We start from the raw sequence: 247,690 nt of genomic DNA, 5'->3' as shown, positions 1-247,690 counted from the left end.
TTCCTTTACAGATTCTGCTCACTGGAGGCCATGTCACATGGAGATGCAAATGTGCTTCCAACCTAAGATGCAGAACATGTCCTCTGCCTCTCTTCCTACTTCCAGAATTTCCACATGAGTTCCTAGCACCAGGCTGCTGGCCTGGGATACCTGGCAGGCCTGTTGGTCCTAGAGATGGTCTTTCTACAGAGGGTTCATGCTTTGGGAAGTTTTCTGGAACAAGGATGCCCACTGGCCAGTCTGAAGGTAGCTTCCCCAGGGCAGAAGAGAAGTACTCTAGGCAGAAGAAAGAGTGTTCCCCAAGACTGGGTGAGGGAGTCCCCTGGTGGGCATAGGGCCTATGTTGGAGGGAAGGAATCAGCTAGAGTAAGAGGGAGGCTGGACTGACTGCCTCTCGGACCAAGCTAATGAGACCTGAATTTGCTATAGCACCTTAAAGTATCTTTTCAGGAGGAGACAGGTAGGAACTTCCAAGGCCAGGAAGTGAGAGAAAAAGGTCACTGGCTGGAAGGTGTGTGGTCCAGGGCCTGGGATGCAGCTCAGAGGTAGAGCCCCTGCCTAGAATGAGCATGTACAGGGCTCCTGGGCTTCATCTCCCTTTAAAACTTTTTTTAAATATATTTTTTCACTATTTAGTTTCTCTATGCATCTCTCCATATCTCTCTCTCTCTCTCTCTCTCTCTCTCTCTCTCTCTCTCTCTCTCATTTTTTGAGACAGAATCTCTCTGTGCAATCCTGCCTATCCAGGAACTCTCTGTAGACCAGGCTGGCCTCCAGCTCACAGAAATCTGTCTGCCTCTGCCTCCCCAGTGATGGGTTTAAAGGCATATGCCACTACTGCCAGCTTAGTCTTGAGCTTTAGACTTGGGAGACAGTAGGACCCAGTGGAGTCTACAGTGCATGTGCAGGTAAGATCCCACTGCTGTTAGGAAACTTCAGCCAGCTGTTGGCATGAGTAAACTTAGGACTGCCAGGTTGATTTTTCTCCTCCTCCTTTTCCTCCCCTTCTCTCCCCCCACCTCTTTAACTAGGTTTCATGTAGCCCATAGTCTTGAACTCACTATGTAGGGGAAGATGGCCTTGAACTTCTGATCCTTTTCCCTGAGTTCACAGAGGCAGGGATTATAGGTGTGCACCATCATGCCCCTCACTATTTACAAGGAAGTATGTTTGTATCTCTTGGCTCATGTTTTTTAACTGATAGCAACACTTTAAGATATTTTACAGCCTCATTATGAGTCTAAAAATACCAAGGAACAAACCTGTGCAGGGACCAGGTTGTACCCATGACCACAGAGCCCTAGGGAATTTACCACAAGTGCTGGAGGAGGGGATGGTCTGAGTAGCAAGCCTGGGCTTCAGGGTGCCTGCATTCTGAGCAGTGTGGAGCAAAGACCTGAGAGTCAAAGGTCATGGGGCCAGTCGCAATTATCCAGGCTGCGGAGTTGCAGTGGGAATAAAAGCAGCTGACCTGGAGAGGAGAGAAGACCCCCTGGTCTCAGAGTAGGGGTCTTTGGAAATTAGCTTTTTTTTTTTTTTTGGAAGGCTACGGTCTATCCTTTTGACCTCTTAAAGAGAGTGAACACACACACACACACCTCATAACCATCTAGTGGGGGAAAAGCTATTTCAGGGGGAGGGGTGTCCCTCTGAAAATCCAAAGATTGTGCTTAGCGGGCCACATTTTGGAGCAGGGTAAGACATTCCAAAGGGCCTGTGGTAGGTGGGGGAGGTGCTCAGAAATCCGGCCTGGCCTTTAGGAAGACCCCAGCCAGCCGTAATGGGAACCACACGTAGGACAAGCTTGGAATCCCAGATTGCCTGTGACGTTTGGCTTTGGAATCGGACACTTGGTTGAGGTCACTCCTGACCTGCTGAGGTCTGAGGCCTCCCGGCCCTCGCTCCCTTCCTCGTGGCTAATGGCTGCCAGACACTGAATTCTGCACCCAGCCCTGGGGCCTGCCTGCTTCCGGGATAGGGGATGGTTCTTGGGTACCATTTCCTGTTGCGGAGCATCGAAGCCCTGAGGAGTAGAAGTTCTCAGATGAAGATTTTAGGTTTCCTGCTGGGCCAATATGGGGTGGGCTTAGATATGATGGAACAAAAAGGCAGAGGCAGGCAGCTCTCTATTGACTCCGAGGCCAGTCTAAGTTGAGGTGCATTCTAGTCCAGCTAGAGTTACATAGTGAGATTCTATCTTTAAAAAGGCGTCTTTCTGTGTTCTTCAAGAACTGTGGTCTGGTCCTTGAACCTCACAACCACCCTGGAGCTTTGCAGAGGCTTCTCTGTAGTATGTGAGGGACTCCCCATCATCATTCTGGCAGGCTTAGCCTTCCCGCTGTGACCCACTTCAAGCACCAGCAGGAACAGGGTGAGCCAAAATAGAGGGGAAGAGGTCTGTGAGCAGGCGCTTTGCTTCCGAAGAATTTTGAGGAAAGGAGAAGACATTGCTACACCTTCCTTATAGCCCTGTGGCCACAGTGTGGGTGTGTATGAGTATGCTTTGCTTTCCAGCATCCCCCCTCCTATCCCTCCCTCCAACTCCCCGCCCCCCATCCCACCTCACCCCTTGGTACCCTATTTTAGAACTTCTCAGCGTCCTGCTCAGTCTCAGAAGCTGGAGGACTGCATTCCTGCGCTAAGGGGAGGAGGAGGACTGCTTAGACCCTCTTCTTCCTTCCAGCACACACTCATCTGCTCTGCCTCTGAATCTTGACGTCAGCCAGTGCCTGGAGAGTGCGTGGGTCCTAGAGGCTCTGCTCTGGAGGAAAGCTCTTCCGTTGGCTTTTGAGATACAGTCTTAAAGCCTAGGCTGGCCTGGAGCTCTGGGATCCAGATATTGTTCTTTATGGCTCCAGGCTGGACAAGCCTCTGGGTTTTCGATTCATTTCTTTTTAAGGATTAATTTTACTTTTAATTCCTTTCTCTCTCTGCCTCTCTGTCTTCTCTCTCCTGTGTGTGTGTGCGCGTGCGCGCGTGCGCCCGCGCTCACAGAAAATCATCTATCACCTGGAACTGGAGTTACAGGTAGCTGTGAGATCCAACCCACTAGGGTGTTGGGAACCAAACTTAAACTCGGGTCTTCTGCAAGAGGGGTCAGAACTTTATCTTAACCACCCAGCTATCTCTTTAGCCCATGAACAAGCAAGCCTCTGTACCTGGAGCTACTCCATTCCTAGATGGAACTGAAGGAACCCAAGGTTCCAGTATTCATCATGTTTGCAGAGGGGTCCCCTGAGGCAAGGTGACCAAGCACGCTCAGAGCGCAGAGCAGGTCAGGGGCAGCCTTGGCCTGACTTAGTTCTACACTCCCGTAAGGCGTCTTGGTCTCAAAGTCCTTTAGAGATGACTCCGAGGCTTCCGGAGTGAAATCTGCCCGCTGGAACAGACTGGAAACCAGGCTGCAGTTGCCGAAGAGTAAACCAGTGTGGGAGCAGCAGTCCTAGAAGTAGGCTGCAACTCCAGGTAGCCCCTCTCAACCCAACCCATCCCCCTCCCCCCACCAGTCCGGTTTCGGGAAGCTCTCCCAATGAATATTTAATAGCTAGTGCTGGGCCTGATTGAATTTTAATGTGGGCGACCCGAGCCCTGGAGCCCAAGTCCAGGCAATTAGTCAGGAGCCATTAACGATGACTGAGCTGATTTATCGGCCAGACAAGGGCTGAGAGGGCGGGGAGAAGCTCAGGCCTCCAGCAGCCCAGGATTGGGCCACAAGGTCTTCGGTACCAGCCAATCCCCACAGACATCTCGTCCTGCTTTGCATCTCATCTGCATAGCATCCCCGGAGGGTAGACCTCACTGGCATCCTGTGGGGGAGGCGGCTGATGGCTGGGGCTAGACCCAATCTGGGTCGTTCTCTCATCGAACGATGGTGGTCACTCCAGAAATACAAAACTTAAACAAACAGAAAACACTGTATTTATTACACGTGGGACTCCATCCGACCGTCCCGCGGTTCCGGGGATCTCCTCTCTACCCTAGTTGGACCTAAGAAGGAAAGAATTACAAAAATGATGCTGGTCTAGGGTCAGCCGGGAACTGGGCAGAGCTGAAACCCCGCTCTCAACAAAGGAAAAGGACTCTGCTCGTAAAAGGCTCTGAGTTGAACTCTCATTCCACCCCAGGCACCGGCTTCCCTCCTTTCTGCCCCGCCCACCCTCTGCTTCTGCACTGCTGGGGGATGGGAGTGTGGGGTTCAGGGTGCTCCGCAGTGCTCAGAAAGCCAGGAATGAAGGCACCGTGCTCTTGGAAGAGAAGGGCCCCCTCCCTTTTCGTACTCTCCTCCTCTATCCCTCATCTCCCTGACCTGGGTGAATGAGCTGAGATTCAGCCTGGAGTGCTCTATTGAACTATGCCCGACCTCTTAAATCCTAGGTCAAGGATTTAGCTGGCCTGTCTGCTGCCACTCTGGCAGGTGGCCTCCTCCTCACTCCCCCAACCCCCATCAAGGCCTTCTGCAGTGGGCATGTGGTGAGAGAGGGTAGCCTCCCCTTTCTGAGGCCAGTGGCCTTATGGTGCAGGTCTCATCTGAACTGGGTTGGGAGAGCCTGGAATTCTACTGTGAAGGGAATGTGGACCCCGAGTTGAGAGGTCACCAGAGAGCTTGGCAGTCAGGGAGAGCTTCCTGGAAGAAGTAGGGCAGAGTAGGAACTGGAAGGAAGGGAGGAACAAGGAGAGGAAATCCTCTGCAGCCGCCACACAGCTACAAACAGGATACCGCAAAGGGACGCTCAGAAAACCTCACGTGCCAAGCGTAGTTGGCACTCCAGCTGCAGCAGACCAGCACGAGGCTGCTACAGAGGCCGAGGAGGATGTTATCCCCGTTTGGTGAGCACCTGCTGTGTGCCAGGTGTGACACTAGATATTTAAGTGTATTGATTGTTTCATGCAAACACACCCAACCCATGTCCCACCGGCTGCCTAGGATAGCTGCGAATGTGGCCACATACATTTGTAGAGGGCGCTATCACCTTGCAACCTCAAAAGGTGCCTAGGGAAGACAAGGGTGGCCACGGGTTGGAGAGACCATACCTGGCTCTGCCCTCTGGTCTGTATCTGTGATTCTGAGACTTGTCAGGGCTGAGGGACAAGTGCCTGGCTGTCCACCCTTACCTCTGGTGACTGTGGAAGAGGGTTTCGGTAGGATGCAAGGCTGGATTGAGTCAAGCTGGCCTGTGGGCACCAGAGCTGATGGGCTTCTGTTCCTGCCCTCGCCAGTGGAGGCTTCAGTGACTTCACCTCATCATGGAGGGTCCACCTTGAGGAATGGAGTCTGTGTTTTCTTTTCAGGAGCAATGGCCACAGGTCACTATTACTGTTGGTCATCCTAGCCCTCCAGAGAGGACAGTGAAGGATAATGTGGACCCCAGCATACATTTCCCTCTCTTGTGCCTTAAAGAATAAAAATGTGTGCTGTTGAGATGGCCCCGTGTGTAAGATGGCTCAACACTTGCTGTCAGGCCTGGTGACCTGAGTTCTGACTCCACAATCCATGTGGTGGAAGGGGAAAGATGACTCCAAATTCTCCACAGGTATGAGCACCTCACACATAGAGACATACACACTTCCACAGGCAGGAACAGCCCACCACACACACACACACACACACACACACACACACACACAGAGAGAGAGAGAGAGAGAGAGAGAGAGAGAGAGAGAGAGAGAGAGAGATACACACTTCCACAGGCAGGAACAGCCCACACCACACACACACACACACACACAGAGAGAGAGAGAGAGAGAGAGAGAGAGAGAGAGAGAGAGAGAGAGAGAGAGACATACACACTTCCACAGGCAGGAACAGCCCACCACACACACACACATACACAGACACACACACAGAGACATGCACTCTTCCACAGGCAGAATCACCACCTCTACACACACACAGAGGCATGCACACTTCTACAGAAGTGAGTACCTTCCCTACACACAGAGGCGTGCACATGTCCATAGGCAGGAGAGCACCCCCGACACACACATAGAGACTTGCACACTTGCATAGGCAGATGCACCCCCCCCACACTTAGAGGTATACACACTTCCACAGGAACAAGCACTCACAAACACATACACACACAAACACATACACACACAAACACATTAGGGGCATGCTCACTTCCACAGACACAAGCACCCCCACCCCTTGAGGCAGACACACTAAATGCAGGAACAGAGAGCATGGATGAGCATGGATGAGCCTCAGAAGAGTGGAGCTGTTAGGAGAGTACCCCCTGGGGAGAGGCAGCCTTTGGTCCTTCCATTTTGCCCACTTTGGGTAACAACATGGGTCTGGAGCTCCACCAGTACTTTAGGATGTAAATTTGAGAGTTAAGTCATGTGCTGGGCAGCTCGTGGGTGCTGGTGGGATTCCCACACCAACATTTTCATCTCCAGATTTCCTTTGTGTGAGAAAGAATTTAAGGTGTCACCCCAAGTTCAGCTAACACATCCAAACGAACCTAACTCAAGGAGACGCTGGGGTTTTGCTGGAAAGATTGGTGGATACACACAGCAGAACTACACCAGCCGCATTGTGATGTGACACCAGTCACAGTTTGAATGTGAACTATGCCCCAGAGGCTCATGTGTTGAGGGCCTGGTCCTAGCTGGTGGCCGTTGTGAGAGGTGACTGAATCATGGAACCTTGACCAGAGCTGAAGAGGTTTTAGGAAGTAGAGGAAACAGGTCACTGGGGGTGTGCCTGTCCCTGGCCTCCTCCTGACTCTCTCACTTCCTGTGAAGTGAGTTCCAGCATGTTCTCCCTCACTGTAACTTATCTAGAAATGGCCCAGCCAACTTACCACAGAGACTCTGAAATTAGGAACCCAAATAAATCTTTTATTCTCTAAATCATTTGTCTCTGAATTGGCTAACACAGTGACCCTCAGGGGAACCACCCAGAGACGGTGTCAGAACACAAAGATAGAAGGACCCAGGAGCTGCAAATACTCCAGACTTCTGGGGCATGCTGTCTCATCAACTCTTAGCTGTACATTCCAGAACACTTTTTCTTTATTTGTTCTAAGACAAGGTCTTAGTCTACATCCAAAGCTAGCTTGGAACTCCTTTGTAGCCTAGCCTGTCAGCAAACTTGTGGTAATCCTCCTGCATCAGCCGCCTATGTACTAAAATTAGTGGTGTGGTTGCCCACACCTGGTTTCCTTTTAGCACTTTAAAAATCAGTATACGCCTTCTACTCGGTGGCATCTTAATATGTCAGCTAGACGCCCCTGAAAGTCGGCTACCCTTCCTGCATGTGTGAACTTGGTGGCTGTGCTGGCTAGTCTTATGTCAACTTGAGTCAAGCTAGAATTATCAGAGAGGAGGGAATGTCAATTGAGAAGACGTCTCCATAGGATCCAACTGTAAGGCATTTTCTTAATTAGTGATTTATGGGGGAGGGCCCAGCCTTTGTGGGTGGTGTCATCCCTGGGTTCTGGGTTCTACAAACAAACAAACAACTAAACACATAAAATTAAAAAAAAAAAAAAAAAAAACATGCTGAACAAGCCATGATGAGCAACCCAGTAAGCAGCACCCCTCCATGGCCTCTGCATCAGCTCCTGCCTCCAGGTTCCTGCCCTGTTTGTGTTCCTGTCCTGACCTCCTTTGATGATGACCAGTGCTGTAGAATAAACCCTTTCCTCCCCAGCTCGCTTTTTAGTTATGGTGACTTGTTGCAGCCATAGAAACCTAAGACTTTCCTGGCTTTCTTGGTGTCTCAAAGGACAGTTGCAGTGATGTCTTAGTCCTGACTCAGCATCATCCTTTTGAATGGGGCCAGCATTTCTGTCATAAGGAAACACGTCTGTAGAAACTATGAGAACCTCGGACACCCAGCCAGTGCCAATTGGGAACTGAGGTCTGCCACCAGCCATGGGAATGACCTTCAAAACAGATTCTCCAGCTCCTGGCAGGACAGCTTGTATGCAGTTTCACAAGACACCATGATGAGCCAGAACCAGGAGCTAAGACTCCTGTGCTCCTGACCCTTAGAGAATAAAACGTTTGCTGTCTAAAGCTGTTAAGTTTGGGACAACTTTTTATCCAGCAACAGATAGTTATATCATACAGTGCACTTCAGAAATGTCTGATCACCAATTTCATTAGTCTTCTTGAGGGTTCAGGGGGCACCAGCATGAAAGGCAGGCACCAGCAGTACAGAGTTTTAAAATGATTCCAGGAACCAGACACTGAACATGAGAAAGCTTTTTCTATTACTTAATTCTTTTTGTTTTGGGAGGAAGCTCAGAACAGGGCAGCACTCACCAAGCACGCGAACAGCTCCTGTCCCGAACAGGATACAGTTTTAAAAGAACTTTTATTTTATCCACATCTTCTGTATTATAGATGAGCAAAAGTGATTGATGTCAGAGATGTATTTGTGAGGCTGACCTGGCGGCACAGGCCTGCAATCCCCGCTGTGTGGGGCGTTGGAGAGAGACAGTCACAAGTTCTTCCTGGGCTAGGGTGAGCTCAGGTTCTGCACAGCATAGTAACACCCTGCCTCAAAAGGAGGGAAAAAAAGGAGGTGGGAGGCTGGAGGGATGGTTCAGTTCTTATGAAGCTCTGGGTTTGATCCCCAGCACCTACATGGTGGATCACTGCCGGCCGGGGCGTCTGTAATCCCAATTCCAAGGGATTAGAGGGCCTCTTCTGGCCTGCCCAGGCACATTGTGCGTGTGGTATTCAGATTACAATAAGGCAAAACACCTAGGCGCGCACGCACGCTCACACACACAAGGGCAGCCAAACTGGCTCAGTGGGTAAAGGTGATTGCTGCTAAGTTTGGTAACTTGAGTTGAAGTCCCAGGGCTCACTCAGCAGGAAAGGACAGACTCTCAAAATTTGCCATCCAAACAATGCCATGAACATGTACCCATTCAAATAAATGAATACATCAATAAATACTTTAAAAAATGAAGAACCTGTTTTCTGCACTCATGGATGGAGGTGGCCGGGCTGGGCAGGAGATTGAGCTCTCTGGCAAGGCAGCACACAGGGTCCAGCAATGGACAGTTGCAATTATTTTTAAAAGTCTTTTCAATAAGTGATATGGAATCCTACTCAGTTTAATTGGCTTTCCTTTCCAATAAATCTAAAGTAGTCACACGGAGCTGAAGAGATGGCTCAGTGGTTAAGAGCACTGACTAACAGCTCTTCTAGAGGTCCCAAGTTCAATTCCCAGCAACCACATGATGGCTCACAACCATCTCATAATGGGATCTGATGCCCTCTTCTGGTGTGTCTGGAGGCAGCTTCAGTGTACTCATATAAAATAAATCAATAGATAAATAAATAAATAAATAAATACATCTTTAAACAACATTTGTTTAAAAAAATAAAGTAGTCATGCTTTTTAAACAGCAGTGACGACTAATAGAATGGTCACGTGCTTGTTTTATGGGCTAGGCCACTGAGGGAGGTTGCTGGAACTTGGTGTAGAGGGTTTTAAGCCAGAGTCCTATAGCAACTGGGTGGTAGAGGGAGAACGGAGAAAGGAGGACAGACGTGTGTGAGGGGCACATAGGGCTGGGGCAAACAGCTCGAAAGTATTTAAACATCCACAATGACCACTGTCCGAATTTCCAATAGAGCATTTATTATTCAGTGTGTGTGTGTGTGTGTGTGTGTGTGTGCAGATCCTGGGGACTGAGCTTGGGGACGCTCCCATGCTAGGGAAGAGGCCCTATTCCTAGGCCTGGCTGCCTTGGAAATGCCTGCATTTCTCAAACAAAAATAAGACATGACAATTTTCCTATTTCAACTTTTATTTGCCCCCAAACCTTTTTTGGGTTTCCAGCAAACAGAAGGGGGTACAGAAACCTGCAGAGGGGACCTTTTCCACGCCCACCAGGTGCCTGTTAGCACCCTGCCCCAAGGTGGGGGGGGGTAAATGTTGCTCTGAGGGGGAGGGGTGGGGTGGAACTACTTTGGGTGCAGTTAAGGGTGGACCAGGAGGCACAGCCTTTAGTCAGCTAATGAGAAGGCAGAAGGAGAGGTGTCCATCGAGGCACAGGGTGTTAAGTTCACAGGTCCAGCAAATCAGTATCTGGGTGATTGGTCCTATTCCAAGCCAGTCGATGTGGCAGTCTGAGTTTCCCTCGTACAGCCAGTCAGTTAGCAGTGGCCTTCTGAGGGGGCAAGGCTGCCTGTGTGGTGAATTGGTGTGGATCGCCCAGCTGCCACCCCACACCCAGCGCTGATCACCCTACTTCCTGTTTTGAGACCTGGTGCAACGTGGCCCAGGGCTCAGTGTGAGTGTATTCCTGAAACTGCCTTCATGCTCAGAATCCCTGCTTGCCAGGCCAGGGCCACCATCATCAGTCCCCTTGGGCAGTTCTCGCAGCCTATGAGTGGCATAGGCCTTGGGGGACATGCCCCATTCCAAGGCCAGTCTGGGAGGCTGTCTGAAGGAACTGGCAGGGCAGTGGACAGAGGCCTGGGCTCCTAGCTAAGAGATAGATCGTCCCCCAAAGGTGGACTACAAATTTTTTCCTCATCAAGATTTTGTTTCTGAGCCAGTGAGATAGTTTAGCAGGTAACCGCATTGCCGCCAAGCCTGACTGAGTCGGCCCTTCCTGGAAGGGTCCTCTGACATGTACACCGTGGCACCCAGGTGCACACACACACACACGTCTATAACACATGTTTTTAAAGCTTTAAAAAGAATTTCATTAAAAACGTTTTGTTTCTGAGAAAAAATATCAACAGCAAAGGAAAGTTAACTTTTGCAAGTGTGCATCACATCTGCCTCATTACACTGCTGTCAACAGCATTAGACAAGAAACGGTTCTCAAAATATTTGACACTGAGAAAAGCAAGTTGCAGAAGTGAACAGGCATGGACACACACGCACACCCAAATGTTTGGCAGCTACAAAAGATCACCATGGTTCACCTCTGGGCAATGGGATTAAAGTGTTTGAATTTTAATTTTTAACTTTTGTGTTTATTAACATCTCCTGATTTTTATGAGATCTTAAAAATTACTTGTGCAACCAAACTGTGTGGGTATGTGTGTATGTGTTTATATGATAGTGTGTATGTATGTGAGCGTGTATGTATGTGTGTGAGTGTGTATATGAGTGTATGTGTGTACGTGTGAGTGTGTGTATGTGTGTGTGTGTGTATGTGTGAGTGTGAATGTTTGTGAGTATGTGTGAATGTGTGTGTACATGTGTATGTGAATGTGTGTATGTGTGTGTGAATATGTGTTGAATGTGTGTGAATGTGTGTGTGAGTGTGTGTGCAAATGTGTGTGAGTATGTGTGTGAATTTGTGTGTGAATGTGTATATGAATGTGTGTGTGAATATGTGTGTGAATGTGTGTGAATGTGTGTGTGTATGTGTGCGTGTTGAGTGTGTGTGAGTGTGTGTGAGTGTGTATTTGTACCCTGGATATAGATTGTTCTCTCTGTGTCAGTGTACCTCACAGGCATTTCTCCAAAATGGCTCCTATTCCTCAGGTCACAAAGAGGTCACTAGGGAAGCATAACAAAATGGCACTTCAGGGGCTGGGGAGACGGCTCACCCACTCGGTAAAATGGTTGCTGTGCAAATATGAGGATATAAATTTAGATTCCCAGCACCCACATAAAAAGCCAGACCTGGTGGCACGGGCTTGTATCCCCAGTACTGGTAAAAATCCCTAGAGCTTGCTAGCCAATCTCTGGTCTTCAAGTTCAGTGAGAGACTCTTTCTTAAAATACAAGATGGAAGCCAGGTATGTGTGTGTGAAGACACACACGTTAAAAAAAATTGTTTTGTATGAGTACACTGTAGCTGTCTTCAGACACACTAGAAGAGGACATTGGATCCCATTACAGATAGTTGTGAGCCACCATGTGGGTGCTGGGAATTGAACTCAGGGCCTCTAGAAGAGCAGTTAGTGCTCTTAACCACTGAGCCATCTCTCCAGTCCCAAAGATACACACTTTTAATGACTGCACTGAGGAGGCACAGCAGGAGGAATCTCTGAGTTCCAAGCCAGCCTGGTCTACCTAGTGAGCTCTAGGCTAGCTAGGGCTACATAGTAAGACCCCTCCCCCAAAACAACAACCACCAAACAGTGGAGAAAGATTGAGAAAGAAACTGGACATCAACCTCCAATCTCCATATGCACACACATTCACAGGTACCTGCACACATATGTATAGTTACACACACACTGGACTTTACATGTAGACCTAGGTGTGGTGACATTCAACTGTAATTTCAGCACTCAGGAGGCAGAGGCAGGCAGGTTGCTGTGAATTGAAGGCCAGCCTGGACTGCAGAGTGAGATCCAAGCCAATCTGGGGTAAGGAGAGAAGCAGACAGGCAACTTTGAGCCCTATTATGGTGGCCACTCAGCTCTTTCCAAAGTACTTCCACAGATCATGCTGTTTGAGCACCACTATCCTTTCCCAGGTGAGGAGGCTGCAACCTTCACTGCACCCCAAGTCCTGGTTGTTACACCGTAGCTGCACTTCTACTGTTTCTCTGAGACATTATCTCTCTTTGTAGACTGGTTGTCTATGTACATCAGACTGGCTTGAGCTTGCAGTGATTCCCCCTTCCTCTCTGCCCCTCTGCCTCTCTGCCCCTCTGCCCCTCTGCCCCTCTGCCCCTCTGCCCCTCTGCCCCTCTGCCCCTCTGCCCCTCTGCCCCTCTGCCCCTCTGCCCCTCTGCCCCTCTGCCCCTCTGCCCCTCTGCCTCTGCTGTGTTGGGGTTATAGTCATGCAGGATCTATGTGGTTTCTTGTACTGCCCGCTCTGCTCCCTTGCTGCACCTACGTCTCTGGATGCATCAGTAGGCGCTGTCTACTAGAAGCTGGAGTCTTTTGAGGCCCATCTTGGCGGGTCCACTCTGTTCTTTATTTATTTTCCCCAAGACCCTCTCTTTCATTTTTTTGCAACAGGGTCTCATTCTGCTGCTAAGGCTGGTCTCAAGCTCTAGGACTTAGGCAATCCTCCTGCCTCTGTCTCTGGAGTATATGGGATTACAGACATGCACCACCTATTTAGGCTCTTCTCTGTTACGCTTCAGTATTTTGCAAGGGCTTCTGGAAAATGACCGACAGCTGAAGTCGCTTCAGGACCAGCTGTTTTCTTGGAGTTGTAACTATCCCAGATGAGAACGGGGCTAGAGCTGGTCCAAGTGGGGAACATATGCAGGGCCTGGAGGTGGCTCCTTTGTGACCCAGGGAGCACGGTACCACAGCACCACGGCACCACGGTCCTAAGGCTCCAGGGGCCCACGGCCCCACGGCCCCACGCCCTCACGGCACCTCTGTACCACAGCACCGAGGCACCACAGCTCTGGTGGGGTTGGCTTTGCTAAGCCCCTCCCCTCTGAGGCTCAAGGAGGGAGTTGAGGACCGAGTTAGAAGGGAGGAGCTTGAGCAGGAGGCACAATCCACTACATTAAGTACAACCAGATGTACTGAGACTTTCCGATCAGGCCCAGCCCCAGAGGGCAAAGCAGGGGCAAGGGACCTTCTATGCAAACTGGTTTTCTAATTCCCCACCCTGTCCTGGGTTTGTAAACTTAGTAAAAGAGGAGAGACTTCCTGTGGGTCTCCAGGGACTGGCGTGTTAAGAGGGCGTGGGTCCTGCAGGGGTGGGTCCTGTCTTAGAATGTACAGGGGTGGGGTGGAGGGCATGGGGGATGGGAGGTGGAGTGGATAGGGGTGGGGGAGCGAGAGAGACACGCATGAAGCAGAGATCTGACTCGATGTGTAGAACCTTCTAGGAAAAGACCTTAGAGGACGGCTGGTTTGTAGTTACCAACGGACCACAGGGTTTCACAAGTTCAACTGAGTTGGGTTCTGAAGGGAAATAAGATTGAGGCTCAGGTTTGGAAGTGTTCAAACACTGGGGATGTTACTGAGTTCTGTAGGACTAGAGATACAAAGTGGGGTCAATTCAAGCTGCTGGTGCAAAAAAAAAAAAAAAAAAAAAAAAAAAAGCCGTGTCGTAAAAGGGAGTGAGTGGGGGGACCAGGGGACCTCTGTTTACATAGCAACAGTGGTAAGTTGAGGATTCTGAGTGTGGGGTGCTAGGGTCCCCCTGAATTAGGCATGTAGAGGTGAAATAGAGACTCTTTTCTGGTGGCCCGACATAGAGGTTATCAGAAAGTAAAGAGTGCATTTTCTACTTTCCTGAGGTTCCTAGTGACTCTCCGGCTGGCTGTGGGGCGCTGGCCCAGACCCAGCCTGAAGCAGGGAGTGGGGGACACTGGTGTAAGTTTAAAAACAGCAGTGGGGTAAGGCACAGCCGGGAAGGTCTTAGGGATGGGCATGAGTAGGAGGGCTTTGGCAGTGGAGGAGACTTTGGCAGTGGGGCCTTGATGGCTGAACCCCAAACCCCAAAGGCTGGCACTTAACGTTTGTAGCCAAAGCAGCCTGAGCCCAACCAGTGGCAAGTTTGGGCAGCAGCTGGTGGGGTGTGGTGTCCTCTGGGCACACTCCCTGTTCTCTCCAGGACATGCTTCCTTCCTTTCCTGCCCATAGTGACTCCTGAGGGGCCAGCAGAAGACCACATAGAAAGAGTTCCTGCCCTTTCCTCTTCCTCCCTTCCACTTCTTTCTGCTTCCTCCGTCCACCCATCCTTCCCTGGGGCCCTTTTCTTTCTTTTTTCACCCCACCTGCTCCCTCCCTCTAAAGCCCTTCCAGTGGGCGGAGGCATGCTGCATGGTCTTGGAAAGCACTTGATGCTCATCTCTGGGCCAAGATGTACCCACCCGCTCCTATCCACACATGCTGTCCCACCACGCGCACACACATGCAGTTGCTAGCATCTAACCACACACCAAGCATAGCCCCTGCTCCTGGGTGAGTGGCAGTGGATACTTCATGCTAGAAACCAAACAGCTGCAGAGGGTGGCGGGTCTGGGAGAGCAATGCGTTAGCTATCGTTACCACTATTATTATCCAATCCATTGTGGGCACTTGACCTGCCCTGGGAGGCTCCCGGTGACCTCAGCGGGGGGCTTGCAGGGCACAGATCCCTTGCCTGAGGGCAGATAGGAGAGAGGTCAAGCAGGAGCCCTCAGAGATTAGCCCCCCAGAAAGGCTAAGAATGGAGATATGATGAAAGGCCATTTGCCAGGACTGAGTGTGTGTCAGTTTCGAGGTGATGTATTAACAGGACCTTAATGAGCTCAGAGAAGGAAAGCAATACTTCACTGCCTGGGCACTGGACAGCATGTAAGTGAAGGAGGCAAGTAACCAAGCTCCCCTCACCTGCTAACTAAAGCCCTCACTGTGACCGGTGGCCACCTGAGAATCAGAACCTCCTGATACTGCCAAGTTGTTGGGCTGGCCTGTGGAGATGCTTTTGCGGCACACCGAGCATCCGGATGAGGCGTGAGCAAGCTCTCCGGAGATCCTGGCACCAAAAGGCGGTTGTCCCTAGGCAGACATGACCATTTCCTTCAAGCTGGGTGCCTCAGAACGCACCACCTCATCTTAGAACCCAGTGTAGCCGGGCAGTGGTGGTGCACGCCTTTAATCCCAGCACTTGGGAGGCAGAGGCAGGTGAATCTCTGAGTTCGAGGCCAGCCTGGTCTACAGAGTGAGTTCCAGGACAGCCAAAGCTAACAGAGAAACCCTGTCTTGAAAAACCAAAAAAAAAAAAAAAAAAAGAACCCAGTGTAGTCTGGTCCCAGGGACACCCATCAGCAAGGCCAGCCAGCCTTGGCATCCTGTCACAATTCTGGATGACAGAGGTATCTCTGCTCGGCTCTGGTGGATGCTGGTCCCCAAGGGAGCCTGCAAGGGCTGGGGGTGGGGGTACAGAGAATAGGAGTGCAGGGACTCTAGATCAGGCTTTTTTTTTTTTTTTTTTTTTTCCGAGACAGGGTTTCTCTGTGTAGCCCTGGCTGTCCTGGAACTCACTCTGTAGACCAGGCTGGCCTCGAACTCAGAAATCCGCCTGCCTCTGCCTCCCAAGTGCTGGGATTAAAGGCGTGTGCCACCACTGCCCGGCGATCAGGCTTTTCTGAGTGCTCCAAGCAAGGCGAGCTTCTCTCTGGCCTCGGATGTCCTAACAGTGAAGAAAGACCACATTTAAGCAGTTTCTTGTTTGTCAAAGCCCTTGCCCTGCTAAGATGGGGACTGTAGCTGTTTGCACCCCGCGTTTCTGATTATGATGCTGAGGGCCTGGCCCAGCACTCCTGAGATTTGGTGCATCCCTGATTTGTGTCAGGGTGTATGGGTGGGTAAGAACGGAAAGGTGGTATACAAACAGAAAAATTCTGGGGCCAGAAAAGCCCTCCCACACCTCCGTCTTGATGAATCTCAGAACTTTATTGGATACTCGTCTTATTTCCATATTTAGACTATGGGGGTGGGGTGGGGGAAAGGATGATTTGCGACCTGTGCCTTCCCTTTCCCTGGCATCTGCAGAGCTGCCTGGGTCTGTGGGATCCTCGACTTTCCGGAAACGTGATCACAAGTGAAGAGATAGTCTTTAGAATTTTGCCAGACTTGGAGGTCAGAGGCCTGTTCTGCAGGTTAGAGGAAGCCCCTCCAGCGTGAGTCCTGTCCTACGGATGCTCTTGCTGAACTGCCACCCGGAAGGAAAGGAAGTCCCAGAAAGGGTGGCCTCAGAGCCCCGAAGCACTACCTAAGGGTGGGAAATGCTGGTGACAGAACGTCTGGATGCTCTGGGCTCCTCCAGAACCTCCAAGTGTCGGGCCTGCGCCATGGCCTCCTAAGGCCGAGGGGGTCTCGGCCTTTATTGCCACGGAAGCTCTGAGATGCTTAAAACCGAGCCTACTCTAGACTGGGAGAGACTCAGTGCAAATTCCACTGTCACCTGTAAGCCCACTAGGTGGCTGGGGCTCCTTCTTCGTAGGTGCTGGTGTGCCCAGGGTGACGGTAGTCTCTTTGGGCAAGCTCTCCAGTGTGATTGTCACACCACCGAGTCCATTGCTTCAGTAGTACACACACACACACACACACACACACACACACACACACACACACACACTGTTCTGTGGCACCTGTGCAGAGACAGTGCCTGGTTATGCGCTCTGCCAGGGGCATCCTGCAAGCTGTTGCTCTGCACGCCCAGGGCAGGGACGTAGGCCAGAGTCCACAGGCGTCCTAGGGGAGGTGGTCTTGGCCAGGCAGCGGACGGGGCGGGTCCGGCCAGCCGCCTTCCCCTTTGCCCTTCGACCCAGGAAGCGGCTCACAGCCAGCGGCCACTCAGGGCAGCCAGGAGCTCAGTCCTGGCCTCTGCGCCCGTCCGGCCTCCCCGGTCTCCCCGCCTCCAGGCCAGCCTCCACCCCCAGCGCAACTTCCCGCTCCGACGGGAGGGGAGGCGGGAGCGGGCGAGCAGCCTGAGAGTGGCGCAAGGACACGCTCGCACCGAGGGTCATTTGCTCTTTTTCCCCCGGGTGGCTAATTTATTTTCGAACCCGGGGAGGGAGAGGCGGGGCGGTGAGGCTGCTGAGAGGGGCCGGGCGAGCGGGGCGGGGGCGGGGCGCTGGGAGGGGCGGGGCGCGGGCCCGGAGGGAGGGCGCTGGGGGCGGGCGAGGGGAGGCGGGGTGGGGGTCCTGCCTGCGGGGGGAGCCTGGGCCGCCCCTTGTCCGGCCACCCCCACTGCCCAGTCCCGCTCCCGGCCGCAGCGGCCGCAGCAGCCGCAGCAGCAGCGGCCCCAGGATGGTGAGCGCCGCTGACCCTCAGCCCTGGCCCGTCGCCCCCGGCCCGCGCTCCCGCCCCGGTCCCTGGGCCGGACGCCCCCCAAGGCCGCGCACACTCACCTAGGACCCGGCCGGGATGCCGAGGTACGCGTTGCAGGCCAGGGAGGGGGCAGGCGCGGGAGCGCGCGGGCCGGCCGAGGGTCAGGGGGTGGCGACTGTGCGGTCCGATGTCCAGAGCTTTGTCCGCGGGCGCGGGCCGTGAGAGGCCCGGGGAGGGAGGGGGCTGAAGGGCAGGGGGTCCAACTAGGCGGAGGTCGGAGGGCAAGGCCGGGAGAGACCCGAGAGGGTGCGTGGGATCCTAGGGTCATTTCCCCGGAGGAAGGGGGTGACCAGCGATGAGATCGTCCCTCGGCCGCCAACGGGCACCCGGTTCACCGCCTGGTCTGGAGCCGAGGAAGTGGTGTTAGCGAGCGGCGGGCTCTGGGGAGTCTGCGGGCTTGGGGTGAGGGAGCCAGGATTTGCGGGTTCGGGTCCCAGAAGGATCCGGCGGCCTGAGCCCGAGGGCCGGCCCGCAGGCCCCTCCCACTCCGTCAGGTCTTTGTCCAGCGGCCCCTGTGTGTGCGGGAGGGGGTGGGGGCTGGGTTACTGGCCTGGAGATTCCCCAGCATCGTGACGGGGCAGTGACAGGAGACTGAGGCCATTTCGGTTCCTGCGCCCCTAACGCACACGCCCTTCGTTTCTCCTCAGCCTGGGACAGCAGCCCCAGCTCAGAGTTGGGGTGTTGCACGAAGCTGCGCTTACTTTCACCCGTGGGCTATTGGTTACCGGGACCCCCCACCCCCCGAGTTCTCAGCTCTTGCGAGAGCTCCTTAAACTTCCTCACTCCTAGAGCCTTCTGGTCTATGCGGAGATTCCTACTTCCAGACCTTTGGTAGAGGGTCCCCTGTAGATTATTGGGCACACTGTAAGAGTTTAATAGATGTTGGCTTCCTCCCGGACCTCTCTGGTCCAGTGGTTCCCGGGAGGGCCTGTGAGCGTTCAACGCTGGGGAGAGCGAGAGCAAGCTTGGAGCCTGCGCCCCGCTGCGGCCCGGAGTGCAGGGGTGGGTGGGCGGGTGGGTGGGCTGTTAAAGGGACGGTCACTAAATCAGGATTAGGCCGTGGGGCTGTCAGGCTGCCGGCCCTGTCTCCATGGATACCTAATTTGGAGGAGAATAGAGGACGGAAGAATGTTTGTGTTGTCCGCACGGGCAGTAGGGGCTGAGCGGGCTCCTGTTTTCAGCCCAGTAGCTAGGAGTGGGGATCTGCTCCCCTTCCCGCTTTAGGTTTACAGTCCGGGAGCTTCTGGGTTCCTGGGGTTTGACACCTCCCCTGGAGCCATCCAGTATTTGGAGTGGACCTGGAGAAGCTGCAGTCCAAAGACCTCTGACTGCACGGGGGTAATTTTGGACCTTCCCAGAATCCCATCCGAAATTCCTGAGCATCCTTCCGGAACCTCCCGTCCCCCCAGTACCCCTAGGTAGTGTGCGAACGTCCTTCTCCGGGTTTTAGTGCCGCCCCCAGGGACAGCCGTAACGGGGTGCAAGGGGGTGCCGATCTGCAGTGCTCCAGGATCCGTGAGCGGGTTTTCGACCACCCTGAGCTGTGGGCAGGGGGGCGGGGCGGGACTTTCTCCAGTCGCCCGAAGAAAGGGGAGGGTCTTGCTTGGATGGACCGGGAGGGCGGTGTGACAGGCCTCGTAAATCGCCCTTACCCACGTTTATCACCATTTCATTTATTTCTACTTGATTCCATTGGTGCCCGCAGCATCCAGAAGCGACCCTCACGCCCTTGCTGTGCGGTCTTCTGAGGGAAGCCCTTTTGGGAGTTTAGTTAAAAGGCAGGATTGCAGTTGCTCCTTCTCAAGGTCTCTAGGAGTAGGAGAGGGGCTGGATGACCAGGGATACGGTTGGCCTCCAGGGCCCTGCATATTCTTTGGCTCTGGGGAGGCCAGAGGCCAGAATGAGGGTCACCTAGTCAGACAATTCCGGTACACAGCCAGATCGAGGCAGGGAAAGGGAAGGCAAGAGAGAACCCAGGCCCCAGCGTGTTGTTCCAGAGTCCATTCCTGCCTCCCTCCTGGTCATCCATGGCCACAGCTTTTTATGGACCGAGCGTCCCTCCCCTCCCCTGCCTGGCTGCAGCTTTATTGCTGGATCTCAGGCTCTCCACGCAATTTCACGCCTCTCTGCCTTTGCTCCTGCTGTTCCTTCAGCCAAATGCCTTCTCCATTGTCCCTGTCTTGCCACAACCTCCTCATTCTTCAAGGCCCAGCTAGGATGCCACACATCCCCCTGTGCAGCCTCCCCAGGGTCCCCGGCTTTGTCACTTGCCCCTCCCTCCATGGTCTCCTGGCGCTGCACCTGTATCTTTCTCATTGTGGCTGAGTCCGAACTAGGCTCTGCCTCCAGGAGGCCAGCATATATACACTGGCGCCTGCCTCACAATGTCCTCTGTACCGTTTGGGTACCATAAATGTCGGTTGGGTGAGGAAAAGAAGCGCTGTGAAGACTTTGACCTGGTGGTCAGCAAAACCTGGAATCCGGTCACTTTGGGCAAGAAACTCTTCCCTCCTGGGTGGTTCAGCTCCTCCTCTCTTTCTCCCCTCCTTCTTGGTGACCCTCCCCAACCCACCCCCCAAGTCCAGGGAGGACTTTGCTCCTTTCCATCTCCACAGACCAGCATTCTTCAACCCCCCCCCCCCCCCCCCGCCATTATCATCCTGTTAAACAGAGAGGCCAGTCAGGATCCATATGGGTCACATTAACAATTGCTTATTATCTGGCTGAGACACCCCCCCAACTCCCCACCACTAGTTCTTACTGCAGCAGCTCTGGATCCTGAGCAGTCTTGCCTCCCCTCCCCCCACCACTAGTCATGGAGGAGGTCAGGGGACAGGTTGGTCGGTTGCCCTCTCCCTCCCTGACCCCTCTAGCAGAATTTTGCCCGTTCTTGCCTTGGCACTTAGTGACTTTGTCACCTTATTAATGAAAACCAGGCTCTACAGGAGGCTGGCTCAGCAAGGTCCCAGGGCTACATACTGAAATGTGACCAAGGCCTGGCATACCTTTGGTCTGTTGCCTTGATAGCTCTTGCCACCAGTGGGCAGAAGTCACAGAGGAAAGGGTGAGCCATAGTCACCTGCAGTCTTAGTCCTGGTTGACCCTGCTGTCTCCTGGGATCTAGAGGGCTAGTAAGGTAGAGAGATTCTCCAAGCTGTGTGACATTGAATTCCAAGGCTTTCCCTGCAAGGAAGAAAGATGACCAGTGTAAAACTGGATGTGAGGACTCATCCCTGCAATCCCAGCACTAAACAGGCTGAGACAGAATTACCTCAAGTTCAAAGCTAGCCTGGGTCACAGTGAGATCCTTGTTTCAAAAACCAACCATTATCACCAGGTGTAGCTTAGTGCTATGGTATATGTATGTGACCCCACCACACCCAGGAGTAAAACAAGAAATCTGGTGTTTCCTGGAGCCACAGCAGAGTTAGCTTGAGTTTCAGAGTGGGTGAGCAGGGCTTGTGTTTAAGTACATATAACTGGAGTCTAATGTGAGGGCTGGAAGCTTGCTCAGTAGTAATGCATTTGGCTAGAAAGTACAAGGTCCTGGGTTGGAGTCTCTCCTCTCTCTCTCTCTCTCTCTCTCTCTCTCTCTCTCTCTCTCTCTCTCTCTCTCTCTCCAGGATTTCTCTGTGTAGCCTGACTGTCTTGGAACTCACTCTGTAGACGAGGTTAGCCTTTCGAGAGATCTGCCTGCCTCTGCCTTCTGAGTGTTGAGATTAAAGGCCGACTTCTGGGTTGGATTCTGAGCCAGTGGGGCAAAACAGCAAACTGCGGGTCTCAACGTTTTGACTTACAGAGCCCGTAGAAATAAAAGTGTCCCCAGAAAAGTGCATTGTCACCGGCTGACACCTGAAGCCCATAAGGAGTATATCCAGAAGCCCTCCCCTGGTCCAGTGCCTCTGAGGTTCTGAGGACAGCCAAGGTCTTCTGACCTCACTGGGTGTTTGTCCCATGGCAGGGGGACTGTATGAGCTGCAGGTGTCACTGGCAGGGGTCTGCTAAGCATGGCGCAGCTTCCAGCTGGGAGGGATCACAGTGCTTTGGCTGTTCCCGCTTCTGATGTGAGGCTTGGAAGGGCTAAGTTCCCCTTGGGAAGTGAGCTGAGGAAGGTGTTGAGCATCTCACGGAGAAATGAGTGAGCGGGGATAGAGAGGCTGGTGTTCTTGAGTGACCCAATCCGTAGGGCTGTGATTTCTGTGAAGGGGACGTTCCCCTGGCTTGCCACACCAAGAAAACACTGAAGTGGTGCCGTCGGGGGCCTTGCGGCCTTCAGTTCCAAATGAGTTGTGGACAGCTTTAGAATTCACCTGTTAGCTGGAGGTGAGCAGGTGTTCAGTTAAGAGCCGAGCCCACACGCACCCTGTTTTCTTTCCTGTAGCTTGAAGTCGGGACCTTGTACATGCTTGGTGGGCACTCCGTCACTGGGTTCTATCTCCACACCCGAAAGCCTAGTTTATATTGTCTAGTCCTGGACTCCCAGGCAGCATCAGGATGAGGAACAGGGCTCAGGAATCACGAAGGCAGGAGAGCAAGTATGGCTCCCCGCAGGAATTGGGGGACAGAGGCCTGCCTTCCTCTGTCTCATTCAGTGCCTGGCACACCTAGACCAGTGACAAGATTAGTCATTGACACAAGGAAGAGACCACTGTTTGACCCCTGGGTGGATCCCTACCTCCTGTGATGACCCAGCAACACACCACCATCCTGTAAGGATCTCAGTCATGCTCCCGAGAGCATCAGCTGTGCTCCCCGAGATTTCTTCTACATCAACAAGGTTTTCATACTTGGAGCCAGAGTTAGTCTCTCTCTAAAACCTTTTCACACCGATTGATTGGTTGATTGCATGCACGTGTCACACGTGCGGAAGTCAGGAGACAACTTGGAGGAATTGGTTCTCTTCCCACCATGCGGGTTCCAGGATGGAATTTGGTTTGTCAGGCGTGGCAGCAAGCACCCTTACCCACTGGGCTGTCTCACCAGCACTGGAGGGGGTGCCAGCTCATGTTGCCTGCCACAGGCCTCTAACATGAACAGTGGGGCACCAGCAAAGAGGCAAAGACAGGCTTTGGCCCCAAGATTCTCTGCATACTGGTAAGGAACCTCTGAGGGTGTGGCCATTCATAACTGTACAGGGTGGTTTGGGAAGAGGTTGGGAGGAAGTCCAACTGCCAGAACAGGAATCCTGGGAAGGGGCTTGTCCTTGGGAGTCTGTGTCGTGGGAATCAGCAGGCAACTGGGACAAGGGTCACTTAGCGCTCGGTCTTCCTGAAGCTCAGAGTCTGTTTTGACCCTTGGATGCTTAAGAGTCTGGGGAGGTGTTTGTTCCCTGAGGTCATAGGGGAAAAACCTAGTAGTTACTATACACTTCCCAATGCTCCCCACCCTGCACACTGTGACTCCATTTCCACCTGGCAGATGTATGTTGGGAACAGACAAGCTCTCTAGGGACCCTGACCACCAGGAGAAATTGCCTCTTCTGCTTTGCTTCACAGAGATACAGCAATTCATAGACGGCTTTGCTTCTCGGAATTACCAGATGCTAGGGATTTTCCATGAGTGGAAGTTCATTTGAACATCTTATGGCTAAGAATTCCAAGCACACAGGGCCTCTGGCAAGGGTATTTGTACTGGTCATAGCATGGCAGAAGGGCACATGGCCATTATGCTGAGACAGAGGGAACCTGCTAGGGATAACTGTCCATCCTGGTAATGCTATTGGGAGACAGTGTTTTACTATGTAGCCCTGGCTGCCTTGAACTTACAGAGATCTGCCTGCCTTAAAATGTTGAGATTAAAGGTATGAGCCACCAGCTTAGACCCTACTCCTCTTGTGGGAAGTAGTGCTGGGTCTTGAACCTCAGACCTAATACTTGCTGATTCATGTCTTGGCTTGAACAGGAATCCATTCGTGAGGGCAGAACCTTTATGGTTCAACCACTCCTTTAAGGGGTGGGGTCTCTGTTTCTTTGTCTTTGTCTCTTGATTTCTGGTTTTTAATTAAATTTATTTATTTATTTATAGATAGGGTCTTACTGTGTAGCCTAGGCTGGCCTAGAGTTCACGCTGACTGGCCTCAGGCTTCCAGTCGTTCTCTACCTGTGAAACTCTCCTACCAAGTGAAATATGGGCCAGCACACCCAGCTTCAGCTTGAGTTTTAGCAAGGAGCCTCAGGCTTAAAGCTGCAGGCCCTTTCTCTAGAAGAGCTTCCTTTGCAGACAGACCAAGTCCTAAGGGGATGGCCTCATCTGTCTCTTGCTTTCCTACTGTCCCAGCCTCTTCAGGCCTGAGGTTTAGAGCCCTAGCCCCTCACTGAGAAACGTGGGGCTGGGTTACTGGGGATGACGGAGCCTGGGAGTCCAGCTTGGGATTCATTAGGTGTCCAGCAGGTGCCCACCCATGTGGGAACAGCAAGAGAGCTTCCCAGAGGACAGGAGCGCTCCAGTGGAAAGGCAGTGTTGGATGTCCAGTGTCCCTGTGGGTGGGGAGCATGGCACTCCAGGGTTCTAGAACCTTCCCTCAGGTTCGCCTTCCATGAAGCCAGAAATCTTTCATGGAACTTTTGCTATTTGTCAGGGGGTGATAAGTGGTGATGGCTTTCTCTGAGTGTGACAGTGACTCAAACCACTGTCTGGAGTTAACACTGAGGACAGAGGTCCTCAGAGTCGGGCCACAGGGACAGCTTTAGAGGGCCTGAGCTCTGGGCTTGACTGGATGGGAGGAGGTTTTAGGGGGCCTTACAAATGGTGAGGGAGGCCAATTTGGATGGAGGAGTCAAGTTGTTGTCATTTTGTTGTCTGTTAAATCGAATGGTATCCCCTTGGCCCCCTGTTCCAGCCTGTTGACTTAGACAAGGGAACTGTACCACGGTTTCCTTAACTTACAAGGGAACAGCACTCTCTGTGAAAACCGGGCATACAGAAGTGGGTAGTCATGTGCTGAGAACCTACCAGAGCAAGCAGAGGGGTGTCTGTGGCTGCTCAGTCTTTGCTTAGTGTCCTCCCCCAGTCTCTCCTGCTTTCTCTGTCCAGGTGGCCCTGCAGCTGTGGAAGCTATCTCCTTGGGGACAGCCCTTCCCACTCAACACCCAGGTGGACCGGCCTGGCTGCATAGCTGAGTGATTCAGCTCAGCACCCCAGGGCTGAGGAGAGGCTGGGAGGGCTGCCTGGGCCTGTTTTTTCATCTTTGGTCAGGCAGGCACTGTGAGGGCATGTCTCTCATCTCTCATACAGTACCATATGCAGGAATGGGGGCAGGTTTTTTTTTTTGTTGTTGTTTGTTTGTTTTGTTTGCTTGTTTGTTTGTTTGTTTGTTTTGGCCAGGGAAAAAGGACCAACCAGACATTAAGCCCTTTGGAGGCCTCCTACACCAACTCAAGGCAACTAGATCCTAGGTCCGGCTGAGTGGAGGCAGAACACAGAGTTTGGAAGGAGACTCTGGGCTCCTGGCCTGAGTCTTGTGTTCCAGGACCTCTGAGAAGTTTGTAGATTAAGACAGTTTTCAAACACTACTCTTTTCCTTTCTAGACAAGCACAGTCTTATTTGTACAACGAAAAGTATTTTTGAGAACAGATCCCAGACTTCCCATCTGCCAGAAGGGCCAAGTGCCCTAACGGTTCCTTCTCTCCTGCCCATCCAGCACCAAGCCCCAAAGGTCGGAGAGCCTTCCGTGCAGACCCACAAGAAGACAGACTGCTAGAGAGCAGTGACCCAGCTCAGCAGAACGGCTGACAGCTTCCTTCCTTAGTGCCTGTGTCTTCCCCACTGGTCCCTAAAAGCCCTTGGTGCAGGCCTGTACTGCTCTCTCTGCAGAAATGAAGGGGAACAGAGGCCCAGAGGGTAGTTGATTTGAGGTGGGCCAGCTCAGGGTTCAACTACAGGTCCTTGAGTATTCAGAGGAAAACCCAAAGCATCTCTCCAAAAAGAAATTACAGAGACAGGCCCAGTGCAGGCTGTGAGCCTTCTTTTCTGGAATGCTTTTTGCTGGGCAGTTGTTTGAACCTGAGGATGTAGAACCTGCAGCCGCAGAAGGCTGCTGTCCTTAAATTATTATTAGAAAGCAGTATCGACCAGCCCCTAGCCCTAAGGCCTCGGTTCCCCTCACACATGTCATCTACATGTGGGAAGTTAAGGGGGGGAGGGAAAGGACAAGGAGTGGGCACTGGGGGAAGCGGCAAGGGGTGCTTGGTCAGACAGCTTGGCCTAGGGAGATTCATGCACAAGGGTGTTGAGCAGGGAGGGGAGCTTGGTTTAATGACTGACAGCAACTGTCAGGAAGCATCTAAATGGTGGGACAGTGGAGCAGGGAGCTGGGGATGGCCTCAGAGGCAAAGTGGAATACCAACCTGGGAGTTCCTTGGTGCAGACCGTAGAAAGGTGTCCAGGGCAGAGGGGATGGACAGATGGAAGCCTGGCAGAGGGCACACGGATGGCTCAGAGAGTAGACTGCTTTGGCTGCAGAGATGAGATGGCAAGCCTGAGACAGGTCAGAAGCAGGCGTTGATTTCCTAACTGGAGCCACTTTAAGGAAGTCTGTCTGTTCCTTGTCTGGACTGGCTTTGTACTCTGTGCTGGGGGACCTCTCTGGTAGCCAGACAGAAGGGCTGGAGAGCAGAGGCAGAGGGATCAATGTGGGTCCAGCTGTAGGGGACAGTTTCAGAGAATGTCAGTAGAACTAGGCACCTTATGGTAGGGACTGTGGCTCCTGCCACAGTCTTAGGTGACTCTGGAGAGAGATGGTGGAATGTGGATCGCGTGGAATCCAAGGTCTCTGGACACCCTGGTAGGCCCTATAGATTCTCACCTGGGTTCTTGGTTCTTCAGGTCCCCGGGATAGTGAAAGTGGAGGTTGGGATGGGTTAGATCTGGCCAGTGGACTCTCAGAGGGGACCTGAATCACAAATAGGGGCTTTTGCTTGAGCAGTTTCACGGTGACAGAGGAGGCATTTTGAGGGACCAGGGGTTCCATATGGACAGAGGAGAAGTTGGCGAAAGATGTCCCAGGATATAGACTGGAGGGACCAGGGGCTGGCTGGGATATCCTGGGAAGTCCTGTGTTCTCAGGGGCTGACCAGGTCCACAGATCAGTGCGATCTGGCTGTGTTCTCCCAGGGCCAGCATGCAGCTCTTAAGTTGACCTTTCCTTCAGAGTTGCCCTCCAGATCTGCTGGGTTTTGGTTTTCTAGTTTTTGTTTTGTTTCGTTTTGTTTTTCTGGCTGGGAAAGTACTTTTGCTCCCAAGCTGGAGCACAGAACAGACTCTGGAGTAGCTGGTTCAAACCTGGCCCTGCCCCTGGCTCTACCCCTGCCTCTGCCTGCTCAGCCCTAGCTCCTACCAGCATACTTTGAAAGGACCTGGGGCCCTCGGGTCCTCTGCCCTCCCTACCAGTTCACACTGGAGGAGAGACCAGAGATCCACACTTGTCATTCATCTCATAGGCCAATGCCATGGCCTGCGATCCGTCTTCCACAGCCTGCCCACAGTCGTTCTCTGGGTTTGCTAAAGTGGCCTGAGAGACCTCCATATGGCTACTCTTCTGCTTGGCTGTTTAATACCTACCTGCATCCCACGGTGGGTCTAAACTGTACTAGGTAGGGACCCTGAGAGTCAGCCGGTAACAGTAAGGAGGGAAAAGAGGAGTGTGTCCTGTTGTAGGGTGAGCTTACACCACATCCCTCCTCCTATGGTGGCTCTGACAGAGTGTGCAATGACTCCTGTCAGCTCCATCTGTCCTTGGGATGTGTGTGTGTGTGCGTGTGCGTGTGCGTGTGCGTGTGTGTGTGTGTGTGTGTGTGTGTTCCTTTTAGCATTTGGGAAGCACACTGGGATATCCTCAGTCCTTTCTGCAGCTTCCTGGGGCCCAGGGGTAACTGTTCCTGACTGACTGCAATTGTTGCTCCAGGACAGTGTGGGCTGGGCTGGGCTGCCCTGCAAGCTGTTCCCAGCCCCTGGATTCACATTTTCTTCTTCTTCTTCTTCTTCTTCTTCTTCTTCTTCTTCTTCTTCTTCTTCTTCTTCTTCTTCTTCTTCTTCTCCTTCTCCTTCTCCTTCTCCTTCTCCTTCTCCTTCTCCTTCTCCTTCTCCTTCTCCTTCTCCTTCTCCTTCTCCTTCTCCTTCTCCTTCTCCTTCTCCTTCTCCTTCTCCTTCTCCTTCTCCTTCTCCTTCTCCTTCTCCTTCTCCTTCTCCTTCTCCTTCTCCTTCTCCTTCTCCTTCTCCTTCTCCTTCTCCTTCTCCTTCCCCTTCCCCTTCCCCTTCCCCTTCCCCTTCCCCTTCCCCTTCCCTTCCCCTTCCCCTTCTTCCCCTTCCCCTTCCCCTTCCCCTTCCCCTTCCCCTTCCCCTTCCCCTTCCCCTTCCCCTTCCCCTTCCCCTTCCCCTTCCCTTCCTCCTCCTCCTCCTCCTCCTCCTCCTCCTCCTCCTCCTCCTCCTCCTCTTCCTCCTCCTTCTTCTAATCCAGGAAACACATTCCACCATTCCTTTATCCCATCTCCAGCAGGCAAGAGGTGCACACAGGTCAGCCCTGGTGAACCCCCTCTGAGCTCCCTGGCTAATCACCTGGAGTCTGAAATGGGGAAGCTGTTTAAAAGAGCATTTAATTCTCTTTTACCAGATGATTTCTCTTACTCATAGACATGAGGTAGAATAATTTGTGCTTTCTTTAGGGGAGACAAGGCGTACTCACTAGTCTAGTTCTCTCTCCTTGGCTTCCACAGGGAGACAGTTTATGGAAGGATATAGCCCTGACAGCCCAGTGTTTCTGGATATTGCCCTGTCCTGGGGGCAAGATGGAGTGGTGGAAGGACAGGCCTCAGGGTCTTCCTCAGCAGGGACAGCACCTGGATATGGTCCTGGGAGAGCTGGGTGGAGCAGCTGGGAAAGGAGGAGGGAGAGAGAGGGCTTCTGGGCTGGAAGCCAGGCCGGTGGTACCATAGGAAAGACTTCAAGTGGACAAAGGTTTCTGGGGCCTAGCTGAGGTACCCCCAAAGGCAGCCAGGTCGTCAGAGGCACTGGCAGACCTTTGAGCCTTTGTGGTAGGGCTGAGCTGGTGTACCGGGTAGCCTTGTATCCAGCTTCAGGCTCCTCATCAATACTGAGGGTTGTGGGGAGGGGCCTTGGGAGTCACCCTGGCCTCCCTGGGTTGTGGACAGGCTGTTTGATCAGTGAGTGTGTAAATTGGGATTTTATGGATTGCTTATTCACTGCTGGAGCTGAGGCCCCCAAATTTCTCTGAGCCCCAGAAGGTGAAGCTTCTTCCTAGGAGGGGGAGGGGAAGGGGGGAAGGCTAGCTCCCCAAAGGCCCCACCCTCCTGCTGTGACTCTTCCCCAGGCCCCAGGCTTTGTCAGTGGAGGGTTGAGCTGCTCAAATGTGCTAATACACTCCCTGGGGGCTGTTGGACAGTGGGACTTATTCTCAGTGCTGTGATTGGCCAGAGACCATGAGAGGGGGTTTGTGAAGGCCGCTCTGTGTGTGTGTGTGTGTGTGTGTGTGTGTGTGTGTGTGCCTGTTTGAGGGAGGGGGTTGGGTGGATGTCCACCCTGCTCAGACCACTGGACAGAGACAAAGGATCTTCTGCTAGCTTGGAACAAGGATTAAGCTCAGAACAAGCTGTTCCCTTACCTGGTCTGGCTGATGAGGGAGCCAACCTGTCTTCTCTTTCTATCTCTATCTGACCAGGCTAGAGAACGGGTGTGTGGGCTGTACGACCTTGTTAAGTGGTGGGCTTGGGTTGCATCTGTTGGAGTAATCCAGCTGAGATTATCTCCCCCTAGGATTCTCCATTGTCTCTCCCCACCCCCTCACTCCCCTTGCAGAGATCCACTTCAGCCCAGGCCTGGCCAGACATCAAGGCTGGACATGGACTGTCCAGGCCTCAGGGGACACAGCTGTGACCCCCGGACTGTGTTGTCATTTGACAGAGCTTTCACTGTGGTTACATTTCTCCCCCTCTGCCAACCCCCATCTGTCTTTGGGATTGGATGAGGATGAGGGTGGTGGGGTGGGGGAGGGGCACTTAGGAGCTGATGGGGGAGGGACGCACAGCCAGCCCCAGGGAGGCCCAGATGACAAACTGCCCTGTCCTACCTTGTGTCCTGCTCTCCGGCCTGCCCCTCCTCTCTCCGGGCAGACCAGACAGGCTGGGCTGGGGGAGGGGGTTACCCCAGTGAGGCTGAGGCCATCTCAGGGAAGCTGGAGTCCAGAGTAACTGGCTGTAAAGCCACCAGGGAGGTTGAAGGAACAGCCTGCATTCTGAGGCCTGCCACCACAGCTCCCACAAAGCAGACTACAGAGCAGAACCTAGGTGGCCATGAGAGCAACCTTATCTAGAACTTTCTATGGTCACATCCTATTTGGAGCCACCGAACGTGACTGTTGAGTGCTTGAAATGTATCCATCGTTATTCCAGGATTACATTTTAGTTTTATTAAGTTTTAATGGGTTTCAATGTGAATAGTTCTTTATGGCTGATGGCTCGCGGCTTGTGGTTGGTGGCTGCTTTTTGGATAGTGTGGGGTTAGAACCTGTGGAGCTCTCTGCCCCACTGTGGCTGCAGCTAAGCACGACCTTTTCTGTCACATCATGCTCCTTCAACAGTCTGTCACATTGTCCCACCTGGAAATGCTGTATGTGTTCCCTGTAGCTATAGACTGATTGCCTGAGTGTGGGGGGCTGAGCTGTTCTCTGGTGAGCCTGGCATGGGTCGGACAGCCACAGTAGCAAAGGGACCTCTAGATGTAAGAGACTGTAGGGGCTTCAGTGGGGTTGCCAACCTGAGAAGGCTTCCTGGAGGAGGTGGGGTGCAATTGGACTGGAGCAGAGCCGCAGCCAGGGAATGGGCTGGTGGTTGGGCTTTGGAGCCCAGTCCTGGTGACACGCTGACTTTGATCCTGAGCAAGGGCACCTGCTCCACTAAAACTGGAGCAGAGAGTAGAGCTGGAAGCATGGATTGAGTCCCATGCCACTCTCAGTAAATGTTATAGCGTGGGAGAACCCCTGCCTCCTTCTCAGCCTCCGTTTTCCCTCCTGTAAGATGGGAGAGCAGTGCTCTTTGTTGGTTCTCCCTGAGAAGAAAGACTGATGCTAACTGACATCTTTGCAAATCCTGCAGCCCAGGAGAAGGGGAAGGCTTGCTCCTCAAGGGTGCTGGCCCCTGGCCTGGCCTCTCAAGAGGACAGCAGATGGTCACAGCTTGGCTGTGACCCTGACTGAGGACACAGACAGGGATTTCTTTGCTGCCCCCTCCCCCAGTTCGTGTATGCGCACACATGGCCCGGATGGGGGCCACTTGGCCAGCCTTGCTCAGGGCTGACCTCCTGCTGTTTGGCATTTGACATATGAGGAGGCTGAGGGCAGTACCCCCACACCCTCACCCTGGAGAGGAGCCAGGCTGGCGGGGAGGCCTCACTACCTCCAGGAAGCAGGGTCCCAAGGGCCCTGATCTCTTTACCATGTGTCTGTGGCCTTTGATGGGAATTCCGTTGCCCCTTTTGTCTTCTGTTGGAGGCCTGTGAGAGGGGAGCTGAAGGGAGAGGGGGAGGCGGGGTGGGTCCTGGGGAGCCAGGATGGGTGCCTTTGGGCTCCAGTCCAGTCGGTGCTGAGTGCTTTCCCCTCGTGTTCTTAGAGATGAAGCCCACTCTCCATTGATTGCTGGCTTCTCTTGCCATCCTACCTTCTTAGCGAGACCCCATTTCCCATATATGGAGACAGAAGAAACAATTTTGAGCCTCTTTGGGTGCCCATGCACCCATCCACCCACCCATCCACCCATCCACCCACCCACCCACTCACCCTACCTACCCATCCACCTACCCATCCATCCATCCATCCATCCATCCATCCATCCATCCATCCATCTACCCATCCATCCATTCACTCACCCATCCACCCACCCACCCACTCACCCTACCTACCCATCCACCTACCCATCCATCCATCCATCCATCCATCCATCCATCTACCCATCCATCCACCCACCCACCCATTCACCCACTCACCCATCCATCCATCCATCCATCCTAAAACCTATAAAGAATTACTGTGTACCAGGCACTGTCTTAGCTGCTTGGGACAAAGCACACAAAGTGCTGACTCTTGTGAGGCTTCTTAGTGGTTCCAAGGAGGAGAAAGCAGCCTATAGGTAAAGTGCTGGCAAGAGCATGAGCATGAGGATGAGGGGCCAGTGGGTGAAGTGAAGCCGAGGATGAGAATGAGCCACCTGGGGTGGGAGCACTGTGACAGGGATGACGGCTGAGGTGGAGGACTCAGATTCATCCACCCATCCCTATGTAGACAGTTCTGTCAGGACTGCATAGCAGTGAGAAGAATTTCAGCTTCTAATCTGAGAGGAGTGGGTAAAGGACCCATGAGATGGCTCAATCATGCAATCGTGAGGATCTGAGTTCTATTCACCACAGAAAAAAACGCCAGGCGCAGTAGTGTAGTGACCCAGGCTGGGAGGCAGAAACAGACGGATTCCTGGGCTCAGTGGCCGGCTAGCCGAATCAGTCAGTTGTAGGTTTGGCAAGAGATGCTGTCCTCAAAAGTAAGGTGGAGGGCAACTGAGAAAAACCTTTAACATCGACCTCTGGCACACACACACACACACACACACACACACACACACACACACACGAAGGAGTAAAAAAGCTTTTGATGGATGGATGGTGACACATTGGACATTTCAGAGCACCCCCTAGGACTAGTGGGGAGCAGAGAGGACAATGCAGTGATTGGGGTGAGTGAGAAATGCCCCTGAGGTGCAGAGCTCCACTCTGTACACAGTTAGAAGTTGGGGCAGCTAACAGCTAAAGTGTGAAGGGGAGGATGATGAGAGGCAGCGTCAGCCTGAACAACCAGAAGGGAGGAAGCTGCCCTCTCCTGCCACAGAGAAGGCTGAGGCTGTGTGGAGGGTGGGGTGGTAGCCAGAAATTTGATCCGGGGTCATGCTTTTGGTATTGTCTTGGTGTTTTGAGACAAGGTTTCATGAAGGCAGCCTACAAACTCATTACTTAATCCGAGGGTGACTTTCCCGACTCCCCTCTCTCCCCCTTCTGAGTGCTCAAGTGGCCAGGCATGAGCTACCATGCTCAGCCTTGAGTCTGGGGCTTGTTCACTATGGCAGTCAACTGTTGGACTGCAGGCTGCATGTGCAGGCCATGGCGGAGCCCCGTTAAGAGACTGAGGCTGCAGAACTCTTCCTGGGTAGCAGCCACACACAAGTGATGCTCAAATATTTGAGCCTGGCTGTAATCATCCAAATACCTGAAGAGAGAGAGAGAGAAGTCAGAGCCCAGGTCTGTGAGCCTGTGAGGCTGGGGCATGACGTGCAGCTGGAGAGGCAGAGAAGCGGTAGGGGCAGAGAAAGCCTGCTGGTCTGGTGTCAGTGGCGGGAGATGTGTCAAGGCAGGCGAGTGGTGTGTTGGGCCTGAACACAGAGATGAAATGAGACAAGAGGGATCTGAAATAATAATTTAGACAACTTTCAAGCTGTTGGCTTCGGGAAAGTTTTAAAAAAGCAGGCAGAGGATGTAGTCAGAGATTACTCCAGGCTTTGCCCCCTACAGTGGGAAAAATCACAGCATATTGTGGGCTGATGACGACACAGTGGTGAGTGGAGAGGGGGAGACTGGCCATGCAGGAGAGAGGGGAGAGCTGGGAAAATAGGATCAGGGCCCAGCAGGAAGACCACAAACAGCCCATCCGTCCACCTCTGTTCTTGGGGCCAAGAAGACTTTATCCAGCCTCCCCAAGGAAGTAAGGGGTTAGTGACAGAGGGCCAGGGAGGAATGCGTGAGAGAAACAGGACTCTCCGTGGACCCCGATGGTCTGACATATTTAGTGAGCAGAGAGCACACGGCAGGTGTGAGATGGGGCATGAGCCAAAAGCCTGTGTGTGGTTCTGAGTGAGCAGGGCTGGTTTCTCTGGATCTCTTCCGGGAGGGATAGTGGCTTACATCCTTGTGTTAGGCTGGTCCCCCTCAGCAGAGAGACTGGTGTTGTTCTCAGACAGTTGACAGAGGATGAACATCTTAGATAGAGGCAAGTGGAGAATCAGTCCAACAAGGAGCTTAACTGTTCCGCCATCCTCACGCCTCTGCTCATGTCCTCCAGACCTGTGAGTGCTTCTCGTACCCCTCTGCCTCACCTTCTCTGCAGCCCCATGATCTTTACCCTGGCTCTGAGCTAGAGTGAAGTTAGGGACAGCTGGGGAGGGCATCACATCTCCTGCTCCCTCAGAGCACCGCTCCTCGGTGGGTGCAGATAGAACATGCTGGTCCTGAGGGAAGAGGTCCCCTTTCCAGGGCCGGCCACGCCTCCGTGGCACTGTTCTAGCCCCTGAAAATATCTACTTACGTTTGTGGAATGGGAGTAGGGGAGAGGACTGGCATGGATGCTGTTTGTGGCTCGGCAAACCTATCCCTTCTTTTCTCATCTTGGGCTGGATTCTGTGTCAAGGCTCTAATCTTTGCAGACCCATCTTGAGTGATGTACAGATCACTCAAGCCTTGTGCTGTGTCTGAACTTCCAGTATCGTTTCTTCCTCCCTCCCTCCCCCTCTCTTTGTTTGCTTTCAAACAAGCAAGACAACAACAACAACAACAAAACCAATCAGGCAGGTCTCAGTAAGAACATATTCTTACAGAGGACCTGAGTTTGGTTCTTAGCATCTACGTTATGTGGCCTGTAATTCTAGTTCCAGGGGACATCATGCCTCTTTGGCATCTGTTGGTACTTGCATAAATGTGCACATCACTCTACAAAGACACCACACACACACACACACACACACACACACACACACACACCCTTTCTTTTTAAAGATTTATGTGAGTACACTGTAGTTGTCTTCAGACACACCAGAAGAGGGAGCCAGATCACATTGCAGATGGTTGTGAGCCACCTTGTGGTTGCTGGGAATTGAACTCAGGACCTCTGGAAGAGCAGTCAGTGCTCTTAACTGGGCCATCTCTCCAGCTCAAAGCTAGGTTTCCTCACAACCTTTTGTAACTCTAGTCTCAAGGGATTCAACACTCTCTTCTAGCCTCTTTGGGCACCAGGCATGTGGTTGGTGCACAGGCCTACATGTAGGCAAAACACAAAAATACCAACAGTTGTCAGAGTCAGAGTTTTAAGACTAGTAGTGATTAAAAAAAAAAAACTTTGTTGTTGTTTGTTTGCTTGTTTGTGTAGTCTTGGCTGGCCTGGAACTCACTCTGTAGACAGGCTGCCCTGCCTCTACCTCCTGAGTGCTAGGATTAAAGGCGTGTGCCACCACCTGGCCTTGAAGCTTCACTTTTAATTTGAATGTTTTGAGGAGCTTCAGTCAAGCTTGCTCGCACAGCACCTCATGTGGTTGTTCGTGGAGAACGCTTGTTTTTCAAATGCTGTTAGCCACAGCAGGGGCTACACAGCCCTTGCTCTGCTCCACCTAACTCTAATGCAGCTTTGGCTGGCACTGCTCCATTCCTCCTTCCTCCTGTACGGCCTCCTCCCTTTCCTCCTGACCAAACTGTTCAGCAAGGCTGTGAACTTGGGCCACACTCTGACCCTATCCTACCTGTCATTGTCTGCCATGTGATGATGGATACCTCGAAAGCAACCAAAGTGTCAAAAGGGAGAAGACAGCATATTTAGCAAGTATGGACCACAGTCACTTTTCCTAGACAGGCATTGAGCCCCATCCATACTAGATCCCGTGCCAGGTCCCCAGTCGTCCCCCCAAGCAGGAGAATCCTGCTGTGCTAGGGCCTGTTCTCTGGCCTGGAAATGGAGAAAGAGGTTGCTGTGTGGTAATTGCAAGGACTGGAGCTGGTACCCAGTCCTCCCGGTCTACACTTAACTGTCTCTCGGGTTTGTTTTTTGTTTTGTTTTGTTTTGTTTTGTTGTTTTTTTTTTCAATAGCTGGGGGGTTGGCATGAGGGGCAGGGTCCAGAGGAGTGAGGCCTGTTCAGGCTCTGCCAGGGACTGTGGAACGCCCCCACCCCACCCCAAGAGTTGTAAGCAGTAGACAAAAGCCCATGACAAAAGGCCTGTGGGAGCCTCCGTGAATAGATTAACGAGATCTCCATGCGGAGGCCCCACAATGGGATTCTCCACTCAGCCCTTTTGTTCCAGGCTAAAATAATGGAGCTGGAGGAGGCTTGCCCAGAAGGGGGCATCAGCCCTCCTCCACCACGGTTGAGTGGTGTCCAGATGCCCCTTCTCTACCGTGCACCCCTCCTTCCCTCACTCAGCAGAGGATGATGGAATCTGGCATGTCTGAGGGGCTCCTGGGAATGCAGAGGGGTGCTGACACGGTGGTTGCCCTTTGTTGCCATCCCATCATGTCTAGACTGTGTGACTTAATTTTTAAGAAGCCCTGTAGGATTTTAGTGAAATGTTTGGCTCTTCCCACGGAGCCAATAGTTGTTGACAAAGTGTAAAGCTTAGGTGAAGGTTACGTCTGTCGCTGTGGCCACCCAGTGACAGTGTGAGGTTTGCTGGGGATTAGAAGAAGAACAGTATCAAACCTCAAGCCCTGCCTAGTGTACAGAGATGGGTGGGGCACCCGTAGGCAGCAAGACCTCAGGAGGGTAGTGCGGGACTATGGCAGGTTGGTGGATGTTGGCACACTGGGGACCCCCACAGAAGGTGGAATCACTGTTTTGCAATCTTGGATTTCCTTACAATGAGAAGTGGCGCTGTAGGAGAACCTTTACTCTTGTACTCAGTAATTCTGTAACCACTGCTTGCTTTGTTGTGCTCTGGACAAAGCTAGGCAGAGACTAGAGACTACTACTACTACATACACACACACACACACACACACACACACACAGAAAGACACACAAAACCACACAGATAGAAAGGCACACACAGATACACACACACACACACACACACACATATATATATATATATATACAGAGAGACAGAGAAAGAGACACAGACACATATATACACAGAGAAAGACCGACAGACACAGAGACACACATATGTACACACATGTACACACACAGGCAGATGGACATACACATGCACCATCCCTGTGTGGAAAGAGGGGGTGGAAGAGGTGTGGAAAGAGTCTCAGCTACCAACCACTAGGGCAGACCACAAAAACTAAACAAGGAACTGTTTTCCAGCCCTGGGCAACGTGCAGTTGTGTGACAGCATTTCCACAGGGAAAGGGACAGTCCTTTTGGGGCTGTTTGGCCAGGAGGATACAAATTTCCCCATGAGGTTTGAAGAGCAAACCCATAGCACTGGGAGACGGCTATGTCTACGGGAAAATACTGAAGCTATTTTCCTAGGCCAGGGACAGGTGTGCTGGTACCTTAGCACTGTGACTCTCAGGCTGAAGGACAAAGGGCTTGGAGACAGGCATTGCAGGGAGATGTCAAGAGCCATAGTTTTGACCCCTGTCTGTTGTGGACCAGCTGTGTGAGCTCTTCCTGCACCTCTGTCTAACATGAGTAAATCACAGAGCAGGGGTCTATGAAGTGGCATGAGAACCACCTCGTCCTGTCAGAGCAGGAAGACTTCTAGCCAGCTCCTTGCTCTATCTCCCAGATCAAGTAGACTGTTCAGCACTGAGCCAAAGGGCACTACCTGGGATTTGTAGTTCAGACTGCTGTTCACATGTCATTTTGAACCCTCAGTCCCTCTGCCTGCTATGTATTATGCCCTTTAACCTGGAGAAACAGGTTCCATAAGGTTGGGTAGTCTGCTCACCTGTGTCTGAATCTGGCTCTGAAACATGCTTCTGATTCAAAGCTCCTATCTTGCCCAAATCTTTCCTCACCCTGGCTCTGCTGACCTAGGGACTATAGGGTAGGGTATGAGATGGAAGGGATGCAGAAGGACAGGTGGTTGTGTGGAAGTGTTAAGGGGTGGTGGTGGGGGGCAGGGAGTTACAGATCTCCACCCATACTGAAGGCCAGGCCTGTGTGGACAAACCTGGGTCCACTCTTCAGTGTGTTGTATGCATTCGCAGGTGGTCTTGCTGGATACCAGCACTTCTGAGTGCACATGGGTCTAAGGCTGCACACTCTTGCTTTCTGGTGTGTCTCCAGGCTCCTTTTGCTACCAGTTTCAACCTGAACACAGGTGCTGAAGCCTGGTCCCTCCCCCTTCTTTGTTCAACCTTGTTCTTGGGCACTAGGATTCAGACCAGATCTTTGTCCTTTCCCTTGCAGGGCTTGAGGAAAATGTAACACTCCAGAACTCGGCTTAGCAGAAGTTGCTGGAAGAACAGCCCTTGACTAGCTGCTAGCCTAAAGGCCATGTAGCTGATCATGGTCACCACACATAGACAGCGATCTTCAAAACAAGGGGTTCAGAGCCAGGCTGGCAGTTAGTGGGGACCCAGGGTCAACAGAAGTCATCTTGGAGATATGAGAAGAGTTCACTCTCAAGGGGGAAGGTGATGGGGCACAGCAGTTAGGTTGGACCAGATCCTGTGCTTGGTCAGGTTAGGGATGTACTGAGGTGGGTGGACCGGCAGGCTTTTGGTTACAAGGTGTATACAGATGCAGATAAAGGTGAGAACAGGGACTGTGTCTTTGCCTTTCCTTTTTCCTGGCTAAAGTGGAGTGCACATGACCTAAAATGTCTGAGGGGACCAGCTAGTGAATGAGTAGAATGAGGTACCATGTCAAGCACAGGGTCTCCTCTAAAGAGGAACGATTCCTGCAGAGGAAATCGAGAATCAGGCTGGGAGAACAGGTCAAAGTGAACATGGGCCCCTGGGGTCCAGAGTCTGATGAGGTCTGGTGGAGGACTGAGGTGAAGACTGCTGGGTTGCCCAAGGCCTGACAGTGAGAAGAGACAATGAGCATAAGGGAGTTGGAAGCTCATGAGGACAAGCTCAGGCCTAGGTCTTTACTGTGCCCCTCTTCCCCTGCAGGGTTTGTGTACTCAAGGGAGGGACACAAGGGTCCTCAAGGTCACAGGTCTTTGCTCTGAGCCAGAACACAGGTAATAACAGTAACTGGGGCCAGAGCCTGGGTTTGATGTCATGACACACTTGCATAGATGTAACCGATGCTACTTCCTATGACTCTGTCACTGGATAACTTGTCTCCTGACGTCCTGGGAAACTGCTCCTTTGACACCAGGGCATGGCTCTCATCTTTGAAAACCCCTCAGTGAGAGGTGAGAATCTGAAACGCGTCCCTCACGTCGTGTGACTGGCTGCTGTTGCCCTCCAGAACTTACCTTCCCTCTAGGTGCCAGTGCCTTCGCTAATGCCTTCTCTGTGGACCATCAGGCCTTTCCCTATGTGGTTGATAGATGGTGAACATGTGGCGGGTTTCACCTTCCAAGGCTGTCTTTTGCCGTTAGTCACGGCACAGCCACATCACCGTGTATGGCCGTTGCCAGTATGGCTGGGTGTGTGCAGAACCAGAGGAAACACTCCAAACCTGCACGCATGCACCCTGTCACAACTCTAGAAACCACATCTGGTCCTCTCCATAGGTTCACCATGGTTAGTTTTGTAGGTGTGCACTGTACAAGAGCCTGTCTAGCTCTGTAGGTTGTGATGTGTCCAGCAGGTGGCAGTAGTGTCCCAAGGAAGCCAGCTGTGGTTTGTTTTGCTCTGTGCAGTTGACGCTGGTGTTAAACAACAGGGCCTGAGTGCTAGGAATGCAGGCATAGACAGCTGCATCCGACCAGCCCAGTTGTTCTGGGTGTGCTGGTCCCGCCATCCAGGATGCACTGCTCCCTGTAACCCTTCAAGGTGCTGTCAAGACACCAGTCCTTTGGTGAGTCCTTAGCCAGGAGTGTCATGCTCTCAAGAGCCGCAGGGCCCGAGGCCTGTACCTCTACTTTCTTCACAAAGCATGCTACTTTCTGGACTCCTCAGCTGACTGAACCACTCGAGACATCTTCTGACCTAACCCCATGCCTAGTGGAACATGTGGGATTTGCTTGATACTATTTTGCCAAGAAGCTAGAGGTAAAGCTTGGTAGCGTTTACCTGGCACGCAGGAAGTCCTGGGTTCAATCCCCAGTGCAGCCAAATATGCCCACACACCAATACAGAATTCAGAAGCTTGGGCTTGAGAAGAAATCATTGTAAACCCAGGATACCATGGGCTCACGTAGTCTTTGGAATTTTGTCCTTGGGTCAGGCCAGCTGGTGCAAGTGCCTACATGGTGCTATTTCTTTGGCCCTGGATCTCCTATTGGTTCAGGATTGGTGCATTGACAGGTGCTAGAGGAGTGTGTGGGGAACCTTCTGGGGACATTTACTCTCTTCATGGTACAGAGACATGGTGGTATTCACAGATTGGCTCTAGGACCCCTACCCACGAACAATTTTGCTCCCTTTGAGTAACAGGCGTTTTGCAAAGTGAGTCTGATCATATCTCCGTCTCCATTTGGTGACTTGGGAAGCTTGGAACAAATGAGGGCTTTTTCTTAGGGGGGGAAGGGGGGTTGAGACAGGGTTTCTCTGTGTATCCCTGGCTGTCCTGGAACTCACTCTGTAGACCAGGCTGGCCTTGAACTCAGAAATCCGCCTGCCTCTGCCTCCCAAGTGCTGGGATTAAAGGCATGCGCCACCACTGCCCAGCCAGGGCTCATTTTTAACCTCTCTGGTGACAAGAACCCAGGTCCTCAAGCTTGAGGCAGGCAGGTACTTTACCAGCCCTGTGGTACCCTTGACATGACCTGCATGTTCTGTCTATCTCACGCACCCCAGCATACTATCTGCACATCCCAAATAATGTTTGTGAGCTGATGGGGCCCATTTCGGATGGAGCAGGTAGCGGTGCCTGCCCAGATGTCATGTTACAAACAGCATTAGGTCAGGTTCTAGTTTCTTTTAGGCCAGTGGTTCCCCATCTTCCTAGTGCTGCAACCCTAAATATGGTTGCTCATGCTGTGGTTGATTCTCAACCATAATATTATTCTCATTGCTGCTCCAAAGTTCTAACTTTGCTACTGTTATGAATCATAATGTAATTTTGGGGGTGGGGGGTCGTGACCCCCAGATTGAGAACTACTGCTTTAGCCAAAGGCCAGAAGAAATCCAAGGGCCAGGAAATACGCGTTGCTGGGCTAGCCACTGCGGCTTCCAGGGTCGATGGGCAAGATCACACTCCAGGGCCCGTGGTGGACTTGGGATCTCAGGGAAGGCCAAGGTGCACAGAGTAGGAATGTCAACCTGTTGGACCTCCTACCCAGCAGCTCTGGACAGGTCGAACCAACCTTTACAAACCTTGATGCCCTGCAGTGACCTGCACACAGTGAGGGAACATGGCTCTGGTTCTTCCCTCCATCAGATCCATGGAGGGGCATAGCTGGTGTAGTCAGGATAACTTGCCAGGAGTGCATGTTGACCATGGCATTTCTGCGTTCCTCTTGGTGTAGAGCAAACTATTTTAAAAAACGAATTCTAGGACCAAAGAGTGGTAGGGTAGCCTGTCATCGGCTAACTAGCCTGTCAGTGGGTCCCTAGAGCCACTGTAGGAGCTGACCAGTCGCTGCTCTTCTTGCCTGCAGCTCTGTTGAAGATGCACTGGACACCGGAACACGCCCAGCCCCTCAACCAGTGGCCAGAGCAGCACCTGGACGTCTCCTCCACCACCCCGTCGCCTGCCCACAAATTGGAGCTGCCTCCAGGGGGTCGCCAGCGCTGCCACTACGCTTGGGCACACGACGACATTTCCGCCCTCACAGCCTCCAACCTCCTCAAGCGCTACGCCGAGAAGTACTCCGGAGTCTTGGACTCGCCCTACGAGCGCCCGGGTCTGGGCAGCTACGGTGACACCTCCTTCCTCAACGGTGCCAAAGGGGACCCGGAGCCCTGGCCCGGGCCTGAGCCACCTTACCCTCTAGCCTCGCTCCACGAAGGCCTCCCGGGAGCCAAACCGGCCGGCGCCGGAGGCTCCGCGGGCCTCGGGGGCTCCCCGGTGGTAACCGGGAACCTGACCGAGCCGCTCTACACGGGCAACGCGTGCGGGGCCCCGGCGGCGGCCACCGAGTACGCGGCGGGCTACGGAGGCGGGTACCTAGCGCCCGGCTACTGCGCGCAGTCGAGCGCCGCGCTCGCCCCGCCGACCCCGGCCGCGCTGCTGCAGCCAGCGCCGCCGCCCGGCTACGGGCCCTCGGCGCCGCTCTACAACTACCCCACGGCCGGCTACGCGGCGCAGCCTGGCTACGGGGCGCTCCCGCCGCCCGCCGCGCCGCCCGCGCCCTACCTGCCCTCCGGGCTGGCGGCGCCCACGCCCCTGCCCGCGTCCGCTCCGCCCCGGCCCGCGCCCTACGGCTTCCCCGCGGCCGCCGAGGGCGTGTCGCTGAAGCGCAAGGCGGCGGACGAGGGCGCGGAGGCTCGCTACCGCAAGTACGCGTACGAGCCCAAGGCCCCCGCGGCCGACGGCGCCGCCTACCCCGCCGCGGACGACGAGTGTCGGGGCAACGGGTTCCGCTCGAAGCCACCCGGGGCGACGGAGGATGGGACCGGCAAGTACGGCGCCGGCGGGCCTCTCAAGGTCCTGGGCTCCCCCGCCTACGCCCCGCAGCTCGAACCCTTTGACAAGTTCCCGGAGCGGGTCCCGGCCGCCCACGGAGGCTTCGCCGAGCTGTCGGGGGAGCCCGCCAAGGGCGTGGACCCGGGGGCGCTGGAGCTGGTGAGCAGCAAGATCGTGGACTGCGGGCCCCCCGTGCAGTGGGCAGACGTGGCGGGCCAGGGCGCGCTCAAGGCGGCGCTGGAGGAGGAGCTGCTGTGGCCCTTGCTGAGGCCGCCCGCCTGTCCCGGCAGCGCGCGCCCGCCGAGGACCGTGCTGCTCTTCGGACCCCGCGGCTGCGGCAAGGCGCTGCTGGGGCGCTGCCTCGCCACCCGGCTGGGGGCCACGCTGCTGCGCCTGCGCGGAGCCAGCCTGGCGGCCTCGGGCGCCGTCGAGGGCGCGCGCCTCCTGCAGGCGGCCTTTGCGGCTGCGCGCTGCCGCCCGCCCGCCGTGCTGCTCATCAGCGAGCTGGACGCGCTGTTGCCGGCGCGGGACGACGGCGCGTCGCTGCGGGCGCCGCTGCTGGCCTGCCTAGACGGCGGCTGCGGCGCGCGCGCCGACGGCGTGCTGGTGGTGGGTACCACCTCCCGGCCGGCCGCCCTAGACGAGGCCACCCGCCGGCGGTTCGCGCTGCGCTTCTACGTAACGCTGCCCGACGGCGCGGCGCGCGGGCAGATCCTGCAGAGGGCGCTGGCTCAGCAGGGCTGTGCGCTGAGCGAGCGGGAGCTGGCCGCCCTGGTGCAGGCCACCCAGGGCTTCTCTGGGAGCGAGCTGGGGCAGATGTGCCAGCAGGCAGCGGCCGAGGCGGGCCTCTCCGGACTGCAGAGGCCCCTCTCCTACAAAGACCTGGAGGTTGCTCTAACCAAGGTGGGCCCTCGGGCTTCCCCCAAGGAGCTGGACTCGTTAGTTGAGTGGGACAAAATGTATGGCTCCGGACACTGAGGGTGGCAGGGGAGGCCAACTCTGCCTGGGGGAGGATGTCTTTGGCCAAAGGAGTGATGAATGTGGGGCGGGAGAGGGAAGGCTCTCCCGGTGGATATTTTTTTTTTTTTTTTTTTTTTTAAATGGGAAGGAAAATGCTTCTGCCAGGCAGATCGATGCCATATGCACCGGTGTACTCAGGTTTTTTCCTATTTATTGTGGACGGGAAGTTCGTCATCTCCGCTCGGCAGACCGGGCACACCCGACATGAGTTGGCACCAAGGCCTAAGGAACGCCTGCTCTCTCTCCATCACCTTTGTCTCTTGTCCTCTGAGTGACGCCTTCCTTTCCTATCCTACTTTCTCAGTATTGGCTTAGTTTTCTCCTCAGGGTTTTGTCTCTGGCCCCTCCCCAAGCTGTCTCTGTTCCTTTTCAGCTCCTCCTTCCTGTCCTCATCTATCACCCTCTGTGCTTCCGTCTCTGTGTCTCTGTATCTCCCGTATCTCCCGGACCTATGCTTTAACCCACCCTCCCTCATTGTTCTGATTGACACTGCAGCGACTCTTGGCGGAAGTTCTTTTGGCCCAGAGGCTGAGAAGGGGGGTGAGCAGGGAGCCCCAAGCCCCCTCCGTACCTTACCCACCTGAAATCTTGGGATCTTAGGGGTGGGACAAGGATAAAAACCACCCAAAGAAGGCTTTTGTTTTGCTTTTTTGGTTTGTTCATTTTTGAGGGGAAGTCCCAGAAATGTAGGTTGCTTAATATTTTAGGTCTCTTATTTTTTGTAAGATGTGTAGTATGTGCTGTTTTTCGTTTTATTTTGACAACTCAGGAAGAAACTGACCTCAGAAAGAATGTTAGAGTTTGGCTGCTCTCCTGTTACCCCCAGCCCTGGCCCTGGGGAGCAGATTCTCCCAGATCAGAGAGACTTGGGGCTAATGAGTAAGACCTTACATGAACCCCAAACTGCTGTTCCTGGGATAGAAGCAGAATGTATCTAAGGGCTTCCTTCCCTGGCCCAGCTTGCAAGCAAGAGGTGAGGGTCTGGGCAGGGGCTCCAGAGGGCAGGGCTTGCTGCTTTCTTGCCATCCCCCGACCCCCTGCGGGGCCCAGTCCTCAGCTTCGGGTGGTCTGTGAACCTTACAGAGAGTTGGGGTGCTCTTGTCCATTTCCCGCCTTAGAGGTGACCCGGGCAGAAGGTTCTCAGGCCTCTGACTGGAAGCAGGTTCTGTTTTAGGCTCTCGATAATGGTCTGGCCACAAGTCTAGCTGGATACACTATTGACTACTAGGAGCCAGGCCACCTGTGATGAGGCAGAACACTGCCCTGGGAAGGGCTCTGTGTCTCTGTGTGGAGGTGTCTACTTTTCCCCATGGAGCTCTGGGTCTGGACCTGGAGCACCTGGAAGGAACTGGGTGTTTTCCTGTGATGTCAGTCCAGAGCCTTTCTCTGCAAACCACATTCCTCCTGCTCCTTCTCTTGATAAGTCTTCAGCTCTTTGCCTCTCAGGCCATTTCACTATCTTTGGTGCAAAGAAGGGACACCTCCCCATCTTTGTCCCCCTCCCCACCCCCCCCCCCGTTAGCTCCCCTGCTTAACCCTACAGCTCCTAGATCCCTTCACTTTCTGGATGCTGAAGATGCCACGAGAGACATGGCAGGGGCAGGGTGCTGAGGGCATGTGTGAGCTGAGGAGTGCAAACAGGAGAGCTGCCGTTTCCCCTTCATCTTTGTTCTCTCTGGAGGCAGCCGACCAAGTACAGGACTTGATGCCTCAAATCGAGTGGCATGACGCTGATGACCCTCCGTGGGGCACAGAGTAAGGGAGTTCTCTCAGGTCTGGGGGTGGGGGTGGGGTACTGGGGCAGGGAAGTAGGGTTGGGAACCCAGCTATCCCTTCAAACAGCAGCACCATTAGGGGGCTGGGTAGGAGTTCATGGACCAATGGCTAGGGTCCCCACACTTCCTTTGCTGGGCTCTTTCTGTTTCCCAGGTTTGGAAGCTTTGCACAAGAAGACAGCCCCCGGCTGCAGCACCTACCTCATGAGCATGGGGCAGGATGGCAGGGCAGGTCTAGCCCTAGCAATGTTGGGGGGGCATACCAAAGAATCCAGGGATGGAGCGTAGGGGAGGGTGTGCCGGCCCTCCACTCCCTCTGCTAACATTGGGTTGGGATCCTCTCTCAGTTGTAACCTGTTTCTACCTCATTTTGCTGTGTGTTGTACATGGACATATTTATCTCCCGTCTGATGATGCTCTGCAGCTGTGGTCTGTCTACCTCAGAAGAGACTGTATTTTAAAAGAAAATATTACACAGTATTAAAGTTATGACGTGTGGTATCCGGAGGATTTCTTGTGGGTAGTGGGAGTTGGGGAGCGTTGACAACTCGGGGATGTCAGTGTCCTGGCTGTGGCTCTGAGTGTTTCTGTTCCTTCAGCAGAAAGTTTGGGGACCTGAAGAGGAAGAGGGGCCCCCAAGAGCAGGGCAGTAGCCCTGGGTGAGCAAGGTGAAGGTCATACTTGTCTTTCACAGGGTGGAGGGCAAGGTTTGGAGACATCTGAGGCCCAGTTACAGGCCACATGGGATTCTTTGCCCATTCCTTCCCTACCTTTCAGTCCCAATTATCACTGACAGCTCATGATAAGCTGAGAGGTGGAAAAATTAGGGACTCTGTTTAAAAGTTCTGTGGAGAGGCTGGGACCCACTATCAGGTACCATGGGCCAAGGGAATAGTATTCGGTGCTCCCACTACAGGCTCACAGGAGGTAAAGCCAGAAGCAGCCTCCGGGGAGACAAACGTGTGTATTTCCAGGATTCAAAGAGGCAATCACTATCTTTTGGTCTTTGGAGGTCCAGAGAAGCCTTCCTAAAATTTGCCATGTACCTAGCGTTTGGGAATGCCAAATCAAACCACCTCCCTAAACTGCCAAGAATACCCCTGAGAATTCACAATGGGGATGGTCTCCCAAACAGATCATATGTAACTATAAAAACTAGGTAGGGGTGCTGGGGGAGGGTCATAGGGGTCTCCTCACAGCCGGTACAGTTGTTTGATGGTGACATAGTCACTGAGAACTTGAGTAGAGCCTAGAATTTCTGCACTCATTGGAGGACAACACTGAAGGACGCATGGCTTCTCTCAAAAATGCCAGAGAGAGCTGGGGAAATGGTTCAACAGGTACAGTACCATGCAAATGTGAGGGCCAGAGTTGGGATCCCCAACACCCATGTAAAGCTGGGTTGGTGTGGCAGCTCATCTCTAATTCCAGCCCTTTGGAAGGCAGAAATAGGTGCTCCCTCAGAGTAAGATGGCTAGCTGGACTAACCCCATCAGTGAACTCTGGATTCAACTGGGAGACTCTGACTCTCAGTAGGGAGGGAAGTGATGGAGCATGTTAGCCTCAGGCCTGTAGCACTGCATGCACAAGGGTTCCACACCACACAGAGTCGATGGGAGTAAAGGGGGGAGGGAAGTAGTCACAAATGGCCGGTCTGGAACCTTCCCTGGTAGGAGTGCTAGAGGCCAGCCAAATGTGGAGGCTGGAGAGGGTGTTCTTGGCACTGTCCATATTTATCACAAGAGCATGAAATGGAGGCAGGAATGTGGACATCTGAGGTTGGAGGAGTCAGGTAAGAAAGACTAAGCTACCCTTAAGGGCTGGTACACCACAATGAAGCCTCAGCTTGCAGGTGTGTAGGTGGCTCTGGACAGGGGATTGGTTTGCAAGACTTTGCACACGGAGTCAACAGGCCTTTCCTGAACACTTAGGTACTTGGTCACTGTTAGGCCAATGTGGAGACCCCAGTCTCATGGGCAGGGCAGTAAAAAGATCTAGCAGCAGTGTGCTGGTGTGGTAGGGCTATGTGGATGTTGACTGTGCTTATATGTGGCTCTTAGGGGGGATGAGACAGCAGGGTCCACCTTGGAGGCCAAACTGCTGGATTGTGAGACAATCCACAGTCAAGCCACCTTGAGAAATGACGTTCGGTAAGCGTGGGCCCAGTGTGTGGATGGGGGAACCAGGAATTTGCTCAGTTCTGAGATGAGGGCTTAGACTAGCTAGCAACCGTGAGAGCGTGCCAAGGACCAGGCATGCTGACAGAGAATCTGGGCCTTGACTGGATGTGGAAGCTGCTAGTGAGCAGAGTGATTCCTGTCAGAGGCCGAAGGACCGGTAAATGAATTAGAAGATGATGACGTATCAATGGGGTTAGAGTAGGCACTTCAATATAAAACCCAGACTCCTGCCCAATCCCACAGCCATTAACCATTGTCATGGATGGGTCACTAGTTCTGCCCCCTCCATAGGGACGAGGGAGAGGGGCTGCTGGGAGCCTCTTTCCTCTAGATCCTGAGCAGTCAGATCTGTGCCCCACCCCCACCCCTGGTAGCTGAGTTCTTTGCCCAGAGCGTTCAGCTTTCCAGGAAAGTTCCTCGTCTCTACGCCACAATCCCCAGCCTTGCAACAGAGCCTCGGCGTTCGGAGCCCCTCCCTCAGGCCGAGCCATGGCGTGGACGCTGATCCTAGCTCTCTGCAACGGGGTGCTGGCCCCCACGAGCGCACTGGACGCCATGGGCCCCCACGCAGCAGCCCGCCTGTCGGAACTGCTGACCCCCGAGGAGTGCGGCCACTTTCGATCACTCCTCGAGGTGCCCGACCCCGACCTGGACAAGGAGCTGGCCCGGCTATCTGAGGACAAGCTGGTGACGCCCGAGCCACCCATACCCTCGTTCAGGGCGCAGGACTCGGTGGGACAACGGCGGCGGGCCGCAGCCACGCAGCTTTCGGAGGGGAGTGAGGGCGCGTCCGAGTCCGCGGACGTTTCCGACGGCTGCCGAGAGGCGCTGGCGACCTGGTTGGCCGCCCAAGCCCCGGCCCTGCCGTGGGACCGCGTGGCCCGAGCCCTACGGCGCAGCGGCCGCCCCGATGTGGCGCGGGAGCTGGCCAAGAACCTCCACCAGCAGGCGACATTGCAGCTGCGGAGGACGGGCGCAAGCTACCTGCAACAACTCAGGGCCCTAGCCCCGGTCCCGGGCCCCGCCCCCGCCCCCGCCCCCGTCCCCAATCCCGGCGTCGGCTCCGCCAAGGTCCCTGCCCCAGCTCCGCGCGCCCGCCGCGCCGCCGTCCGGGAACCGGCCTGGGACCAGCTGGAGCTGATCGTGGAGCGCCTGCCGCAGCCCCCGTACACGCGCAGCCCCTCAGCCTGGGCCGGGCCGCTGGCGCTCGGCCTCCTCGCCGGCTTCCTGGGCGCGCTGTGCACCGGGGCGCTGATCACCGTGCTCACGCTGTGGATCACCGGCGACGACCGCGACGGCGACCCCGCGTGGCCTCGTGCCCGAGGCCCGGCCGCCTCCTTCCGGCCCAGGCCGGCTCAGACGCCCTGCAGCTGGGAAACTCAGCCGCTCCTGCCTCGGTCCTGGGCGTCGCAGCCGCCCTCACCCCTCTGCCCATCGCTGTGAACCGCCCGACGGCGGCGCACCCCTATAAAGTTTCCTAACGCGGCGGAGGGCGCACTCTGTGGCTGTTTGGATGGAAGTGGGGGCGCGGGAGCCGGCAGGGGGTCCCCAGCGCTGCCCAGAGCTGCCCAGCGCCCGGGTGCCCCGCGTGCCAGGAAACTGCTCACTACTGCTTAGGGGTACAGTCTAGAACCCGCGCGCGCAGTCCAGACGTGTGTGTGTGTGTGTGTGTGTGTGTGTGTGTGTGTGTGTGTGTGTGTGTGTTTGCGTGCGCGCACGTAATCCAGACATGGAGCCCAGATGCAGAGAGTGCAGCTACTCAGTCCCTCAGGGGAGGCTTCCTTGCCACTTTCCCACCCATCTCCGAGGGAGAAGCCATCCCCACCCAGAAACCAAGCCCTGGAGAGCCCATTGCCAGGGAATCCTAGGGTTAGGGGCCTGGGGTGAGAGCCATGACAGAGTGACAGTCCAGTCCAAGAGGAGAGTTGAAAACAAGATTGACGTAACCCTTTATTGCAAATTCTAAAGTAAAAAGATGTACAGTACAAAGTAAAATTGAAAATCCAGACTATAAACTTCCAATCCACGTTTACTTTCTCATTTCTCAAGCGTTTCTGCCATTTCCGCATAAACAGAACGGGGAACGAGTGGAGGGGTAAGGAAGGAGGTACAGCGAGGGGAAATCAGAAGAATCACAAACCCCAGAAGCAAGTGCAAGGAAAGACATTTCTCCACCTGCTGTCCTGGTGATGAGAAGCGGGGGGGTGGAGCAGTGCAGTTTAAAATGGCTCTCAGAATAGCAGCGTTTATGGTACTAGATCCTCTTCCTCAAGTCCAAAGAATACTTTGACCTTCCCTGGCGCCTTTGTCTCTGTATCTCAGAACGCTTTACAAAACATCTAGTTAAAGCCTCACAACACCCCTGTGAGGTAGGTCAGTATTATTATCCCCATTTTACAGATGGGGAAACTGAGGCACAGAGAGGTTAAGTGACTTGCCCAAGGCCACACAGCGAGCCAGTGGTCAAGCTAGGGATGGAACACAGTTCTGTCCCTCTTCTGGAACCACTGGGCCACGCTCCCCTTAACCTATGTACATTCTTCACACACACACACACATACATGTGCACACCTGCCCACTTCACCCCACTTAGCCTCTATGTACAGCAAACAGCAGTGGGGTCAGGGGCAGGGGTGTCTCAGGAGTGTTTTAATAGAGGAAATCTTGGCAGTCTCGAGAAGAGGCAAGAAGCACAGGCCAGGGTGCAAGTCTTGACCTCTGAACCCAGACTTCCTCTTCTCCTGACCCCCCCGGCTGACTGACGGCAGCTAATTCTTTAGGGGGTGGGGAAGTACCTGAAAATGAACGAAGCTTTTTGCAAAACTTTGGGCAACATCTGAGAAAAGAAAGAGGCATCGTTACAGAAGATGCCCAGGACTCAGGTCACCAAGTCCTGACCCATGGCAATTTCACCTCCATAGAAGGCTTGGAGGCTGGGGCTGAGGGACAAGGACAGGGACTGACCTACCAGCCGACTCTCTCCAGTTCAGCTACTAGAGTGGACTAGAGCGGGCACTTCAGGATCCTCCTGAGTGTTCCCAGACCAGGAGACACGGCCTGGAGAGGGATGTCCCCTCCCCCGCACAAATGTGAAGGGGATAGCCTCAGTCTGCCAGTCTGATAATGGGAGTGGATGGAAGGCAGGGCCCAGTGCGAGCTAGTGGAGCAGAAGCTGGGCAGCGTGCTTGCACCAGCCTTGGGGGATGGAGGATAGTTTTTTCTTTCTTTCTTTCTTAAATCATATCCATGAACAAGGCAGAAGTAAGGCCAGACCAGCTGGGTTGGTTGAAGTCATCTCTTGGGGGGGTGGGGGTGGGGGAAGGCTCTGCTGGATGGGACCGGTGAGGGAGGGGCCCAGCCTAAAGGGGCCCAGCCACATGCAGTCAGCAAGCAGGGACCTGGTGGGGTCAGGACCTGGCTGTTCTCTCCAGTACTACTTAGAATTGGGAGGCTCTGGTTCCCTTCTCCTTCCCAAAAGCTCCAGGGTCCCAGTTCCCAGACCCCTTCCAGAACTCAAGAACTAGAAAGTCAAACACAGACACACGGCAAGATAGGCCTCCCTTGTGTAGTTAAAAAAAAAAAAAAAAAAAAAAAAAAAGCCGTGTTTATTTTTGTTTCCTTTTGGCTAATAGTGATTTACTTTTCTAAAGGTCACGTGTTGTTTAGGGCAGCGTCGGGCTCCATGCCCCCGATAACACACTACTGGTTCGGTTGTGGTGATAAAACGAGAGAAGCCCTTTGGGCGCTCTGTGTAGCTCCAGGGGTCCTGACAGGGCGCTTGTCTCTCTGCCCAAAGCTTCAGACGCCCAAGTGGCTCATTTCCAGATGGCGAGAGCAGACCACTCACTCGGACTTAGGAAGGTTCTCCTGCTGCCACCCTGTGACTCCCAGCCTCTCACCCTAAGCCACAGGAAAGTTAAGGAAGAGGGGGGTGTTTTCACACACCCAGTAGTCATGGCGACTACTGCTCAGGGGGCTTTGGCTCTGCGTTTTAAATGAACAGCATCACATGACTTTTTGCTTTTTTGTCCTTTTATTATTATTTTTAAAGGAGGATCGTGGAATATAAATACTGCACCAAGGACCCGGCTACAAAAAATAAATATTTATATCATATTTATATATCTATATATATATGTGCAGTGGTACTGGCTGCTGCTGCTCTTTGATGGGCTTCATGAGTGTTTGGCAAAGCGCTGCCACTTGCTCACGCAATGAGGACGCAAAACAAAACCAAACCAACCAAAAACTGCCACAGCCGATTCTTTAAGGTTTGATGCCTGTTAACTGTGGGTGTGAACTGCTGGTGATGGTGTGGGTCACAAGAAAGGATTGTGGAGACGAGCAGGGAGTGGCTGGGTGGAGGGATGGAGGGTGCTGGTGGGAGAGGTCTAATCGGAGTGAAAGTTCAGAGCAAGCAGAGCTGGAGGTGGCTTCTTCCCTGCGAGGCTGTTGGAAGGTGTGAGAAACAGGCACAGCCTGCGGGGCTGGGTCAGGAGCTGGGGGAGGAGGGTCAGACCTAATGACTTAACATTACTAGCATGGTGCTTGGTGTTCCTAGCAGGATCAAACAGCTGTTGCCCATCTCAAGATCTAAGAACAATGATTAAGTTTAGCCAAATCTTGCATAGAAGTGGTTAGAATTTATTGCACATTGGAACAAAAATATATATATATATATATATTTTGTCGTTTTGGAAAAGACCATTAGCAATAAAAAATTTTTTGTCTGTCTTTCTGGTTAGGGGTATACATTGGCTGACAGCTTCTAAATTCTAAGAAGAAAGGAAAGTATAAAAAATAAAAATAACCATGACAATGGCATAAGCCAGAAGCCATTTCCTATTTAATAAGTTAGTAATTTGTATTTACAAAAAGGCATGCCAATAAAATAAAATTATATATTACAGTATTTATAATTCTCTTAAAAAGAATAACCACAGGTCAGCTCCTGTTTTGTGCTGTTTGCGACATTGCCTGCAGGTGGTGCTCTAGACTCGTCCTGGCTGCGGTGACACAGACGGACACACCCCCTGAGCTGGGAGAGTTGGACAGTGTCTATCCATCCAAGACAATAGAAAGCTCTGCTCACTGATTGGCTGTGGTTTGTTCTATGCAAAACTAGTCAGGTGGACCGTGAGGTTACATCCAAAGTGCTTCTACTGCAAGGCGGACTGGTGGGTATGATGGGCTGCTTACTTCCCTCCACACTATGCTCAAGAAAGGTCTATGTTGATTTGGTTTAGAGAGACCATCTGACTTTCAAGTGCAGCATCTCCTCTTTGAGACCGTGTGGTCAGGTGAGACACCGTGGACTAAGGACTGTCTTCTGTAAAGCAGGGGATGGAATGGAAGATATGGTGCCCCTTCGGAAGCCATCCCCCAACAACAGCGGGCAGGCTACTAAGCAGAAAGCGAGGTGGGCTGAAAGGAAAGGTCAAGGGAAGCTGTGACACCCTAAAGAATTACTACCAAGTCCTTTCTCACAAAAGCCATCGTAGAAACAAGACCAAGTGGGCTCGGTCCAGAGGCAGCTCTATCTCTCCATCAGGTTCATGCTAGAGACCATTATTCTAATCACAAGTGGAAGAGCCCACAGCCATATCCCAGCCAACATTGCTGTCCTCACCAGCTCTGAGCTGCTGGGAAGGGAAGCCCTGCTGGCTGGGAGGATATGGTGGAAGCAGGAAGAACCATGCAGCCAGGAGCTTGTGACAACCCCTCTGCAGGACAGGGCAGTTCAGAATATCTGAACCCCTTTCCATATCTACCTGAGCCTGGAGAAAAGCAGACAGACATGACACTGAATGCAGTAAGCACCCCAAACCCCCCAAAAGGTTTCTGTAAGTCCCCCAAAGGCCCCCCAGAGGTAACATGCTATGATAAATAGCACTTTTATCTCTACCCCAGGTGTCAGTTCTCCAGTATGAAGGCTAAACAATCATCAGAATATTGCAAGATACAAATGAACTCTTTTCCTATTATTATTATTTTAGCCCTAGGATTTGGTTTTACAGTGACATTAATAGTACAAGCCATTCGGGGTCAAAGTCTCCCCATGTATTGGACAGAGCAGCAAAATGTGCAACAATGGCTGTATGTTAGAGATGTCTTGTCAAACATGTACACGCAGCGGATCCATCTGCTTGTTTGGTTGGGTTGTTTTTGTTGGTAGTGGTCAATTGGTTAATTATGTCTCCCTACCCAGAGGTGTATGAAAGACTTCTACACTGAGAGGATTGCAGCCGGAATGGAACTCTTACCATTTCTCCAAATACAGTGAACGGTGCAGGGCTGGGTCCTGTCCGGAGGCTGAGCCAATGCGGGGGACAGGATTACTAGTGTCTTGTGGTGTATGGATCTCATGCATGACTTCTGAACGCAGCATGCCATCATGCAAGTCATTTCTACGCATTGAACGAGCACGATATTTGGAACTGGCCTGAGCAAGTCCTCCTCAGCCTGAAACCCTGATTGTCTCCCCCACCTGTCTCCAAACCACGTGCCGCCCGTGTGGAGAAGATGCTGTTATGTTAAAGAAACAGACGATTAGTGACGTAGGCTGAATGTGTATGTGTGTGTGTTTGTGTGTGTGTGTGCGCATGTGTGTTTCTTTTTGCTGCTTAGCTTAACTAATGTAAGAATGCAAATATTGTTTGCATGAACAAACAAACTTTTAAAGTGATGCTTTCTGCTTCTGAGAATCAACAAAATGAAAAAATAAAATCCATTTGGCTGCAGCGGCAATCTGCTGGTCCCGGCAGCGCCTCTGTTTTGTATCCTGTTAATTTAGTTCTAAGTTGCATTGACTGAGTGTGGAACATGCAGTAACCATCTGCCCAAGCGATAGAAAATCTGTGAGTCCAGGGAGCAGGGTCTTTTGTCCCTAGCAGGTCACCGCTCAGGATGCAACCATGTCATGTGTAAGCAGACTATGTTTGGTGTAGGTCTCCACAGCTGCTCTGCATCCGTGAGAGTCGGAAGTTTGTAAACAAGCCTTCACTTGCCCGTGTTCAGCCAGCGTAAGCTTCCCTTCCCCCTCCTCTAGCACTTGGACTCCCTGACCTCTTTTTGCCTCTTGGCTCTTTCCCTTCTGCCTTCCTCCGCACGCTGCTGCTTCTCCTTGTCAGGTTTTGTTACGCTGTCATAGGAGGGAAGGGAGGCTGTGGACGGGGTGCTCTCCTTCTTCTCCCGGTGTGTGCCTCCATTCTCCAGCTTGTTGGAAGTGACCTTTCGGCAGATGAAGCCCCGCCTAGCCAAGTGTCCCCTGTAGGCACGCTGCAGGACCACGGCGGACACCTCTTCCTGCTTGCGCCGCAGAGTGGTTGTGATAGGCTCGTAAGACACTTTGGAAGGATTGGATGCCACGAACCGCTCCTCCATCTGCTGCCGTAGGATGTCCAGCTCCCCACTGTCTCCCAGGACTCGCTTGGTGAAGGCAAAAAGGATGTCCAAGCAGTGGATGCGATCTCCGCTCACCATGGGCAGGTCCATGGCGATGAGCTCGATGGTGTTGGGCTTGGGTACTCGGAGCGGATGCTCCAGGGCATCGGCAAAGTCTGCCAGCTTACAGTACTCGATGAACTGGGTGGCATCGGGGTCGAACTTCTCCCAGATCTCATAGAAAGTCTCGAAGTCGTCCTCACTCAGAGGATCGGCGCTCTCCTCCGTGGCCACGCTGAAGTTCTCAAGGATGATGGCGATGTACATGTTCACCACGATGAGGAAGGAGATGATGATGTAGCTGACAAAGAAGAAGATGCCCACTGAAGGGTTCCCGCAGTCCCCTTTGAAGCCACTCCCTGGGTGCTCCTTGTCCAAGCTGCAGTCAGGGGGCCGGTTGAGGATGGGCAGCAGCAGGCCGTCCCAGCCTGCGGAGGTCGTGATCTGGAACAGGCAGATCATGCTGTTGCCGAATGTCTCGAAGTTGAACATGTCGTCAATGCCGGCCTCGTGCTTCACGTATGCGAAGTTGGACATCCCAAAGATGGAGAAGATGAACATGACGAGGAAGAGCAGGAGGCCGATGTTGAACAGGGCGGGCAGCGACATCATTAAGGCAAAAAGCAGGGTGCGGATCCCTTTGGCGCCCTTGATCAGCCGCAAGATGCGCCCGATGCGGGCCAACCGGATGACTCGGAATAGGGTCGGGGAGACGAAGTATTTCTCGATGATGTCAGCCAGGAACATTCCTGAGGGGGGAACACAGGCTGATGACTAAGGGCAGGGACACCCTTCCCTCCGCTTACCGGGCACTGTGAAGCACAGAAGTTCACGGGCATATAGAATGAGATGATCCTCACAATAAAACGGCGACACGTTCCAAACACAGAAACTGTACAGAAAGCAGTAATGCAGAGACTGTGTGCTCAGCGGGGCTTATCTGTGGCCAGCACACAACCCTAGAGGCGTCCTCAGGCCTTGGTGGTTCTAGTGTTTTTATAGTTTTACTATGTGTGAATTCACTGACAACAAGGTGTCTATGTTTAGGAAATGGTACAGGGCTATCTTTCTGTGTCTCTATATTTAAAAGGTTAATTAGTTTTTGTCTGCAAGACTGGTGCCTCAGATGAAAATGGCTTTTGCATTACCTCTTCCCATGGCTAAAACAAAGGAGATCTTTGTTTTCCTAGTCTAGGATTCACTTTTTCAGTGAATACAGCCTTCAAATGGTTTCTACAACACTGCCAGATTTCCAAATCTCCAATCAGGGAGTGAGACACTCCCCTTTGACTACATGTCCTAATTACTCTGTGGGAGAGCACTCACCTCAGAGACTAAAGTGGGCTGCCCAGGGTGGCCTTCTGCTTGGTGCCCCAAGATTTTGAGATGAAAGGTTCTGGTAGATCAGAAGGCAGTTTCAAAGCGAGCATGCCGGCAGGGGTTGGAGGTAAAAGTCGAGGTGAAGAGGTCAGCTCCCTCCCCTTTCTCTCTCTACTCTCATGACTCAGTGTACATAGGTCACTTGTCTTAAAATTAAGGAATTACTTGGGGGGGGGGGGAGTCCAAGGGAGGCCATGGAAGGAAGAGGAGATGGAAAGGCCAGAAGCGAGAGTCAGCGCTATTCCCCCTCTACATCAGCACTACCTTCTGCCTTCTACAGGCCAAGGAGACAAGATGAACACCCACTCACACGAAGCTTTTAACTAGGGAAGTGTCTCTTAACCATAAGAATTCACAAGTACTGAGACTTCAGCTTCAGAGCTCAAGAATCCCTCCTCTGAAGGCTTTAAGAGAGGCAGCACAGTGGCTAAGAGCCCTTGTTGCTCACGAAGAAGACCCAGGTTCCAATCCCTGCACCCACAGGGTAGTGCACAGCCACCCATAACTCCAGTTACAGGGGCTCCAACAACTTCTTCTGGCCTCCAGGGCACTGCATGCACCTGGTACACAGCTATACATGCACACAAAATACCCACATGCAAAATAATAAAATAAAAATTGGGGTTGGAGAGGTGGCTCAGTGGTTAAGAGCACTAACTGCTCTTCTAGAAAATGCTGTACCAGGAGGTGATGGCATGCCCTGAGGATGGTGAATAGGCTCACACTTCTCTCTTCACCCACCACAACTCCAACCTGCTGTGTTTTTAGGTCGAAGAAAACAGGAACTTTGGGGCTAACCTGAGCTCTCTTTGGGGCTAACCTGAGTTCTGCTTCTTTTACCTCCCAGGTAAACAACCCATGCAGTGAAGGTAAGACAACTTGGTTCTGGTGACGTTGTAATGACCGACGAGACAACTTGGGAAGAACCTTCCAGTCACACTTTCCCACAGTGCTGTCTCAGTAGCCAGCACCTGTGACCACTGCCCCAGTTACCGTCCACCTTAAAATCTCTACCCACCCTCTTCTCATCGTGTGTGTGTGTGTGTGTGTGTGTGTGTGCGTGTGCACGTGCACGTGCACGTGTGCATATATTTATGTACTTACATGTCCAGGTCAGAGGTCAACCTGGATGTCACTTCTTAGGTATTATTCATTTTGTTTTTTGAGGTAGGTTCTCTCACTGGCCTGGAACCCATCAATTAGGTTACACTGGTTAGCCAGTGAACCCAAGGGCTCTTCACTGTCTCTCTCCTCAGAGAAGGGATTATAAGTGTGTGCACCATGCCCAGATCGTGGGTTCTGGGGATCAAACTCAGGTCCTCATGCTTGTACAGTGTACTGGCTAGCTTATGTCAACTTGATACAAGCTAGAAAAGAGGGAGCCTCAACTGAGAGTATGTCTCCATAGGAACAGGCTGTAGGCAAGCCTGTAGGACATTTTCTTAATTAGTGAATGGAGGTGGGTTGAACCCTTTGTGAAAGGGGCCATCCCTGGGCTGGTGGTCCTGGGTTCTATAGGAAAACAGTCTGAGAAAACCATAATGAGCAAGCCAGTAAGCAGCACGCCTCCATGGCCTCTGCATCAGCTCCTGCCTCTAGGTCAATGCCCTGCTTGAGTTCCTGTTCTCCCTGCCTTTGATGAACCATGAATGAAAAACCTTTTTCCTCCTCAAGTCGCTTCTGGTCATGGTGTTTCATCCCAGCAGTAGTAACCCTGACTAAGACACTCAGCAAAGCATTTTACCAGCAGAGCCATCTCCCAGGCTATTGCCTCATTGGAAAAAAACAGGTTTCTTTTACTTTTCCTTGTAGACTTTAAATCCCTTGAAAGCAAATCTGATTTTATCTCTCGCCTCTGAGCTGCCGCGTTGCACCCGAGAGTGCTGGGCGTACTCGGTAGGAATAGACTGGCCATGCGACCTGCCTGGAAGGCTGAGGTGCACACAGAGGGGCGACATGAGAGGCACCAGTCCACCCTGAGCTAGTCACTGCTCTCAGAAACCTGATCCTCACAGCTGGGCTCCTTGTTCCTCCTTTGGCCCCGCCCACTCACCCACAATGGAGAGGATGACCACTACAAAGTCAAAGATGTTCCAGCCAATGGTGAAATAGTAGTGTCGCAAGGCAAACATTTTGAGCACACACTCGCAGGTGAAGAAGATGACGAAGACCAGATTAATCCAGTAGAGAATGTTCTCCATCTGCTTGCTCTGCGTGTCTGTCTCCACCATCATTGTCACCATGTTAAGGCAGATAAGCATCATGATGACGATGTCAAAGGCTTGCTGAGTGACGAAATCAAAGACAATCCCTTGGATTTTGTTCTGTGGAGGAAAGACAGACACGTTCACGGAAGCCGTTAGACCCACAGGCCACTGCCCTGTTCCCGGTGTGCTCCTTCTTGCCTTCTCAGTGACAGTATCTGCCAGCATCTGTCTGGAGCGCCCACAGAGCCCACTTCAGGATAGCTGGCCTCAGTGTCCTCGAGTCCTATTCGCTGACCTGAGCTGACATCACCACACCTGCGGGCCTTCCCCCTGTCCTGACGCTGTCCCAGCCCCACGGCTGCTTTACTCCAGAGATTAGGGGAACTGGTCTGCGACTCTACACTCACGCTGGATTCTCCACGTGCCTCCGGAGGACCTCACTCAGCTCCTCTCTTTCCACTGTTCTCAAGTCAGAAAGTGGATGTCATCCTTGCCTCTCTGCCAGCTTCCAAACATAGTCCATCAGTTTGAGGCAGGGTCTCTTTCTGTGGTCAGGCTGGCCTGCAACTCAACTGTGTGGCCCACACTGGCCTGGAACTCACAGCTGTCCTCCCTCAGCCTCCTGAGGGCTGGCATACTGGCATTTATACGTGTTATGTACATATACATTTGTAATATTTATATATAACATATGTTTTAAAGATTTATGGCTGGACGGTGGTGGCATATGTATTAATCCCAGCACTTGGGAGGCAGAGGCAGGCAGATTTCTGAGTTTGAGGCCAGTCTGGTCTACAGAGTGAGTTCCAGGACAGCCAGGGCTACTCAGAGAAAGCCTGTCTTGAACCCTTCCCATTCCAAAAGTTTTATTTACATTTAGTTTATGTGTAGGGTATGTGCACATGAGGTGCCAGCAAGGGACAATGTGGCACTGGGTCCCCGGCAGCTGGAGCTACAGCTGTTTGTGAGCTGATGACCCACCCAGGTGCTGGCAACCACACCTGGGCCCTCTGCAGGAGTAGTATATGTTCTTAGCTCAGCAGGCTCCATGGTGTTTTTGTTGTTTGAGACAGGGTTTCTCTGTGTAGCCCCTGCCTGTTCTGAAACTCACTCAGTAGACCAGGCTGGTCTCAAACTTCAGTGATCCATCTGTCTCTGCCTCTGGAATGCTGGGATTAAAGGTGTGTGTCACCATCGACTGGTGGCCCCATGACTTTATACTTTAGCGTGGCTTCCAAACACAGGTGTGCATGGAGCTTGGGAAACAGGCTTTCCTGCTTGCTTTTCATTTCTAGCACAAGGTAAAAAGCCTGAACAGGAAGGGAACGGTGTTCTCTCTCAGAAAGTCCCAGTGTGATGGCTTACTGGATTGAAGAACATCCAGAAGAGTACTAAGCCCCGTCCTGCTGTTCAGGGGTGGGGTGGGGTGGCCCAGTAGGAATAAGGAGGAGGAGCCAGCGCTCATTCCCTCCCTTCTGCTTCCTGATTATGGGATGTAAGCACCCTGCTGCGGTGCATCCTTACTGCCACCATGCTTTAGGACACAGCGGCTGTGAAATATTGACCAAACCTTAGTGCTCTTGTTATTTGAAAGGTGACGTCACTATGTAGCTCAGTCTGGCCTCTAACCCCGCAACAGTCCTGCCTTGGTGCCACCATGCCTGGCTACCGAATCCTGCCTTGAACAGGTAGAGGAGGGATCATAGCCTTCGCTCATCTCTGGCAGCGTGCCATCTCGCAGGCCAAGCACTAATACAAACATGCTTGACTCCTCGTCCCCGCTGCCGAGCTCTCACTGAGCTTCCGGACTAGGTGTCTAGGAGAGGAGCAGCCGGCAGCACCAGGCAGCCAGTTCCTTCTTCCTTTGTAGTAGCCCTAGTGTGTTCTTTCCAAACAGATGCATAGTGTGCCATCCATGGGCCTGCCCAGTGTACCTACCAAGGGCCGGGGGATGGGCTTCTGCGGCTTCTTGGAGCCCAACTTCTTCATGGCATTGTAGTATTTCTTTTGTTCCTCTGTCATGAAGATGTCCTGGCCTCCAAAGTAGAGAGAGAATGCAGAGAGAGGACAATTACAACCGGCTCTGGAGGTGCGGCTGAACACCGCTGAGACCAAGAGACTTTACTTTCCCTAGGTCAGCTTGGTGTTGAGGACTCCCACAGGGCGCACTCCTGGGGCAGTTACCCCAGTCAGAGACAGCTGCCAGTTTCAGTGTGTGTGTGTGTGTGTGTGTGTGTGTGTGTGTACGCGCGCGTGCGTGCGCACACACAAATCTGGAATCTCCCTGGCAAGTAGTGTCTGACTACAGGCTTTCAGGGCAGGAAGTGGAGCAAGAGCAAGGGCCCAGAGGGTGGTCAAACCAATGGGAAAAATTAATTTTATCCACAGGGTCTCACTGTGTATTCCTGGCCGGCCTGGGACTATGGAGTGAGACTCGCCTGCCTCTGCCTCCTAACTGCCGGTATCAAAGGTGTGCCCTCCCTGTGTGCACCATGCCCTGTGGTCCTTCCAAACATTACAGAAAAAAGATCTCTCAGTGCAGCAAACTGCACATTCACTTTTTATGAAATTCAAAATGTGGAACTTGTGGTATAAAAAGGCGGCTTGGCATTCTTGTGACTCACTGCACGGACAAAACTTGTACGTGAACAAGGTGACGTCTAAGTCAGTCAGTCTTCCACTGTGCTTTACAAGAACCATCACCCACAAGGAAATAAGGCCTCTGAGAGCGACCTCTCCACTCCCGCATGCTATGGGTGGGTGTCAGGTCTGCATCTCCCCATGGTACTCTTTGCCTCTTTTCTCTGTCCCTCTTTCTCAAAGTTCCCACAGGAGTGGCCTCGAGAATTCCAGACCTCAGGGGAATGTTGTAACCCACACTGCAAAGTTCAGCCTCAAACAAAAGGGGCTGTCTGGGGCTGGTGTCTGGATAGTGGGCCAGCGCTATCATAAGGTGGCAATTTGAGTTTGAAGGGTGGGGCATTCCCTCTTTAGAAACAGGCCAGAGCGCCTCTCATCTGGGCCGGCCTCTGCCGCTGACTGGCGGCGTGGGGAGGAAACCTATCTTTTTCTTCTGTTGATTGAAGTTGTCAATGATGACACCAATGAACAGGTTGAGGGTGAAGAAGGAGCCGAAGATGATGAAGATGACAAAGTAGATGTACATGTAGATGTTGCCCTCGTAGTCCGGCTGCTCGTCAGGCTGTCGAAGGACAGAAAAGAGGGACTCAAGTCAGTTCCGGGGCTGTCATGCCGAAGCCACCAGCCCTAATCTCCCTTTGTGTGGCTGACAGGCTTGAGGTTCTCTCTGCCCCCCCCCCCCCGTGGTCTATCTGTCCTTCAAAGGCATTGTCACCTGTGGGATGAGGTACAGGGAGCAGGCATGAGGGTAGTCAGTGCTATCAGGGCCAAGTAACCAGCTGGGTCTGACCAAGCAGTGACAGAGGGAGGATTTACTGAGAGGAGGAAATGTATCTATAATTAACAGAACGCGCAGTTAGTGTCCAAGGCGACACTCTTGGTCCTCCATTCTTCTGCCCTGCATGGTTCCTGATGGATCTACGATGCAGCTTGCCTTCTATCATTTAAGCTGGCCGATTTCACCATGCGTGTCCTTACCTTTCGGGAATCTACAGCTGCATACATGATGTCCATCCAACCTTTGAAGGTTGCCTGGAAAACAGAGTCAGTCATTAGACTGTGCCTGTTAGGGAGAGAAGGCAGACTCCTAAAGGCCAGGGTTAGGAATCTGGGGCAGGGGTTGGGGGGAGCTAGGTAGGTACGGCTTACATGAACATAAGAGTTACTTTTATCAAGAACGAATCTAAAGAGGCTTTGAGTAAAGTCCCTCAAAATATCACTGAAGTCTGGCAAAGAAACAGATGGCAGTGACTGGCCTGACACTCGCTGACAGGGTCTGAGAGCAGAGCCCACAGCGAGGGCAGGAGGGTTGCATGCCTGAATGCTAGGACCTCCACCAAGAAGCCACTCTATGAACAGGAGTAACATAAGCACCGAGTGCCTGAGAGACTCACAGTTGCATTAAACAGACAAACCCACAGGCTTGAAACTCTTTCCTTACTCACACATCCCTGTGGCCCTGGGACTGGCTTACTGACTTTTTCCTGTCTGTCCTCCTTCAGCCTGTTAGAGCTGCCATGGTGGAGCAAACGTGAACTTAGCATTCTCAGCTTCACTGAACTCAAACAGATTCTAGAATTTTGGGGGCTACTTTATTCATCGGGTGGCCTGCTGCCAAACAGTCTGTGCACATTTGGGCAGTGAACACTTGTGGGACTGTCCTGTGCATGCATGGACAGTGAACACTTGTGGGGCTGTCCTGTGCACACTTGGACAGTGGACACTTGTGGGGCTGTCCTGTGCACACTTGGACAGTGGACACTTGTGGGGCTGTCCTCTGCACACTTGGACAGTGGACACTTGTGGGCTGTCCTGTGCACACACGGACAGTGGACACTTGTGGGGCTGTCCTGTGCACACACGGACAGTGGACACTTGTGGGGCTGTCCTGTGCACACATGGACAGTGGACACTTGTGGGGCTGTCCTCTGCACACTTGGACAGTGGACACTTGTGGGGCTGTCCTGTGCACACATGGACAGTGGACACTTGTGGGGCTGTCCTCTGCACACTTGGACAGTGGACACTTGTGGGGCTGTCCTGTGCACATTTGGACAGTGGACACTTGTGGACTGTCTTGTGCACACATGGGGAGTAGACACTTGTCAGGCTGGCTGGTGAATGCACACTTGTTTTCTTGAGCTGCTCAGGTTCAAGTCACGAGCCCAACCTATTTTTTCTTTTAACGAGTTAGCTAATTATTTTGTGGTACTGGGAATTGAACCCAGGGCCTTGTCTACATTAGGCAAGGGCCCTACTCTTCTGTTCTAGCCTTAAGCCCAAGGAGCTCCAACTTCTTAAACTGACAGGAAAGCAAAGGCCCTGTCATGGGCTGGAGCACAGTCATCCCATTGACTTTCCTCCTGCTGCACCTAGCAGTGAGAACTTACCATGGTTGGCTTAGGCTGGGAGCATTCCCTGGGCCATTATGTTTAATTCTTACAAAGACTAAATAATGTAGGCATAGTAATAACAGGAGCAAAACCACAGAATAACAACAATTATCTTAATTAACTTCCTGCTTGGCATTGTGCTGAGTTTTTTTTTTTTTTTAATCACAAATTCTTTTAACAACTAGGCAAGGTATTATTATCTGCATTCAACAACAGAATCAAAGGGTCATCAGAGAAGCTGAGTGATTTGTCCCAAGTTGCTATCAGGAAGCACTCAGGTGTGCCTCCCCTCCACGACGGCCTGAGGCAAGGACCTACCAGCTCCTATGCAGCACACTGTGGCACCTGGCAAATGTTCCCAACATTGGTGAAGACACTAGAAAGCTAGGGGTGGTGGAATAAGCTTAGGCCGAAGAAGTAGCTTAGTGACCAAAATGAGCCCCTGACCTGACATGCTGGGGACCCATGCCCCGGGCTGAGCTCGCCGCCGGGGGGGGGAGGGGGCAGCATGGTAGCACTGGCCTGTTATTAGTACATGACAGCACAGTTGTCCCTCTGCTACCTACTCTATCCCACTGGCCTTCCCACCCATCTTCTCCCCTTCTCTTCTCTCCAGTTAACTGTATACTCTGCCCCAGCGAAAGAAGACGGTCCCTCTAGCCTAGTGGTTCTCCACCTTCCTACTGCCTCGACCCTTTATTACAGTTCCTCATGTTGTGGTGACCTCTAACTATAAAACTATTTTGTTGCTACTTCATAACTATAATCTTGCTACTATGATGAATCAATCGTGATGTAAACATCTGATCTGTGACTTGGGGTCGAGACCCACAGGTTGAGAACCACTGCTCTAACACCCTTTGTCCGCTGTAGTGCTTCTATCTGCTGCTGAACAGAACCAAGCCTCTCACTAGATTCTTCCAAGAGGCATTAGGAAAGCTGGGGGAAACCCCCGAGACTGATTTGGGGAGCATAACATTCTCAAGAACCCTGAGAGTGATCTTGATCTGGAAGGAAGAGGATGGGGCCTGTGCTGGGTGCCGGTAGCCTGCCTGGCCCAGGTCTGAAGCAGAAGCACTCACCACTTGAAGAAGGGCCAGGTACCCTGCTCCGACATTGTCGAAGTTGATCTTGACATTTTTCCATCGGATCTCTGTGTTGTTGCCCTCCATGAGCTTCTCACAGTCGGTTTTATTGTTGACAAAATCTATTTCGAACCGTTCTTCAGAGGTCTCATTAAAGCAGTAGTGGTATTTCCCAGCAAACAGGTTAACTCCCATGATGCTGAAAATCAGCCAGAAGATGAGACACACCAGCAGCACGTTCATGATGGAGGGGATGGCGCCCACCAAGGCGTTCACCACCACCTGCATTGGAAGGGAGGCCACTGAGTGTACGCAGGAACTGATAACCAACAGACACATTTTTTTTTTTTTTTTTTTTTTTTTTGCCTCCAGGAGGGGAATGCCACTTCTGTGGCATGTTCTGTCATGAACACACTGTATTATCTTTGCAACTAGAGAACCTGCACAGGCCCACAAGCAGGGCCCAAAATGTCCATGTCTCTGTACTATATTTGGGTGAATTTTAGTAAGTTGCGGTTTATTTCAGTTAATACAAACTTCTCTGCCCAAGTTGACTCATTTTTTTTTTTTCTAGGCACCAACCTGGGACCAGAAAAACAATTTCTTAGTCCAGACTTTCCTTTTTCAACTCACAAAATATGCTCCGTTCAGAGAGCAACCACACGCTCAACAGGCATTCCCCCTCTGGAAAACAAGACACAATTGTTCAGAATGAGCGAGCTGCCCTTTGGGTTAGCACACTCCAGGGCGTCTTACAGTTACGCAAGGCAGTTATCTCTTCTCAGGCAATAGCTGAGCATGCAGATTTTTGCAGGCTCAAGGAAGAAAGAAAAAGCTATATTCCCTCTACCAAACAGTTTAAGATTAAAATGTGAGCAGACACGAGTCTCCCTCAAGGCTCACTGCTGTTCTGCCTTTGATAGGCTGACGGCTCATGCTCTGCTCAGCCGGGGCCTCAACTCCATGCTTCACAGTTATAAAACAGACTTCAGGATGCTGCTTGGGTTCTGCATTACACTTGAGGCAGCCAGGCAGCACCTCCCATCTCAGCAGTGTTCATCAGAACTCAGTACTCAGAAAGCAACACTGGAGGCTACTGGGTCAAACAACTTCTCGAGCAGAGCAACCAAGGCTCCAAAAGGCTGGCCTGATAGCACTGTTTCTACTTCAGACTGTCCTTTCACCATGGCTGAGAAGGCACTGTGCTGTCCTACACTGAAAACAGCTAGTCAGACTTCCTTTAGACTGTCCATCTTCTGACTGTAATCCATGTATGAAGGCCTTTAGACCGAGAGGCAGTTCTTTCTTCATTCTTAGACCAAGACATCTCTTATAGGCACTACTGTAAATGTCTATTCCTTCAAGCAAGGGCACCCAGAATCTCTGCAACCTGGAGATTCTCCATGTTATTCTGTACATTCGTCAAAGGTGCTAGATAATCAGGTTCAGTCTTTACCTCATTCTACAGTGGTCTAGCTTTAGTGGGAGCATCAAAAACAGGCGAAAGAGGATGGCCCACAACGGGACAGTCACCTCTCAAACAGGAAGAGCAGGTTACAGATTCACAAGCTCGTGTTTGTGTGTGTGTGCGTCTGCACATGCATGCACATGCAGGTGCATGTATGTGTGTGGCGTGTAAGTGGACGTGTGTGTGATGAGTGCATATGTGTGTGCAGCATGTGTGTGTCGTGGGTGTGGTGCATGTCACAACAGAGCCTCCTGTGGAAGCTGGACCTGTGAATTTCCCTGGCGAGTCAGCCTGTCATCGGCTCTGCAGACTCTTCCCACTGCGAGGATGCTTATGAGCTTGTAAAGGTCAGTTTAACCTACCCTACAAGGTGTCCACATGTTAAAGTAACACGTGGATGCAGACACTGCCAGGGAGAACCAGCAGCCTTAGCTAGTGTCTTTGAACCTTTATTTTTATAAGTCTGATGCTAAAGTGAGTCTCCGCTCACAGAAGATAAAAAATCCTATAAAATAAAATGTATCTGTAAAATATACTTTTCTCTCTGTGCAGGGGATGGAGAGGGCTTTTCCCTCGAGCTATATTCTCAGCTTCTGCAGTGTTGCTTTATTTATTAATCACAACTACTGAAGAACTCCTTATCTTAGCTCTACAAACCAAACGGTGAACAGAGTTGGTGGGATTCGCCCTTCACTTCTGTGCTGTGGGTGCTGGCTGCCAAGCCGTAAGCGCTGAAGCGGAGTTAACTGCACCCCAGAGGGACTGTCCCTGTGCCCATCTCAGCAACCCAGGGGAAGACAAGTCTAACGACAATGCTCTCAGCAGTGGCCACTCAGTGCCCTACCTCTCTTCCTGTGCTCTCTGGGTATTTTATGTTGCCCTAATTATCATGGAAGCTATTATTGGTAAAAGCTAGATGTCTACAGCTTAGACACAGAACTCAAGGGTGGGTTCCAGAAACCTGTGAGGGGTTTGCATTTTTCAGAGGCAGTTTATACTCAGCGATTGATACAATTATCACTTAGTTGGTCATAAAAGTATTGGGTGTCGATTCCCACATTTACCATCTCCACACTCCAGCTCAGCACACTCTACAAAGTCTGTGAGACAGCTTTTAGCATCTGGCAGAGGGAACATGGCTTTAGTGACAACCATGTACTGACAACAGAAATGCATGCATGTTTCATAGCAGTAAATACCCTCAAGAGTTAACAGCACAGCAAGGTCTTAGGGGTTACTATGGAGGAGAGAAAAGCAAAGAGCGACATAGTGTTCCTTTGCCAATAGCAGGCAGGACTGTTGCAATTTCTGGTCTTTGGTTTGAGGAAGGAGAGAAGACTGAAGTGAGTACCCAGGACAGGCTAGGGTGACACCCCCTTTCACCTGAAGGGCTGAGCCTCGAACCAGAGCAGCACAATGACAGCTGGACCCATCTGCATGGATGCTATTTGGCTTATCAAGGTCTCCACGCTGAGAGGATTAGGTGGTATCTAGCAAATGCTGGCATAGAGAAGCCAAGCTACTGAATGACCACACGCACCCCGCGGGAAATCATGCTTGAATAAACACAGGCACTACTGGGTAACTTGCTATAAACTCTGCCCAGCCTGGTAGCTTCTCTTCCACAGAAGGGGTAGAGAGCTTCAGGGCTTCTAAGCCCTCTCCGCTTGCCCAAGCGGTTAGTCAGTACTGACTGAAAGTGGCTCTTCCACCCGGCTGGCCCCACTGAGCACTACTGACTGAACCTGCAGCTTTGGGCCCACACTTGTTCTTACCAGTATTACCTTAACCAAAACCAGGGAGGAACTTTAAAAATGAAACTCTCTTTTTATCTATTCTAGACTTTGGGTTTCTCATCTTCTGAGAGTTAGCAAGTCCAAGTTTTGGGGGACATGGCAAATGAGAGGTGAGGGAAGGTGGGGGAAAGGGTTAAGTGGAAAGGGGGGGGTGCTACCAAAAGGACTCCTGCATCTGGATTAGTCAAATCACTTCCTTTGAGCAAATGCCTCCAGCTGGTCCATGGCGACTGCTTTTGACACAGTGACAGAGTGACAGCAATGAGCAGCCAGATGGAGAGAGTTCATAGTGCCAACTGGGCATACGGGGAGCTGTCTAGACGTGGTGGTGATCTCTTTAGGAGGTCCAGGTTCCTCGTTAGAGACTAGGTTCAGGTCCAATGGTGTAATCAATGCCTTTGGTGGAATGTCTACAGCTGTGTCCTGTTGAGAGTTGTTCAGCTACCAAGGTGCACCATTAGCTCTAAAACTACTAAGGCTCATCATCCCTTATGACGTGTGTGTGCAGGCAGCAGGGGGAGCCGAGACGGACATTTTAACCCTGCTTCCACTCACACTGCGGCCATGTTAACTGTCAACTTTGAAGTATTACATGGTCTCTCTGAATTTAGCCTGGTTGGAACAGCACCTGTTGTGCAAAATGCTCAAACCTTTCTTACTTGTGGTAGAAAGACTTAGAATTCATTTTTAATTAGAATGAACTTACTGCCCTTCTTGCAGAAGGTATCAAGAGGGATGTCAGAGGCTTGCATTTAGAAAGCCAAACTGTGACCGTGCTAGAGGAGACACGAGCTCATCCCAACAGCGTTTGTTTAAATAAACTGAGATAATAACATTTCTAAGTCCCTATAAGCTCCACCTTTCTGCACAGCTGTGAATAGCTCTGTGGTCTACTAGTGGCCAGGGTCACAGCTGAGGAATGGGCACAGCCGCACTGTCCTGGTCTCCACTTCTGCCATCAGTCTTACTCTCTATGGACCATTGCAATCACTCCGTTCTCATGCTTACGTTCTGACATTTGCACATTGAAAAATCATCCTCTGGTTTGCTCTCCTGCATGTATTCAACATCTAACGTAAAGTGAGCTTTCTTGGGCCCCTTAAGTATAACAGACCCCTCTGATTAGCACAGGGCAGCTATCACCACCAAACCAGCTGTCCATGTGATTTTCTGGAAGACAACATTTTAGTCTGTGTGCATATATCTGTGCACACTAACAATCATTAAAGCCAAGAGAGAAAAGGCATCAAAAGAGAAAGCCTTTCTAACAACATGGGAGGCATCCCCTTGTATCATCTGGACTTGGGTAGTATATTGCCCAAGCAGGAAGGAACAGGGTGTCTCAGGAGATTTCAGAACTAGCTGATACACAGTCACCTAGCACTCACTGTCTGCTGTTCTGATGGTGTGAGGCCAGGGGCCACAGAGCATGGGCACAGGGGTTGGGGTGAGGGGGAAAGCTTTGCTATCAGACAGAGGCTGCCAGTCCTCCTGGGACTGGGCTGAGAACAACAAGGTGCAATGAGAGGAATCAGAGTACAAAGAAAAGAGTCTCTTCTCCCAGGGTCATGCCGAATTCTGCTCCGCCCCCCGTCCCAAGCCTGCCACCCTGTCTTCAAGTCCCTCCTTGGCTGTTTTCTCAGTGACCGCTCCCCAAGGCCACAGGCCTCCTCTGGTTGCTGCCTCTACCCAGCACTCTGCCTGCCTGCAGCCTAAGCTTTTCAGTGGGTCTCTGGGTTATAATTCCCCTTCTTTGCACCTGGTGATTCTCCCTATAAATCCAACAGCCCAGGAAGCCGCCCCGAGTGCTACAGGTAAGCCAGGCCAGATGAGGGAGCCGTGTTAACATGTTCTGCAGCGGCAGCACACTGTTGGGGTTGGGGCTGACATTAATGTGATGAGGCAGCTTAGTGCGACTCCCCTGCACACGGGGCAGGTGCAAGGGAGAGCGTGGAGGATCAGATCAGCGTCTGTGTCACAGAGCTCGTGTCTGAATGATCTTTCCACCGTGTGATCAGTTCTAGCATGCTTTAACAGTTTCCATTGGCATGCAGAAGGATCAGCTACTCTTAGTGTCTTACCCTCATCCCTTCAAATCGTGATAAGGCTCTTAAAGGTCTCAAAGCTCTTAAGGTCCTAAGGGACTTTATGGCACCTAGTTCCGAGTAGCCCAGGGCATTAGCTATAAGGCTGACTAAAGAGACCTACACAAAAACAGAAGAGAAAAAAAAAAAAAACAAGAAAAAAAAAAAAAAAGAAAAGAAAAATAAAAGTGAGGTTCCAGAGTGTTAGAGTAAACCCCTAGCACTGATTTAACAGACGGGGCCCCCCCCAGCAGCAGAAGTGGGTGCCACCGGCTGCCTACTTCAGCCTACTTCAACTTGACTCAAACGACCTGGAAGGAAAGGTGGTTGAGAGAGGCGGAAGAAAAACACAAAGGAAAGAGAAAAGGAGGAAGGGAAGGCGGCAGAACACACACGCAGGTTGGAGAGGGAAGAGGCTGAGGGGATGGGAGAGGAGGAGGTCCCGTTGGAAGGAGAGGAGCCTGAAGAGGTGACAAGAACCTTACCCTCGCCCTTTACAGTCTGCGGCTCCCAGAAGCTCCCATTAAATTAAGCCAGACAAACTTAATGGTACCTATGGAAAAGAATACAGATAAATACACACATTCCACACCAGCTGCCCCTCCTCAGCTCAGCCACCATGGTGTTTCCGACAGGGACAAGCTCTCTTATCCTGGTTGACAAGAAACCATTTGAGAATTTAATGAGTCACTACATTGACAAAAGAAACATAGTCAATAAGTACACCAGTGACATGATTCTGGCCCCATAATCCTCTCTCACTCACTGTCAAATGATAACTTCCACCTTGTAAGCCCAACCACCACCCGTAGAACCCTTTGTGGTAGTTGTAACCGAATCTGTACTTCCTGTGATTCATTCCCTTTCTCTCCTCCAGAATACTCTAAATGTACTGTCTGTGCCAGGACAGGTCAGTCTTCCATTACTCTTTTTCTTAGCATAATGACTAGAAGAACCCCTGGGGGGGGGGTCCTTTCCATTTGCAGACAGAGAATGGCCAGTGCCAGTGGTAGCTCTGAGGCTAAGATGACACCCACACTGCTGACCTGAGCCAATGCTCAGTCTACTTGGGCAGACTGTGGAGACTGGACTGCAGCCCTCAGATGACAGGCAGTATCCCAACAGATAGGGCATCAACGTCTGGAAGCCTAGACTCAGGCCGACTTTCCTGTTCCTTGGGAGCAAACTCACCTTGATCCTACTATTATGAGGATGACTCTTAACAATGGAGACCAGCCTGTTTGGGCTTGACGTGAGCAGGATATGAGGCTTCTCAGGGCCACCTGCCCTGAGCATTCCCTGACGTATCTGTGAATGTCTACTTGGGGCTCTTCGCAGATGCCTTTCTTTCATATCTCAGTCTATTCTATTCATACCCAATTGTGGGATGGGCTAAGATCTTCTTTCTCATGGGAGCTTGTAAGTCTTTCACTGATATCTCAAAGCCAAGGGCAGAGAGAAAAGATGTCTCTCTGCTGTTCTTTGATCTCCCTCTTAGACTAGGTCTCAAGTCTGCGTCTGCACTACACGTGTCCAGCACACACAGATGCCTCTTTTGCATGTTTTATAATTAGAGATTAAACCCAGGCCTTGCACTGTGTTTCACTACTGAGCTACATCCACAGACATTAAAACAAACAAACAAACAAACACGAATGAACAAACACTGGCTGTCCTTGAACTTGTCCTGTAGATCAGGCTTGCCTTGAATTCAGAGATCCACCTACCTCTGCCTTCCCAGTGCTGGAATTATAGGCTACCACACTTGGCTAAAAAAAAAAATTTTTTTTTAAAAAGATATTTATAACTGGGAACCAGGATTAGTATGGGGTAGAAGTAGATGGTCAAGGATGTAGGCTTATAGAATTCAATTTTGAAACAAGGTGCAAGCCGAGTTAAACTCATAACCCATCAGCTTCTGTAGCTTTTGTGGAATTGAGTCCTAGGCAATGTTCAAAGCCAAGAAAGATCACAGCCCCCAGGCTCTCAATGTTCTGTAAATCTTTACTCAAGTCAAAGGTCTCAAACGCATATGTAGAACAAGGCAGACAACTGTTACTTTCCCTTCATTTTTAATATTAAATTATGTGTTTGTAAGTGTGTGGGTGCATGTGAGGCTGGAGGCGTCTTCATATCCCTTTGGAGCTGGAATCACATGGGTGATGGGAATTGAACACATGTCCTCAGAGACAGCAGTACATGCTTTTAATTGCTGAGTCTTCTCTCCCACCTGCAAGCTAACTCTTAACACCAAGTAGTTTAGAACTACCCAGTTGTTAGTGAGGTCTTAATGGGAACATCTGCCAGTAAATCATGCCATTTCAGCCAGGTTCCCAGCTAAGAGTCCTAACCTTAACCCTAACCACTATGAAGCCTTGGCAGGTACAGACTGCAAAAACCAAAACTTTGAGTGTCCTGAGACCCCACACAAAGGAGGATCCTGGCTCTGAGGGGTGGCAACCTTACTAATAACGGTGTGGTGGAAGGAAGGGTAGATGAGACCCAGAAGTCAAGAGACTGGCCCTAAAACCACCAGCTGCTCAACTGAGCCAAGATCTACAAAGTGAGATGAGCAAGGCTCTCCTCTGGACTGTCCCTCAGTAGCTTATGGCTCTGTTACACACTTCTGGGTCTCCAGGTTAAACCCTTACTGGACATAATGAGAAAATTTGGTCAAGTGCACAAAGGAGTCAAACCTAAAAGAAACCTAAAAGAAAAAAAGAGAGTTAAAAAGACGAAGTTCAACCATGCAGGCACAGAAGGAAGTGGACACTGGGTGACTTGTCCATGGAGGGGATGTATCAGCAGGTCAAGGTCAGTCTGAGGTGTCGGCACCTGCACGTTCTCATTCCTGAACACAACTGCTAGCTAACTCCTACAAGCAATGAGAAAGATTGTGGAAGTATTTCACAGGGCACAAACGCCAATGTAGGCAGAGACCTGAGGAGAAAAAAAAAAATACCTGTTTGGGAATTCACATGGTTTACTAACAAAGAGAACTGATGTAAGATGTTGTCTGAGTATCCTCATGGCTCCATAACAGTAGTGCTTGCAGCAGCTTTAAGAGACAACAAGGAAAAATGAATCTGTATCAGGGCAACAGACATGGCGGGCGATGAACTTGTTCTGACAGGAAGTCACCAGTGGATGAGTGCTAAGCTGGGACCTAAAACTACACCGACAAGCTCTACACTGCCCAGAGAACTAGGCTCACTCCTCTGGTGGACAACATACATTCTTGGCAGGCCTAGCTGTCTGGGTACCGGTCAATGCCTATTTTCCACCCACAATTTAAAAGTGTCAATCTATGGGCCCATCATTACAGAGTAAGGGTGTCCCTGCAGCAGGCTGTGACTCTGTGTATGGGTTTCTGCTGCAGGATATTTTCCCGCTACATTTGCAATAAAGTTCAGTCACTGGGCAGTGTGAGAGGTAGGCGGAGTGAGAAAAGGGAGGAAAGAGGGGGAGGAGGAGGAGGAGGAGAGAAGATGGCTGTGGATGTACGCGTGTCTCTAGCAGTCTAGCAGACTTAAGTCTTAAGTCTAAGTTATAATATCTAGGTTAGATAATTGGGCAACAATTCTGATTGTGAGGGCATCTTGTTAATTGGGTATTTCCAAGTATATAAATCCATTGGATAATCTTTAAGCATTAAGAGTCTTTATTCTACCGGGTACCGCGGGCATAGCGGGAATGATCTGGGCTCTGCCGAGCATTGTGGACAGTGTGGTGGATTGGCAGAGCCAGCCACCACGCTGGTGTTTCGTGTGTGCCAGGGTCTGCACATCTAGCTAGCCAGAGCCCCAGTCAGAGCCGAAGAGCAGCGGGAACATGGCGGCTGCTTGGAAACATGACGGATCGGGCACTGTTTTCTAAATATTACCCATAACAGGTTTCATCTCCTAGGCTCTGAGAGAGAAGCAGCCATGTTTGATACTCTATATTGTCCACAACACAGAGGATGTTTTGCATATCATGGATATTCAATAAACATCAGACATGTGAATAGCCGGACAGAGGTAAGAGGTCAAACAGTGTGGTTCTTGTGTGAACCCTGTTCCCACACCCTGGGTTACCTTGGCATAGAGCTAGGCTAGAGCTGCTGTAGAAGCTGGTACAAGCTCCCCCAGAGCTGGGGCCATGCTGCCTTGTCCTCCTGGGATTCCTTACTAACTAAGGCAGTTCAGTACAGAGTACAGTATTCAATTCATGTTGACTACCAGCGATTGGTATAGAGCAATCTTCAGAGCCAGTGTGGGACCTGCAGCAGTGTAATAATCCAGCACCTTCTGAAAGCTAGAGGAACTGATGGGTTACAGTCAGTTATCACATGCCCATCTTACTGCTGTAAGTGGTGGCCTGGGTTCAGGTGCATGTGACTGTGCCTGAAGCTAAGGTTGCTCAGCCCAGAGAGAAAGTGGTTCAGGTTGGGGCTGACCACAGAAGAAAGGGAAGCGTTGTCCCAGACCACAGTTCTTGGGCAGCCAGACTATGGTAGAGGACTTGTCTATGTCCTCATTAGGTCTGAGAGATGAGGGGCTTGTGTGGGCATCTTCCTGAGCCCAGGTGCCCCTAGAGTTACTGTGCATGTCCCCTTCTCTAGGAAGAGAGGCAGCCTAGCTCCAGGTGTCAGCCTAGCTCCAGGTGTCAGCCCATATGCTTCCCCACAGCTGGAACCCATGGCTGCTTAAGTGTCTAGGTCTGTTAACTGCAAGGTCCGCCCCCTTTCCCTGGAGTTTGTCAACCTGACTACACCTGGAGTTAAAACCCAAAACACGGAGGGCACACCTGTGAGGGGTTTCTGCTTGATTTGAAGGGAAGACTCACTTCTAATATGGATCTTTAAGGTGGAAAAGGCACACCTTCCATCCAGATCTTTTGAGGTGGGAAGACTGTCCTCTAATCTGGGCCACGCCTTGTGTGGGAGCCTAGATAAGAACATGGAAGAAGGAAGATTTGCTCTTGGCCTGCCTGTTCTCACCTCACTAGCAAGTCTATTCTTTCCCTGGCATCAGAGCCTGGTTCTTTGGGATTCTGGGGGACACTGAAGACCAGCTGAGATATTCAGCCTTGTGGACTGGACAGTGACTGGATTCTTGGAACTTCTGTTCATAGGCAGCCATTGTTGGACTGGCTGGACCATAGCTTGTAAGTCATTCAAATAAATTCTATCCTTCCTATCTATCTATCTATCTATCTATCTACCTACCTACCTACCTATCTACCTATCATCTGCTGCCTGTCTGTCTGTCTGTCTATAATCACTCTGTAAGTTCTGACAAATACACCAAGCTTGCTGAAACAGGAGAGAATGAGACAATGTCAGCTCCTGGAAGCACTCACTAACCACAGAGGTCGAAGAGAACTCGGGAAGGGAATGTGTTTATGAAGAAGTCATTGCTGGTGCAGTCCTGAAAGATCTTCCAATTGATCTGTCCTAGATTCCATAGGAATTCCACAGACAAATCACCACACAGCTCACAAAGCCTCTTGGAAACACGCCCACCCAGGCTCCAGCCTCTAAGTCCTTCATCCCAGCCCCCAGATGATTTCTCCACAGCCTTGGTCCTGTGAGTCTCACACACCCTTTCTTTTAATGAAGCAAGAGAAAAGTTTTAGTTACTGTAGGAAGTGGAAGACAGTCACGCTTAGTTACTGCTGGTGGGGTGAGAATCAGGTGCTGCTGTTTCCAACCTGAAAACACAACAAGGGAGCTTGAGGTCACGAAGCTGTGGACAAGGTCATACAGCCTGGAGGACAAAAGTTTTCGTTTGGTGATCACAGCAGAAATGGCCACATCTCAGGCCCTTTTTCCCAGAAGTGACTTGACTGGCACACCTGGAAAGTATCCATGCCATGGACAGGTACAACAGGCCCTGCCCCCAATGCCTCCACCCTACCTCATCCCCAGACCCCACCTCGTTCCTGTAACCCACTTCATCCATACACCCCGCCTCCTGCCCACACCCACCTCATCTCAGAATCCCATCTCATAGCAGCAGAAAGGGGATGTCCTGCTGTCATAGAGCAAGAACCTTCCACTGTCCAGGCTAAAGACAGGGGTCTTTATGAATCTAAATAAACCAGGCCCAGTGGTAAGAGGGACAGAACAGGCTCTTCAGAGGTCCTGTTCTCCAAGTAAGAGCTAACTGTCATGACAGGACCTTCACCCAAGCCTGCAGGTAGGTATACACCAATTGCTAAGCTAGCCCCAGCTCCTGCCACGAAGGACAAGGGATGGATAACTGGACACCTACAGCCACAATGAGGAAGTCCAACCAGCACCAGGCGTTGGTGAAGAACTTGACGAAGCCGTAGGCTGTCCATTTGAGCAACATCTCCAGGATGAAGATGTAGGTGAAGACCTTGTCTGCGTACTCCAGGATGGTACGGATGGTCTTCCTCTGCTCGATGTAGATGTCCTCAAAGGCCTGGAAGAGATGCAGCAGCTGCTGAATCAGGGGAGTGTGCCAGCATCGCAGCTCCTAACGCAAGCTGCCTGCTGTCGGGTTCCTGCTCCTCCACTCTGCTCCCTGGCTTCCCCTCCTTGCTTATTTAGTCAGTGATGCTAGGGATTGAACCCAGGGCTCGGCATATAAAGGGTAGCCACTGAGTCCAGGAAAGTGTTTTATTGAGAAAAAATTTACATTCCATATTTGAATGTCTAATTCAATGGATTTTAGGATAGTACATATCCATCTATAAATTTATAACATTTTAGTTCACCAGGAGAACTTACACATCCTCTAGCTGTCACCATCTGGCCCCCTCATCCTGTTGATCCTCAGTATACTAATCTGCCCTTTTTGGGCATTTCATACAAGTAAGATGACCCAGTACATTGGTTTTCTTTGTGCCTGGCTGCTTCCTCTTTTTTTTTTTTTTTAATTGTTTTCTTTTTAGTCACGTGTCTGGGTGTGTGTTTGTGTAAGGGTATGTATGCAGGAGTGCGGGTGACCACAGAGGCTATGTTGAATTGCCTGTACCTGGACATACAGGAAATTGTGGTCTGCCTGATATGAGTGCTGGAAACCAAACTCAGGTCCTCTGGAAGAGCAGCGTGTATTCTTAACGGCTGAGCCACCTCCAGCCCCGAGGCCTAGCTTCTCAAAGTTCTCAATCTCTCTCCACACTGCCGTGTGTGTGTGTGTGTGTGTGTGTGTGTGTGTGTGTGTGTGTGACTCTTTATGGAGGAACATGACTCTAAGGTATGGACACACCACATGTTGTTTACTTATCATTACTTGATGTACACTTCGGCCGTTTCTACTTTTAAGCTAGTATGAATAATTCTACTATGCACGTTTGTGTTTTATTGGCAATGTGTTTCCAATTGAACTTGGTGCTACATCCTTAACATTGGAGAAACTAGGAACTGTTTCCCAAAGTTTCCGCAGGACTTCACACTCATCAGTAGGGTGTGAGTGTTCCAGTTACTCACCCCCTTGCCCATTGTTAATCAGATTTGACAAGACCCTTTCTGTTAGCTTCTCCATGCCACAGATATGAGTGGAGGCCCCAGGGGTGGGAGAGTCTGCGGGGTAGAAATTCATAGTTCTATTCTCTCGCTATGGGTCTCATGAAGGAGGTAGGTCCTCCTCTTGCTCGGTGCTGGACTATGTGGTTGTGGTGCTCAGAGGAAGTGTGATGCTTACACCTGTGATTGGGAGAGTAGAAAGGCACACCTGTAGGTGTGTCAGTGAGAGTGCTTCCAGGGGAGACCAAAAGGATGGTTGATGGGCTCAAACTCTGAATGGCTTACTGGGAGATGGTAGAGCTTCATGTTCAGTTGAATGAAGAAGCTCCCTGGGAGCTTGAGGGTGTTACTTTGCTGGTGTCCTTGCTTCCAGTCCACCATGAGGTAAACTGTGTCCCCTCCGCATGCCCCTGCTGCCGTGGCCTTCTACCTCCATAGTCCCAGAAACAAGAAGCCAAATGGCCAAGCACTGAGGCTTCTGGGAGGAGGAGCCAAGGTAAGGTTATCTATCAGACATTTTGTCACAGAGACATGAACAGTGCCCCGCAGGAGGAGATGCCATGGATGTGGAGAGCAGCGCCCTGCCAGGCAGCAAGAAGCACCTGCTTTGAACAGTCCCAAAGGGGAGAACAGGTCCTTTACAACGCTGTCTCCCAAAATGGACAGTTGGGGATGGAGCCCATTGGTAGCAAGCTTAACCAGCATGTGCAGGGCCCTGGTATGGATCCCAGCACCAAAAAAAAAAAAAAAAAAAAAAAAAGAAAGAAAGAAAGAAAAAGAAAAGTGTATATCAGCTGTGCCATCTCAATGCATGAATGAACAGGGCAGACATGTCGTGGGACCCGAGACCCTCCACATGGACTTGTCACAAGCATCTTTATTTAAGGAAAACAAGCAAGAGCTTCACCTTAAGGCAGAGCTCTGGTTAGAAATCTATTCTGTAAGTGAAACTGAGATGCCAAGAAAGGTCTCCTGTCACCAGGCGTCCTCCCCCTGAGGCTCACAACTGTATTCTATGCTTTCCTTGCGTGATGTGGCTAGGGCTCCCCTCCAGCCAGCCAGCCAGCCTTCCCTCACTCCTTCCCTCCTCCCTGTTATTTTCTTTCTTTGAAACAGGGTCTCACTATGTAGCCCTGGATGTCCTAGGACTCATTTTGTAGACCAGGCTGGCCTATAACTCGGAGATCCACTTGCCTTTGTTTCCTGGGTGCTGGGTAAAGGCGTGCACCACCGGGTACACGTCTATTAACTGTACAGGGTCTTCTTGTGCCAAGTCAGTATTTCCTATTTTGGTCTTCGATGATGAATGAAAATTGCTACAGAAAGCATAAAACCTTTGGGCCTCCACTACTTTATTCTGTGTGTGGAGAGGGAAAGGAAGGGGAGGCTGCCCGCACTCTGTGACTTGGAGAACGGCAGTGATGAACACCACCCCATTCTCCTAGTCTGCTAGGATCTGCTAGGGACCATGTTACTCTTACCCTGGAGCCTCCACTGCACCTCAGGAAGTCCTCATGTGACAGGTGATCCAGGATGGGGGACAGCCTTGTTCCCCATCTAGATTGGTGTTTACTCTGCCATCTTTTGGGCCCCCTGCCTTAATCCTGAGGCCTTCCTTCACAAAGCTTCCTCTTGGATCTCACCAGCTTCTCCTCCTTGGGCTAGTACTACCACACACTTGCCCTTCTCAGCCTCTCTGAAGGGTCCTCTGTGACAGCCCAGCTGAACAAGGGTGCAAACGCCAAGATAATGAGTCCATGAGAGGAAGAATCTCTGCTCAGCTCTGCACGGCTCCCTGCTGCCAAGCACTGAGACCAGAACAGACCTGGATCTCTGAACACTAGCTATGTGGTGGGTCTTCCAGGGCGTGGCTGAGTGGAGGGCTCCATCCTGCCTACCTCGGGAACGGAAATGAAGAGCTAGCACTCTGGATGTTGTGAAGAGGGACACTCATCTCAGGAAGCTGCCTGGGGTAGGGCAAAGCTGGCAGTGACAGGTTTGTCTTTATCCCCATGCAAAGAGCATTGAAGGTTCTGGGATTCGTCTTAAGGTCAGATGTGAAGAAGGGTGGATTCTAGACTCAGGGCGCTACATGCCAGCCAGCTCAAAGCGCTTAAACACATTCCTGTTCTTGGGACCTCTGTCTATCAAAAGACTGGGCAGAAACCTCACCCAGCCTCTGCTCAGTGTTTCTTTGTACCCTTCCTTCCCCCACCAGCCACTTTTCATTCTCACGACTCTCACCAGGGCGCCACTGCTGAGCAGAATCATGAAGATGATGAAGGTCTCAAACCAGTTGTGCTCCACAATGAGGAAGCAGGTTTTCCGCAGGATCCACCATGACTTGCCTAGTCCTTCCTCGATGTTGACCTGGCAGCACTTGAACCGCTGGACACAACCTGGCACCAATGGGAGAGTCAGGTCAGACTGGACGCTTTATGACTGGTCCCTTTCCAGGCTCCCACTCCACAGTAGGGAGGGTAGCAGCTGAACATGGTGAGAACCGCTGAGACTATGCTGCAAGGGTAATAAAAAGGCGAGACCTCTGGAATCACAAAGATCCCTACAAGGAAGTTGTGAGAGGGGCGGGAAGCACAGCGCCCCGCGGAGGCCTTTCTAATGGTAGTCTGGGGGCCAGTGTCAAGAGAAGACAGGCACAGAAAACTAAGACTGGGAACTTGTATGTCAGAACCGAGTAAGAAAAATGATTTTTAAAACGCAATAAAAAACCCCAAACAAAACAAAACAAAACCAACAACAACAACAACAACAACAACAAAAAACTGCACCAAGATGGTGCCCAGCCACAGCGCCTCCAGCCTGGGCAGCCATGACTGAATAGCGCACAGTTCATGCCCAGCCTGTCCCTGCCCCTTTCACCCTCTGTGAAGCAGGCATCTGGATCCAAGTATTCCTCAGGCTGCTCCACAGGGACTTCTTCCACCTCAGGCTTGATGTCGATGGTACTTCCTTCTGAGGAGCTGGTATCGTCCAGTTTCTAGACACAAAGGAAGAGGATGGTCAGGGAGCTGTGTGGGAGGATCACGGCCCTCGATCACGCATACGTGACCTCTGCTAGGGGTCAGGTACAGACAGACACTAACCACAGGGTCAGGTGGATTAAGAGCAGGGACAAACTAAAGGGTGGACTGCAGAATCCATGCAACTAACTCTGGATAGCCCAGGGAGCTCCGTCCCCAAGGGAAGACCTAGCACGACCCTGGGGGACTGGAATGGCTCTCAAAGTGGCTACTGTAAATCTCTCCCTGAAGCCCACAGCTGAGCCAGTCTTTGGGGCCGAGAGTGCCCCGTTGGTCCTCACACACAACATGGAGGGTTTTCTTGGTTTGGACCTTACATCTTTGCTGCCTTCAGGGTCTGATTCGCTGCTAACATCCTCTGTGTTGAGGTTCTCAAAATCAGACTCGCCCACAGCAATGGGGACCCGGACGGTCAAGTTTGGGTTGTTAATGAAGGACATGTGGTCCTCGTCGATGATGTACTTCTCCACGCTGCTGCCGATGCCGCTGGTGGTTCCGTTCCCGTTCTTCTGGAAGTCGCCGTTCCGGTGGATATCCACGCCGGTGTGGTTGGCGATGCAGTTGGCCTTCTTCTCGTACAGCTCATCTAGAGGTTTCACTTCATCCGCCTCCCGTTGCTTGAAGTGTGCCTGCATGAAGGCGTGCACCTTTAATTTGGTCCAGGCCACGCCCTTCTTGATCCGGATCACGGAGATCTGCAGGTTGTTCATTTCCCCGTCGTCGTCTGTGGCCGCCAGGTTGTCTGCGCTGAAGGAGCTCAGAAGCAAGGCCAGAAATAGGTTCAGCACCTGCAGCGGCAGCAGTGGCAGCAGAAAAAGGAGCAAATATGGAATTGTCTTAGGAAGTTATCCTCTCTCCTCAGGGTTACAAATCGGAAGCCAACAGAGTCACATAGACTGCAAAGGGTTTCTGTGCTGTGTTGGCTCCTGTCATAGTTCATTTTGTTCATTTTTTGTGCAAAAGATGGAATGCCTGGCCTTGTGCATGCTAGCGTGCTAAGTGTTTAGCCCCTCCAGATGGTATTTTAAATACCCCATCACCAGATGGAAATTCCTTTTGTTTCTACTGTAAGGAGTTTTGCACTTTTCCTGGCCCTCTCTACTTATACCTGTGTATGACGATGCCCAAAATATATTAATTTTCTTATGACAAGAAGCAAAGGCTGTATTCACTTTGAAAGACAATTATCCAAAAATAAGACCAAAACTGCCTGTATGGATGACTGGGGAGGGCAGATGAGTGCGCAGAGTCATGGGTTTGTGTTAGCAGATGTCTCAAAGGACCCAAGTTTGAAAAATAAAATTAGGTTTCCAGAGCCATACTTTCATAAACCAAGAAGGCAAAACTGAAATACGTATGCCACCCTCCCCCAAGGGTGTGTTCTGGAGCTTCAGGGACACTTTAATGGCAGATCACGTGCACAGCATGTGCAAGGCCCTGTAACATATCAACAACTAGGCAAAAAAGATGTGAGTTATCTCTGCTTTCCTAATGTTTATAAAAATCCCTTTGCTAGGAGCAGGGGCAGAGCCTGTAAACCGGCTACATGTACAGCTACAGCAGGACCACCAGGGTCAGGACTTCAGTGTCTACTGCAGAGCCAGACGTCAAGCCATGAAATGCGAGCTTTGTTTAAATTCCCCGTTTTACCATGTTGGATAACACACACTACTGTTCTGGTCTCATTATGTAGCCCAAGCTGGCCTTAAATTCACGGTCCTGATGCCTCAGCCTCCTGAGTGCTGGCATTACAGGTGTGAACCACCCAGCTTGCTAACTGCTGTGAAATGAAGGGGTATAAACAATGATCAAGATCTCAAAGAGTCATTCCTGTCAGCTACATCAGAAGGCTGGGGCAGAGACAGAGATGGGCTGATACAGTCTGACCAACTGGATATCTGGTAACACATATATCTCCTTTGCCTAACCTGAAGAGACTCTGATCTGGTGCAGGGCCTGGCTTTGCCTTTTTTTTTTTTTTTTTAAACTGAATGAACCTTATGTGACTATGATTTTTTACTGACTGAACCTTGTGAGACTATGATGCAGGTAGTTTTGTGATCATACTATAGAAATGCAAAGATGCAGCCAAGAGATGCTGTGAGGAAGGCTGTGGGTACAGGAACATGTGAAGAAAGACATATAAAGGCAGGAGCTGCCCACACAAAAGGGGTGGGGGAAGGACCTGGACTTGGGGGAGGACTGTGGAGAGTGTCAGGGATTGCAGATGCATTGTGGTGACTGTTTTTACTATGGGAGAGCCATGGCTGGCTCCAAGGAATGTGTTCAGTGCAAGAAAGCTTCTTACAGAAGAATTGGGAGAACTGATTGATGTGAGTTTATAGGGATTGTGTGAGCCACTCTATAAGGACTGTGTAAGCTGCTCTATAGGGGTTGTGTGAGTTGCTCTATAGGGGTTGTGTGAGTTGCACTATAGGGATTGTGTGAGCTACTCTATAGGGACTGTGGGAGCCACTTTCCCTGCTGTAGGGGGCACAAGTCACCCAGTGAACACATGGCAACATCTGCGGACATTTTGGCCATTGAAATTTGGTAGATGCTACTAGTAGCTGGTGGGCAGAGACTGGAGATGGTGTTAAAAGTTCAACAATGCATGTGGAGGAGGCCACAACAAACAAATATACAGCCCGGGATTTCAACATTGCCAAGGTGAACAGATGCTGATTTTTCTAGAAAAAGGTAACTTGTTGTAATTGGAAGGACAGACAGACAACGCCCCTGAAGTCTATCAGCTGTGCATGACCTGAGTCCGTGGGGGAATCACTTAACCTTACTCTGGTTTGTTCTTTCGATCATGACCTCGGGTTACCAAGTTATAGAGTGCCATGACTCAGTCGAGACTCTGGTAATAAACAGGCATTCCTTCATTTGTGCCTTAAAGCGGATCTGAGCCAAGAAAGAGTTCACCAGAGAAGGTGGTGGAGAAGCCTGGTGGGATGGGGCGAGGGAGTCGGTACTGACCACCAGGTTGCCGATGACCATGACCATCATGAAGACGATGAGGCACATGGCCTGGCCGGCCACCTCCATGCAGTCCCACATGGTCTCGATCCACTCCCCACACAGCACTCGGAAGACGATGAGGAAGGAGTGGAAGAAGTCGTGCATGTGCCAGCGAGGGAGCTTGCATTCCTGGTTGATCTTACAGACACACTCCTTGTAGCTCTTTCCAAAGAGCTGCATGCCCACCACGGCGAAGATGAAGACAATGATGGCCAGCACCAGGGTCAGGTTGCCCAGGGCGCCGACCGAGTTCCCGATGATCTTGATCAGCATGTTTAGGGTGGGCCAGGACTTGGCCAATTTGAAGACTCGGAGCTAAGGAGAAAAACAACAACAACAACAATAATAATAAAAGGAAATGATAATGTCCTACCTCACCTGACGTTGCCAAAATAAAAAAACATGCAGAATTAGAAAGATTGGCTTAGACTCATCCTTAGGGAATTCTCAGAACTTCCTGATCATGTCTCAGACTGTAAGTGATTAAACTGAGTTATGGATAAGAGAAAACTGATGAAGTTCAGAAATCGAATAAAAACTTTAAGTCCAGGACCCAAGGACCCACCCCTGGATCTTCATGTCATTGAGTCAGAACACAGCCATTTCTGATTTGACTCTTGAGTTCTCAAAGAGATGAACTAGCAAGGGTCATGCAGTCTGTAGGAGAATTGTTACATCAGAAAGCACGCATTAGAAAATACTAAGGATTTCCTTTTGCCTGCCAACAACTAACCAATGGCTGATATGAAAGTGTGAGATGTTCAGAATAATTTGGGGCAAGGAGAGGCAGTACCACATGCAGGTAACATCTGTGGAAGGGGCAATCAATGTTAATAATTCAGAAAACAGATTATGGTGTCTGTCAATCATAAGTATTTATATTCTGTAATAATCACAAGATCCTGGCAAACAGGTTGAGAATTATGATGCATGAAGCCAGGGTGTGTTGGTCAATGGAATTATAACACTTCCGCAGTGAAGTGTCAGTGTCAGGAGCCACAGGTTACATGGACATCTTGGTAGATGTCAACAGCAGTAATTTGTGCTGACTGGAGATGCAGCTCTGATCTAAGAGCTCAAGACTCACCAGGAGCCATCCTGGACTAGCTTTTCCTGCCTGGCTTCTGAGTTATTCAAAATATTAGTCTTCATGCTTCCTCTCTCACTTAACCCTTTCTCTTGAAACTGAGATAAAACTAGTTTTTAAAAAGTCAACTATATGGGGGGTGATGTTGGTGCAAGATGGCTCAGGAGTTGAGAGCATAGGACCCCAGTTCAATTCCCAGCACCTATCTGGCGGCTTCCAACCACCTGTTACTCTAGTTCCAAAGGACCCTATGCCCTCTTCTGGTCTCCTCAGGGACTGCATGCAGCACACAGACATCCAGGCAAAACACCAGTATGCAAGTAAAACATATAAATCTCACAAAAACAAACAAAAAAAATTCAACTATGGACTGGATCATAACCAGCCATTTCAGCGAGGTGCCTCGCATGCAGTGTCAGTCCCGTGAGTGACAGTCAGTTCTTTCCTCAGGAAGCTGACTGTCTCCATGAGAAACTCGGAGCTGTTGTCCTGACTCAGAGGAACAAACTGAGCAAGGTCATTCGGAGGCTCCAGGTGTCGCTCAAGCCTGTGTTTACAGTGGCTTCTCCAGAATTACTTACCAACGTTAACATTTCCTTATACAAATATGTTAACAAAATGACACTAATCACCAATAACATGGAAAATGAAGTCAATGTTTGATGACTAATTTCAGTATAATTTAATAAAAACACTATTTTACCTTCAATTTCTGGAAGAGGTTACCACACTGAAGAAATGAAGAAAACCATCTTTAAACACAGAGATTCTCTTAATACTCAGAGAAACAACCTGAGGAGCTAATCAAATGAGCTTGGTAGGCCCCTGGAAGCCTTCATCTTCTGAAGTCATCATTATTTTCTAAGTGACCTCTAAGAACTAGCTTTTTTGGCTTATTGATTTCAAACTTTTATACATTTTTACATTTAACAGAAAAGATTTCAAGATTTTAGTGGAGAGGTCAACTAATTGGCCAACTGCAGTGAGGCAGGTGCACTTCAGGAGATGCCCTATGTTATCTTTTTTTTTTTTTTTTTTTTTTAATTACTTAAATATTTATTTTATTTTATACACTGTAGCTATCTTCAGACACACCAGAAGAGGGCGTCGGATTTCATTACAGATGGTTGTGAGCCACCATGTGGTTGCTGGGAATTGAACTCAGGACCTCTGGAAGAGCAGCCAGAGCTCTTAACCACTGAGCCATCTCTCCAACCCAACCTAAGTTATTTTATACAAAGTGCTGTCTAGTAGACAGAAACTGGCAGAGAAACTGGAGGAATCTGGAATACCAGTCGGAAAGACCGCAGTACTGAGAGCCCCTCCACGTCTGCGAGACCCAGCTCCATTAAACTGAGGGAGACAATGAATCCGTCAAAGATGTTCCAGCCTTCCTGGAAATAATAGTAGGGGTCCATGGCGATGAGTTTCAGGAACATCTCCGCCGTGAAGATCCCAGTGAACACCTGCAGGAGTGGAGGCAGGAGGTAAGGAGGGGGCACCGGAAGGAACACACCTTATCACCTCTTTCAATCAATCAACATACCCAGGAATCAAGAGCCAGCTTTGGCCTCCATGTTGCAGAATCAACACCTAGCCGTCCCATGGGCACCCGTGTCCATACAGGGCAGGCTCCTTTTTGTATGAATGAAGTTCTCAGCCTCAGCACTTCCATCTCTGTCTCCAGAACCACTCAGTTCATACTGGGTGGCATGCGGCTAAGAAATAATCTAAGCAATATGAACAAAAAGGCTACCACCTTTTAAAAGTGGGCAGGCATTTGGTGGTCTAATTTTATGGGGGAGTAATTATAATCAGCAACAATGTATCCATATTTCAGAGTAGCTAGAGAGGACTCTGATGGTTATCGCAAAAAAAGGTAAGTGTTGGAGGTGTTGCATTTGTTAATTGCTCTGAACTAATCACCGTGCAGTGTTTACATGTTTTGAAATAATAGCCGCACCCTATAAACACACACAATATACATCAATTAAAAGGAAGTAACACTTGTAAAATAATTGTTCACAATATATTCTATCATTTTGATATATATTGCTATTATATATTACCAGACCTAGTCATATGATACAATTTAAGGGATAAAAGCAATCACATATTGTCCAAAGTGTACAAAACCATGCTCCCTGCTTTGCATATAATTACCATTTTCTATGATCTTTTTCTCAGTTTTTAAACGCGTATGTATGTATGTATGTATGTATGTATGTATATATGTCACAATACAGAATATCTCGGGCCTAATTTCCCAGCTGTTGCAAGTCTATCTCAGCTGGTGCATGGTCTTCCTGATCCATTCTATTGCCTGTTACTGCTCTACTGAATGAAATTTTCTCAAGGAAATCCCTCACTGTGGGACACTTGTTGCCTCCTTCTGACCTCTCAGTGGAACAGCCAATTCATCTGTGGCATGTTGTATGCAAGAACTGCTCCCTTCTTCTCCGCTTCTTATGCCGCCCCCCCCAACCCCCACATAGCACCCTGCATTTCTTGAGGCTGTCCCTATCCCACAGGCCTTAGGAAAGTAACATGCTGGAAGAATATCAAATTACAGAACAGAGGCTTGTGACAAGGCTAATACCTCAGGGCGGGTTACCCACAATACCTCAGGGTAGGTTACCCACAATACCTCAGGGTAGGTTACCCACAATACCTCAGGGTAGGTTACCCATAATACCTCAGGGCAGGATACCCACAATACCCCAGGGCAGGTTACCCATAATACCTCAGGGCAGGATACCCACAATACCTCAGTGCAGGATACCTACAATACCCCAGGGCAGGTTACCCATAATACCTCAGGGCAGGATACCCACAATACCTCAGTGCAGGTTACCCACACATGACTCTTACTGATTATTACTCTTTTATTTTTTATTTTTTTTTTAAGCCATGAATGTCCTAGAACTCTCTTGGTGGACCAGAATAGCCTTGAACTCGGAGATCTGCCTGTTTCTGCTTCCCAAGTGCTAGGATTAAAGGTGTGTACTACCTCCCAGCTTATTATGATTATTACGTTTTTTACAGAGAACTTTTTATACAACAGTATTTTAATTCACAGGGAGGGGCTGGTTCCGGCTCTTGGGGCTAGGCAGGGTTTCCAGCATCAGAAGCCAGGTCTCAAGAAGGAGTGAGACCTTCATGCAGATGAACAGCATGGCTATCAGCCAGGGGGCAGGGCTTCTATCCACTATGGAGGGGGCTATTAGAGGTGGGCTGTGATCTGCAGTGGATGGCTACACTACAGTGGCAACCAGGCCCAAGCAGGACGGGACTGCATCTACACTGAAGGGTGAAGTGGGGCTGGCAGCGAAGAGGAGCTCAAGCAGGACAAAGACAGCATGTCCGCAGGGAGGACCCGAGTAAGGGAGAGCTCCCCTGAAGTGGAAGCCCCATGTAAGGTAGGGAAGATGCCCCCCAAAAGAAGTGGCCCATTCTGAGAGCACAGGAGGGTGAGGATGTGGTCTGGTTTGAGCCAGGTGGAAGTGAGTATGTGGGTAGTGGTACACAGACTGGTGGCACAGGGTAGGAGTCAGGGTCTAAGTGGGGCAAAGAGGACTTCCATGCTAGAGAAAGCCAACGGGGTGCGGGGGCGTGAGACGTGTGTCCAGGTGGGCTTGACTGATTCCTCAAGAGTCAAGCAGGATACACAGGCAGGTGTGTAGGGCGACCTGTGCAGGCTGTCAGTCTTGGAAGTATGAGGGACTTTCAATACGGAGGGCAGTGGTCGGGATGCTAACGGGCTGGCGGTACCACACGTGTGCTGAAGCACCCGGCATCGGCTACTAGAGCTCGAGCCTGGGTCCCAACCATCAGAACCCAACAGTTTCTCATCTTTGTACTAAAAAAGGAAAACATAACCCAAAGTCATGACTTCTTGGTGTTTTAGAACTTCATACTTCTATCTTCTAAATAATACAATTAAATTTATGACTTAGCATTACAAGAAACTTGGCAGGGTTCAGCTAATAGCAGAAACTGGAAGATGGCCCAGAAGTTGGATTGGAGGGGAAAGCAGTTTGGAATTCAATGTTCCCCATAAATAACAGCATATGAGAGGTAAGATCCCACAGCGCAGGCACTGTACAGTGCTCTGTGCATCGCGGAAACCCCTTCTTTTAGGGGGCTGTTACCTAAGGTGTCAGGGAAAGAAGGGTTCTGAGCAGCACGGGGATGAATTCAAGAAACAGACGAGGGGTTCTCCAAAACCACCTCAGAAGTCCTGTCTCCGGTGCTGAACCAACCCACTGTCCTGTCTCCCACTCTGCTACTGTAGCCGACTTCCTGCCAACAGCTCTAAGAGGCGTCTTCAGAGTTCTGCAGAGAGGATGCCGCTGAAGGTTCGGGGCTGCTAGCAGAAGCGCGGTGCCAGGGCATATGGACTCCCTTGACCCCAATTAACTATCACCTCCTAGTTAACGAAATTCTAGCTTCCCCCACCAGGCAAAGCCCCGCAGCGAAACCACATTCAAGTCCTTCCATCAGAGACCCTGCTGTCTTACCAGGTTTCCTACGGCCAAGACGTGTTCGAATTGTGGTGTCATGGGGTGGTGTTCCATTGCCATAAATAGTGTATTCAGAACAATGCAGATGGTTATGGCTAAGTCTACGAAAGGGTCCATGACGATCAAGTTCACGATCTCCTTCAGTTTTATCCAGTAGGGGTGACACTCCCAGATGAGGAAAGTGTTGGCAAACTTATACCAACACGGTGGGCACTTTCTCTGAGACTCTTCCAGCTCTGGAGTGAGCAAAAAACAAAAGAGAGCCCTCATTATGGAGCAGTCGTTCTCAACCTGTGGGTTGTGATCCCTGGTGGGGGGGTAGGGAGGGGCTGAACGACCTTTTCACAGGGGTCACTTAAGACCAGCGGAAAACACAGATATTTACATTACAATTCATAACAGTAGCAAAATTACAGTTACGAAGTAGCAATAAAAATAATTTTATGGTTGAGGGGTCACCACAACATGAGGAACTGTATTAAAGGGTTGCAGTGTTAGGAAGTGTGAGAAGCACTGGTACAGAGAAAACAGAATACAAAGTATCTTCCTCTGGCAGGTGGTTGTCGTTATGAAATCTGTGAATAAAGGATGCTTGTCTGCAGTCCCTCCTCAGGTCTCCTTCACATTAAGATAAAAGGGAAAGTCCCCTCCCTATAATACCAGGCCAGATACTTGCTAGTAATACTGGGGCCATGAAAAAGGTTAAGCCACTTTTTTGGGGGGGGGGGGGGGCGGCAGTAAGAATGAAACAAACTGGGGGCTGGGAGAGACAGCTCAGTCAGCAAACTACTTAACTGGGCAAGCATGGGGCCCTGAGTTCAGATCCCCAGGAGCTTGCCTCACCTCTGGCCTCCGTGAGCATGTGCACAAACGTGTACCTGCACACACATGCACATGCACACACACAGAATTAAACAAGCTAAATATCTACCAAGTGCCTCAGAATTTAGAAGATAGTGGGTGCTCTGGAGAGTGTACCTGGCAGAAATACCCTCTCCATCAGCAGGAAAGGTATTGACAGACGCCACGCATGTGTCTGCTGCTTTCAGAGCACAGGTCAGTGTCCCACCTTCAGCGAGGCTGCAGGTCATAGCTGAGGTAGCTACACAGGGTGCACCCTCTCCTTTCTCTCCCTTCCTACCTCCATCTCTCTTTTCCTACTCTCAGTCCTTTCTTCTCTCTCTGTAGTTTCTCTTTCCACCCCTCCATACTTTCTTTCTTTTGTCCATCCTTTACTTTTTCTTATTCCCATCTCTCTTAAGAGAAGAATCTAGCTTTTCAACCGCCTCATGTGGCCCATACATAAACGTCAGCCAGGAACTGCTCTGGCTGAAGTGAGGGGAGGAGCTTGCAGCCTGGTCCAAGGCACGCTCTTCTTCCCAGGCTCCCTCTCCAGACACTGACACTGATACTCTCCTTCAGGCCTGTTCCCAGAACTGTGGAACTCTCACCACTGAACAGGCACTGACTAACTGGTCTCTCAGATTATTTAGGAAGCCAAAATTAAAAAGAACGATTAGACAGGTAAGGCAGGGGCCTGCTCGGTTTGTGGCCACACCAACCCTGGTACAAGGCTCAGATGGCAAGACTTTGCTCAAATTACAGGAAATGAAACAGTTGGGATTACAAAATTCCAAGTTCCTCATCCAGTGAAGATGTTCTTCAAGAAGCTGAACTTAAAAATCTTCCAGGAGGATATCCTTAGGACCAGGAACTGAGTCCACAGCACTTCAACCCCCACTGACACCGATAAAAATAAAATAAAATTCTCTTCAAAGCTGGGCACCCCTGTAAGCCTAGCACACAGACTAATGTATAAATTTGAGGCCAGCCTGGGCTAAATGACTGGGCTAGCTTGAGCTGCATAAGTCTTGATTTATAAAAACAAAACCCATCACCAATCAAATAAACCAATAAAAACAAAATACACAAAAGTTTCCAGTGCTTCCCCAAGAATGGGATGTCAACCAGTCTGCTTCCCTTCCTCCAGCCAGCTGGCTTGTGGCCCATGGCGATGGCTTTATTTTAGGGAGAGGTGGTCTGGGTTGGGTATCTGACTGGCTCCCTGGTTGCTAAGAAAATGGTTGCCTTGGTTTTCAGACTGAAGGGCCCCAGTGAGAGCCACGTGGGAGTCTGCGTGGGAAAAGAAGTCTGTGAAGAGAATTTGCCTCAGCCTCTTTCCTGCAGAACTCCCTCCTTTCCCAAGGTAAATTTAGTTTTCATCCCCGAAAAAGAGAAGCGCAAAGGTTCTCTTATTTCCATAAATTCTTACGGTGCATATTTGGAAATTCAGTTCCGGTCCTTTTTTTATCTCCTCCCTTCTCCAAATGTCTGCAGTTTAGCGGTTCTGCTGGGGAAGATGAAGCCCCGACTGTTCACATCTGAGAGATGACATGATTGTCGCACCTTACACTGTACTAGGCTCTGCGTCTTAGCAGACAGCAAGGGGGTTCTCTACCCTTGGGGCACCCAGAGGGTCCCTGCAGGCTACCTGTTTCCTATCCATAACTACATCCTTGAGCTAGGGAGAGCCCCCAGGGAGGGCAGCTCCACAGAGAGCACAATGAATGAGAGAGATGGAGCAAGTCCTTGGCTCAATAGATGCTTAGTTTCATGGATCCTTGGCTCAATGGAGGCTTGTTAGTTTCTTTTTATTTATTAATTTTTTGAGACGGGGGGGGGGGGTGTCTCATGTTGCCTCATGGGTTCATTGGATCTTCCTGCCTCGGCTTCCCTAGTGGCAGGAATGGCAGATAAACATTGTACCTGATGGTTTTACGGGCTCTCCTGTTAATTACTGGCCAGCCCCTCAGGCCTCCATGGCAAACAAAGCATTGGGTTTGGGGAGTGAGCTGAGCTAAGGGAGTAAGGTGTTTGGTGGTTTGCGGACTTTCCCCTGCCTTGCTTCCGGGTATTGTTTGAGTGGTTGCCACATGAGTCAGTCCCAGGAGTATTGGAAGCTGTTTTCAAAGTGTACCCTTGGCCACCAGGACAGTGACTTTGAGGGACCAAAATGTTTATGGCAAGAGTTTCCCTTGACTCAACAACTTTTTGGGCTGGGCAGGAAAGAGTGCCCACTGCCTCGGCACTTCCAGCAGCAGTGACTGGATGGATGCTCAAGGAGCAGCAATGGCCATGGCCATCCCTCCCTAGGGAATTAGAACTGCCACACGGGAACACTAAAGCTCTGCCTCCTTCTCCACGCTCTCCTCCTCAGCTTTACTGCTCTGAGGAACAGTGAGACTGCACTCGTCTGCCTACATCCGACCCAGTGCTGACACATCCCAGAGCTCATGGTTCTGCTAGCTGGGAGTTTGGCAGAGTCTACTGGACACTGCTGAGTGAGTTTTCAACAGGATACAGTAGAGAGGGGCAGAGGTTTTTCTTCTTAAGAACGGGATTCTGGAATTCTCCACTACAGTATCTAAACCTTTAGGTAGGCAAGAGTCTGTTTCTTTGCTTCAGACGCAATTCTTTAAATCTTTGGATTAAAATGACATCAGACCTTCCTAGTTGCAAGTCTTGGAAGCGGGATAACTACTCATTTAATGATCTTAATGCAGCAAGCAGTAAATAGAGCCAGGGCTGTGGCTAAAGCCAGTGGATCTTTGTCAATGCCTTTAATCTGCTCACGCTACTCAGTTGTAGCCATTCACTGCTCTTTGCTTATAGCCGTCCCAGCTCATCAGCTTCCACAAAAGGAGTCAAGACAGGAACAGGCCAGGAGGGTGTGGTGGTGGGACAGGTACAGGCTATGGGAGCAGTCCAGCCTATCAACAGAGAGCAGTCCAGCCTATCAACAGAGAAGTGCAGAACAGCTTTCTTCCTTAAGAAACACAATCCCAACTACAGCCATCTCCATCCCCTGAGCGATGCTTCTGTTGTATGTGTGCATATGTGTGAATATGTGTACGTGTATGTACGTGTGTCAGTGTGTATGTGTATGAGTGTATGTGAGTATGTGTATGTGTGCATGAGTGTGTGTGAGTATGTGTGTGTGTGTGTGTATGGCTAGTGGAAAGAAGAGAATGTGTACAGCAGAAGGGAGGAAGACACAGTCAGCTTTCAAAGTGCAAGTGCCCCATGCTCATATTCAATCGAAGTCTCCGGAAGTGACGCCACGCCAATACTCTACCACTCCAAGCACAGCAAAGCCCAGATTGATAGTGTTGCTGGAGCCTCCCACTGGCCAGACCCTGTGCCAGGCCACCACAATGGGCAATCAGTAATGGCTGCGCCGAAGAGCTCGTTCTGTTGTGATGGTGGTGTCCCTGAAAATAATGAATGTACCTGTGGGAGCTTGATTTTCTATCTCAATTGCCACGCACACCTGGAAAAATTCTGTCTTGGGCTATAAGTGCATAATAAAATTAGCCAGAATTCTCAAGCTAGTGTTCCTCAGCTTGCAGTTCTTACAGTCTGCAGCAATTCGCCTGAAACTTCAAAGCACATGCCACACAGCCTGAAGATGCTCTACCAGATGCTGACCTCTACAGGACCTGAAAATCCAGAATCAGACACTGACCTCTGCAGGAACTGAAAACCCAGAGTGAACAGAGGCTGCACAGGCAGCTCAAAGACAGTTGTTCAACTTGATACTTTAAAGCTCAGTAGTATTTGTCATTGTCTGCACCTTTGGGGGCACCAATGCTACTACAGGAGTTTCTTAGGGCTTCTCTTTCCATGGCACCCCATCCCAACACACAGACAGACAGACACGCACACACACACGGTGAGTTTAAGCAACTCAGAATACGTGTTCTAGGGCCAGCAAGCCAATGTTCCACACCACCATCTTGAGGACTATGCTTAGTGCTACGTTAGCCTGGCACAGTGAACCGTGAGGCGGGATGTCTGAAGCCTCAGAAATATCCACACTCAGAACTGCATGTACAGAAGGAAGAAAATAAGACAGAACCAACCAATGGGAATCCTTTGTGAGAGAATCTAGTTCCCCAGCTGACCTCCATGTGGAGCCTGGGATATATACCAGAACGGCAGAGAGGCTGGACCTCGCCAGGGTTACCACGGCCTAAAAGAAGCTACCAGCAGTGCTAGGCTGCACCAAGCTGTGTCAGGGAGAAGCCGTGCAACCCAGAGAAGTCAGCTCTCACAGCGACAACTCCGCAGATGGGTAAGATGCAAAAATGGCTGCTCATGCCCTGTGCACCAAGTCCGGAAGAGAGAGACTTATGGTTTGGGGTTCTAGCCACCCATTATACATGTTTGTGGCTCTAGGGGTGTTCGGAGAGTGGCAGTTAGGAACAATATAATGCACAGTACAGGTTCCTTCAGGAAAAACCCAAAGGGCTTGTGGTTCAGCAGAGCAGAGAGGAGGAAGGCAATCCGTGAGGCAGAGGCCAGGGAGGGTGGTTTCGCTGGAGCTTCTTGAGAGTCTCCAGTGATTTGCTGCTGTTCTTTCATACTTCTCACCTGTGCGTGACGCTGCCGGTAGGTCTGAGGCACTCCTTTGATTCTTTACATACGGCTTTGGGAAGACAGCTTGTGACCCTGATTTCTGTATGTGGTGAGATATCTTCCAAAGGCCCACCCAGTTTTACAGGGGGTGGGGCTATATTTACCACACGTGCCACACACTCACAGCTCAGTTGCTCCGATAGGCAAGACAGGGCACACACCTTCCACCAGCGTGTTCGTGACAACGCTCATTATGCTGTTGATCCTGTCCTTCCGTCCGTAGGAGGCAAGTTGGTCCATGGAAACTAAGAGCGAGCCAGGGCCTTTCTTCTTAATCTCTACCTCAGTTGTTGCCTGAAAAATAAAATAAAGCAAACGGGGTGAGTGGTATTTGGTTAGCCTAAGGCTTGGGCCCCACTTGGTTGACAGTCAAGTGTGAGCAAGAGCCTTATCATCCGCATGGCTTCTTTAAAAATCTTTTTTTTTCCCCTAGTTCTTTAAGAATTTAGGACAAGGTGATCAGATTCCATGTACTCCCTCTCCCAGTTTCTCCTGGATGCGCTCACCTTCTTCTCTGTCCTCCCAACTTTGTGTCCCCCTTCCTCTCCCAAGCAGACGATTGCCAACAGCTCCTCAGCCAGGGTTGGGCTTCACGCCCACCTCCCCTTTCCATGCTGGAACTTGGTTTGGCTTGAGTTGCCACAAGTCTTACCCAACCATGAGCCCGGCAAGCTATAATAATGACTGGCTCTGGCAAGGTGCTGTCTGTGGCAGCAGCACAGACATCTTGAGAGTAAACAGCCAGTGTCTGACTGGACTTGGGTCCTGTTCCATAAGAGGCTTAAACAAACAAACAACAACAAACAACTCTCGACCCTGGAATCCTGCTCGTAAGTTGGTCATGGACGATCTTCAGTTCTGTGACTGAAACCAAGTCATTGGAAGTTAGCCAGATCTGCAATGGACCCAAGAATCTGGCTGGGACCCAAATACCTCCTCTGGTTAAGCCTAAAGTGGGAATGCCAGATCCCCCGGGGACACAGATGGGAACAGACCCTGTGTTCTCCTGTCCTAGTCTCATAGCCACAACATTTGGCTAGAATTGGCTCGCTCACCAAAACAACTCAGATTCACCTCTACCTGAAAATTAGGAGGCTGAGTCCCTCCCCAGCTGCTGGTCTGGAGGAGCTCCACCCCTCTCTTTCCTGTCCAAATGGACAGCTTAAAACCCATCTCCTGGTTAACCATCTTGTCCCTGTATTATGTCACCTGTGTGGACTCCTTTGCTCCTTCCAGGGTGGCTTGTGCATTCACCATTTCCAGCACAGGAAAAGACATATTTGTATGAGGCAAGAGAAGCATATCAGCTCAGCCACAAAATAATCTTGGTTGTTTTGGAAATAAAACACTTCTGAGAAGCTATTCAAAACCTCTCTGTCCTCACACTTGTTTAGATCTGAAAGACTGTGCAGAGGATAATTCCTAGCAGATGATAAAATTAATCTCATCTAGGTTTTTACTCACGCTGCCCTGCTGACTTAGGCATTGGGTTCACCCAGGTTTTGTTTATGTATCTGGACTGTAGAAGAAATGGAGATAAGAAATGACTGATTTCCTTGGGGATTCCTGATTGTAGTTCTATAAAAATGTCTGTATATGTAAGAATGACTTATTAACTATTATTTCAGAAAAAATGGTTTGCCATAATTTTCATTCTGATGGAATATTTAATAAATCATATTAAATCTATTACATTGTAAAAATGATAACCATGTAAAAATGAACATAGGAAGGCTCTCCATATTAGATACTTACTTCTGGCATTGGATTGATCTGAGATTTTTACTGAGTTGACCCTTCTATCAGTCTACAGAATACATGACAGATGATTTTCAAAATGTTCACCCCCAAAAGACCAGATGACAAATATGGAATGGAAAACTCCATATATTATGGCTTTGGTATCTATTTTCTGTATTTGTATATAGCAAGAAATAATTTCTTCAGACTATATTACTAGCAACCTTAAAAGAACAAGATTAGTAAAAGTCGAGGCTAAAAGGTGGGGTGCAGTCACCAGACACTCAGTGATGAGCCTTGCTCAGAAGCCAGCGCTCCTGCCTCTGCTGTGGACTGGACTTGGGCTACGTAGTCCACACTCCCAGTCCTAGATGGGTACTTAAAAACTCACACCAACCACAAAAAATTAAGCTTCAAGCCTATTGACGAAGAATAATGCTTATTCCTGTCTTCTTACGCCACATGTGAGTTGACCGGAAAGAGGTTACAAGGCCAGCAAGTTAATCCTTGATTAACAGGGTTTAATCAAGGAAAGCTGAGGTGAGTCTGTCATCAGACTGACAGGACAGAGAACAGGGCAGCATCAGCCTGACACGACCCTGCCGAGTCCAACTGCAAACACGTTTCCTGTGATTCGGGAAAGAAGGAAGGCTGACATCTCACCACATCTATCAGTGTTGAATCTGAAGTCCAGGCTTGTGCATGACTGGACTGTAATAAATATGTAATATTTATTACATATTTAATAATATGTAATATGACAGATGTTTAATAATATGTTTAATAATATGTAAATATGTAAATATTTAATAAAATATGTTTAATAATATGTAAATATGACAGCTGTTCACAGAAAGTATATGCAAAAACTCTATGGAAGTTTTTCTAAACCCTTCAAATCCAACAGAAACAAGACGCTACAATGTATATAGAATGTACAGCTTAATTATATTTCTTTTTCTTTTCTTTTTTTTTTTTTTTTGTTTTGTTTTGTTTTGGTTTTTTGAGACAGGGTTTCTCTGTAGCCCTGGCTGTCCTAGAACTCACTCTGTAGACCAGGCTGGCCTCGAATTCAGAAATCCACCTGCCTCTGCCTCCCAAGTGCTGGGATTAAAGGCGTGCGCTACCACTGCCGGGCCTTAATTATATTTCTATATCCTGGCAATACTTAAAAAATAAAGCTCTAAGATTATATCTTTATGGTAATATTTTTAAAAATACTAAGGAATAAAATGATCAAAAGATGAGCAGCTCTCATGATAAATTGTATGGCTTTACTGAGAGACACTTCAGAAGACGTAAATGAACAAAGGAGCATACCATGTTCACAGACATTAGAGCTAAGATGGCTGCCCTCTTCAAATGACTCGTCAGCACAATGTTATGCCCATCAAAAGTCAAGGCTTTTAGGAGAAAACTGATGATTTTGAAATTAATAAGGACATATAAAGGCTGGGTAAAGAAAAGGGATTTTTAAAAAAAATCAGAAGGTTAAAATAAACTTTTGAGGGACTCTGTTACACATCTTTAAACACATGTAGATTTTTGTTTAAAAGACTTGTACTGCCCCACTTCAGAACTTCCCACGAGGTCAGAATGAAGAAGGTTAGCATGTATTGGCATAAGTAGAGAATCGGACTCTAGAAATAGGCTCACGATATATAAAACAGTGTGTGTGAGCAAGATCCCAACATGCTGGGAGAGGAAAGCTTTGGCAAGAGGTGCTGAGAGACAGGATAGCCACCCAGCCTACGCCTTATTTTATAAGTCCTTATTTATATAAAGTTAATTTGAGATGATCAGAAATGCAGATATAAAATCAGGAAGCATGTTAAAAACATTTTCATAGCACTGAAGCAGAGGCAGAGTTATTGAACAAGGTGCAGAAAGCAATATCACAAAATAAAAACTAATGTTAAAATTGTGTTCTAAAGAACCTGTATCCAGGGGGTTGGAGAGATGGCTCAGCGGTTAAGAGCACTGACTGCTCTTCCAGAGGTTCTGAGTTCAATTCCCAGCAACCACATGGTGGCTCACAACCATCTGTAATGGGATCCAATGTCAGCTTCTGGTGTGTCTGAAGAGCTACAGCATACTCATATGCATGAAATAAATAATAAATAAATAAATAAATAAATCTTTTTTTTTAAAGACTCTATATCTGGAACAACCAAGAAACTAGCAACTCAACCAAAAACAACAATCCAAAACCAAACGTCCAAAAACGTCCAAAGATCTTAAACATCGCGCTAACGAGGACATATACAGACTGGAGAGATGGCTCAGGGGTGACGAGCACACACTGGTCCTCCCGAGGACCAGAGTTTGAGTCCCAGAACCCACATCAGGTGGTTTACAACTGCCTGTTGACACCTTGGAACTCTGGGTACTCACGATCATGTGACTCATACCCACACACATATACATAATTAAAATAGTAAAAATTAAGCTAAAAAGAGAGGACATACACATTCAACAGCCCAACTGCCTCTGCCTCTCTGTATGCCCCAGCCTCATGGCTGTGGGCCTGGGCAGGCCTCTGGAGAAAGACCTGAGCACCCGCAGACCCGGCCCTGACAGCTGCCACTCTGCTGTGGGAAGGGCAGTGCTTTCCTCGCAGAGACATGAGTTTACACATACTGGATCTGTTTTTCATGAGTGTTGACCTCCTTGCTACAGTCATTTTTTAAAAATAAACTTTGCAAATAATAATAAACTCATGGACTTAAGCAGTTGGGAAGCAGAGGTTGGCAGATGTTGGCAGATGTCTGTGGGACCAAGGCCTGCTTAGTTTACACGGAAAGTTCTAGACTAGCCAGGACAGCATCGTAAATCAACCCCTTTACTAAAACTAAAAGACAGGGGCTGGTGTAGTTCAGTGGCAGCCCCTCCCCCCTTTTAGCATGTATGAGGTCTGAGGTGCAATCACCAGCACCATAAAGTAAATACATAAAGTAGATGAATCAAAGACTAACAAAGCTATCTCTAACACACTTGCTGGGATTAAAAAAAAATGTAACTATTTTAGAGAATTAGTTTATAATTTCTCACAAACATTAAACATAATTTACCATAACCTCAGGATTTCACCACAAAAGTGTTTAATAAAAAAGAAAAACTTTCAGCCATGGCTGGTGGTGCATACCTTTAATCCCAGCACTTGGAAGGGGGCAGGGGCAGGGGGATCTCTGTGAGTTCAAGGCCAAACTGGTCTACACAGAGTTCCTACACAGAGTTTCAGGATGGTTAGGGTCATATAGTGAGAGTCTCTCTCTGTCTCTGTCTCTCTCTGTCTCTCTTTCTCTCTTTCTTTCTCTCTCTCTCTCTCTCTCTCTCTCACACACACACACACACACACACACACACACACACACACACACACACACACAACACACAGGCCTTGAAACCACATGGGAGCTCTTCATTCCTCTCTCGTTCTCCAGACTAACCCCACCTGCTGCGGCCTCTCCTCTGTCTCTGCCCCGACTCCCAGGGAACTAAGCAGAGTCTCTCCTACAACCTTCCCTTCCCTGTCTCTCACTGGAGATGCTCTCTCCTAGAAACCAGCCGGGCAGACCAGGCATGTGACTTTCTCCTTCCTGTCCTCCAATTCTAATTACCCACTCTGCTCTCATCCCCAGCCCTGTAACAAACAGACCACAAGCCCCTCTATCTTCCCTCTCTTCTATTCCCTGAGTGCTCACAGACCCTCCTTACACACTCCCCTCAGGGCACTTTCTCAGCCTCCCCTCCCTGCCCTTCTAGCCCATCCCCATTCCTGCATATCAGCTCCCAATACTCAGAAACAAGTTCTGCCCTGGCCCGTTGGCCACACCAGGCAGGGGACTCAGAAGTGTTCCCCACCAGGAAACCCACACCCACCACAGTTTCCTCAGAGAGAGCAGAGAGACCACAAAGACAAGACCAAACCAACGCTTAGAATTACAATCACCCCAGATACCATCATGAAAGTCAGTAACAGCCTGGACAGTGTGTCCCTGCTACAGTGCAGCAGCCTCCTCCTACAGGAGGTCTAGGAAAGGCAACATGGCTGAAGCACATGGCCAGGACTTCAAAGGGCCTGAGAGAGGCTACGAATAAATGAATCCATTAATGAAATCTATGAAAACACACAAAACGGTGGAGTGCAATGAAGAGAAGAGTTCAAGACGCAGACGTGGAAACGGGATCACTAAAGGAGGCACACATTGTGGTCAAATTGGAAACGGAAAATTTAGGAACTCGAACAGGGAATCTGAGCAGCAAGCCTCAACAACAGAGACAGAAATCTTAGGCATTGAAGACAAGATAGAAGAAATGGATACCTTAGTTAAATAATCAAAAAATCCAGACACAAAATATACTGAGGATCTGTGACCCTATGGAAAGACAAATCTACAAATAATAAGAACAGAGGAAGGAGAAGAAACCCAGGTCAAAGGCACAGAAAATATTTTCAACAGACTCACAGAAGAAAATTCCCCTAACCTAAAGAAGACGCCGCCTCTAAACGTACAGGAAGCACACTGAACACCAAATAACAGGCCCAGAAAGGAAAGTCCCCATGACACATAACAATTAAAACACTAAACATACAGAAAGAATATTAAATGGTGCAAGGTAAGAAGAGCAGGTGACATAGAAAGGCAGACAACCCCCAAAGCCAAACAAACAAACAAAACCCAAAACACCACTACAGCTTGAATCACTATTGACCCCACACACTGATAGTGGGTGACTTCAAACCCCAATCTCACCAATAAACAGTTCACCCAGACAAAAACTAAACAGCAATGCTCGAGCTAAGTGACCCCACAAATGGACTTAGCATGTGTTCACAGGGCACTTTACCCAAGCACAAAAGAATACACCTCCTTCTCTGAACCTCACAGAATGGTCTTCAAAACTGAGAGCCACATACTTGGACATAAAGCAAATCTCAACAAATGCAAGAAAATTTAAATAACTCCCTGAATCCTACCTGACCACCATGCATTAAAGCTGGATACAACACAGCAGAGACAACAGGAAGCTTACAAACTCATGGAAACTGAACAGCTCTCTACTGCATGAAAAAAAAAAATAGGTCAAGATAGAAACTAAGAAAGAGTTAAAAACGAACACATAACATACCCAAACCTGTGGGGCACAATGAAGGTGGTTCTAAGAGGCAAGTTCATAGCACTAAGTTGCCTACATCAAAAAGTTGTAGAGATCTCACATTAGTAACTTAATGACACACCTGAACATTCTAGAACAAAACGAAGAACTGAAGCCCCAAAGGAGTACATGGCAAGAAATAAACTTGGGGATGAAATCAATAAAATGGAAACAAACAAACAAACAAACAAACAAAAATCAATGCAACAAAGAATTGTTTGAGAAGACTCAATGATGGGTGAACTCTTAGCACTTGGCATCTTAGCTAAAGCAACAAGACAACTGAAGCTCAGGGGCCTGAACATAAGGGCAGGTACACAGACTCTGACAGAAGAGAAAGAGGGACAGTGTTGAGCTCACTGCCCAGGAAAAGGCTCTCTGAACAGAACTCTGAGAACACAGGCACTAAGAACAGCTAATAAATGGGGCCTCATGAAACCGAAGAGCTTCTGTACTGCAAGAGGACCGTCATTCTGACTAAGGAGCAGGCAAAAGAATGGGAAAAGGTTGTTTTTTTTTTTTTTTTTTTTTTTTCCCAACTAAAGAACTAAAGTAAGAAAAATAAAATGAAAACAACCAAATTAAAGTGGGGCACACAGATCCAAACAGTATTCTTGCGAGAAGACACACATGGTTGGGAAACACTGAAATGTTTACCATCCTTAGGCATCAGGAAGATGCCAATCAAAAGTACTTTGAGATTCCACATCACACAAGTGACAGCTCATGCTGGGAGGACGTGGAGTAAGAGGAGCACCCATCCATTGTGGGAGGACATGGAGTAAGAGGAGCACTCATCCATTGTGGGAGGACATGGAGTAAGAGGAGCACTCATCCATTGTGTGAGGACATGGAGTAAGAGGAGCACTCATCCATTGTGGGAGGACATGGAGTAAGAGGATCACCCATCCATTGTGTGAGGACATGGAGTAAGAGGAGCACCCATCCATTGAGGGAGGATGTGGAGTAAGACGAGCACCCATCCATTGTGGGAGGACATAGAGTAAGAGGAGCACTCATCCATTGTGTGAGGACATGGAGTAAGAGGAGCACCCATCCATTGAGAGAGGATGTGGAGTAAGAGGAGCACCCATCCATTGTGGGAGGACATGGAGTAAGAGGAGCACTCATCCATTGTGTGAGGACATGGAGTAAGAGGAGGACTCATCCATTGTGTGAGGACATGGAGTAAGAGGAGCACCCATCCATTGTGGGAGGACATGGAGTAAGAGGAGCACTCATCCATTGTGGGAGGATGTGGAGTAAGAGGAGCACCCATCCACTGTGTGAGGACATGGAGTAAGAGGAGCACCCATCCATTGTGGGAGGACATGGAGTAAGAGGAGCACTCATCCATTGTGGGAGGACATGGAGTAAGAGGAGGACTCATCCATTGTGTGAGGACATGGAGTAAGAGGAGCACCCATCCATTGAGAGAGGACGTGGAGTAAGAGGAGCACTCATCCATTGGAGGACATGGAGTAAGAGGAGCACTCATCCATTGTGGGAGCACGTGGAGTAAGAGGAACACTCATCCATTGTGTGAGGACATGGAGTAAGAGGAGCACCCATCCACTGTGGGAGGACGTAGAGTAAGAGGAGCACTCATCCACTGTGGAAGGACGTAGAGTAAGAGGAGCACTCATCCACTGTGGGAGGACGTAGAGTAAGAGGAGCACCCATCCATTGTGGGAGGACATGGAGTAAGAGGAGGACTCATCCATTGTGTGAGGACATGGAGTAAGAGGAGCACCCATCCATTGAGGGAGGATGTGGAGTAAGAGGAGCACTCATCCATTGTGTGAGGACATGGAGTAAGAGGAGCACCCATCCACTGAGGGAGGATGTGGAGTAAGAGGAGCACCCATCCATTATGGGAGGACATGGAAAAGAGGAGCACTCATCCATTGTGGGAGGACATGGAAAAGAGGAGCAATCATCCATTGTGGGAGGACATGGAAAAGAGGAGCAATCATCCATTGTGGGAGGACATGGAGTAAGAGGAGCACTCATCCATTGTGGGAGGATATGGAGTAAGAGGAGCACCCATCCATTGTGTGAGGACATGGAGTAAGAGGAGCACTCATCCATTGAGGGAGGATGTGGAGTAAGAGGAGCACCCATCCATTATGGGAGGACATGGAGTAAGAGGAGCACTCATCCATTGTGGGAGGACATAGAGTAAGAGGAGCAATCATCCATTGTGGGAGGACATGGAAAAGAGGATCACCCATCCATTGTGTGAGGACATGGAGTAAGAGGAGCACTCATCCATTGTGGGAGGACATGGAGTAAGAGGAGCACCCATCCATTGTGGGAGGACATGGAGTAAGAGGAGCACCCATCCACTGAGGGAGGATGTGGAGTAAGAGGAGCACCCATCCATTGTGGGAGGACATGGAGTAAGAGAAGCACTCATCCATTGTGTGAGGACATGGAGTAAGAGGAGCACCCATCCATTGTGTGAGGACATGGAGTAAGAGGAGCACCCATCCATTGTGGGAGGACATGGAGTAAGAGGAGCACTCATCCATTGTGGGAGGACATGGAGTAAGAGGAGGACTCATCCATTGTGTGAGGACATGGAGTAAGAGGAGCACCCATCCATTGAGGGAGGATGTGGAGTAAGAGGAGCACCCATCCATTGTGGGAGGACATGGAGTAAGAGGAGCACTCATCCATTGTGTGAGGACATGGAGTAAGAGGAGCACCCATCCATTGTGTGAGGACATGGAGTAAGAGGAGCACCCATCCATTGTGTGAGGACATGGAGTAAGAGGAGCACTCATCCATTGTGGGAGGACATGGAGTAAGAGGAGGACTCATCCATTGTGTGAGGACATGGAGTAAGAGGAGCACCCATCCATTGAGGGAGGATGTGGAGTAAGAGGAGCATCTATCCACTGTGTGAGGACATGGAGTAAGAGGAGCACCCATCTATTGTGGGAGGACATGGAGTAAGAGGAGCACTCATCCATTGTGGGAGGATGTGGAGTAAGAGGAGCACCCATCCACTGTGTGAGGACATGGAGTAAGAGGAGCACCCATCCATTGTGGGAGGACATGGAGTAAGAGGAGCACCCATCCATTGTGGGAGGACATGGAGTAAGAGGAGCACCCATCCATTGTGGGAGGACATGGAGTAAGAGGGGCACCCATTCAGTGCTCATAGGGCTGCAAATGTCTAGTGACTATAGAAAGCAGTGTGGTGGTTCCTCAGGAAGCTGGGCCTAGATCTACTTCACGAGCCAGCTACTACTTGGGCATATACGTAAGGGACTCTACATCCTGCCACAGGCATGCTTGCTCAACCATGTTTATTGCTGCTCAATTCATAATAGCCAGAAAATGGAAACAGATTAGATGCCTATTAGCGGGTGAATAGATAAAGAAAATATGGAACACCGACACAGTGGAATATTACTCAGCTGTTAAAAAATAAAATCATGAAATTCAAAAGTAAATGGATGGAGCTAGAAAAAAAAAATCATTCTAAATGGGATAACCAAGATCCCAAAAGACAAATGCTGTGTGTGTTGGCCTATATATAGATATTAGCTGTTAAGATTTTGATAAACTGGCTACAATCCATACAATCTTAGAAGTTAGATACAAGGTAGGAGTAAGGTACCGGGGAGGATTGAATCACTCCAGGAAGGGAAAACAGAATAGTTATGGATGGACCTATAGGAGTAAGGTACCGGGGAGGATTGAATCACTCCAGGAAGGGAAAACAGAATAGTTATGGATGGACCTAAGGGTAGGGCTAGAAAGGAGGATCAGATAGAAAGGAGGATCAGATAGAGAGGGGAGAAAGGCTGAGGGAGGGACTCAGGCCATTCAAGGGCTCCTGTGGAAACCCAATACAGTAAAAGCACCCTAAAATATGATTTAAATGGAACTGTCAAATAACAGGGGAGATGGAGACCCAACTGGACATCTCCTGTTACCAAATGAAGCTTCCAGTATTAAAACTTGGTTACATCTAATATAACTGTTAGCCAAGGAAGGCTCTATGGGACAACCCAGGCTATTTCCAAAGGTATTAGTTGCTCTCTATCAACTGACAGCAAGGCTCCATTGTTGAAGACAACACCTACATAACTCACTGAACATGGAGGTGGGAAGCCGGTGTCTACCTAGAGTTTTTAGCCCTATGGAGGCTATTCATGGCACTGGAAGGTGCTCTGTCAGCTCTTACTGGAGAAAGGTGAATACCAACCCAGCTACAAATTCTTCAATCTACAACGGTGACCCACCTGCAAGACCCACTGTTGCAGACCAACGGATATCTGACTGGATTTTAGACTCACTTCATGAGATGGAACCCATCCCTGACATTGCTTGGGTAGCTAAGAACCTGAGACTACATAGGCCAGGGACCTAGGGGAAAAACCAAATTCTACTGCTCTTCTAAAGGAATGCAGCAACAAAATGAATCCTAACAGCATCTGCCTTACTCATAGATGAAAGTCTTGCTCAGCCGTCCTCAGAGAAGCTTCCCCCTGCAGTAGACGGGATACAGAGCCCACAGCTGGGCCAGGTGCAGAGAGTACACCTTGGAACACTAAGGCCTAAATGGGATGTTTCCATCAAATCCCTGCCCTCTGGCTCTGGAAACCCTGTGGAACTGAAACTGGGAAGATTGTAAGAGCCAGTGGAGATGGAGGAACAGCAAGCGGACCAGGCAGCTCATGCACACATGAGCTCACACAGATGTGGGAGGATGCACAGGGCTTGTGCAGATCTGGGCCTGATGGGGTCATAGTGCTGAGAGAGGAAGTGGGCATGAACCTAACCCCAAAGCTATCTCCCATTATAACTGCAAGTGAAAAACTGGTCTTCATCAACAGAGTCTCATTGAATATACAAACCACTGCTAAAGGCAGACCCATGCCCAACAATAGATGGCCAGCACAACACGAATTTAACAGCATCTTTGGAGGGCTTTTCTATATATATATATATTTTTTATTCTGTTTTGACCTTACAGGTCCTTTGCATTTATATTATAGTTTCCAGTTTTGTGTTTTTATGGAATCTGTGTGTACGTGTGTATAATGTGTGTGTGTATAGTGTGTATGTGTGTATAGTGTGTGTGTGGTGTGTGTGTAGTGTGTGTGTGGTGTGTGTGTGTAGTGTGTGTGATGTGTATGTGTAGTGTGTATGTGTGTGTGTAGTGTGTGTGTGGTATATATGTGTGTGTAGTGTGTGTATGTGTGTGTAGTATTATTACTAGTAGCTTTTTTTAAAGATGCTTGTCTCCTAATAGAGAAAGAAAGGGTGTAGATTTGGGTGAATGAGGAGGTGGGCAGCATCTGGGAGGAGTTGGGGGAGGGGAACCATAATCAGAATGCATTATATTAAAAAATCTATTTTCAATAAGAAGATACTCATAGCAAGCTAATTCATATTAGCTGCAAACTGGAACAAGCCAAATGATGTGGTATATTCATGCAATAAAATCCATCTGGCAGTAAAAAGGAGTAAACTACATACCTGGGTGTATCTCAAAGACAAAAACCCTTTGTTTAATGAAGGAAAGTGAAAACCATATACTTTACAAGTTGACACATATGGAAGAGAACTGAGCTAAGGTAGACAAATTAGAAATGCTGCCCAGTGTAGTGGAACCAAACTCGGATGAGGGGCGGCACATCAGAGCAGGGCAGAGTCCTGATGCCATAAGGTGTTAGAGGAGCAATCTGTAACTGCCAGAGAGTCCCTTCTCTATATCCTGGTACCAGCAATTCTGGTGACTCTTGAGTGAGAGTTACACAAGGCCAAACGACTTAGCAGTGGATGGTCTGACAAGAAATCTGGGTCACAGAGGACGTGACTAAGTATCCTCTCTTATCTCTGTTATGGAAACAGTCAGAACGCATGCTACAGACTCAGACTGTGCTGCAGCCACTTGCTGTCATTTGTGTTTTGTCTGCAACTCCAGGTGTCTTAGTGTTTTACTGCTGTGAACAGACACCAGACCAGGGCAACTCTTGTAAGGATAATATATAATTGGGGCTAGCTTACAGGTTCAGAGGTTCAGTCCAGTATCATCAAGGTGGGAGCATGGCAGCATCCAGGCAGGCATAACGCTGAAGGAGCTGAGAGGTCTATATCTTTATCTGAAAGCCTCTAAGAGAAGACTGGCCTCCAGGCAGCTAGGACTAAGGTATTAAAGCCCACACCCACAGTGCCACACCACCTACTCCAACAAGGCCACGCCTCCTAATACTGCCACTCTCTGGTTCAAGAATATACAAACTATCACACCAGGCATGCCAAGAAGCAGGAGGCTTTGTGGGTAAAAGAGCAGGCACTGGGCATGGCCTGATTCCAGGCCAGAGCCATGGGCATGAGGAAGCAAGCCACTGGTTGATAGAGGTGAATATCCTGCGTGACTGACTGAGGTGCATGATCCATTTGCTCTGGTAAACTTGGACCTTAGTTGCAAATGAAAGCAAGAATTAAGGGAGTGGCCAATTGGGTTGGCTCCCTGGGCTGTTTTGGCATAATGCAGGGGCTTGGGTCCTTTGGCAAATCATGGCTCTAGGTTTTCAGGTGTAACCTGGTCACTGCCTACCTGCAGATATTAATCAGCTCAGACTGACCAACAGAAGGATGGGAAGCTCCTACGATGACATAAACTACAGCTGAAGCTGCCTGATGATGTCACTAAGCTCCTACGATGACATAAACTACAGCTGAAGCTGCCTGATGATGTCACTAAGCGTCACCCAGCACAGATAAGACCAGGTGTTGTACTGAGAAAAAAACATGTGTGTCACTAGGAAATCTAACCTGCTAGATTCAAAGTGCACAGAACACCAAGTTGGGCACCCAGGCCCAACACACTGTCTCTTGCTGAGGTCCAGAAAGCTGCAGTTGAAAGGCCAGATCCTTAGTTCTTGCTTCTTCTTTTCCAATAAAAAAAAAAAATACACATAACGAGTTATCATTTCAACCGGTTTTAAAATGAACAATTTCCTTCAGGCCTCTAGAATATTGATAGTTCTAGAATATTGATAGTTCTGCACAGCCCTATTTATCACCGCTCTCTAATGGCGGTACCCGTCAGGAGTCGCCCCTCACTATGTTCTCTGCCAGACTCTGCCAATCAACAATCTGATTTCTGTCTCAAAAGATTTGCCACTTTTCATTAAACAGAATCATGTGATACATGGCCTTTGCAATGCGGCAGCTTCACTTATCTTGTTTGAAGCTTCATCCAGGGTATGTAGAACCTTGTTCCACTTCACAGATGAATAAGGAATGCCCCTTTGTGGAGCTGGGACACATTTGTTCATCACATGATGAACTTGGGTCGCCCCACTTTCTGATCACTATGGATAATGACTGAGTATTCACATATCTATTATGTGGTAACATGCTTCAGCTTTCTTGGGTGTGTACGGCGGGGCAGCTTTGCTGAGACATAAGACAATGCTATGCTGCTCTCTGAGGAACAGCAAGAACCACTGGCCAAAGCGGCTGTCACACTTTACGCTTCCATGAGCAATGCTGGATGTTGTTTCTTCAGTCAGACCATAGCCACCAAAGTTAGACTCCCACAGATAAAGCAGCTTTATACTGACGTTCTCATCTATAATTCTGTGGGGGATTCTGGGAAGTGGCCTCTGCTAGAAGCTGCTGCCAACTTTTACCACATGGGAGGGGAGCTGAGGGTCACTGAGGTGGAGTGGGTGGACTATTTACCTATGGCCTGGTTGGTCAGACACTGTGGCACACATATGCAGTCCGACACTTGGAGGCCGAGTCAGGATGATCACAAGTTCAGGGCCTGAGCTAAGCAGTGAGACTGTATCTAAAAGAAAGGAAGGAGGCTACGGCTGTAAACTGCAGAGCTCAGGGAGGTGAACTTAGTGCTTGCCTAGCATGCATGAGACCCTGGGATCCCAGGAAACACACACATCCACACACACACATATATACACCCTGGAATTCCAAGAAACACACACAACACACATACATACACACACATACACATACACACACACACACCCTGGAATCCCAGGAAACATACACACATACACACACCCTGGAATCTCAGGAAGCACACACACACACACACACACACACACACACACACCCTGGAATCCCAGGAAACACACACACATACACACCCTGGAATCCCAGGAAACACACACATACACACACCCTGGAATCTCAGGAAACACACACACACACCCTGGAATCTCAGGAAACACACACACACACCCCCTGGAATCCCAGGAAACACACACATACACACACACACACACACACACACCCTGGAATCTCAGGAAACACACACACACACACACACCCTGGAATCTCAGGAAACACACACACACACACCCTGGAATCCCAGGAAACATACACACATACACACACCCTGGAATCTCAGGAAACACACACACACACACACACACCCTGGAATCCCAGGAAACACACACATACACACACCCCAAACCCTAAACTTAGTACAAGCTGGTTCCATTAGTTCCATCGCCATCTTTCCTAGCCCAAACCTGAAGTCTATCAGGGTACTCAGCTACTGATGCCCAGGTTTTTAAACTAGAGTCATTCACATAAAGATGCTACCACATCTGCAGGTGACCAGTCCTGCCCACATTTCTCCAGATCGGCCCAGGGAAGCTCCAACTTCATTACCGATACGAAATTACTTTCACGAGGAATACACAATTGACCTTTATCTGCCATCAGGCATTTTCTTAGGACTGAAATTTATAGTATTTTAAAAGCATCCTTAGAATCATTACAGCCATTAACTCGTCATCTAGTCAAGTATTTCTACAATGTCTGTGAGCTGCTGCTTTGAAATAAGCCCACAATAATTTCCTTTTCTCAAAGGATCTATATGGTCTTAGTAGGGGCCCCCACCCTTTCTAAGTCAGGCAAACAATTCTTTCATCTTTCTTTGGGCTAAGAGAGATGAGACAGAGCATGGCAAAGTCAGGCTATGAGCACACTCACACCACAGCCACCACAGCCAGCCTTCACAGCAGCCCCGTGGCAAAGGCCTTCCGCTTTGCTTTCTCGCTTTTGGTTTTGGGGCCAAGCAATACATCTTCCCAGAGTCCCATGAGCAGACAGGAGAGTTTGTTCTCTGGAGTCAGTCTCAAGGTAGAGCAAGCTTTACACTCACACCTGACTCTACTTCCTGTGTGACCTGGGAGAGGGGAGGGGCTGCTTAATTTCCTAAGCCTATCTCCTCTTCAGCAATGAAGGCAACACCTCCCTGTCAGGAAGGGGGGCTGCGGGCACTACAGGAGATAGAGCTCGGACATTTGCAATCTGCCTCAAGAGATTTCTCAGTTAAGTTGGATCTAGACTGTTGGTGGCATCTGCTTTCTTTATTAACAAAGACCAATGATTCTCACTTTCTCAGTTCAGAAAGAAAGACATGGAAGAGTCTCCTTCTGTGCATCAGCAAAAAAGAAGAGTAAAAATTTCTGAACTATGAAAAAAAAAAACCCATCTGTCAATCACAACCACATAATCAATGAGGGTGTGAATGATTTTTTATGAGATGCTGATGATATAATGCTCGGAAGTCTTTCTAGCTCTCTCTCTCTCTCTCTCCCTCTCTCTCTCTCTCTCTCTCTCTCTCTCTCTCTCTCTCTCTCTCTTTAACAGTGCATTGTATTTCTTGCCTCAAGCCTAGGCATAAATACTGGATACAGCATCAGTGGCTTCTATACCAGCCCACAAGCACGGGTATGTGTGAAGACAGGTGAGTTCCTAACACATCTGACAGTAAGGACCACTGTACCTCAGCCTAAAGAGACAGTGACTATCTATTGGGCCTAGGCTTCCAGATGAGTAACTAATACTTTAAATTTCATAATTAAAATGATAATGTTTAAAATAAAGGACTTACTATGTTATGCCCTTTTAGGAAGAATGACTATCTCTCCAACTTTACAAAGAAGCTAATATTTAACTGTCAGATCTCTTGGGTCTCAGGAGACCTCAGTTTAAGTTTTACTTATACAAGTTACTAAATCTCTCTCCGAGGACAAAAGTCACTTACTTTATAGTGGGGTCACAAAAATTAAGAAATGACAAGCTGTGGTAGCCCAGGTCTATAAGCCCGGTGCTCAGGAGGATGAGGCTAGAGGGTCTGGAGTTCAACGCTAAACTGGGTTACACACCGAGGTTGTTAAGGGCAATCTGAAGTACACAACGAAACTTTGTCTCAAAACAAGCAAGCAAACAAACAACCAAACCCCAAGGGGTAGAAAGAAATGAAGCTCAGTCATAGAGTGCTTGCCCAACCTTAGGCTTGCTCAGCTTTGGGTTAGAACACTCCCCCCCCCACCCCCCCGCTCAAGAATATGAACATAGTTGATTGATACATAAATAAGAAAATCACAGGGTATGGAAAAATAACTAATAACTTCTCATCTCTAAGGCAACGCCTCTAACCTTCAATTAGTTGTCTTTCTCTCTCCACATCTGTCTTTATGTGGATTTGATCTCACACCACATAGATGCATCCTACTTGGTCTGTCTGGTAACACTAACACTCTTGCCTGCTGCCTCTTCCTGCCATGCTGGAGTTCTGACCTCCTGGCCTTGGGACTCTTCATTCCTGTCACCAACATCACTTAGGGCCACTTTAAAGAGTCACCTAAGTGCCTACATGGCACTGGACACTAGACTCCTTCAAGCTCCCAAGATGAACTAACTCCGTAGGCCACAGTGCGGGGAGGGACAGAAACCTTACTGCACAGCCGTCTGCTCAACTGAACCTAAATAACGTTTCTCCCATGCAGGAGAGCAGAAACCATTCAACCCAACCCAATCCAACTCCAACCCAGCCCAGTCCTCAAGCTTGATCATGCCTAAGCTAACATTAAGATACCTCCAGGATAACTCTCATACCTTTGCTTTGGGTTGGGGGGGGAAGGGAGGCAGCTTTATGATTTAGTCTATAAACTGTAAACTTGCAATATATCACAATTCAATTTGCCTTCAAATATTTGAATTTTTGAGCTGCTTCAACTGCGCCACCACGTGACCCAATCCTTACTTTCCACTGATGTCCACTCTTGTTGGTTTTCCCAGAGAATATAACTATCTGGGTGTCAAGCCCAAAGTTTACCCTAGATACGGAATCAGTGAAAATCAAATAAAAATGTAATATGGTGCTGATATCTTTTTTTTTTTCACCAGTGCTTTCGTTGCAGGACCCGAGTCACTGTTTGTCATTAGTCTTCATTGTAATTTTAGACAATTGGGTCTCCAGAAGGGCAATGGCTAAGGGAGTAGACAGAGATGACATTAAAACCAACTGGAAGGAAAGGACTGGGTTTTCAGACGGTAACAGTTCTAAAAATAACTTATAGGCTGGTCTAGAGGTGTAACCCAGTGGAAACACTTTGGTCTACTGTGTAGATGGTCCTGATTGGATCCCAGAACCAAATGCAGCTGCTTTGCCACCAACAGGAAGAGGAGGGGGAGATTTGTAGCTTGTAAGTCACCAAGTATCTTAGAGACAAAGCATTTTCCTTTTAAATAAAAGGGCAGAGAGAGATGAGGCAACTCAAACTGATTTTTGAATTTTTTTTTTTTTCTATTTCCTTCTACCCAGCATGTGCTGGAGCGGGAACGGAGGGCCATGGCGTGCCAGGCGCCCTCTCTTCCATTAAGCTACACAAACCAGCACTGCCTTTTGGATTTTTATCTGTATAGTCAATCTAAAGTCCTAACACAGATCACTCAGAGATATTTCACCCACGAATATCGGATCCCTTTCACACATGCACCATGCTAATTAAGGGGTTGGTGGTCTTCATGCTGTGTTAGAGGCGTGGGGGTGATGTTAGAGGGACATGCCGCCCACACCAGTCACAGCCATTAAAACGTTGGAGGTAGGCAGGATGAGGACTACTGAGGTATAGGAATTTAAAACTTTTACAAAGAGCTTAGAATTTAAAGAAATGTGGAGATAGCTTTTTTCAAAGAGGGAACCGTTATTGAGCCCTTAGACAATTGATTCTCTGCAGCTGTTCCGTGCTACCCCTCCAGAGCCTGACAACAGACTCCACTCACATTTCTCTTCTGCCTTTCTTCCCTTCCCTTCCTCCCCCATACACCCTGTGTTCCTGCCCTAACCTCCCACTTTCCTGGTCTCCTCCGTTCTTTCCATTCCAATCCACTCAGAGACTCTGGGTCCAGTTCTCTCTACCCACTCCAGGTTTGCCTGCCTGGTACAACTTCCACCCCAGCATCATGTATGAGCATTCCTCTTTGGAAAAAAAAAATCACGTCCCATTCTTGTAGAGGGGCAGAAAAATTATTATCAAAAATAATATATATTTAAATAGAAACAGCAAAGTCTTTAAATTCCAAGCTGTTTTCCTAGTCGGGAAAGAGGACAGAAGAGAAGCAGTAGTTTCAAACTGGCTCAGACTAGGTCACTCACTGGTAGTAGCAAATGGTCATATTTCATTCCGTCCTGCAGTCAATCAAAGCGTGCGTGTATGGGGAGGGGAAGAGGGCGGCCGGATTTACTCGGATGGAGGGAAAGGGAAAGAGGTAAAATACAAGGAGCCCGGAAAGGCAGAATGAAATGAAGCAGAGACTACGGAAAAGAGTGAGGGAAGACTGAGGGCGAGTAAGGAGAAACAAAGGAGGGACGGTGGAGAGAAGGGAAGGCAGCCCACGAGGCCAGGAAGGCGGGCAAGAGGCTGCAGGAGGGGAGGCTGCCATGCCTAGCCCGGCCCACCGTGTCCTTCCTTACACTGTCCGTAGCTGCCTTATCTATTTTCACCTCAGGCAGGAGCCGCCCGATGTGTGAGCCTGGCCCGATGAGCGACACCACGCCGTTGCAGTCCACGGTGCTGTTGCGCTTCACGCTGCGCCGCAGGCTGGGGAAGATGCGCGAGGAGCGGCTGCACTGGCTGTAGCCGCTGTAGCCGCTGTAGCTGCTGCGGCGCTCGCGGGCGCGGATCGGGATGAAGAGCGAGTCTCGCCGGCCCTCGCTCTCCTCCACCGTGCTGTGCTCGTCGTCTGCGAACTCGTTTTCCGAGCCCGGGTCCCGGAACCGCCCGGGGCCCCGGAAGCTGAAGATGCTGCTTTTGCTGTTGTGTCGGGAGAGGAAGGGTGAGCCTGGGATGCTGAGCAGCGACTGAGGGAAGGAGGGCGAGAGAGGAGAGAGAAAGAGAAAAAGAGGAGTGAGACCAAGCAGCACCCCACAGCCCAGCGACGTGGCCTCCCGTGCCCAATGCACCCCTGTCCAATGCTTCCCCGGCTGTCCTCTGGCCACACCAGCGACGCCAGAAAGTCCTGCGGGAGCTTGGTCTGTTACCAAACATCTTACTCTTAATCACACCTGGCTGCCAAAAATATCCAGGATCTCCAATGGACCCTGCCCGCAGCACATCACTCTCTGATGCTTGTGCTTACTACCAGCCCCCACCGAGTGTGCGTTTAGCGCTGCCCAACTTGGACTCCACAGCCCACCTAGCAAAATCAGAACTTGCCCTCTCTCTGTGGAAACCTGTCTGGAGTTCTGATAGAACTAGAAAACGCCACTGTTTAGTCAGCTGAATATATATATCTCCATCCTCCACTTTCAAGCCAATATCTTTTAAAATCGGAATTTAAGTAGTTGTAAATAATTTATTTCCCAATTTAGTTAGTTGTAAATTACATAATTCCCAGCACTGACATTTTCAAGACTCTTTACCGAATTTTTCATTTATTTTTATCTTTTAGCACATTTCCTTTTCACATTCCCTCCAAAATTTTATGAAAGTGCATTTTTATATTTAAATGTATTTAATTGATCAGCACTGAATACTCCTCTGAACAAAAGAAAGAAGTAGCTCTAAAATTTAAAACTTCCTTCTGTGACCATGAATCCCTGAGATATTTTTCAATTCCTCTCAGAGTATACTTTTTATGAATGTAATTGATCACACTTCATATATATATATATATATATATATATATATATATATATATAGTGTATATTTGACAAGCAATTAACTTAAAAGCAGCTATTGAAGCACATCTTTAATGCAATGGTTGGTTTTTAATTTGTACTTCCCTGTTTGTTGACAGGGTTACTTATGAGGGGAGGAAAACATGGCTCACCCACACCCATTCCTAATAATCGATTTTAAGTGTTGGGGTGCATTATTCATGTAAATATTATCTTGGAAAGAAGTGCGTTATGTCATTCAATTCTTTGAACTCCTTCCAAGTTATATGCCAAAAACTACATGACAGACTAGCAGCCAGATGTAGTTTAAGGATCTGCCAGATGAGGAACTCACTCCTTTTCATTTCATTGAGCATGGAGTGTGGTGAACTGGCTAGCAGATGTGTGTCTTGGCCAGAAGCAGCCCCTTTCCTGACTGCTGAGGGTCTTGGAAAGGAGGATATTAATGATCCTCAGGGCACTGCTACTCTTACTCTAAGGCAGCTCTGGCTAACACAACAGAAAAGGGAACAAACTAAACCATGTTGCATTATCACCAGTGTGGGTATTTTATAGCAAAAGGATTTTTATCATAGTACTTGCTTTAAACACATTGTATCAGTCTCACAGAACCTGCTCTAAATGCATTGTATCAGAGTCTCACAGTACCTGCTTTAAATACATTGTATCAGTCTCACAGTACCTGCTTTAAATACATTGTATCAGAGTCTTAAGACTACAGAGTTAGTGTCATTAGTTTAAGGGCGTCTGAAACATGATCTATTCCACAAAGGTAGTTTTCTATATCAAAGGAATTGGTTTTCACTTGAAAAAGTATGACCTTGTCTTTTATTTTTAATATATGTGTGCCACTCATAATAATCCCAGTCCTGAATTTACAACATTCCAGAATATTTGATTATAACTATTTTTCTCTTAATAGACGCATATGAGGAAAGTGTTGTTAGTGCAGTTAAGGTTCCTGTTTTAAAGAAAACTTTGTAGGCACCAGTGCTTTCAATTGTCCTTTCATCTGACATCCTTAAGGCATGAAGCCACACAAGATGACTTGGGATGGGGGGAGGGGGGAGTGTACTGCAGGGGAGCTTTGGGCCCCAGGGCTTGATCTCAACCACAGCTCTAGTTGGTCAAAGGTTAGGGGATCTGGTTCCTAAGTCTTCAGGTACTGCAAGGGAAACAAAGCCCAGTGTGAGCTAACCTCTGTAAGAGGAAGGCACTAGTCTTTGAGGAACTTTTACAATTCAAAGCTGTGCAGGAGTTTTTGCCTCAGAGTTTAGGCCTACTTTTCTGCTAAAATGACTACTGTATCAATATAGCATACATATGTAAATTTTAAAGGAAAACTGAAATATGCTTTTGATGATAACCCTAGAGGGCTATTTTGTCCTTGACTTTGTCCAGAATTACATTTCTGGTTCTATGTTCAAAGTGTTTCTAGGTCCCTTCTCTTTTTGTAAGGTATAAAGCCTCTGTCCCTAGATGGGTTATATTCTCTTTGAAGAATTCTAATTCAATGCACTTCATCTATGTCTTCCGCTTGCTGTCTGGTCTTTCCCTGACTTGGCTCTAAACCCCACAAACTTCTGAGACATATCTGAGTTTTATCACTGGGGGATATATCAAGAAAATCCTAATCAGGACTGGGAGAATAGTCTGGTGACAGTGCTTCCTGGGGTTCCACACGGGGCTGAGTTTGGCCCCCAGTACCACAAAAGAAAACAAAGAAGTAAAAAAAGCAGAAAAAGGCATGAACCATAGGTCATTTTCACCTACATGAAGGTAGTCATTGTGGAATGCTTGCTGTATGCCACACAGGCTTTGTTCAGCAATAAATGTTAAAGGAGGACCCAGCAGCCTCCATTACTATTGTGACACATCCTGGCAGTGAGAGTGGTTGACACTCTGGTTAGATTCCAGAGTGTGGATGTATCCTGTTTGTGATACTTCCTGTTTGTGAGAGCTAGCATTATGAGGGTACACACATGGCCAACTCTAGATTTCCTTCTTCCAAGTTGTGCCTTGGTAAGGGGGATTGGGGCCTCTTTACTTTACATCTCTTGTCTTAGATATGCGCTTGGGCGCCCTATTAGATTCCTGAGCTTGTTCTACTCAATATGAGTACAGCCTTTGCAGATCAGAGCTAGCAAAAAGCTTACTGGCTTACAGTAAGACGAAGGAACACTAGGAAATGTTATGGCAATTAACACTGTTATAACACCAAAGAACATGAGAATTTCTAGAAATTCATTGTTGTTACATTTTACAATTGTGTCAGTTCATGAACAATTGAAGAAAATAGTAACTAGTCCTTCACCACAGACAGTTTGGTGAAAACTCCTGTGTCTGAAAGATGGTGTCTTAAGACATAAAAACAAGAGCTGGGTAGGCCATCATCTCAGAACTCAGGAGACTGAGGCAGGAGGATCACACAAGTTTGTGACCAGACTAGGCCATAGCATTGAAACCGCATCTCAACAATAGCTACCAGCAAACCAAAGGATGAAGAGGCAGCATCACAGTGAGAGGAGTTTGTGCCTCTGCCTAGGACAGCTGCTCCATCATGTGCGGGGACCATACGAAGGGCATGTCTCTAGGAAGGAATAGTCAAAGCAGGGTAGGCATGTCTGAGACAGCCCAAGACAGGAGAGTTTGAATAATTTGGAGTACATGTGAGCTACAGAGGTAGCATTGAACTGTTGGATACTCAGCCCTGAAGTGGTTTGGGGAAGGGAAACACTAGCTTGCACACAAAGGAAGTAGCTAGGGGTGGTAGCTCTGGATTGGTTAAATCACACATAGAAAGAATACTCAAAGGCAACTATGGGGGTAGATATAAGAGAAACTTAATAAACTTCAGCAGCACAAAACATCTGAGGACCTCACTAGAAAGACATAGGGAGAGAGCAAGACAGGAGCGCCTCTGGTAGCTCTCAGTCATCCTTAGTAATTTGTACAGCAGGAGGTGCAGTCAGACCTCTTCCAGGATTGGCGGGCATTTTAGTTAACTTCATTGTTGCCACTCAAATGCCTACCAGGCAGCCACCCTGCCACAGGACTTTCCTTCTCCATGGCTGCCACGCTCCTTCTTTCCCATTGTCTAAATTCTCTTCCTTCCCATTGTTCAGCTTCTTCCTGTCAACTTCCCCCATGCTAGCACAGCATCAAACATCCTTTTTTTTACAGTTGTTAAATCTCCTTGGACCATCTACAAGACCCTTAAGGGCTTAATACCATTTTACCTCTCTATATCTCTTGGGCTGTTTTCTATATAGTAGATATAACTAGCTCAAGTAGCTTATACTCTGACTATATACTGCAAACTGGCCATGATCACGTGTAATGGGCCCTTGTTCTCCCTTGACTGGATCATGTTCCACTGACACTGCCTTGTACGTTAACCACCCCTAAAGAAAGACGTTCTATTTACTTGACGATAAACTTTAATGTTATTTAATAAAATAACGATTGTGTCTCAGGGCCATGGCTCTATTCACTCCCGAGACCTGATCAGGCTCATGAGATAAGGAGGTCTTGCTTCTTATTTTAAAAATTGTACTTGTCAACCAATTGAGTGCTTTTGGCCCTTCTCAGGTGGTCACATCATAGCTACTTAAGAAGTATCACCCTCTATAGCTTTCTCTTGGAAAAACAGCTCTCAGGTGTTCTAGACCTAAGGGATTGACCTTACGTTCTCCACACACAAATCTGTAGACATCCACAGGCATGTGACCACTGTGTGAAATGTGGTAGATAGATAGATAGATAGATAGATAGATAGATAGATAGATAGATAGATGATAGGTAGATGACTGATAGATACATAGATGATAAATTGATAGATGATAGATACATAGATGATAGATAGATAGATAGATAGATAGATAGATAGATAGATAGATAGATAGATAGATGGTTTTAAATGGTCTATTTCTTTTTCCCTTGGTTTTCTTTCCAATAGTGATTCTTAAAATGTGACCCGAGGCCTCCTAGTGGTCTAACCACCCTGTCTCACAGCCAGGTCAAAACTGTTTGGGGATAATACTGAGATGATAACTTTTAAATTATTCTTATTTTCTCACAAGCATCTGAGAGAAGCTATTGGCTGACAGCTTTGCTATATTTGAAGGTTTTTAAGATTTCCAGCATTTAGAAGCTCTGTATAGCCCAGGAACAAAGAATAATGCATGCTACCATCATGCATGCTTTAAGAGCTGTTGGTACAAGACAGCAAAGGAGTTTAATATATCAGCACGTGGAAGTTTAAAATATATACATAAATATGTATGTTTAAATTTCCTTAAATGTAGTTGATAATAAGATAGACTAAAATACTTTTAAAGAAAAAGGCTATATGGGGCTCTCTGTCACTCTGTCACTTTTACATTTACGTGTGTGTATGTGTGTGTGTGTGTGTGTGTGTGTGTGTGTGTGTGTGTGCTGTTGTGCACATGTATGCAACTTGTGGGAGTCCCATTCATGTTGGTTCCAGGAACTGAACTCATGCAGTCAGGCTTAGTAGCAAGATTCTTTACCTACTGAGTCCTCTCATTGACCCCTCAAAAATTTTTTAAAATATAAAGATGTTCTAAGGTCATAGAGATTTGAGGAGAACTTTAACAACACAATACACTTTATAAAACAAAACAAAACAACAACAACAAAAAAACCAGCTTCAGGATAATAGATATGGAAGTGTTGTGAGTCCTGAAAATTGAGAGAAATGAATAGGGAACAGGGGTATGGGAGATGTCAGATGACAAGCCGGGTGTGGTGGTGCACGTCTTTAATCCCAGCACTCGGAAGGCAGAGGCAGGAAGATCTCTGTGAGTTCAAGGCCAGCCTTGTCTACAGAGTGAGTTCCAAGACAGCCAGGGATACACAATGAAACCCTGTCTTGAAAAATAAACAAGCAAGCAAACCAACAAAGAGAATGGAGAAGAAATGAACATATACCTGAATTGTGCTGTGGAAAATGGAAAATCCCTAACCATGAAGGATGGCTGGGAACACAATACAGTCAGAGAAATGGCGAGACTGTCCTGGGACAAAGAACACGCTAGTGTGAGGTGCCTAGGTCTAAGCCAGCCTTGGCACTCAGTCAGCCATGGCTGCTGGCTAGCAATCTATATATTTTTTTCCAAATGGAGAAATTGGAGGAAGCAAAGTTTCATGCACAGCAGAACATCTCAGAACCCAGTTTTATTTTCTAAGCAAGGGAACAATCACTGTGACTCTGCTAAAGCCTATAGATAATCAAAGAGTATCTAATAGCCAGGCCTAGGAGCAGGGCGGTTCCCATTACGGAGCACGGTGATGTTCTCAAGATGAGGATGGAGCAACAGCAAAGCTGCAGACACAGTCTCGAGGAGAGCAGGACCAGGAGAAAGGGGGTGCAAAGGAGATGCGGGGGTGGCTGCAGGCCATGATGGCATCCTAGAGCAAGAGAAGTCAGGTTTCTACAAGTCCTGTGTTCATTTGGCTAATGGTGTCTGAATGACAGCCATGGGAATGAAAGGTTAGGACTTGAGTAGAAGAGAGGATATGAACATAAATGCATGGATAGAAGGCACATAAAGAAACACATAGACAGAGGGCACACACAGTAAAAAGCAACAAAGGAGGTGTATACAATGTGATGGAGGTGGAGTGCAGATTTCTGCTTTGGGAGTGAAGGACCAGGAGACAGTTCTTCACAGCCAGGTGTGAAGATCATCTATGCTGTGGACATTTACAGATGGGACAATTCCACACATGGTAGAAACCAATGGTCATGTATGTGAAGTATCTGGTGGTTCGTTCTGGATTAAGGGCCTGGTGTCTGATGAGGTCCAATGACTGAGACTGAAGAATGGATTGTATGCACGCTGGTGCAGGACACGCTGCAAACTCAATGAAAAAGAGCCAGGATTTTATTAGTGGACAGAATTAACCCCATTAGGGAAATTCTCTCGTTCTTTTAAATTAAACTATTCTGAACTGTCAATATTTCTTTAATGCCCAAATCAAGTTCTCATTTCCTTTGACAAGATTTTATATTTCCTATGATATGGAAAAATGAAGGCTGTCAGGAGGCATCTTCCTGTCCACCTTTGCCTATTTTACTAAGGTTTCAAGGGCTAAGGGATAAGGTGTCCTTTCTCGCTAATGACTGCATCTATTTCCATGTTGTCCAAGACTGTGGCCAATGCTATCCTGTTGCACGCTGCTCTGTAACCCAGCATTGCTGTCTTTTGTCTACAAGCATTATAAGATGGCTGATTTCATCCAGACCATTCTTTGCATTATTTATTTATTTATTTATTTATTTAGAAATTGTATTATTTTAAGTGTGTGTGTTTTGCCTGTGTGCTACATGCATGCCTGGTGCCTCTGGAGGGCAGAAGATCCTGGCACTGGATCCTTTGGAACTGGTCTTAGGTTGTGGGCTAACACCATGTGGGAGCTGGGGATTAATCCTGGGTTCTCTGCATGAGCAGCCAGTGATCCTAATCACTGAGCTATCTCTGCACATACCTGTGCTCTTTTCTTTGGTGGCAGGGTCTCTCTCTGTAGCCCTGGCTGATCTGGAACTCACTCTGTAGAATAGGCAGGCCTCAAATTCAGAGATCGGCCTGTCTCTGCCTCCAACGTGCTAGGATTAAAGGCGCCGCATCCCCACTCGGAGCATGTGTTGTTTTCTTGACACAGGGTCTTACTTTGCAGGCTTTGGACTCGGGATCCTCTTGCCTTAGGCACTGGAGTGTTGGGATTATCAGCAGGTGCCATCATAGCAAGCTTTCGCACGTGCTCAAATAAAATATCCTGAAGGCGCCCAACAGCTACAATTAGCAACAATCACACTCAATTCTTATTGGGCATTTTGGCCACTAGGACTAGAAGTCCCTTCTGGTGTGTTGACCTACAGCTCGCTCGTGTGACATAGTCACTAGTGTGAAGCAAGGCTGCCAAACAGCAGAGTAAACAGCCCTGGGCCTGTCTGACCAGGAGGAAGGGCAGGCTTAAAGAATGATGATTACAGGGTGATGGTGAGGCTTCCACTGGGGGAGGAGGGACAGGTGCTGGGGAGGAGTCTGGGAGCTGCAAGGCCAAGCAGGCTGAAAAAGGCAGGATTCTCTTGGTTTATTTAAGACAATGCAAAGACTTTACCTGATTCATGATGGAAAATTTCCTCCCTATTCTGTTGTCTGGCAGCCGGAAGGCCTTCCTTCTCATGCCATCTTCCGACTCTGACTTAAACACCTTCTCGGGGTCCCCTTTCTCCTCCCCTTCAGAGAGCTCCTTCTGCTTCTTCTTCTTCCGCCGGTTCCGCCTCTCCTTCGCGCTCTTGGAACTGAGTTTTGACAGTTCCGATGAGCTCCGTGGAGAGCCTACCCCATCTTCCCCTTCTTCTTCAATGGCATCTTCTGAGACAGTGCCTGCTGAAGTGGCCATTGCAGCAGCCTAGGAAAGGGACCATAGCAACAGACATGGTCAGAAACAGTATCTGGGGCTACCCAATCAGCCACTAACAGATGGGGACACGGGGGAGCCCCTCTGCTGGAGAAGGCTGAGGTCAGCACTGGCTGCTTCCATTTTCTGTGAACTTGCATCCTGGTACTCAGGCCAAAATGACCAGTGTACCTCATGGTGAGCATGCTGGGGATTTATTCTGAGTATCCCAGATAAGGGCCTGGCTGCTGCCTTCAAACCAAGAAACCAAAGGATTTCTTAGTGAGCAACAATGGAAATGAATACTTAAAAACTATATTATGTATTATCAGAAAAACATTGCAATGTGTTTTTGTGTGTGTATGTTCTCCTAAGACTCATACATGAGTTATATATACGAGTAGTAAGTTAAATACTAATAGGATCACAATTGTTTCCAAAATTTATTTTTTGCCAGTCTCTTCATTTTAAGTGTTTAGAAACTTTCTACTGTTATATGTATGTGCGTGGTGTGTGTACAGATATCAAAGGGACAACTTTTATGAAGTCAGTTTTTGCATTCAGGGGATCAAACTCAGGTCACCAGGCTTTTGTGGCAACCTTTTAATGTGTGTGTTTTGAGTATGTGTGAGTGTGTGTCTGTGTGTGTGTATGTGTGTGTATGCATGTAGTATGTGTGTATGTGTCTGTGTGTGTATGTCTGTGTATTTGTGTGTGTACGTGTGAGTATATGTATGTATATCTATGTGTGAGTATATGTGTGTGTGCACATGTATGTGTGTGTATTTGTGTATATGCTTGTGGGAGTATAGGTATGTATGTGTGTGTATATCTGTGTATGTGTGAGTATATGTGTGTATGCACGTGTATGTATTTGTCTATGTATATGTATATGTATCTGTATGTGTGTAGAGTATATGTGTGTGTGCATATATGTGTGTGCCTGCGTGTGCATGTGTGTATGCTCTTACGGACAAGTGTGTGTGGTTGAGGCCAGAGGTCAACCCAGGATTCCACCCACCTTGTTTTTTGAGACAGGGTCTCTCACTAGCCTGGAACTTACTAAGTAGGCTAGGCTGGCTGGCCAGGGACCCCTGGGACCCAGCCATCTCCACCACTTCAGGAAGCTGCCGTGTCTGGCTTTTTGTGTGGTTCTGGGAATAAACTTAGGTCCTCATGCTTCTGTGGCAAGTGCTTTACTGACTGTGTTCTCTCCCTAGTCCCCTGTATTTTGTTTTAAATTAGAAATAATATTCTCTGACCATAGGGAACCCATCAAGGGTATCCCAATGTTTCTCTAATCAAAAAGTGGGTAGGTTGGGGTTATTGCTCAGCTGAAGATCACCAGTGCTCAGACGCAGAAAGCTCTGTGTTCAGTCTCCAACACGGAGCCTTAGCCTCCAAGAGGGGAAGAAGGCCGGGTGCGTAGGACCGCCCACTCACCTGTGCCTCTTCCTGCTGCTTCTTGAGCTGCTCCAGCATGGCCTTGAACTCTGCCTCCTTTTGCTCCGCCTCCTCCAGCGTTGCCTGGTTCTGCTCTTCATAAGCCATGGCCACCACAGCCAAGATCAAGTTCACCAAATAGAAGGAACCCACGAAGATGACCAAGACAAAGAAGATCATGTACGTTTTCCCAGCTGCTCGTAAAGTCTGAAAGATGAAGGCCAAGTTCTCAGTGTGAGCTCGGCTCCTCAGCAGGGACTGAAGCCTGCTGAGGAGGTCAGTGCTTCCTCCTCTCATGGTACCTTGTACCCACCCTATATCCCAGCAGTCAGATATCTTCCTAGTGCTTAACTCTTGCTTCCATTGTGGGAGAAAAATGTCTCCTAGATTTTGCTTTCATGGAAAAATACTCTATCTCTCTCTGTCTGTTTTAGAAAAGGTCTTACGATGTACCTGGCTAGTATAGAACTTGCTATGTAAATCAAACTGGTTTCAAACTCCCAGTGATTCTCCTGCCCCTGTCTCCTGAGTGCCAGCATCATAACATACACCACAGGCCTGGCTCATCTTGATTCTTTTAGTCAGAGAGCACTTGAGTGTCTGTCATGCTCAACAGTAAGGGCTGGCTTTGGGATTGGAACTAGAAGCTTCTCTTAAAGAGGCTCCTTTTTGCAAGGGGAGATTTATTTTTTTATCCTCTAACTAACCAACATCATCAGACAGAGAAAAGGCAATGGCCTGTCAGGATTTCTAAGGTTAGCAGTCAGAGGCACCGATGTCCTCATTATGACTTGTGAATTACAAGACAATGAAGTCATCATCAGTTGGGTACCACATACTTGAACAAATGCAGAATAGCTCTAAAAATATTGATAAGTCATACTTCAAGGTCCTATGGAGAGAGATCCTATCGTTTTAGTGCCTAGGAAGGTGCCCTGTGCAAACAAGTTTTTGCTCTTTTTAAAACAAATGTACTGACACCAGAAGTCCAGAAGATGCAGTCAGTGCAGAGAGCAACCTGAGAGGAAGCAGACACTCTGAGGAGGTCAGGGTATAAGCTTCCATGGTTGACCATGACTAAACAGACTTGGTCAGAAGCAGTATCAAGACACCGGGCTAAGAGCTGGTTGAATTCATCTATCCTGCAGAATCGATAAATGCTGTTCCCAGAACCTACTTAATGTCTTCACTATGGCTGTGTCACACAAAAAGTCCCCAGCTTGTTCTACCCCCATGTAGACTATATCACTAAAGAAACAGAGGCAGTGCTTACCAGCTGGTATAAGTTCTCCCAATAGTCCTGGGTCATAAGGCGAAATAATGCCAAGAAGGCCCAGCTGAAGGTGTCAAAGCTGGTGTAACCATAGTTGGGGTTCCTTCCTGCTTTCATGCACTGGTATCCCTCTGGGCATTGCCTGAAGAAGCAAAAGGAGATACACTGGGAACGGAACACAGCTCAGTGCAAGAGGACTCACCTTGTAACTTCAAGGCCCTGGGTTCTATTCCTGGCAAAATATACACACAAATGCATACATCCACATGTGTATATGCACACGCATACACACACCCACATGCAAATGCATACATGTGCACATAAACACACACACACAGACACGGGAAGGAAGTTCAGCATCGGACTTCTGTGATGTCTCTTTTTAATGTAATCACTAGTATCTATTTCAATACAGAATTTAACTTGCTTTTTAGTTGTCAGGATAATATTAAAACGGCAGATACTAAGGGAACAACATAGTGAGACACCAGCACCGTACCTAGGTTTATAAAATACTTTCATGTACAGTACTTAACAGGTCCCTCACAGTAACCCTGTGAGGAAGAGAGCATAGCTTATTAAATCTATGTCGTGGATGAGGGAGACCTAACAGGGTTGGGCAGAAGCTGCAGGAACAGAACTGTAATCTTGGCCTCTATCTCTTCTCAAACCATGTCAGAGCTAGTATACTATGGGCCATCCTTGGAGTTAACCTCTCACGGAGACAGAGCCCTTGTTCCATTTGTATTAACTGTGTCAGCGTAGGACGAGAGCCAGGTAAGCTATTTCTGCTTCAGAGAATCCCTGATCTTTTTGCATCTGTGATTTTAGTTTGAGATTGCTGGCATATCCACTTTCCAGCGAAATCTCAACTTTGGAGGGTCAAATATGAAGAAAAGAGAGTATCTGGGTCAGCCGATAGGTCAGACCATGTAGGGCCCTGTATGTAAGCATGAAGAAAGGGAGACCCTTGCCCGTTTAGACCCAGCTGATAACCGACACGTTAAGAACAACAGGAGTCTGCGAGCTACTTACCCGGCGTCAGAACTGTTTCCGCAGAGCAAGGGTTCTAGCATGCCAGGGACGGTGTAAAAGTTCGCTGGAAAAGTGGGAAGAGGCAGGAAATGAATAGGCAGATTCTGGTGAATGAGAGAATACGGTTACACGCACCCCGGCGTGCCAGCGGAACCTGCTATTGATTTTAGCTCCGATAAATCTTTCCCAGCAGCAGGAGGCTGAGGAGAATTCCTCCCATTAATGATCTGTACTCGGCTAGAACTAAGAGCGACCCTAAAGCCCTTGAGGTGACGCTGCACCCACGGACACTTGACTCTCCCACCTCAGCTCCGCATGCCAGCTTCTGCTGCCAAATCAGAGGGTCTTGGGCGGGGGCTCTCAATCTTCCTAACACTGTGACCCTCTAATGCATACAACACCCTGTGCTGTGGTGATCCCCCAACCATAAAATTATTTCTTTCCTACTTGATAACTGTGATTTTGCTACTGTTGTAAATCACGATAGAAAAAGCTGACATGCAGGATACCTGACATGTGACCTCCAAGGGGTCATGACCCCCAAGGGGTTGTGACCCACAGGTTGAAAAATGCTGGTCTAAAGTAAGTTTCTGAGCTCGCCATTCCTTTACACGATTTGCCATTTTATCCTTGTAATATTTTTATCAAGATGTTCCAAAATTCCTCACTGGTCATTAGTTACTATGTCCTACTTTTAATCAGAAGGCGCTGTCCCTGAGATTTCTTTTACAATACTTCCTTGTGGCGACTTAATTGATTTTACTTCTCTCGAGTGACTAGTGGTTTCATGTATATCTCGAAATAAAATAAAATAAAATAAAATAAAATAAAATAAAATAAAATAAAATACAAAATGGTAACAGAAAGCTTGAGGGCTCCTGTGCAGTTCTGCCTTGGAGACAAGGGGATGGCTTCCCAGGCTCCATCTGGCTGCGCTGTGTCTCTCTCAGAGCACTTTTGGTAGCTCTGTGGTGGGGTCTGAGAAGAACCTTGGGTGAAGCTTTCCTCTTGCTGAGGAAGGGACACCTACTTTTATTGTTGATATACTCTTCCCAGTCAAAGCCTCTGGTGCCATTCTCGAGATAGCTCTCGTTGAAGTTTATGGGCCACACGACACACTTGTTTCGAAGGTTCCCCATGAAGAGCTGCAGGCCAATCAGGGCGAAAACACTCAGGCAGAACACCGTCAGGATCATCACGTCTGACAGCTTCTTCACAGACTGGATGAGGGCGCCCACAATTGTCTTCAGGCCTGAAGAGACAGAGCCCCCAGGAGCAGAGTCAACCCAAGGTCCTCCCTACTTTCCCTGGCCTCCCTCTCTTAGTCCTAGCCTCTGTTCTCCCCAGAGAACCCCGCTTGAAATACAGCCACTGTATCTTTACACACAGAGTGACAAGTAGGCAGAATTACTGCTGTCCAGAAGTATCCGTTTCTAACTCAATCATCCTTTAAAAAAGAATTTTAAAATGCTGCTCCTCCTTGCACGTGGCCCCTTTCCCCTTCGCTCTCCCAGGGCCTCACATCTGCTGGTCCCTCCTAGAGGCTACATTCTTTCCCTTACCCTCTCCACATAACTCCTCCTTCCCCTTCTCCTCCTTTCTGGGGAAGCCCTCCCTGCCTCCCAGATCTCCCCGCTCTCCCACCTCTGTGACTTTAGCAGAGCCTTCTATCTCCCCTGTAGCATTTGTCACGGCTACAATTCTTTTTATTTATTTTTATTTTTTTATTTTTTTGTCCCGCTTGTCTGCACTCGTATCTATAACAACTAACTCACGATATTTGTTGAGTAAACAGAAAACGATCAGAGATTAAAGAGGCTCGCAAGCTGGAGAGGGACTCGTTGGATAGTTCATGAACCAGTAAGAAGCAAGAACTTCTGAAGAGACTGAAGAGCTCTGGAGATGTCACTGTATTGAAGAGGTTGCTATCAATACAGGTTTTACAGTTTGCATTCCCTGCTTGCTACACTGACCTTCCCTGTGTCCTGGATTAGAAACAAAATGCTTGCAACTCATTTTCACGTAAGGTTTTATTTTATTTTGTGGTTGGTGCTGGGAATCGGATTCAAAGCTTTGTGCCTGTCAGGCACGTGCTCTCCGAAGGAGTATATCAGGCCAGTCCCAATCTGAGGTTTAAATATGAGACAATGAGCTTAAATTTAAACCCAAAGATGGTGACTTCTATACTGCATAGGGGGAAGTCAGTGATGGGCGGCACATAAAACACAGTCGTAGGTCTATGCTGCTTGAGTTAAAAGTCTGTGTGTGGGAATCCTCAGTGTTCCCAACAGCAGGATATCATAGGACACAGCCCCACAAAACATCAACACTCCTGTAGTGTACAGGATGAGCAAGAGAAGACTCTGAGACTTTTCACACACAGGCCTTGGGGAGGAGCTCAGCCTTGATGAACTTCTTGCACCCTGGGGAAGGCTGATGTAAGCTTGACTAGCACGGCTGGGTGGTCACGGCTGGGTGGGTCATGGCTGGGTGGGTCACGGCTGGGTGGTTATGGCTAGGTGGGTCATGGCTGGGTGGTCACGGCTGGGTGGATCATGGCTGGGTGGATCATGGCTGGGTGGTCATGGGTCATGGCTGGGTGGGTCATCGCTAAGCCTAACCAGGTGTGCTACTTACAGGCATCACCTGGATGCTACCACTAATGCTCTGGACTCTACCTTTAACAGGATAATATGAAGAGGCTGTGCCAGATGCCAGAGAGCATCTGCCCAGAATAGGCAAGGCCCTGACACTACCCCCAGCACCACCACAAATAAAAAAGACAATCATGGCTGGCTACCAGACGTTGTGAAGGCTGAGCGTGTTTCATAGGGCAAACTTAACAGCACCTGGTGCACAGTGATTACAATCAATCACTGTCTGAGCCTCGGGTTATTCGTCTATAAAGATCTGCAATTCTGATCTCATTGAACTGCCATGACATTTAAGGGAAATAGCAAATAGGAAAAATATCCAATGCAGGCCATGACCCGGGGCACATGGGATGTGTCACTGATACACATCTAGTGCCCCCTCAAAGAGACTTGGGTGGGATAAAGCCACTGTTCAGAGCTAAGCCCCTGTGGTGATGATCTAATGAGTGTCTGGATGTGCGTTGTATTCTGCAGGTGACTATCTGAGATGCTCAGAGTTAAGCTCCACAGACTTTCCTTCATGAGTCTGATGGCAGCAAAGGATGTGCCTAGTCTAGAACCTGGGTCCAAACAGGCTCTTAAATCTCTACTGAAAGAGTAGATAATAGATACTCGTTCATTCTCCTTCCCTTCCCTTCCCTTCCCTTTCCTTCCCTTTCCTTTCTTTCCTTTTTCTTTTCCTTTCTATATAATCAGAATTGAACCTAAGGGAAAAGTGTGCAGAGGCCTGAGCCTTCTTTCAGCATGGCCTTCCTTGAGGCTGTAGGAGTATAGCACCCAGTGGAATGAGCTTGCCCCGGTTCCAGGGGACAGGGCTTTCTCCTCAGACTCCTTGCATCCTGTGGGGCTGTGCAGGAGAAGCAGAAGGGCACTGGGATGTTCAGTCACTGTTATAACCCACCATGGTGCAGAACAGACTTAAGGTCACTTCTCAGAGCCTCGGCTCTCTTCCATGGGAAGTGCGTGGCAGCGGGTGGTGAAGGAGAAGGAGCTGAATTAGAAACAGGGCAGAGATTCAGGAAGTGAGATGTCAAACCATCGTCTGTACCCAAGGCGTGTGATCATGCAGCTAGGCACACCAAGGAGAAGGCGGGCATCAAGAACTATGAAACTGATATAACCATGATATAACCAGAGTTATGAAACTGATCTCCACATGTCTTCTGGAGAATGGAAATTCCTCATTACATTTTAACTGGATTGGAACAGGCCTACCTGGGGCCAAAAATTCAAGTTTGGGTGTCTAAGCTATTGAAGACTGATTCAAACAGGTCAATTGGGCAATCATGAAGAACACCCACCATCATGAAGAAAGGCTGCCATAGTGAAGAGTGGCTGCCATGTTTCTTTTCCTGGAATTCTTTTTAATGGAGAGCTTACATAGCTCCCTCCTCTAAAGACTTCAGACAGGCACCCGTCTGAGCAGCAAAGATCATTTAATGCACTTGGCATCGATGCTATTCACAATAGCAAGAAGAGTTTAAAACCACAAAATAAAGCAAAGTGCTTGTTACAAATAAAACGATTTACCCAATAAATCACATAATTTCTCCACGAGTCTGACCTGGTTTGCCAGGGTGGAAATCTTTGAGTGTTCCAAGTCTGTATAACAAGACATTCTAGGCCACAAACTCTAAGCAGCCCCCATCCCTGTCAATGGGCTTTTAGCAACTTCGTTTGTACAAGGTGACTCTCTCTTGGTAGTTGCAGATGTCAGGACGGTCACCTGACCTAAACCCAGACCCTTTCCTATAAGGCTTTAGAGCAGGACAAGAAGCAGTTATCTGGCAAAAATGCTAACATAAAAGAGAGTTTGCAGCAGTCATATTGGGTCATTTTAAGAAGTAATTGAGAAAGTAAAGGAACTTGTATTCAGAAGGAATGAAACAGACATGTGGGGAAGAGTGGCGGATACAAAGAACTCTTGGTCTCTAGGGTCTTCTGGCTCTGTGCTCTGCCTGCCTTAGAGGTGCCTGACTGGAGCCTGGCGGTTTCCAGTAGCACTCCTGTCCCAGGCCTGATGCTCACGTCCTAGAGATGGGCCTGAATCCTCACAAGCAGGTGGCTTGCTATCCCCTTTCCACCAGCCAGGCGTCACAGCTGAGGAAATCTGCAAGCAGGAGTCCCCTCAAGTGTTCTGACGTCTGAGGCTTAGATCGTCTTGCTGGTGAGTTTGTTTAGCTTAAAATTTAAAGTGGAAATTTAGCCAGGGATGACATTTCAGATGCTTGTACTGCACAGAGGCTCAGAGAAATAAATCTTAATTAGGTGAGAGTAATCTCCAAGTCACATGAACAGTAGCAGTCATCTACAAAGTAGTCTCCAAGAGTCCCATCCAGATCTCAAAGGAAACAAGAGGATGGCACAGGGGAGAGGAGTGTAAAATGGCACCAGGTGGGCAGGGGAAGGGGACTAGGTGTGCAGGGGGAGGGGACCAGGTGTGCAGGGGGGCACCAGGTGTGCAGGGGACACCAAGTGTGCAGGAGGAGGGCACCAGGTGTGCAGGGGGAGGGCACCAGGTGTGCAGGGGGGCACCAGGTATGCAGGGGACACCAAGTGTGCAGGAGGAGGGCACCAGGTGTGCAGGGGGAGGGAACCAGGTGTGCAGGGGGCACCAGGTGTGCAGGGGGGCACCAGGTGTGCAGGGGGGCACCAGGTGTGCAGGGGGGCACCAGGTATGCAGGGGACACCAAGTGTGCAGGACGAGGGCACCAGGTGTGCAGGGGGAGGGCACCAGGTGTGCAGGGGGAGGGCACCAGGTGTGCAGGGGGAGGGCACCAGGTGTGCAGGGGGAGGGCACCAGGTGTGCAGGAGGAGGGCACCAGGTGTGCAGGGGGAGGGCACCAGGTGTGCAGGAGGAGGGCACCAGGTGTGCAGGGGGAGGGCACCAGGTGTGCAGGGGGAGGGCACCAGGTATGTAGGAGGAGGGGACTATGGAACAGAGCTGGATGGGCCTGCAGTGCTGGACAGGCCACCAAGCTGTACACTGGTCTCACTGGAGATTCCTCCTTCTCTGGGGCTGCTAACAGAGTCACCGCTTTTGCAGAGATGCCAACAGTGTTGTAGCCAAGTCTCATCAATGTGCCTCCTACATTCCAGCTCTCAGGTTGCCTAGAGTGGTTACTCATGGAGCACATGCACACAACTACCAAAAGCAGCGGTCAGGAGAGACAGGAGACTCCTGGTGGAATCCGTGACCTGGTGAGCCTGTGCAGAGTATGCAGATGGCCACTGCCCTGGCTGTCAAGAGAAGCTGCCTGGCCTCTTCTATTGGCTCACAGTGCCACATGGCAGAACAAGCAAGACCCCAAAAAGCCGGTTATCCAAATCGGAGCAGAATGCGCCTTCAAACGACTCCTACACAACAGAGTGTGCAACAGAAGCCACGTGGGGGCAAATTGGATGACGAGAACTCCCGGGAGGCTAGCATTAACCAGCATCAGCGTGTGCCTGCACTGGAGTTCATACATTTACTAGGGACCTTGAAAGGACAAGGGGACCCAAGGTATAAAGGTCAGCTTCCAGAGCGGCGGCTGGGTATTTTAGGGATCTGGAGAAGCAGGGGAAGCTGGCACTGCAGGCTTCTATTCCACTCTACATCCAAAGGTATCTTTGATCCCTTCTGTCACTGTATGCAATAACCAAAGTCCCCTGAACGAATGACCAAAGCCACCTGTGTGCTGAGTCCAGAGAAGTCAGCCACGCATGTTGGGAACAATCCACGGCTATGGCGGTCGATTATAAATCAAGTGATTTCACATTCCCCTGTTTGCCACTCAGGCTGAGATGTTTAAGCGGTTTGAAGTCACGTAAGCTCATTTCTCCAAGGTGAATGTTGGAATCGCTCTCAGCCAGAGAGAAGGGAGAGCTCTCAGTTCCCATCAGGACGTCTCGTCCCGGGGGCGAAGCAAGCCTCATTCACTTTGGCTCTTTTTCTTTTTCCACTTAGGACCACTATTCTTTTTGGTTATTTTTTCCTTAATATTTTTAACATAGAAGGAAGAGAAGCACAAAAGCACCAAGATTTAAAACTTGAATATTTTAAAAGAAGCGATCAGCCTGGCAGTGGTGTAACAAGTCTATAAGCTCAGTACTCAGGAGGCAGAGGCAGGTGGATTTCTGAGTTGAGGCCAGCCAGGTCTACAGAGTAAGTTCCAGGACAGCCAGGGCTACACAGAGAAACCCTGTCTCAAAATGCAAAGACAAATCAATAAAAACAAGCCATTAATGGCTATAGTCTTAAAGCACCTTTCCATCCTGTCACTAAGCAGGTAAAGCTGCCACATTCACAATGTATTTAAAGAAAACACTTTGGGAAAACTGGGCAGGAAGGAAAAAAACCACTCACGTTGTCTGTTTCCTACCTGAGCTCACTGGGGAAGAATGGAAGAAACAGAGATGAATGAAGAGAAAGGAAACGTCCAAGAGACGAGTAAGGCAGACCCACAACTCTGAAGACAGCAGCATGCCCTTAGATGAGCCCTGGGAGCCACCACAGGACCCAAGGTTGTAGTTCTCCCAGCTCCAGTGCTGTCCAAGGTGAAGGGTCCTCTCCAGGAGACACAGGAGAACTCCTGATCGGGGCAGGTGGAAGGTGACCCTTCCAATGGAGTCAACAGATGATCACTTTCTGCCCAGGCCCCCAACGAGTCAAAAGTAAGAACAAAGATTTAAGATGTGAACTTCCAGGAAAAATAGCTCAATGTCAAGTTGGACCTCACCAATTCTGGCTCAAAGATGAGTCTTTCAGCACGGAGGCTTTCCAAGTTGATGCCTCTGAAGCACAGAGGAAACCATAAGTGGCCTCTATCCTGATCTGGAGGCATCCCATAAGAAGGCTTGGAATGTGAATTTGGTCTTTTTGTAAATGCCGTGGAGGTGCTGCGGTAAAGATTACTTATACAAAAGGTTTGTGTGCACTAATAGAATTCTGGCTGACCTAACACATTTGAAACAACTACCAAGATGTTAAAACAACAACAACAAAAGAAAACAAAAATCCCAAAACCAAAACACTGGGCGAGATGATGTGCAAGTTCTCAGCAAGCATTTCTCACAAAGGAAGCTGGGCTGTGGAGACTGCCATGAGATCTTACAGGCTCCGTGTCAGCTCCTGGTTACCCTCTGAAGCAGCTAATCTGGACTGTCAACATGACAGGAATTAGAATCACATAGGAGACAAGCTTCTGGGTGTGTCTGTGAAGGTGTCCATGTGGGTTTCACTGAGGTGGGGGAAGGCTTACCTTCAGGGGTGGGGGAAGGCTTACCTTCAGGGGTGGGGGAAGGCTTACCTTCAGGGTTGGGTGTTGCCATTCATTCTATGGGCTAGGGTCCTGCACTAAACACAAAGGCAAATGGTGGTGGGCATCAGTGTGATAAGTGGCCATGTGTTCCTGCTGCCATACCTGCCTACCTGATGAACTGTGTCTCTGTACACTGAAACAACACAAACCCTCCCACTTCGGTTGCTTTCATCAGGTGTCCTGTCACAAGAGCCTGAAAAGTGACTGATACACCCAGGCTTCCTTTCTGTAGTCCTAACCACTTCAGGAAAAGCCTAAGATCCTAACTGCAGATGGGAGAAGTGGGGAGGGGGGGAGTGACATTGTGTACATGGTTTTAGCTTTTACTGAGAGCTACCGTGTCTTAGCTCTAAAACCTGGAATCAAAGTAACTTTGATTTTTTTTTAAGCAAGAGACAGATGCTGGTCCAATGATATACACATAGGGACTCCACCTTGGAAGGAAATGTGGATAGCTTACAGGAACAGGCCAGCAGTCCTCCAGGGAATGACAGACAAGTTTAGAACTCTACATAGGATGCCAACTTCTGGGTTTCCCTCAGTAATGCTAAACAGTAAGAAAAAGCCTTGTCACTGACAGGGCTGCTAGCTTTAATACCCTTAAAGTTAGTTTCCACCAAAGTTAGCCTCCCAAAGCTCGACTGGGGGAGGGGCACTTATGGGAATAGTAAACCAAGAATCAGACTATGAAGCTTGACACAGACCTTTTATCGGGCTCTTTTATGGTAAGTGCTTCTAGTACAGTCATTTATGTAGCACTGCTGTGGTCCAGGTACTATGCTATCGACACTACATATTTACACATGCACACACACACATGCACACTACAGAGTATTAAGTAACCTGACAAGAATTACTTTGTAGAAATGCCCGGCTCGAAAATGAACCCTACAGCAGAGACAAGAACAGCAGCGATGAACCAGGCTGGGGAGAGCATCTGCTGCCCCAGTTAGTGAACAGAACACAGCTTTCTGATTTAATTCTGGAAGAGAAGTTTTGAGATCACAAGAACATAAAGAGACAGATGCCTCGCAGGGTGTGCTGGGGAGATGAACAGGAACATGGAATCATGTTAAAGGGCCAGAGGAGAAGAGAGACCAAAGGGAAAAATGAAAAGATAGATCTGGTGGTCCAGCTGCTGCAGAACAAGGCCTGCCTGGGGGTTTACCACCCTTGAGGTTTCTGGTAAATTACACCTTCCTCACACCTCATATCTTTGTGTTCCCCCAGCCTAGGACACTGTCATGACAGAGGATAAAGAACCATTTCTGTAGTCAGCCACGAGGGGTAGACCACAAGATCAGGCTGTGGCACTGAGCAGCCTGTTTCCGTAGAACAGAGTGGAAAGCCTGGACTCTAGGGAGTAGCCCTGACCCTAGCTAAAGCCCAAACATGCCTTTGTCTCCACCTGGTTACTGTCAGTCTGAACCATAAACACGCCTTTCCTTCTAGATTTCAAGGCCAGTTCTTAGAACGGTTATTTCTCGGGTGCAATGATTTTAACCTGACCTTGGGTGGGTGGCAGGAGGTTGGGGTGTCTGTGAAATTTCATCTGAGTCTCAAGGGGACCAAAAACCTTCAAGAGGTTTAGAACCACTGACCTAGCTGGACCAGGTCAAAGCAAAAGGCAGATATTTTAAAGAGACTGTCACTGAACTAGTCTTCCGCCCACTCTCTTCTTCCTTTTGTCCCTTCGAGGTTCTCCGATTTTTGTTTTATATCTTACCTTTGACTTTAAATCAGCACCTGTATATGCTTTCACTGAGATTTACACTTGAGTGTGATCCCTGAGTCCACACCCAGTAGACGCACCTACCAGGTCTCATTCTGCTGAAGCAGACACTTGTAAAATACGGGATGCAGTAGCTTAAAATTTGTCTCACTGACTCTGAGACTTTTCCATTTTAACTAGTCTGACCTGACTAGTTAACTGGGTAAGTTGCTTCTTGACTAAATGATTGCATTAGTATGGTACCAGTAAAAGTACAAGTCTTTGAATAACATGCTGTTGGCAAAACATGCTACAGGAAGTCTGAAATCACAAGCAGTGGGATGGGGGTGGATATTAAAGTCACTGTAATTCCACGAGGCCATGATTCAAATGGGTCACATACAAAGACACAGTGTTCCGGTATACCTCTCCTCGGATGCTGTAAGGCCCTAAGGGTTTATAAGCATGTGCTTTTGTCAAACGTATGGATGAGATGAGAGCTGCATGCCTGGCGAGCATGGCAGAGACGTCTGCCTAAGGACCAAAGGGCCGTTCCAGAGAATCCTTCTTAGGGAAAGCATGCAGGGTGCAACAAGGCATATCAGATGTGCCGGTGCCAGTTTCAAATGTGGCAGACAAAAACGAATGGGAGAGAATAGGAACGTGGCAAGACGGGTCTTGCACACGCATTTGCTCACCTGGAATTACAGAGATAGTTTTCAAAGCTCGGAGAACCCTGAATGTTCTCAGCGCTGAGACATTGCCCAGGTCCACAAACTCTGTCACGTATCTGTAGTGAGGGAGGTGACACACAGACACAGATGACAGACACAGGTACGGACGCAAACACCAAAGGAAAAAACACACAAAACCACGACAAAACAAAAAGTACAATACGTCACATCAGGGCCCTAACCCAACACCTGACACCAAGCCCGGGCCGTCTTACCTGGGATTACCGAAATAGTTTTCAAAGCCCTCAGTACCCTGAAAGTGCGCAGAGCTGAAACATTGCCTAGGTTTACAAACTCTGTTATATACCTGCAGAATCAAACCAAAGTTAACTTGTAATGGTGCCACTGGGTGAGGGTCTGAGAATGGGGGAAGAAAGGGTCTTATACACAAGATATGGTTTTATTTTGTTCCCCTGAAAAAGAAAAAATTCAAAATATAAACATTTAAGGAACACATAATTTTAAAAAAATATGGGCAAGAAGAATCCAGAGTATATTCTAAAAAACTAATAGCCCAGAGCGACCTGGGTTTTACTCTCTTAACTGGTGTGTGGTGTGCTAATTTTACCAGAGTAACTTGACTGTCAGCCCATTTACTTTTTTTTTTTTTTAGGAAGAGAGAAGGTCATGAGGCATCAAAGACTTATGTTCCCAGTTTTGTGAACAATTCTCTAAGAAACAGAGGCAATATTTTGTAGCAAGAGCCTCACAAAAAACAAATTCACATTAAAATAGCCCCTGGTTGATAACGCCAAAATGCCTCTGTGGCACTATCTGTGGCTTCTCCAGGAGCTGTATGTATGTTTTGCAGTCATGTCTGCACATGAAGTTTTATCCTGTGACAGATAAAAGTGAGGCTCAGAAAAAAAAAATTCAGATCATGAGATTGGAGCAAAAAATCCAGTTATATGCCCATTGTATCAGCAGGCCTGTGTCTAACAAGGACACAGATTTTAAATGTACACCAATTAATGTAGATTCTATGATACTAGAGAGTAGAGAGCGTCTTCCTGGAGCAGAGTATCACTTCTGTTTGCAGACACGCGACACACACCGCTCTCTCCTGTTCCACAGTGGAACGTCGTCTTTCTCCTGACGCTCGGGCCCATGCACACGCAAACACTTTCTTCTCTTCACACATCTTCACACACACAGCCTGTACCCCAACTCTAAGTCTCCCCTTAAATGATAAAGACTTTCTTAACACATTAATAAAAATACTACACCCATCATCAGCTAAATTTCTCAAATACGCACTTTTTATAACTGGAACAAAATGAACTGCCGGATGCAGCCAGCACGCCTGTGTAGAGCCACACAGTCTCTAGTGGGAACTCTGATTAGTACATTTTCTGGATATGCTGTTCTGGATACACTGGCTCATGTTTTGAGTTGAAGGCCTCAACTACATTTTCAGCCAAAAGTTTACACCCAAATTATTTCATGCCTTCGCAGAGGCTCTCTAGTAATGGGGACCTTGGCCAGTGTCGTAAAGAGGAGTAAAATATAAGGGAAGGGCCACGAGAAATTGCTGCCCACTGTTCTCCTAGCTATAAATTGTCTCTTTATCTTCCCCCACATAAGCTTGTTCCTGTCTGAAAACTGGGAAGACCTTGCAAGCAAGAGCCATAGTTAAACGGACATGCGTCATAAGCGATTAGCCAAGAATTCCCCATTCTGCAGCCACGTGTCTAGGCGCAAGCTTGTAATCCCAGCGCAGGGAGCTGGAGGTAAAGAGATCAGAGTTCAAGACAGCCTTGGCTATATGGTGAGTTCAAGGACAACCTGGACTACATGAGACCCTATCTCAAAAAAGAAAAAGAAAAAAAAATTCCCTATTCTGCTGAGCCCATAAATTCACATTTACTTACACCATCATGCAAGCCTATTCAGGACACACACACACACACACACACACACACACACACACATACACGCACACATGCACGCACACATGCATTTACTCACACATACGTTCATACACATGCACACACATACACATGTGCACACATGCACACATGCACACACACACACACACATACCCAGAAAACAGTAAAATAAATAAAGAACTCACGCCATCATGATGACACTGAAGTCTAACCAGTTCCACGGGTCTCGTAAGAAGGTGAAGCCGTCTATGCAGAAGCCTCTTGCGATGATTTTCACTAGTGATTCAAATGTGTAAATCCCTGTGAATGTGTACCTGTCAGAAGTGTGGACAGCTGAGGTCATTCCTGGTGGAAACTTTGGATGAGCCTTTTAAGGTGACACTTGCCTTAAGGCGACAAGCCAGAAAGCACATGGTGGCATGGCAGTGGCGGGAGGAAGCTTAGTGACATGTCCGCAACAACTGGGATGCTGCACCAGGCCTGCCCGGGGCTCTAAAGAATATAACGGGATGGATCTGGAACAGGCATGGAGGCCCCCAGAGCTATCTTAGCCTTGGGAAAGGAGGACCCAGGATGGCAAAGCCTCTGCTACTGAGGCGAAGGGCATCCTTCCGGAGTAGACTGGCTTTCTAGAACTCACATCTGATGCTGTTTCCTAGATTCCACATTACCCTCAGCACCCCACCCCGACACAACACCCCCACTCCACAGATAAACTATGGAGTAACAGGACCGGACTCTATGAAAGAAACAAAGGCAGGGTCACTTACTCCACATTCTTGGACCACTCGGGAGGGTTACTAAAAGTCATGAACACACAGTTGGTCAAGATGGTGCACATGATGATCATGCTGAAGACTGTGGAGAGGAGTTAAGGGGGGAACGAGGTCTGGCCTGGCCACTTAGGAAAATCCCGCCTCATACCCGACCTCACGGGAGCTAGATCCACAGGCTGGCAGGAGACAGGTGACGAGGGAAACTAGCCACCACCCCCACAAGGAAAGCCCTGGACATCCCATCTGACTGGTAGTTGGTCTGAACGGCTGTTCCCCTGCCCACAGAACTGTCACTGCCCCACTAATTTACGGTGAACTTGCCGCTTTCTATGCCAAAAATGGGTCAATACTCTTGAGTACTTAGATCTTCGTGAAAAGTAGCCAGAAGTGACCAAAGGCCCAAGGCCACCAGGTGAGAAAATAAATCTACATTTGTTTCAGTAGTAGCGTGTAGGAGGAGCTAAGGTGGGAGGAGTAAGGAGAAAAAGAGGAGAAGGAAGAGGAGGATGTAGGAGGATGAAGATCCACACAGGTATGGAGAGCAGTCCTGGGTTATATTTAGGTTAGCTAATTGGGAAACACCTCTAATTGTATGGGCATATTGTTATTGAACATTACCAAACATATAAAGCCTTTGATTGATCTTTAAGCATTAGAGTTCATTCATACTGGGTACCGAGAGAATGACGGGATGGTCTTGGCACTGCCTAGCTTTGTGGAGACAGCGTGGAAGATTGGCAGAACCATCTCCCACACTGGTGTCTCATGGGTGGTAGGGCTGGTGTTTCTGGCTGGCTGTTTCTAGCTGTGGCGGGCCACATGGTCTCTGGCCACGGAACATGGTGGCTGAGCGAGGCAGACACACAGCTTAGATAGCCGGCTTGACCAGCGGCCGTTCTAGATATTTACTGCAGCAGTGGGGCACCATTAATTGTCTTATATAATTAGTTATTGGAAAATCTACGTTTAAGTGGTGGTTCACTTTCCTCTTGCATCTGCCAAGGGCTGAACACCTCCACAAGCAATAGTCCAGTCAATGTGTGCGTGTCTCTCCTGAAACTCAGTGTGGCCTGTGAGGCCCCTTCCAGGGTGCCTGCACCCCAACAGTCCCGAGATGCAGGTTATGGGGTGAGTCACTCTGATCACTGTGGATGCACCCTTACCATCCAGGATCTTTCTTGGTCCTGTCAGCTCCTGTCTATTGAGAGAAATGAAACAGTTCTAAAGCCAGCAGGGTTGGTTACTCACACTGAAGCTGCGCCAGCGCTCGCTAATGTCGGTTCTCATCTCTATCTCACTGTAGAGTTTAGAAAACAATGCTTCTTCTAGTTGGGCATTTCCCCCCCTTCTTTACAACTGGGGTAATCATGGGGATGCCTTTAGGACCAGGAGAAAAAAACCACATTCCATCGCTGGTCCTGGAAAGGACAAAGTCTATCATCTATTTCTTGTAAGCCTCTCAGTTTCATGACTGTGGTACCTGTAAACCGTAGATTTCAGAAACAAGTTCTACATGGCAGGAGCTCAACTGAGCCACTGAGTTGCACCTGACGGTTTCTTTGGCTCCCTGGAGTGCACCACAGTCTGTCAGGGGACTAAGCCCTGTTACCTTAAGTGCCGAGCACACAAGTTTAGCTAGTGTTCCAAGTTGTTAAACTCATACAGATAATTTGTTACGTGCCATACAATCTATTAATTGATATAAAGGTTGGCACTTTCCTACCTGGGGGCAGGGGAGGCAAATCCCAGAAAACATCCCTGCTTATCCACAGTTTGTATCTAAAACTCTGCTCCAAGGAGATGGTTTCATCTGAGAAATACTAAGAACTCATAAGCTCTTTGCTCAAGAAAAAAGAAAAAAATAACCTAAAACATTCATTCAATCATTTGTAATTAAATATGTGGTTTTCAAAAAAATGCTTCTATTGGTTATTAATATGTTAATAGGCTGAATTATCATGGAATGAAATTACTGAAAAAGCAAGGCCTCAGTATAAGGTTAAAACATCTTACTTTATCCCTCATAATGAATGACACCTACAAAACTCTAGACCCCAGTCCTTTTAAAAATGTGTCTACAGAAGCTCAGCTTGGCAACCAGTGGGACTTCGTTCCTAACCCTCAGGCTGGGGTGGGCAGCAGCCAGCTGCTGGTGGGGCTGTAAGCACTGCAGTTGTCAAACCCCCAAACACCCACCACTCATTCCCAGTGCAGAAAAGGATATGAATGTATCAAAATTTTAATAGCTATTCTTCTTATCAGGTTAAAAGGACTTAAAATGTACAAGGCAGGCGTGGCACTAAATCTGAAGAGAGTTTTCCCTCTGTTTAATACTACAAAGGTCTGTGGAGAGAGAAAAAGAGAAACCATTAATAACGTGTTAGTCACCACACAAAACAACATTTCCTTAGGTAAGATAAACACACTTAAAAAGTATTTAGAACCTTGCTCCTGATTGGTTTTTGAGGCAGCAAACAAAACCAAACCTGTAAGCAAAAGAGCTTCTGTTCCCTCTCCTCCCTGTCAGTGCCCAGCCTCAGGCTGCAGCATAAATAGTGGCCACCATATTAGCAGGTTCATATCTGGATAATTCTGAACCATCTACGACAGAACAGGCAAGTCGGCTATGCTGACCCTGACGCATAGAAGACAGGCAAGTCAGTGCAGGAGACCACTGCAAAGGACCTGGTCAGGTGGCCAGAGTCAACCTGCCGGGAGCAGAGAGCCAGGCAAACACAAGAAGGTAACAGGGAGGTGATCATTCCTTCAGTATTCACCCCGAGGGCTCGGTCTGGCTTCTTGGGGCTTCCAACATGCAACTCCCCCAAAACCATTCAATTGTGTTTCCCCAAGCGAATCTTCTTATCAAGTCAAACTAGTTCATGTCCTTGGAATGGGCTACAGAGATGCTTAGCTCTGGGCTTTGCTCACACTGCATACCGACCCAGTGTCAAGCACTGTGCTAAGACGGGGAAGGGAGTGGGGATTCACAATTGAACAAAACTATACTCTATGGGAGGAAGTAGTAAACTTGCAGTCATGACGGTGGGTAAATGAAGTACAAGTTCACAATCTGAGAGGCAGCAGACAGAGGCCTCCACGCCTAGGCTATTTGTGGGTAATTAAAAAAAAAAGAATGAACCAGGCGAAGCTGTCTTCAGGAAGTTGACAAGCAATTCTGTGAGGACAGAGGACAGAGGAGGCAGAGGGCTCTGGAGGCAAATGCAGGGTCAACCAAACTGAGAGTCTCTGTGGAGGTTAGGCCCTGGTAAATACAGAGAGCCAAGAGCCAAGTGCGAGTCGCTTTTAAGTGAACCTGCTTGTGTTTAGGATGACGCACACCCAGAATTTTAAAACGCTACTTTCAGTTCCATCCTATTACCCAATGGTCATCTCTGCTGCTGGTTTTTAAAATATCCAGAATTTTCCTTTGTAAGTCTCAGCATACAGATCCATCCTTAAACAGTCTTCCCCTCAAGTGAGACTACTATAAATACACCGATGTACCGTGCGTTAAAAAAAAAAAAAAAAAAAAAAAAAAGAACCCCCACAAAGAAAAGCCCAGGGACCAGATGGCTTCACTAATGAATTCTATCAAATGTTTAAAGAATTAGCACAAATTCTTCTAAAAATCTAGAAGCGAAGGGGACAATTCCCAACTCATTCTGTAAGGTGACTTTATACAGAACTAGGCAATGACGTCAGGGGAAGAGAAAGCTCCCGACTGATGAGATTTTATTAATATGGACATAAAAGGCATCGGCAAAAATATTAGCAACCAAATCTCACTGCACGTGAAGGACTGAGCACGTGAGATACAGCCCAGAAGTACAAAGACAGCTTAACTAGGAATATGGAGCAGTGTGACATAGCCTGGTAATACAAGGGGGTGCCATGGGGATCTCAGGAGAGGCACCAAGTGCCTCCAGCAAAATCTAACATCTCACAACAAAGATGCTGACAAGAAGTTTAACCTAATGGTATGGCATTTGGGACCCATAACCAACCTCTCTCTCTCTCTCTCTCTCTCTCTCTCTCTCTCTCTCCTGCCCCTTCTTCTGACCTCTCTCCAAGAAACTGTTTGAATTTCTTGGAGGCAGGAGCTAAGCTCATGTTTCTTACGCAGTTCCAATACAGCGCTTGGTCCACACGCTCCCAAAGACTGCTTAGCAGGTCTCTTTTTAAGTTTCTTTCCTCTTATCCCGTATTTTATATTCTCTTCATCTGCCAGACTCACCAGTCTCTTCCAGTAGAAAAGCAACTTTTCTGTGATGCTCTCTTCATTTAGAAATGTGGCCCCTCTCCCGCCCATCCCATGTTTGGTACAGTGCTGTGCTAGTCACTCTTCCGATACTAGGGTGTATAGATTCTGTGGTGACCTCCAGGAAAAGCCCAATCCTGAAAACACGTAAAGCTGGAAGATCTAGTTAGCGTAAAACAGGTCAAGGGCAGAGATTTGGCTCGTCCATTTCTTGGCTTTCCAAAGAAATAAATGGGCCACAACATTCCCTCTTTCTGAAGTACTTGTACCCCCTCTGTGTTTCCATAGCAACTCTCCCTGTGAAATGCCAGGCCTTTCAAACAACCTCCTCATTCAGTGGCATAGTACTCTCATGAAGTGCTGGTAAAGAGGGAATTACCAGCCTATGTGCATCTTACAAAAGCTCCCGGAGGAGCACCACCCGTAAAGGTTACATGGCAGAGAGTGGTATATTATGCCACTCTCAGAGCCTCTTTACAGCTTCTACTGTGCTGGACTGGGTGGTAATTTCATGACTGCATGGCAGAATGACATTGACATTAGGGATGAATTTTCTGGAAAGTGGGAAATTTGAGCTCCTGGGTACACCATATAAAGTAGCCAAGCATAGTGAGGAAAAACAAGCAAACAAACACCCCAACAACCACAACACCGGTCCATGCAACAGGACCTAAAGTTCACCTTTTTCCCCCTCACCGAAAGCCTTTACTAACTTGCCTGCCTACCTTAAGAGACAAGCAGCCGGGCGGTGGTGGTGCACGCCTTTAATCCCAGCACTTGGGAGGCAGAGGCAGGTGGATTTCTGAGTTTGAGGCCAGCCTGGTCTACAGAGTGAGTTCCAGGACAGCCAAGACTACACAGAGAAACTCTGTCTTGACACCCCCCCCCCCCCCCCGCAAAAAAAGAGACAAGCAACAAGACTTTAAAAAAATAATAATAACCTATTCTCTTTGCTCTTCATTTTCTTGTCTCTTGGGTTAGTTACAGGAGGGCTATTTCCTATTACGAAATCATTACCTGCACACAGAAGGTGCTCAATAAATGTTGTCTGTTGGTTAATGAACAGTCCATTATCTGAGGTGAGAGGAGATCTTTATATGTTAGTCAAAAAGCTACCTAGGGTTCTAGTGATGAACCAGAAAAATGAGGCGCCTGAGGAAAATTAGGTACTTAAAAAAAAAAAAAAAGATTGGTTTGCAAATAGAGGCTTTATCAGTTATAATTCATACATGAAGTATAACTTTCATAATTTAGAGACAATGTTGCACACAAAATGAAAACAGTTTAATATCACCTCTTTCTAAATTTCTTTATCTTCACCACTTATAAAAAAGTCCTTTACTTATAAGAATCTTTTGTACACCCAACTCCTTAAACAAATGAACATCCTCTATAATTCAGTAGCTCTATAATTTATCATTAAAATAACTAGATTTACTGATAATTCGCATGTAGTATTTCTTAAACACGCCTTCTGATAAAGAAAGAGGGTGTTTGGACCAACACAAGTGCGATCCTCACAGCTTAGGGATTTCCCAGAGAACACTGGTCCTCGCAGAGCTCACGTGAGAGTCAGGAAACCAGCAATGATGGCAGGCCTTCTCTGTGAGTGCGCAGGGTATAACTATTGTGGGCGGCACAGGCTCTGTCACCAGAACTGACTCTGCCACTGAGGTGCACGGAAGCCACTAACAACATGTAAACAAACAGAAGTGGCTGTAATTCTGTAGAACTCCACGGACACACAAACTTTTCACACATCCAACCACGTGGGAATAGACAACCTATACTTAGCTCACGGGCCACACAGGACAGATGGCACTGTACTGGGCTGTGGGTAGCTAGTACCAGTTTCTGACAAAGGCCAGGCTGGCTGCACTGGAACCCTCTGAGAATTTTTTAACAACAGAGATTGCTAGCTCCCGCCTCAGGGATGGTTAAATGATTCTGCAGAGTCCAGGGAATCTGGCCCACCAGGGAGCAAACAGGTCATCTCTCAGCTCATGTCCTGAAACATGTGGGCCATCTCCATCTTCTCCTCCCTAGCTGGGGTGTCAGATGAACCACTACCCCTCCCTGGATCTCACTTTTCACATTTAGGGAGTGAGAAGCCTGTTGGTTGGGCGTGGCAAGTCCTTTCTAACCTTGTTAGCTACGGTTTAGAAATTTCACAAGACATCCATGATGAAGCACAAAAGGCAGCGTGCCGTGCTAGAGGAGAAAACCTACCATGAGTCATCCTTCCACTTTACATCTGGTGGAACTCTCAGAGTTATTTTGCCCTCTTATGTTAGTCCCAAAAGACCAGGGATGATATTGCCTGAGAAACATAGCAGAGGGCAGCAGGAGGCGGCTTCCTGGCGGCCCAGCGCCGCTGTACACCCTGTGCGCATGCACTGTACTGTCTTCCTACCCCTCCCCCTCCCCCCCCCCCCCCCCCACACACACTGGACCATGAGGTTCTCATGTAGTGCCTGGGTCAATCCACTGTCCCAATTATAATCAGACGGCATGATTGGAAGGTGGTGGAAACTGGGAGGCAGGGCAGAGCTGGAGTGAGCAGGCTCTGAGGGACTGGGAGGCAGGGAAGAGTGAGCAGTCGAGGGACGGATGCTACGGATAGGCATGCTTTCTCGCTCCTTCCTGCTGCTGGTTCCTGGCTGCCAGAAAGTGAGCAGCTGTCCTCTTTTATGCCCTTCTGTCACCAAAGGACTGAAGAAATGGAGACCACTGACCACGGGACTGGACCCACTGAAATCAGGAGCCAAAATTCATCTTTCTTCTTCCTTAAAGTTGATATTCTCAAATATTTGTCCCAGTGGTGGAACAATGAGAGACACAAACAGGTATGACTGAAAACCCACTGACAAAAAATACATAATTGATTTTTTTTTTCTAGTCAGAGCCTCATTATGTGAGGCTAGCCTCAAACTCACTCTGTAGACCAGGCTGGTTTTGAATTTGCAGATCCACCTGCCTCTGCCTCTCTGCCTCTGCCTCTGCCTCTGCCTCTGCCTCTGCCTCTGCCTCCTCTGCCTCCTCTGCCTCCTCTGCCTCCTCTGCCTCCTCTGCCTCCTCTGCCTCCTCTGCCTCCTCTGCCTCCTCTGCCTCCTCTGCCTCCTCTGCCTCCTCTGCCTCCTCTGCCTCCTCTGCCTCCTCTGCCTCCTCTGCCTCCTCTGCCTCTGCCTGAGTGCTGGGATTCAAGGTGTGTGCCACTGCGCATAATTGATTGTTCCATGTGGCTCCAACACCAGGCCCTTTCAAAACATGGCTGGGGAGGGAGCGAGCCTAAGACTTTTATGAGAATACTTCTTAAGCAACAATCACTTGGTGCCCATAAAGTCCAAGACTATTTTATCCAATATGTCTTAAATTAGATCTTTGTGAAGTAAATGAGTTAAAAGGAAATTGAAATTGGACTGTGGTTTACTGCCCAAGGGGAAATATCCGTTCATAACAACAGCCGGCGAAGGTTTCTGAGCCCACAGCCCATTAAGAGCAGTGGGGCAGCTCTTAACAAATTATGGGATAGAGTATTAATAAATGTGCTACGTCGGCAGAAAGCGAGTCTCCTGAATCACATAGGCTTTTTCACCTCGAGTTAGCTAAGTGGGGCTTGGAGCATGTGACTTCGGGTATGACCACGGTTAGCACCGGATGCAGTCTTTTCTTTGGGGCCCACAGTTAGGGGAAGAGTCATTGTGCAGGGCCAGCTCTCAGCACATTCACACAGTGGTACAGTTAAGATGTAGCACTACATACAGCTTCGCTGCACCGAAGTGCAACCCGCTTATTAGCATGTTCTCAGCCCCGCACCCCAAACTAGAACAGTTCCTGACCATCTAAAGAGTATAAATGGAAACAAACGAAGGCGAGTAAGAAGAGACGTCCGTGTGGATTCGTGCTCACCACGTGGCCAGAGACCAATGCATAACGGAAAGTACTGTAAGCAATCAATCATCCGATAGCCCCTGGTCAGCGGTGTGACACGTGGCTCAGGAGGGTGTCCTCACTGCTAAGTTCTCAGTCACCTGAGAGGCAAGCAGCTCCTGACCTCCTGGCTCTACAGACCCACCTAGTCCACAGGAGGGTAGTTGGAACAAACATCCTTTTACTCTGGCTGCAACCTCGACAGCCGCTAATGATGACAGCCTCTAGAGCCTGAAACTGGAACCATTTAGACCTCTAGGACAGCCCAACCCTCACACTCTGGGCTGGCTCTACAGCTGAATACTCCTACCTGCGTAAATCTGTTATGCAAACTTATTCCCTCAGCCCTGCTGTGATTGTCACTGCTGTCTATTTGACAGGGCTTAGAATCACCACAGAAACACATTTCTGGGTGTGTCTATAGAGGTTTTTCCCAGAAGATTTAACTAAGGACAGGGGGCCTGTCCTAACTGAGAGTGGTCGGAACAGGCTGGAAGCCAAGACTATGAGTGTCACTTGGAGCTTCCCAGTTTGAGAACAGCTACCTGGAGAGATATTTCCCCTTGAAAGTATAAAGGTTTGCTGCAACTGTGACCCAAAAGGCTATGTATGGAGCTGGTAGATAAAACCTGGTGGTAGTGTCCAGATGTACTGGGTTTCTAGCCATGGGAGATGCAAAAGTAAGGGGCTCTAAAGACTTGTGCTGTCAAGCGGTGGTGGCGCACACCTGTAGTCCCAGCACTTTGGTGGCAGAAGCAGGTGGGTCTCTGAGTTCAATGCCAGCCTGGTAGACTGAGTTCCAGCATAGCCAGGGTTACAAGCCAGAGAGACTGTCTTGAAACATGCCCCCCCCCCCCAAAAAAAAAGCTTGTGCCAAGGTCAGGAAAGTCACTGAGGCCAGGCAAAGTGTGGGAAGGCTGGGTTCCCCATATGGAGTCCCTGAGAGGTTGCTGCATGATGTTGGGAAGTGAAGCCTAAACTTGCAACCAAGACCTCAGAATGTGGCATATTTACTGAGGAAGAGGGAACTTGTGCTGCACCTCCCAACTCCCCCCAAAAGCTCTGTGCACTGTAGGTACAGTAAAGGACAGACACCGAAGGCCACCGCAGCACAGATGATCCATCGACTATAAGCTGATACTGAGCAGGGAGCTGCAGGGGTTGGTGGCCGCTTACTGAGCTTGACCTTGCTTTGGCCCAGTCTTTTCCTGTCAGGCAGCCGTCCCTCCACTCTGGAGTGGGCGGTGCTAATCTCTGTTGCTGAATACTGTAAGAATGCTAGCTGTACTTTTCACTTACTAGAAGCTTACAAGTGAAAATCTTGATTCGAGACTTTGGACCTGTGAGGGGAAGACCCACTGTGAACAAAAGTGACTCTATTCCCTGGTCTGGGCCTCTGCACTGGATAGAAAGGAGTCAGCCAGTGAAATGAGTAGGACATTGGTCCCTCTGTGCTTCCTGCATATAGATGCAGAGTGACCAGGTGCCTCTTGCTGTCATGGCAGACTGTGCCCTTCTTAAACTGTGAGCCAGTACAGACCTTATTCCCCTAAGTTACTTTTTGTTGGGTATTTGGTCTCGGCAATAGAACAGTACTAATATACCAAGATTTTCTCAGCTTAGCAAGCAGGGGATGTGATGTGAGGCCCATGCAGCAGAAGATTGACAGGTCACACATATCTGTTACATGTATGACTGGATCTCTTAGACACGAAGAAATTATACAGTGAAAGTCAAAGACTTCATAGCTCTGACCAGCCCTCTGTCAGGCACATAGCAATATGGTCAGCTTTCCAACCCTTGGCTCACCTGCCTCTAAAAAGTCACTGGTTTTAGCTTTTGAAAAGTCCTCTTACTGTTTTCAAAGCCTTGGGTACCATAGGCGAAGACGTGGCTTGAAAAATGGCTAAGAGAGACAATACATTAAATTTCTAAACAAAACGGGAAAGAGCCTGAGTCAGACACCCTCTTGGAAGAACCACGGCTAACAGAAATGGCTTGGGTCAACCAGGTTGTATGTAAAGAACTACTCACAATGTCCCTGTGGCTTCGGAGACAGTAAGAGAGGCCTCCTGCGGAGGTGATAGCCTCATGTTGTTACTAGCAAAGGGTTAAAATGAAGCTATTTCAGAAACCGATCGATATGATCGCCAAGACATCGTCCATCACCTAAATGATCATTATTAAACAGAGCAACAGGTCAACTTCTATTAGAGTAAAATTTTTATAACTTTCAGCCTGGGGAAGGATCCAGCAGACATCATAGCTGCTTCATCCCAGAATTCAGGTGAACACTGGCTCCTGTGCGTACAGCTTAGTGCTTGGGAAGCAGAAGCTCTTTTCTGGGAGGAGTGATAGGCTATCAGGTATCACAGCTCTGGGTGATGGTAAAATGTGTGGGTCCTGTGTGAGGAAACACAGCACTGCAAACTGTATAAACCATAGCCTCAGCCTTCTGAATCTGGCCCCAACTCTCCTGCTCAGTCTTCTTCCCTCTGTACCTCAGTCACTCCCTGCTTCCCACTTACTTCAGATAAACAGGCTTTTCTTACATCTGTGGCTTCTGTCCCCATGCCTTTGTCCCCATTGTGTTCTCCACTTTTCAAAGTTCTAACCCATCCCTCGTTTCTGAAGTCCAAGGCCTAATTCAAATACAACTCTCACTATAAAATGACCCCTCCCCCCTTGCCCAAAGTGGCACTCTACAATATGCTACTGCATGACAAGTTGCTTTGGGGTGAAGAACAGACCTTATTCCATCTTGCCCACAAGAGAACTGAGTGCCTTACTCCAGAGTATTTTCTGGGTGAAACCGATCACGTTTTATGTGCGCCCATCGACGTGGGCATGTACTCCACACCAGGGTCTCTTCCCTCAGAGTCACTTAATAGAGAAAGGTTAATAACATGAAGAGAAAAATACTTAGTGGGGTGGACGAGACCAAAGATTTGTCCCGCCAGTAAATGGACAAATACTAAAGGAATACATAGAGAAGATTACTAAGGACCTTAGGCAAAGTCCTTTCTCAGCCGAGGGCTCTGTGAGGAGCGTGGAAAGCACAGTGGGCACACCACAGTGATCCAGCGTCTACCAACATCTCTAAATCACCAAGAAACCCATTTTTTAATCTACTCCTGAGCTGCTAAACAAAACCATTCCCTCTCTCTCTCTCTCTCTCTCTCTCTGTCTCTCTCTCTCTGTCTCTCTCTCTCTGTCTCTCTCTCTGTCTCTCTCTCTCTGTCTCTCTCTCTGTCTCTCTCTCTCTCTCTCTCTCTCTCTCTCTCTCTCTCTCTCTCTCTCTCATGAAATAGAAAGGTAACCAGATTTTCCTACCCAAAGAGTTCAGTTCACTTTGGAATGTATGGAAATTCTTCATATAAAAATCCCATTGCTATCACTCAGAAGAGTACATGGCGTTTTCATGTGCTTCAGGCCCCTAGGAGCCTCATCCACTCAGCAAATACCTACGGACTGCGTACTAGAGAGCAGGCCCTGCTTTAGCCTATGAAGGTGAAAGGTGAACAAGAGCCAATAAACGTCCTGTTTGCGGGTGCTTTGTGGTAAAGCAAAGCAACACAGGATAGGGGAAGGCCAAGCTGTGGCCTTTACAGACACTGAAAAAAATTAGGTGAGATAGTAATCCTTAGTGCACCTTAATTTTCTAGACTATAGAAATCACAGACCCTGCATGGTTAACTGATACAGCTAAGATCACCCAGAACTAGAGGATCAGAAACAAAACTTTCCAGCTCTTTAACAACTCACCTGCAATTTGTCAGTCACACCCGATGGATACAATGTAAGCCCTTCCCTAACAGCCTGACTCTTCACATCTGTTGACAAATTTGAAACAGTTTAGGAAAGGCATACCTGCCAGCAGCCCAGGGAACGTGTGCATGTGTGTGTGTGTGTGCACATGTGTGCACGCATGCATGTGTGTGGGGTGGTGCGGGAGAGAAGGGGAGATGGAGGGGAGAAACTTAGTAGATTTTCAGGGACCTGGCTCTATCATTGGTGGTGAGGAGAAAACTGTGAAACCTGTGGGCACAGAGGTACCAGCCACGCCCACACTGAAAGGCACCTGAAATCATCTCTGCAGGCTGAAGACAGGCTGTCTTATGGGAACTTGTTGGGGATTGGTTTTAATACTTTGAATTAATCTGGCCCCCAAAGTCAGGAATCTGTGTCCAACCGCTGAAGGTTCTCGTCCCTAATTGGTTTTTGATTGATCAATAAAGAACCGACAGCCAATAGGTGGGCAGGTAGACTGAGGTGGGGCCTTTGAATTTGGGTGGGCTAGTAACTGGAAGGGAGCAAGGAGAATCTTCATGATTCGGAGGGAGACAGATCAGGGTTAGAGCTGCAGGGGAATCATCTGAAATGTAGGTGAGAAGGAATGTGGTCCCCAAAAGGAAACCTCTACAGGAGGGAAATGTGTGTTAGCCTCGGGAGGATTAGAACTGCCCAGCCTTTGAGCTAGCCAAGGCATTTTAAAGAACTGCTCTCTCTCTCTCTCTCTCTCTCTCTCTCTCTCTCTCTCTCTCTCTCTGTGTGTGTGTGTGTGTGTGTGTGTTTCACTTATGAATCAAGATAGCTCCTAGGCAGGTGTGCAAGTGCAACCAGCCGAGAGGCAAAGCTATGTAGATAAACTGTGCTACAGAACTCAGGATAGAGAGGACTCCGTTCTGGTGTAGGAGCACCATGTTAGGTCATAGAAGGAGCAGCTTCTGAGCTGGGCCTGGGTGAGTAAGAAGGAATTCCAGAAGCTGAGGTTAAAGGAAGAACATTCCCAGAGGAAGTGATGCAGACCAGAGTGGGAAACTCAGAGGGAACAGAGAACACTTCATCACACTCCAAACACGGGGCAAATAGGAAAGGTGTAACACACAAGCAGAAAGATGTGGACATGTGCACGCTCTGCCACACCTGTGTACAGATGAGGACACCAAGGCCCAGGGCATTTAATTTGGCTAGGAGCACATTGAAGATAAAATGTAAAAGTAAAACCAGGGTTTTGATTCCCAGTTAGGTACTTGTGGTGGCCTGAAAGGAAGTGGCTCTACAGACTCATATGGAGTGGCACTATTGGGTGGTGTGGTCCTGTAGGAGGAAGTGTGTCACTAGGGACGGGCTTTGAGGTCTCAGATGTAGAATTCTCAGCTGGTCCTCCAGCACCGTGTCTGCGTGGACGCTCCCATGCTTCCTGCCATGATGATGAAAACGGACTGAACCGCTCACACTGTAAGCCAGCCCCAATGAACCGTCGTCCTCTGTAAGTGCTGCTGTGGTCATGGCATCTGTTCACAGCCATAAGACCATAACTAAGACACTGCTTTTTCCAGTATGCCGTGGGTTGTGGTGGGAGGGAGCAGAAGGTGGAGGGGCTAGTTAAACAGCTCAGGAGCCCACGTCCAGGTGAGCAATATGGCAGCTTTGATAGTGAGCCCAGGGGTCAGGGGTCAGATGACCACATGGCTCTTAGCACCGTGCTCTTTATCACTCATCCTAGGCAGGCAAGTAAACCACGGGATTGTTAGGGATGCAGACAGGAGGGGAGTTGGCTCTGTGTTCCGTACATCCATCTACCAGCATGGGGACAACTGAGCCAACTTGCAAACGCAAAGGCTGAAAACATGTTGTAATGAGTAACGGGGTGAGATCTAATGCAGGTTCCACCACTAACAGTAGCTCTGGCTTAAAAAAAATTACACATGTGTGTGTCTGTGCATATGTGTGTGCTTGTGTGTGGTGTGTGCATGTGCATATGTGTGTGCTTGTGTGTGGTGTGTGTCTGTGCATATGTGTGTGCTTGTGTGTGGTGTGTGCATATGTGTGTGTGCTTGTGTGTGGTGTGTGCATGTGCATATGTGTGTGCTTGTGTGTGGTGTGTGCATATGTGTGTGTGCTTGTGTGTGGTGTGTGCATATGTGTGTGCTTGTGTGTGGTGTGTGCATGTGCATATGTGTGTGCTTGTGTGTGGTGTGTGCATGTGCATATGTGTGTGCTTGTGTGTGGTGTGTGCATGTGCATATGTGTGTGCTTGTGTGTGGTGTGTGTCTGTGCATATGTGTGTGCTTGTGTGTGGTGTGTGCATGTGCATATGTGTGTGCTTGTGTGTGGTGTATCTGTGCGCATGTGTGTGCACATGTGTGTTTGTGAGGTGTGTATGTGCATGTGTGTGGTTGGACATGTATGTTTGTGTGTGGTGTGTATGTCCATGTATATGTACGCATGTGTGCATGCTTGCACACAGTCAGGAGTGAGTGGAAATCAGAGAACAACCCATGGGAGTCAGTTATTTAGTAAGTTTCCTTACTCACTGGGCCACCTTGCAAACCTGGATCTGGCTTTTGATGAAGTATCAATACCATAAAATAATTAATGTAAGCAAGCCGAATTAAATGATGTCAAAGGCCTCTACATCTCAACTTCCTGCGTGTCTCAGTGTACCCCACTTTGTAGAAAAACAAACCCACAGACTGTGGAGTGAGTTGAACTTTGAGAAGCATGCCACTGGTTGGTGCATCAGGAGTACAACATGGTTCTTTAAGACATGTCAGTCCTGAGATTGAAACTTTTGCTTCTGGGGCTTTCTTACAATATGGCAGCTTGCTGGACACAGAGGATGTTCCATCTCAGGCCTGAGAAACCGGAAAGGGAAAGGCAAAGGCATAGGACTCGATTCAACCCACAGGATCCCCCACCACCACCCCCCAACTGCCTCCCTAGGGAGGTCACTAGAGATATGCAGATGGCCACTTAAAAGTCAGCAAAGTACTTTGAAGCAGCAGACTGTATTTTCTGTAGCGAAGACAGATGCTGCAAGCAGCAAAGAAAAGCCATTGATTTGATTCTCTAAAAGGAAAAAACGGGAGAAGAAAGAAGCTGAGAATCCACACCTATAAAAGTCAAGACTTCACAGCCCGGCATGTGTGGACTCACAGCCGGGTATGAGCTCCTCCCTGAAAGCCTGAACAACAACGACAACAACAAAAGATTCTACAATAAACAAAAAATGGAAGGAAGGCAACAGAACTAAGGTTGGTTTAAGGAAACAACAGGAAGAAGGCTGAGAACAAGTATCTGAGGTGGTCAGGCTCCTGATGGATCTGCCATGGACCCTGCCATAAAGGGTACTACATCAGGTTACCTCTGCAGGGAGGCAGGAGTGGGAGCCCGAAAGTGCATATATAGGCTGGGCTTTTTACCAAATAACTCTGAAATTTTGATTATGTAAATATACAACCTAGTTTTAAAACGAGATAAGTCAAAATAAGTATCTGTTTCTTAAACGTACTCATTTGTATTGAGTAACTGAAAAAAGCCCTAAGGAAGAAAGCACCCAGTTCCCAGAGCGGGGGCGCGAAGGTACATACAGAGTGTCAGGCTAGCGGCCCGCAGAGCTGTTTGCAGAGACCAGCTGGAAAAATCAGAAACTCAACAAGGCCCTCAAAGTTTAGTATGGCCAAACCAGCAGTACTCGAAACAGTGCCTGGACAGTGTGATGCGTGGCTCGCAGGGTCCTGAGTGTCCTGGAACAGAAAATCTACACAAGGATGAAGCTAGAACTTTAGAAAGACAACAGGTCTTCTGCTGCCCATAAAAGACAGACAAAAAACAAGACACGGGTTCCCAGAGGTCCCCTCAGTGACAGTGTTAGAAACGGAGGCTGAGGAAAAGACAATCATTTACCAGGCAAGAGAGCTTATCTCCTAGGAATTATTTACAACAACTCCTGAAAGACAAACAGAGAGGAACATCCTCTTAAAGTCTCTTTCTGCCCTACAAGCTTTTTATTTGTGACAGGTTAATTCCGGTATGCTTCCTTGTAGGAGAAGCCGTGCTGATTTAGCCAATGCTAGCCTTGGTTAGTGAGAAGGGCCAGTAACAGAAATATGGGGGTAGGGGGAGAAACTGAGATAGGTCAGGAAAACTTGTTATTTTTAGTCAGATGAAAAACTCCTCATTTAGGAGAAGGGGTGCAGTGCCCGCCATGCTCGGAGCCTCCGTTCAAGCCTCAGTACCTCGTAGGGTGCGTGGTGCGACAGTCTGTAGCCCCAGAACTCAAGAGGTAGAGGCAGGCGGATTAGGAGTTCATGTGGTTACATGGTGAGTTTGGGACCAAGTTAGGCTACTATGTAAGACCCTGTACCAAGTAGACAGACTGACAGACAGATTATATGTAGGTAGACAAATAGATAGAATATATGTAGATAAACAGATTATAGGTAGCTAGGTAAACATTAATGTACAGTGAACATTTCTGACCTGCTGGCAATGCTTTCTTGACTTAATTTGTTTGTCTTATAGTGGCCATTAGCCATATGTATTTATGCACTATGTTTTTATGTACGTACGTACATACATATGTATGTATGTCTGCACACACTGTTGAGAGGGTGTGCACACCAGGGCACTCAGGTAATCTGAGGAGAATTTACAGGTCCTCTGTCTCCTCCCACCACATGGGACTCAGGGACCACGCTTAGGCCCTTTACCTGCTGAGCCTTCTCACGAATCCTAGACAGAGGTCTTCTAATTCTATTCCACTTACAAGACAAAGAAGCGAAAAGCTTTTTTAAAATGCACTAGCCGCATCAGTTCAAAGGGGCAGGCGTGTAAACAAAGATAGCATACCTGAGCTTTCTATTATAAATACATAATTACACAAAACCATCACGCCACCCCATTATCTGGAAAGCCCACTGACACAGTTATTTAAAGGACATCTGTGGCATGAGGTGGGTCTCCTACAAGGTAATGTCAGCTCTCAGGATCCAGCAGCTAATCACCTGTCCAGAGAATCAAACCCAGAGGCTTTGCTTCTTCTCTTGTCTTGTTTCATACAATAATCTAAGATTTGGGCAGATACTGTTCAGGAAGTTTGAACCCTTAGCCAAACGAAGCCTGGCCTTTTACCTGTGTTCCCTGTCAGGCAGGGGGACAGGATTGGCTTTACTACAAAGATCCATCCAAACTATGGGTGACAAGACCAAAGGTACAAGTTTCCCTCAGCCCAGTGTGTGCCACTGTGTCTGCCCCACAAGGCCATGCTTCGGTGTCATATCGGAGGGGTGCACAGACAGCACACTGTGGTCTCTACTACATCTCCAGCCTGCTGCTGCTGCGCTAACAATATCACCTTTATATACAGAGATGGGATTTAATAGTGTGGGTCTGGGAGATTCTACTCAGCTGTAGTATCCTGAACGCTAATAAATAGGTGTGTTTCATGTATGCCCACATTTCCTCCCTCCCTCTCCTTCTGTCTTCCCCTCAAGTTTCCGGGGGTTTCCCATGCTAGAAAGTGCTCTGTAGCCGAGCTACATCCTCACCACCCTGCCACATGTATGTGTTGTTGTCCTTGTTTTGATTTTAAAGCTTGCCTGGAACCAAAACTGGAAGTCTTGCCAACAGAGTTGGCCTGTAAGAAGGCCTGAAAGTGACCCTCAGCAGCAACCAAGTGGGGACGGAAAGATCCCAGGTGGAAGCAAGGGCTCGCTATGTCTCCCTGCTCTCCCGGGCAAAGACACAGGTCCTTGTCCCCTCTCCCCAGCCTGAGGGGAAGGAGCCTCTGCAGCTGGGTCTCCTCCAACTCACTTTCTGCGTCAAATAGTACGGGTCAAAGTCCTCCAGGGGAACGGCAACCAGGCCTTGCGGGATGTCCCCGTAGATGAAAGGCAAACTCTTCCCCGCCTCCAGGTCACTGTTTGGCTTCGGCTTGCTGTCTTCATCATCCTCCCGGTGGCTGCCATCCGCCTTCGGTGGTTTCTTGAGCTTGCTCTCAGCAATGCGCCTCTCGATGTTTGCCAGCGACTCAGGGGTGAAAGGCTTGAAACTGTCAGGGCCTGGTGGTGCGAGCAGCCGCGCTGCCATCTTCTCATCCTGCAGCAGCTTCGTTAGTTATGCTGAGTCCAGGACAGGTCAGCTCTGGAAGAACAGCAACACAGGCAGCATTAATCAATCACCGCTCTAAAAGGAGGCCAAGATTAAGCCAGCTCATTCTCAACCTCCATTTACGGCCTCCGCCACAGGGCTTCCACCCTGAGATGCTTTCTTTTCATCTTAAAAAAAAAAAAAAAAATCTATGGCAAGAGTGGCTTGGGTGACCTTTGTAATGGTTCTCAGGTGATCGATCAGCCAGGGAGAGGGGAAGACTGGGGTCTCCCTAACTCTGGGCATATATTGTATTTCTCTAAATCCAACCCACTGTTCAGAATCCCACACAGGCACTCTGTTCTCTGCTAACAAGGTACAGTTAGAGTTCCCTAGGGCCAGCGTTTGCATGCTCACCCTCCTCCCTCTGGATCTATGCTCCAAAAGAAAGTTTTCCTTTAAGGGCAAGGAAAGTAAATTGTCCTGCCTCACAAGAGTTTCACTTTCAGAAAACAAAACTAACTCCTTAAAACTTTTGTCAACACAAAATATTGATGAAACAGGTCCTGTCTGAATTCATCCTTCCATTTAAAGGTGTCTCAATTTACTGAGCTGTCAAAAATCGGCCCAGTATAAGATTCTAGTGGTATCTTTTTTCAAGGATCAAGCACCCACCGGGGACAAACACAGAAGACATTTTTCAGTGGAAAGGGCTGCCATCACTCTCACAGACCGCTGCAGAAGCTCCTCCCCCTCTGGCTGGGGAGAGGGGGACAAGGACCTGTGTCTTTGCTGATGAGAAAGAGCAAGGGAACTTCCAGATCCCTACCATGTGCCAGTCACGTGGCACTGTGGGCCCAGGAGACTGGCTCCTTAGAGACTCAGACAGAAGGGAAGATGGACCAGAGACCATGCCCTCTAGAGTGAGCAGCAGCACTGGGACCACACGTCAGGGATTGCTTAGCCCACGAATGGAAAACACTTTCACTCCTGCAGACAGAACCCTGGGTTACTTCTATCCAAGATGGAAGCAGAAGGATCAGGATTCAGAGAAGCACTTGCTCTTGTCTGAATGGACACAGACCAGGGGCAGTTCACCTGCTGCTCAGAGTGGTGCTTCCCGTTTCCAGCCTGAGCAGCATACTGTCGGCCCAGGAAATATACTTCTTAATGTTCTGTCTCTCACACTCCACACATCCTTTAAGAGTATTTATTGACTTAGTGTCACACGCACGCCATGCGCACACACACTTCCAGGAAATAGTTTTGGAAGACGAGATTGCTGTTTCTGCTCCTACTTAGTCCTCAGGGTCCACTTCCCAGATCTATGTAATGTGAGCCTGCTCAAGAGAGGGACTGTAAACGCTCACTACTGTGAGAATGCTGTCCCTCAGGGCTCCTTTCACAGATCTGCCAGCCCAGACTCTGCTTTTCTGATGACTGCAGTAACACAGCCTGGAGCTGAGTGTCTGTAGCCAGGCAGACACAGCACGGGGCTTCCTGGGCAAGAGCCATCCACTGCCCTGCCTTCCCCTCCCCACTCCCCCCACACACTGGGTACCTTCCCACTCTGCACCAAACCCACAGGTCCAGGCAGGGGGAGGGGGTCACAGAAGTCACTCCCGGTAAGAAGCAAAGGACTTTAGAAACATAAGACACTGTACGCCTCGGCCCATCCACTGTGCGGAAATGCGGGACTCCCAGAGATTGGAAAATTTGCCTGGGTCATAGGGCCACAACCAAAGGCTGAGATGGCTCAGCAGGTAGGGGTGCCTGCTGCCAAGCCTCAAGACCAAATCTAGACCCACATGGCAGGAGAAAACCAATTCCCACAAGCTGCCATCTAAACTCCATACATATACCATGTGACCCTCTAAATAGTGAATAAGCACAAATGAATAAAATGCAAAAAATATGACCTCAACCAGACACTCACACCCCAATTCCTATATCTTTACTATTAAATTCTTTTTATTTGTTTATAGTTAGCCATCCTACCCTTTCCCCTCCCTCTCCCCCGACCACTAGTTTCTAGCGTCTGTCTGGTTCATTAAGTAACTCACATGTGGATGACAGGGCTTCATGATCTGAGACTTCATCCACAGAATCCCCAAGCCCAGCCTTCCTTCTCCCTCATTCCTCCCATATCCTGAGCAAAGCCAGCAAAACCGCTTCCAACTGCACCCACTGTGGACTCCGGTCTCAGTGTGCCTGCCCTCGGCCTCCGCTGGAGGCTCCACTCCGCTCTCAGCTGTGCTCCAAGTACCTTGCTTCTCTAGCTTCATCTCCAGAACAGTGTGAAGTCTACTGTTATCATCAACATTTAACAGACATAGAAGCAGAGGCTTGGAGAACTCTCCCAAAGCCACTATGCCAGAGAATGATAGTCGGGACTCCGAGCATCTGTAGACACTCAACAGCTAGACGGGATTACACCTGGAACCCACGAGACCAACGATCTGAAACTCCAGGCTCTGCCTTCCACATCTACCAGGATCTGAGGTCATTCTCTTCCTGTGCTCTGACTTCGGACAGCTTTGGCTATCCAGGCTGGGAGCTGCCTTATTTTGTCTTCCCACCTTCTCCAGGGCTAGCCTTCCCCTCCCCCCAAATTAGCCTGTTCCCCACATTTTCAACCTTCCCTTTTCCTTCCTGGATCTTCTCCCTATGTATCTAAAACCCCTACTTGCTTTACTTACCCCAGGCCTTGGTGACACTCACCGTGTCATCCTTGGTCACAGCCGCAGTTATGATCTCCCACAGACTCTTTTCTATGACTGCTTCCCAGAATCTGTAACCCTCTCTCCCTTAGGGTGCTCATCCGTGTCAACCCATCTGTACACAAGTGACTCCAGACTTCCATCACTGGTCCTCACTGGGCCCAGAACAGTCCCCTACTTGTATCAGCGGGCTTCGGACACAGACTCCTAGTTAAAGGATTCCTCCTCCTCCCCTGTCATCCAGCATGGGGCTTCAGTTACCACCTCTAGTCCCTAGCCACTTCAGACCTCCTCACTCCTTACTGAGCAGCTCCCCCACTCAGGTCCCACAAAAGCAGTCAGCCTTGGTTTACCCAGATGCGTTCCCAAAGATCTCTGAGAATCTGTTTTCATAACCATTTCCCTCCCGCAAGCCCAGCCTTTACACAGCAGACCCAATTTTGTAGCATCTCACTGCTGCTCCAGGCCTCCGGCCACTTCCTGTTTCTCACACAATCCTCCCTCCTGCCTTGCTGACATCTGCTCTGGTGACTATTGTTTGTTTCCTAGTTTGTTACAGTTTCTTTTCAAAAGTAAACACAAGGCAGTAAGCTGTATGAATCTGCAGTGCTCAGTTCAGCCTTTATACACGCACACCAGTGTAGTGGCCCAGATCTGCTCTCTTGAGCTCCCTTGTCGACAGTCACCTCCATGGGTTAGTTTTGCTGCTTCTTAATTTCAGACAAGTACAGATATACATTCAACCTATGGGGTTTGGCTTCATTCCAACGGAGTTCACCTCACTGCGGTCGTTTATTTTAACTGCTGTGTAGTATTCTGTTTATGACCAAAGCACAATTTACCCACCTTACTTTAATGGGCTTTGGTTGCTTTGAGCTACTATGAGAAGAAGCTAAGCAGCTCCTAGCTCCTGTCTTTTAGTGGCCAAACATACACTAGATTCTTTGTAGCATTTGGCTAGAGGAGGAATGTGGAACTGGAGACCACGTATAAAGCTTTAGTGCCACCGGGTGGAGGCCTCCAGCTGCCCCACACCCTTGCCAACACTTAGAACACATGTTCTCAATTTCACTCATTTGGTGGCACCTCAGTGTTTTAAGATTCATTTATTGAGGCAAAATCTAGGCAACTTGAAACATTTTAAAGCAAACTACTCAGTCCCAGTGTGTTAGTATTTTGTCTAAGCTCCACTGTAACAGTCAGGTAGGCTCCACCCCACAGTTACCTGGCAACAATCAGGTGTGCCTTACTTACTATAAAAGGGGCTGCTTGCCCTCCCTTCTCTCCCCCCTCCCCCACCCCCCTGCCTCTACTATCCTCTTAGCTCCCCTCCCCATGCCATGAATAAACTCTATTCTATACTATACCATCCTGTGGCTGGTCCCTCAGGGGGAAGGGATGCCTCAGCATGGGCCCACAGAGGCCACTCCTTTCCCCACACCTCCACCAAAATATATCTTCTCTCTCTTTATCTTTTTATAAACACATCACAGTGTATTTGCAAACTCCCTGCTGTGCCCCAAGTACAGGGGCGCCCACTATCCCTTACCCAGCCTAGTCTCTCGGCAACCACCATCCCCTTTCCAGCTCCACGGTACCAAGAGTGTGTTCCATCCCTACCACTGCATCTTTTCTGGGTATTTCCTATAAACATTAGCATACAATGTGCCACTGTTTGTTTCTGACCTTTCACTTGGTGTGAGAGTTCGAGGTAAAGTCACGAGGCATACGGACCAGCACGGCATTCCTTCTCTCTCTCTCCACACCTGTACAGCAAGCACATCCTCACTAACCCAATGATGGACATTTGAGCTCATGTGACCTTTTGGCTGTTGTGAGTACCACAAGCTCTGCAGGTGTGATACTATGTACCTTTCCAATGCTTGTAATGAGAAAAGATCTCATTACCCAGCCCAGGCTGGACTCAACTCAATCCTTCTGCCTCACTCTCCCTAGCATTACAGGGTTACAGGTGTGAGCCACCATATTCAGCTCCATTCTCAATTCAGTAGAGAACACACCTAGAACAGAAATTTCAGGGTCTGATGGCACATTTGCATTTTGCCTGTGTGTCTGTCTGTGTGTGTGTGTCAGTTTTCCTGGAACTGGAGTTACAGTCATGAGCTGCCTGTGATTGCAGGGAATTGAACTTGGGTCCTCTGGAAGAGCAGCTAGTATTCTTCTTAACCACTGAGCCATCTCCCCAGCCTCCAATGGGAATACTGTCCGGTGTTTTAGTAGAAGTGCTAAGCTCTCTCCAGTGGCTGAGCCTCCACATCCCACTAGCAAAGATAACAGGTTCTCCGCATGCTTGCCATCACCGGAACTCATGGGTCTGAAATGGCAGCTCAATGTTTCCCTATGTGGCTCTGCGTGTAGTGTGTGCACATGTGTGAATGTGTGCTTGTGTATAGTGAAGTCTGAGGATGACACAGGAAGGGTCTTTCAGTGAACAGAGAGCCCACAGGTAGGTTAGTTAGTCTAGGTGGCCAGACTGCTGTTTGCAGCCCCAGGCTCTGCCTCCTGAGTGATGGGATTACTGGTGAGCCCCACATCTGCCTGGAGCTTACATGGGTTCTGAGGACCCAATGTCTGCCCTCATGGAGCTTCTGCTATGTATATCTCTAAGGGTCTGATGCATTTCTTCACCTGCCTCTTGGCTCACTGTGGTTCAAGTTTGTATTGTGTGCTGGCGTTTTAGATACCACACCCCCTTGTAAACGCAGGCCACACTAGTTGCCCACATTTTCCTACTCGCTCATTTACATTTTCCTGTCTCGAATTGTTTATTTGATGAACAAGTTCTTCATCAGATATAAAATACCTCCCTCTTTTTTCAGTTTAGTTTTTTGAGACAGGTTTTCTCTGTGTAGGGCTGCCTGTCCTAGAACTCACTCTGTAGACTCAAACTTACAGAGATCTGCCTGCCTCTGCCTCCCAAGTGCTGGGATTAAAGGTGTGTTTCGCCACTGCCCGGCATTTTCATTTTAAAACTACCACCCTCTCTACTATGTTCTTGGCAATATTTTAATAAGTAGTTCTTAATTTTATTGAAATCCAATTTATCAATCTTTTCATCCAAAAAAAATTTTTTAAAGAAACAGCCATCCCCCCCACAGTCCTGCAGATGTTCTTCTGTTTTATTCTAGAAGTTTATTGTTTTACCCTTTTCATTTAAACCTGCAAACCACCGGCAACTGGTCATTGTATAGGTATGAAGACAGAATCCATTTTCCAATGTCAATAATCAACGGACCCAGCATCACCTTGTAAAATGTCTGGTCGCTGTTACTCTTGGACTTCTATTTACAAGTTCTAACTCTAAAATCTGTTTCTCTTCTCTTCCTTAAGTTCTAGTCAGCACAAAAACCCTTCATTCTTCAGAGCAAACTTTGCAAAAAGTAAACAGTCTTCTTGGGTTTAGAATGATCTCAGAGGTCATGCAATGCAACCTTCCTGATCTGAAAGTCAAAAGAGAGGCAAGACAGCTTACCTGCCAATTAAGCTCTGCATGTAGCAGGTGAGCAGGGAGGGGGGCAGCTAGCATTGGGAGGGAGGGGGAAGGCCGGCACTGGAGAGGGAGGGAGGGAGGGAGGGCCAGTGCTCTCTAGCATACACCTGACCTTTAAACAATGGCAGTTTGAATTGTACAAATCCATTTATATGCAGATTTTTTGACAATTTGAACAGATACACCAAGTAGGCAGAATTATTTTTTTTTAAATCAATGAAAAGTTAGGTGTGTCGTGAATACATTAAAAGATGTGTGTATAAAAGTTCTGTCTGACCATTTGCTTCCATAAAAAAGTTTAAACTTATCAAAGCCTGTGAACACACTTAGAGCATACATGGTTGTCCCTTGCAGCCTCGTATTAAATCATGAGTGTATAAAATTAATTGTATTAACTGTAGCATTTTCTGCCCAACTGCTGTAATTCCCCAGTCACTCTGTTGCCATGGTAGTTACACCCTGGTGGACCTCTCTCTCTCTCTCTGTGTTAGGGATTTTTCTCTCTACAGTAAATTGTGTATCTCTCCACTCTGTACATTTACCATCACATACATTACATGTAACAATGTAACAAACAAATTAAATGTCCACAGACTGTTATTATTATATGTAACAATGTAACAAACAAGTATCTATTATCAAGTCTCCTAGTCTACAGCAAGACAGTCTTGAGTTTGCTGGGAGCCAGAGCCAGAGGTAGAGTTAAAACAACTTGCCTGGCATGCTGAGGCTCAGGTTTTGATCCTCTGTACCATAAAAAGGAAAGAGCCTGGGGTGGGTCAAAGTTATCCTCAGGCTTCACTGTGTCAAGGCATGCTGTTCTGAGGTGAGCCAGACTGCTATGTTCACAGAGCCACGTTGTGTCAATGCCCCTGTTCACAGTGCTGCTATCTCAGCTGCTCATTCCTGTCCTGTCCCCACCCTGCCCCAGATAATAAAGGAACAGTGACAGTGGCTGTTGGTCCTCAGAATTTTCCTGAGAGTTTCAAGAAAGACTGACCTAGACTCAAAAAGTCTGGGATAATAGATGGCTAGGGCTCTCTTCTCTCGGCCATCCAAGAGGATTAAGATATTAGTGCTCTCTGAAATCTGACAGGCAAGTAAAGAAGGACCTGTGTGGGAGGACAAGGTGTGGAAGACATGGAAAATGGCTGAAAAGAAGTTAGCACAGGAACAGAATAGAAGTTGGCAGGCTAGTGAGCAGGCACTGCAGGCTAGTGAGCAGGCACTGCAGACTAGTGAACACCCACTGCAGGCTAGTGAGCAGACTAGTGAGCAGGCACTGCAGGGACTCTAGGCAAGGGCATGTAAAAAATATGCTGGGAACAGCACCAAGTTCACAGTTACCAGTGAGCCAGATTCAGTGTGGCACACCCAAAATGCCATCTCAGAAGGCTGAGGCAGGAGGATGGAGCATTTAAGAGCAGCCTAAACACAAAGTTGGAGAGATTGGGAGGTGGGGGGAATCTGGGAGAAGTTAGAGAAAGAAGAAGGGACGAATATGATCAAAATACATTGTATATATGCATGAAACTCTCAAAGAATTAATAAAAATACTTTTTTTAAGAAAAAAAAAAAAAAGAGACCGACATAAGTAAGCTACACGGTGAGTTCAAGGTTAGTCTGAGTTGCATAGCAAGATCCTGTTTGCAAAATAAATAAACAAATAAACAACAGCAGAGGTGTTCGTTCTGTGAGGAGAAACACACAACACATCTGTTTGGTGTAGCTGTGCAGCAGAACACTGTCCTCACACATATGAGACCATTGGCTAAGTCCCTGGCAATGCCAAACAGAAATAAAGCCAAACTTGTCTCAGACTTAAAAGAGAAAAAGTTTCATGACTCATATACCCGGTATTAAAATTAATTACAAATGTGGAGTCATCAAAATTTTGGTATTGACCTAGAGACAACCATAGAGACCAACAGGCACAATTCGGACATAAAGCCTCTCATATGTGGTCAGGGATTTTCAACATGGATGCTGTGATGGTTTGTATATGCTTGGCCCAGGGAGTGGCACTATTAGAAAGTGTGGCCTTGTTGGAGCAGGAATGTCACCATGGGTGTGGGCTTTAAGACCCTCATGCTAGCTGCCTGGAAATCAATATTCTGCTAGCAGCCTTCAGATGAAGATGTAGAACTCTCAGCTCCTCCTGTACCATGCCTGCCTGGATGCTGCCATGTTCCCATGTTGATGATAATGGACTGAACTCTGAACCTGTAAGCCAGCCCCCAATTAAATGTTGTCCTTTATAAGAGTTGCCTTGGTCATGGTGTCTGTTCACAGCAGTAAAACCCTAACTAAGACAGAAGTCAAGACTGCTCAGCTGAGCAAGGACAGCCCTATACACAGTGTAGGACATATGAATGTATGCCACACACACGTGAAAGAAGGAAGCTGGCTTTATAGTACATGTAACATGAACTCAAAAGTAAACCAGTGCAGAAATAAAAGAAAAAAAAAAAAAACTATGAAACTCAGCAGAAAACAGGGCCAGGAAGTTATTTGTGAGCCTTAAGGTCCAGAGGACCAGGGTTCAGATCCCCAACACTCACAGAAATGCCAGGCAGGCATGGAAGTTTGCCCTTTCATTCCAATGCTAGGAGGGCCAGGACACAGGATCCCTGGTGCAAGCTGGGTGTCTGAACTAGCCAAAAGGAACTCTGGGCTCAGAAAGAGAACCAGTCTCCGAGAATGAGGTGAGGAGTAACCGAGAAAGAATCTTGTCATCAGCCTCAGGCCTTCATACATATTCATGTATACCTGTATACAGATATGTCCACACACATGTGAACAGGTGCACACACACAAATGCATGCCACCCAGAGACACATGCAAAAAAACCTAATTAAATCAAACCATCTTGTGCTTTATATGAAAGTATCAAGAGATTGAGAACGTAAGTCATAGAACGGCAAAGCACCTGAAGGGGATGGCTAGTCAGATGGCTAACACAGGAACACAGCCAGCAACAGGGAGCTAGAGACTGACAGGCTGAGGAGGCTGTCGAGAGACCGAAAGGACTGCTGAGACCACTCGGGAGCAGAGGTCCTTACACACTGCCTGACTCTGGCCCCAGACCCCCACAAGCTAGCAGAAGCTAAGTGACTCCAGAAAGCTATCATCTGACACCCACACACATGCTATGGCACATGTGCATGTACCTGCTTATACATACAAACATACATATGTATGTATATCATCCTTCCAACATTTGTTACCTCAGCACACACATGAAACAAACCTAACTAACTGACTACCTACCTGGAACCCGGCACAAGCCTGATTGGAACGTGAAGCTATACAGCTTTACGGAGGGGCATCAGCCTTACAGAAGAGCATCAGCTTTACGGAGGGGCATCAGCCTTACAGAAGAGCATCAGCTTTACGGAGGGGCATCAGCTTTACGGAGGGGCATCAGCTTTACGGAGGGGCATCTGCCTTACAGAGGGGCATCAGCTTTACGGAAGAGCATCAGCTTTACGGAGGGGCATCAGCTTTACGGAGGGGCATCAGCTTTAAGGAAGAGCATCAGCTTTACGGAGGGGCATCAGCTTTACAGACGGGCATCAGCTTTACGGAAGAGCATCAGCTTTACGGAAGGGCATCAGCTTTACGGAGGGGCATCAGCCTTACAGAAGAGCATCAGCTTTACGGAAGAGCACAGCAGTTCAGGAGCAGAATTCCTCTATTACCATCTATATTACCAACTATAATTACCAACTGAAAGCACTAACCCGAAAAGATGTTCCCAGAGGCATCATTACAGTTGCCAAACAGCCCAAATGACCATGAACTGGACATGTAAGATGCGGTATGTACAAAAAACGAAATTCTGCGCAACCTTAAAAGTAAAAGGAAGGTTAACGCGTGCCGCACCACGGATGAGCCTGGACAGCAAGCGAGTGAGAGAAACCGGAAACAAAGAGGCAAGTGTTAAAAGAGTCTATGAGTCTATTTACACGTGTTCTAGGAGTTACTCACACGTGTCAGAGTTACATGTGTTATAGGAGTTTCTAACACGCCAGCACTATGCTCTGATGAACAAGACCATCACTGTTGCTCACGAGGGACCTGACAGTCTTCTGGGGTAAAGGATAGGTAAATGGGCAAACGACAGTAGGCTGAACTCTCCAATAAAGTAAAACACGCTTCTGTAGACTCACAAAAGCAGAACACCTAGCCTGGTTCTGAGGGATCAAGATAGGCTTCCTGGAGTAGGCAGTATCCAGTAAGGCTGAAGGACAGCTGCTAGCACGGAGCTGGCAGGAGGGTGGGCGGAGCTCTGCGGGTAGGAGGAGCCCTGTGGGTGGGCGGAGCTCTGCAGGGCAAGAAATCTCATACTCATCAGAGACAGAGCAGGGAGGGCAAGCAACAGAGGTACTGCTTGCTACAACCCTGAGTAGACTCAAACCTGTCCCCACACCCCGCTTCCCTGAAGGTAACCTCCCACACTGCAGGCGCCTCCCCCTCCAGACAGTACTACACTGCGGGCGGGCGCCTCTCCACCCCCTCACTGGCGCTGCACTGCAGGTGCTGCCCCCTCCCCGCTAGTGCTGCACTGTGGATACCCTTCCTCTGGCGCTGCACTGCAGGCGCCCCTTCTCTGGCACCCCCCAGTACATCACATGCAGTGCACATGTTCTGTTCAAGGTTGCAGTGACGTCACGTCAGGTGACAGCTTGAACTCATTAGGTGTTCGTTTTGAATTAGATTTTGATTTGTGTGTTCAGAAACCTTTGACTATTTTCAAAAAATTGATATTGTAATACAATTACCTCATTTTCCCTTTCCTTTCTTCCCTCCAAACCCTCCCATTCACCCCTTCTTCTCTCTTTTGAAACCATGGCCTCTTTTTTCATTAGCTGTTGTTATATGCACATATGCATATATATATATATATATACATACATACATACATACACAGCCTGTTCAGTCTGTATAAGGTTACTTGTGTGCATGTTTTCAGGCCTGACCTTTTGGTATCAGATAGACAATTGGTGTGCTCTTCCCAGGGAAGACTACCTCTCCTGCTGTCATCATCCCTTAGCTGCCTGTAGTCCTGCAGGGGTGAGGCCTCATTGTCTCCCCACATCCTACTTCTGCCTATTGATGCTGTCCTCGTCCAGCTCATGTTTAGGCAGCCATGTTGGTGAGACTTTACTTTGTGTAGCTCCTGACATTACTAGGAGACACAATCTCACAGTAAACTCCCTGACCCTCTGGATCTTAAAGTCCCTCCGCCTGCTCTCCTGCAATGACCCTTGAACCTTCTGCGCAGAAGCTGTGCTGTAGATAAGTCAGTTAAGACTCAGCTCCTCAACTCTGCCTTTTGACTGGTATGGTTTTCTGTCATGATCTCCATCTGTTGCAAAAAGAAGTTTCTTTGACAAGGGGTGAGGACTGTACTTATCTGTGGGTGTCAGGACAAATATTTTTTCACAGCCTCCTCATTCAGTCACAAGTGAGGCTGCGACCTAAAGTTTAAGGAACTTTGTTTCTACAGCATCTGAGTTCCCAGTAATAACACGCAGACCACACGAGGAGAGCAGGAACAAGGTCAGAGGTGAGCCAGGCTTGTGTGATAAGTCAGGTAGAGATGGTGACAGTCTGGACCAGGCAGCACCAGTTGGATGACATGTTGAGCAGGCCAGCCAACTGAGGGTAAGAAGGCAGGGAACCAGGAAAAATGCCCCATTTTCTGTCATGGGAGAATGAGTAGGAGGTAGTGAAACCCGATGACACAGGAATATGACGTGACATACAGCTCTGGAGCTAAAACGGCTTCACTTTGAGCAGGCCTAGTCTGAGGCACTTTGGTGCATCCTAATGGGGATGCCAGACAGGCAGCCAGCCACGTGGTTCTGAAGCTAAGATGAGGTTTAGCTAGAACCAAAGGGAGAGAAGTGGTTGCTGTGGAACTAGAGCTGGATTCAGGCCTGTCTGCGAGCCAGCTCTGTGCATCTGCTGTGAGCTCATGGAATCAGCCAGAGGAGCGGACCCGCATGGGAGGAAGGTGGGTGGCTCCTCGAGTGGGAGAAAGAAATGCAGCCAGATGGACGGCTTACACCATCCCCGCTCCCTGGGCTCCTCCTCCTTCCAGTGACAACTAGATATGAGCACGCCAATTTTCTTTCTGTCTTACAGATTTCATTTTTGGAGATATTTAACAGTTCTAGAACTGAAACGAAACAATTTTGTCAGAACTTAATTTTAATCATTTTAAACTTTTTTAAAAATGTAATCTTAAGCCTCTCCATAAAAGCTGGTTTTTCTTACCAGGCTGGAGGGCCATCTTCACCACTGCACACAATGGCTTCCTACCCGGTGAGCCCACTACGAAAGCTTGTTCTTCCTCAGTCTCACATCACAGCTCCCCAAAGCTCATCAAGTTGCCCCTTATTCCCAACAGCTGGTTTGTTCTGATCCTTTTAAGACAGTTACTCCAGGGTAACTAAAAATGCACGTCTTCCTGAAGAAGCCTTGAGCGTCTGTCTATGGAATTCTTTGAAAGAATCCTAATACAGTTCTAAATGCACACCCATGACCTGTAACTGTCAGGAGACACTTAGAAAGCACTTAAGCATCCAGTATAAGTACATTTCGTACTTGGATGTTTTGACCTAAAAATGTTAAGATTCTTGGTAGGAATTCATCATCCTATTTATGGGACTGGGAATATGTGTCAGTCACAAAAACACTTGCTACACAAGTGTAAGGACCTCAGTTTGGTCCCGGCACCCTCATAAAAGCTGGGTGCAGCGGCCACGCCTAAGGTCCCAGGACTATGAAGACAGAGACGGGCGGATCACTAGAACTCGCCAACCAGTCTAGCCAACAGGTAAGCACAGTTTCAGTGAAAAAAAAACCTGTCTCACAAAGTAAGGTGGGGCCAGATGCATGCCTCAGTGTGCAACAAAGGCACTTATCACCAAGCCTAATGACTTCAGGTCAATTAACAGCGACCCACACACTGGAAGGCCAGCACGGACTCCCTCCAAGTTGTCTCTGACCTTCACATACATACTGAAGCACACGAAAACACACACACACACACACACACACACACACACCCCACACACACACGATATTTTTTTTTAAACTGAAATTTAAAAGGTTAAAAAAAAACTGGGGAAGAAAGCAATGAGGAACTTTGGCCTCTAAACACCTGTGAGCATGTGCTGAGACTTGGACACCTGTGCACATGTGCGTGGCGTGGACTCCTGTGCGCATGTGCATGATATGGCGGCACTGAAGCTGGTGGTATGCCTGTGCTCCGTACTCATGCATGCTACACAACAGGCTGCGCTCTGTTCTCTTCACCATTTAAGTCTTTTTTAAGCTGAAGCAAAACTTGAACCTTTGGATTGCAGTCAGAAGAGTAATCATTCACACTCCATGGACTCAAGCTGACTGCTGAGGAACAGAACCGGAATCGCTAAGTAGACGGCTTCCCCCTCCGTTATAACAAGGATTATCATTGTCAGTGTGTACAGCTACTCCCTCCCACCCACCACAACCCGGCACAGAACACTTGGCACAAGCAGGTCTCACTCTGGCTCAAGAGCCATCATGTTAGACAGGACAGTTACAATTTTCTAAACACGGTGGTCCTCTTAGGAGCATGGTACCTATTAACTGACATTTCTTTCCCAGGTATGAAATAGACAGCAATAGTTCAACGGAAAGTTGGGCAGTAACCTAGTGAAGACAAAACCACCTCCGCTGCCATTTACACAGAATGAGAGGGCAGGACCAAATCAGGAAGTGCCTCGGTGTTACTGTGCAAGGAATCCAAGGTAGGAACCGAAGAAGCTGAAGTGAAAAGAAGCTGAGCCTCTGATCTGAACTGGAAGCCAGCTCTTCCCACACTGACCAGGCCAGCTGTTTCTCCTGTTCAGCTTTCCACTTGGATGGCTACTTCTGTTTCTGCCTTACCCCGCCCCCATGCCCAGACAGGGTCTCTCACGAAACCTGGAGCTAGACTGTTAGCTGGGGAGTCCCAGTGATCCTTCTGTGTCTGACCACCGCACACAGTGAGGGATGGTTACAGGTGCCGGGCACGACCACGCCTCACTCTTTATGTCCGTGCTGGGATCTGAACTCGGCTACTCAAGCTTCTGCAGCAAGCACTCTTTTCTTGGTTTGGTTTCTGCTGAGGAGGGTCTCCCTACATGGCCCTGGCTGTCCTGGAGCTCTCCCTGAAAACCAGGCTGACCTCTAACTCAAAGAGATCCACCTGCCTCTGCTTCTGCTTCCTGAGTGCTGTAATGAAAGGCATGTGCCAACCCTGGCCCAAGCACGCACACCCCAGAGCCTGTAAGCAGTCCTGTTATATCCATTCTTTTCATCCTCCAACAACTGTCTCTGGTGGTTAGTGCAGTTATCCCATATTGGAGAAGAGAAAAAGGAGGTGCCGTCAAGACCACACAATGAGACTCACGGCTATCCATCTGGTTAACCCTTTACTGTCCTACCACGCCTTGCCATTCCATCTCTAAACTAACTAGCTGTCTAGACTCTGGCATATTAACACAGCTGACTTCTGTGAAGGGATTACCAATTTCAAAACACAAAGGCCTAAGGGAGAAAAAGCAATGACTTGACTCAGTAAAAGAACCTTTGAGTTGAATAAAGGCCTGAATATGCATGCATGGAAGGATACAGACAGGCACACATGGAGGATACAGACAGGCACACATGGAGGATACAGACAGGCACACATGGAGGATACAGACAGGCACACATGGAGGATACAGACAGGCACACATGGAGGGATACAGACAGGCACACATGGAGGATACAGACAGGCATGCATGGAGGATACAGCAATAGTCTGGTACTATCCAACTTGGCCAGGTCCAAGAATTCATCCCTTCATCGAGCAGTTCTTAGTGTGTATCATGGCCAACACTAGAAACTTGAGAATTTAGAGACAGACATCAGGCACATCTCCTACAGCATGACCTGTCAGTCATCAGGCATGACCTGTCAGTCATCAGGCGAGTGTCCTGTTATCTGTCAGTCATGCTATGGAGACTCTGGGTAAAAAGCTGAATTGTGGTTCTCAGTGGCCTCTTTACTTGAAAGCAGAGAGACAGGAAACAGATAAGAGTATGTCTCTCACCCGGGCAGTGGTGGCGCATGGCATGCCTTTAATCCCAGCACTTGGGAGGCAGAGGCAGGTGGATTTCTGAGTTCAAGGCCAGCCTGGTCTATAGAGCGAGTTCCAGGACAGCCAGGGCTACACAGAGAAACCCTGTCTCAAAAAACCAAAAACAAACAAACAAACAAACAAAAAAAACCAACAACAACAACAAAAAGAGTATGTCTCTCTGGCTGAAGCAGGACCTGAGCCTACATGTGTCTCACACCTCAGAATGCTCTCAAGACATTCTTACGAAGAACCAGGATGTGCTAAACTAATATTCAAGAAGGTTCAGAAGTTAGGCCTTCCCGCTCCAGAATTCAGTGAGAAACACAAGGCTGGTGGCTGGTGGTTCTTGAGATGAATGCAAAACAACATGAGGACAGGTAGTTTCGGCACTGTCCGAAAAACCAGTTTGGTACCTACAAAGCATGTGCCAGGCACTTCAAAAACACTATCAGAAATCCTCACAAGAACATAATGCAGTAGGTACTGCCAGCTTCACTGTGTTTAAAGAAAAGAAACACTATGGTCCTCTCCCCCAATGGTTTCAGTAGAAACAGCCTCTCTGAAAGCCAGAGGGCCTCTCCTAGACCATGATAGATCTGGAAATGACTGAGGCCAAGAGCTTGTCTACTCCAGAGGAGCTTTAGCAATGAGACAGAGACTTAATAACCACAGGAGAACGGAAAAGGGCTCTAGAAACAGGATTGAGACTTAGTAACCACAGGAAACCGAAAGGGGCTCTAGAAATGAGACAGAGACTTAATAACTAGAGGAGAACTGAAAGGGGCTCTAGAAACAAGACTGAGACTTAACCACAGGAGAATGGAAAGCAACTTTGCTACTGAAGTCACACACATTGTTTCATTGGCACAAAATGAGCCTGAGTCCAAACCACAGAGCATTACAGCAGCATTTAGCTTCAGATCAGTCTACAGGTCACCAAGCCTTTGGGGGTGGCCAGGAGGCCCAGATTCAGACCCCATAAAGGCTGCTTGCTCCTCCAATGTCCAGGATTATAATCTCCAAGTGTGTAATCTCAGGGGATCCATGAGTGGAGACTGAAGGATTCCCCTCTGCCCAGGTTCTGAAGCCAGGCCATGTTTCTAAGGTTGGACAGGGGATGCTGGCACAGGCCACCCAAGTAGTTGCTGTGGTACTCAAGGTGACTCAAGGAAAGATTAAAAACCGAGAATGAGGCCTTGACCAGGGGTCAGGGCAGCTTCCTCCTCCTCAGTTACCGTGATGAGCAGATGACAGAGCATTTGACAGGAGCCTGGCGACACACAGCAGCAAGCAACTCAATGTGACAGTCACAGTTCAAAAGCAGGGTAGGGCTGTCAGGCTGGCTCAGCAAGCTAAGGCACTTGCCACACAAGCCTGACCTCCACAAGTGCACATCATCATCACCATCACCGTCACCACCACCACCACCACCATCAATAAAATTTAAAAGTAAAACCAGGGTAGGTCTTTCCCGAATAAGATTTCGGTCCCCTCGGTATCTTAGAATTGAGCTGACAGAGTGACAAGCACTGCAAACAGCTGCTGGGGCTACAAGTTAATGCAACCTCATGTTTGCACGGCACTGTAATGTTTACAAAGCGCTTTCTTGCCCGCTATCCCGTCTCTTCCCCACTCACAAGTTTAAAGGAGCAAACACTGCTAGATCCAAACTTCACAGAAAGATGTCTGGGGTTTCAGATGTGAACTGACCTGCCTTGTGTTGAGCAGCCAGTAGAGTCACACGGATCCGTCTCTCTTCTAAGGAGAGAGAATTCCATCCCGGTTGACACTAGTTGGCAGTGACAGTCAGGAAGAGAAGAACCGAGATAATGGTGGCGACCAGGAAGGAGGAGTGCAGCTGACACTGGAAAGCACAACCCAGGGAGAGGCTGACTGTGATCACAGGAAAACTCAAGCCCGAAATCCTGTGATTGACAGGTCCTCAGAGTGGACATGGCCTGTCACCCTCACGGGCTACAGTAATCAACTGGAAACAACAATCAAACTCAGGCTTGATGGCCACATCCCCTTCTGCTCAAAGCCCCCAGACTCTCACCGCTTCATGAATGAAGTCTCATTTCAGGGCCTACTGATCCACATTCTCTGATTGGATGCTATGCTTCACAAAGATTCTCCTCCTGTGCCCTACACCCCTGCACCCTCTCATCTCTGCACACTCACCCCTGCACCCTCTCATCTCTGCACACTCACCCCTGCACTCTCTCATCTCTGCACACTCACCCCTGCACCCTCTCATCTCTGCACACTCACCCCTGCACTCTCTCATCTCTGCACACTCACCCCTGCACCCTCTCATCTCTGCACACTCACCTCTGCACTCTCTCATCTCTGCACACTCACCCCTGCACCCTCTCAACCCTGAACTCTCTCACCCCTGCACACTTTCACCCCCGCACACCCTCACCCCTGCATTGTATGCTCCTTTCCCTACAATACTGCCCATTATTGCTTGGGGTAGCTGTTCCCATTCTCCCCAGTTACAAACAAGCCCTATTGAATAGTTCACATGACTTGTAAAATGCAACTCTGTGTGCAGATCTGACCCTGAGGAGCCATGAGCTCATCTCTCTGTACACCCATGTCTTGCCTTGCACAGTACACATGCCAGTGGGCCAAGGATGACTGTTCATGATGTAAGTGAAGGAACGGTATCCAGCTAGTAAGACAATGGCCTTGTGAGGAAGAAAAATGACTCTATTCCTCTCAAATGATACATTCAACAGTCTTGACAGCTTCCACATCCATGGCAATAAAGGGCTCACACATTTCTGTCCTTCCCCTTTCCACACAACCACAGCCTAGAGTCTTCATCACGGTGGTTCTCACCCTCTGGGTCACTACCCCTTTGGGTCCATTACCCTTTCACAGGGGTCACCTAAGACCATTGGAAAGCACAGATATTTACATTATGATTCATAACAGTAGCAAATTACAAATTAATATGAAGTAGGAACAGAAATAACTTTATGGTTGAGGGTGACCACAGCATAAGGAACTGTATTAAAGGGTACCAGCATTAGGAAGGCTGAGAACCACGGCTCTATAATCAAAACCAAACTGGCCCCACCTGGGCAGAAGCTGCCGCCTTCGCTGAGACTGCCAGACAGAAGCCGGAGACAGCTGAGCTGACCCAGCAAGCTGACTTACCCCTACCAAGAAGAGGAGGGCAACGTGAGCCATTCTACATGTTTCTACATATACATGTGATGTGAGCCATTCTACATGTTTCTACGTATACATGTGATGTGAGCTATTCTACATGTTTCTACATCTACATGTGATGTGAGCTATTCTACATATTTCTACATATACATGTGATGTGAGCTATTCTACATGTTTCTACATATACATGTAATGTGAGCTATTCTACATGTTTCTACATATACATGTGATGTGAGCCATTCTACATGTTTCCAAATGTACATGTACACATCTACATGTGATGTGAGATATTCTACAAAACTGGATTGTTAGAACAGTATCCAGGGAGTTTACCTGTGAGAAAAGTTCTGAGCCCACATTAAGAAGCCGGTGCTAGGGAGATGACCTAGTTTGACCCCAGCACCCATGTAAAAGTTTAGAACAACACACACACATGCATACATACTGGCACACATGCATACACACACATAGGCACATGTGCTGGCACACGCAGTCCCACACCCACACAGACACACATGCATGCATGCACCCTCACAACCCATATGCACAAGCACACACACTTGCACACATGTACACATGCTTATATACACATACATATTTGCATGTACCCTACACACCCAGAGACTATGAATGTGGCTCTGTGGCACTGCCAAAGCTTAGCATGCAAGAAGCTCTGGGTTTAATCTCAAAAGGGGGTGGGGGAGAGAGAGGGAAGGCAGGAAGAGAGGAAGTGGGAAAGGGAGGAAGGGACAAAAGTAGGAAGGGAGAGGGAGAAAAATTGGACAAGGGAAGGAAGGGAGGAAAGGAAAAGATGGATCCCATCATTTAAAGTAAGGTTTTTAAAATAACACATAATCAGACAAAGGAAAGAGAAACAATGTAGACATCGCCTTCACCTCAGACCCGCCCTCATCCTTCACTCCCTCATTCTTGTTTCCAGCACAGCAGCGGGAGCACCTTGGTCCTTCCCGGAAGAGCTCCAAAGAGAATTACTCACACCGCGTCACTCACCCTAATCACTATTACTGTGTGAATGAGTGAAAAACCTGCTTTAACATTTCCCGTCAGATGACTCAGTTTCCAGAACGTCCCCTTCAGATGTGGCTTTTCGTTCATTCAGTTTTTCATTCATCTGAGGACCATTTCCTAGGGCCATTTGCGTGACAGACATAGGTAAGGGGAGCCGCTTCCTAGGGTATAAACATCTGCATCCTGCCCACATGGGGGGCAAACTCCGGGAGAGGCTGGTAAGTTACCAGCCAAGCACAAGGCAGACAGTGTAGTAAGGACAGCGGTTCTCAACCTGTGGGTCATAACCCCACTGTGGTCGAATATCACCTGTCCTGCATGTCAGATATGCTACAACTTGTAACAGCAAAATCAGTTACGAGCTAGCAAGGAAACAATTTTGCAGTTGAGGGTCACCACAAATGAGGAACGGTTAAAGGACGACAGCTTAGGAGGGTTGAGGACCATTGGACTAGACAGCAGGTTCTCCCCGCCCAGATTTAGGGGCGGGGTCTGGGGGTATTCTATAACAGAAGAACAGGAAGGAAGAGAAGGAAGTCTGCTCCACAAGCACTAGGTCCAGGAGGAATACACAGGTAAGCCAGCCTAAGACCACGTGTCTCTGAACTAGGAAGCAGGTAACTTCTTCCATGCTGCTGGTCTTCGAAACTGTTTGTTTTCACATTTTTTTTTCATAATCCGAAATAGTATTCTTTGTGTTTAAAAATCCTAGCAGTTCTCCCTCTAGGTCTGTCTAGTTATTTTTTAAATTAAATGTTTATTAATTATTTAAATTAATAATTATTTCATTGATTTTAAATTTGTTTAAAATAAATTTCTCACATTTATTTAAAACTAAATTTAAATAAATCAAAGGAAACTAATGCAACAGGCCTATAAAGTGCTCACCGAGTTAAAGTTTGAAGGCCATTGCTGGTGGAGGACTTATTTCTTGGGTCTGGGCTGGAGAGAAACCTCTGAGGAGCTGCGCTACTTTGGTATCTGGTGTTTTCTGACCATGTACAGAGACACTACCATGTTTCCTGGTGATAAGAACAATATGTGTTTCATTACAGAAAACTAGAAAAACTAAAGAAATCATTTGTGCGCCTAACATTTACAGAACTGTTACCTCATTTACTCGTGCTCTCTCTTTGCCACCAGCTGTAAAAACTATGACCATGGGGGCCATAACTCACTGAAGGCCGTGCCTGGCAGACTGCAAGGCCCTGAGATCTCTCCCCAGTACCACAAACACCACAGTAAAAAACTAAATTGCATTCCACACCTATTCTGAGTGTTTTTATTAGTTAATTTGTTTTATGGAACGTTCGAGGACCAACAAAGCTGACAGCGGCAGAACATCGAGAGCCTTCTCCCATGTGGCCCACCTCCACTCCTAAACAGCAGCCCCACCCTGAATCCCCCTTCTTCTCTTGCTTGTACATTATCACCATAGCAACACAAGCCAAATGCAGTAGGAGGGCTGTTCTGTGTGTCTTGACTCTTACTATGTTGTCCCAAGCTAGTGGCCCTCAGCCTCTGGAGAAGCAGGGAACACAGGTAATGCTCACGGCACTCCCTGAAGCCGTATAGATACACAGTACTGCTTGTTTGATCGTATCCTGAAGTTTGCACTTTTCTGCCCCGCCGACTGATTTAATTCTTACAACACATCTCCATCAAACCGGTGCACTCTGGCTCCATGGCAGCTCACTCGATGGTTCGACCAGTATTTTTCCACTCCCCTGGCAAACTTGTTTCCCACAGTTATGTGCTGTCACCAGTCATGTGACAACAGATATTCTCACCCAGAGTGTCCTGTGCCAGCTCCAGAAAGTTTCTCTTGTGTGAATATCCAGGAGTTCTTGGTCCTAAGTATAATTGGCATCTTTGGGGGTTTTATATACATGTCATGTGCTATTGCCTGGTTCATTTTAGGTTTGGTTTGGTTTGGTTTGGTTTGGTTTTCTCCTTATGTGGCCTGGGCTGGTCTTGAACTCCTGTCCTCTGCAAGCCTAGCATCTCTGAATTCGGGGATAGCAGGTGTGAGTCATCACAGCAGCTGTAGCAGCTGTCAATCATCTTTAACTTCTACTTTTGACTTGAAAGGGTTCCTCTTAGACCTGTGCAAGCATGCCGACAAAGATTCTTGGCTCAACCAAACTTTAGGCTTCTGAATTTACTGTAAAATTCATCTTTGCACTTCCCTAAAAACCAGTTTCAGCAAAAGAACCTGCTCAGTCAGCTCCAGGATCCCTGCCCTCATTCTGATCATCCCTTGATAGGACCAGGCTCCTTACCTCCACCACCTGCCAGGTGATGTCAGCTAGGGTCCTGTCAGGCCGCTTAGCCAGACTCTCCATCACTCCTGTGATACCTCCTTGTAATTTTCTATCCGATGGTCTCCACACTGTTCCTTCCCCATGCATCTCCATTTGCCTACACTGTATTTATAGCTGACCCCAACGTCCTCCTCCAACTACAAGGCACCACTGCGGGGTCTTCCTCTGCAGTCCTGGTAATGTCCTCCTCAGCTCAAGGGAGGAAACAGCGAGGGCTGGGGTAACTCTGTTAATAAAGGACACTGGGATAGTGTCAGGAGATGAGTGCCTGAGACCTCCCTAGAACCTCTGGACTCAAAACCAATAGCAGCAGCAGTAACAAGTCTCCAGGCACAGATGCTGGTGTGCCCTGGTGATCCTGTGCTGGGGAGGGAAGACGGGCAGATCTCAAAGTCTCACTGGCATCTAGCCTAGCCTTGTTAGTAAGCTTCAGACCAACAGGAGACCTTGTCTCAAAACAACCCAAGGTGGTGGTAAGAAACAATAGATATCTCTGAACTTCTACATACATATGCATACCATACCACATACATACATACACACACCATGCACATACACACATAATATACACACATGCCACACGTACACACAACACAAACACATGTATATACACACCACACACATACATACACCACACATACTATACACCTCACATACCACACACATATGCCCACACTACACATATACATACACACCATGCACATACACACATTATACAAACACATTATATACACACCGTGCACACACACTACATATACACACCACACAACACTATACACAGACTCACACACCATACACGTGTGCCCGGTACAGGTAGACTCACAGCAGACTAAGAAAGCTCTGAGACTCAGCCATCGCTTCTTGAGTCCCCCATCTCAGGACTCTCCCCCACAACCTGGGGTCACTGTCAGCTGTTTGCAGAGATGCCAGGCGCAATGCCTAAGACAGGTCTTTGCAGAGCACCACATACATTGACACACTGTTTCTAAAGTAAGCAGACAGGCAGGTGTTGTTATTGTTCTCACTCTACAGATAAGAAACATAAAACTCAGGGAAGTGAAACAATTTGCTCAAGGCCACCAGACAGCATGTGTAGGACGTGGACAGCACACTTGCTACAGGGAATCAGGTTTTCTATAACGAGACCTTGCCCCCCCACCCCCCAAAAGGTTTGTTCAAATTGGCCAGGAGTTTCATAGGCATGGTGCTTGAGGGTGGGGGTTATACCTATAATTATTTATTCTTCAAAACAAAAAGCACATAAACTATTCCCTATGCTTATCTGCACCTTTAAAATATTTCATAATAAAAATGAGAGAATTCTGTAAGCAAAGTTAAGAGACACCTCAGCACCGCGGTTCAAGTGTCAGGGAGTGTTGTACCATGAACTGAAGACGACACAGCCAGGTAGAAAAGACTTCACCTCTCGAGGGAATTAGGAGAGGTGGGAGGTAGGACCACATCCAGCTCTCAGTGAAGTGAGACATATGAGTCTCCCCAGCTAGAGAAGGCAGAGCATGCAAACACACAGAGCTAAGGAGGCCCCAAGAAACCAGTAACACCTGACTCTAGGTCAGGCTGGCCTCAGGAAGCTAAATTATACAATCTATAAATATACTATTGTTAATATTCCCACTATTCATTTACCCTATAAATCATTGCTCTGAAAAAGATTAAAGTGTGTATGTATGTATGTATATATGTGTGTGTGTTCATGCATGCGCTCATATGCACAAGGCATGATATACATGTGGAGGTCAGACAACAACTTGTGAGAAATGGTTCTCTCCTTCCACCGTGTGCATTCTGGAGATTGGTCATCAGGCTTGGCAGCGAGCACCGTGAGTTGCTCTGCTCCCATCCGTGCTTTTTAGAACACAGATGCACACACAGTGCGCACACGGTGCACACACACAGTGCGAACACGGTGCAGGTACTATGGGATACCGTGAGAGGGTGAAAAGAACAGAGTCTGAGGATGCTGAGTCTGTCCGTGAACGGGGTCACCCTATTTCCCCACAGCAAGTCTTTTGAGCATCGGGTGGCAATGAAGCACTGCCAACCAGAGAGCCAGGGATTTGGGAGCTCCATTCCTCAAAATCTCTCTGAGAAAACCTTTTAACACCCTCTTCTGTTCTTCTCTCTGCCCTGCTGCTTTAGGCGCCCATCCTTCCTTATTAGCATGGCGGGAGGTGGGGCTGTATCTTGCTGAAGGTGCATAGCTGGGCCAAGAATAGAACTCCAGCATCCTGTCTCTCAGCTCACTTCTGGACCATGCTACCTCAGGAAGGAACATTTGAAAATAGTAATTCTCTCCCCTCTGCCACCAAGCTGTGTGCAAGCACATGATCCATGAATGAAGCCGGCTCAGTGACTCAGCGCTGGGCTGAGTCAGGCCCCAAATCCCGAGTAGCTGCAAACACATTCGATTTAAATGAGACTTTGACACCAGGGTCCTTCCAGCAAGATTGTCCGAGACTTCAGGGGCATTTTCTGTCCTTCCAGCAAAAGCCAGGTGCCTTCTGTGTGTTTATGTTGGCCATAACTGCCAAAGACACTGCTTTCTTTGTGTTCTGTGCACTTTTTCAACTATGGGTCTGAGGGGCAGTCTGAGGTACAGACTGACAAGAGAGTCAAGTGGCTGGAACACAAGAATAAATCAGCAATTCAAGATCAGCTCTGCATCTTTCCTGAGAAAGGATTTCTCTTCTTCCTCTGAAGGGTAACAATCACATGTACAGCATGGGAAGGAGGATACACTGGTAAGCTCCCCAGCCCCAACCCTGTCAATAGCCACTGGCTGTGACCACCTGCTCCAGCAGGGAAGAAGCCAGGCTCTAAGCAGTGACCCCTGTGACAGATGGCAGGGCACAAAGAGAAAAGGACCAGCCAAAAATACGCCTTCCCGCAGAGGGAGGGAGACCGGGTATTTAAGCAGGAGTCAGGAACAAAGTAACAAAATTCACCAAGTGTATCTGAATCTCCCCCTCCGGCTATCACTAGTCTTTTGAATGACAGATGAGTCAAAATCCGGCTCTGTGGACCTCAGGAGTCTGTGTGTAGCAAGCCATCATTAGCAGATTTGAAACAATCTTACAGAGAAGTGGTGACAGTGAGCCTTAGTGAAGGGCACTACAGAGAACTAGAACAAGTCAGAGGCTTTTGTTGAGGGAATGAACTAGAATTTCCAAAGATTGTCCAGCCTTGGAAATACACAGAGAACACTGACTGGAAAAATGTCAGTCCTGGGATGGACGAAAAACAGTAGAAATTAAAAAAAAAAAAAAAAAAAATCCATTAGTCATTGCTTGGCTGAGTCTGAGACCAGCCTGTCTATAGAATGAGTTCTCTGACAGCTAAGGCTACACAGAGAAACCTTATTGGTGGAAGTGAAGGTCCTTAGTCCCGAGAAGGCGGGATGCCCCAGTGTGGGGGAATTCGAGGGCGGGGAGGGGGAGTGGGTGGATGGGTGGGGGCACATCCTCATAGAAGCAGCAGGAGGGCAGATGGGATGGGGAGTTCCTGGGGTGGGGAATGGGGAAAGGAGATAACACCTGAAATGCAAATAAGTAGAATATCCAATAAAAAAATTTTAAAAAATAATAAAAAAGAAACCTTATCTGGGGGGATGGGGGCACAGGGGGAGGAAGCAAGCTGGCTGGTCAGCAAGCTCCAGGGTTCCACCTGTGTCTGCCTCCCTAGTCAGGAGGATCACAAGAATATGCCACCACACCCAATTTTTTAAAATGGGTTCTGAGGGTGGATTCAGGTCCTTGGGCACTTTGCCAACTGAGCCATCTCTCAGCCCTGGAATCTTTTAAAAATTAAAACCAATAAAATAAGTCATGGTGAAGTTAAGAAACTTGGCCAAGTTGCACCTTGGAAACAAAGAAGACAGAATTCAGGCCATGACGAATTAACAAATTCTCCCAAGAAGCATGTCAGCTCCCTCAGCACAGCTGCACAGGCTAGAGCAGAAGGACAGAGAAGCTTTGAGGGGCAGGACCTCTGGTATGTATATATACCCATGGAGGGCATTAACACAGTCTGGCTCCTGTGCTGCTGACTGACAAGTTTCACAGGCACTCCCGCAGGAGAAGTAGCTGTTGGGACCTCACCAGGGCGTGTGCCGTGATGTCTGGACCTTCAGTCTCCCAGTGTACAAACCTCTTCTCTTCATAAGCTTCCCAGCTTTGTGGGTTTGAATGGAGTGACAGGCACAGCTGCTAGAATTCTTGGATAAGAAAAACACCAAATCACTGACCACACAAACAGGCCTTTGACTCCAATACTCAACTCCTCGTAGACGTAAGGTATCTTCTACTCCACCTACAGGGGTGTCATCACGAAATCAAGGTCATCCTTCCAGTCAGTAAGAATCCTCTTTACCTTCCTCAAGAAAAATAACCCAAATCTCAGCAGGATCCAAAAAGGCTGCCAATCTCTCCCCTGTCAGCTCAGCTGGACTGCAGAACTGCCAAAAAACCACCAATACAGAACCCTGCAACACTCCACGTGCATTATACTATTGTAAATATCAGTGGCCTAAAAAATAGTCTCACCTGGGGGAAGGAGTTTTTAAAACAGGAAACCTCAACAGCAAAGGGCCCATGTATACAGCCAGACTCACTTGAAAACTCCAGCTGTAAATGAGCCTCTAAGCCCCACCCACATGACCTTCACTTGTGCCCATCCCATCGGCCATTCATCAGCTCATACCCTGGTTTCATTCCTACCTCAAATTCTCCCACTGGCTAGTTATCCAGCTTCCCACAGGGGACTTACAGTGCCTGAGGACCCACATCAGGACCGCGCTCACGCTCACGGCTTCTATGAAGCCTCTCTAACCACATTCCACAGCTCCTCACAGTTTACACACAGACCTCTCACTCACTTAAATACGTCCTGCTTTAGAATCAGTCTTCAAAGCTTATTTGGATATGTTAAACATTCAACAAATATCAATAAATCAACAAATAGTCACTGAGTGCCTAGAATATACTACTCATCCGTGATCTTGAAGGAAACTAAAAATAATGCTTTACTTGCTGCCCTTGAAATTCCAAGACTCACTCATTAAAAACAGCAAGTATCAGAAAGCAACCAAGGGGCTCCTACATTGCAGCCATACATCAGGGAGACGTTTGTTCAGAAACAAAGACCAGGTCTCTCGGTCTCACCTCTGGGAGTCAACGTCAGAAACAAACAACAGACACACAATTATCCATCCCCTCGATATATAGCCATGTTCTATATATCAAAAGCATTTTTTATTTGTATGCACAATAAGTTGTATGATTCGTATCTTCCTTTTTAACAACAGTGGTAGACAGAACAAGTCACAACCACAAATTCAATTCCCTGAGTGAGAAAACTGAGGCCTTAGAAAAAGGGAGGCATCCAGTCAGTCCACTGACAGCAAACCTAACCATAGAGAACTGTCCTCACAGCCTCAGTGCCCAAGAGACTCTAATCTCCCCTCTTCCTGGCCACTCCCTGCCAATGCTGTGAGAAGCATCTGTGAAAAGCTCAAACAACTGAGGGAAGGCTTTCTGAGTTTTAAAAAATATTTTGTCAGAGATCCTTTAGAGAGAATCTATTCACAGATTCCTCCGCTCAGGTTCTCGTAGTATGAAAAGCCTGGGCTCCAGGTCCCCTGAATCCAAAGTGATGACTGCACATGGCAGGGTGAGGAGGGAAGATGGAAGAGAGAGGATGGTGGGGGAGGGAGGGTGGAAGAGAGAGGATGATGGGGGAGGGAGGGTAGAAGAGAGGGGATGATGGGGGAGGGAGGGTAGAAGAGAGAGGATGATGGGGGAGGGAGGGTAGAAGAGAGAGGATGATGGGGGAGGGAGGGTGGAAGAGAGGGGATGATGGGGGAGGGAGGGTAGAAGAGAGAGGATGATGGGGGAGGGAGAGTGGAAGAGAGGGGATGATGGGGGAGGGAGAGTGGAAGAGAGGGGATGATGGGGGAGGGAGGGCAGAAGAGAGGGGATGATGGGGGAGGGAGGGTAGAAGAGAGGGGATGATGGGGGAGGGAGAGTGGAAGAGAGGGGATGATGGGGGAGGGAGAGTGGAAGAGAGGGGATGATGGGGGGGGAGGGTAGAAGAGAGGGGATGATGGGGGAGGGAGAGTGGAAGAGAGGGGATGATGGGGGAGGGAGGGTAGAAGAGAGAGGATGATGGGGGAGGGAGGGTGGAAGAGAGAGGATGATGGGGGAGGGAGGGTGGAAGAGAGGGGATGATGGGGGAGGGAGGGTAGAAGAGAGAGGATGATGGGGGAGGGAGGGTGGAAGAGAGAGGATGATGGGAGAGGGAGGGTGGAAGAGAGGGGATGATGGGGGAGGGAGGGTAGAAGAGAGAGGATGATGGGGGAGGGAGGGTAGAAGAGAGGGGATGATGGGGGGAGGGTAGAAGAGAGAGGATGATGGGGGAGGGAGGGTGGAAGAGAGAGGATGAGGGGGGAGGGAGGGTGGAAGAGAGGGGATGATGGGGGAGGGAGGGTAGAAGAGAGAGGATGATGGGGGAGGGAGGGTGGAAGAGAGGGGATGATGGGGGAGGGAGGGTGGAAGAGAGAGGATGATGGGGGAGGGAGGGTGGAAGAGAGGGGATGATGGGGGAGGGAGGGTAGAAGAGAGAGGATGATGGGGAGGGAGGGTGGAAGAGAGGGGATGATGGGGGAGGGAGGGTGGAAGAGAGGGGATGATGGGGGAGGGAGGGTGGAAGAGAGGGGATGATGGGGGAGGGAGGGTGGAAGAGAGGGGATGATGGGGGAGGGAGAGTGGAAGAGAGGGGATGATGGGGGAGGGAGGGTGGAAGAGAGAGGATGATGGGGGAGGGAGGGTAGAAGAGAGGGGATGATGGGGGAGGGAGGGTGGAAGAGAGGGGATGATGGGGGAGGGAGGGTGGAAGAGAGGGGATGATGGGGGAGGGAGGGTAGAAGAGAGGGGATGATGGGGGAGGGAGGGTAGAAGAGAGGGGATCTGGAGCAAAAAGAGAAAAGGTGTTTTTTGCTTAAATATTACCTCTGTTCAGTTATGAGCATCTCATCTCTGTGACTAAAATGTACCTTCAGAGATTGTTAGCCAATGCCTAGAATATGATGGATGGTTAATAAATGTTTGCCCAATGAATGAATGAATCTGTTTTTCCTGAGTATCATGAGCCCCTCGAGGGCACAGAGCTCTCTTCTGTACATTTGAATCCTTGTTTTCTAGTAGGCAGTCAATAACCCAATGAATTACTCAGCTAGTGGATGAGGAAAGCTTCGTGGGTCGAGGTGGGAGGCGATGCTGGCATCCTCTGCTTTCTTCGATTTCTTGGCATCACTGGTCACAAGGCTAAAGCAGTGGCTAATGGTGCACCTCACTGAGATCCAGTCTGCACTGAGCAAGCCCGGCCACCCAGGATAGCCCCTGGGCCCCAGAGCCCAATAAAATTATTCAAACTAACCAATTCATGCTGTTTCCCAGGCCTTCTTCCTCCAGATCAATGTGGGGTAGGTACCCCTGTGTGGCCCTGAGAAACTGGGCAGTCTGACCATATTGTGTTGTCAGATGCCTTTATAAATTAGGCCCCAAAACAGATCAGTTTGCTCCCAAAGAACCAGAAGACAATCCAGCTTGTCCCTAAGTACTGCCTCACGACGCCCTTGGGGAAATTTGGCTCTGAGATAACAGATAACTCTGAAGATTTAACCAGGGTCTTCTTTCTCTCTGTATACACTAGTATCGAGACTCAATGCCATGCACAGAGCAATCACTTCAAAAGCCAAATTTGACATAGGCAGGAAAAAAACTGGTTGACATTTTATACTCTAATCAACTATTTAATTAGCCATTCTGACTTAAAAATTGACATTTTAATTAATTTTTCCTGTTGCTACGGCTCTGACAAAGAAACTTAAGGGAGAAAAAGCTTACTTGGGTCATAGCTCCAAGTTACAGTCCCTTGTGGCAGGAAAGTCACAAGAGCTTGAAAGAACTCCTTACATGACACTTACATGACAAGAACAAAATGCACACTAAAGCACACCTGACAGTGTTCAGCTGGCTTTTTACACAACTCAGGATCCCCGCCTAGGAAATGATGCCACCCCCCAGTGGGTGGGGTTTCCAGTAGGCGGGACTTCCAGTGGGTGGGCCTTCCCCAAGGCAGGTCGTCCCACTAATCAGGATAATCCGGTGCCTCCTTAAGACATACATTCTTTTTTTTGTTTGTTTTTGTTTTTTTGTTTTTTGTTTTTTTGTTTTTTCCGAGACAGGATTTCTCTGTATAGCCTTGGCTGACCTGGAACTCACTCTGTAGACCAGGCTGGCCTCGAACTCAGAAATCTGCCTGCCTCTGCCTCCCAAGTGCTGGGATTAAAGGCGTGCGCCACCACCGCCCAGCATACATTCTTAAAAAAAAAAAAAAAAAAAAAAAAAAAAAAAAGACATACATTCTTTCCAGGTGACTCTAGATTGGGTCAGTTTGTCAAGACCGTCAAAGGCAATTAAACACTCCTGCATCCCAGCTTGGCAGTTTCCAATCAAATTAAAACTTGTAACAACTCAACAGTCACACACTACACTGTGTATTTAACCCCACCGAGCTGAAAACTATGTCCACATAGAAATCTGTACACATATGCTTATAACAGATTTAATTTGTAAGCATCAAAAACTGAAAACACAATGTCTTTCAATGGGTCAATGAATAAACGAATTCTGGTCTATCCCTAGAAAGGAATATTACTTAACAACTAAAAGGAATAAGCTATTGATTCATGCAAAAAAATATGAATCAATGTGTGCCTGTGGGAGTGCACCTACATCTGCGCATGCAGGAACACGCATCCACATGTGTGTAAGTGTAAATGTGTGTGTGGAGCCGAGAAGTCAATTTGCATGTCTTCCTCCAGCGAGCACCGTGTGTTTTGAAAACAGGGTCTTTCACTGAACCCAGTGTTCACTGATTGGACTAAAGATGGCTAGCTCCACCTCCCAGCTGTGACTACAGCTACAAGCTGCTGTGAACGTCTTATCTTCTTACATAGATAAATACTAATTATACTCTGCTACCTGGAAAAATACACACTGTGTGTGATTCCACTCATGTTACATTCTGGAAAAGATATAAATGGGTAAAAAGCAGGTAAGAGGTTACCAGGGTTCTCAGTAGGAAGTGGTTGTCTACAAAGGGATACACAGAAAATCTTTGGGGTGATAGAATATGTTACCAGAGAGATATGTCAAAACCCATAAAGTTGTACTTCACAAAGAGTGAACCTTACATATATAAGGTTTGTAAAAGTTCACCTGGATGTCAGGGGATGAAGAGAGAATGCAGACTGTGACAAGAGTCTAATATATGCCAGTGCCGGAAACAAGTTACTTACTACTCTGGGAGTTCCTGGCCAGCAAGGACTCATAGACACCCCCACCACCCCACCCACACCCCCAAAAAAAACCATTCTAGGCTATTGGCAATGCTCCTTGTTGCTCTCCAGAATGTTGACAGTGAGACCCTGTTGCTGAAGACACCATATACCTGAGTTACAGAACAAGAGGAACCAAGAAGTAGTGACTGAAAGCATCACCCCTGCCTGTTGGCTTTCCTAGTGTTGGAAGGTGCTAGGTGAGAAACCAGGGGAGGAAAGTCATGGTCAATCTTACCCAACTGTGTGCCTCGTGAACTATGAAAGTGATTTACTCTGGCAAGACACGCCCACTGGTGCAACTGTGGCACCAATGTTCTAGAGTAACCAACCACTTTCTGATGGGATTCAAGACCCACTCCATGAGATGAAACCCATACCTGATTCTCTTATTGGGACCAAGAACCCATGGCTACACAGGCCACAGGGGAGCATCTATCAGTTCCTCTGTCAAATGGACATAATATTAAGCCAACCTCTAATGACTCATTTTACCCATAGATTATTACTTTTCTCAGCCGTCATCAGGGAAGCTTCATTTCGCAGTAGACGGTGATTAACACCAAGACCCACAGCTGGTCCGGGAGTAGAGAATGAGAGACTGGGGACCACTTAGCTCTAAATCGGACATCCATTCACAGCACCTCCTCTCGAGGCTCAGAGATCATTGAGAAAGAAGAGGGGGAAAGATTTTAATTGCCAGGAGTGATAGATGACCATGAAGAAATAACAGTGTTTTCCCGATACATCAGGGCAGTTGCACATAAACACTCACAGTGTTTGTGAGAGCATTTGTAAAACTGGCATTATGAGGAGAGGTGGGCATGAAATCCTACCTCCAGGTAGGTTCTGGGAGAGGGACAGTCAATTTTCTTTATGGATGTGACTCCTCATAGGTGGATTAGGTTCCAGAGAGTGGCAAAACACCCAGGTGTATATGAGCAGAACAAATTGGACTTGATGTGTTTAAAAAAAAGAAGAAGAAGAAGAAGGGAAGGAAGGAGGAGAAGGAGGAAAAGGAGGGAGGAGGAGGTAGGGAAAGAGGAAGAAGAAGGAGAAGAAGAAGACGACGACAATGGCATAGGTAGAGAAGGTGGTGGGGTTGGGAACAGTGGTTGGCATTGTAAATATAATAAAAATGTATTAAATTCTCAAAGAACTAATAAAATGTAAAAAATAAAAATACTCTAGCATATTATCCAGACACAATGGGCATACCTGCAGCCCAAGACCAAGCTGGGTAATGTAGTGAGACACTGTCTGAAAAAGAAAAACAATGTAGCATTATAAATGTATAACATAAACTTAGTAACAGGGATAGATGCCTAAGCAACCTCGGAAGATGCTGCTGTGCCTAGTAACTAGATAGCCTGAGGCTTTATACAGGCTGCACTGTGGTTGGTAAGTTTGTTGCACAGATGAGTCTAATAGCAATAACCAGCTTTATATATATGTATTTGAATATATAAGTAAAACTCTATCTTCCATAGTGGATGGTAAGGGTAGGTTTCTCATGGTCAAACAGGCAAAGAGGGAAGGACGATGTAATGGTTACAATGTAGAGAAGATTCATAGCACAAACCTATACATAGCTTAATAGAGAGACAGCAAAAGATACAGAAATGATTCTAAGTAAGAAACGTATACCAGGATTAACAGACATAAGCTGAGTGTCTCTGATCTGAAAATCTAAAATCTCCAAAATATGAACTTTACAAGTGTCAATATGATACTATATGTGGGAAATCCAACACAAGGCCCGGCATAGCCACGACACAAGTGCACAGTCCATTAGCATCAAAGGAGGAGCATGGCAGTGTCTAGGCAGGCATGATGCAGGAGGAGCTGAGAGTTCTACATCTTCCTCTGAAGGCCAATAGAAGATTGGCTTCCAGGCAGCTAGGAGGAGGGTCTCATTGCCCACCCCCACAGTGACACACTTCCTCTAACAAGGCCACACCAATTAACAGTGCCATTCCCTGGCCAAGCATATTTAAACCCTAGATCTTGACCTTCTGGAACTATAAACCACAATAGACTCTTTCTTCTCTAAGTTGCCTTGGTCATGCTGTCTCTACACAGCAAAAGAAAAGTAACTAAGACATATGTCATTAATTATATGCAAATATTCCAAAGCCCCAAAGTGCAAACTCTACAAAACCTCTGGCCCTGGGCATTTCTGATGAGGGACAGTAATGAGGCTGTGTCTTCCTAGCTATACCCACTGAGAGGCTCACCGGCAATGTTCAATCCAATATTCAGATCTTGTCTTGTTCAAAAAAAAAAAAAAAAAGAACCAAGCTTTTAGGAAAGGCTGATCTAGAGCAAGGCAAGGAAAACACAGGATTCTGGAAAGTTCTCTAGCTCCGGAGAGTAGGGAGGTGTTCAATCAGCAAAAGAATAGGACAGGTCAACTGGATATGGAGAGTCTTGACAGGGCCCCAGCAGGGCAGTGTAGGCAACATAGTAACAGTGCAGAGGTATCCAAAGTGTGATAGACATACATACTCTGCCCCCATCGAAGCCAGCGATTGGATTGGAGACAAGTTTCCCTTTACAGAACAATTCTACACAATATAAGTGGATACCACCTCCCCCCAACCCCTGGAGGTGGAGACCAATCCCAGGTGTACAGTGATTTAGTAACTCATTTCCACAGAACACAACCTGAGAAGGATAGCAGCAATGTTCCAGTAGAGAAACTGGAAACCAGCCATGACAAGGTTTAGCAGCATGAACCATGACAGGGGTTAGCACCATGATCTATGATAGAGGTGACAGAGGTTAGCATCATGAGCCATGATGGAGGTGATAGACTATGGTGGAGGTGATGGAGGTTAGTACCATGAGCCATGACAAGCTTTAACACCATGAACCATCATGGAGGCTAGCACCATGAGTCTTGATGGAGGTGACAGGGGTTACCATCATGAGCCACGATGGGGGTTAACACCATGAGCCATGACCTGAAGGTTAGCACCATTGGCTAAATACTAGTTACTACTGTCGTGCAGCATGAGTCATAACAAGGATAGCAGCAATGTTACAGTAGAGAAACTGGAAACCAGTCATGACACAGGTTAGCACCATGAGCTATGGTGGAAGTGATGGAGGTTAGTACCATGAGTCATGACGGGGTTTAGCACCATGAACCATGATAGAGGCTAGCACCATGAGCCTTGATGGAGGTGATAGGGGTTACCATCGTGAGCTACGATGGGGGTTAACACCATGAGCCATGACTGAGGTTAGCACCACTGGCTAAGCACTGTTACCATGGCATTGCACCCTGGACTGTACATCACTCTGCGGCATTCTTCTCCAAGCCCCTAACCAAAGTCTGAACATGAGAAAAAACAAACCATACCACACTAATGAACAACCCACAGCCTGCTGAGAAACCACCATGGACAGAGAAGACTAAAACAATGGAGGAGCACATGAGGTGTGGTATGCTAGGTTAAATCCTGGGGAGAGACAGGATATCAGAGTGAAACCATTAAAAACCCAACACTGAATTGGATGTATGAATGTTGTTCTCTTAAAAAGCTTTATGATCGAGCCTGGCGATGGTGGCTCAGGCCTTTAATCCCAACACTTGGGAGGCAGAGGTAGGTGAGAGCCAGGGCTCCACACAAAACCTTGTCTCAAAAACAAAAAACAAACTTTATTATCTTTGTAACTTGTCTGTAAATCTACAATTGCTCCAAATTAAAAAGCTGGCTTAATTAAAAATTAAGGTTGACATTAAGGGTCCAGTGGTGTGGACCCCATGACAGTGCTCTTGAGGAGCAGACACAAAGCCCAGGGTTTAACCCTCAACACTGGAGAAGCTGCCTCTAATCAAGAGGAAAGTCGGCAAGAAGAAGCAACTCAATTAAATTTTATTTTCAACATTCCTTTGGGACAAAATTTAGAACCCTGTTATCAGACACAAACAGCACATAAGGGACACCTGGCTTCCCGTCAGGTGACATGAATCTACAAAAGGGTGCTTCTATGGAGTACATAGGAAACACCTGACTTCCTGTCATGTGACCTGAATCTACAAACGTGTAGGCTTCTTGTCTGTTATCTAGATCTACTGTAATGATGCTTCTACCAAAGAAGAAATCTGATTTCCAGAGCATACTCAAGGCCAGCTGCTTCTCTTTCAGGTGTACGCATAGCCCCCAACAGGATATTCTTTCATTCCTCCCACATCTCCAGATGAGGCCTCCAGGGTCCTCTGGCCATTCTACCTGCATAAGAGAGTTTCTCGTCTCTCTTAGACCTCTTGCCTTTCTCCTGCATCCAGACGAAATGTTTCTTGGAATCATCACTGTACATATACAAAGAATAAAGCAGCAACATTCCAATCTATAGTCAAACAACTGCCTGTATGAGACATAAGCCAATGGGTAGCATTGGGCACCAAACCCTATCATTAAGCTTTAAAGAGAGGGGAGTGTAGGAGAGGGGAGGGGAGAGGAGACGAGAAGAGGGAAATTGTCTGAGCACATGCCATAGAGGGCATCAGATGCCCTGGAACTGAAGTTATAGGAGACTGTGAGCTGCCATGTAGGTGTTGGGAACTAAATCTGGGTCCTCTGCAAGAGCAGCCAGTGCTCTTAACCTCTGAGCCATCCCTCCACCCCCTACTATTAAACTATTTGATAGTGGCATTATTTAAAAGAGGTTACCACTACAGTGCACACGGGAAATCGAGGCTGGTGGGATCAAATAAGCAGAGACCATGGGGTCCAGAGACTGAAGCAGCAATCACAGAGCCTGCCTGCAGCCTGGAGATGCTCTGGGTCCTCTGCAGATGTCTTGTGGTTGTGGCTTGGTGTCTCGGGGTAACTGCGGACAGTGGGAGTGGGGGTGTCTCCGACTCTTTTGCCTGCCTGCTCTTGAGACCCTTTCCCTCTTGCTGGGTTGCCTCACCCAGCCTTCATGGAGGGTTTGTGCCTTGTCGTACTGTATCTTGTTGTGCTGTATTTATTTAACTGGGGTTCCTGGGAGGCCTGCTCTTTTCTAGAGGGAGACGGAAATGAAGGAGGAAGTACATCTGGGAGGGAGGAATGGGGAGGGGAAGTGAGAGGATTGGAGGAAGGATTGATGCAGTGGGGATTATTATATGAGAAAAAGACTAAATAAAAATAAAATATAAAATAAAAAGAGGAGCCTGACCCTCCATCTCCTGGCTCCTTACAACGCCAAGCTCTCTCTTCCATGTGTGCTTGCCATGTGCTCACCATGAGGCCTTCACCAGACCAAGCAGAAACCAGTACCATGCTCCACTGCGAGCAAAGTAACCCCTTTTTCTTTACAAATTACCCCCTGCATGTAGATCATTAAAGATAGAGAAACGAACAAGGGCTCATATAGTATCCAGCAGTAAAAACATTAAATTAAGTGTTTGCTCTACAGAGTTACTCTACACAGCCATTGTCCCGGGGAAGACTCCTCCAGTAAGCCTGCACCAAAGGTTTATGAACTGTCAGGTTGTCCCCTCTCCGTCTGCCCTGTGGTAGCACCTGATCCTACAGACTGATGTGGGACAGGCTCCATGAGCAGATGTAAGCAAAGAAGCCCAAGTATATTTTTTTCAGTCATGGTGTGCACAGGCCTTTGAGGTAGCTGATTTTCTCTCTTTTGTACTTTTACTACATACAAATTTTTTTTTTTTGAAAAAATAAATGGTCATCCCAATTTTTCAAATAGGATAAGGTTACATACATACAAAATACTGAAACAAGATGAAAACTTTAAGAGGTGATGAAACCAGTTTTATTATTTAAAAGTAAACCCAAGTATTGACCCTTGAAAGAACATAGCACTCACTTTGAACATGGAAAGTTCATTATAAGTGCTTACTGTTGGCTTGGCGGGGGTGGGGGTATCACATGTATACTGTCAAAAGACTCTATCAGGAAATTGCTTTATTGCACAGAGAAATCTGTATTTCAGATTTCCCAAGAAAGACTAGGTTCTAATCGTACCATAAGCTCCAGTGTACTAGACAGCAAACACTTCTTCAAGGCAGCTTCTTGCACAAAACTGTTAGATCAGATAAGTCAGGGATCGGGAAATGTGATCTTTGGTTTTTTCAGGGCTACTTCTGTGATCCAGATAATAAACAGTAGCTTTATCTGCTTCTCTACTTACACAGACATGGCTGTAGAGATGAGAGTCTATGACAGTGGTTCTCAGATGGATGAATGTGAACCACTGTTTGAGGAATAGGAATTAACTGTCCAAACAACTGGACACAGACAACTGGACACCTGACCCTCCTCTCCACAGCCCTCCTTTCTGGCTGATGTCTGGCTTTAATTGTGCTGTGTCCTTCACAGATGCTGGCATGCCTCTTACTACAAGGGAGGGGGAAGTTAATTAACCTGTGTTTCATTTTCAAATACTCTGGTAAAAGACTTGCCACAACCAGAGTTGGAAGACAGAGTGTTATAAAGAAGTTTCTAGTACCTTTTCTAAAAGTCCTTACCCTATCAAGACTTAAAAATGATAGATTGTTTGGAATCACATGAAATATATTAGCATGAGCAAATTTAAAAGGACACACATCTTTGATTCAGCAATTTTATGCCCACATGTTTATTCTAAAAACAGAGCATCGTATATGCAGCATGTATGTACAAGGATATTCTACACAATGTCCCATTATAATGCAAGGCGAGGTTTTGAATAAATGCTTATTTACTAAGTAAATGCATGTTTACCGATGGAATGCATGCACCACAGCAAAAGCTGCTACAACAGTGAGAGCAAGCGTCTATACACAGTGATTCACAAGACTCCCAGGGCTTGTGAATGGAGAGCAACCACAGACTCAGAGCCTTCACTTTGCTGTCTCCACACTTGCCCCACGCCCTCCTCAGGTGATGTGCAGACTCTCTACAGGGCCTTTAAGAACTGGAAAGCAGCTGCCTGCCGGAAGGGAGCAGGGGCTTGACTCCCTTTTTATTCTTCTAGCTCAGCATTAAGTGTAAGTTAGTCTGGTCCAAGAACTTTAAATCTACACCAAGAAGTTAAAAGGGCAGGCATGGTGCCACATGCCCTTACAGCCAACACTCAGGAGGAAGAGGCAGGCAGATTTCTGAAAGTTAGAGGCCAGCCTGGTCTACAGAGCTAGATCCAGGAAAGCCAGAACTTTATAGAGAGACACTGTCTCAAAAACAAGCCACACAGACACACACATGTGCAGAGAGAGAGAGAGAGAGAGAGAGAGAGAGAGAGAGAGAGAGAGAGAAGGCAGAGAGACACACAGAGAGAGAGAACATGAGGTTATCGGGATGTCCTCCACCAGACTACAGGGCCAGCTGTCCAGCCCTTTGGTCCCTCAGGACTGACATGCTGCTGCAAAGCACCACCCGGCAGCCTGGTCCCTCTGTGAGGACACACTTAATAAAGAGTCACTGTGGTTCCAGAGGCCACTGAGAATCAAACTAACCCAGGACAGAGAAGGACTGGAGACTGGGAAGCACCTTGACAGCAAGTGATTTGGAAAGAGAGTGCAGAACTCAAAACACTTTGAAGAAGGTGAGTGCTTGTCTGTTACTTAGGTTTCTTGTGTGTTTCTCATTCCTAGTATATCCCAGGCTGGAGTCAAAAGTCAACCCAAACATAGAACTACAAACCAGATACAGACAGAAAAAAATCCATGCACAGACCTTCATTTCTGGTTCAGGCTCAGAAGGCAGCAGAAGAAGGAAGTCCCACTATGCACCTTGCCCCAGGGCAGCAGTGGCAACCACAAACACAGCCAGGTAAGAGAAGGGTCTGACAGGTTCTCTGCATCCCAACACCAGAGGCTCCTGTACTTCCTTCTCATCCTCTCGTCCTGAGGCTCCCCACTGGCCTCGGGAAAGGGAAAGCAGAACTGGAAGACAAGAATCCGGGATTTCCAGGCTAAGGAGGTACAGGGAACCCTGGACCCTGAACACTGAGACAACAAAGCTATAAACTCTGGTACTCGGACTCAAGCCACATATGATGCACCTACCCCTAAGGTGTCTGTCAGAGGTTCACACAGGCTGACCTCGGAGTGCGCTGCGACCAGATCTGGCACTGACAGACAGAGACAATAATAACGTAAAGGTTTCAGAAACTGGGCAGTGTTGATTCTAGCCCATGGAAACAAAGAGTGCTGAAGCCTAACTGGATGGGCTGCCCAGAGAAACAAAGAGGAAGAACCATTCTGTATTCGGTGTGTGATGTGAAACACCCCATCCAGTTCCACATGGTCACTGTAGTCATGGACACAGAGCAGCTGTGGATCCCTGAGGATGATCCACAGGGGTGGGGTGGGGGAGGATGACTTTCCTCAGCTGTGGAGACACTGGTAACCTTCCTTTGCTTCAGGAAGTAACCCCCCCACCACGCCCATACAAACAACCCTAGTTAAACTCAGGGGCCACGTAAGACAAAACAACACGGGACTTCAAACAGGACAGAGACTTGAGGAGAAGGGATTCATGCAGGAGTGGGAGGGGTGAGAAAGGCGGGGGCGTTGGGGGAAGAGGTGCTGACCAAGATATAAGATATACACGTGAGAGATTGTCAAGGAATAAAAGATGACTTTTCAAAACATCTTTAAAAGGCTAAGGGGTGGTGAGAAGGCTTCATGGGTACAGGTGCTTGCCACCCATCCTGCTGACCTGAGACGTCCTCGTAGCATGCATGGTGGAAGGAAGGACCAACTCCTCCTGCGAGATCAACACGTAAACCACAGCCCTCGCACCAGCACACGCGTGCATATGAAAAGTTAAAACTACACACACTCGCACACACGTAAAGCAGAGATAACACAAGAGCAAGTGAGCTTGAAGACAGACAACAGAAATCATCCTAACCGGGGAAAGGGTTTTAATGAATATAGCCAAGCGTAGTGGTGCATGTCTGTAATCCTAGTACTTGGGAGACAGAGGCAGGAGAATCACCACAAGCTAGAGGCCAGCAAGGACTATATAAAGAGATTCAAAAACAAACAAACAAACAAACAAACAAACAAACAAACAAGCCAAGAAAAAGAAAGAACTATGGGCCAGGGAATGGCTGGGCAGAGCAGTGTATACCTGGCAAGCACAAAGCCTCAGGTTCAACCCCTGATGTAAGCACACATACCCTGTGCCATAAACACACATAGCCTGTGCCGTGACATCACAATACCAAGAGGTCTCACACCGAGGGCCTGAGTTGGGGTTTCTATTGCTGTGATAAAACACCAGGACCAAAAGCAACTTGTTCATTTCAGTTTGCATGTTGAAGTTCATTATCCAGGGCAGTCAGGACAGAAACTCAAGGTAGAAGCCTGGAGGTGGGAACTCCTCCCATACAGAGGCCATGGAGGAGCCGTTAAAGGGCTGGCTCCTCATGGCTGACTCAGCTTGCTTGATTCCTTATCAACTCCAGGACCTAGGGATGGCACCACACACAGGGGCTGGGCCTCCCACATCAATCACTAATTAAGAAAATGTCCCACTGGCTTGCCTACAGGTCAGTATGGTGGGGACATTTTCTCAGTTGAGGTTTTTCCTGAATGACTCCAGCCTGTGTCAACAGTGGCTGGAGAAATGGCCCAGTGGTTAAGAACACTAGCTGTTCTTCCAGGAGACTCGAGTTTGAGTCTACCATCAACAGGTGGCTCACAACTTTCTGTAACTCCAACTCCACAGGCTCTGACACCTTCTTCTGGCCTCTGCCAGCACTGCATGAACACAATACACAGACATACATGTAAACAAAACACACTCATACACATAAAATAAAAATGAAATCTAAAAAAAAACAAAAACAAAAACAACAACAACAACCAAAAAACCTAGCCAGTGCAATGGACCTTTTGTAACTTGACACAGGCTGCTGCTAAACCCTTCCTTTCTTATTCATCCCTAAGCTCATTCAATATTAATATCACAGAATGTTCCAACTTTTTAAGATCCTGCAATCCTCAAAGTTCACACACTTTATAAGTTCAGTTTTTAAGCTGGGATGTGGTGGTGCACTTGAGAGGGAGAAAAAGGCAGGCCAGCCTGGTCTACATAGTGAGTTCTAGGACAGCCAAGGTTACACAGAGAAGCCCTGTCTCAAAACAAAGAATAAATGATTTCTTCATGCCTTCAAACTCCACATGGGAGATGTATACACATTGCCAACTATGGCTGCCAGCAAGTATGGCTGCCAGACAAAGGACAGGCTTGGGTGGCCCCTCTGGATTGCAGCTTCTGTGTGCTGACTCTGAGGGAGACTTTGCCTCAGTGGTGCTGGTCCCTTCTTAGTCACAGCCGATTCTTCAGCCCCGGCTGACCAGTATCAAGTATTCCAGGAAGGCAAAGGTTTCATTTCAGAGTCTTTAATTCAAAGTATCACATAGATGGTCCTGATGGTGTCTGCTTCCCTCTGTCCCCACTGTCTATACTGCTCCCAGGACTTTTAAATTCCATCCCGGACAGGACACTCTGTTGAGCTCTGAGCACGCACTGGCTTTTCCACAATCCTCCCCGAAACACATGGTCAGGTCTGTCCCAGCAAAGCCCCAGGACCTGCTACTGACTTCTGTGTGAGCAAGAGTTTCTGCTGCTCTGATGAAACGCCATGATCAGAAGGTAGCTAAGGGAAGACAACGTCTATCTCGTCTCACAGCATGGAGTCATTAAAAGTAAGTGCAAAAACTCAAGGCAGGAACCCGAGACAGGAGCTGATGCACAGGCCGTGGAGGGGTGCTGATAATTGGCTTACACTCATAAACTCACGGCACCAGAAGTATCTATATAAAACCTGCATATACTGCCACATGACTAAGAGCTTTAATCAGTAGTTTCAAATCATGTGGTTTTGTTTGTCCTAACTGATATCCTTTTGCTTAAAAAAAGAAGAAAAGAAAAGAAAAGAAAAAAGAGAAAATTTTCTTCACATGGAAAAGTGAAATTACACAGAAACACAGAGCTTCAGTTTAAGGACACTAGGAATGGAAAGCTATCTGGGCAGTAGAGGAGCCGGCTATACTTCTCTTAAGTTCTTAAAAATGTGCATGAGGCCGAAATTGCAAAGCCCAACACTGGGGGCTTCCTAACAGAAGTATGTAAGCCATGAGAGGGAAGGCAAAGTCATCTCTGTGGAACTAATACTTTGACATTACCTTTAAAACAATAACTATTGATTTCAGGCAGGCTGAACATTTAAGTGTGTGTATGATAATTCCTAGTGCAACCCTAAGGGAACTATAAACACGGTACAGTAAAAAGTGAGGAGGCAGAGGCAGACGGGTGTGTGAGTTCAAAGCCAGCATGGTCTATGGAGTGAGTTCAAGGCCAGCCTGATCTACAGAGCAAGTTCCAGGATGTTAAAGGCTACACAGAAAAACCCTGTCTCAAAAAACTAAAGAACAAGCAGACAAAAAAGGGTGAAATCTAAAACATGACGTATAAATTAATGTGTGTAAATGCATGTTGTGTATGCATGTGTGTGCATGTGTGTGTATATCCCAAAAGAAAAAGGAAACAGACACAAAACAAACAAACAAACAAACAAACAAACAAAACAGGCTGGTATACCAAAATTAAATGTTCATAGTTACTTTAATTGTAAATGGTCAAAACATGCTGACTAGAACAGAGATTGCCATGTGGGTTTATTAGTCATGGAGTGCACATTTTTCAGTTAAGTGAGATGAATAAATTCTAGAGCTATGCTGGGTAACATAAAGCCAACAGCCACATCACACACTTGTACTTTATGACAGGAAGCGCTCTCACCATCGTGAAAAGAGAGACACAGAAATAGACAGACAGGCTGGATTACAGAAAGAAAAAAGACATACAGTATGCTGCCCACAAGAAAACCTACATAAACACAGTGACATACAGGCTAAAACTAACAAGGGATTATTATATGATTGGACCCTGAAACAGAAAAGGTCATTAGTCTACAACTTAGTAATAGCATTCCATCCATGTGAACACCTTGGTGTTCATAAACGTATCATGGTTCTATAAATGACGGTATGAAGGAACCCTCTGCACTATTTTTGAAATGTTCTTGTGAGTCTGAAGTTACTTCAAAGTAAAAAGATTAAAAAAAAAAGATAAAAAGACTATACAATAAATATCATGAAACTGTGAATCATCAGAAATCTGGAATGCCTATATTAATAGAATCAGATAGTATAAACTTCAAAGCAAGGAAAATTACTAGGAATACAATGAGACATTAAATAATAACAAAGGATCAACTCATAAAAAGACAAAGAAATCTAAAATGTATTTATGTGTATATGTATGTGTATGTCTATATGAATATGTATGTATGCATATATCAAGAGACTTAAAATACATGAACTCAAAACTGATAAAACTGAGGGAAGGAGTACATGGATTCCATGATTACAGTTAAAGACTTTGATTTTCCTTTCTCGGCAATCATTAAAATAAACAGAAAAATAACCAAGGATACAAAGAAACTGAAAAACACCATCAACCAATTGGATATACCTATTATCCACAGATGATTCCCCCTAACACCAGAACACATATTCTCTTCAATACATATGGGACATTCCACAAAACAGACTTTATTTTAGGTCAAAAGACAGAACTTATTTTAAAGCATGAAACTCATATAAAATGAATGATGGAATAAAATGAGAGAACAAAGAAGACTGAGGGAAAATCCCAAATTCCAAACAACACACCCAAACTCAAGGTCATGGAGGAAGGCTCAAGGGAAAGAAAAATTCAATGTATCAAAAGTTGTCAAATTCAGCCACAGTTGTACTTGGAGAAAAAGTTTTATTATTAAAAACTTATACTACTGAGGTGGGAAGACTGTGAATGCAAGATCAGCCTGGGATGCATAGCAAGACTCCACCTCAAAAAAAACAAAAGGAAGAAAAGAAGGATAGGCAGGAGGACAAGGAAGAAAAAGAAGAAAGAAAGGAAGAGGAGGAGGAAGAGAGGAAGGAGGAAGGAGGAGAGGACACACATATGCAAATCAACATTAGAAGTTTCCAATTGAGAAAAAAAAAGAATAAATGTACTCAAAATTACACATTAGAATCAGGAAAAAATCACTACAGATCTAACTATCAACAGCAAACTAATGTACACATGTAAACTGGACAACTCAGATTAAGGGAACCAATTCTTTGAAAGCAACAAAATATCCACTCCAAAGATTTAAGCATTCTAATTTGTTACTTAAATCTAATTTGTGGTTTAAAATCTTTGTAAGAGAAAACCTGGAGGGAGTTCAAATAGTAGGGTGGTTTGACTGAAGGTGGTCCCCAAGGGGCTCATATATTTGACTGCTTAGTCACCAAGAGTGGCTCTATTTGAAAGGATTAGAAGGATTATGAGGTGTGGCCTTGATGGAGGAAGTGTGTCACTGGAGGTGGGTTTTGAGGCTTCAAAGGCCAGTGCAGAACCAGTCTTCGCTGCCCCCCACCCCCCACCTACCGATCAGGATGTAGCTCTCAGCTACTGCTTCAGCACCAGTGTGCATGCTGCCATGCTCCAAAACATGATAATAACAGACTATAAACCTCTGAAACTGTAAGCAAGCCCCAACTAGATGCTTTCTTTCCTAAGAGTTGCTATGGTCATAGTGTCTCTTCATAGCAATAGAACAGTCACTAAATCAGATGGTTTCACCAGAAAAGTCTACCGACAGTGTTTCTTTTCTGATTTATTTGTATGTGTGAGGTGGGGGGCATAAGACACATCTGTGTGCATGTGTGTGCAGGTACACACACCTGGGGTGCGACAGCAATCAACAACACTGACTGCTTTCCTCTATAACAATCTGCCAAGGTTTTGTATTTTTAATTTTTCTTCATTTCATGTATGTGAATATGTGTGTGCACAGACACATGTAACTGAAAACTGAAGAAAACTGAAGTCCCGCCCTATCACTTGCTGCCCTGTTCCCTTAAGGTGGGGTGTCTTGCTGAATCTGGAGCTAGGCTATTGTCCAGCAAGCTCAAGCAGTCCACCTGGCCCCACCCTCCATAGGGCTGGAGTTACAGCTGAGCACAGATAGCCCAGACTGTACATGGGCACTGGAGAGTTGAACTCAGTGCTCACAGAGCAAGCATTGGTGCCTACTGAGCCACCTCTGCAGCCCTTCCACTTTATTTCTCGAGACAAAGTCCCTGGCTGGAACTAGAACTTGCCATTTCAGCTAAGATGGCCAGCTGAGAAGGCCACCTCTCTCTGCCACAGCCCCAGTATTGGAGCTACAGATGCACAGCACCTCACCTGGCTTCTACATGAGTGCTGGGGACCCCATGCTTATTCGGCAATGCACTGTACCTACTGACCCATCATCCTAGCCATCTACCCAACAGTTAATGAAGGAATTGGATGAACTGGCTCCCATGGCTACTAGCATCAACACCAAAACCTGACAAATATAACCCAAGGGAAACAAATAAAAATAAAAACTACAGACTGATTTTCTCAAATAGATACAAAACTCAACAACAACAACTTTTTGTTGTTGTTCTTTAAGACAGAGTCTCCAGGCTGTCCTGGAATTCATTATGTAGACCAGGCTGCTCTTGAACTCACAGATTGGCCTGCCTCTGCCTCCTGAGTGCTGGGATTAAAGGCGTGGGAGATCACATACTGCTTTACAAAGTATTAATAAATCAAAACAACACACTGCAACCAAGTATCACTCACTCCAGGGACACAAAGGCTTCAATATTTGAAAAGCAATTCAAATCATGTATTAGCAAAGTAAAGAAATATATGGCCATATCAATTCACAGAGGAGAAAAAAGAAAAACACTGGACAGAGTTGAATATCCATTTGCAACAAACTATCAAGAGATGGAATTTCAATTGCTAAGGGCACCTGCAGGAGCTAGCTTAATGGTAAAAGACTGGGCACCTTTTCCTACGGTCAAGAAGAAGGCCTCCATCCAATATCTTACAAGAAGTTTGCAATGAAGAAGAAGAAAAGAATATAAACCCAAATGGAAGAAATTAAACTGTCACTTTTCATAGACTATTCGATTATCTACCGAAAGTCCCAAGAACAACTTGTAGAATCAACAAGCGAGCTTGTAAGTTGTAAGGCACAAGTTCTCATTTTAAAAAATCCATTATGCTGCTACACTCAAGAAACAAATTAAAAACTGAAACCTGAAATAAGAGCACTTATATTAGTTTTTAAAAATCTAAAAAAAAAAAAAAAAAAATTTGCAGAATCTATATGCTTAAACTATAAAATGGGGCCAGTGAGATGGCTCAACAAACAAAGGCACTTGCAGCCAACCAGGAAGACCTGAGTTCAATCCCTGAGCTCCACATTATACAGGGAGAGAACTGAATTCCACAAATGGTCTGACTTTCACAAGTATACCAGGGTGCATGTGTGTGCATACACATACATACATACATACATACATACATACATACATACATAAATAGACAAAATACAAGTTTAAACCTACAAAATGCTAATGAAATATATCAAATAGTACGCAAATAAATGAAGAAAATAAACCACACACTGATGAGAAGCCTGGATACAGTTACTAAATTCCTAAACTGATCTACAGATTTAAGACAGTTCTGATCAAAATTCCAGTAGTAATTATGGATATATACAAGCTAATTCTGCCTGATTTCCAGAACAAAGTAGGAAAATTTGTTTGACTGACATAAGTTCTTGTTGTAAAGCTACGGCCGTCAAGGGTGGCACACGTGAAGGGACACTCAAAACATTGGAAGAGGACAGAGTCCAGAGAAACCCACAGGCAGAGCCAGCTGCCCTGGAAAAGGTGCAGAGCCAGCTCCATAGAGAAAGGCGATCTCTCCCACAGTGCTGAGGAGCTGTGAAACAATACATCGAACAAAGCCAACACGCTGCAAAAGGAACTCATTTGAGTCGCAGGTCTAGGTGTAACACCATAAAACTTTTATTAAAGATGTTGTCCAAGTCCTTCCTGGGTTAGACAGAACGGGCTTACACATGTCATTAAAAACACAATCCATAGAAAGAGGGGAAAGGGAGATATCATACTTAATCAAATATTTTAAATTTGTATTATAAGTGAGAAGGAAAAGAAATGCTGGCACTGTGAGAAAGCCTGTCCAAGCGATTGATCTGAGGAAAGACATATCCAGAGTATATACTTAAACACACACACAAGCAAAACTCACAATAGGAAATCCAGTATATTCTAATGGGCAGAATATCGGAACAGACACTTCAGCACAAGTGTACAGACAGCAAACAAGCCTGTAAAAGACACTCTGTTATTAGCCACCAGAGGACCACAAACCGAAACCACAATGGGATCCACTGACTCCTCGCTTACTCAGATAGGGGAATAAACCAGCCAACCCTGACAAGGACACAGAGTGTTCCCTCTCCCTTGGACCCTGGAAACAATGCACAATGACGTAGCCACACTGGAAATCAGTTTACTAGTTTACCCCTAATGTCTCATGGCTTAAGGTACTTGCTGTGCAAGCACGGGTTGAGACCTGAGTGTGTATCCACATAAAAGAGGGCCCAGCAGCAGGCACCTGCAATCCCAGTCCTCACAGGAAAGACAGGAAGGCTCGCTGACCTGAGTCCAGTCAGTAAGTGAGCTCCAGGGTCAGTGAGAACCTTGTCTCAGAAACACAAGGTGGGGAGTGATGGTGGACACTCGGTTACCTCTGGTCTTTACACATGTGTAAGCTGTTGTGTGCACACACATGCACACACTACACAGCCCAAAGGATGCACACACACTTATACTTGCCAAAGTGCCACTCTTTTTGTTTGGTTGGTTTTTGTTTCTTTTTTTCGAGACAAGATTTCTCTGTGTAGCTCTGGCTATCTGGAAACTCACTTTGTAGACAAGGCTGGCCTCAAACTCCTATCTATCTAGGTGCCTCTGCCCCCTCCCTCCCCCTCCTGGGATTAAAGGTGTGCACCACTACCCAGCTCAGCAGTCTCACTCTTAGTAACAGCCTCTGGGGAATATGAATTTAGGCTTACACAAAGGCCTGAACAGTAGCCACTATTCATAATAGCCAGAAGCATCCCACATTCCGAATGTCCTTCCACAGATGAATAAACAAACTGTTAAACACAGTGTTAGACACAATGTGACAATTCAATTCTATACAGTAAGATACCACTCACCAATAACAAAGAACCAGTCGGTACAACATAAATTACTAACTTATCACACTGAACAAAAGAGTGCAGACTCAAGAAACTAGATGCCATGGTATGATTCTATTTATTTATATGCCACTTGGGGAAGGTAGACTCATTGGATCGGGGAGCCAGTCAGGGCTGGCCAAGCAAGAGTCACTACAAAAGGACCAGAGTGACTGATGAAGGGCAGTAGAAGTCTTCATTGTCCTGACAGCAGTAATACTTATATGAATTTATATCTTTATTAACTCAGAAAAAATTTTTCTTCAGTTTTGCTGTTTACAAATTTAAATATAATAAAAAGAAAGCCAGAGCTGTTTAAAATGTTAAAGTGAAAAATATATTCACTATCTCTAAGCTAGAAGTTTTCCAAATACTAGTCATACTGACTCTTATTCCTGGGGACAGAATCCTAACAGGAAAGGTCACAAACTGACAGGAATGAGTTCCATGTTGTCTCGAGCATATTGTTGCCTTGTACACAGAATTAGAGTGTCGTGTTCTAATCTCTAAATTTTGGTCATAAAAACATATCTTTTATGTGGTTGCCCAAAATTTGGACTACCATCCATGTCTTGGATTCCACAGATCAACCACTGGTTTTTCATAATCATATATCCCAAGGTCTACCGCTACAAATAAGAGTAGAAGCGTGGAAGATGTAGAACTCTCAGTTCCTCCTGCACCATGCCTGCCTGGATGCTGCCATGCTCCCACCTTGATGATAATGGACTGAACCTCTGAACCTGTAAGCCAGCCCCAACTATAAATGTTGCCCTTATAAGAGTTGCCTTGGTCATGGTGTCTGCTCACAGCAGTAAAACCCTAACTAAGACAGACAGGAAAGGAGAAGCCTTACAAACAGAAGATTAAAAAGACACCTACAGATCTCTATTCCTTCCTTGCCCTAGAACATACAGATCAACACAGTGGTTTGTCCTCCTTCCTGCGGGAGCCAAGTGGACCCACCTCACCCAGGCAAGCTCCAGAGCATTTCACCATGCACTGCTGTTTAAATGCCTTAGCCTGTGCATCCTACATAGGAGGACGGTGTAAACACACAGAGCACAGAGATGCTCCCTGTGGAACTGCTGTGAGGATGCTCTGCATCCCTACAGGGCGTGCTAAATCCTTTACATCATGTTCATGATCTCAGCTTGTTCTCCTGGCTCCATGGTAGGCCACAGTGGCCACAGTCTGAGCACAAACAGGTAGGTGTAAAGAAATTTACAAGGGCTCAAGTTATTCAAGCAACTCTGGTGGCTAAAAAAGAAAGAAATTTTAACAAATGAAATTATTTTTTATTGAAGGGAATTCCTGATGTGCTTTTTTCTAAATATATTTTGGTATATCAATTCTGATATTCCAAAAGCTCCTCTTCCTCTCCTCTTCCTCCTCCTCCTCCTTTGAAGATCTTTGCTAACAAGAAGAAGAATGAACAAGACCAAGGTTCCCAGGTGTACCTGTGCTGCAAATTACACTCAAGTCCTTTGCTGGGCCAGTGACCACAATCATGTGTTTCAGATCCACAGAGGGCTCACTCAAGCCAGCTCTGACTCCTGATGTCTACAGCTCAGGACTTAGTACTTGAACTGAAAGTAACAGCATGAATAAGATCTCCCTCTCTCCCTCCCTCCCTCCCTCCCTCCCTCCCTCCCTCCCTCCCTCTGTTCTTACCTGCCTTTTAGTGGCTACCCTTAGAGCCTCAGTTCACAGAAACAATGCAAAGAAAAAGAAAAGAGATACATTGTTTCAGCAAAGGGAATGCCTTCTATCAGTCACAGCCTAAGAAAAGGTGTGCGCCTCTTACTCCTTAACCTCCTTAAGGATGATTAGTTGAGAATATCCAGAAGGGAAAAGGCTAAAATTATTGGAACAGGGAGGGGGCAGAAAAATGATTTATACCAGAGCACAAGGGTATCTGCTGCAAGAGTGTGCCTTGTGTATAAGACTGGGAAACCAAAATCTCAACAATACAGTTGTCTAGACAGGCTTGAACAGTGACACCAGTTGACATGCCAGCGTGGATGGGGGAATCTCACAAAGCCCACCCAGATGAAGAGCCACAGGCAGTTCATTACTGCTGGGAGAATTACCGTCAATGACAAGCCCAACTGGTTATCCACTACCAAACAGTCAGCTCCCAAACACAGGTATGGGCAATACTAATGGACTCAACATGTAACAACAGTAACTGAAGAAGAGGGGAGGGTGTGTAAACAAAGAGCCACTGAGCTAGCTCAGTGAGAAAGGCACTTGCCACTAAGTCTGATGACTAGACCCCACATGGTGGAAGGAGAGAACCCTCTCTCTCAAGATGCCCTTGGACCACCACAAGTGCACCGTGGTATATGTACCCCTGTGCATGGATGCATGCATGCATACATACATACATACATACATCCTCATTGAATAAAGTGTAACTTAAAATTTTTTTAATTAAAGCAATGATTTACAAATGGAGCAAGACTCCAACATAAAGGCAGAGTCCTTTATGAGGGAGAAAGTAATAATTAAAGAAGTTCAAAAGACAGGTTTTCCCAAAAGGAAAACACACACACACACACACACACACACACACACACACACTAGCAACAAAACCCTTCGGAAGCTCATGGGGAGAAACCCCTGCAGAAAAATAATTTTAAAATGAGAAGAAAAAAAGTTCCCCTAACATAAGCATCCATGTGGCACACATATTCAGAGCTCTTTTTTCCTGTCCATCCTGACCACGAGTCAAAGCTTGCACCCATACACGATGAGGCCAAATCAAACTGTCAGTTACTTAGCTGACCACGCCCTGCTCCGTGCCACGCCCTGCTCCGTGCCATCCCGTTAAACACAGCTACGTGATTTTCCTAAACCACGATGATCGTGCGTCTCGGTTAGTACTCCTCTCAACCTGCGCTTTCCATGGACATGAGCACAGCTGAAAAGCCTTTAACGTTGCCTAACCCACTGCTATTTTTGCAGGTTTATCTGCGACTGGGGAACTGTACACAGCCCACCTCGACTGCACACTACTCCCCCAGAACACTCTACATTCTTATCGTCTCATAACATAAAGCCAAGCTCGGAGCAGACATCTTCCAACAACCTGCTTCAGATCAAACTAGTCTGAAGATTTTCTGAAAAATTAGCGTTCTAGCCAGGCATGGTGGCCCACGTGAGGCTGAGGCAGTACAGCCGTGAGTCTGAGGTGAGCTTGGAAGACATGTGTAGGCCAGTGTGCTTCAGAGTGAGACTGTATCTCAGGGGAAATCAACTTATTAACTAGTTGCCAACTATACCACTCAGCTGGCAATCAAACCCTTTTTAACCACTGAACCATTATGAACCATTATGAACCATTATGAACCATTATGAACCATTATGAACCATTATGAACCCTATTTTGTAGGATTTTATATTTGGTACTTATTTGACCAGGTAAGTTTCTAGAATACAGAGAGATCTTTACACAGTTCTCAGCACATGCCATAGTCCTTTCCCTTAGGTGTACTTAATAAGTATTTGTGGACTGCTGTGGTCAGGAGGGACAGTGCAGTTCCCCATAGAAAGCAAGGGACCACTTAGACCGTGGGTCCTATACACGGAAACCCTCAAAAGCAATTCAGGTGGTAGGAAAAGATGTTCCAACCAAACTAACTTTTTATATTAAACAACCCAAAACATTGGTGTAAAAATTTCATCAATAAAAGGAAAACACAGAGGAATTATGCATGTGATAAAGTAGAGGAAGGATCACAATGAGAGATCAAATCGCCAAATGATTTAGTCTTTCTGGGTGAGCTGGGGAGACAGCTCAGCCAGTGAAAGCACTGGCTGCTCTTCCAGAAGACCCAGGTTCATTCCCAGAATCCTCATGGCTCCTCACAATGACCTGTAATTCCAGGAACAGGAATCCAATGCCTCCTGTCCTGTGCAAGCACCAGACAAGCACGTGATGCAGACAAAACTCCCATATGTATAAAATAAATATTTTAAAGACAAAGTCTTTCTAAAGGATGATGGGAAGAGTTGAGGCAGGCAAGGAGGGGCTACCATGCGTGTGTGCCCAAGACCTAGTACTCACAGCTGGGCTTATAGAATGCACACTGGGAGGCTGGGAGACAGTAAGAGGCAATTCAGTCAACCATGTTGGTTTTGAGCCCTCTGTCTCTAGCAACTAGTTAAGCAAGTAAGTTGAAAAGGTGTTTTTAAGGCAGAATGGAAGAGAAAGCACAAGACTGTGTGTGTGGAGAGGCTCTTACAGCACAACTAACAGTGAGCTTAAGCATGTCAGCCCTTTCCCATAAAGCAGGAAAACACCCTCCAGTTTTCCCAGCACAGCAAGCAGGTGAAGAAAACAATATAGAAAAGAGAGAACAAATGTTCGGTAAAGTCCTAACAAAGATAGAACAAGACTGAAAGCGAACAAGTGAGACTCCGCCTTCCCAGGCTTCAGTGTTCTGTCAGAGAGATCAGAACCACTGTTGTCCAGAAGTGAGCCCAGACATGGACCCCCAGGAGTCTTCAGGAGACTGCACACCTGTCCTAAGGTATGAGCGCTTCTCACAGACACACCCTAACTCCCATGTCCGTTATACCCCACACCCTTTGATAATCCCTCACACTCTCAATGCTCCCTTACCCTGGCCACTCGACGCCAGTGTTTAAAGCATATCTGTTATACTCAAGACATTTTCCCTAGCAACAAGGGGTCTCATCTCTTTACACCAAATCCTAGACAACCCAACTGAGAATCCTGTAGCTAACAACGTTTCTGGGTATTCCGACCTCTGAGAAAGTTCTGCCAGGCTCATTTACAGCCTGCTTAATATTTCTCTGTAGTTTAATAATAATGCACTAATTTGTTTTCCGTTGAAATCATTTTATTCAGCTTATTACTAAGACAGAAAGGCAGTAGTGGATACGGCACCAAAGCTCACGGAGTTATCCTTAATTAAAGAGCTGAAATACGGAGCTCACCGTACACAAACAACCTCACTCACTCACAGACACTGCTTGGCAAAACAAGAAAGCTGCTGCTTCGTGATGGTTTGCAACAGAACCTGAGCTTCTGGGGGTTTGCTAAGTGACTGTCTTTAGAATAAAGACAGGAAGGAATGACACATGAAAACGGACTGCGTTTTCACTGAGGAAGTAGTTTTGATCCCTTTGATTATTAAAAGTTATCTAAATGTTAAAACTAACCTGACTCCCTAAGTTCACGCTGGTGGGAGTGCTATTAAGAAAGTAGTGTAATTCACAACTTTTCCATATGCCTGTACTGCCTGGAGCTGAAAAGCCTTTAACAGCATACAAGCCATACTAATCAAGAGAACAGGGAAGAAGTCAGTTAACAGAGCTTTTGAGGGATTCAGTGGTCTCCATTTCCAGACCTCTGGACAAGTCCCAGTGACACTGAAAGCCTCTCCCTACCATCATTAGGCCATAGAAATACACACAAACACACATGCACACGCATGCACACATGTGTGCACAAACACATGCTCACACACATGCATGCACACACATACACATATGCATGCACACATACAAACATGTACACACATGTGTGAGCGTATGCAAGCATACACACATACGCATGAGCACACACACATGCATGTGCATACACACATTCATGCACAGGTATACACAAACACGCATGCACACATGTGTGCACAAACACACACATGCACATGCCTGTACACATGTACACAAACATGCACACACGTACAAACATGTACAGACATGGGTGCACACATGTGAGCAAACACACATACACATGAGCACACACACACACACACCACTCCAAACCCTCAGGCTCCCAGTTTCGTGCCAGTTTCCTTCACTGTGGCACATCTCCACGCCTGAGGAAAATCTTGACCACTTCCCCTCTTACCTGCACTCTCTTCACCTACATCCTTCTAAGATCAACCCTGGAGCTCTCGATCTCACTGAGCAGCACCCGATCCCAGCATGCTCTGGCCTCCAAGTCCTCCAGCTTCAAGCATGAACAAAGCTGCTCCAGGTGTCAACACTCAAACTTTCCTATGGTCCCCATTAACATAGGGTGGCAGTAAAACAGCATTCACAGGTGGTAACATAAGGGTAATTATGTGCAAGACACAGGGGGGAAGACATGCAAACACAGAGGTGTGGTGGGCCTTTGGAGCATAGCTTTGTTCTGATTTTCCACTGGGGCAGAGGGTTAGAACACACACAGGAGGAAATACATGCAAGTTCAAAGCCTTGACAGATCCCAGGTCATCTCCCTTCACTCCTCCCTCCCAAACACTTCTTGAGCGGTGCTTCAGCCTATCTCAGAATCTTTCACCATGCCCACTCACGAAGATATGTTTAGCTACCTAGGATAATGATAATTTCTTAAAATAAACCAAAACTGTTCATTTTACTTGGTTATATGAACATCAAAATGTAACACAATTTCATGGGGAAAAAAATCTTTAAGTGTGAATCAACCAAGCTCCGTGACAGCCTGGGTTCCACCTCTCGAGTCGTCCTCACCCCTGGACAACTCCGCCCTTTGGGTACACTGTCTCCTCAGCTGTAACATGGAACAACACTTGCCGTATCTAGCTCTAAAAACCACCATCTAGAATATTTTTGAGCTTTTGTAAACAGTGAAAACGACCCATGGCAGGTGGTTACCTGTGAGTTCTAATATGAGGCCCATTCAGATATAGCCCATTCAAAGTTCACACAAGAAGAAAATTAAAACGAGGACAGAAGCCACTCCAAATTCTACTGCGCTGACAAACCCAGCTCATGTGAGAATGATGGTAGGCCTCCACCTTCAGGCCTACTCCATCTTTAGAGCTGTAGATAAAACAGTCCGGTTGCCTTCCAGCCTGTGAGTGTTAAAGCATTCCTTTGTGGGAAGGAACAACATTACAGTGTACTTCAGGGCGGATGAGAGAAGAGTTGCCTTGGCAAATGCAATCGTGCAGCTGTGTGGTGTAAGGTTTCTTTATTTGAGTCTAGCAATGTCCATTTAGGTTATGGAACCTGCAAACTCCACCTCCTATGCAGACTGACATTCAAGAATTATTTGCTTTCAGACTACTGAGACTTAATACAGTACATATATACTATATCATATACACATGTAAATACCCACTAAGCTGCTAAATCTCTAGAGAAAGAAAGCAGATTTTTACTTAATCCCCATAAACATGGCAATGTAGGTATTATTTATTCCTGTGCTTACAGATGAGAGCAACTAAAACCCAGAGAAACTAGATAGCTTGCCCAAGGTTAAAAAGCAAGTAGCCAAGTCAGGATTTGAACCTGGCTTTGTCTGACTCCAAGGTCTGTAGTTGCCTCAAACGATGGCAATTGGTTGGGTCACTTTTCCTTAATCCATGGCATGGTATTTGACTATGTGTCCTAGCTGTGTATCCTAACTTCACAAAGGGACAGAAACAACTTCAGAAGCCTTCTCCTTTTTCTTTCCCTATGTTTATTTTCCACTCCTTTTGCAAACTATTTTTAGGTAAAAATCACTGAGCTCAACCTGACAGTCATACAACATTACCCCAATCAATACACCCACAGGGCCAAAGTTGTGTTTCTACCTCTGGCTCTCTTACAGCCAGGGCTTGGAGCAGGACATTGTTTCGAAGTTGGTGCTATTTAGCAAATGTGTCCATGTCTGATGTAGTGCCTTACATCTGGGAAGCACCTGATGACACTTTACTGTTTACAAGATACACTGTTACAAGTTACTGATCAGGCTCTTTACCCCTCAAGTTAATGTGCTACATTTTAGCCAAGAGACTTAAAGGGGGTGGGGTGGTGATTACTCTGCGTGTAAATTCTTTCACATTAAAGTTAGTTTTCTGAAAATCATTTAAAGGGTTAAGGGGAAAGGCAAATGGAAATATAACAACTCAGTGTCTGAGTCCCGGAGTCTATTAGACCCTGAGTCTAAGAACATGAAAGATACAGCTTGAAAGTATCATTCAAGTAACTTCTGCAAGTGTGGCTTGAAACGGAAAAGGTCCACTCATACATGACCAGCGCTTCTGCTGAGCACCTAAAAGTCAGGAGGACTCTCCTCCATACTGTTTCTGCAGCCAGTGTGTGTTATTGTTATAACTGTGGCAACTGGCCACACTCTGGATAAGCTATGTTTAATATTGTTTCTACAGTGTGGGCTTAAAGGCCCTTCTCAGTATAATTCACGGGGGTTAAACACTCATTAAGTAAATCAAGTGCTTTCCAGAACTTGTTACATAACCCCAGAACATGAAAGACAGTTTTCTTTCCATTCATAGAACCCTCTCTTACTTTAGGTAGCCATGTTGCTTTGCATTCTTTTCAAATAGGTGGAGTGTCCTTCAGTTCTCTACAAAATGCTAAGTACATTGGCTTTCACAATAGCAAGCATGTGAAAGACATTTGCCCCTTCTGTAGTTCCAAAGTATGTCCTTCAGTGTTATACATGTTACCTTCTAAGAGAGATTAAAGTATTTCAACCACCGTGGGTGAGCTACTTCCTGTGGCATTGAGTTCCCTACCAACGAAGTATTCAAAGCAGAGGTGTCTTATAAGAAGGATCCCCAAGGGAGGCAGGAGGCTGAGCAACTTGAATTTTATGTTCCACCTTCTTAATCTATGATTTTAAAACAGTTTTAGACGGGCCTACCACAATGACATAATGGTTCACAGGCTGGCCTGCCGAGTCCCATTCCCAGCTCACCGTTTAGGTCAACCCAGCAAAAATGCCCTTCAGATTCAGTCTAACTTGGTAAGCTATCTAATTACTTTTGGCAAAGACCAAATTACCGTAATGTTGACAGTTTCCTGCTATTTGAAATGACAAAAAAAGGTCCCGAAACTACAGAGTCAGCAAAATGTATGTCTTACATACGGATCTGTTGAAGCCGAAACAGCACTGCCTCCGTGAGGGACAGTCAAAATGAGGAGTTACGTGGGAGTAAGAAAAATGTGATAACCAGACCTTTAACCTCAAGTACGACCCAGCTGCGCATGCACATGCAGATCCACATCACAGGGAAAGCCTGCTGGCAAAGCAAACCCAGTCCCTTCCGTCTGTGACTTCAGCCACACGAGCCAGGGAGCTGTCCTTCAGCACCGCAGCAGGTACCGCTCTAGCAAGCATAAAGCCAAGGAAAGGCAAGGCAGAGAGGAGCGAGCGCATCAGGGTGAACTGCTTGGAGTCCTCCTTCAAGCAACTGTATGGCTATTTGTTTTTAAATATACTATATCCCTAGTCACTATCCATAGTTAATTTAAAAGAAAATATTCCGAATATTTATACGAAAGTCAAACGAAAACTGAAGGCATATAAAGTCAGCCTCCTAAACGGACCCCAAGAAATCAGTAACTAGCTATCCAGAACCATCACGAATTGCTATACAATATCCACCACATCCCAGTAAGAGATACATTACATCTACACACATCAAATGTTCTGAGGACACAGAACATGCTTGCAGCCCTCTCCGGAGAGCTGCAATTTCTAGGACAGACCGAATGCTCACAGAACACCAAACCATCACTACCCCCACACACAGCAATCAAATCTTCTTTCAGGGAGAACTGAAGGCCTTACGGGTCATGAGTTCCAGAGGAAAACGCTGCAGTATTTCAAGAGCCAGGTTACAGACAATATGCTAAAAGCTTTCAGCGTTTTGAGCTTAAACCTCTTGATTCCTGACATCCTGCTACTGGGTATTAACGCTGTCCATCCATTTGCATTACACATCAAAAACATATTTTTTGAGGAAAGAATAAGGCTCCCTCCCCCATATCTTCTAATGCACATGGAGAAAAGGGAAGAGAGCCTTCGAGACGTTAAAAAACCTACCACACCCGAAATCTCCTTGGAAAGCTAAGACATCCCCCAATCCTAACACATATACACCGCTCTAAAGGATCTCCAGGTTTAAACTCGAGAAAACAGTTATAAAAAGCATTCCCCCCTTTGCCCTAGAGGCCCTTACCCACACTTCCTGCTTCCAATCCCTGCCCTCCCGGATGCCCACTGTGCATTAAGAGCAGTTCCCCCTGTGCAGCAGACCTTGCAGCCTGCTATTTCTCCCTGCCCGAGTTTGGCCAGATGCAATGCAAAGTTTCTTCTATGCTTCCCCCCAACCCCCCACCCCAACAGATGACATTGATTATGAACACTGATGCGAATCTTGGAACCTCCAGTTATAAAATGTATTCCCCCGTGCTTCAAAAACTGCAGTGTAAGTGAGGGAGCGGGCACAGGGTGGAGTAGTTGGAAGGAGTGCACGGTTTGGAGAATTCCGATTTATTAGGCTGAAAAATTATTTCCACTCCATCCTAACTCGAACCTAGAGACACCGAAGGGGTCTGACAGCCCCCACTACCGCCCGGAAAGTTAACTGCCAAGTCTCCACCGGTGGTTGCTGCGGGCAATAGAGGAAGGAGCGGAGCTCCCAGGAGAAATGCAGAGGTTTTGCGGTCCCCAAGGTACCAAGGGTGAAGCAGAGAGAAAGGGTCCAAGCTGTGGATCTGGGCAAACAGTTCTGTATCCCAACGCTAACAGGAAGCCCAGGGTGCTGCTGCCCGTGGTAAGGTGGGGGAGGGAAGGGAGAGAGGAGAGGAACCAGCTCTGCATAGGGTGGCGTAGGGGTGGGGGTGGGGGAAGGGGGATATTCTGAAAGTGATGTACTCTGATGCAGGAATCCTAACCTGCCAAGGAAGGTCGCGAGGGGCTCCCACACAACCCCCGAGCACCCTGGCGAGAGGGGTGACTGATACATCCAAGTAAAGGAGTAAAGGACAGGAGGTGTCCTGACTGCCCCACGAACCCAGGAGTCCCCCGGCTTCTGCAGTTGGTAGCAATGTGGAGCCTGATGAGGGAGGAACCAGTAAGGACTGGGGGAGGGGGCAGAGAAGAGGGGCTGCAGAGCAGCCCGAGAGCCCCAACCGGGCTGGCACTGGGGGCTGGGTGCCGGCTGCAGCGCCGAGGGGACGCCGGGGCAAGCCCTGGTCCCCGGGCGGCGAGGCAACCTGGAGGGCAGGGTGTCCGTCCAGCCAGGGGTGGGAGCTGGTGGTCCCCCGTCCTCCTCGGGAACCCCGGCAAACACCGTGGAAGGAAGCAAGACTTCCAAACACCCGTGCAAAGCACGAAGGGCAGAAACCCCGCTCCACGGCGGCCACGCGAGCCCCGTGAGCCCCGCGGCCCGAGAGCCGCGCCGCGCGCTCTGCGGCAAAGCCCCGGGGCTGAGAGGGGCGAGCCCGCTCCAGGGTCCCGGGGCGAGAGGGGATCCCAGGCGGAGGAGCGGCGCCGGGACGGGGGGCTCCGGGGCGACTTACGGCGGCGGCGGCGGCGGGCGAGGCGGCGGCGGCCCTAGCGCGGGGCCCGGGAGGCGCGGCCGGACTGCAGAGGCGCCGAGGCTGCGGCGGGCGGGACTGCGGTGGGCGCCATCTTGGAGCGCTCCCCGCGCCCGCCCCCCGCGCTGCGCGAGCCCTTGCATAATTGATGACTCGCGCCGCGCGCGCCGCCGCGCGCCCCCGCCGCCGGGCCCCCGCGCGACCCTCCGCGCGCGCCCCCCGCCCGCTCCCCGTGCCCCGCGCCCGGCCACCCTCCCGCCCGCCCGCCCGCCCGCGCCCCGCGCCCCGCGCCCGCCCCACCCACCGCACCTACCCTGCCGGGCGCGCCGGCCCGCCCGTTCGCCTGCCCTCTCGCTCCTTGCTCGCGGGCCTGCGTCCCCGCGCTCCGGACTGGATACGCGCCGGAGCCCGACCGGCAGGGGGCGCCGCGCCCGAGCGCCTGCGAGCGTCCCCGGGCCCGCCTCCGCGACGCCCCCGCCGGCCCCACCAGCACCGGCGTGGACACCCGATAGATGCTCTGCGGCCCTGGTCAATGACAAGAGTCTCCTTGCTCCCGGGCACGCCCGGTCACCCTGCGACCGCAGTCGGAGTTTCTGACTTGATCCTTAGTCAACTGATCCAACGCACAGCAAATGAAAGCCAGTGTTGCGACAGGGGCCTGCTGTGAGTGGCAGAGACAGCCCTCGGGTTTGGAAGCTTAGAGGTCACCTTACCTTCTCCAAACTCCGTGGGTAGATCTGTGAAGCTGACACGAGCCTTTGCACTGCTTCCACACGCCTAAGGAGCTTGAGCGAGGAGGACTCCTGGCGCTGTCTCTCTAACGCAAATTCAGTTGACACGGAATAGCACCCGCTTTAACTAAGCAGTGGAGGGTGACAACCTGTCCAAACCTCAGTGTTCTGTCACTAGGAGGGAGCAATCAATCATGGCACCAAACTGATAGCTTTATTGTAGAGACTAAAGGGAAAGTGCATTTACAGTTTTCTAACACAGCCCAGCACAGACTGTGGCAGAATGTGCCCACCACATGCATTTTACAGTAGCTTGCTTGAGATATATTTGGCTCACAGTAAGCTCCATGTTTAGAATATATTTTGACATGTATGTGCATGCAGGAGCTCCTTACCACTAAGGTGATGGGCTTGCCCGAAGTTTCCTGGTGCCTCTTTGCAATCCAGCTCTGCATTGCCCCCACACACAAAGCCTCCTCCAGGCAACCACTAATCTTCTATTACTGTACATTGGTTTGCATTTTTCAGAGTTAATGATATCATACAGTATGAACTTTTTTTTTTTTTTTTTTTTTTTTTTTTTTTTTTTTTTTTTTTTTGGTGTAGGACACTTCTCTCAGCAAGATTATTTTGAGGTTATTTTTTTTTCCTGATGCTGCCTGAGAGGTGTTCATTTCTTCTTACCACCAGGTAATAATCAGTATGGAAGGACATGCCAAATTTAAACCGATTATTGACGACATTTAAGCTACTGCTAGGTTTTGCTCATTACAAATTAAGCTCTATGAACACTGTGTGCATCTTTGTATGGGGGCATTCTCTTATTTCCCTGGGTATAAATATCTAGGAAGGAAATGACTGGCTTCTCTTTAGGTCACTTAACGTGTTAAGAAAACTCAGGGGCTGCAGGTGTGCTCAATTGGTAGCCTGCGTGCCCTCGTGCTCAAAGCCCTGGGTGGAATCCCCGACACCAGCCGCATAATCCAGTGAAGGTCGTTCTCATGAACACAAGTTTCAGGCTGTACAAGGCCCCCACGTTTCAAAACTAAAACAACAAAGAAAAGAAGAAGTTTTGAGCTGCAAAGCACTTCTGCCATTTCAATTTTATCCCACAACACAGTAGGGCATCAATGCCCCACATCCTCGTCAGCATCTGGCACGACCAGGCTTTTTAATTTTAGCCGTTCTAATAGTGTGGTGGATTATTCCACTGCGGTTTTAGCTTCTGTTTCACTAATGACTAAATGTGTTAAATGCCTTGGCTCAGTAAACCCTGCTGGTTGAAGTTGTCTATTTGGGTCTTTCATACTTTAGAGGCTGCTTGCTTATTGAAACTTGAGAGCTATTTGTATCTTACAGATACACATCTCCTAACAGTCACATGATTGGCAAACGTTGCTTCCTAGTGTGGGTTTATTTTTTTCTTTTTTTTTTTTTTTGTCTCTTGACAAAGTCATTCCAAAGGTAAACACCCTTAAGTTTTGCAAAGTCCAATTTACTTTTTCTTCTTCTGTAGACCACATGTTTAAACAGATGTATAAGGCTCTTATTCTGGACTCTTGTTTCTTTTACATATTTACCTAACCCTGCTTACTCTTGCTTTAAAATAAACCTTGGAATAGAGCAGTTGAAGCCCTTTTACACGCTGAAGACCTAGTGCTGTGTCGTAGCACGTGTGTGTGGTGTGCAGTGTGGAAGCACACATGTAGCTTGATGAGACCCTGGATTTCCTAAGCACAAAAGGTACCATGGGCTTTGTGGCACAGACCTTCTCTTCCAGCTCTGGGAAGGCTGAGACAGGGTCAGGATGACAGGGGGGCTAGCCTCTCACCTCTCACCTTTGCTCTGCTTCTCCAGTGCTAACGTTCCAGTCTAGGTCTTCCACATTTGCCTACAAACTTTGGAATCTGTTTGTCAAGTTCTACCAAACAATGGCAACAAGAAATCACTGGAATTTTGATCAAAACTGCATAAATTTAAAGCACTTAGCACTGAGGAAACTTCGGCGGCCACAGAACCAACGATTCTGTTTCAGCATCATCTGGTCTCTGTTTCAGCATTACGTGGTCTCCCGAGAGCTCCAGTGGCTGCGGTTTTTCAGGAGACAAGTCTTACTCTGCTTCCAGAATGTGTTCCTAAATGTTTTGTTTGTGTGTGTGTGATGGATGTCTTAACAATTTGTACATTCTAGTTTCCCGTTATTCACAGGATTTATATAGAAGTGCAGTTAATTTTTCTGTATTTTACAACTTTGCTACCTTGATTAATAGATTACCCACAGGACTGAACCCATTATCATTCCTCTATAAAAGGTGTGGGATGGGGGGACTCATGTGGTACAATAGTCTCTCTCCTCTCTGAGAATATATAAATGGTAAGCAATTGCTGGAGTGGGGTAGGTTGTTGGGGTGGAGTGGATTCCTGGGGTGGGGTGGGTTCCTGGGGTGGGGTGGATTCCTGGGGTGGGGTGGGTTCCTGGGGTGGGGTGGGTTCCTGGGGTGGGGTAGGTTGATGCACAATTTTCCTCCAGTAGTTTAGCTGCCTGCAGGTTGTCCATGTTCCCATAAGTAAACCCAGTTAAACTCACCAAATTGGAATCAGTTCTTTAAACCATTGTCACCCTGTCTAGGAAGAATAAAAATAGACTCCCCAGGAAAAAAAAATCAAAGTATATGTCATTTACAAATGAACACTTTTTAAAAATGTTTTTACATTTTAACCTGCATGAGTGTTTGTTGGTGGTTTGAATGAGAATGGGCTCCGTTGTCTGAATGCTTGGTTCCCAGCTGTTTGGCAAGGATTGGGAGGTGTGGCCTCTTGTGAGGAGGTGTGTCAGTGGGCGTGGGCTTTGGGGGAGGTGTGTCAGTGGGCATGGGCTATGGGGTTTTAAAAGCCATGTTCTTCCCATTAGCTCTCCTGGCGGAGAAGAACGGCAACTGTCAGCTACTGCTTCAGCACGGTGCATGCCTGCCTGCCTGCCTGCAGCCATGCTCCCAATCATGATGGCCATGGACTCAACCTCTGGAACTGTGAACCCCAATAAAGTCTTTTATGAGCTGCCTTGGTCACACCTTCTGATGTCCACAGAATAAGGCGTGGGAGTTCCCGAAGCTGGAGTTGTTTTCGATGTTGGTGAACCATCATGTGGATCTTAGGAAATGAACCTGTGTCCTCTGAAGAGCAGCCAGTGACCTTACTGCTCAGCCATCTCTCCTGCTCTGGTTTCCTCTTTTCCAAACCGGATGTGTCCTGTTTCCTTTTCTTTGGTTTATTGCAGTAGCTAGCTACCCGCTTTCCTGCAGTGTTAAGTAGAAACAGTGTGAGCAGATGTTGCTCATTCCCCGTCTTAAGATGGAAGACCATCTGAGCCTTCACCACGCAGCACGGTGCTAGCCGTAGGCTTTTCCTAAACACTCTCTATTATATCGAGGGCAGCGTCTTCTATTTTCTGTTTTGCTAAGGATTTTCATAAAAAAATGAATGTTGATTCATGTAAGTGGGCTTTTTTAAATTTATTAACACAATGAATTATACTGACTTTCAAATGTAAACTAATTAATTCCTAACATTGTGTTTTGCTCATCACTGATTGTCTTTGTTGGTGTTGATTTGTTAATGTTTTGTTAATAACCGTGTTTGTGAAGTATCTTAGTCTTGTAATATTCTCTACTTCTGGTGTCACACTAGTAGACTGGAGTGGGAAGCATGCCTCATCTTTTTTTTCTGGGAAACTTTTTATAAAATTTATAATATTTCTTCCCTAAATGTCTGGTAGAATTGAATTACTCAGTAAAATTATCTGGAGTTTTCACTGACAGAAAAAAATATTAGGAATTCAATTTAATCAATAAATATAGAGATGTTTGAGATTTAATTTAATTAATTTAATATTTTAAATTAAAAAAAATTTTTTTGAGTAAAGTTAGGTAGTTATTTCTTCCAAGGTGTGGTGGTTTGAGTGAGAACGGCCCCCATAGGCTCATATGTTTGAATGCTTCGTCCCTGGTTGATGGAACTGTTTGGGAAGGAATAGGGGGCGTGGCCAAGTTGGAGGAAGCATGCCACTTAGACTTAGGGTAGACTTGGGTGCTTTAAGAGGCCTTCTTACCCCCTTTCTCCCAGCATCTCCAGTGTTTACTCAACACAGCAGCTCTTGGCTATTTTTTCAGCACCCACTCCTGTCTGTTTCCTGTCTGATGTGGCTGCTGTGATGGCCATAAACTAAACTAACCCCTGAAATGGTAAGTCCCAGGAAACTCTTTTCTTCTGTAAGTTGCCTTGGTTATGGTGACTCTTCACGGCAATAGAAAAGTAGCTCCGACATGGGCATTTGCCTGTTTCATCTACGTTGTTAGATTTATGAGCATAAAATTGTGCACCACACCTTGTAGTGTTCCTTTACTGTCTGTAGAACTTGCAGTGGTGTCATTTCTCAGTCCTGATATTTATTGGTCATTCTCATTCTCTCTCTCTCTCTCTCTCTCTCTCTCTCTCTCTCTCTCTCTCTGGTTAAACACTCCTGTTTTGTTTACTTTTCTTCAGGGACTTTTAAAGTCTGCCATTGATCTGCCCTGGGCTTGATTTCCTTTCTTCTGCTTATATAGGATTTTGTTTGTTCAGCCTACACACACACCCCCCCCCCGGTTTCTCAGTTCTGTCCCCTCTTTCTTTCCTAATTTGGGCTTTTACTGCTATAGATTTCTCTCTGTGTTAAATTTTCATTCAAGTTCCATTAATGACTTTATCATTCCATTATACTCTTGCGCTATCTTAAGTGTGTCATCTAGTTTTCAGATTGGGATTCCCCAGATAGCTGTCCATTGTCAGTTCCTAACTTCATCATTCTCTGTGATTGTGGCGCCTGTGATTCCAAAGCCTTTATGTTTTTCAAGACTTACACCATGGCTCAGAAGATAACCCATCTACGAAAATGTCCCGCAAGTATTTGACAAGGATCTGTCCTCTGCTCAACAAACCTGAGTTAGGTCAAAGCAATGGGTAGTCCACTCTAATATCTGTGTCCTTACTGGGACTTGTTTCTGGCTCTATTTTTTACTGAGAAATGAAATATCTGAATGGTTTGTGGTGTGGTTTTTCTATATTACCCTTTTAACTTAACCCTTTGAAGCCTTTATATTTAAAATGGACTTTGTACTAATCAACAGAATAAAGAAAAATCAGAGTGGAAGATCCACCTGCCTCTGCCTCCCTCTGGAGTTCTAGGATCAAAGGCACATGCCACCATGCCCAGCCTTCCATGAACATTTTAGCAAAAGAATATAGATAAAGGCCACAAGAGATGAAGAAAAATATTTACCACCACTGATCAGGGAAATACAAACTAAACCACAATGACCTGTCATCTCACACCTGTGAGAATGATTATTATTAAAAAACAGTTTTTAAAAATAGGCTTTGACAAGCATGCAGGAAAAAGCAGACCTTGATGTACTGTTGGTAGAAATGTAGATTTTTACAGCAGTGGTGAAGCTGCTCAAAAGAGCAAAATCTAAACAGAACTCCTATAAGATCCAACAAGAGCAGCAGGGAGTACATGGTCAGTGAGACGCCTGAGTCGGGAAAGCGCTTGCTGCCAAGCCTGGTGATCAGTGTTCAATCTCTAGGATCCACACGTGAAAGAAGAGAGCTCCTATAAACCAGCCTCTAATCTCTGTGCTCTTGCGTGCTGCCCTCCTGAGATAGATAGATAGATAGATAGATAGATAGATAGATAGATAGATAAATGGATGAATAAAATGTAACCAATGGAAACAAAACAGGTATTTTACAGAGACACCTGCAATCCTACATTCCAAGGATCATTATTCATAGCTGCCAAGATAAGTAAGCAGTCCAGGTGCCCCTCAGCTGATGACAGGATAAAGTAAGTGTCACATAAGTGTCACGTAGCCACACGGTGGGATGCTGCTGCAAAGGAGATCCTTTCAGTTATGGTTCTGGGATGAACCTGAAAACATAAAGAGGGAGAAACCAAGCCCAGAAAGACAAACATTGCTGGATCTCATGTGCATCTGATAAATCCGAGCTCAGGCAGCAGAGAGCAAACTGGTGCACATCAGAGACAGGAGGGAGGCGAGACCCAGCTGCTAGTCCTAGGACACAAAGTATCAGTTAGAAAGAACTGCTTTAAGAGATTCAATACGTCAGGGCAGCCAGAGATGTCAGGGCAACTGCAGTTAATAACAACATATTACACACTCAGAGACTGTTATGATCAATATTCCTGCCACAAAAATCAAGAATGAATGTTAATTACCTAGATCTAACTATTTCACTTTATATGCATATTTCAGAGTATAAAATTATTTATCATAAACAAACAGAATATGTACAATATAACACACACCCCCAAAGTTAAGTTTCTTGTAGGCACCATTTGCCCTATGTAGTCCACAATCTAGCAATTTCTAGGTTCTAAGTGGATTGATAAGCAAGTTGCATCTCACTACTAACATTTTCAAGTGGCTGGGGAAGCAAGTTATATTTCATTATTAACATGATTGGGGTAAAATCTAAAGTTGAGCTATTTTCTATTTGTTTCCACCTGTTCTCTATTTTTCTTCTCTCTATCTGCATTATTTCATTAGAATACACATCATTATTCTCTTCACCTATGTTGGCTTATTAGCTATAAACTTAATGGTTTATAGTAACTTTGTCACTAAATTAAAGTGAATTTGGATTTGATGTGTTTCATGTGCAGTTGGCATCTAGTGTCTAATCGGCTGGCTGGCTGGATGGATGGACAGACCGAATGGACAGATGGATGGATGGACAGTTGATTTCTTCTCTTGCATGAGCAAATACTGGATAGCTGCTTAAGGCACTCCAACAGAGTAACTCAGTCACAGTGACAGGACAGGAGAGGAGAAAGGGTTAAAGCATTGCATAAACTTTTATGTGGTGTAACTTATAAGATGTCCATGTATTTAAAAAAAAAAAAAAGTTAGAAATAAATTGCAATCAGTTTCAAGGTTTAAATACCATGAGAAACTCTTTATAAATAATCCCATTTCAGAGCAGTTGTGAGCCCATCAAGTAAACAGCATGAACAAAGCTCACAATCCAAACTGGAAAGTAATAGTCTGCGTGGCAAGTTGTCATTAAAAGTTAATGGTGGCAGACATGTCACAGATGTGGCGGTGGGAAGAGAACAGTGATGTGAGAAAGGATGAGCTGAGTTCAAATGATGGCGTTGCACAGAGACACCCAACCCTGTCCCCTCAAAGGGCTTATCCTACCATGACTTAGAAATTGAGCCATGTATGCTTTTGCATTTAACTTTTGGCTAAATAAGCAGTATAATGATTGAGACATGCATGTGCTCCTTATTAAATAATTAAAACATGCATGTGTTCCTTATTAAGTCTGTGCTCTAAAATAACAAGCTCTTGGGAGTGATTGACAGGCATCTCTCCAGCAGTGAATGAGGATAACACTCTAAATCCTTTCTCCGATATTTTAAAAAGTACAGAAATCCACTCTATGGGATTACAAGGGTTCTGGTACACAGAAGTGTTACCTCTAGGTAACAGGGTACTAAGTATACAGACTTTCCAAAATACAAGAATATTTGCAGACTCGGTGGGTAATCTTCAAAACATTAGCACTGTCAAGAATCTTCTTCACAGCTAAGTTCTTCTGAGTAGAACTGAATGAGGAGTGAGCTTCCTTTTAGAAAGATGAAGCCGGGGTTAAACTTAGCCAGCACTGTTCCAGAGGATGTGAGCAGGGGCTAAGGTGGGATCCCTCAGAGCCAGCTCCCACACAGGAAGATACCTGGAATGTTTGCCCAAGAAAAAGCTGTAGGAACAGCTTGTCTGAAGGTTTTAGACTCAAAGATCCCTTTGAAAAATCTAATGAAAAGCATAGACTTCCCTTTCCGGAGGGGGAAAAAAATGACCTATTTATTGCATGTATAGCTGTCTGTGTGAGCATGGGCAGACATACAAACACAATTTTGCATGGATTGTGGGCCACATCCTGTACTCCAGGTTGGCCACTCCTGGTGCTCCCAGATGCCTCATGTGTGAAGTGGGCCATCTTCCATCTCAGATCATCCCCGAGTCTCCAAATCGCTCCCTGTCCTCGCAGCCTCCTTTGGAGGTCACCCAAGGTCACCTAACTACCCAGCAGTAGGACTCTTCCCTTCTTGGGCTCTCCTCTCTCACATTCCCATTCTACTCAGTAATAATTTAGTTAACTTTCTATCCTCTTCCCAGACATTATTGCTTCCTGTAAATTTACTTTTCTCTTCCACAGAGACGGGGTTTAATACCCCAGCTCTCTGTGATGCCAGCAGATGCTCCAGTCTGAAGATTTTATCTCTGAGATTACTCCTAATCTCCTCCAGCAAAGGCAGACTCAGCAGAAGGTGGGCAGTGGGGAAAACATCGCTCACTCTCCATTGCCACTCCCGTGAATTCCCATGATGCCGTGTCTCCTGAGGTAGCTGGAAGGCTTTTCTAGGTTTAGCCTACTTTGGGGTGTTGCTTTGCAGAAAACCTTTCCCAGGCTGCCAGGATGGGTCAGCAGATACCTGCTACCAAGCCTGACCGCCTGAGTTGATCCCCTAGACTCACATGGTGGAAGGAATTAATTACTCCCACAAATTATCCTGTGACCTCCAGCTGCCCATTGTGTATGTGCTACACACACGCATGCACGCACACACATACACGTGTGCACACACACATGCAAACACGCATGCACACATGCACACACAAACATACAGGCATGAACACACACATACACTCATACACACACATGCATACATGTATGCACACACAACCACAGAGGCATGCACACATGCATTACAAACACAATAAAAAATAAAAATTTTTAAATTCTTTAAGTTTCCAACTAATTTGCATCTATAAGAATATGCCTCATGCCTGAAGCTCACCATTGAAACCCCACTGATGGTTCTGTGGAGCATTTTCTATAGGCTCTGATCTTCAATAGGCATGGTTGAGAGACAGTGTTCAATGTGATCACATATGTGGGCTATAGAGACAGTCATGATGGATTAAATCCACACCTTGCCCCAGCCTTTTAATCGGGCTCAGTTACATAACCAAGCTCTGGTTTCCTGGTCTCTGAAATGAAAAACACGTTAGTTCTCATCTCATGGTTGTTTGACAGAGCCACATTGGTCTGTGTACGTAAGCACTTAGTGTGCTGCTTATCCCTACTAAGCACCTAACAGGTGTTAGTATATTATCACCACAGCCAGGGAGAGCTCATGTATAAAAGACCTGCAAGAGCCTTAATATCAAAGATCCTTAAGTCCTAAACTCCCCACTTTCCACTGCCGGTGCCCTAATTAGCTCTTGCCACTACTACAGTGACAAGAGAATTTCTAACAGAGTACTGTTAATTCTTCCTTCGATTGCAGGCTCCCAGAGAGGGCAGGTTGTATTTATCTGCCACGCTGCCTTTGGATTTAGCCCTGTGACTTTGTTCAGTGAGCTGTAGCGGGGCTGATAATAGCTTTACATGTGCCTGCACACACTGGGCTTAGTCGCTGGCACAGAGGTCAACACTGAGAACATCATGCCCTGGTTAGTCCCTGACAGAACTCTGTGGAGATCATGGAAGCACCCCAGAGCTGCCCCACAACCAGGCTGGACCCAGGCTTCTCAGCCAACTTGCAGCCAACATGAAGGCTCACCATTGAGGAAACATCTGGAGTGAAAGCTCCATTGTTACACAGCTGTAGCTGACTGATGTAGCCTCCTTTTCTGGTGGTCTGTCCACCACCTGTTGCTCCCTGTTCCCGCCCATCCCCACTTTACTATATTTGTCTGTCTGGAGTTAATCAAATCAGTCACCCATAGAAGTCTTTGACAGTTTCCTATAGCTGACATAATGAAGATGAAATTCCACAGTATAGCATCCACATCTATTCATGTTAGGCCCTGGTTACTTCCCCCCCCCACTCTTTTGCATGTGTATGTGGCATGCGTGTGTGTGTGTGTGTGTGTGTGTGTGTGTGTGTGTGTGTGTTGAGGTTAGCATCAAGTGTCTTTCTAGACGACTCTCCACCTTATGTATTGAGTCAGGGTCTCTTGAAGAACCCAGAGTATACAATTCTGGCTTGATTGACTACCCAGCCTGCTACAGGGGTTCCCTGTCATCTCTGTCTCACATGCTGGAATTACAAGCGGGCTCCCACACCCCAGTTGGGTTCTAGGGATCCAAACTCTGGTCTCCAGGATTGCTCAGCAAGTGCTTTATCCACTGGTGGTTTGAATGAAGCGTCCCCTGTGGGCTCATGTATTTGAATATTCAGTTCATGTATTTGAATTCAAATAGTTGAATACTCGGTCCCCAGTCACCACTGTTTGGAGAGGTTATGAGCTCTTATGAGATGGAGCCTTGCTGGAGGAAGTGTCACCGAAGGAAGGCTTGGAGGGTTTACAACCTCACTCCACTCTCAGAGGTTTTTCTCCCTCTCTTTCTCTGCTCTGTATTTGTGATTGCTGATAGGAGATCTGATGTCCCAGCAGCCTGCTCTGGCTACCTGCTGCCATGCCTCCCCCACCATCATGGACTCTCCCTCTGGAACCGTAAGCTGAAATAAACATTCCTTCTTAAATGGCCTTGATTGTGGTTCATTTTCACTGCAACAGGAAAGTAACACATCCACTGAGCCATCCCAGCCAGAGACTACCTCCCCCCTTGCCTCCACAATCTCCCCCCTCACCTCCACAACCTTCCCCCACCTCCACAATCTCCCCCCTCACCTCCACAACCTCCCCCCACCTCCACAACCTCCCCCCCACCTCTACAATCTTCTCCCACCTCCACAACCTCCCCCCTCACCTCTACAACCTTCCCCCCACCTCCACAACCTCCCCCCCACCTCTACAACCTTCCCTCACCTCTACAACCTCCCCCTCCCCTCCACAACCTTCCCCCTCACCTCCACAACCTTCCCCCCTCACTACCACAACCTCCCCCCTTCACCTCCACAACCTTTCCCCTCACCTCCACAACCTTCCCCCACCTCCACAGCCTTCTCCCTCACTTCCACAACCTTCCCCCCACCTCCACAACCTTCCCTCCTTCCCTCCTCAACCTTTCCCCCTCACCTCCTGTGTCTTCAATCCATGGGCCCTGTGTCATTCCAGATGTGCTGTCACATCTGCACAGTTGCTTACACAATTCACCCTTCCTTTCTTTGATCTTGTTTTTATTTTTTGTAGCCTAGACTGGCCTCAAACTTGCAATCCTTCTGCCTCAGCCTCTTGACTGCTGGGGTTATACACATGCAGCATCATGTCTGGCCTTGTTGATTGTCCATTGGGCCTCAGAGTCTAACCTCTACTCCACAATTTATAAAGCTAATCCTTCTCTGACTTCCTCCCAAGTCAAAAATCAGTAATACCTTCTTCTTTTTTTTTTTTTTTAACATTCTATTTATCTGTTTTGTGTGTGTGTGTGTGTGTGTGTGTGTGTGTGTGTGTGTGTGTGTGGCAGTTAGAGGAAAACTAGCAGAAAACAGTTCTCTCCTTCCACCACGAAGGCCCCTGGTGATCTGGCCATCACAATGTGTGCAGCTATCCATGTATGCGCGTGAATACACGCGTCTGTTTGTCTGTCGTCATCTATCTCTTCTTGGGTATCACGTGCATTCCCAGAAACAAAGACTGTGCTCCTGGTGTTCGGTCTACCTCGATAAACTGTGACTGACCAATCACGCACAGGTCCCTCCCCGCGGCCAGATAGTTGAACTTTTCTTCCACTCGACATTGTACTGTGTAATCTCCCAGCCCCAGGACGCCTTTAGTTCTTCGAAATTTCCAAAGCCTTTGGGCCCCTAACTGTGCATCAAGGCATCCTGGGTCATGAACCTCCCAGGGGCTTTGAAAGACATTTTGGCTGTTCGAGGGAAATGCCAACACTCAGTGTCTGTTGTATATCGTGCAATCTTTACTTTGAAGTTGTTCACGTGACAAACTTTCTCTGAAATGACATCGACTCTTTATAACGCTGGATTTTCGAAATTGTTTACAAAGAAAAGCCTATGCGGCAATCAGTTTGGAGAAGGAAAGTGGCCGTGTGGGATCAGATCTGGAGCTCCTCCTGGATGGGGGCCCTATGTGATGATTAACACAGTCCACCTGTTCCGAGTAAACTCGCGCTGTGATTTATGGGTAAGTTGGCTGCTTGGTGTCCAGTTAAGGGAACAACTTAGCTCTCCGGCTGGAAGCAGCTACTTATAAAGATGTTGTTGCCTACTTAGCCCCAGAGAAGTCACCAAGACATTAAGGGTTCAGGAAACCGAGAAGGTTCGGGAACATCTGCCACATGGCGCGTCACCCTTCCAGATCTTTCCCCACGAGAAGTTGACACCTGGGATGCCCCTACCACGTGGCGAGTCACTCTTCCATATCTTTCTCCACAGAAAGTCCACATCTGGAATGCCAAGGACTGTCTGGTAAACTCAGGTTTGTGCTTCACAGGGATGAGCTGAGATTCAGGCTCCCTCAAGACATCTGGCATTCACAGGTTAGTACTGTGGAATGGATGCGAGCATCCTGGCCCAACATCTGCATCCCAGGGATGCCGGTGACTCTGTCAGCAGTCTAGGTCTCATCAAATAATAAAAGCTCTGCCCATTTGTGGAAAATGTCTAAAACAAAAACAAAAAACTAAAATAAACAAAAAACAACAACCCTGGGGCCAGGTTGACTGATGTGTTTCTGTCAGACCCGTCAATGGATCTGTCGGCAAACCCAAACTTAAATTCCCTCCAGCTCCCCTCCCTATAAGTGGCCAGCATTTTTTCACTTGATTTGTTTTGAAGACTTCTTGGTTGATGTCTTCACCTGGACCCTTTTTCCATTTTTTCTTTCTACTCCACATGCACAGGGATCCTGTAGAATATAGACCAAGCCGTTCTACTTTAAAAACAAAGCAGCGAAAACAAAAACACAAAAGGGCAAAGGTTGTGCAGAGAGAGGTCGACGTATATATTGGTCGCGTGCCTTTTCTCACTGCGCATGCCCACTGGTGATCCTCACACTGCGCATGCCCATTGGCGATCCTCACACAGCAAATACAGTCCAGCCTCCAGCCTTTTGCACCTAGAATGCTTCTTCCCAGAGCATCTTCCACAGGATGCTCCCACACCTTCGTCAGGTTTTACCACTACCGCCTCTCTTCAGTGATGCCTTCCCTGACCAAGCTGCATTGTCTGTTTTGTGCCCTGGCTGTACGTACCATGATAAAACAAAACTTTAAAGAGGAGAGCTAGCAGACACTGACGCTACTGAGAGAAACAAAACAATCTAAGGAAATACAGTTCCTACAATAAAATGGAAGTCTGGGATCATTTAGAAAGAGAGATGTCCCAGCTGCTTGCTGCAGAGCTCCGTGTAGGCTGAGCCTACCGGCTAGGTACAAATGTGAGAGAGGAATTTGTAAAACTGTTTTGGCAAGAATTCTAGCCATTTTAAAAAAACACACTTATCGAGTGAGATAAATTATTAAAGTCTAAAAGAGTCACCTAAAATTTTACACTAAAAGGAAAAGCATATGCTAGAATGGTGTATGATGAAGATAATACTAAGTAAAATATGAAACACTGTGACCCTGTGACTGAGCACAGGAGATTCTCAGCCCTCACATGTGCTCCTTGACGTAAGCTAGACTCATCTGTGAAGGGGAAGCCTCAACTACCATACGGCCTGTAGGCAAGTCTGTGGGGCAGCATTATTATTATTATTATTATTATTATTATTATTATTATTATTATTATTGAGTGAGTGAGTGATGTGGAAGACCCCGGCTTGGTCCTAGGGTGTATTAAAAGCAAACCGATCAAGCCGTGGGGAGCAAGCCAGTCCCTCTATGCCTCTGCTTTGGTTCCTGTCTTGAATTTCTGCTCTGGTTTCCCCTCATGAAGATTAGGATGTGTGGGTCAAATAAATCCTTTCCTCTCCAAGTTGCTTTGGGTCAGCGTTTTACCACAGAAAGAAAAATCTAACCAAGACACCATTTTAAAGCCATGGTGCCTGGAGGGAGAGTGTGAAGTAACTTTGCTCCACACAGCCACTCGGGCATGCTGGACACTGATTGACACATAGGCAGCAGTTGGGAGGAAACAGTCTCAGGGGTCCTCAGAGTGGTTTAATGCAAAGGAGCGTATCACTGATGCCTGCATCCCATTGGACAGAGCTGTAAAGACAGTTGGGAACTCCTTCCTCTGAGGAGAACACAGGGCCCCTCACCAGCTGCCTTTTCCTTGTCTGCCACAATGATTCCATACACGTGATTTTCGAAGCCAAGGTTCCACTGCACATTGATTACAGCACTGGGGGGAATGTGTGTGTGTGTGTGTGTATGTGTGTGTGTGTGTATTCTTCTGTTTGTTTATATGGGTGTATGTATATGTGCATGCATGTATGTATGTCTGTGTATGTGTGTATATTTACATGAATGTACATGTATATATGTGTGTATGTATGGGTGTATGGATGTATTCTTCTGTTTATATGTGTGTATGAATATGTGCATGCATGTATTATGTGCATCCTTATATGTATGTATATCTGTGTATTGTGTATATCTATGTGTATGTACATGTATATATGTGTATATGTTTGGGTATATATATGTTTATGTGTATATGTATAAGAATATGCATGTATGTATGTGCATGCCTATATGTATGTTGTGTATGTGTGTTTATGAGTGTGTATACATGTATATATGTATGTTTGTGTATATGTGTGTATTCTTCTGTTTGTGTATATGTATGTATATGAGCATGCATGTATGTGCATGCTTATATGTATATATGTGTATATGTGTGTATGTATATGTATGTATATATACATGTGTATATGTGTATATGTATGTGTATTACATGTGGATGTATGTGTATACATATATGTGTGTGTATATATGTGCGTGTGTGTGTGTGTGTGTGTGTCGCTGAGGACTAAACCCAAGGTCTGACACATGCTGAACAAGCACTTCCTATCCCCAGCCTTAGCACTTATTATTGTTCAATGCTCATATCAAAAACTTTATAATGATAAGAACTAGGTCTTTTAAGCAAATAAAAACACATGCAAATTATTTTAACTATCTCTCATGTTTTATACAACAGGTTTCTACAAAGGCTGTTGTGTTTTCACATTTAACAATGTGTCTGAGAAATCTTTTCATGCTCACACACAGCATGCTTCCTCGTTCTTCATTTTAGCTCTATGATATTCCACGGTGTAGGTGTTTTCTAATGTAGTTTACCAGGTAAACTGTCCACCTGCACCTCTGAGCCTCTGCCTTCAAATATGGAGCTATTGTTTTTCTTGTCTCTGGGACAAAACATTTTCCAGGAGTCACTTGAGGAAGAAGGAATTGCTTGGGTCACAAATCCAAAGACATCACCCTCCTGACAGGGAGGCCTGCTGTCTGGGGAGTAAAGTCAGCGGACTTGGAGATGTGGACTCTGTTGGCTTTTGGTTTTGAGGCAGGATCTTACTGTGGGTCCCAGGCTGGCCACAAATTCAGAATCTTGCTGCTTTGCCCTCTGCAGGGCCAGATGCAGATTTTGATAACAAACTCTTAATGCCACTTTAGGACCCCAGGGATAGCTCGGCAGTGTGTCTGTCAGGAGGGGTGGGATGGCAGTGTGTCTGTCCAGGGAGATGGCATAGCAGTGTGTCTGTCCTGGGAGATACTTTTAACAAGGACAGTTTAAAATGGATCTGGACGAGAGAAAAAGCATAGGGAAACATTTCTCTATTCTGACTTTTTATATTGACTTGGACACTTTGTAAGCTTGGTTTGGTCTTTACTCTTTACGGTGTGGGTGTTATGCACCCTTCTGCAGAAATAACAGGCTTGAAGAGGTTAAGTATATTGTCCATGGCTAGAGGGCAAGGGACTGGAAAAGTTAAACATAAACCTAAGCTGGACATAGTGGCAAATGCTTTTAATCCCAGCACTCAGGAGGCAGAAGCAGGTGGTTCTCTGTGAGTTTGAGGCCAGCCTGGTCTACACAGAAAGCTCCAGGGCAGCCAAAGTTACATAGTGAGACTGTCTAAAATATATATTACATAGTGTGTGTGTGTGTGTGTGTGTGTGTGTGTGTGTGAAGTTATCTCACTGCAAACAGACACAGACTTATAAACCTGATAAGACGGATAACTAAGGTTTTAGAAATTTTGTGAGCATTTTGTTTTACATAATCTTATTAAATAAATGATGCAAACATGATTTTAGCAAATGCTATGGGCGGTCAGAAACTACCAAATTGTCTCTTCCTGGTCATTCTTTCTGTCTTCACTATTGAAAATGATTTATGAGCGAACCGCCGGTGGCTCAGCCCTTAAGGCTCCCGCCCACAGAGGGCGCCCCGTCTCTTGGTGCGCCCGTTCGAGTCCCGCTGCCTGTCAGTCAGTCAGTCTGTCTATCCCGATTGTGTCTGTCTCCCGCGTCATCTCGTGGGAAAAAAAAAAAAAAAAAAAAAAAAGAAAATGATTTATGGTGTTTACCTCCCATGTATGTGTGTGTGCATGTGTGTGTATGTGTACACACACATGTGTGCGCATGCATGTGCGTGTGTGTGTGTGCACATATGTGAGTATATGTTTGTATGCGTGCACACATATGCATGTGTCTGTGTGTGTGAGGAATGCTGTACAATGAATGGCATTACTGTTCATCTTCCCACCTCCACCTTCAGTAAGATCATACTGAGAGATTGAGATTGACCACGCCCCCAAGGCTTGCTACAAAACAGGCTCAGCCTATCGTTTTGTCCGCTGTCTCACAGTACAAAATGAAGGCAATGAGAAATATTAATAATGCAGGTACATGTCTGTGTCTCGTCTCTATGGCTGTTACATTTGCATACCACAGAAGCATCATGGAAATATCCCCCTCTATCTCTGGTTCCACTCTCCTCTTCCTCATGAAAGCAGATAAAATACCAGCCAGTTCATGTCAGAGGTGTGCTAACATGTCATTTGCAACTGCGAATTGGTAAAGGGTGTAAAGCTCAGGATAGAATCTTTTAAAATGTTGTTAAGAATCAACCAACAACTCATTTAAGATTATTATACAGTTTGTGTAAATCATCTGTTGCACATGTGTTCTGTGTACATCATCTGTTGCACATGTGTTCTGTGGTCCTTCATATGCATGAATATCTGCTCACCCCAGACAGGAGACTGATGGCAGACCAAAGTGTGGGTACCACCAAAGTCCAGCCAGACAATCAATGAATTTTATTGGAGTTCCAGGAGTGTGTGTGAGGAGCTACTTACAGGAGTAGAAATGACTCAAAGACAGCTGCACCACCCCATGCACATATTTTTAATTTTTTATTACACTTATGGATTGTGTGTATGTGTGCGTGTGTGCCTGCCATTACATGTGTGTGGAAGTCTGATGACAGCGTGTGGGAGTTGCTTCTCTCCTTCCACTCTGTGGACTCTGGAAATGGAATTCAGGTCCTTAAGTCTGACAGCAAGTGCCCTAGACTGAGCCATCTTTCTGGTCCTCACATGCTTTATATAAGTATAATAAGTAAAATAACTACTTATGCTTTTTGCATGTGTGCACTCATGTGTGTGCATGTGTGTGTACATGTGTGCATGTATGTGTGCATGTGTGCACATGTGTTGCACATATGTTCTGCATACATCTTCTGTTGCACATGTGTTCTGTGGCCCTTTATATGCATGAATATCTGCTCACCCCAGACAGGGGGCTGATGGCAGACAATAACATACTAATAATATTATTGGTATAATTTATATAGTATATATTGTATAATTATACTTAATATATTGAGTATAATTATATTATTTTATTATATTATATATACTATATACTAAGATATACTAATTAAATATTATACTTATAAAAATAAGTATAATAATCCTGCATTAAAGTGGTTCTCAGGAAAAGGATTATGATAAAAATCACTGCCAGGATCTTTGGGGAAGGCAGCATAGTACACCACAGCAGGAGCTAGTGACAAGGCTCCCAGAATTCCCACCAAGGCCACGCTCACCTTGACTGCCCCCCCCCCACTAAGCCCCACTGGCAATACCCATAGCCTTCCATGCCTACTGCCTCCTCCACCACTCTGTTCCACTCCTTCCATCTTTGTGCCTTTGTCCCCTAGAGACAGAAACCTCTGATATGTTTCCCACTTTTTGTTTTTGTTTTGCTTTGTTTTGTTTTGAGAATCCACATAGGCCAGCCTAGCTTTGAACTCACAGAGATTCCCCTGCCTCCTGAGTGCCGAGATTACAGACATACACGACCATCCTTGCTAATTTTTCCTTTTCAAAAACTGTTAACAGCAGAGAAAGATTCAAGGATTTATTCTCCTCTTCTTATGGGGATTATAAACATGGCTAACCAACCAGCTAATGAGAAGGTTTTTTTATGGAACTATTGGAGTTAGTGAAGAAGAGATTAGACTTAAAACAATAGCATCATCTCCTAAGGAACTAGAAATACAGTGGATAGAATCATCGACTTCAACAAAGGAGACACAACCATGTGTTATGTCAGTCTAAAAGAATCCGTTCTTCAACCAAGCCAAGTTCTAACAACATATGATAGGAATGTACTAATACAGGCATGCAGCCAGCCAGGTCCTCAGAGAAGAAACGGTTTGTCCCAGGGTGGTTATAGGGAAAAGAAAAGGAAAGAGAAATTGACTGAAAGGAACTTGCTGGTCTGCTCAGCAGGTGAGTGTTTCCTGCTGCTGCAGGATCCCAGTACAAGTCCCAGCAACCACAGGGCAGCTCACAACTACCTGTAACCTCTGTTCCAGGGATCCAGTGCCATCTTCTGGCCTCTACATGCACTACACATACATGCAGACCAGACTGTCCTCAAACTCACAGAGATCCACTTACCTCTGTCTCTAGAGTGCTCAGATTAAAGGTGTGTGCTACTACACCTGGCCAGAGAGTGGTTTCTTTAGTGAATCAAGGCCCCTGGAGAAATTACTAAAGCCACAGAGTGAAGAAGTGCTTAAAAATATGACAAGGGATGTTCTCAAGACCCAGAAACTAGGCCTTCCCCTAAATTTAATTAATTAATTAATTAATCTGGGTCATGGAAAGCTTAAATATCTAAATTAATTATTGATTAAGGTTTAATTAATGACTAAAGAGAATTGTGTAGCCCATTGATTAAACCAAGAATCCAAAGTCCATGATAATAAATGCAAGTAGATAAACAATTAGATAATTACTGGCTAAATAAATACAGAAGAAATTAATATTTTTCTAGAAATGAGTATTTTAAAGCAATTGTCTTGCAACCATAAAGTCAGTCATGTGTTGCTATTAAATTTCCTCCATTTTAATCCCAGATTAAAGGCAGATCCAGGAAGGCCAGGCTACCCTCAGCTATGTAGCAAGTCTGAGGTCAGCCTTGGACACACACACACACACACACACACACACTGAATTTGATTACTATAAGGTGGAGAAGGAAGCATATTTCCCCACTTAAGAAATTTACATTGGTGCATTCAGTAATCAAAGGCACATGCAGTCTACTCTCAGAATGCTTAGAAAAATCCCACTTGATTCTCTACCCAGTAAATATAGGAACATCTACATACAAAAGAGGTCAGAGAGAACAACAGGGAAACACAGAAAAATTGTTCAAGCTTGGTAAGCTCATGTCATGTGCACGCCGAATTCTCTCAACTATTTTGCAATTTCTCTGTGAATTTGAAACTATTTCAAAGTTTTCCAAAACTTTGAAAGGTGGCCACTGAGACAGCTCAGAGGTTCAGGGCACTTGTCCCCACACCTGATGACTCCTGGATGACATGTGGACCCATGGGGCAGAAAGAGAGAGTCAACCTCTGCAGCAGGCCCTTTGATCTCTAAACACACTTACTTTTTTTAAAAAGTGTGAAAAATATTCAAAAGATAAAGAATCATTGTCAGCCGGGGGCACTGCCAATCAGAGTCAAGCATGAACAGAAGCTGAAAGCCAGGGCTGGACATGGTAGACATTATGATCTGGATAAGCGCCCAGTACCCAAAGCTGCTGTGTCAGGAAGGAGGCTGAGCCCCTGGTCCCCCTCAGTCACACTGCAGTACCATGTTGGAAAGCATCTGTCTGGAATAGCTGCTGTCTTTTGTGTCTTCTATTGTTGAACTACACATGAAGGTCTGAACCAACCATCTGTGACTAGAACTGAGGGAAACGATAAACCTCAACATGAAAAAAATTCTGATTAATGATGGAAAGTCGGCATTATGTTTAATTATGAACGCAGCCAAAACACTCTGTAGAATTAGCGGTCCTGAATCTCCCCCACAAAATCCCACCGACCCCCACTCCTTCCCCCTCCACCACCCCACCCTCGCCATATCATGCCACAGTTGTGGCAGCAGATACTGTAACAGGTTGATATTGTTGCCTCCTGTGATCTGGGAGTCAAGACAGACCTTGGGCTGTAGGTATCAGTTGCCAGCACAGGCTGCATTCTTGGCGGGGGCTCAGGACTCGCTGCTGGAAGAGATTGAGACTAACTTTGTCCACATTCACTATCTGGGAACTCAAAGACCCAAAGAGATACTGGGGGGGGGAAGGAATGGGGGAGGACCATAAACCTTGGAAATGGGGGAGGGGCGCCCTGCTCTTCTCCCTATACCTCAGCCGCTATTTGGCCTTTCCCATCTGCCATTGTGCTCCCTTGGCAAGAGCTCACTTCCTCCCTCCCAGTGTCAGGCGAGAGACGCCAGCCACCGAAGAACACACTATTCTTTGGTGTGTTTCAGACATCCTGTTTCTCTGTGACAACTGTCACTAAAGCAGGGGTCTAGTCTCCCAGCTGGAGCAGCTTATTCCCAAAGCTCTATGAATTCCCGACCGGGGGCACAGAGCTGCTGCGTGTCAAGACACAAGCTGGGCTTTCTTTTCTCAGGCAGGGTCCGAAGCTGGGGGCCAGAAGGTCAGGGGTAGCAAGAGTGAAAACTCCCCTCTGGGGGAGTGGAGTCAAAGCCTGTGGTGAGCTGACGTCAGCTCACAGCTGTTGCTCAGCCCCGCGCCTCTGGCTAGGTCTGCTCAGCCTAGACCCATGACTGGCTGCCTACCCACTGTGCACGGTCAGAATGCCAACTGTCTTCTCTCTAAGGGTCTTGTTTGTTCATTCTGCTGCCCGCGGGATACTACGGAGACCTATCTCCGGGAGCAGAACAGCTATCAGCAGCCTCTATTCAACAGGGTCTTCAGTCTCTGCTACTGCAGCTGATAGAAAAATGGCTGCTACGGCTCCCATACCAGTCAGCAGTCAGGGAGAAGGCCCGCTCGCCCACTCCTCTATGGACGAGAACCTGGAGTGGGTCACAACATTTCTTCTTGTAGTCTTCCGCCAAGATGGAAATGTGTGCGTATCTGCATGTGTAGAGGCTGTGGGGAATCTGTAATGCCAGCACTTGGGAAGCAGAAGTAGAAGGGTCATGAGTTCAAAGTCAGCCTAGGGTCTATGTAGCATGTCCCCAAAGTCCAAAGTAGATGACAACATAAGCCCAAAGCATCCTCAGGAACTTAGTCAGCAGGCAACCCTTGCTGCTGATTGGCTGGGAGAGGAGGGTTACCTGGGACCTCACCCACAGCTATATGCTGTATTTCCGGAGGATGGAAAATAGGAAGTAAATACTCAAAAAGCCTGGCAGAGCTGGAAGGTGACTCAGTAAAGTGCTTGCCACACAAGTGTGAGCACCTCAGTTATAGCTCCAAACCCCATAGACATGCTGGCTATGGTTGCCACTCATGGTGGTTTGAATGAGAATGGCCCCATAGGCTGATAGCCTTGAACACTTAGTCATAGGTTGGTAAACTGGGAAAGATCAGAGCTGTGGCCTTGTTGGAGGAATTGTAACACTGGGAGTGGACTTGGAGATTTCATGGGACCACACCAGGTCCAGCCTCTGTCTCTGTTTCTCTGTCTCTGTTTAGCTCTCTCTGTCTCTTTCCCTGTGTCTCTGTCTCTCTCCCAGTCTATGTCTCTCTTTCTCTCTCTCTCTCTCTCTCTCTCTCTCTCTCTCTCTCTCTCTCTCTCTCCTGCACCTGCTGCTGCTCCTGCTGACAATCAGGATGTAGCTCTTAGCTACTTCTCTAGCACCATGCCTGCCTGCATCCCACCATGATAATGGACTAACCGTCTGAAACTATGAACAAACATCCAATTAAATGCCTTCTTTTATAAAAGTTGTCTTGGTCATGGTGTCTCTTCATAGCAATAGAACAGTGACTAAGACATCACCCCAGCGCTGGGGAGGTAAATACAGGCTCCCAGGGACTCTCTGGCCAGACAGCATAGTCTATGTTGTGAACCTCAGGCCAATGAGACACCCTGATGCAAAAAAACAAACTACACACACATACACACATCCACACACACAAATACACACACACACTATACCCACAAATAAATAAATAAATAAATAAATAAATAAATAAAGTCATTGATCTGCAGTGGCAGTGAGTAAGGACGGGCTCCAAGACACAAAGGTGGGGTGGGAACGTGACTCAGTAATAGAACAATTAATTGTCCAGCTTGTGTGAAGTCTTGGGTTCAGTCCTTATTACTAAAAGAAAAATAAATGCCATGGCTTAGGTGTTGTTTGTCCCATGAGGATTTGTGTGTTAGTGTTTAGGGTCTCTACACGGAGGCAGAAATATTGGACCTTGCGTTGGCTGATGGTGCGGCCCTTGGAAAGGATCAAAGCATTACCAGTGTGGCTGGTGATGCCTACAAGAGGGTCATTGTTATGAAAGACTGAGCCTGGTCTGCACAGGTCCCTGACTTCCTGATGACATGGTCCCAGTTATGTCCTATCACCATCAGCTGTCAATCGGTGACAGCCAATGGGGAAACCTCTTTGGAGTCCAGGGCATGCTGGGATTTCCAGCCTCTGTGGTGGATAATGTTACTTGCCAACTTAACTGGATCTGGGACCAACTCAAAGGCAAGCAGGTTGGCTACCCATGGGGATTTTCCTGACCTGGTTACTTAAAATGAGAGGAGCCACTCCAACCTTCTGCTGACAGCCAGTCACAACGAGGCCCGACATGGGCAGCTTGGCTGCTGCTGCTGCTGCTGCTACCTCAATACCACTGCTATTGCTGGAGTCCATACCTGCTGTCACAACCTTTGCTTCTTTCAGCTGCCAGTGTAGGCGAAGACCAGCAGCTCTCCAGGAATCCTGTAAGCCAGGTTGGAGCTGCTGAGGTGCCCAGCCTCAGGAACTGACCAGACCACACTCTGCTACCTTATTTAATAATTCCCTTTTAATATATATCAACTCATGAGTTCTGTTACTCCAGGGAACCCAATGGTTATTGTCAACCTGACCTAGAATCCCCCAGAGCAAGGCCTCTGGGCCTATCTGTGGGAGAGTGTCTTGATTGCTTTAATGAGGTGGTAAGATATGTCTCCTGAAGATGGCACCATGCCCTGGTTGGCATCTCAGACTCTGTAATGGAGAGGTGGGACTGAGCTCTGCTTTTACGCGTGGGCCTCAGCGCCGTGACTGTGATTGGCTCCGACTGCTGAGGCTTCCCCACCATAATGGACCATAACGCCTTTGAATTGTGAGCCAAAATAAGCCCTTCCTTCCCAAATTGCTTCTGTCAAGACATCTGATCACAGCAAAAGGAAAACAGACTCGTCAGCCTCCACCTCTGCATGCTTACAAACCTCTTTTCTTTATAAGGTTACCCTGCCTTGAGGATTTCATTATATCAACAGAAAGTAGACTGATGATATCAAAGAGACAAGGAAAGCCACTTGAAAAAACTTCCGGCCTTTAATCCCAGCACTTGGGAGGCAGAGGCAGGTGGATTTCTGAGTTCAAGGCCAGCCTGGTCTACAGAATGAGTTCCAGGACAGCCAGGGCTACACGGAGAAACCCTGTCTCGAAAAACAAACAAACAAACAAACAAACAAAAAAAAAAAAAAAAAGAAAGAAAAGAAAAAGAAAAACAAAAAGAAAAAGCTTCCGGTGACTGAAGCTAAAATAATTTAGGCAATACATGGTGGGGTGATTGTTAAGAGCCCAAAATATAGTCTAAAAATGAATCCATAATGGTAAAAAAAAAAAAATGAATGATTTAACAAATAGATTCGAGCAAGAAACAAACTTTTCTTAAATCTAAATCTTAAACGATATACAATGGGGATGGAATGTGTGTCCCTCCATTAAGAGTGGGACTGACTCACATCCAAACACATCGTGGAGGGAGTAGGTAATGTCTGTGCCAGGGACACTTGGCAAATCCTGCATGGGCCAGAAGTTAGTGTCACCGGTGATGCTGTGTGGTATCCTCTCCCTGAAAGGATACAATGAACGGGGCACTTAACCTCTGTGCCACACTTCCTTGAACCCGCAGCCTTCGCCTAAGACTGAGAAAAACATCAGGTAGACATAAACGGAGGGACATTCTACAAAATCCTGCACCTGAACTGCTTTCACGGGGAAAGAAGTCAGAGATGGGGCCTTTGGTGCCACCTGTGCTAACCACTGCTCCTGGGGTTCCCCAGGCCGCATTGCATACACAGCCCCCTCTTAAGCCAACTGTCTTAGTTAGGGTTTTACCGCTGTGAACAGACACCATGACCAAGGCAACTCTTATAAAGGACAACATTTAATTGGGACTGGCTTACAGGTTCAGAGGGTCAGTCCATTATCATCAACATGGGAGCATGGCAGCATCCAGGCAGGCATGGTGCAGGAGGAGCTGAGAGTTCCACATCTTCATCTGAAGGCTGCTAGCTGAATACTGACTTCCAAGCAGCTAGGATGAGGGTTTTAAAGCCCATGCCCACAGTGACACACCTACTTCAACAGGGCCACACCCCCAAATAGTGCCACTTCCTGGGCCAAACATATACAACCATCACACCAACCAAGGGCACAGGGGGCACTAGAAGGCTGAGAAACTGTCACCAGCCAGGTGGCCACAGAAATGGATAATAAATGCTAATTTAAATTAGATATTAAAAACTGCTGGAACCCAAATAAATTCCAGCAGTGCTCGTTAGCACCACCCATGCTTTCCTGGTTTCAACAGAACTGTTATGCAAAACACCAGGGGAGATTAGAGGGTTCTATCGTCCTTATAACCTTCCTGTAAACGCAAAATTATCCCCCCAAAAATTTATTACTATATATATATATATATATATATATATGTTTGGCATGAATGGCATTTGGAAACATACAAAACTATGGTAGCATTGAGGGTGAAACTATAAAATCATGAAGAAAATTGGCCTTTGATATCGAGGGTCATTTGTCGGACTTGGTAAATTCCAGAGACTCCCAGCTTCTTTACATTAGTCATACTAAAATGCTCTCACATCCTACCTTAAGTCCAATTTACCCTGGGAATTTGAACGAGGGGGATTATAATTTTGGTTTGGAAATAGTGTGGCGATGAGTAATGTTTTGTTACAATTGGCTACGATTTCCCAGGAGTCCCCATCTCTATCCGAGAATTCTTATGAAGTGGGAAAATCTAACCCACAAACTCTTTAAAATTGAATGAGTATTCAGCATTCAATAAAGTTGGCATAATGTTATGTTTTACTGACATTTAATTAAGCACTATCGATTGCATTTTACCAGATTGTTTTTGCGTTTGGACCCAGTTAATTTATTTTGAAGTCTCTAGAGATGACGGTCTTCAGGGTGGGTGTGAGGTGCCCCTCAGCACCCCTCCGGTCCTTAGGTCTCCCCAGCAGCCCTAAGTGGCGTCACTGGCTTCAGGAGTTCCTACTGATCCACCCTCCCGCCCTCTATTATTCTTTTTGCTCCTTTTTTTTTTTTTTTTTTTTTTTTTAATCTTTCTTTGTTACTTAACAGCATTTCCCACAATGCCATGGTTCTGAGCTTTGGGCTCAGCTGATGCACCAACACCCGGAGTGGTTAATGACTCAGTGTCCAGGCAACTTGTTTACATCTTTTAATTGATGTGTTTTAAGTGGGCCTCTTCAGAGATGTGACATTTGAATTCGAAGGACTCCCTTCAACGATGTGAATTTTCTGCTTAGTTATATCAGGCGTTTCTAGGCAGGTGCAAATTCCCTTGGGAGTAAATTTTTAAAAATATCCTTTTCCCCCTGGGAACTCATAAATTAGTAGAGGAGAGGACGTAGGCAGTGCCTCCCTGAAGCCAGGGTAGGCACCATTACCACAAGAAAGCAAAAGAAAGGCTTGGCCATGGCACAAGCAGCTGCAGAGGTGGAGCAGGCTTCCTGGAGCTGGTGGCTTTTCATTTAAAGGGGGTCCTAAAGGTCAGGAGGGCCTTCGAGCCCTCCTGGCTCCTTCCCTCCTGGCCAGATGATGTTCATGAACTGCTCCAGCAGAGGGCGGCCGCACAAAGACCGGCTTCTTCAGCCAAGTCTCCTGTGGGTCTCTGCACGGCTCCATGTGGACCGCACGCCAGGCTTACTATGAAGGACAAGAAGTCGTTCTGTGATATTTAAAGTTGCTTGCTCCCAATTTGGACTCCAGGGCTCCACCTTGTGTTTGCTTGGCACTGGAAATGAATTTGCATTTTCCATCAGTTCAGCGTACTTTCAGGGCAGTCTGGTACCATCTGTCCAGATTCTACCCCCACCCCCGCCCCCAGCATTAACATACCCTTCAGAGAGAAGCCAATCCTGCAAGTCTGGGCTGTCTGGGCTGGAGAAGGGAGTAGAAGGCCTCTGTGGGTTGTTATGGGAACACGTTCAGCCCTCCTTAGGGAATTATGAGCCAGAGTCTAGTCTGTTTGGTGTTTGAATTATTTCCTGGTGGGTCAGGTGTGGAGGCACCAGTCTGTTCTCCCAGCACTAGGGAGGTGGAGGAAGGGCACCTGGAGATCAAGGTCGGGGCTAGAGAGGAGGCTCGGTGGCTAAGAGTGCCCATTTGGTTCTTGCTGAGGACCCAAATTTAGTATCCATGTCAGATGATGTCTCACAAACGCCTGTAACTGCAGATCTAGGGGGATCTGATGCCCTTTACTGGACTTTCCAGACGACTCACACACAGGGACATAGTTACAATTTTTAAGTAAACCTTAAAGCAAACCAACTAAACCAGAGTTCAAGGTTATCCTTGCTACATTATATAGACACACACTAGAGGAGAAATGAGGCAGTGACTAACGCAGGAAATGAAAAACCCTAAAGAGAGGCTAAACCAGAGCATGAAGTGGGTAGAGGCTTTGGCAGGGCAGGGGTAGCACATGCTTTTAATCCCAGCACTCAGGTGAAGTGGAAACTTAAGGGTTCTTCGGAAAGTCAGTTGTGTTGGATGGTGTTTTGCTGGGGCAAACACGTGAAGGAGTGTTTTCCTGACGTGGACACAGGTGTGGAAGACTAAGGCGGACTTGTGAAGGAACGTTCTGCTGAAGCAGACACAGGAGAGAGGATGTTCTGCTAAAGCAAGCACACAAAGGACACATGACGAATGTTAATGACACGCATGTACTGGTCCACCTTGTATTGCACAGTTGAGCTGCATTTGTTGGGGCTCCACAGAGAGAAACACATCAAAAAGCTTCTGGTGGTGTGCTGCAGTTTCTTGCCACTTCTGCACTCTGGATGATTGGCAGAGTGATGTCAGCTGAGACAGACTCACATACTGAGGCAAGACTCGTGGAGGACACGGGATGTTTGGAGGGTATAAATAAGGCTGAACAGACAGTAACGGAGGCTGAGCTTGGCTTGCTTATAGAGTTAGCTGTGCAATGCTTGCCGGGCTTGTGTCTTTGCTGAGAGAAGCACAGCCTAGAACTTCTCCTGGCATTCTTCCGGGTCTCTCCTGCTGACTTGTGCTGAGGCTGAGACCTGGCTGTTTCTGTCCTACCACTGCTGCTGATTCGTGTTTGCTGTCCAGACTCTACTGAACTGGACCACTGGTGAATCCGGGAAGTGTTTGCCAGTGGATCGAGCCACTGCTGCTGACCTGTGAGCTGAACTGCAGATTTCCAGACAACACAGACCTTTATAAACCTTTATAAACCTTTATAAACAGGTGCACTTCCCCAACTCCATCTCCTCCCCTCTCTATCTCCTCCCTCCCCCTCCATCTCCTTCCTCCCCTTCCCTCCCCCTCCATCTCCTCCCCGTCCCCATATCCTTTCTTTCCCACTACCTCTGATGGGTGATAGGCTAAAAGGGAGGTTAAAACGTTTAAGAACCATCGTTAAAAATAGGTTTTGAGAAAATTCAAGTTACACAGCAGGCAGAGGCAGGAGGAGGCACAAGCAGAAAAGGCAGTTCTGAGCATGCTCAGTCTGTGTCCTTGCTGGCAGTTTGCACAAGGAGGGAGGGTGTTGCTCTCAGATAAATTGATGCTGTGTGGGGGAGGGTTCTCCCCAGAATACAGACACAACTTCCTTGAAGTTCTTGGTTTTCTTGAAGTATACTTCACCGACAGCTACACGGGCAGCATGTGTACCCCAGAGACAAGAGAACCCTCACATTTTCTCTAATGTTAGAATGCCTAGAGTAGGTCCTAGCCCAGCCTGCTTTCCCTGACCTGGGAAATGTGTGTATCAGAAAAGAAGCTGTTCACCTTTGGTGGATGTTGGGAATCTGGGCCTCCTCCTACCGGTGTGGGGTTGAAAGCTCAGTCTGGTGGGGATCTGGAGGCCCTGCTCAGAGTTGCTTGACCATCTTCACCCAACCAGAACCTACAAGGCTCCAAGCACAGTGTGCATGCTCAGTCCTGGGTGGGAGTTCAGTTGATACTTCAGCAAGTCAGTCCTACCAAGAGCTTTACAAGTTGACATATCCTTTAAGCCAGTACTTTTCATTACAGACTCTATTCTAAGGCAATAACATAACTTATAGAAAAAAACCTTAATGCTAAAAAGTGTTTGTCACAATGTTGACAAAAGGCAGAAATTACAGAAATATCACAGTGGCCGACCAGGGTGAATTAGTGGCAACATAGCCAGTGATAAGATGTTGTGTATGCTCCGTGGTGTGGGCATGGCGAAGGATTTTTATTATGGGTAAGAGAGAGAAAATATCCAGTGGCTTCTGCAAGAGTACAGGATGAAGGGGGGCAAGAGAGAGAGAGAGAGAGAGAGAGAGAGAGAGAGAGAGAGAGAAGACTAGACAAGGCCAGGGCTGTCTTCAAGAGAAGGGAGAAGAGCAGAAGAGCAAGAGGAGAGACAGAGACAGAGATTCAGAGACAGAGATTCAGAGACAGAGATTCAGAGACAGAGAGACAGAGGTTCAGAGACAGAGGTTCAGAGACAGAGGTTCAGAGACAGAGATTCAGAGACAGAGATTCAGAGACAGAGATACAGAGACAGAGATTCAAAGACAGAGACAGAAAGACAAACAGAGACAGAGACAGACAAACACAGAAACAGAGAGACTGAGACACAGAGGGAGACACAGAGACAGAGAGAGACAGAGAATAGTAAGCATAGTGGGGACAGGCAGAGGGTACAAAGAGAGCAGGGACCTGCTGGCTTTTATCCGACCACCAGAAGTCCTCCTACAGTCTAGCTGAGTTCATTCTTAGACATATAGTTGCCTGAGACCTAACCGCATCATCACTAATTAGGATGTTTGTGAGAATTTTTGTTT

The 247,690-nt window shown here is 47.8% G+C and overlaps 3 protein-coding genes, 1 long non-coding RNA gene and 1 other non-coding gene across 14 annotated transcripts; 3 read left to right on the top strand and 2 right to left on the bottom strand.

The window, feature by feature from the left end:
• Window positions 1-3,551: 3,551 nt before the first annotated feature.
• On the bottom strand, window positions 3,552-18,715 carry LOC117719309 (uncharacterized). 3 transcript variants are annotated; one of them, XR_013103502.1, is made up of 3 exons: window positions 17,757-18,676; window positions 5,113-5,257; window positions 3,552-3,987 (listed from the first exon to the last, which is right to left on the bottom strand). It is a non-coding gene; the product is annotated as an uncharacterized LOC117719309 (transcript). The 3 variants fall into 3 exon arrangements; XR_013103501.1 differs by having other exon boundaries at window positions 3,552-3,894; XR_013103503.1 differs by lacking the exons at window positions 3,552-3,987; window positions 5,113-5,257 and adding an exon at window positions 16,278-16,615 and having other exon boundaries at window positions 17,757-18,715.
• Fignl2 (fidgetin like 2) lies at window positions 17,508-45,483 on the top strand. Of its 3 annotated transcripts, none has more exons than XM_034517054.2 (2): window positions 17,508-17,780; window positions 41,220-45,483. In XM_034517054.2, the coding sequence occupies exon 2, from the start codon at window positions 41,231-41,233 to the stop codon at window positions 43,163-43,165; it is 1,935 nt and encodes a 644-aa protein (XP_034372945.1). In that variant the 5' UTR covers window positions 17,508-17,780; window positions 41,220-41,230; the 3' UTR covers window positions 43,166-45,483. The 3 variants fall into 3 exon arrangements, with proteins under 3 accessions (XP_034372945.1, XP_076768237.1, XP_076768236.1); XM_076912122.1 differs by lacking the exon at window positions 17,508-17,780 and adding an exon at window positions 22,809-22,830; XM_076912121.1 differs by lacking the exon at window positions 17,508-17,780 and adding an exon at window positions 37,767-38,864.
• A 2,134-nt stretch (window positions 45,484-47,617) lies between these two features.
• Window positions 47,618-48,641, top strand: Tmdd1 (transmembrane and death domain 1). Its single transcript, XM_034517444.2, has one exon. The coding sequence runs from the start codon at window positions 47,652-47,654 to the stop codon at window positions 48,603-48,605; it is 954 nt and encodes a 317-aa protein (XP_034373335.1). The 5' UTR covers window positions 47,618-47,651; the 3' UTR covers window positions 48,606-48,641.
• Window positions 48,642-49,099: 458 nt separating this feature from the next.
• Scn8a (sodium voltage-gated channel alpha subunit 8) lies at window positions 49,100-217,740 on the bottom strand. 6 transcript variants are annotated; one of them, XM_076912116.1, is made up of 27 exons: window positions 217,644-217,740; window positions 157,204-157,533; window positions 141,638-141,755; window positions 139,407-139,497; window positions 138,822-138,950; window positions 136,712-136,803; window positions 127,376-127,597; window positions 126,346-126,409; window positions 125,311-125,452; window positions 124,038-124,244; window positions 122,313-122,606; window positions 113,991-114,347; window positions 94,450-94,582; window positions 88,808-89,046; window positions 85,580-85,753; window positions 83,159-83,515; window positions 80,494-80,964; window positions 80,016-80,133; window positions 79,380-79,534; window positions 75,916-76,089; window positions 69,656-69,778; window positions 64,308-64,592; window positions 61,811-61,864; window positions 61,257-61,394; window positions 60,131-60,235; window positions 58,039-58,309; window positions 49,100-55,354 (listed from the first exon to the last, which is right to left on the bottom strand). In XM_076912116.1, exons 2-27 carry the CDS (start codon window positions 157,477-157,479, stop codon window positions 54,207-54,209), a joined length of 5,937 nt encoding a protein of 1,978 aa, XP_076768231.1. In that variant the 5' UTR covers window positions 157,480-157,533; window positions 217,644-217,740; the 3' UTR covers window positions 49,100-54,206. The 6 variants fall into 6 exon arrangements, with proteins under 6 accessions (XP_076768231.1, XP_076768232.1, XP_076768230.1 ...); XM_076912117.1 differs by lacking the exons at window positions 136,712-136,803; window positions 217,644-217,740 and adding exons at window positions 136,963-137,054; window positions 217,313-217,398; XM_076912115.1 differs by lacking the exon at window positions 217,644-217,740 and adding an exon at window positions 217,313-217,398.
• LOC143434171 (uncharacterized) lies at window positions 216,233-221,982 on the top strand. Its single transcript, XR_013103500.1, has 2 exons — window positions 216,233-216,564; window positions 220,973-221,982. It is a non-coding gene; the product is annotated as an uncharacterized LOC143434171 (long non-coding RNA).
• Window positions 221,983-247,690: the final 25,708 nt, after the last annotated feature.

This window comes from Arvicanthis niloticus, chromosome 13, assembly GCF_011762505.2.
Source record: "Arvicanthis niloticus isolate mArvNil1 chromosome 13, mArvNil1.pat.X, whole genome shotgun sequence".
Classification (NCBI taxonomy): domain Eukaryota; kingdom Metazoa; phylum Chordata; class Mammalia; order Rodentia; family Muridae; genus Arvicanthis; species Arvicanthis niloticus.
Note: the sequence above shows the minus strand (reverse complement) of the source record. Positions and strands in the feature narration are given on the sequence as shown.

Excerpts from the sequence above, each read along its gene's own strand:
- Fignl2 (XM_076912121.1), top strand. The coding sequence starts at position 38,831 with ATGGCTCTCATCTTTGAAAACCCCTCAGTGAGAG. Across the intron at positions 38,865-41,219 it reads TGAAAACCCCTCAGTGAGAG|CTCTGTTGAAGATGCACTGG; the intron begins GTGAGAATCTGA and ends TCTTGCCTGCAG.
- Tmdd1 (XM_034517444.2), top strand. The coding sequence starts at position 47,652 with ATGGCGTGGACGCTGATCCTAGCTCTCTGCAACGGGGTGCTGGCCCCC.
- Scn8a (XM_076912116.1), bottom strand. The coding sequence starts at position 157,479 with ATGGCAGCGCGGCTGCTCGCACCACCAGGCCCTGACAGTTTCAAGCCT. Across the intron at positions 125,453-126,345 it reads GGAAACAGTTCTGACGCCGG|GCAATGCCCAGAGGGATACC; the intron begins GTAAGTAGCTCG and ends TTGCTTCTTCAG. Across the intron at positions 80,134-80,493 it reads ACCCTGAAGGCAGCAAAGAT|AAACTGGACGATACCAGCTC; the intron begins GTAAGGTCCAAA and ends CTTTGTGTCTAG.